The sequence below is a fragment of the Leucoraja erinacea genome, chromosome 19 (assembly GCF_028641065.1).
Source record: "Leucoraja erinacea ecotype New England chromosome 19, Leri_hhj_1, whole genome shotgun sequence".
Lineage (NCBI taxonomy): Eukaryota > Metazoa > Chordata > Chondrichthyes > Rajiformes > Rajidae > Leucoraja > Leucoraja erinaceus.
Genome location: NC_073395.1, coordinates 16,104,391 through 16,348,183, shown reverse-complemented (window position 1 = coordinate 16,348,183; position 243,793 = coordinate 16,104,391). Strand labels below are relative to the sequence as shown.

The following is a 243,793-nucleotide window of genomic DNA, read 5'->3' as shown; positions in this document are numbered from 1 at the left end:
ATCATTTCCAAGGACCTTAAATGGGGGGCTACCATCGAGTCCATAGTGAAAAAGGCACAACAGAGGATGTACTTCCTGCGGCAGCTGAGGAAGCACAATCTGCCACAGGCAATGATGGTCCAATTCTACATGGCCATCATAGAGTCTATCCTCACCTTCTCCATCTTGGTCTGGTTTGGCTCAGCCACCAAGCACGACATCCGGAGGCTGCAGCGAATCGTCCAATCAGCTTAGAAGGTTATTGGCTGCAACCTTCCCTCCATAGATGAACTGTACACTGCAAGGAGCAGGAAGTGAGCTGGTAAGATAATCTCTGACCCCTCTCACCCTGGCCACAAACTCTTTGAATCACTTCCCTCTGGAAGGCAACTCCGGACTGTCAAAGCTGCCACAGCCAGACATAAAAACAGCTTTTTTTCCACGAGTAGTAGCTCTACTCAATAACCAAAAATATGTAGCCTTCTGTGCTCTGATATTTTACTTAATTCATATGTTTAATGGATAATGTTTTATTATTAATGTTTACTATTTTATGTGTCATTCCTAACTGTCAATGCATGTCGTTGTCACTTGCAGGTGGAGCACCAAGGCAAATTCCTTGTATGTGAATACTTGCCCAATAAATTTATTCATTCATTCATTCATTCTTCTCGGGCAGTCCCGCAGTAGTGAGGATGACTTTTTTACACTCTGATTCCATGGGGTCTGGGGTGGATGGTGATTCCTCTCTGGGATCAGTAGACTCTGCCACAAGTGGATCAGGTGGTGATGGGTTGTATGGGATGCCCTGCATTCCTTTCATAGACGGCACAGACTTCACTTGGTCCTGCTACTGAGGGGCTCAATGGATTTCACAATGCTCCTTCACCAGTTTGAGTGTCACTTGCTGGTGAGGTTGTTACATTTTCCACAGGAGAATGTCTTTGAATCATCTTCCAGGAAATCCCTGGAGCAACGAAGCTTGTAGTAGAATGGCAAACAATGCGCTGGACGAACTCAGCGGGTTGAGACTGGAAGGAAAGGAATTGTTGATGTTTCAGGTGGAACCCCCCACATCAGGGATGTGAATAAAGTACTGAGGGAGTTTAGGCAGAGCATCATTGTTGGTACTGGGGCTGGGAGAGGATGCTCCCAGAAAAAGACCTTTCAGTCCATCACGAACTGACCTCTGCTAGGTCTAGGTAATTATGTGTGCACCCCAAGCCAATCTCAGGTGCAGGGATAAGCTTTGCACGTTGGAAGAAACGTTGAAACATTTCCACCACTGCAGTATGAAACTTAAATAATCAGTGCATTGATGCAACTCAGTCTAAAATCAAATCTGAGTGGCTCACAGCATGATTGTTGCTCTCATAATTACAAGAGTCATTGAATTACAGCCTTTCTGGAAATGATTCACTCTTATTCCAGATTCTGTCCAAACTGAGACCCACCAAGTCGTTCAGAAATAAAATTGGACTGGCACGCGTCAAAGTGAACTGAGCATTGTGATTGCAACTGAGGATCATAGAGAGAAACACCATTAAAAACGGCCTTTGGAATAAGTTGTACATACAATCAAGTTGCATAACTGAGTTAGTCACCAACCACCTGATCCTACAATTTCTATCTGCTTCCATGGTCATCATGAGATATTTGTTACATTTTACTGGACTCTCGCTTTGGTTGCAGTAGAGCAGGGTGATACAGGTCATTATTTAGCTTCTAGTTAAAGGAGACCCATAATAATTTTGGAAAGGACCATCGATTGAAAACAAACCCAAGGAAGGCCTGCAATCACACTGAGCCTCTCATTGAACATTTCAAAGTACTTCACAATCATTCAAGGGCCATATTGTCAAAATGTAGACATCAGCTTTGATTTAAAAAAATTATGAAACAGAATTTTCCTTACCATCACCATTGATTTTAATTGTCATAAAAACACAAATTCAATCATGAGCTGGATTAAAATTTTGATTTAAAATAACATTCTTGCATACATTGGTATTCTAAGTAAAAAGCAATATAAAGCTGGAGTTTGGTCAGAATAAAGTCATTTTCATTCCATTACACGCTAACCATCTCTGATGAATTAAAATCTGATCCTGTTGAAGGGCACATAGAAACATAGAAAATAGGTGCAGGAGTAGGCCATTCCGCCCTTCGAGCCATTCAATATGATCATGGCTGATCATCCAACAAGTATCCTGTACCTGCTTTCTCTCCATACCTCCTAATCCCTTTAGCCACAAGGGCCACATCTAACTCCCTCCTTAAATATAGCCAATGAACTGGCCTCAACTACATTCTGTGGCAGAGAATTCCAGAGATTTACCACTCTCTGTGTAAAAAAGAGAGCACAAAGATGTGCACAAAGATGACCTGTCAGTCCTTTTCCCTCACTCTAGGGGCTTTGCTTTCTTTCCACAATTGTTCTTCCATTACTTTACAATTACTCACAGCCCAACAACCCAATATGGCCTAATATGGCTATTTAATGCAGAAGTTATTTGTATCAATTTTGGCCATGTCATGAGAAAATACAGCATGGAAAGAGGCCCTTTGGCCCAAGTCCATGCTGACCACCAACCACCAACTTGGCACGGTGAGAAGGTCCCGGCATGCCGCGGCATCAAACAGCAAGGCTGGCTTGCCCGCTGTGGAACCGGGAATCGGCCTGGAAGTCCAGTGAGCCTAGCCTCTGCTCAGTCCTGAAGACTGGGAATCAGAGAGGAGGTGGAGGGTTACGGCGATGGCGGAGGACGCTGGACAAAAGGCTCGTAAGAGGAGCCCAGAGGGGTGGGGAGGGGGGGGTTACTTTCCGCACCCTCAAAGTCAGCTGTGGAAGGAACAAGGTCTGAAGAGAGCCATGTAAGAAGAGGAACAACGGTTCGCAGGATGACCGGATACGGCACTCCCAGATTCTACCAACTTGCACATCTATGGAGTGGGATAGGGTAGCTGGAGAAACCCACGTGGTAGCAGAGAGAACATGCAGACACCATACAGATAACAGCTGGGATTAGGATTGAACATGGGTCTCCTGCACTGTGAGCAGATGTGCCACCCTTAAATCAGCCATTCTTCATCTCGCCAACAGTCTGTCTGTCCTTCCTACTGTTTTTGTCATTTTAAGTACGTGTTAAAGAGTATGTTTTAATTCCTTGGTTTTATGTGGGGGGCTGGGGGGCTCTTACCTCGACGGAGATGCGATTTTTTTCTGTATCGTATCTCCGTCCCCACTGCGGCCTAACATCGTGGAGTGGCGCAGCCGTTCCTGGAAACCAACCCGGCGCTCTCTTTGCCATAGATCTCTTTGCCGGGGATCGACTGTGGAGAGTAACTGCGGGTCTGTGGACTTTAACATCATGGAGACCGCGGTGCCTGGTTAGAGACCGATTCGGGAGCTCCAAGCCTCGGAGAGTTTCAACCATCCCGATGTGGGAGTTTCGATCACCCCGATGCGAGAGCTTCGGATCATCGACTGTGGGAGCTTTGATGTCCCTAAAAGTGAATGGTTCGACAACCCCAATCGCGGGAGAATAAAGAGGGAGAAGAATGGATTTTATTGCCTTCCATCACAGTGAGGAATGTGGGGAGGCGCTGTGGTGGATGTTTATGTTAAATTTTATTTCATGTGTCTGTGTGTCTTGTTACTTTTCACTTAGTATGGCTGTATGATAACTCAAATTTCACTGCACTTTGTGGTACATGTGACAATAAACTGACCTTGAAACCTTAAAACCTACTTGGTCTGCAGGTGCAATGTGTAATGTGGAAAAATGCTGCCATCACATGTGAACGCCCTGCTCAATGATCAGCAAAGGAATCCGAACAGCAGCTAGACTAATCAAGATTTGGTTCTGCTGGAACATTTAGCCACCCATCTAACTACCACCTATTTCCCAGATCTGCTTCCCAACCAGTAAACTAAATAATTTCCCTCTATTTCCTCCCTTAATTTTACCTTCAATTCGCACTTGTATTTCACTGGACTTTCATACTTCCTATTTCCTTTGTTCAATTTTAAAGTGTTATTATTGCACCAATGATTTAAACTACAAACTATTGGTTGCTTGTAAAAGATAGTGAAGGAAGCTTTTTGATGGGTGCTGAGTATGAATAGTCATCCCATCAACTCAGCGTGGTCCTGTTTTCTTGCAGGGCTTCTGAGGCACTGCGACAGTAAAATCCACGCTGACCACCATCTGTTGCTTCACTCACATTCTCCCTCATCTGTGGTCTCCTGCTTAAGCTTCTCATTTGAGCTCGTGAAGTCCAGGCAATTTATGGCATCTCCTGTGAGAAAGAGAAGTTCCCATGGTAACACATTTTATTTTAAATATTTGTTTTTAACTTATTCTTTGAACAGAATTTCTCAAAACATGCATTTATTCCATCACAGTGTTCTGCCGCTCACAGCGGATATATACCGGTTAAGCTTTGCTTCTGATGTCCACAGATCTTTAAAGGCTGCAGGACAGGTCAATACAGTGGTTAAAAAGGGCACAGGATATAAGACCAGGAAGGTTATATTAGAACTATGTAAAACACAGATAAGGCCACAGTTTGAATACCGCACGCAGTTCTGGTCACCACATTACTGGAAGATATGATTTCACAGGTGAGGATGCAGAGATTTAGGATGTTGCCAGGACTGGAAAACTGGCTCTCGGAGATGAAGGGAAGTTTAAACTAAGACACATAAGGTTATGAAGATCAAAAGCAATAGGATGAGTGGTCAAAAACCAGAGAGCAGAATAGTTGGTGTGTGGGTTAGTCAGAGATAAAGGTGATGAGGGTCTGCAAATGACAGTCTCACAAGGTGGGATAGACAGAAACCATCATCATATGAAAGAAGTAAAATGCAGTTACCCGCAGGGCTGCAGACAGAATAGTCTCGCCCTGTTTTGCAGGGTTGCTGTGATCCAGTAAAACACGCTGACATTGTAAAAGATACCAGCATGGTGCACAGCCACACCAACGAGGCAAAGATTGAGACCGTGCTCAACACAGGCAACTAAAACAACGGCAAAGAAGCAGGTTGTGGGGAGCGACAGAGGAGTAGTTACGGAGGAATCACTAAAGTTGCAGTCACCGGTAATAGAGTGCTTGGAATTTCAGAAACTTTGGAGAAATGTGTACAGGATCATGAGGGGAATACGTAGGGTGAATGCACAAAGTATTTTAGCCAGAGCTGGGGAATCAAGAATCAGACGGGATAGGTTTAAGGTGAGAGGGAAACATTTAATAGAGACAATATGGTTTTATGGAACAAGTTGCCAGGGGAGGCAGTTGAGGCAGGTACTAGAACAATGTTTAAAATAAATTTGGGCAAGTACATGGATAGGAAAGGATTAACGGGATATTAGCAGGTTGGACTAAAGTAGATGGGGCATCTTGGTCAGCATGGGCAAGTCAGGTTGAAGGGATGGTTTTCATGCTTATGACTTTATATGGAAGACAGAAGCCAGGCACTTTGTTGCACCCTGTTGTCTTAGAATTGGTGAGTTTGTGGAGCCTTTTCAGAGTTGATAAATAAAGCAGGAACACCTCCTCCTCTCAAGGTAACAGTGCAAGACGGGCAAAGTTTGCAATAAGGCAAAAATATTACTATCGTATTAATAGTTACTTCATTTGAGTGTAGTTAAAAAATAAATGAAATCACTGCATTTGCCGTGGTGGGATTTAAGTTCAGTTAACACTACTGCCAGAAACACGGCAAAGTGGGAGGAAAAATCGGTGGTTTAAATTGCATTTAGTCTAATGCTGAAGATTTATCAGGTAAGAGGGACAATCTTGGCTGTGGATGTTTAGGATATTATGGCCGTAACAGAAACATGGCTGAGAGAAGGGCAGGGCTGGCAGCTCAGTGTTCTAGGGTACAGATACCACAGGCATGGTAGATGTACAGGTAAGTGAGGAGAAAAGTAGTCTTGATGAGGGAGGACATAACAGCAGTGCTTCGAGAAGAGAGTTTTGGGGCCTTATCAAATATGGGCTACATGAGTAGATCTTGGAAACATGAAGGGAACGATCTTTTTAATGGGATTATTTTATAGGCCCGCAGTAGTTAACGGGAATTAGTGGAACAGATGTGTAGGGAGATTGCAGATAACTGAAAGAATAATAAGATTGCATGTGTGGGAATAAAATAGCTTCCATTCTATTGAATGGATAACCCACGTGGCAAAGGTCTTGAATAGGTTGGAATTTGTTTAAAAAATGTCTCTCTTTGGTTTTTAAGGTGGAGATGCTCATGGAAGTTGAGGAATTGCGGGCAATGAAATGTGATATCTTGGACGATATACAATTTACCAAAGAGGTGGTATTAGCACATGAAGGTGGATACATCTCCAGGGCTTAACTGACTACATCTTCGAAAGTTGTGAGAAGCTAGGAAAGATATTGCAGAAGCCCTTGCTTTAGGTGAAGTTCTCGAAAACTGGAGGTTAGCAAATGCTGTACTGTTATTTAAGAAGAGTAGCAAGGACAAGCCAGGGAACTGCCTGACAAAGGTTATGGGTAAGTTACTGGAGGGGATTCTGAAGGACAGGATCTACTAGCATCTGGATAGATAAGGTCTGATTAGCGATAGTCAGCATAACTTTGTGCATAGGAGATTGTTGCTCACTAATCTGTTAGCGTTTTTGAAGAAGTAACAAGAGGATTAATGAAGGCAGGTTGGTGGATGTTGTCAATGTAGACTTTAGCAAGGCCTTTGACAAAGTCCCGCGTTGTAGAATAGTCTGAAAGATTGTATCGTATTGGATCCAGGGAGAGATAGCCAATTGAATACAAAATTGGCTCGATGGTAGGAAGCAAAGGGTGATTGTGGGTTGTTCTTCAGACTGGAGACCTGTGACTGGTGGTACGCCATAGGGTTCTGTACTGGCCCCATTATTGTTCATTGTTTATATAAATAATTTGGATGAGAATGGAGACAAAGTTGGATCCAGAATCAGAAGCCCAGGCAGAAACTGGACCGTATCTGAAAGTAAATGTTCTTACCTTTTATGCCTGTGTTTTGTTTCCACTGTTGTAGAGATAGGAAGGAATAAAGAAAAAGGTCAGCCACAAATACAATACAGGGTACAGTCAATGCATCAGACAGCTATAATTCAAATGTAATCACTCATAGTCAAGGAAGTGGTAAGAGTGTAAATGTTCAATAAAAAGAGGATTGGGCAGAGTTGATGTGTAGCTACAAGAAGGAAATCATACTCACAGAGACATGTAGCATGGCAGCAGACCTTTCGGCCCATCACATTAACCCATCAGCACCCATCTGATTGTTAAAGATTGACGCCATCTTTCAGCTATTGTCCAGTCTTCTATGACGAAGCTCATCTGGACAAGTCTTAAATGCTGTCAACAACTATGCTTTCACCATTCTCTCCCGCAGTGCATTGCAGAAACTCACCACTCTCTGGTGAAAAGAACCCCCTCAGATCCCTTCTGAATCTCTTATCCCTTACCCTAAACCTGTGTCCTCTATTATTACCTCTCTCTGATATGGAGAAGAGTTTCCTCCATCTACTCAAATTGTACCCTGAAAACTTTTAGATACCTCAGTAATATCCCCTCTTCTCCTCCCGGATAAACAGACCTAGCCTCATGACTGAAACGATCTATCCCAGGTAACGTGATCATGTGACCATGTATCCCATTCAATGTGATCATGGCTGGTCATCCACAATCAGTACCCCGTTTCTGCCTTCTCCCCATATCCCCTGACTCCGTGATCTTCAAACGCCCTATCTAGCTTTCTCTTGAAAGATTCCAGAGAACCGGCCACCACCATCCTCTGAGGCAGAGAATTCCACTGACTCACAACTCTCTGTGTGAAAAAGTGTTTCCTCATCTCCGTTCTAAATGGCTTACCCCTTATTCTTTTAGGAGATTGGAGCCAGCAGAGGATAAGGGGAACCAGTGGATGTGCTCATTTTGTCTTTCAGACCTGAAGTGTCTGTTCCCCACAGATGCTGCTTGATCTGTTCAGTTCCTCCAGCACTTTGATTTTTGTTCCAGACGCCAATCATTTGTGTCTCTGAATTAAAATTTCATTTTTCTGGATCTGGGCCAGCACTTATTGCCCATCTACAGCTACCCTTGAAAAAGTGGCAGTGAGTCCCTTCTTGAACCATTGCACCCCACTGGTGAAGCTGCTCCCACAGTGCTGTTGGGGAGGGAGTTCCAGGATCGGCAAGGTATTTTCCAAGTCAGAATGGTGTGTGACTTGTAGTAGTGTTGCCTTGCACCTACTTCCTGGTGCTTCCTGGTAATAAAGTCATGCATTTGTGAGGTATTGTCAGGGTAGTCCGGCAGGGTAAATGCATTTTGTAGATGGGGCATACTGCAGACACAATGCACCAGCGCTGAAGTGAACGATGTTGGTGGGATGATAGACAAGCTGGCTGATTTGTGCTGAATGATGGTGTGCTTCTCGAGAGTTCTGGAGCAGGCGTTAAGGCCAGAGAAGAAGGTCCTTCACCATGTGGTGAATCTTTGGAATTCTCTCCTAGGAGCTGTGGAGGTTCAGTCGCTGTACATTTACGGCAGAAATTAATGGAGCGCTGTACATTTACGGCAGAAATTAATGGAGCTTTTATTTGTAAGGGAATCAAGAATCACAGAGTTAGTGCAGGAAATTGGCACTGAGGTAGAAGAACAGCTGAGGTCTCATCGAATGATGGAACAAGCAGGTTAGGCTGGAGGGTCTGAATAGCCTGCTCCTGTTGCTATTTTCAATATTTTCCTAAGAGGACAGGCACCAGACCTTTAATCCTCAGATGCTTTTTTATTCTTGTAATAGCTCACAGTTCAATCTCATACGTCTCTATTTGGGCTGTGAGTTAATATCATCAAGGACTCACACCATCTTGGCCACACTCTATTCCCATTGCGAGCATATGGAGGAAGGCACAGGAGCCTGACAACCATGAACTTCAGGTTCACAAACAGTTTTTACCCATCAATTATCAGGTTCTTAAACTTTACGGAGTTTTACAGATTTTGATACAGCTTCTGATCACGTACAGCTTGAGATCGTAGGAAATAGGATTACAGATTCATACCACACAGAAACAGGCCCTTCGTTCCACCAAGTCCACACTTTTTGCCCATCAACACTAATTCCATTTGTCCACTTTCGGGCCATATCCTTGGAAGTCTTGCCTATTTAAGTGTCTGTCTAAATGCCTTTTAACCAAAGTACCTTTAAAATGTTGATGTGGCTTTGCACATTTTGTGTCTGTGATGATAAAATGCAGCTCCATGAGAAGAAACCGAGTTTCAAGTAGATATTGGAAACAAGGTAGGATATGCAACATCATCAGTAAGGACAGAACAATGGCGCAGCGGTAGAGTTGCTGCCTTACAGTGCTTGCAGCGCCGGAGACCCAGGTTCGATCCCAACTACGGGTGCTGTCTGTACGGAATTTGTACATTCTCCCCGTGACCTGCGTGGGTTTTCTCTGAGATCTTCGGTTTCCTCCCACACTCCAAAGACGAACACATTTATAAATGTAAGTTGTCCCTAGTGTGTGCAGGATAGTGTTGATGTGTGGGGATCGCTGGTCGCTGCGGGCGCGGTGGGCCGAGGGGCTTATTTCCGCTCTGTATCTCGGAACTAAACTAATCCAGTGAAGGTTTTAAGGGTAAACAGCCTGCCCACATTCATTACAGCACCCCAGGGAGTGGGAGTAAGTTGCTGCATCATGGAAGATGGGAAAGGAAACAGAGAGTGGAAGCAGAAGCTGTGGCATTCACAGACCGTAGCTCATGATCCAGTGAAACTCCTGCTGCTTCCCCGTGATACTTTGCTCCACTGAGTCTATATGGCACTGTGCCGCTCGTACAGAGCCACACTGCATGAGCGACTGACTGATGTTACATCGAGGTTTCTTTCCAAAACAGAGCAATATCAATTATGTTGTGGAGCAGCGGTAGAGTTGCTGCCTTTCAGTACCAGAGACCTGGGTTCCATCCTGACTATGGGTGTTGTCTTTGCAGAGTGTACGTTCTCCCTGTGATCGTGTGGGATTTCTGCAGGTGCTTTGGTTTCCTCACACATTCCAAAGATATACAGGTTTGTAGATCACTTGGCTTCTGTAAATTGTTCCTAGGGTGTAAGATAGTACTAGTGTGCAGGTGATCATTGTACAGTGCGGACCTGTTGGGCCTAGCGGATATCCGTGCAATATCTCTAATTGAAATAATTGACAATGTTTAGCATTGTCTGTAGAGTGAAGAAATTCCACGTACTTGACCAGCCAGAATGTTATGATTTTCAAAATCTTCTGTGGGGTATTTTTGGTGAATTCAGGTAGATATCTCAAATGGCATCAGACAGTTCAGACATAGGATTTGGTATATATGCATACAACCAAGACCTGAGGTACACTCAGAAATCAGTTGCACTCCATTGACTGCAACCTGACACCTCTATGTGAGACTGTGGTGAGATTGTAGATGGACTGTACTTCAGTCTCGCTGCCATGGCAAGGGCTATAACATTACCCTCTCATGCATATTTGAAAGCATTCTGCATGAAGAAGGTGAAGATAATACATTGTTGACTTTGTGCAGGAGCATTGAGAATGATGTGATGCAATTTCTCTAAATATGCAGCTTGTAGGTCACTCAAGGTGTATATTGCTGCAAGCAAGTTGCTGGAAGTTCTGTCTGGATGCCTTGGAGCAGTTGGGCTGAAGGAACAAAAGCAACTCAAGTCATCACGAGTATCCACCTGCAGGTTCTCCCAGGACTTGGCCTTGGCCAACTGTTGATGATGGAAGGTAGACACATAATGCTGGAGTAACTCAGCGGGACAGCAGGCATTTCTGGAGAGAAGGAATGGGTGACCCCACTGGCTGTTGATGATGGACATGGATATTGCAGTTCCGTCCATGGGAAAAGTCATTATGATGGGTGTCCATTTTTTCCAGCGGCTCCTTTGGATTCTTCAACCTCACGAGCATGATTTCAAATGTGAGAAAGATCTTTGCCAAACGTAGTTTCTCAGTGTTGCTTGTGAGAGACAATGGGAGCAACTTCACCAGTGTTGGCATTGCCAAATTCCTCAGTGATTACAGAGTCGTATGTGTGCATATCGACCCGTTGCAAAGGAAGAGGCAGCTTAGGCTTGACATAGGCATTGGGTAATGACAGAATTGCCTTTTCACTGCCAGAATTCACCACACATGATCACAAGACAGATCAAAGTAAAAATGGATTTGTACTAAAAAATGCATGTATTTTCTGCTGAAATGTTTTTATTGACTGCCTGGGGTTATGAAATGGTGTTGGTATGTTACAGTGTAGGGTGGGGAGGGGTAGAAAGGATGAATGGTTTTGGGAGGGAGATGGTGAGAGTGAGGGTGGGGAAGGGAAAGGGGAGAGAGAAAATAGGATTGGGAAATGGCAGGATTGGAAAATGAAAGAGACAAAGGAAGAGAACAAGGGAGAAGTACTGGGGAATGTGAAGATGGAGGGTGGGCAGTTGCTTCATCATTGCCAAACCCTGTTAATATCTTGTGAAGCTTTAGTTCAGAACAATAAATAGTTGCTTACATAAATTAATGCAAATCACACCTGACTAACAGGAGCAAATGCCTTATCAACACTGTACCTTAATGAAAACTGGCTATACCCAAGATTGCGGCTGATCGCTGTCTTTTACCGCTCATCTCAATTTTGATGTCATCATTGCATGCTCCTAACTCCTGGTGTTCAGGCCAATTAACATTGTTGTCTCCCATTCTTTCTCCCATGATTTCTCCCATTCTCCTCTGCTTCTTTGTGATTTTGTTCTTCCCATCATATCTTTCACTCTCATGAGCTGGGCTCAAATCAATGAGTAAATAAAAGATTTTAAATGTTATTGAGAGTTCCCAAGTGTTCCTGTAACTACCGACACTTACCATTTTACATGTTATTCCCTCCATGGGTGTGGCGGAAAATTCACCTTCGGGTTTCACACAAACAATCCTTGTGATACCTTTGGTTTCTTTGATTAAATCCAAGCACTCAGGGCAGGGATATGAGCTGGTGTACAATGTTGCATCTTTCAGGTCCTGTTTATGCCTGCCGTACAAACACAGAAAATGTTTTTGCTTCCGATTGAGTGAATTAACCACAGGAGAGAAATACAGACACTGGGTTGAGCTCCAGCTCTAGTTTAGCTTTGGAAAGAACTGCAGATGCTGGTTTAAATTGAAGGTAGACACCAAATATGGGAGTATCTCAGCGGGATAAGCAGCTTCTCTGGAGAGAAGGAATGGGTGACGTTTCGGGTCGAGATCCTTCTTCAGACTTTTTAGTTTAGTTTAGTTTAGTTTAGAGATACTGCACGGAAACAGGCCCTTCTGCCCATCAAGCCCATGCCGACCAGCGATCCCCGCACACTGACGCTAACCTTCTGGAAAATGCATTTGCCAAGATAGTCTGGAAATAGCAGGCAGTGGTCTTTGTTATAATTCATCTCATTATACTGGCAGGACTCTGTGGTCAGGGACATTTTGGGACAAACTTAAGCTGCTGATGGGAAATCAGTGAAAGATGCACTCTGGCCTGCCCTAAACTTGCCGGTCTTCTTGTGCGAGGAGCTGTCCATGTTTGGATGCTACTGACTGGCAGCATAAAGTAGACATATTCCATAATGTAGGGTCCTCATACCAGTGGACAGTGGCACAGCTGGTAGAGTCACTGAATCATAGCTCTAGAGACACGGGTTTAATCCTGACCTTGGGTGCTGTCTGTATGGAGTCTGCACAGTCTCGCTTCAACTACTCTGGTTTCCTAAATCAATCAGCCTCTGTAACTTGCCCCCACCGTGTCAGTGCGTGCTAGAATCATAGGGGGATTTACATAGGGGGAGTAGTAAAGAAAATTCCTCTTACAAATTGTGAGTGTTCAGAGTTCGGAGGTGAGAGTCATCCTCCATACAACCAACCTTCACGCTCGATCATGAACAGGGAGCTATTGTGATGCTGCTGATTACTGTCCTCACCCAGAACTTCCTCTTCAGCAAAATAAATCACAGAGGGTACCCGACACAGGGGAGGGTCCTTCACAACTTTGTGTCTCAAGTTCCGAAATGAGATTACCCGTGCAGGGGAGGTAGAAAGCCCCACAGAAAATGGATCTCAGCTAGTCCAGGGTGTATCTTGGGATGCTGAGGGAAGGAGGGAAGGAATTGTGGAAGACATAATCTTCCCAACATCCTTAGATTTAGGTCTAATATGTGAACGATACTAGACTTCATTAATGGGGGCACTGAATACAGAAGTAAGGAGGTTATGCTCCAACTTTATAAAATCCTCTGTTCTGGACTTTATAAACTCCACCATCAATAGTGTCACCTCCCTCAAACAGGTGACCATATACCCGAATCAGAAGCCATGGATGAACAGTGAGGTCAGACTACTGCTGAAAGCACGGGACACCGCTTTCAGGTCAGGCGATGCTCGAGCCTACAGTTCATCCAGGGCTAACCTGAAGAGGGGCATCAGGAAGGCCAAGCACTGCCATAAGCTCAGGATTGAGGAGCACTTCAACAACAACTCCGACCCCCGACGCATGTGGCAAGGCATCCAGGCCATCACGGACTACAGACCCTCCAACATCACCCCCACATCCAGCGACGCCTCCTTCCTTGCGGAGCTTAATCACTTCTATGGCCGCTTCGACAGGGACAATCTAGAGACAGCCATCAAGGCTGTGCTACCTGCCGATCACCAACCCCTCACACTCACCCCCTACGACGTGTACGTGGCACTGAGTAGGACTAATGCACGTAAGGCTGCTGGCCCTGACGGCATCCCCGGGCGCGTGCTCAGAGCCTGTGCTGCGCAGCTGACAGACGTCTGGACTGACATCTTCAACCTGTCACTTGCCCAAGCAGTTGTCCCCACTTGCCTTAAATCCACCTCCATCGTGCCAGTGCCAAAACACTCCACTGCGGCAAGCCTCAACGACTTCCGCCCAGTTGCACTTATCCCCATCATCACCAAGTGCTTTGAGAGGCTGGTCCTGGCACACCTCAAAAGCTGCCTACCCCCCACAATGGATCCCTATCAGTTTGCCTACCGCAAGAACAGGAGTACGGAGGATGCCATCTCAACGGCACTTCACTCCGCCCTCTCCCACCTCGACAACAGAGACACTTATGTAAGAATGCTGTTCATCGATTACAGCTCAGCATTCAACACCATTATTCCATCAAAACTGATCACCAAACTCGGTAACCTGGGCATCGACCCCTCCCTCTGCAACTGGATACTGGACTTTCTAACCAACAGACCCCAGTCTGTGAGGTTAGACAAGCACACCTCTTCAACCCTCACCCTGAACACCGGCGTTCCTCAGGGCTGTGTGCTGAGCCCCCTCCTCTACTCCCTCTTCACCTATGACTGCACACCTGTACATGGTACTAACGCCATCATCAAGTATGCAGATGATACAACGGTGATTGGCCTCATCAGCAACAACGATGAGCTGGCCTACAGGGAGGAGTTCCAGCACTTAGCAGCATGGTACGCTGACAACAACCTGGCCCTTAACTCCAAGAAGACCAAGGAGCTCATTGTAGACTTCAGGAAGTCAAGAGGTGGCACGCACACCCCCATCCACATTAACGGGACGGAGGTGGAACGTGTTTCTAGCTTCAGGTTCCTGGGAGTCAACATCTCCGATGACCTCTCTTGGACCCACAATACCTCTACTCTGATCAAGAAGGCTCATCAGCGTCTCTTCTTCCTGAGGAGACTGAAGAAGGTCCATCTGTCTCCTCAGATCCTGGTGAACTTCTACCGCTGCACCATCAAGAGCATCCTTACCAACTGCATCACAGTATGGTATGGCAACTGCTCTGTCTCCAACCGGACGGCATTGCAGAGAGTGGTGAAAATTGCCAACGCATCACCGGTTCCACGCTCCCCTCCATTGAGTCTGTCCAAAGCCAGCGCTGTCTGCGGAGGGCGCTCAGCATCGCCAAGGACTGCTCTCACCTCAACCATGGACTGTTTACCCTCCTACCATCTGGGAGGCGCTACAGGTCTCTCCGTTGCCGAACCAGCAGGTCGAGGAACAGCTTCTTTCCGGCGGCTGTCACTCTACTCAACAACGTACCTCGGTGACTGCCAATCACCACCCCCCCCCCTCCCCCCCCCCCCTCCGGACACTTATTATTATCTTTCTTCAAATCGTTTGCTATGTCGCTCTTCAAGGGAGATGCTAAATGTATTTCGTTGTCTCTGCACTGTACACTGACAATGACAATTAAAATTGAATCTGAATCTGAATCTGAATCTGAATCTGAAATTGTTCACCATACCTCAGCCGGAGTACAGTGTGCAGTGCTGGGGTGAAGTAGAGGAGATTCACCTGGATGTGGGACAGATCAATTATAAGGATAGACTGGAAACACTAGGACCGGGGGTATATAATTGAGGTATCCAAAATTATGAGAGGTACAGATCAGATAGCCCGTGGGGAAACTTTGGGCGGCACAGTGATGCAGCGGTTGAGATGCTGCCTTACAGCGCCAGAGACACAGTTTCGATCCTGACTAGAGGCTGTCTATGGAGTTTGTACATTCTCCCCATGACCTGCGTGGGTCTTCTCCGGGATCGCTGATTTCCTCCCACACTACAAAGATGTGGAATTCTCTGCCACAGAAAGTAGTTGAGGCCAGTTCATTGGCTATATTTAAGAGGGAGTTAGATGTGGCCCTTGTGGCTAAAAGGCCTTGTGACTATGGAGAAGAGGCAGGTACAGGATACTAATTTGGATGATCAGTCATGATCATACTGAATGGCGGTGCAGGCTCGAAGGGCCGAATGGCCTACTCCTGCAACTATTTTCTATGTTTCTATGTACAGGTTTGTCGGCTAATTGGATTTGGTAAAATTGTAAATTGTCCCTGTAGGATGTAGGAGTAGTCTGCAGTGTGTGTAGTGTGTTTCACACCTCTGTAGTGTGTAGGATATTGATAGTGTACGGGGTGATCGCTGCACTGCACGGACTGAATGGATCGCTGGACCGTGCGGACTCAGTGGGCGAAGGGCTTGTTTCCACGCTGTGTCTCTAAAGTCTAAAGTAAACTAAATATCAGAGGACATAGATTTAAAGTAAGGCATTAACAGGGGATATGAGGGGGTCCTTCTTTACCCAGAGTGAAGTATTTGGAATGCACTGTCAAAGAGAATTATTGAAACGGGGTCACTGACCACATTTGTCCAGCTGAGCATTTGAATTGCCAAGGAATAGAATGCTATGGGCCAAGTAATGAGAAGTGGGATGGGTGCCCTGGGTGTGTTAGACCAAACGGCCTGGTTCAATGTCATATGATTCTATGTCTACAACATTATCTTTCTGTTCCACAGCCTAAGATTGCTCTGTTCATCTACACTGTCCTTCCATTTACAACATATTCTTTGCCATTCCCACATGTGTGACACCCACAGTGCTGATGTGAATCCAAACAATGAGAACACTGATTATCTTCTTGTGGCTGAGAACTTTCTTTCTTGCTGTCAACCACCCAGTCAATTTTGTCATTTCACGCAAACTGATGATGGGCCCACATTTAAATCCCACACTTAATTAAAGGTCACGAAAACCAAGGAATCTATATAATATACCGTTGATCGCCCTTGAGTGGGGGCGCTGTCGAATATGGCTGCCCAGCCTGCAGCTGTTCGTCCTTTCACCCTTTTTTATTATTTTTAGTTTACTAAAAGTGTAATCTTGGAGGTCTTCTAGTTTTTTTATGTGGGGGGGAAAGAGGAAACTGCTTTTCTCAGTCCCTACCTGGTTGGAGATGCGGGTTTCTCCGGGCCGCATCTTCACCCTCTCCTCGCGGCCTACCAAATGGGACTGGAGCGGCATTTTCTGCCGGGACCGGCCAGAGCTTCTGCTTCGGCGGCAGCGCAGCGCTGGGGCATCATCGCGGAGTGGGCTATGCCTTGCCTGGGTCGCCGTGTGGTGGGCTCTGGGGTGCTGTGGCCACCGACTCCAACATCGCAGAGCTGTCGTTGCGGGGCGTCCAGCCGCGGGCGGCACTGAGTTTAAACACTGCGGAGCCTGGGATCTTTCGCTGAGATCGCCTGTGTTGGAGCTCCGACCAGCGCGGCCTGTGGACTTCAGGAGCCACGGTCTCCGGTAGGAAGCGGCCTTTCCGGACACTCCAGGCCGCTGAGAGTGTTCTCCCGACGCCGGGGCCCCATCATCCAGCGAGAGGGCCTGAAACATCGGGCTGCCGTTGCGGGGGCCTCAGATGGGCTCCGACCATGGATGAACATAGAGGAAGAGGACTGGACTTTGTTGCCTACTTCACAGTGGGAACCATTGTGGGGGGATGATTTTATGTTTAATGTCAAATTCTTTAATGTTGTGTTTTATTTTTATTGGTGTGCTGCAATGGCAACTCAAATTTCAGTACACCAATTGGTGTACGTTACAATAAATGTCCTTTGTCCTTTATGTTTGCTGTGCTTCCCATAATCTCACAAGGGCTTCCATCCCTCTTCTTCCTACCCACTCACTGAAGTCTTGTTTACCAGGCTCCCATTAACTTTATTGGAAAATGTATTATTTTGCCATGTAACGTTAAAGAGAAAAAATGTATTAATTGTGGTGAGCATGAAAGTTAGTAATTTTTTTAGATATCTTCAAATCCGAGACTATGTGAAAACACACACGAAAGACTGTCATTCTATTGGCCCAGATATATTAGACAAATGCATGAATAGAAAGACGGATACAAGTAAGTTAATATCCTATATTTACAATACCCTTTTAACTGCACATATCCCACCTTCGGAAATAATTAGGCGAGCATGGGAGGAGCAAGGTATATCTCCAACTTTTCTTATTCCCCTTTCTCTCTGCTGCACTGGTAACTTAGGGGACTTTTTCTTGTTCTTTTCTATATCCTTTCACTTTTTCCTTTCTTTTTTTCTTGCTTTCCCTTTGTTTCCTTTTTTCCATTTTTTCTAATTAGGTTATAAGGTTAAAAATGAAGCTGCACAATAATTGTATAATTCTAGATGCCGAACATTTTATCTTTGTACAATTGCGTCTATAAAATAAACATTAAAAAAAAAATGTGGTGGAGCATTAATTGTATACCATCCGATAGTCTAGAGGAGAGACCAGCAAGATCCGAGTCTTGGGCTTGCCAGATTGAATGTAATTTTCTGTATTTTCATCTTTACCTAAAACACCAAGACAGAGACCGCTACCAGCCGAGTACATGGGAAGGGGTTTAGTGTAGATGGGCATCCAGTAACTAGCATGGCCGCAGTTGGCTGAAGGGTACATTTCCGTGCTGTGTCTTACCTGAAATAAAGAGTGTTAGCCTCTGCACAGATGAGCAGGTTGGGGCTGTTAGTCTCACTTTGGTCGCGACTTGAAAGGTAGCAACCATGGTAACAACCTCGTGCAAAACCGTTGTAGCCCGTTGCCACCTGCAGGACAATCATGGTTAGAATGATTCTGGAACAAGACGAGGCCCTCCCACTTCTGACGGACCCATTCCCCTGCATTCCTCAAATGCCTTCCCTGTGATGTCCACGCTGTCTATATCTGTGGCTTCACAAGCATGACCTAATCCATTTATTTGGAGCAGGAACGCTCTTAGAATGTCAGTGAATAGTGTCATTTCCCAAATGAGCGTAAGAAGTTGAGACAAATTCACATGAAGTACTCACAAAGCATTCGTCCTGGCAGATTATCGCTCCAACTCCGCGATCTGGACTATCTGAAACACAGAAGTGTCGAAGAGCATCACCTCAGGCTGTGCAGCCAAATGTCTCTGATGCTATCAGAGCTCTGGATGTCTCATATCACAATATTGACCTCTATTGGGTCAATAGAGACCATCGTTTTTGGGACAACTTTTTGCTGGGCCACAGGCTACAGGAAGAAGATCATCCCACCTAGACTGCAATCAGCATAAACAACATGCATCAGCGTTTCTGCAGGGAGGGCCAACCTTTTGATGGGTGAGCAATGAGATCACAGAGCTGGGCAGCTCAGAAACAGGCCGTTTGGCCCATCATGTCCATCCTGACCACTATCTAAACTGGTACCCGGACGTGGCACCGACAGACAAGAAGTCCAAGCAAGAAGTCGAAGCCAAAGAACCGAATGGAAACGAGGCCGAAATGCCAATAAACCGAAAGAGTCCGAAGACGAAACGCCTACTAACCAAAAGGATGGGACGTCTAAATGCAAACCAACCGAAAGGGTGGGACGCCTAAAAGCCAACGAACCGAAAAGCTGCATCGCCTAAAAGCAAACTTACCGAATGGCCTCTCTGTCAAAATGCCACATACCCGAAAAGCGGCGTCGCCTACAAGCCAAAGGACCGACTGCCGCAAAACAGAAAAGTACAATAACGGACATGACGTTGCCGGGGGGCGGGACTTGTCAGCGATTGGTGCAGACCCCCGCGTCCATCACATCACTGTGATGGCATGAACATTGTCCCAAACCTCCGCTCCACCCGACCCACAGCCCGCGGAGGGTGGCCGTGGGAGAGTGGGGGCTGTACACCTTCGGCCGCTTTCAACTTGGTGCATAGGTGACTGGGCAATCTGAACCCAAGCACCAAGTTGAAAGCGGCCGAAGGTGTACAGCCCCAACTCTCCCGCGGGCTGGAGGTTTGGGACAATGTTCATGCCTTCACAGTGATGTGATAGATGCGGGGGTCTGCACCAATCGCTGACAAGTCCTGCCCCCCGGCAACACCATGTCCGTTATTGAACTTTTCTGTTGAGCAGCAGTCGGTCCTTCGGCTTGTAGGCAACGCCGCCTTTCGGGTAGGTGGCGTTTCGACAGAGTGGCCATTCAATAAGTTTGCTTTTAGGCGATGCAGCTTTTTAGTTTGTTGGCTTTTAGGTGCCCCGCCCTTTCGGTTAGTTTGCATTTAGGCGCACCATCCTTTCGGTTAGTAGGCGTTTCGTCTTCGAACTCTTTCGGTTTATTGGCTTTTCAGCCTCGTTTCCATTCGGTTCTTTGGCTTCGACTTCTTTGCTTCGGCTTCTTGTCTGTAGGCGCCATGTCCGCACACGATCTAAACCAATTCCGATTCACCAGCACTTGATCCCTAAACTTCTACACATTGGCGGTTAAAGTACTCAAGGTTCTTAAATGTTGTGAGAATCTCTGCTTTTACCACTCACGGGCAATGTGCTCAGATTCCAAACACCCTCTGACTGAAAAAACATCCGCAGTTCCACTCTCTTTCCTTTTTGCCGGGCTGCCAAAATGACCAGGAGGCTCATTGGATGTGGAATTTCCCTGAAAGCTTGTCGGACATGGAATGGAGTCATTGGAGACATTGGACATGGAGAGCAAAGGTTGGTAGGAGGGTGAACCTGGGTAATGCCTCCAGCACCTTTAGGTAGGCTGCAGGAGGTTGCCCCCCCAGGTACTAGGTGACTGGCGATGAGGAGGGAGAGATGATGGTTTGTGGTTCCATATCCTCCTATGCCTTGCCTATTGAAGTATTTGTCTAAATGCCTCTTACACATATTAATTGTATCTGATTCCATCACCTCCTTCGGCAGCATGTTAGATATCAACTTTGCGAATAACCTTCTTTCACTTATTCCCATTTTGTTTTTGATACTTCTATCAGGTCACCTGTCAGGTTGACCCTTTGTTTCTTTATTGTGATTCCAGTATTTTTTGTTCTTTGAAATTTCCAGCACGCCAAGTGTCTCCTTTTGCAGCGTGCTGTGAGTTTCTCAGGGGTGGCCAGCACTTTCAACACAAGGACTTGGATATCAGTAGACTCACACAATTCCATTAACCAAAATGGCGGGCAAGCAAACTGTTCCTTACCAGTTCTTGCAGCTAGAAGGAAGCACAGCTGCAAGGCATGAATATCCTTATTATCATTCTCCAAAGCATCATTGGGCTGTGTCCCATTCACATTGTCATTGTGACCTTCAGCTGATCTTTGGTGTTCAAAGCTGCCATCAGAACTGTTCAGTAGTTCACAATAGCATGTGTGTGCATTTTCTATCTCGCACATGAATTTGGCCTTGAAATCTTTTTCTTTCATATGCGATGAACCCAGAGCTTCCAGGATATCCAATATATTTGTTAAGTCAAAAAATGAGTTGCATTTTGTTTTGATATGTGTCGGCATCACAGCTGTTTTTGGTGATATTTTCTTCCGAACTTTTTCTAAATTCAGTAATGGAATGTACATATCAATAATGACTTCAGCCTCAACAAACAGTTGAGTAACACGAGTGATGTTAGCCATGTCATCTTTCTTTTCCAGTTCCAGGTTAGGCCAATAACAAACTTGCTGAACACCACCTAATAGAAAATAGATTGCTTCATGATTAAAAGTCAATTTAAGGGACACAATATGTGTTGAGAAAGCAATGAGTCTAAAAACCAATTATTGCTAATGGCCTGATGACCTGTATTCCAATGTTTTGAAAGGATGACTTTAGAGACAGTCAATGCACCGGTTGTCATATACAAAATTCAGAGAGACACAAGAGATAGCAGATCCTGGAACCTGGAGCAAAAAAATAATTCCTGGAAGAACTTAATGGATCAGGCAGCAGCTGTGGATGGAAATGGACTGTTGACTTTTTGGGACTTTGCCTCTGAACTGAAATGATAGAGAGGAGATAAGCATCAGAACGTGGTGGGCATGAAGAGTGGGTCAAGAGCTGGCAAGCTATACGTGGATACAGGACTGATTGAATTGATTGAAAGATACAGCAAGAAAACAAGTTCTATGGACCACTGAGCCCATGCCGACCCGTTCACGTTAATTCTATGTTATTCCATTTTGGAAACCACTCCCTACATACTGGGCCAAAGTCCAATTTAACATATTTATTATAAACCTACTGACCTCCACAGCTATCTAAAGTACACTTCCTCCCACCCTGCTTCCTGCAGAGGCTCTATCCCCTACTACCAATTCCACCTACGCCGCATCTGCGCTGAAGATGATGTGTTCCATACGAGGATATCTGAGGTCCTCATTTTTTAGGGAACAGGGGCTCCCCACTGCCATCATAGATGAGGCCCTCAGTATGGTTTCCTCGATATCTCGCAGCTCCGTTCTTGCTTCCCCCCAGTCGCAACTGGGGCAGAGTCTCCCAAGTCCTCACCTTTCACCCATCACCCGTCGCATGCAGCACATCATCCTCCGACATTTTCGCCTCCTCCAATGGGAGGTGTTGCACTTTGGGGGGTCGAATGTAAGGGGAGAGTATACAATTAATGGCAAGACCCATAACAGATGAATAGAGAAAAGGGTATTGGGGTCCAAGTCCATAGCAACCTGAAAATGACAACAGAGTGGTAAAGAAAGTGTATGGAATGATTGCCCTCATCGGTCAGGGCGTTGAGTATAAGGGCCAGGAAGTCATGTTGCAGATTTATAAGAATTTGGTTAGACTACATTTGGTCTATTATGTGCAGTTCTCGTTGCCTCATTATTAAAAGGATTGGGAGACTTTGGAAAGGTTGCAGAAAAGGTTTACCAGAATACAGCTTGGATTAGAGGGCATGAATAGGAATGTTACAAAATGTTGAGATTTAAAAATCAAGCCTGTAATCTATCCCATTAGATAAAGCATAAAAATAACTTTAATTTGATACCTAATTAACTTTCATCTTCAGTATTAAAAAAAGTTATGGTCATTTTCATACTCGGAAATTCACATCTTGCTCCCTATTGCTTTTCCATTGACTTAACACAAAAGCTGTGATCATGGACAGTCAAAAGCCCATAACTTTCTAAAATACTAAGAGAAATGAATGACATTTTCAGTTATTATAGATTGAAGCATTGTGAAACAAATATGATACATCTTACTTGGATGACATGAAATTAAAGCATATAATTAGTTAGTTACCTAATTGTAGCTAATTACAAAATTGATCGTTGTGACGGAAATAGTAATAAACACCGAGACTGCCTTGAAAATTCAAAAATATGATATTCCCAAGATCAGAACTTTAATATTATTGTATTATATGCTGTAAGTCCGTAACAGACAGGTAAAGAAATAACAATTTTTAGCAAAAGATCGTCTTTATGGAGAAGATCAGTTGCTAGCTGGTACATTGGCATATCATAATCAGTGGCATCATCATACTCCTCAGATTGTAACCAATAAGCAACTCTGTACACCTTGTTTTTCCCCAACTTTTCAATTTTGGCATTGTAAACTACAAGATTTTGTTCTTCAAACCATGCATGACATGCCTTTCTGCTCGCTACTTTCCCATTAAGAATGTCCTGTAGATCATTACATTTGGAGTAGTCCAAATTCGGATAATCTCTGCGAATGCTGTCGAAATCAGTCTCTTTTGCTGGGCATTTGGATTGACAATTTTGCATTTCTTCTTCGGAACATCTGTTTAAAATGTAAAGGGAAAAAAACACCGAACAGCATTAACAGAAACAAGTTATTATTTGCAGTTTTAGAAATAGAGGTAGAAATGATAAAGTTAAATGCTAAAACAAATAGTAAACAACCAACAGGAAATTCATATTCATCAGATTCATCAAATCAATTAAATTCATCTAATCAATTAAATTCATCTAAATTCAATTACTAGATCTAAACATCTATCAATTTCTTAAGAAAAGTATCCAAATAACAAATAACAAACTGATCCCATTCACACAAGAATTCACAATATAACATGATTATTAAATCTCACTTTGTCATGAATTTATATGCCAAATGGAAGGAATTTAATGTTTAGTTCCCATAAATTGATCCAGAAGCATCCACTCTCGAGATAATCAAAATCATTATTTTTTGCACAATACATCTGACTAAAATTGTACTGTGGATATTTAGTATGAAAATGTTGATCATGGATAGACAATAACACAAAATATAGATGATTTAGATGTTCTTATGACATAATTGTACAAAAAAATAATGAATTTGATTATCTTGAGAGTGGATGTTTCTGGATTGTGATCGATTGGATAGTGGCCGCTGCCATGATTTAAGCCCAGATATCGGCAGGCAAGACATGGCTGATTCGTATGGGGGCCTAAATAACATTTTTCGCTTCATAAGATTAAAATGAAGCCACAGCAAAAAGCAAGATGATGTGTTAAATAAACAACATACCTTTTGTTTTGTCCTGCAATTGCGATCCGTGATGTTGAAGGCGTTGAAGGCGTTAGATGTCGCTTTTAACTTCAATCCAGCGATGCAATCGTCCAGCAAATTAAAAAAAAACGGGAACGGAAGCGCAAACGATTTTTCTTCATCAGCTAGCAGTCCAAGGAAACCCCTCTCTGACAACCAATACAAACCTGCATTTTAATCCACCCCCCCGAGCCTCCGGAATCACACGCACAGGCAGATCTGGAGCGCCACTGATGGTAAACATAGAAACATAGAAACATAGAAATTAGCAGGAGTAGGCCATTCGGCCCTTCGAGCCTGCACCGCCATTCAATATGATCATGGCTGATCATCCAACTCAGTATCCCGTACCTGCCTTCTCTCCATACCCCTGATCCCCTTAGCCACAAGGGCCAATCTAACTCCCTCTTAAATATAGCCAATGAGCTGTCCTCAACTACCCTCTGTGGCAGAGAGTTCCAGAGATTCACCACTCTCTGCGTGAAAAAAGTTCTTCTCATCTCGGTTTTAAAGGATTTCCCCTTTATCCTTAGCTGTGACCCCTTGTCCTGGACTTCCCTAACATCGGGAACAATCTTCCTGCATCTAGCCTGTCCAACCCCTTAAGAATTTTGTAAGTTTCTATAAGATCCCCTCTCAATCTTCTAAATTCTAGAGAGTATAAAACAAGTCTATCCAGTCTTTCTTCATAAGACAGTCCTGACATCCCAGGAATCAGTCTGGTGAACCGTCTCTTCACTCCCTCTATGGCAATAATGTCCTTCCTCAGATTTGGAGACCAAAACTGTACGCAATACTCCAGGTGTGGTCTCACCAAGACCCTGTACAACTGCAGTAGAACCTCTCTGCTCCTATACTCAAATCCTTTTGCAATGAAAGCTAACATACCATTCGCTTTCTTTACTGCCTGCTGCACCTGCATGCCTACCTTCAATGACTGGTGTACCATGACACCCAGGTCTCGCTGCATCTCCCCCTTTCCCAATCGGCCACCATTTAGATAATAGGTAGGTTTTGTAACAACGCTAGTATGAGCTATAAAGAGAGATTGTGCAAACGGATTGTTTTCTCTGGTGTGTCGGAGGTTGAGGAGAGACCTGACAGAAGTATATAAAATTATGAGAGGCATAGATAAGGTAGACACTCAGAACTTTTTTCAAATGAAGTAAATGTCAAAGATTAGAAGGCATAGCTTTAAGGTGAGAAGGGGAAAGTCTAAAGGTGATGGGAATGGTTTCACATGGGTTCCTCCTCAATGCAGAAATCAAGGTATGATGACTTCCACCATTACAATACCCCTCACGTACCTTGAATGAGTAGTGTCGCACAGTGGGTACAGGGATATCTGGATAGGTAGACTGTGCATCCCTGCACTTGCCTGGGAAAGGATATAAGCGCTTGTTGCACGGCATGAAGCCCACCTCTGGAGCAGTCAATAGCAAGGATCAGATTTCTCTCCGTGTTCAGGATAGCGATGCCTGCTTTACAAAACTGAGGTTAAAAGAAATGAGAGGGTGGATTGGTTCATGTTCAACTCTAAGCTTTAGTTTAGTTTGAGCATTATACGTCCTATTTTCTTAAGGCATAGAAGGAGGTTGTTTCTATCTCATTCCCAACTTCACGCCTTTTCTGGTAACTGGGTTAGTGTTTGGACCTTTACTTTATAGCTAACCAGCAAGGGTGTGCGTAGTGTGACGGCATTGTCCGAGAACTGGGCGGAGACCATTGTGTTGGTGGGTCTCAGTATGGTAGGGGGAGGGATTGCACTCCTAGAAAACAGTCCGTTTGGTGATATTCTATAACACAAAGCCGTGTCATAATTGTGCATGCATCGAAAAACACAGGCTAAAAGCAAACAAATCTTACGTTTATTTATTTATTTACTTTTTACATATATTCCATGAAGGTGAATTTTATTCCAAATCTGAAACTTTTGGATAACTTTTTGGGAATTCTGTAAGGATGAATTTCTGAAACCTGAACAGCTGTAATGCATGGGGTCGTCTGTGTAATCAGCCTTGTGGCTTGCCCAGACTGGAAATGTTTGAGGAACAACGTGGAGAGAGTCTCAATCTGTGTCTGAACTTATGCTGCCCAACATACAGCTGAGGACTCTCACTTCAGAGCCCTATAGCCATGATTCACCTATCATGGTCTAGTTTAGTTTATTTTAAGTTATTGTCACATTTACCGAGGTACAGTGCAAAACTTTTGTTGCGTGCTAACCAGTCAGCAGAAAATCAATACATATTTACAATCGAGCCATCTGCAGTGTACAGATACTGTACAAAGGAATAACGTTTAGTGTAAGATAAAGTCCAGTAAAGTCTGATTAAAGATAATCCGAGTGTCTCCAATGAGGTAGAGTGTAGCTCAGGACCGTTCTCTAGTTGTTGATAAAATGGTTCAATTACCTGATAACAGCTGGGAAGATTCTGGAGGTGTGTGTTTTCACACTTCTAAACCTCTTGCCTGATGGGAGAGGGAAGAAGGGGGAGTGACCGGGGTTGAGACGCTTCCATAATTATGTTGGTAGTCTTGCCGAGGCAGTACAATATGTAAATTAAGTCAATGGAAGTGAGTTTGGTTTGTGTGATGGTCTGGGCTGTGTTCCCATTCTCTGCAATTTTTTGCGGTCTTGGATGCAGCTTTTCCCAAACTATGCTGTGATGCAACTTGATAAAATACTTTCCATGGCATATCTGCAGGAGTTGGTGAGAATTGTTGGTGACATGCCGAACTTCCTAAGCCTTAAATGGAAGTAGAGGTGTTGTTATGTTTTCTTGGCCACTGCTTCGATATGGGTGGTCTAAGAAAAGTTGCTTATGACATTTTTTCCTAGGAATATGAAGCTTTCAACCATCTCTACAGACATCAGTCTACAGACATCAGTCACTGGTCTTGGGGTCTACAGACACCAGTCACTGGTCTTGAGGTCTATGGATATCAGTCACCAGTCTCAGAGTCTACATACACCATCACTGGTCTTGGGGCCCATCACAGCTAAGAATCCAGAATTCATTTTCGAACAGGGCCCAAACATTTGTGCATGTTTCAATCTTTCCACATCCATCCTTGGTTCAACATACTGCACTGGAGGGTCAATGAATGGGGTTGAGGACAAATACATTGCCAAGGATGTCAATGTGTTAATGAATGCTAAAGAAGTGGTATACGCACCACAATGGGGGAGGTTGTGTGGAGGGGAATTGGGAGGGGGGAATTGGGGTAGTGTTAGGGGGGGAGGGAGGAGGTCGTCGAGAGAGAGTGAGGGAGTGTGAGGGAGGAAGGGGGGGGGGGGTATGAGAGGAGAGAATGAGGGGAGTGGGGAGGCAAAGGTTAAGTGAGGGTGAATGTGAGGGCAGTGACTAAGTGGTTGATAATACATAGTTCTGGCATGGACACAATCAGCCTGTGCTCCAACAAATATTCTGATTTTTAGTTACAGCATTTTCCAGAACGAGCGTGGTGCCAAGAGTGCCAAGAGACAAGGTAGTTCACAATGATGAAGAAAGGGCAGGATAAAGGATTATTCATCAGATTCCCAGTTTATCCCAGTCATTTTCAGAATCCACATGCAAGTTAATCAGTAGGGAGAGTGTGGGAAAGCACCCATCAGTTGTTGGGAAATTGTCAGATCATCGTTAAGGATGTGGTAACTCTGCACCTAAAGCACCTGGACGCTTGAATGGGTGGAGGCAATATGGCTTATGGAAGGTAAATAATTTTGAACAAATCTAACAGATTTTCTAAGGTTAATGAAAGAGAACCATTAGATATGGTGTCGTCCCCAGACTGACAACTCCTACATTCTTACATTCTGATCACTTACTTTAAGCTTGCCCTTTTTTTTCGGTTCCATGCACAAGGGAGATGCTTCCATATGCATAGCCAGAAACATCATTAGGTCAGCTTTACTCGGCAGGCGGTGCAGTCCAACTATGTTCAATAAAGGAGACACAGTGTAAGATCACAGTCAGCTCTCTGACCGCCTATTTGACAATAATTGACAATAATATTGAGATTACCAATTGATTTAATAAAATGAGGAGGGCCCCAGACCGAGTGAATAGGATGGGTACCATAACTACTCTCTCTGCCCGTACACCACTCTGCCAACTTCACAACGAACCATGGGATTAGTGAAGAAGTATGAAGGCTCTGATTCCACAATTGTAACCCTTTATCTGGGGGCAACTCTCTCAAATGAAGCATATCCCATCTATTAGTGAGGACTTTGCTGCCCATATTTTAACTTGCTTCTAGTTTGTGCACCAATTATTGATTAGCTTGCTGACCTACGACATTCCATATTTTATAATTTGCACCCTTCTTTTTGGTTTCCCCACAAGCACATCCATCAATCCTCATCCCCGCCTCCACTGCCTTTCACAATCTCCTCCATGACGGGGCTATGTTGGAACTCTGCATGTACTCGTGCTGCCCTCTGGTGGTCTCCTGATTTTAATCATCCTATAATCACACCATGCTCTGGAATTGCGTCCTAAAACCCCTGTCTCATAGTGCGAGTCCACCCACGAGTGATCCCGAGTTAAAAACAAATCAAACTTGTGGTAATCACGTAGAATTAACGTAGCAGGAACATCGGAACTCGTAGACGTAACTTGGCGACTCGTAATGCTAATGGCAGGTACTTGGGAAACTTGTTAACTCGTGAAAAATTTTCAACATGTTGAAAGATTTCCACAAGTCAAATATACTTTTGAAGGAAAAATGTTAAACTTTTAAACTCGTTGTAATATCGTAGCAGCCCATGAGTTTACCGTAGTGACACGTGAGTAACTCGTGGGTTTGGCCTGAGTGCCAGAAGTGAAATGTTGAAGATTAATCAGAGCTTAATGGAAAATTTTACAGTGATCTAACAATTCACTGTTAAGGAGCAAAAAGCACTCACCGGGGATCTGAGAAACAGTGGCAAAAAGAACGAACCATACAGTGTGGGGAAAGCCGCATTGCGAGAGTTCATTAGTTCCCTTCAGAACTTTAATTTTCACATTAAAACAGTGCCATGAATCCTTGTTAGGTTAATGCACTTTTTATGGAGAAGCAGATATATGGGACAGGTGCCCCGTCTCAGGATTTTTCTCCGACAAATTAACATCAGTTATTGAAGGCTGATGCATTTATATAGGGGATTTTCTCAGGCATCACTTTCCACCCAGTCTATCCGCGTTAGAGAGCAATTGGTCAAAACAATGTTGTAAATGGGACGTTTTATTTTATTATTTTATAAATGGGAATTTTATAAATGTTATAAATTATAAATGGGAAGGAACTGCAGATGCAGGTTTAATCCGAAGAATGGTCTCGACCCAAAACAGCACCTATTCCTTCTCTCCAGAGATGCCGTCCTGTCCCGCTGAGTTACTCTAGCTTGATAAATGAATCGTTAGAAGCTCCTTAGTGGTGTGTTGCTATTCAGAGTTTTAAGTGTATTTGTACTAACCCGTGCAATATGCTTGCCTCAGTGGGGAAGTTCACAAAATAAGGTCACAAGTCCAAGAAGGAACTGCAGATGCTGGAAAATCGAAGGTAGACAAAAGTGCTGGAGAAACTCAGCCCGTGCGGCAGCATCTATGGAGCGAAGGAAATAGGCAACGTTTCGGGCCGAAACGTTGCCTATTTCCTTCGCTCCATAGATGCTGCCGCACCCGCAAATAAGTTCACAAACTGCATTGGTAATTAAGACCAGAGTTATTTTTGTGTGTTATGTAAAATAAATTAATTTCAGGTTCTTTACATCACGTATTCTCCTAAAAAGTTACCCACAACTTTATGTTGTAAATGGGTTGGTTTCAGTCCAGCAAAAACACATAACATAAGTCCTTAATGACATTTCTTAGAAAACAGCGAGAGAGTGTGAGATGTAGATGGGATATGACTCCAATTTTGAACAAACCCCTGTGTTCGTGTATTCATATTTTTCCGATAAATTATAGTATCTACACCGGATGATAGTCTACCGTACAATATAGGAAAACATTCTCATATTTACAATTAAGGGCCAATTGTATTTGGGTTTTTAATAAAAACTCAGTTTACCTGAGTTTAAATTTAAAGGTGGGCCAGGCGCTGGGAAACTCTGGGACCCCACTGCTGAAGAGAACATCTGAGCTTTGCCTTTCATTCAGAGGTTCGTGGGCGGGCTGGGGTGACTGTAGGGCTCTGAACATTTTGTTTCCCAGGGCTGGGGTGAGTGTGAAAGGGGTGTTTTCTGGGCATATCTGCCCTATCAGCAATGTTTTGAGCCGCTGCTTTTTATACAGTTTAAGTTGCGACGGTGGGACAGCTGCTCTGACGGACATACTGGGTGAGTAGAGAGACACACACTGCTATCCCTCTGGTCTACGGACCATGCTGTAGGGGAAAAAATAACGTTCATGTTCATTTTACCTAATCTTTTTGTTAGAAGTTTACCAACGTTTTGATGAGAGATAAATTAGAGTAATAAAACAATCTTACTAGACACAAAAAGCTAAGCCGGCAGCATCTCAGGAGAGAAGGGTTGAAACGTTTTTTTCAGTCTGAAGAAGGGACTCGACCAGAAACGTCACCCATTCCTTCTCTCCAGAAATGCTGCATGTCCAGCATTTTTGTGTCTATCTTCGGTGTAAACCAGCATCTGCAGTTCCTCCCCACACGAACAGCCTATGCCGTTCAATGATTGATGCCAGACCTTGAACAAATGCCGTTCAAATGGACTTTTAGGAAGGAAAGAATTGCAGATGCTAGTTTAAACCAAAGATAGACACAAAATGATGGACTAACTCAGCTGGTCATGCAGCATCTCTGGAGAAAAGAAATAGGTGATGTTTTGGGTCGAGATCGTTCTTCAGGCTGGGTCTTAGCCGGAAGAAGGGTCCTGAAACATCGCCTATTCCTTTCCACAAGAGATGTTGCCTGGCCCGTGGAATTTCTCGAAGGTAGGCAAAAGCGCTGGAGAAACTCAGCGGGTGCAGCAGCATCTATGGAGCGAAGGAAATAGGCAACGTTTCGGGCCGAAACCCTTCTTCAGACTGAGGAAGGCCAGTCGTTGAGTTAATTTGGCAGCTGGACAGAGAAAAAAAAGGTGTGTAAAAATAGGTGAGTGAATACATTCCTGTTTGAATAAGTGTAGGAAGGAACTGCGGATGGTGGTTTACACCGAAGACGGGCACAAAAAGCTGGAGTAGCTCAGCGGGTCATGCAGCATCGTTGAAAAAAAGAGTCTCGACCCGAAGCGTCACCTATTCCTTTTCTCCGGAGATGCCGTCTGACCCGCTGAGTTACTCCAGCTTTTTGTGTCCATCTCTTGTTTGAATAAGATTATTTGAAAATGAAATGATCCACACCCACTCTTAAAAATAAATCGTTTTTATGTGAAAAATAAAGCAATTGCAAAACTTTGCCAATAGGGTGATTTCACGAAAGGTCACTGGAGCGTAGATCCGCACCCACGTGCCAAAAATTTAAAGTGGAGTACATGCGATACTTCCGGTACATGTTAGTGAATGGGAAAACACGCACTTTCACACCCGTTAAAAACATCGAAAACGGCCCGTTTTTGAGCTGCAATTTACTGTGCCAGTCAGGGTGACCGTGAGGCACAGCTACCTAAATTTACAGTCCAAAAAAAAGATAGAAACTAAGGTAAATTTAAGAGGGAGCTGAAGGTGCAAAACCAGCGGAAGTGATCAGCGGACATTTGTCGTGGAGATTTAAAGATCCAAAATATCGGGGATTATCGCGTTTGCTCGCTGCATTTCATCAAAAGTAAGGCATTATTGACTTTTTTATCTTTATTCATTTGTTATATGAAAAGTTTTAAAAGTGAAAAATCCGTCAGTAAAATTGCAAAATCGCCCATGGTTCTCAGGTGGGTTTTAACATGCAAAATGAAAACGCTTCTGAAGCTACATTTACCATTTAAATAATCGTAAACTATCAATGCGTTTTGAAATAAATTTTACTCAGATGCAAGCTAAGGAATGGGATAATTGTCAGCTGTTAGTTGGACAAAATCAGGACATTTTATTATTTGCCAAAATATATTTCTCAATGTTTCTTGTTTAAAGCCTGCACATTCACCCAAACTACTTATTTATTTATTTATTTATCATCTAATAACAGACAAGCCTGCAGCATGGAATGATGTCAACAATCCTGATTTTGGCAAATAATAAAATGTCATGGCTACCAGACCACGAGCACGGGCTCAGGTAAATCATGTTATTTTATTATTCCACGTTATTTTATTTGCCTCCGTGCCTCTCTGCATCCGTGCCTCTCTGCCTCCGTGCCTCTCCCCGCTCTGCCACTATTTGCCGCTCTCCCCTCTCCGCCACTCTCCCCTCTCCGCCACTCTCCCCTCTCCGCCACTCTCCCCTCTCCGCTACTCTCCACTCTCTCCCCTCTCCGCCGCTCTCCCCGCTCTCGAAAACTCAATTATGTATTTCGGGAGGTATTTTGGAGAAAGGAGATGCATAAAATGTGCACATTTAAAAAATCAGCATTCAGGTATACAAACCTTCAAAAGCATATGATATACTGCATTTTCAAATGGGAAATAATGCTTAAGAAGCTAATAGAAAACTTGTATAAATCATTGGTTGTGCCATAATTAGAATATCGTGTTCACTTTTTCTGGAACGTTATGTCCTTCAGCTAACAAAAATAATGAATAATTAGTCTGAGTTAGTCAATTAGTTAATGGTGTAGTAACGCTTGGCTAGCAGTCACCGTTGAATGGTATTCGATATACTAGTTAAGAGGGAGGAGGATGAGTCAGAAAACAAGGCTCTACATTTAAGTAAACCTTGGAAAAGTGAGGCAGAAGAGTAGACTATGCAGAGCATTTGAAGTTAGAGAAGTCAATGTTCATACCGCTGGGGTGTAAGCTACCCAAGCAAAATATGAGGTGCTGTTCCTCCAATTTGCACTGGGCCTCACTCTGACAATGGAGGAGGCCCAGGACAGAAAGGGGGAATGGCGTGAATTCACAGCTTTATCCTGCGCTACTTAATCCAAGGGTGAGCAAACGAGCGGACAGACGGACGAAAGCAACGATCATAGAGTAGAATAACTGACATTTAGGGACGAGACCCTTCTTCAGACTCAGTCAGGGGAAAGAGGAACAAGAGATATAGATGGTACTAAGGACAAATGAATGGAAGATATGCCTATATTTCCCATTTCTCTTTCCCTTGACTGTCAGTCTGAAGAAGGGTCTCGGCCCGAAATGTCATCTATTCCACTCTATGATCATTGCTTTCATCCATCTGAGAGAGAGAGAGATGCAAGAAAGTAGCTATGACACATAAAACACAATAAACTATATTTTAAATACACAATAAACAAGTTATGCATTCTTGTACTCTTACATGGGTATGACCACACATTAAAAAAAATCCCCCCCCCCTCCCCTTCCTTCCCAACCTCAGCCTCACAGACCTTAGAGTACCTCTAGTTCCTAAAACCCATTTCCATCACTGTTCCAGGTACTCGTGTTTCCTCCCACATCCTAAAGATGTACAGGATGGAAGAATAATTAGTCATTTTAAGTGTGCAGGTGAGTGGTAAAATCTGGGGGGGAAGGGGGGGGGGGGGGGGGGGGGGGGGGGGAGTGGGGGGGGGGGGGGGGTTGATGAGAGAAGAATAAAAATTGGGATTCATGTAGGATTCATGTAGATGTATGATTGATGGTCAGGGAAGAATTGGTGGGTCAATAGGCTTATTTTCATGCTGAACCATTCAATGACTATGACTGTAAACATTGTCTCATCATGACATCAGTAATCAATTCAGATTTTTAGTAATCCATGCCCTTGAAATTTAGATTTACTTAATTCCAGATTTTATTTGTCTTCTCCCATTCCGCCTCTTCCAAGAACACCCTCTCTTATGTTTGAGTCAATCTCTCTGACCCTTCACTTAATCACAGACCGCCCCCTTTGCATTCTCCCTTTCACATTTATTTCTAACTTTCCCCAATTCTTACGACCCTTAAACATGAACACTGTTTCCCTCTCCACAGATGCTGCCTGACCTGCTGAGTATGTATCTCAAACGAGAAAGAGAGAGACAGAGACACAGAGAGAGACAGACACAGAGAGACAGACAGACAGAGAGAGAGAGACAGACAGACAGAGAGACAGGGTGAGACAGAGAGAGAGAGAGAGAGAGAGAGATGGACAGTTAATGACTCCAGATGATCTGATGAAAGCAAAACTATTTAAAAAAAATTGAAGGATGATAAAGACTGTTAAAACAATATGTACATTTTCATTTATAACAGTGAATAAGCATGCACAGCATACAATTTTTATAAAGATAATTTCAGTGTACATGCTTATTCATGGTTATAATTGAAAATTTACTCACCAGGAGATTCACCAGGAGATTCGGTCTTTGGCTGCAATAATAAGAATTGAAGTATTAATTGCACAAAGGAAAAATCCAGACAATGTTATATATCAAAGTTGTAAGCAATTCATTAATTGATTATCTGAAACATGAATTCTGCAGAGACAGCAAAGGAAAAGTGGGTCCAAAGTGCTGATGGCTGCAAAGATGGATACCAAGCAAAATCCCAGTGAAAAATTACAATTTGCCCGCATTTTCAGTGTTCCTGGCACAGACTTTCAGTGAAAGACTTTACTGCTTCTCAGTAGCCGTGGTGTTTAGTCGTTCTGGTGATATCGGGAACAAGGCTGCTATCAGAACAAGCTTCAGCAGCAGTAGTGTGTGATGCACCACGGATGAAGACCAGAGGACATGGAGAATATTGCAAGGATTTTGTGTGATTTTAACCACCTTGCAGGTCCTGGGTTTAATATCAGAAAAGCAGGAGCTCAGAGAGTGCAGAATTCCCCTTGCAATGCTCTGAGTTGCGAGCTGGATCACATACTCATGTGAGGGGAGTTGGGCTTGAACTGTTTGACTTGTGTGAAGATTAAAGTTATTGGTGCATGGCTGCTGTGTTTGGTATAAAAATAAATTCAGGATAGACTCCAAACCACAAACTAAAGCAACAATCTAATGTCAATTGTCCTTTGCAGAACAGAGTAAGTACTTTGTGTGTAGAAGCCTTTTGTAACTCTTCATTCTTGAAAACTCTAGTAATTTACAGAACATAATCTCCAATCTACAGGAAATCTTGAAAACTTTGTTCAAGTCACCTCTTTGTTTATTAAATTTTGAGGAATAAGTCTAGTTTTGAAATCTCCTATTGTAATTTCCACCTGAGTTCTGGGACTGTTAGGGTTCCACAGGTGCCTCACCGTTCCAGAGACCAGTGCTCAATCCTGATCGCTGGAGCTGTCTGTGGCATTTACCTGTTTACCCTGTATCTGAGCGGGTTTCCTCTGGGTGCTGCAGTTTTCTTCCACAAGACACGTGGGTTGGTAGTTGAATGACCACTATAAATTGCCCCCCCCCCCAGTGTATGGATAAGGGGTAGAATTCAGAGGGAGAAGGAGAATTTGGGGATACATTTGAGATTATGTGACCCTGAAGTATGACCTGGAAGTACTATTTCAGCCTCTTGCCCCACTCTCTTCCGTCTTCGTTTCGTTCAGTTTAGTTTAGTTTAGTTTAGAGATACAATATGCAAACAGGCCCTGCACCCCACCCAGTCTGCACCAACCAGCGATTCCAAATGCACTACAGGCTAGGGACAATTTATAGAAGCCAATTAACATACAAACCTGCACGTCTTAGGAATGTGGAAGGAAACTGGAGCACCCAGAAAAATCCCACACGGTCACAGGGAGAACGTACAAACTCCATACGGACATGCACCTGTAGTTAGCATAGAACCCAGGTCTCTGCCATTGTATAGCAGCAACTATACCGCATCGCTGCATCGCTGTGCCACCCTCCTATTTCAGTTACAGCTATTATTGATGCTATCTTTCTCTCCATAGTCCAACCCCACTCTACACTAATTTGCAAATCTTTGTGTCTATCTGGGCATCCATTCTACAGACTGAGTCCCAGCCTGGCTTGCTGGAGCCTATCCCTGTAGCACACTTTTTTCCCCATCACAGCACTGTAAACAGTGCCCCAGGACCTAGAACCACTACCATCACCTTGACTCATTTACTCCGCTCCCCATTCCACTTGTGCTTACTTCAATTTACAACTCAATATATCAAAAGCTTTTATCTTGTTCTTTCATTTAGCTTCTGGTGCTTGAACTCGAAACAGAACACCATTCCAGTGTTTCCTCTGTTGTTATTGGCCAAAGTTCTTTCAATCCAGTACACGTAATTCCTCACCCTGGAATTATGTTGGCAATCTACCTGTTTGCAAGTTTTACTAATCAACTTCTGCATTTGTCAACTATTTAATAGTCAGTAAGACATAGCGACTGACATTACAGGCATTTTACATGGACATCCAGTTGTAAGGATATATGATTCTGAAACATGGTGCAATTGAACAAAGTAACCCGTTTTATGAAGCAGGTCAAATGTGTATTTCTGTAAGTTGCTAGCAGGCTCAACAGTACAAATAACAGCCAAGAGATGGAGATGCATAACCAAATATTTGACTGACCTATGGAATGTTTTATAAGACATGACGAGGCCACAGGCATGTTCACAATGCCATTACCCACTTTTGGAAAATATAGTAAGTGATAGCTTGGGTCAATGGAGGGAATGTGGCCTCCAAAAACAAGCCTCTTGAATTATGTGACACTGATTGATTGTTTAGATCAAGGGGGAATTGTGTTGTGATTGGATACAGTTGCATGGCAAGAGACTCATCCTTAGTTGGTCAAATTGTAACCGTTAAATACTTGAGGACAGGTCAAGACTGGTCAAGATGTCTCTGAGATGTAAACTTAGAACTGGAAGAGTGGGTCACGTGTAATTATGCTGAGGTATAATAATCATTATAATCACTGCATACTTTGTTGAACTTCTACAGGTGTCTGGTGTAGAACAGACTGATCGGTTGCATCATAGCCTGGTTTGGTAACCCAAATGCCCAACAACAAAGGAAGCTGCAGAATGTGGTGGACAGTGGCTGGTTCATCGTGGGCACTGAGTCCCCACCATTGAAGGGATCTACTTTATTCGCTGGCTCGAGAAGACAGCTAATACCATAAAGACCCACACCACCCTGGCAATGCTCTCATCTCATTGCTGCCATCAGAAAGAAGGTACAGGAGCCTGAGAACCTTTACGTCCAGGTTTAAGAACAGCTTCTTCCCACCAATCATTGGGTTCTTGAACTGCACTGCGCAACCTCAGCCATAATTCTACATCAGCTTCAAACTCCTAGGGATTTTGTGCCAGTTAACACTATGTACTTAAGCTTGCCCTAATGTGGTCTAGTTACTTAGTATTACTGATAATTTATTGCATTATTGTTTATTGTGTATTTATTTGTGTTGTTGTTGGTTTAATGGGCCTGTAAAGCTGCAGCAAGTAAAAACTTTATTGTCTGCTTACGGTGCATATAACAATTAACCACACTTGACTTTCCTTTTGACTCTTGATCAATTGTGACTTTTAAGTTACCCCTGGACCTCTATAACTGTGTGGCTTCTTTGCATAGGAACTTCCATATTTCCATATTAACTCATGGCAGAGAAGGAGGCTATTTGGTCTGTCGACCTTATGCCAGTTCTTCGATCATTCCTACCACTCCTTCACTTTGTTCCCTGTAATCAATACTCACTCGCTTTCCCAACAAATCTGCCCAGATTCCACAACTCATGTATACACAAGCAACAATTCACAGCGGCCAATTAACCCATGAACATGCATGTTTTTGGGATGTGGGAGGAAACTGGTGCATCCAGGGTGAAGCCCACACCGACACAGAGAGAACGTGCAAACTCCACAAAGTGAAGGTTGAATCCGAACCAGGGTGGCTGCAGCTGGGAGGCTACAGTTCTAACTGCATCACTGCTGTACTCTCCAACATGAGTATGCAGTGGTGCATGGTGCAACTGTCATCACCGGTGCTGAGGAACAGGGCACGGAGGCCTGAGACTCTACACCCTATTGAGCATCTCAGCTTACCTTAGACTCAGAATCCAGAGGTTTGCTGTTTCCTGTGTCACAAGAAAGATAATCAGAGAGTCATGAAGCAGTACAGCATGTACCCTTCCACCCTTCTTGTTCATGCCAACCAAGATGGCATTCTGGAATGATCCCATTAACCTGCATTTGGCCCATGTCTCTCTAAACACTTCCTGCCCATACATCTGTCTAAATGTCTTTTGAAAATCATAATTAAATCCGCTTCTATAAGTTCGCCTCGCAGCTCATTCCAGATACTGACTATCTTTTGAGTGAAAATGTTGCTCCTGATGTCTTTGTTAAGTCTCTCCCTCTCATTTTAAGCGTATGCCCTCAAGTTCTAGAATCTTCTACCTTGAAAAAAATGACTGTGCATGTTCACTTTATCGATGCCTTGCAAATATCTATACGATCATTCATCAGCCTCCAACACTCCGTCCAACCTTATGCTATAACTCGAGCCCATAAGTCCAGGTAACATCTCCTTTGCATTCTTTCCAATTTAATGACATCTTTCTGTTTGCTGGTTGACCAGAAATGAACAATGTGTGGTAGCTTACCAATGACTTGTACATGATGATGTCCTAACTTTTTCAAACATCTTCAGCTAAATCCTGTCCACCAGACTTGCCATTTCCAAGTTAATGAAATGGTTTATTAGCAACTCTGTTCCAAGAAAGGGAACATAAAGCAATGCTGCCGGCAATACCGTGAATTTTAACTAAATATTGACAGCAAGATTAATATGTGAACTTTGAGTCATTGCAATTTGTGAGAGTGTGTAAACAAAAGAAGGAAGAATGAAGAAATAATATGGAGTGGGCCCAGGAAATACAAGGGGAAATAGAGTCTACTGTTTTTATAGACTGAGTTAAGGAATGTGACAGAGGTAGAGAAGAGCAAAAAAGGGCAAATAAAAGACGGAGAGGGCGGCAGAGGGGACGATGAGGGGGTGATTGCAAGGGAACGGTTACATTTCAGGAGAATTGGGATGTGATCTTTATTGGACTGATAGCGGACAACAAGAGGGTGAGTGTGAGGAGATGGAGAGAGAGTGAGGACAGAGAGATAAAGTGAGGACAGACAGAGAGAGAGAATGAGGACAGAGAGACTAAGGGCAAAGAGATTGTGGGCAGAGAGGTGAGGACAAAGAGAGAGTGAGGATAGAGAGAGGGAGAGAGATGGAAGGAGAGCAAGAGGAGGATGGGAGAGAGTGAGGACAGGGGAGAGAGTGAGGACAGAGGGAGAGAGCATGGTGAGGGAGTGTGTGAGGACACAAGGAGCAGAGAAATTGAGGACAGAGGGAGAGAGTGAGAAAGACAGAGAGAGTGAAAGAGAATGAGAGAGTGGTGGTGGGGGAGAGAGAGGTAAGGGGAGAGAGGGGGAGACGAGGGAGTGGTGAGGAGAGAGGGGAGAGAGAGGGGGAGAGAGAGGGGAGAGAGGTGGGGGAGAGGGGAGAGGGGGGAGGGGGGAGAGAGGGGGGGGAGATGGGGGTGGTAGAGGGGGGGAGAGAGAGGAGGGAGCAAGGACAGAGGGTGAAAAAGAGGGAGAGTTAGATGTGAGGAGGAGAGAGTTAGAACAGTGACAGAGTGAGGAGGAAGGAGAGAGTGAGGACAGAGTGAAACAGTGTTAAAGAATATTGTGATTTTATGCCCAGCATTTTACTGCAGCAGTTATAGGCCCAGTCCCAGGAGCAGAAAGCCTAAGTGAGACAATCAAGGCATGACTGCGGGATTAAACATGGAGTCAATAAAGAGGAGAGAGTGCAAGGACACAAGAGCTTGTTGTACCATGAACACGAGAACTTGAGAACATAAGAGCAAGAGCAGGCCAGTTGGCCCCTCAAGCTTGCCCAACGCAGTATTCAAGATGAGCTGACCTCATCTCCTCTTCTGCACCATCGCCCCACTTGACTCAATCCCCCAGTATTTCAAAAATGTACCTGCCCCAACGTCTAACTTTTCCAATCTCTTGGGGTGGAGAGTTCCAGAGATTAACCAGCCTCTGCAAGAAAACGTCTACTCTCTTCACAGCACAATTCTGCAGCCAAGTCCCTGATTTGATACTTCCCCCATTTGTGGAAATGTTCCAGCCAGGCACCCACCACTGCATGTTCCAGGCGCTCACTACTCTGTATTAAAAAAAATGACCCCCCCACCCACACTTCCTTTAAACCTTCCCCCTCTTTCCTTATGGCCATGTCCTCTAGTCATTGATATTTTCACCCTGGGAGGAAGATTCTGATTATCCACCTTATCTATGTCTCTCAAAATTCTATATAGTTCTGCCAGGACACTTCGAGTCAGGCCCCTTCTTCTGACTCAATTTGAAGAAAGATCCTCCTCAGATGCCGGTCGACCCATTGAGTTTCTCCACTAGCATTAACTCTATACTTCTAATTCCAATGTTTGCAATTATGAGTCTTACCTTGGACGTCTTCGGGCCACTTCCACTGGGGAGAGAGGACGGAAATAGTTTCAATACTTCCCAGTCTAACCGATCAGAATTACCTCAATATGAGCAATAAATAGTTCCTCACTCACAGTTTGCAATACAAACTCCTTATGGAGACGTGACAATTTATTCATATTTGGTGATCTAGATGCCTTCTGTCCCCCTTACTGTTTATTGTCACAATTGACTACGTCGTGCAGAAGACAATGAACAAACCTGACTTTGGAATACCGTGGAGAACAGGTAGACGCCTCACTGACCTAGATTTTGTCGATGACATTGCACTACTAGCAGAGTCTGGAGGAGAATGCATCAAAGGTTGGATGCCATCAGCTGCCAGAAGTCTAAGCCCATGCAGACTGGAGACCAGCAGCCAAAAGACCAACTGATAATCAATGGGGAAGCTGTGGAAAACACCACAAGATTTACCTATCTTGACAGTAGATGGAGATGTAGAGTTCGACATTAACTCCCGAATTGGTAAAGCTGCATCAGTTTTCAGACGAATGCAACCAATATGGTCTAGTGGTGGGAAAAGTCAAGATGCTAAAAGTCAAACTCTTCCAATCCATAGTTCTCTATGCCAGTGAGACATGGACAATTAATGTGAAGATGAAAAATAAATTGGATGCATTCCAATAACGCTGCTTGAGGAAGATCCTTAAGACTAGCTACAGAGACAACATCACAAATGAGGAGATCTATCATGAAATTGCAACAAAGCCTCTCAGCCAAGACATAGAGGGACGCAGGATGAAATTTGCAGGTCATGTACTCAGAATGTCACCGGAACGTGCAGATATGATAGCAATGACATGGCACCCTGACGGAAGAAGGAAAAGAGGCCACCCAAAACTCACACGGAGGTGAACATTCCAGAAGGATTTGGAAGCCCGGGACACAAGCCTAACAAGGGTGGAAGATGTCGCACGTAACCAAACAGAATGGCGAAAGCTTACTGCCCAATGCACTCAACAGTGTGGGAGGAACTAAGCCTAAGTAAGTAAGATGCCACTGGCAAGCACTGCATTTAGGACCATCCTTACTTGCCTTTGAACAGTGTGGCTTACCCAGAACTTCAGAGAGAAATTCGGAGTAAACCACTTTGCTGTAGTCTATAGTCACAATCAGGTCATGTCAGGAAGGACAACAGATGTCTTCCATTAGAGGATGCTAATACATCAAAGTAGACACTAAATGCTGGATAACTTAGCAGGCCAGGCAGCATCTCTGGAGAAAATATATTGGTGATGTTTTGACCCTTTTTATTCTTGTCTGAGAGAAAGTCCTTGGTATTTTCTCCAGGGATTCTGCCTGACCCGTTGAGATACTCCAGCATTTTCTGTCTATAATTGGTATAAACCAGTTTCTGCAGTTCCTTTTTATTACATTATGTTAACCTGTTCAGTGCCACCCCCGAGTATACTCGGGCCATGGCCAATAGTGAAAAAAAAACCTGGCAGTGAACAGGTTAATGAACCAGTTAGGTTTTGTGGTCACGTTATTAATGGCTGGATTTATTTTTAAAAATCCAACCTATCAACCAGTCTTAATATTCCACTGTATGTGTGATGGGAGGTAAAGTCAAACTCGAGTTTGCTCGATTGTGAGTCTAGGCCTCTGTAATATTTGTCTGATAATGTAACCACTGTGCTACTGTGAACCATATTGAGAACATAGATTAGACAACACTCATACAGACACATAACTCCAAGTGGCAGATCCTAACTGAAACTTAGATATTTTAATTTCAATTTTTGACTCAGTTTGGGATATTTTCAGTTTTTATTTAAGTTTTAAGGATTTTAATTCACAAGATGCATCAAGTTTTAGTCTCCATAAACCAAAGCCAAATGGATATCACTCATAGAGTCATCAAGTCATACTGCACAAACAGTCCAACTTGTCCATGCCCACCAAGGTGCCCCATCTAAGTTAGTTCCACTTGCTCCCATTTGCCCCATATCCCTCTGAACCTTTCCCATTCATACATCTGCTTCTGACAATCACAGTATGGTTCCCATCCCTCCCATGTCAAAATCCCCTGTGACCACCCACAGGGACAATTTCCAGAAGACATTTAACCTAATCAACTGTATGATTTTGCAAGTGAATATAGTCACAGATTGAACATGCAAACTCCACAAGGACAGCATCCGAGGTTAAGATTGAATCGTAATATCTGGAGCTGTGATGCGACTGTCTGAACTACTTGATCAAATTCCTTTTAAATATCAATGTATAGATTAATTGTTCTCCCTTCATTACCATTTTTTAAATATTGAGACATGAAACTGCAGATGCTGGAATCTTGTGCAAAAAGCAAACTGCTGGAGGAACTCGGCGGGTCAGGCAGTATCTGCGAAAGGAAATGGACAGACCACATTTTGGTCAGGCTCCGTCCATAGGCTGATGGACGGCGTTTCAGGTCAGAAGAAAGGTCCCAACTTGAAATGACGTCTGTCCATTTCTCACCACAGATGGTGCCTGACCCGTTGAGTTCTTTGTCGGTTGAGTAGTTTGTCTATTGTTTTAAAAAAAGATTGCTGTTCACTCAGAGCAGTTGGTACATGGAGTGTGGTGCCTGATGAAGTAGCTGAGAGAGGTACAATAACAATATTTAAAATATATTTGGAAAGATACATGGATAGAAATGGTTTAGCGAGATATGGTGGGCCAGATGCTGGCAAACGGTTCTCGCTTGGATGGGGGATCTTTGTCGGCATAGTTGAATAGGGCCAAAGGTCCTGTTTCTGTACTGTGTGATTCTAAGGCTCTCACCTGAAACATTTCCCCACTACCTTAATTTATGTTTACACATATTTCGAAGGATAGTGAAGCCTGTACTTCAGCCCGACAAGGCCTTTTCAGCTCTGTTGCACCCCAATAAACTGCTCTTCCTGGACCAGCGACTCCCTGAGCATTTCAGCAGCTACTATAGGTGCAGCACTCCAAAAGCAGAATAAATGTTAGCGATAATTCTGCACAGTATTTAATGTAATGACAAAAAGGGGAGAAATAAATGCTAACTCTCCAGGGAGGCCCTCTGAAACATTTTTGATTGTTTTTTCCTGAAATATTTAAGTCCTAATAATGTTGCTGCTCCAACATTAGAAATGGTGCTCTACACTGAACGTGAATAGTGAGCCTTCTTTGGCCAAAATTAAACAAATGATGAAGGAACAAAAGATGCAATGTATTTACCACAATGTGTTTCCATTCTTTATCCCTCTCTGATTCCAGCAAATCTTTGACAGAAACCATAGTCTTTATGCCAGAAGCGATGATCTTCATTTCACATTCTTTGCAGGGTATTTTGGAAGAAACCAGCACAGCAGAATCGATGTCCCTGTCTGACCTGTAACAGCAGAGATCAGCAAGTGGTTAGGCCCAATTGTGCTGAAGCAGAATTGTGACTAATTTGGTAAAGAAAAGATGGGAACTTCCTCTTAATTTTCCGTTTACACTTTCCTGGTGTAGTAATCTCTCTCCTGTAATGTGACTGGAACTGGAATGGGCTGGAACAGATGGTACTGTGTTTCGACATACATTTTATACTGCCTGGGTTACAGAAGCCCGTCTTTTGGACACTACTACATACAAGCGAGCTCCCATCTTATTATTTAATTCTAAAGTCTGGGGTGGGAGATTGTAACCTTCATGTGGTCCACCCTGTTTCGATTAATGCAATCAACCCGACGTGCACAAACAAGATCAAATAGAACAAGTTGACTTACAACTTGTCATGCACATCATACGCAAGAAGAAGATTCTAAAGTCTGATATGCATATTATGTTCATTGTTACAAAGCGCAGAATTAGTTTCCTATCTCTCTCTCCATTCTTAATAATTGTTCTCACATCAGCCATGTGTATTTGGTGTCCTTCATTACAACACTGTGGAAATACTGTTACCATATTGAGTGATTTCTGTGTATTTTTCAACAGGGAGGAGTCATCTTTGGTTTAGGTGTTTTATGTTTTGGTTTATTATTGATTTAGATGTACTGAGGTACAGCAAAAACCTCTATATGCATTGTATCCAATCAGATCAGCTAATACTATACATAAATACAAATGTCAAACTCAAGTATAATAGGTAGAGTACAGAAGAAGATATAGAGTTCAGATTATTGTTGTCACCATTGTAGCACAACAGTTCCACTATTAACGTTCAATGTCTACATTGGGGTAGAGGTGAATCAGACAGTATCTTAACTTATGGAAGGATTATTCGGAAGTCTGATAACAAAAACTGAACTAACAAAAATGATGTGTACACAATTACCCCCACAATTACTATCTTTTTTTTCTCACTTCAGAATCCTACTGTTGTTGGATGAATAACTGGTAATGAGCGAGGAATTCAATAATCTGATTGAATGGTGCAACAACAATGATCTGGTTCTTAATATTAACACGATCAAGGAGCTGATTGTTGACTTCAGGAAGGGAAAGTTGAGGATCCATGCACCATCTTTATTGAGACAGCGGTGGAGAGAGTCAATAGTCTTAAGTTTTTGAGTGTGCAGATCTCTGAGTACCAATGATCAAAGATGAGACCATGATTTTTTTTAAATTGATGACAATACTAAAATTAGACTAATTACTCAGTTTCTCCGAATGGCTGTGGAGTTCTCGAACTCTCAGCTTAAAGGCTGGTGGAGGCAGAAGGAATAGTGAGGAAGCCTGCAAATGATACATGTGTTGGCCATGTGGTGAACAGTGAGGAAGGGACCTTTAGACTCCAGGAAGATATTGATGTTCTGGTCAAGAGGATAGAAAATTCAGAAGCAGAACTCATGAATCAAGAGTGTTTAATTGTCATATGCATCGGCATCACAGAACAATGAAATTCTTACCTGCTACAGTTTTATAAGCACATTAAACAATAACAAAACAAATAAAGATGCAATAGTTTAATGTTTATGTGTAGTGTTCAGGGAAAGTTTAAGAAGCGCGCTTAGTGGTTGGACACTATTAGGAGTATGTAGATAGTATAGGAAATGTCGAGAGTGTAGGGATTGTGGACAATAAAGGGAGTGCAGTATAGGGAGTGTGGGGCAGTATAGGGAGTGTGGGGCGTTATAGGGAGTGTGTAGAGGGAGTGCAGGGCAGTATAGGGAGTGTGTATAGGGAGTGTGGGGCAGTATAGGGAGTGCAGGGCAGTATACGTAGTGAGACAGAATAAGGAGTGTGCACAGTATATAGATTGGGAACCTTCATTTGGACTAATAGAGTAGAGGGCAGCTAGCCAGTATAAAAGTAGTGGAGAGGGGTGGGGCAAGGTGGCAAACTAAAGGTGGATTCCACTGTGTAGTGTGTACTGGCTGTTTAGTATATAGACCAATGTGTGATAATACACAGAGTGTGGGGCAGTTACAGACATATGGGATGTGTAGATGAATACAACATTTTTTAATGTGTGGAACAGCGTTTGGGCTTATGTGGTACAGTAGAGGATGAGTGCATGTGGAGTACTGGATTCCCATGAGAGACAGTACATGATATGTGGATGTTACTTGTACCAGGGCAGGCTCTTTTTTTAACATCTGCAGCCCCTCGTTCCCCTGACAAACAAACTCTCCTGCATACCCTTTCTAAGAGCAGGGGTCCGGTACCCAGTAGCTACATGCTTCTTCTTCCTCACTGCCAGGATTATAGAGTCATATGGCTACGTTTCCTCAGTATCAAGGCCTGTCTTCAGTTATGTCTTTCCAGACTGACTCAGGGAGCTATGGACCAAAGGTTGGCTCTAACAAAGCATTTGACACACTAACTGTACACAGGCATCATACCCAAAACCCCCATAGCATGCCAAACCTGAAGAGAAGTGTGTTCACTTCTGCATGAACCATGGATTTGGCTTTGGCTGGTATTGACTTTTTTTTTCGCCCACGGCGAGGGAAGTTTCCATATGTTGCCTTCTTGATGTACCCATTATAGCCAGCTCCAACCTACAGAACAAGAATAGGTGCTTTGTCAATAATACGGTTAGAACTCAGATAACAGATAACTCAGAATAAGTCAGGATACAGAATAAACTGGAACAAAAGTGAAATTATGTTGATAAAACCGAAAGACTCAACACATCTCTTGAAATTCCTCTTTAAAATAGCCACAGAAAAATCAAATATTTGGGAATTGAAATTACTAGAAACTATCACGCTATGTTTAATGCCAATAATAGTCCCTTACTTAAGAAACTAAATAATCTAATCAAATTCTGGAAAACGCTCCTGATGTCTTTAATAGGCCGAATAAATGCTATAAAAATTATCTTTTTACCACAAATCCTATATTTATTCCAATCAATACCTATATATCTTCCAAAAAAGTTTTTCAAAAAATTGGACTCAGACATTACAAATTTTGTATGGGATTATAAATCCCACAGAATACAAAGAACACACCTTAGTAAACCAAAAGAGATGGGTGGTCTAGCACTCCTTAACTTTATGTACTATAATTGGGCAGTAAATATTAAAAATATGATTCACCTGCTGGACAACTCTGCCCAGCAGGTGGACTGGATTTTAATGGAGAGAGAGGACTGCTCTCCGTGTAATACAGGAGCGACTCGAATCTCACCAATGAATCTGAATAACAAAAATTACAATAAAAATCCAATTATACATAGCACAATTAGAAATTGGAAACAAATAAAACAGAATCTAAAATTAAGAAATCTATCTCTTTTAATGCCAATAGTCAACAATCCGTCATTTAAACCTTCAATTATAGATAAATCATTTACACAATGGGAAAGAATGGGAATCAAAATGCTCGGAGACTTGTATGAATTTGGAAAATTAATATCATTTCAACAACTACAACTGAAATATAAGTTGAGAAATAATCAATATTTTAAATATCTTCAAATCCATGACTATCTGAAAAAATACACAAAAGACTATCATAACATGCCTCCAGACTTACTGGATGATGCAATGAAGACAAAGGCTGAATCAGCAAACCTAATATCATACTTATACAACACTATTTTAAATATAGAAATACCTACAACTGATGGTATTAGAAGAGACTGGGAACAAGAACTAACTATAAAAATTTCAAAAGAGAGCTGGGATAAACATTTACTATATGTGCATAAATGCTCGATCAACGTACGACATACTCTAATTCAATTCAAAACATTACATAGACTATACTATTCAAAAACCAAAATAAATAAACTTTTCCCTAACGTCTCACCCATTTGTGATAAATGTCAGTTTCAAGAAGCTACCATAGCGCACTCTTTTGTTTTTTGTAGAAAAATCCCAAAATTCTGGAACAAAATATTTGAAAAATTATTTAAAATAAAACTTGTACCAAAAGCAGAATGGATTATTTTTGGAATAACGGAAGGTAGCCCCGATCTAAACGTGTTCCAAAAGAACCTACTTAATTACTGGCTAATAATGGGAAAAAAGCTTATACTCAAATTCTGGAAAAATGCTCCTATACCAACAATAAAATTGTAGATTTCAAATATGTCCGAAACATTACACCTGGAAGAGATGAGAACTCCTAGCAGGCAAAGCAGACCACTTCCAAAAGAAGTGGTCTGCATTTATGGAACTACTACAAGCATAAGGTGCAATAGTAATTTAAAAAATAAATGGTGCCAGGATCTGGTAACGGTGAGTAAAAAAAAATACGGTTGGTATATCCCTTTTTGCGGAGTTTTGTGTTATAATAGAGCGATTGTTTCTCTTTTTGTTTTTTCTTTCTTTTCTAGGGTCTATTTCCTTTCTTTACTTCCTTCTCTAACTCCTTTTCTAAGGGGCTTTCTTTTCCCAACACTTTCCTGCACCTTCACGACTCTTTTTCACTTTCCTTACTTCTTTATTTCTATCTTTCTTAAAGCTCAAAAAATGAAGTGGTACAACAAATGTAATAAGATATATGTGATGTGTATTACTGTACTTTATTGTACTTCTAATAAAAATATATATATTTTTTAAATTAAAAAAAAATTAAAAAACTCAGATAACACACCATTCGACCAAATCCTGCTGGTTCTTCCCACACACCATTGTCCTGGTTCTGTTCAACACGTGGGACCCTGTTTCCTGTGCTTTCTTCAAATTGACCTGGATCTTGTTCCGGGTGCTCCCTTTAAGCTCACCAGTCTCACCGGGAAATGTATCTGTATGCAAGGTAGCCCCCACTACTAGCCCATACCTAGCTCACACTCCTGACCCACAGCTCTGGCCATATTCAACTTGCACTTAGAACCTGCAGCTTATATTCCAAACCAGTGAAGGAGCCAGATCCTGGACCATCAAAATCACCAACACCATTGGGTCTCAGATTTACTGTATATGGATGCTATACGTAACTTTGGTTTGGCTATGTCAGAGGTAGCCTATGGCAGTGCCATATATTCTACTGAAGAAGATCAAACATTATGTCAGGAAGAGGTTTTGGGAGATGAATGATCCTCAAAGACTTTTCCAATCCCTCTTTAATTGGTAATTGCTTCTTGATTAAACAAAGGACTTTCATGAGACAAAATAACTGTCAGAAATTGGAAAATATTTCTACCATGTCAAGTCAAGTCAAGTTTATTTGTCACATACACATACGAGATGTGCAGTGAAATGAAATGAAATGTCTTACTCTGTTAGATATTGTTAGGCATGAAGCAATCTTCAGGAATTATGTGGAGAAATGCTGTTAGTGCAGATGAGTAGCATCAGGCACAAACAACAAACATTTCCTACAACCAATTATATCTTCTGTTCCCCATCACATGTCGCTTTCCACAGGGACCAGTCTCCTGTCTCCACAGTCCTCCCTCACCTCTATCCAGGAATCTAAACACCTTTTCAGGCGAGAGGTTCCCTTGCATCTCCTCCAACTTCATCTGTTGCATTTAATGCACAAGATGTGGCTTGCTCTCGATTTGTGAGACGAAGCGCGAACTAGGCGACCACTCTGTCAAGCATCTGCACTGTGCACCAGCTACCTGGATTTTCCACAGGCCATTATAATCCCCCTGCCGATTCCCACACCATCCGGCCTTTCCACAGCCCCCCCACTGTCATACTGAGCCCAAATGCAAACTAGAGGATTAGCACCTCGTATTCTGCACAGTTGGTCTAAAACCCCATTGCATGAATATTGAACTCTCCAATTTCAGGGTGACCCACCCATTTCTTTCTCCTCTGATCCACACAGGATCTTTCTCACACACACGTCTTTTTCAACCACTCCTCATCCTAACCCCTAATCTCCCACTTGCCTTTTCCTTCCCCACTACATCTTCAAATCATTTACACACTCCTCCCATTGTGTCCTTTCCCCCCCAAGATCCAAGGTTACAAATGCCACAAATGTTACATTCAAGCATTGTGAAGGTACCAATGATGAATCAATTAATTCACAAGAATATTTCAGTTGCTGTTAGAGAGTACAGGAAGCGCAAGAAGATGGTACAGCAAAGCCTGATTGCCTTGGATACAATGTGTGGAAGTCTTGTGTGCAGTAAGTGGAATCTGGGATGTTACTACACACCAGCTGAGGGAGTTACCAACAGTAACATCAGTCACCTGGGTGCTCAAACAATCATAGTCAGAATGCCAATTTGTATTACTGCAAGTGTAAGGTCAAACTTATACAGGTACCAAAAAAGCCTCAAACACGTGACTACTCAAACTCAAACAGGTCTCACTTCCCACCAACATCCTCAGGACTTTTTACAGGGGCACGGTGGAGTCTGTACTTACGTACTGCATGAACACACGGTACTCCAACTGTAACTGCTCAGACAGGAAGTCTCTGCAGAGAGTAGTGAGGGGAGCAGAGAGGGTCATTGGCGTCTCGCTACCCCCGGACAAGAACTGTTCCAGAGCCGCTGCCTGAAAAAAGCACTGAGCACAGCAAAAGACAGACTGCACCCCCTCCACACTCATCTAGATCTCCTGCCATCAGGAAAGAGATACCGCAGCATCAAAGCACGGACAACCAGACTGCTAAACAGCTTCCTTCCACAGGCTGTGAGGCTGCTAAACAGTCACTCCACCTGTCTATCCAAGACATCAGACATTGTTGGCAACCTGGTAATTGTATGTTAACAGCTTGATTCTCCACCACTCGGAGCTGGGCATCTGTTTACAAGGCAGAAAGAGTTATTGTTTAAATTGGCATCACGCCAAAGTGCTTGTTCTAGAGCTGTATTGTTCCATGTTCTGCAAATGTTATGCCATCTAGAAGGTCAAGGACAGCAGGTACAATGAAACACATCACTTCCAAAATACCGTCCACAATTTGGACGTGATAATTTATCACCTGGTCATTGCGCCAAAATCTGGGAATTCCCAATCCTATAGCACATGGGAGCACCTTCACAAAAAGGACACCAGTCGTCCAAGGAGAGACTTGCTTATCACCCTCTCAAGAGTAATTTGAATGGGCAAGAAATGCGAACTTTGTCCACATAATCCAGACCCCAATGCGGAATAAAAATACTATGCAGCTTTACTCACAATATACTGCTTCTTGTTGTAGATTATTGCTCCAACACCACGATCTGGATCATCTAAGTAAGAAGTGTTAAATTGTTAGAAATGTTACAATGCTGTAAAGTACAGACTAAATTTAAAATTCACGATGGATATGAAAAATAAAATTAAAATGATTTCTGGGTCTAAATCGCTGGTCAGTAACTTTGTCTCTATTTTCTATTGATTGCCTTGCTACTTCCAGTGATCTTGAGGATTGTGATGAGCCATGAGAAAGCTACAATGAGAGCGATGCTGACCTTTTATAGGTGCACAACTTTTATCCGAAGTTCCAAATAACGAAAACCTCCGAATAGCGACATTTTTTCAGTCCTTGAAGAAAGGTCCTTGAAAACGTTCACCGAGGGCGGCCCGCAGAGGTGACAGCGGAACCTCCGGTCGGTCCTCGAAGAAAGGGGAACTAAATCTCCATTCATAAAAGAGAAGGTGAGGGTATATTGCGCGGGAGGGTTAATAATTGACAATCTGCTGCTGCCTACTGATACACAGTGTATCGTGAGTCTTGCATGAGAACTTTTTAACTCAGCGGGCAGGCAGCAGCAAATTGTCGCTCCCTTAAGTTTCACCCCACCTACACCCCTCTGCTTCCAGGCCATGTGTGTGACCCCTTCCCTCCCCTCTCCAGCTCCCCGCCCATTGCACCGGCGCGGGGGTTTTGCACTGTCTTCACGTCGGAGCTAGTGCCAATCACCGGAGACGTCAGGACCAACGGGACACCGGCCCCCAGGCCCACTGCAAGCACGGAGATCCCAGAGACCCACAGCCAGCAGCAGCCCAGCCCCGTTCCAATTCCAGAGGAACACGCTCCCCGTAGGGACAGAAGCTGATGGTGTGCAAAGTACGTCTTGGTCTTGAGGTTGCGGATGAGGGGGCGCAGCTCGGGCTGTGACGTCTCCGGCCACCCCCCTGTACAGGAGCTGAGACTGGGAACTGTGGGGTTGTTTGCCGTTGCAGAGGGAGGGGGCAAGGGCGGTACAGTTCCCAGTCTCAGCTCCAGTCCAGAGGGGTGACCGGAGACGTCAGGGCCAACGGGACACCGACTGCAAGCACGGAGATCCCAGAGACTCACAGCCAGCAGCAACTCTAGCCCAGCCCCGCTCCAACTCCAGAGGAACCCGGGTTGCGGATGAGGGGGCGCAGCTCGGGCTGTGGGTGAACTGCCACTTGTCGCTGTAGCGGCGCATCGGGGAGCGGGTTCTTGTTGGTCCTGACATCTCCGGCCATCCCCCTGGACAGGAGCTGAGAGACGTCAGGACCACCAGAAGCCGCTCCCCGATGGGCCGCTACAGCGACAAGTGGCGGTTCGCCCACAGCCCGAGCTGCGCCCCCTCATCGGGACACCGACCCCCAGGCCCACTGCAAGCACGGAGATCCCAGAGACTCACAGCCAGCAACAACTCTAGCCCAGCCCCGCTCCAACTCCAGAGGAACCCGGGTTGCGGATGAGGGAGCGCAGCTCGGGCTGTGGGCGAACTGCCACTTGTCGCCGTAGCGGCCCATCGGGCAGCGGATTCCTCTGGAGTTGGAGGGACAGGGAGACACAGCGGCTTTTGAGAATGGTGGGCAATCACTTCCAAAGTTCTGCCCACACAGTCAGTACACCACTCCTACACTTGTCTCCCGCACTAAGATTATCTCGCAGAGAATGATCCCAGCCTAACCCTCCCTATTCTCTCCTATTCTGCAAGAAAAAACGACATTGAAGACTCAAACTCGCGATCGAGTAACTGCCGGGATCGAGGCGCAAACTCGCGACCTTGCGGATATGAGCCGAGCACTCTACCACTGAGCCAGCCGTTAAAATCTACGCTAAAAATCTTCCATTCCGAAAGCCGAAAAATTCTGAATTACGAAAAGTGTCTGGTCCCAAGGCTTTCGGATAAAAGGTTGTGCACCTGTACTTCCATTTTAAACACACCACAGCTGTAATGACAAAAAACATAGCACTGGATAAATTCAGCAGGCAAGGCATCATTTGTGGAGGTGAATAGACAGACAATATTTTAGGTTGAGGCCCTTCAGGACTGAGTACAGAAGTCTGAAGAGTGATATGATAAATGCCAATCAATTTATGAGGCATTGATGGATAAATAGTCAGAAAGTGTTTGCCCTTGGTGAGTATATCACAAACAAGAAGGCAAAGTATTAAGATGAGAAGGAGTTTTAAAGGGGATCTGAGGGGAAAACATAGAAACATAGAAACATAGAAATTTGGTGCAGGAGTAGGCCATTCGGCCCTTCGAGCCTGCACCGCCATTTAATATGATCATGGCTGATCATCCAACTCAGTATCCCGTACCTGCCTTTTCTCCATACCCTCTGATCCCCTTGGCCACAAGGGCCACATCTAACTCCCTCTTAAATATAGCCAATGAACTGGCCTCAACTACCCTCTGTGGCAGAGAGTTCCAGAGATTCACCACTCTCTGTGTGAAAAAAGTTCTCCTCATCTCCGTTTTAAAGGATTTCCCCCTTATCCTTAAGCTGTGACCCCTTGTCCTGGACTTCCCCAACATCGGAAACAATCTTCCTGCATCTAGCCTGTCCAACCCCTTAAGAATTTTGTAAGTTTCTATAAGATCCCCTCTCAATCTCCTAATCTCTAGAGAGTATAAACCAAGTCTATCCAGTCTTTCTTCATAAGACAGTCCTGACATCCCAGGAATCAGTCTGGTGAACCTTCTCTGCACTCCCTCTATGGCAATAATGTCCTTCCTCAGATTTGGAGACCAAAACTGCACGCAATACTCCAGGTGTGGTCTCACCAAGACCCTATACAACTGCAGTAGAACCTCCCTGCTCCTATACTCAAATCCTCTTGCTATGAAAGCCAACATGCCATTCGCTTTCTTTACTGCCTGCTGCACCTGCATGCCTACCTTCAATGACTGGTGTACCATGACACCCAGGTCTCGCTGCATCTCCCCCTTCCCCAATCGGCCACCGTTTAGATAATAATCTGCTTTCCCGTTTTTGCCACCAAAATGGATAACCTCACATTTATCCACATTAAACTGCATCTGCCAAACATTTGCCCACTCACCCAGCCTATCCAAGTCACCTTGCAGTCTCCTAGCATCCTCCTCACACCTAACACTGCCCCCCAGCTTAGTGTCATCCGCAAACTTGGAGATATTGCCTTCAATTCCCTCATCCAGATCATTAATATATATTGTAAATAGCTGGGGTCCCAGTACTGAGCCTTGCGGTACCCCACTAGTCACTGCCTGCCATTGTGAAAAGGACCCGTTTACTCCTACTCTTTGCTTCCTGTTTGCCAGCCAGTTCTCTATCCACATCAATACTGAACCCCCAATGCCATGTGCTTTAAGTTTGTATACTAATCTCTTATGTGGGACCTTGTCGAAAGCCTTCTGGAAGTCCAGATACACCACATCCACTGGTTCTCCCCCTATCCACGCTACTAGTTACATCCTCGAAAAATTCTATAAGATTCGTCAGACACGATTTACCTTTCGTAAATCCATGCTGACTTTGTCCAATGATTTCACCACTTTCTAAATGTGCTGCTATCCCATCTTTAATAACTGACTCTAGCAGTTTCCCCACTACCGATGTTAGGCTAACTGGTCTGTAATTCCCCGTTTTCTCTCTCCCTCCCTTCTTAAAAAGTGGGGTTACGTTTGCTACCCTCCAATCCTCTGGAACTACTCCAGAATCTAAGGAGTTTTGAAAGATTATTACTAATGCATCCACTATTTCTGGAGCTACTTCCTTAAGTACTCTGGGATGCAGCCTATCTGGCCCTGGGGATTTATCGGCCTTTAATCCATTCAATTTACCCAACACCACTTCCCGACTAACCTGGATTTCACTCAATTCCTCCACCTCCTTTGACCCGCGGGCCCCTGCTATTTCCGGCAGATCATTTATGTCTTCCTTAGTGAAGACGGAACCAAAGTAGTTATTCAATTGGTCCGCCATATCCTGGTTCCCCATGATCAACTCACCTGTTTCTGACTGCAAGGGACCTACATTTGTTTTAACTAATCTCTTTCTTTTCACATATCTATAAAAACTTTTGCAGTCAGATTTTATGTTCACTGCCAGTTTTCTTTCATAATCCATTTTTCCTTTTCTAATTAAGCCCTTCGTCCTCCTCTGCTGGTCTCTGAATTTCTCCCAGTCCTCCGGTATGCTGCTTTTCTGGCTAGTTTGTACGCATCATCCTTTGCTTTGATACTATCCCTGATTTCCCTTGTTATCCATGGATGCACTACCTTCCCTGATTTATTCTTTTGCCAAACTGGGATGAACAATTTTTGTAGTTCATCCATGCAGTCTTTAAATGCCTTCCATTGCATATCCACCGTCAACCCTTTTAGAATTACTTGCCAGTCAATCTTGGCCAATTCACGTCTCATACCCTCAAAGTTACCTTTCTTTAAGTTCAAAACCATTGTTTCTGAATTAACAATGTCACTCTCCATCCTAATGAAGAACTCAACCATATTATGGTCACTCTTGCCCAAGGGGCCACGCACAACAAGACTACTAACTAACCCTTCCTCATTACTCAATACCCAGTCTAAAATAGCCAGCTCTCTCGTTGGTTCCTCTACATGTTGGTTTAGATAACTATCCCGTATACATTCCAAGAAATCCTCTTCCTCAGCACCCCTGCCAGTTTGATTCACCCAATCTATATGTAGATTGAAGTCGCCCATTATAACTGCTTTGCCTTTGTCGCAAGCATTTCTAATTTCCTGTTTGATGCCATCCCCAACTTCACTACTACTGTTAGGTGGCCTGTACACAACACCCACCAGCATTTTCTGCCCCTTATTGTTTCGCAGCTCTACCCATACCGATTCCACATCCTCCAAACTAATGTCCTTCCTTTCCAGTTTTTACAGACAGTGATTGATATCCAGAACTCATTGACAGAGGAGGTAGTGGTATCAGATACAATCCACAAGTTTCATGAACATGGTGGGCTGAAGGGCCTGTGTCTGTGGTGTTTGACTCTACGACTTTGAAATAAATTTGTTAGGCCAGATACCAAGAGATATGGACCAAAATCAGTTAATTATTGCAATCCAAATCAGTCGGAATATAACCCAGTGACTGAATGGATTAGAGGGTTTGAATGGAGTATTCTGGTGAAATCAGCACTGAGATGTTCGATGCTGACACTATTCCATACATGATTACTACTCAGTTACAAACCTGAACGAGCAGCCAGCAGGAAGCAAAGTTGCAGACCATGAGTAGCAATGCCCAGGGAGATCTCCTCATGCACAGGCATGGTGCCATGGCTACAATTTAAGAGTGCATAGTAGCTGCACACTGTGCTCTTGATCATGGCTTTCATGCCTTCTATGTCTGACTGAGGAGTAAAGCCACAATCCATCCAGTTGGTATTCAGCTCCTCCTCTAAGCTGGGTTCGGAAGTGGATTTCAGACATTGTTCACACTTCTGCCTGCGGGTTCGCAGGCACAGATTGTATACAGTAGTCTCGTTGATGATCGGGATGAATGGCACCAGTATCGTGTTGCTCTTTCTGAAAATCTGGTTGGTTTCGTAGAAATCTTTCTTTTTCTTGTCACTGCTGAGGCTAAATTCTGGGTCCTTGGGCCAGAAACGTACAGATCTTACCCCTCCTATAATGGCAAGAAAGTGTCAGGCATTATGGTTGAATTATTTGCTCATTTAAAGCATAAATTAAATAATAATTTTCAAATAAATAAACAGGCAAATGAATATGTATATGGAATCAAAACAAATCAATTTACTAACTATAATCCAGATCCTATGATTTTCCATTAGTTTTAGAAATTAACAGCTGTTACAAGCAAACCAAATGGAGAAAAGATGAGTGGGATGCAAGAGAGAATAATGCCACAGGGAGAAGGGAAAAGGTTTGAGATTGCCTTAATGAGAGCTAGCAATAGTCTCCTTTTGTGCTACAACAAGTCAATAAAAAACTTGATAAAGAAACAAGTCAAAAGGGTATGGAGAGGTTAGACATTCTGAACTTGGAATAGATAGGGTAGAGAGAATCTGGCAGTGATATGGTAGACAGAATCGCATTGACTTGACAGTCAGGACCTTTATCTGAGGATGAAAATATCAAAGATAAGAGAACATAGCTATAATGTCAGAGGAAAGGGGGAAATATTAAAGGTGACGTGCAGGACAGGTTTATTCCACAAAAGTGATGGATGCCTTGAATTTGTTGCCAGCGGTGGTGCTGGAAGCCAATATGATAGGGATGTCAAATGGGCTTTTAGATAGACACATGGACATGCAAGAAATTGAGGGAAATGGGTCACCTGCAAGGAGAGGAGATTAATTTAATTTAGCATCATGTTTGGCATTGAAATTGTGGGCTGAAGGGCTTATTCCTGTGCTGTAGTGATCTATGTTCTACTGTATGTAAATACGATGGTGGGGTACCTGAGAGAGTGGGGACATAAATACCAGGCAGTAAGGTAAAGGCTGAGTACGAGAATACACAGTGATAATTTGAAATACGTTTAAAGAAAAGCTTGGCAGGGATGGGTGTCTGTACAAATGCTTGGTATGGATTGTTGTGTGAGTTGTGGGAATGAGAGATCTATGACAATTGTTCACAGACAATCGCTTAATCAATAATTAGGAAGTGAGATTTAATTGTCGATGACTAAGTCACTCTATCATCTGCATCAATCTCATGATCTTGAGCCACAAGGAATTGCAGTTGCTAGAATCTTGCATTGAACACAAAATTCTGGAGTAACATCAGCAGGTTGGGCAACATCTCTGAAAGGACATGGGCAGGCAGGTGTTGGGGACCCTTCTTCATTGTCCAGGTCTCCCATGTGTGCTACTCATGACCTTAAGAATTGCCTCACAATCCTCATTCCCAATTATATGAAAGAACAAATGCACTTGGTTCAGAATCAAGGATATCTTCATTTCGACAGCCAACACCAGGAGCTTTGGGGAGGGGGAAAGTGGAAAAGAACTGTTCTGAAGTCAATGATTTTGTAAAGTATAAGTCTTGCCTTGAACTAGACATTTTGCGCATTCAGTGCAGGGTTTCCTGGAGAGGTACACATTGCACCCGTTTGCCATTGTTGTCAGGTGCATGATGACGAGCTGCACGGCATGTAGCTGTTTCCGAGAGCAGTCCATTGCCACGATTCGCTGGAGGGAATTGGACTCGCACATGACAATCCCAGTTTTATTCATCTGTGAGAAAAGATGTGAATTAAACCAGGATAATGAGATAGGTCACTTGAAAATGTATTATAAATATAGCCGTGGCCAACGGCAGACATGTACTACAAGGATTTAAATTAATCATGTTCTCAGCGGTGTCCACTGCACCCGTCTCCATCAGATAAAAACAGAAGCGAATCATCGATCCAAAGTTTATCCTTACACAAAACTGATGTAAACTTTTGGAAAATATCCAGCAATAATAAATGCACCAATTTCATATTGAAAATGTCACTCCCTCCTGATTCCATTTGCTTTAAAATAAGAGCATTTGTTGAATGCCCTCCAGTGACCTTTATAACAGTCAATCCTGTCAATTCAAAGATCAGAAGAACATAGAAACCATTTGCCTACCCTTCCTCATCATACTCGGAAGTGAAGTTGAGATAAGCTTCCCAATATTCCCAAAGATTAGCTCCACTCTCACGATAGTTTTGTTGGTCAGGTGTAGAAAATTGTGTTGGGGTAATGTTGCAGCTTTGTTTGACACAGGCCAGACTGCATCACAGATTATGGGCCCATTCTGTTTAATCTCACCCAAGGAGATAATGCCTCCAATCCACTCCCCATCCCCACTGCCAACCCCTGTCCTAGAAATCAATCTGTTGAATTTTTAGAGTATGCTGAATCTGGGTAGCGTAATTAAACATTTTCCTTTCAACAACTCCTGCACTAATACATAACTTTCCATTGAAGTTGCAATGCTCGTCAAGTGGTCAAGTCGAGTCTATGGTCACAGGCCCAAGTACGGTGAGTACATGTACAATGAAAATCTTGCCTACAAAGTTTCATCTCCTCCCATAGGTCAATCTTCAGTTGGTGGATGCAATTAAAACTTTTAAAAGACCTTTGGACAGACATATGGATAGGAAGGGTTTAGAAGTAAATGGCCCAAATCCAGGCAATTGAGACTAGCCCAGTATGCCAACTTGGTTGTTGGTGGACAAGATGAGTCAAATAACCTGCTTCTGTGCTACATAGTTCTGTGACTCTTTGTTTCTAAAACAGACTGTGAGGAGAGAGCAGTTGGATTCAAACCTGTTTCTGCAATATCTCATTACAACACTAAAACTACCTCTTCTCCGCAGTACTCATCCCTACTGGAAGTGACAGAGAAATGAAGTTAAGCTGAGCAGGCCATGATCTGGCAACCGCTTGCTTTTCTTACTCATGCCATTGTGGGCAGTCATTCAGCCCATCAGAGTTGCTGAGTGGTTGCTATGGGGCGCCGTCCTGTGGTATGGCTGCCCAGCCTGCAGCTGTTCATTTTTCACTTTATTTTTATTTTTAATGAGTTTTAGTGTTTTGTTTATGGAGTTCTAGACTTTTTTATGTGGGGGGGTGGGGGTGGGGAGGGGGAAACTACTTTTCAGGGTCCCTACCTGGTCGGAGAGGCAGCTTTTCTCCGGGCTGCATTTTCGACACGTCCTCGCGGCCTACCAGCGGGCCTGGAGTGGCGTTTCGTGAGGGGAACGCCCAGTACCTCGGCTTCGGCGGCGGTACAGCGCTGGATCGCTATTGCGGAGCGGAGCGGGCGATGCCTTGCCTGGGTCGCCGCGCTGGAACTCCGGTATGCTGAGACCGCCGATATAAACATCGCGGAGCTGCGAGTCTTTGGAGCGGCCAGCTGCGGGCGGCCAGCTGCGGGCGGCCAGCTGCGGGCGGCCAGCTGCGGGCGGCCAGCTGCGGGCGGCGGCGCTGAACTTAAACATCGGGAGCCTGGGATCTCTCAATGAGATCGCCAGTGGTGGAGCTCCAACGGCCTTGTTGGCTTCGGAAGCCGCGGTATCCGGTAAGGGAAGTGGCCTTCCAGGGTTCCCATGCCGCGGAGAGGACTCTCCCGACGTCGGAGTACAATCATCCGGCGAGAACGGCCTGGAACATCGGGCCTCCTGAAAAGCAACTGTGGAGGCCTCAATAGGCCCGACTATAGGTGGACATGGGATGGGGACTGGACACTGTGCCTTCCCTCATAATGGGAACCATTGTGGGGGGATGTTTTTATGTTTAAATGTCTTTATTATTGTTATGTCTGTATTCTTTCTTTATGTGCTGCATTGGCAAGAAACATTTCACTACACCTAGGTGTATGTGACCAATAAAATAACCTTTGAACCTTTGAGATCCATACTGACTCTCAACAGAGTTATCCCATCAGTGCTATTTCCCCTCTGCTTGCGAAAGCTTTTCACTGTCCGTCAGTACACGTGACAATAACCTAAACTGAACTGCTTATTTCTCTGTAACTGGCCACTCATTCTCTGTGACATGCCCAGAAGCCAATTCTCCTGGCAGTTACCTACATTAGGGGGCATTTTATGCCAGCCAATTAACCTACCAAATTATCAGGATGCAGGTGGAAACTGGAAAATCTGGCAGAAGCCCAGATGGGTCACAGGGAGAATGGGCAAACTCCATACACATTCTTTCACAAACATCCCGACACCTTCCTGCTATTCACGAGAAAACATTTACTTGAAAGCTGTAGTCTTCCTAAGTGTCCAGTTAGATTAGAAAGAAAATGTGTATTGAATGATAATAATCTCAATTCTGACATCAGGCGCCGTACCAAGGACGAAGACTCTTTAATGATTTTAAAATCTCATTCAGTTTTACCCACTTCTGATCCTCCATAACAATTTTTATTCCCATCAAGTACTTTTTGAAAGAACTGGCTAACATTACTCCAACGACAAACTGGTCCTGCAATAAGATACTTACAAATGCTCTACACAGCTCGGCTTCATCTCATTGAACGTTTCACATCTTGGCCAACCTAACTCTTCAAACTTAATTATCTATAAGCAACACATGAATGTGCCATCCTATGCTGCCAGGGTAAGCTAGCAATTTTGGACAATCTTGCTTTAATTTATGTGAGAAAAGGGTTAATAGGGATCGTTGATTTATACTAGAACTTTGAAAAATATAACTTAGAAGGAAATTAGCTTATCAGCAGAAGCCAGACTGCTGGTAGAATAAAGTAACAATATACAGAACAGAGAGAAATTCTAGATAAAGAAAGTAGCAAACAGCTAGAAACCGCAGAAGCCTTGGGAGTCTGACGTCAGGAGATGGTCCGAGACATTCCTGGACATTCTCGTGGGAATGTGGGCTTTATGTTATGATTGGACGAAACTCGATGGGGAGACATGAGGTAGTGACCATAGTGAAGAAAGGTATAAAGATAGAAAGCATCTCCATCTTCTTTGTGCCTCTAGGGGACATCAGAGGAGAGGCACCTATTCTGCAGAATATGAAATTAATAAAAACACTTCTTTGTCTGAATTTGTCTCAAGAGCATTTGTGATTTTTGAATCTCACAACTTGGGGGCTCGTTCCGAGATCCAATACTCTAGACAGCTGACGGGAGTAGACGGACGAAGGGAAGGTGCACCCTGCTGAGTTCAGCGGTCTCAGACTCCTTGCTTGCCATCAGCTGTTTAAGCAGTAGTATCCAGACCAAACAGAGACTCGGCAAAGAAGTGGAAGTAGTTGAAAATCGCGAAAAATCAATCGAGCAATTTCTGTGCACAGAACCCAGGTAGGAACAATGACTAATAAAGTACTTCCTGGGCGATTGTGGAAAGACCTTGTGGTTGACGCTCTGAAGGATTCAGGGGGCTGCAAGGCAAACCCAGAAGGGAGGGGAAAAGGCTGTGGGCCAAATCCCCGCATTCTGCCCAATAGTCCGTTGGGGCAAATGCTGGACCCTGGAGGGCAGGAAATACCCAGGGGTTGGAGAAGCCAACAATGATAAGGTATAGTCCGTTGGGACAAATGCAGAGCCGGAGGGGGCCAAAATACCCAAAGGAAAGAGAAGACAGGGGCCGGGGTGGACGAAGATCACCCGGCCAACAGGACGGGGAGTCAAAGGGCAGAAGGGGAAGATAAGTTCGGTTGAAATTAGACCCCTGAGGGAGGTACCTAGGAGAGGACCCTGAGGGGGAAGGGGGTTTGTTAAATAGCCTCCTTGAAGATCCTTTAGGTCTGACAAGAACAGTTAGATCAATTCCTTTTCACAGAAGTGAAAAACAAGTAGTAAAGATTATGTTGCAGGCAGTAGAAGAGAGAGAGAGACAGGATGATGAGGGAGTTACTCCCGAAAGTAGCAGATAAGAAGACGGCAAAGGCCGGGGACAAGAGTGCAGGACAGGGAGAAAATATAAAATGAATAATCTATTTGAAGTAAGAATGGAACGAATGTGATTTGTATGTAAAAACCGGTTTGGAACGAATGGTTGTAAGATGAAAGGTTGGAATGAGCAAGTTGTAAAATTGAACACAGTGGCGGGAGCGAGAATTTCCACTGTAGTTCAAATTGGATTGCGAACAAGCTGTAAAATTAACTCTTTGTATCCTCGTAACCTGAAAAAGGGAAGTTGTAAAAATCAGCTTTTGATTTTCTTTTAATCGTTTCTTGATGTTCTTTTAGAATTCTTGTCAGTAACGTTAATTTGGAAAATTGTTACTAGTGCTAGGAATTGGACATTTAAAATAATGGTGAATATGGATTGAAATAATTGGAAATAAGTTAATTGATGAAACATGACCAGCTTTTATGGTTTGTTGTTTTATGGTAGACATTCAAGTTGAGAAACAGAGAGAGAGAGAGAGACAGACACAGAGAGAGAGAGAGCCAGACACAGAGAGATACAGAGAGAGAGAGAGAGACAGAGAGAGACAGAGAGAGAGAGAGAGAGCCAGACACAGAGAGACAGAGAGAGAGAGAGAGAGAGACACAGAGATACAGCCAGAGAGAGAGAGCCAGACACAGAGAGATACAGCCAGAGAGAGAGAGAGCCAGACACAGAGATACAGCCAGAGAGAGAGAGAGACACAGAGAGATACAGAGAGAGAGAGAGAGAGAGAGCCAGACACAGAGATACAGAGAGAGAGAGAGAGAGAGACAGACACAGAGATACAGAGAGAGAGAGAGAGAGCCAGACACAGAGATACAGCCAGAGAGAGAGAGAGCCAGACACAGAGATACAGCCAGAGAGAGAGAGAGAGAGCCAGACACAGAGATACAGCCAGAGAGAGAGAGAGAGCCAGACACAGAGATACAGCCAGAGAGAGAGAGAGCCAGACACAGAGATACAGCCAGAGAGAGAGAGAGAGCCAGACACAGAGATATAGCCAGAGAGAGAGAGAGCCAGACACAGAGATACAGCCAGAGAGAGAGAGAGAGCCAGACACAGAGATACAGCCAGAGAGAGAGAGAGAGAGCCAGACAGAGAGAGACAGAGAGAGAGAGAGAGAGAGAGAGAGAGAGAGAGAGAGAGAGAGAGAGAGAGAGAGAAACAGAAGTAGGAGACGACAGGATGACAGATTATCCCTTGGGGCACCCATAAACTGAGAGGGCTAAAAAAAATTAAAATAAAAAAATTAAAATAAATAATAAATAAAAATGCCTCACCCTATATCCCTGATGGGGAAGGAAATGGATTAGGGCTTTGGAGGAGGAGAACGTGGGACGATTATTGGCCATGAAAGATTTGAAGGCACCATTGGTAAAAGTGGTGGGAACCACTAAGTGTCAGATAAAGATGCATGATGTAAATTGTTACATCCGGGCCGACAAAAGACTACAAACATGGCCGCCGCTCACAAACTTACCGGCTACAGCGCCATCTTCTTGTTGGATGCCGTCATGACCGAGGGTATGCAGGCCCCTCAGCAAATGTTACCCACTTAAGGTGAACCCCAAGGAACAAAGGGGAATGAAAAGGTGGAGAGTTGAAAATGGACAAGAAATAAAAGGCAACCAGTGAACATTATATTATGAACTATTGTGGTGGAAGTCATTCTTCTTAAAGTCAAGCAGAATTGAAGGAGGTGGTGGGATTGTCATTTATTTCCAACCCCCGATTCAGCAAACAGTTGGTCTCTGCGGTCAATGTCAATGAACAAAGCCCCTGGTTGAAAAGACTGAAATAAGTGATGAACTGACACAAGTGAGTCCTATGAGGGAACCAAGCGGGGCCAGAGAGTTACATGCCAATAATACATGTCTTGGGGAACTTTTCCTCAAAGTCCTATCAGGAGTGAAATTAATCTGGAGATTATAAGCCCTAACAGGACTGGGGTCCCCAAGAGAGAGAAAGGGATTTAAGGAAGGATGTCAAGAAAGGCTATGATGAGGTAGGTTTTTTTAATTAGATGGGAAAGGCAGAGTTGAAAGTTGAGGGGGAACTTCTTTACTCAGAGAGTGGTAGCTGTGTGGAATGAGCTTCCAGTGAAGGTGGTGGAGGCAGGTTCGATATATGGTTATATGGTATACCCTTAGAAAGTATTTGCTGATGTGGACAATTTGTTGGTTTATTCCACAAGTGAAGAGAGAGAAATACTTCAGAATATAAGACAGCAGATGATGACCTTGGGAAAGGCAGGATATGGTTCAGACTAGATTGGAAATGTTGAAATTGTATGGTGAAATGGAAAAAGTACATGTCAAAGAAGTTAAATTAAAATGCAGACAAAGCAGCTGAAACAGCATCTGGAAGAGATGTCCAGGGTAAGTCTGAATCGATTTAGGTATGAGCACTGTAGTGTCGTTTATGCTGAATAAGGTAATTAAGAGGTTTGGTAAACCCACAGAAATCAGCTTTGACAACGGATTGTTTTCATTTGATGAAAAGAATAAATGGAACATTGAAGGATAAAATAAATAAGATTTGTGTAATGCTCTGCCATTGGCACTGAAGAAATGTTGCATGCAAACTAACCAGCAGGTGACACAATGGAGAAGTTCCTGCAAGGGACCGAGTTTGGAACAGTTACAGATAGAATTTAAAAAGTATATGAAACAGTTAATAATGATATACAAGTCTATTTATGAACAGGTAAAGTAAAAGCTGTTGGAGATGGACCAGGAAGAAGGACCCTTTAAACCTGAAGACAAGGTGTATGTATGAGTTTTCTAAATCACCGACCGATGTTCGTTTAGAAGGTTGAGATACCTAGTACGATTTCAATAATTACATGAGGGCTGTCCCACAGGTACGAATAGATAATAGCCCTGAGGTAATTGAACAGGAGGACAAAGAAGAGTAGAGTTTTAACAAGAACTTGTTTGACATCAGTGGTGGGAAATAATGGAAAGGATACTAAAGACAATATTATAGGAATTTGGACAAATAGGGTAGGATTAGGAAGAATTAGCATGGATTTGTGATTGTGATATTTGACTAATCCTGATTTTTCTTAAAAGAGGTTATTAAGAAAATTGATGAGGTTAAAGTGGTGAACTTCAGTAAGGCCTTTGACAAGGTTCAATAAAGGAAATAAGGTTAGTTAAGAAGCGGTTAGTAAGGAATAGCAAGATGGATTAAAAAGTGGCTGTATGGGAAATGTCAGAGAGTAATGGTGGATGGATGTTTATCAGGTTGGAGGTCAATGACTAGAGGGGTACCTCAGGGATGTGTGTTGGGTCCACTGTTGTTTGTCATGTGAATCAATAATATGAATGTTGGTGTGGTTAGATTAAGAAGTATGTAGATGATACTAAGATAGGTGGTGTTGTGAATAATTAAGTAGATTTTAAAAATGTACAGAGAGATTTAGGTCATTTGGAAGAGTGGGTTGAAACATGACAGATGGGTTTAATGTTGATAAGTGTGAGGTGATACAACTTGGCAGGACAAATTCAAATTAGACTTACATGGTAAATGATTGTGAATTGAGGAATGAAGTTGAACAGAGGGATCTAGGAACAACTGTGTATAATTCCCTGAAGGTGGAATCTCGTGTAGAAAGGATGGTAAAGAAAGATTTTGGTGTGTTGGCCTTTATAAATCAGAGCATTGTGTATAGAAGTTGGGTTGTAATGTTAAATTGTATAAGCTATTGGTGAGGTCAATTGTGGAGTATGGTGTATAATTTTGGTAGGCATAATTATAGGAAAAAGGTTAACAAAATAGAGAGTACAGAGGAGATCAATTAGAATGTTGACTGGGTTTCAGCAACTAAGATACAGAGAAAGATTGAACAAGTTAGGTTTTTATTATTTGGGAAAGATAGAAGGAATACCCACCATGGTAATGATGTTTTCTTAAGGAACTGTTTACTGGCAGTATCTCATTCTATTACAGAATTAAAAACCAAGGGGCTGCTGGCACAGAGTCCCCATCTCGACTTGCCAATCCATTCTGTGAAAGCAGAGAACTGGGATCTTGTAAAATCATGGAAAGAAGAAAAGCTGCAACCAAAGTGGACTGGACCCTACCTTGTGTTATTAATCACCGAGACAGCAGTACGAACAAAAGAAAAAGGGTGGACACACGCAAACCGATTTAAGGGTCCTGTGGAGGCCCCACCGGACAATATCAGCCCGTAGACTGTGCGTGAAGGGAAGGAACCATTGACTTTGTGCCTATTCGGATGTTGTATCATTCCCTGCGCTGGCCTTCAGAACACAGTATGACTAGCGAGAGGAGGATAGGGAGGCGAAGAATCTGCTGCTAGCACTAGAAAAGGAAGATATTGTATAAATCAAAAGATGCGTAGCAAAAAGAAAAATGGTGGATTGTGAGAAAAGGGTTAATAGGGATCGTTGATTTATACTAGAACTCTGAAAAATATAACTTAGAAGGAAATGAGCTTATCAGCAGAAGCCAGACTGCTGGTAGAATAAAGTAACAATATACAGAACAGAGAGAAATTCTAGATAAAGAAAGTAGCAAACAGCTAGAAACTTCAGCAGAAGCCTTGGGAGTCTTTGACGTCAGGAGATGGTCCGAGACATTCCTGGACATTCTCGTGGGAATGTGGGCTTTATGTTATGATTGGACGAAACTCGATGGGGAGACATGAGGTAGTGACCATAGTGAAGAAAGGTATAAAGATAGAAAGCATCTCCATCTTCTTTGTGCCTCTAGGGGACATCAGAGGAGAGGCACCTATTCTGCAGAATATGAAATTAATAAAAACACTTCTTTGTCTGAATTTGTCTCAAGAGCATTTGTGATTTTTGAATCTCACAATTTCTCAGCAGTATGGCTTGGTGACTCTGAAGCACTTGTGTTTGTTTCATTTGTGCCAAATACCCAAATACTGTAGGCTAAAAAAAAAATTTAATCTAAATTATAACAGATCTGGTGAAACTTTGCTGTTAAATGACCCACTCGTTCACGAAAATCATGTTCTGGTCAGTGATCTCTTTGGGCAAAATACCAAACCAGTTACTGCCATTTTCCATCCAACTTAACACCAGAGTTTTAGGTTCAACACAGAAATGAAACACAGTTAAAATCTTTGGTCAATACTTTCTACTCTTTAAATAAATTTACTGTTATGTTTCCTACCTTGATCACCTGATCACCACGTGGTTCAGAAAATGGAGACTCACAGAGTGGGGACTCCTCCATGTGTAGAGCGAGTAACATAAAGAGAGTCTCCTTGTCATCCAGCCGTTGGATGGGTCTGGCATATTCTGCAATAAGAGTCATAACAACCTGTTCAAACTCTTCCTATAAAAGAGTTAAACTGAACTTTCATAGTCAGCAAGTATGGTGGGAGTATTTAATCTCCGATAATGGCTCAAGCTTTAACTTTACTGTATTATTACAATATAATATTCTTCTTTCTCTCCCCTGTCTCCAATCCTCCAATATACATCCCCTTCTACAGAATTATAAGAGTCTTACAGCATTTAGCCTCTTTGGCCCAACTCATGATGCTGACCACGATGTTTTTAGTTTAGTTTAGATACAGCACAGCACAGAACAGCCCCTTCGGCCCACCGGGTCCGCGTCGACCAGCGATCCCCGCACGTTAACCCACTAGGAAATATTTTTACATGTACCAAACCAATGAACTTACAAACCTGTACGTCTTTGGAGTGTGGGAGGAAACCAAAGATCTCGGAGAAAACCCACGCAGGTCATGGGGAGAACATACGGGTCGGCATCCCACCAGTCTAGGGCTGCCGGACAACAGGCAGAGTCGAGCTGGAGATAGCGTCCCCCTTTGCTGCAAGTCTAGGCGGCCACTCCCTTCTGGCTCCTGCAATCTATATCTCTCATTTCCCTGATCCCTAACCAGTCTGAAGAAGGATCTCGACCCGAAACATCACCCATTCCTTCTCCCCAGAGATGCTGCCTGTCTCGTTGAGTTACTCCAGCTTTTTGTGTCTAACCAGGATTACATCATCTCTACTTAATCCTTCTAGGAGTCATTCACTGGAACTGATGCTTCACAATTGGCCACCCGGTTCTTGATCACTGCATTCTCCTTGAGTCTCAGCTATATCAGTGGATTCTCTGATCTTTAAATCTCAATTTCTCCAGTCCTACATTGAAGTTTGACCGGATCCCTCTCTGCATAAAAACATATGCACAATAGGCCTGCTACTGGAGCAACTGTTCCACAGCATCAGAGATCTGATTTCAATCCTTACCTCATGTGCTGCCTGTGTAGTTTGCAACTTTTCCTTGTGACCACATGAGTTCCCTCTCACATCCCAAAGATGTGCAGATTGGTAAGTTAATTGAGCACTGTAAATTGTTACAGGTGTGTAGGTTAGTGCTAGATCCAGGGAAACTTAATGAGAATGGGAGAATAAAAAGTGGGAATAGTGTAAATGGGTGTTGATGGTTGGCACAGACTCAGTGGGCTGAAGGGTCTGTTTCTATGATGTATCTCTCAATCTCTATAACTATTAATCAGCCTTTACGTTTGTGAACTTTATCTCTGTAATCCTGTTTTGTCATTGCTAACACTTCACACGATCATAACCAAACCCTGATCTTGACTTACTACCAAATACCCTATGCGTGTCTTATCAATGCCTTTCGTTCACTGTTTTCCTCTTGTACCAATACTCGGCCTTTTAGCTTTGTTATTTCATAATTTTCTGATAAACCAAACTTTCCTTTGGTTTTCTCATCAGCATGTGTTTGATCTGGGTGGAAAAGTATTTCCAGGCTGTGTTCTACTGAGATGCTATACAAAAAAAGTGAGAACGAGGAAGTTCAAGATCCAAGATCTAACTTTGAGAAGAATGGGGGTGAGAGTCTGTTGCAGAACCAGAGAGGAGATATTGATTCTGTCTCAGTTATTGGAACAATGTATAAGCGTTGACTGTTGGGAGTGTGCACATTGTTTATGTGGTTATAGCCAATGACAGTTGTCTGGTACAGGCAGGATGGACAATTGTATTTTCCTTTATTTATAGTTATAGGATCATTTAGCATGGAGAAAGGTCTTTCAACCCACTGACTGCGTATCAGCTTCAAATACTCATTCTCAAATACGCATACTGCCTCAATCCAACACCCACCCCATTTTATTTTCCTCATATTCCAATCAATTCCCCCCCCCCCCCCCCAATTTCCACTACGCAGCTACACACTAGACAAACAATGCACCATGTATAATAAAGTATGTGGGCACAAACCCACACAGTGGCAGGGGAATGTGCAGACTACACCAAGCAGCACCTGATGTGAGGATTAAACCTGGATCTCTGGTGCTGTGAGGCAGTAACTCGACTGGTTGCCTCACTGTGTTGCCCTCCCTTCCCCTAAGCCAGCAGAAGAGCAGCTGATGATCCATGGAACTGGTGAAAGGCGATATTTTTATTCCAGGAAAATAAATAATTTTCATTTTACATGCTGTGGAGAAATTAGTTAAATCTCCAATAAAATAGGAAAATGCAACTATTATTACCATCGTTCTTTCTTCCATCTGCCTGTTTGGTCGAACCTAGGAGAAAAAGGAAGTGGATGAAACAATCCTCAACCTCATTTGTTTTAATCAACTGCATATAAAGTATAGCAATCTGGTCACCAAACTTAACCACGCTGATGTTTGGCAGGTGGAATTTAAGAAATCATTCTGACAATATTTCATGCAAAAGAAAGCCCCCCAAAATCTCATGCAGAAAATTGTCCTCACCCATCCTGCCCACCTGCCCAGCATATCACCATCACCCATCTGTTGCCAAGATATTCTTTAATTCCTTCCTTAAACACGTCCAAAATGTCTTGCTTTACTATCTTCAACAGGATTTAGTTTCACGTATTTCATAACCATTTAACAGCAAAGGCCTACTTTGTTTCCATAAGCATCTTCCTTAGATTCAATACTTTTTAACATTTCTGCTGGTTTCCATGGAAGGAACATTTTTCCTGTTGCTTTTGTGCCCTAAAGGTATTTATCCATTATTTATTTGAATACTTGCATTGCCTATCAATTGTTATATCTTTTAATGTTGTTTACCCACCTCTCTTAGCCTAGTTGCCTGCTCTGTTTAAACTGATTCCAACATTTAGAAAGAAAAATCTGGTTAAATAAAATTTAATGTAACATTCAATTACATAATGTTCATTCCTTCTTAGGAGCCCCTTTACAATCAGATCAATGCATTCTACTGACATATAACTAGATTTAAAATAGCCTGTTCATTGATTTATCTGATTAACAAATCCATCTTGTATACTTTCCAGAATTAATTCAGTACATTGTTAATACTAATTTGAATGTTTCTGCTCATATGTAAATTAAAACCTTTTGATATTATTCTGTTACCCCTGTTAAATGCACTTTCAACTTCCTTTTATATTCCATGCCTCACATTATGAGTGCCTAGTATCACAGTGCGATATTTTTTTCCTTGTTCGATCCAAGCAGTTAGTTGTGAATTTCTGCCTTTAATAAATATTTTTAATTCTGCCTTTGCTTCAAATATAAGCTACACAAAGGTACTGGGAGACACTGAGGAACCCTACTATGATCTTCAGTATTAATAAGCCAACGTAAGCAACAATAACCATTTAACAAGCCATTTTATGGTTTGATTTTGCCAATGCTGCTGCAGGTAAAACGTGATAAAGTAGGAGCTATCCCATGGCATTAACAATAAATGACAAGATATTATTAAGAAAAAATATCTCATTATAGATGTTTATCAGGTTTGCTGCAGCACACGAGTCGGTGTAATTTTAATTCAGTATGTTACCACACACTGCCATAACAGGAAGATGGAAACTGTGATACACGCACAAAGGAAATGTTGTATGATTTAGAGATTTTAAGAAGTATGCAGACACCATCTCTCCTGTTTGCCTTTGGATTTGCTTTGTGCTTGTGGTGTACCAGATCAATATCCCCAGGGGTGACTAAAGAGTTAAGGCATCTCATATAGCTGTGAGGAATAGAGTAAACCTTTGGTCATATATTTCTCTTTTTTTTTTCAATTGAGTTCTGTTGAGTGTATAGTTTTAACTTTCGAGAGTTTTCATTTTATTTTTATAATATTTTTACAAATTTAGATATTTTAAAAGCTCAGATGATTCAATAAATGTGGTGGCAATCACAAACATTCAATCACTGACAGCTTTGACAGTAACTTAGCTGGGATGCTTGACGTTGTGGTTCTCAGGTCCTTGCCCATTCTTGCATGCAGTGAATACTTGCTCACGTACTGGCAGCGCCGATGAGTTATAGATCCCTTTAGAGGACTCCTCTGCGCAGGGGAATCAGTGTATGGGCATTCATGTTGCCACCACCGGGCATTGGTAGTGTACCCCCCCCCCCCCCCCCCCCCCCTTAAGGTCCACCCGTCCCACTTCCAGGAACTCCCTGCACATCCGAGATCGAATGGGCAGAGCTGTGGGCACTAGCCCATCCTTCCTGCAATATTGAAGTCTGGTGATGCAGGTCAGGTACTGTTTTTGGTAGAAGATCGCAGGGCAGTAAAGCTGCTGGGGGGGTGCTGGGATAACAAGCATAAAAGGAAGCTTTACTGCTCAGTAATATTTCACACATTATATGAGCATTTTTCATTTCTTGCAAAACTATGTGCCAGCTTTATTCTATGTTCCTCCCCTCATGGCTGATATGCAGATGTTGTGGTGTCACTACCACCTTTGTTCATTGACAGAGGGAACCCAAGGTGAATCTCACAAGAAACCGGCACCCACCAGAATACTGCAGAGGCGTTCATGTGGACTTTATCTTCCTGGAGTACCCCTGATGCAGGCAGAAGGGAGGTAATATTGAGAAAGAACAGTTTCCAGGGAGCAAGCTGTGTAATTTAGGAGTGTACAACAGCTGCTGACAGACCTCCACAGGTGATAAAGGTTCCCAGGGAGCATAATGGGAAAGTTGGTGATTTACATCTGTGCTGACAAATCTATATCTGGTACCATAGGCTTGACAATTCTAAACTATTTTTGGGTCCAATCATCCATTCGATGTTCCATTAATTTTCCTAGAAAGGTGTCCAGTCACTAAATTATAGCTTGCCTGGAACTCAAGAGGCTGTACATGACAAATATTCCTGGTAGGATCAGAACAGTAACTGAATAATTATATTAACTCATTTGTCGCATGATCTGTGAGTGCTGACCACCCAGATTGGTATTTTCAGAACCGCCTTATTATTAATCTAAAACAAATGCCCTAACCTGCACTCCCGACAAGATCCATTAGAATGCTTTTAGCCCTGAATCCTATACCCACATTGAATCTAGCTATGCCCAGTGATTGTAGCAGCGATCCTCTGCTGCATATCCATCCCCACAGTATGTCCATGGAGTTAGTAGCTCCCCAGCCTAAAGCCACTGGCATCCGTTGTTTGGTTATGGCTAAATGGCAGACGGCGATAGGAATCTGTAATCTGTGCCAAATTTATCGACCCCACCACTGAAGTTCTGATAACTTCAGTGGGTAACTCCATTTTGCGGTCATAATGCCCTCTATTAATGGATCCATAGTGTCTGAGTCCTTTGGACTTTGCAAATTTTGATAATGCAAGGGCACACTTCATGTTGGGCAGCCGGGAATGCTGCTACTATAGAGCCAATAACTCTGGCTACGTGCCGTATCCTTGGTTGCGGTGTAGCAATTAAATTATTACAAGCTTCGATGAGTGAAACTTTTTTGTTTCTAGGCAGAGTGACAGTCATATGGATAGTGTCAATAGTGAATCCTAAGTAATCCATGTTAGTAGTAGGCTCCAATATTGATTTATCTGGGTGTAGGATGAATCCCAAAGTTTCAAGGAGTTGTTTAGTGGCTAAAACTCCTGCGACAGCTAGTTCCCTTGTTCTCCCTAATATGAGAACATCGTCCAGATAGGCCACGACTAAATGTTTTTGTTCTCTCAATTTTTTCATGGCCACTTTGAGAATTTTTGTAAATAATCTGGGAGCTGTTGTTAAACCATTGGGCAAGGCTCTGTACTGCCACAGTTGGCCCATCCAGATAAATTTCAGATATTTGTAATAATCCTTATGAATGGGTACTAAATAGTAAGCATCCTTGATATCTATGCTTGCCATGTAGTATCCCTTGGAGATCAGTTGTCTGGCAGTGACAAATGTCTCCATTTTGAAATGTTGATACTCAACAGACTGATTGAGTGACGTCAAATCAATAATAATGCGACACCCACCATCTTTCTTGGATTTAAGAAAAATATTTGATACAAATTCGTGCGGCTCGTGTGTGGTCATTTCTATGATGCCTTTAGCCACGAGCCTATCTAGTTCAGCTTGTCCTTCTACCTTCTCAAAAGCTGAGGGAAGGAATACCCTTTGGGGCATGTTCTGAACTGGAGGTTGTAAGCCTGGTTTGAATTCAATTTTGTATCCACTGATACTGTTGAGTATAAACTTATTGTTAGTTAAGGAGCACCAAACATGCTTGAAGAACCTCAAACGTCCTCCTGTTAATACAGCACCCGTTGTCTGTGTATGTTGGCAGGAACCAGACCCACCTACCTCCATGTTTATTTGTGGGGTCGTTTTCGGTCGGTTTGGCCCAAGGTTGTCCGTGTTGGTGCTGCGGTGGGGCGGCGCATCTTCCCACGGCTCCGCCCTGGGCCCCGCTCTAAAAAAGAGCTCTGGGGGTATTGGGAGGCGGTCACCAGGCTTTCACCAGCTCGGTACCTGCTGGTGGATGCCGAGGCGTGCTGCCAACTGTTCCATATCTGCCCGTTGACCGTTTTGACCCGCAGCGCCTCGCAATTCTCTGGCGCTGTGTACGTGTCAAGGGCCTGCTGGACGACCTTGTCCTGCAGCGGGTTGTTGGACAGCCTGTGGGTGGCAATACCATCCCAGTCGTTGGGGGCGCTGCGTACCGGCCCACTACACCCAGTAGCTCTTCTTCTAGCACGCCCGGCATACTGATGTTATCCTCCGCCTGCCCTTGGGATAGGCCAGCCCAGTCCTGGCCTCCCTTACTGCCCTCGAACATAGAGGGTACAGAAGGGTGTGGTGAGGAGGAGGCCAAAGCCCGTCCTCCTGGGAGATGCCTAGCCTGCATCTCCTCATCGATCATTTGCTCTAGGAGCTGCCTCATGCAGCTGATGCGAGCGTCTCCCCGTTTCGGTGGTGGAGAGCGTTCCCGTTCCTCCGATGAATCGGAGGACATCGGCCGGTCGGTTTTGTGAGTAGCCTTCCTCCCTGTGCGGGGCGTCGATATCTGCAGCACAGGGGGCGGCTCGGTGTCGGGTGAGCGGGAGCGTTGAAATGGCTCCTCCGCTACGAGTGGCTGCCGCCCAGCTATGGACCCCTCCTCGGGTGGAGTTGGGCAGGCAGTCCTTCTGGCTGGTCGCTTTCGAGAGGCCATAATTCTCCCTTGAGCGACTCTGTAACACAAAAAAGGCACTTACCTGAGGTCTTGTCTTTATGCTGCAGCTGGAGAGCCTGGCTCCAGCTGCTGCCGCTGTTGCACTGTTGACGTAAAGCCGCGCCTGCGCGCTGGGTGGGTTCTTCACGTAGTCACTCACGTGACTCCGAAGTAAAATGTAACATTCAATTACATAATGTTCATTCCTTCTTAGGAGCCCCTTTACAATCAGATCAATGCATTCTACTGACATATAACTAGATTTAAAATAGCCTGTTCATTGATTTATCTGATTAACAAATCCATCTTGTATACTTTCCAGAATTAATTCAGTACATTGTTAATACTAATTTGAATTTTTCTGCTCACATGTAAATTAAAACCTTTTGTTATTATTCTGTTACCCCTGTTAAATGCACTTTCAACTTCCTTTTATATTCCATGCCTCACATCATGAGTGCCTAGTATCACAGTGCGATACTTTTTTCCTTGTTCGATCCAAGCAGTTAGTTGTGAATTTCTGCCTTTAATAAATATTTTTAATTCTGCCTTTGCTTCAAATATAAGCTACACAAAGGTACTGGGAGACACTGAGGAACCCTACTATGATCTTCAGTATTAATAAGCCAACGTAAGCAACAATCACCATTTAACAAGCCATTTTATGGTTTGATTTTGCCAATGCTGCTGGAGGTAAAACGTGATAAAGTAGGAGCTATCCCATGGCATTAACAATAAATGACAAGATATTATTAAGAAAAAATATCTCATTATAGATGTTTATCAGGTTTGCTGCAGCACACGAGTCGGTGTAATTTTAATTCAGTATGTTACCACACACTGCCATAACAGGAAGATGGAAACTGTGATACACGCACAAAGGAAATGTTGTATGACTTAGAGATTTTAAGAAGTATGCAGACACCATCTCTCCTGTTTGCCTTTGGATTTGCTTTGTGCTTGTGGTGTACCAGATCAATATCCCCAGGGGTGACTAAAGAGTTAAGGCATCTCATATAGCTGTGAGGAATAGAGTAAACCTTTGGTCATATATTTCTCTTTTTTTTTTTCAATTGAGTTCTGTTGAGTGTATAGTTTTAACTTTTGAGAGTTTTCATTTTATTTTTATAATATTTTTACAAATTTAGATATTTTAAAAGCTCAGATGATTCAATAAATGTGGTGGCAATCACAAACATTCAATCACTGACAGCTTTGACAGTAACTTAGCTGGGATGCTTGACGTTGTGGTTCTCAGGTCCTTGCCCATTCTTGCATGCAGTGAATACTTGCTCACGTACTGGCAGCGCCGATGAGGGTAGAGGACTCCTCTGCGCAGGGGAATCAGTGTAACAGCATTCATGTTCCCACCACCGGCACATTGGTAGTGACCCCCACCCCCCATCCACCCCTCCCACTTCCAGGCCAGACTGCCATCTCGGTGGAATGGGCAGAGCTGTGGGCACTAGCCCATCCTGCTCTGCAATATTGAAGTCTGGTGGCATCACAGGGAGGCATTTGGTAGAAGATGTAGGGCAGGTAAAGCTGCTGGGGGGTGCTGGGAGGACAAGCATAAAAGGAAGCTTTACTGCTAGTAATATTTCACACATTATATGAGCATATTTTCATTTCTTGCAAAAATATGTTGATGCAGCTTTATTCTATGTTCCTCCCCTCATGGCTGATACAGCAGGAAGTTGTGGAACCACACAAACCTTTGTTCATTGACAGAGGCCTTCCCAAGATGAATCTCACAAAGAAACCCCCACCCACACCTACTGCAGCGTTCATGTGGACTTTATCTTCCTGAACCGTACCCTGATGCAGACACTGAGGTAATATTGAGAAGAAGTTACAGTTTCCAGGGAGCAAGCTGTGTAATTTAGGAGTGTACAACAGCAGCTGACAGACCCTCCACAGGTGATAAAGGTCGAGGGAGCATAATGGGAAATATGTGTCTGACATCTGTGCTGACATCAAGCCAATGAAAGGGCACAGACAAGGCAAACTATGCTTGGGCATCACAGAGAATGCTCCATTAATTATGCCTAGAAAGATGTGCAGTCATTCATTATGCTTTGGCAGAACTCAAGAGGCATGTACATGACAAGATTCCTGGTAGGATCAGAACAGTAACTGAATAAAACATTAACTCATGTGTCTTCTCTGTGAGTGCTGACCGACCAGATTGTATTTTCAGAAATTTGCCTTATTATTAATCTAAAGCAAATGCCCTTCCCTTTGCTCCCGACAAGAACCATTAGAATCAACAGTGCCCTGAATCCTATACCCACATTGAATCTAGCTATGGACTGAAACAGCATAATCAATGCTGCATATCTGTCCCTACAGTATGTGCCAGGTTTTCGTGTCTGTCAGTACTGGCCACATGCAGCTGCTGTTTAAAAGGCTAAATGGCAGCAGTTCTGATCAGAATCTTAGAATCTTGTTTTTTTCCCATAACTAATGTATAACTACATTCTAAATGATTACCCAATTAACCCCTGCCATTCTGCATAAATGGATCCATTAGTGTCTTTTCCCGCATTGGACTGGAAACATATTGATGCAAAATATTCCCCTGAGCACACTTCAATAACTTTAACCCCCTCTTGCCCAACTACTACCCCAATCCAATTGGATAGTTGACAACATCCTTTAGTGGCACTTAATAATTCTTATCTATATAACTAAAAATTTCACCTTGGCCACTTCCTGTCTGTGCTGTATATTGATTTTAGAAAGAACGCTACCATATATCGCTGATTTTTGGCCATCTTACTGACAGTCCTCCTCCGCTGAGGCAGCCCCGAGGATTTTTCCGATCGATGGAAAATAAAAAATCTTGAGATCAGCTGATTGGTCCTCTCGCCTGTCAATCACCATGATGAAAGTAACGCGCCTTCCGGGGGGGGGGGGCAGGACTATAAAACCCCGGATGCCTGGATATCACTCTGGAAGATCGCGTGGGCGAGTCCACAACTGTGATTCTAAGCTGTGAATCAACTGAACTGTGAATCTGCAATGTACTTGCAATAAATGATTTGTTAGCCCTGAATGACAATGCAATGAGTTGAACTGTGAGGAGGATGCTATGAGAATGCAGGGTGACTTGGACAGGTTGGGGGAGTGAGCAGATGCATGGCAGATGAAGTTTAATGCGGATAAATGTGAGGTTATCCACTTTGGTAGCAAAAACAGGAAGGCAGATTACTATCTAAATGGCGTCAAGTTGGGAAAGGGAAAAGTACAACGGGATCTGGGGATCCTTGTACATCAGTCTATGAAAGTAAGCATGCAGGTACAGCAGGCAGTGAAGAAAGTGAATGGCATGTTGGCCTTTATAACAAGAGGAATCGAATATAGGAGCAAAGAGGTCCTTCTGCAGTTGTACAGAGCCCTAGTGAGACCACACCTGGAGTATCGTGTGCAGTTTTGGTCCCCTCATTTGAGGAAGGACATTCTTTCTATTGAGGGAGTACAGCGTAGGTTTACAAGGTTAATTCCCGGGATGGCGGGACTGTCATATGCTGAGAGAATGGAGCAGCTGGGCTTGTACACTCTGGAGTTTAGAAGGATGAGGGGGATCCTCATTGAAACATATAATATTGTTAAGGGCTTGGACACACTAGAGGCAGGAAACATGTTCCCGATGTTGGGGGAGTCCAGAACCAGGGGCCACAATTTAAGAATAAGGAGTAAGCCATTTAGAACAGAGATGAGGAAACACTTTTTCTCACAGAGAGTGGTGAGTCTGTGGAATTCTCTGCCTCAGAGGGCGGCGGAGGCAGGTTCTCTGCATGCTTTCAAGAGAGAGCTAGAAACTAGCTTTCAAGAGAGAGCTAGAAACTAGTCTTAAAACTAGCGGAGTCAGGGGATATGGGGAGAAGGCAGGAACGGGGGTACTGATTGGGGATGATCAGCCATGATCACATTGAATGGCGGTGCTGGCTCGAAGGGCCAAATGGCCTGCTCCTGCACATATTGTCTATTGAGTTGTTTGGCAATTTGGTGGCCTGCACTCTGCTTGAAATGTTATGAAATTAAATGTGGTGGCATGCATTCAGCTTGAAATGCTATGAAACTGAGTGTGGTGGCCTGCACTCTGCTTGAAATGATATGAAACTAAACGTGGTGGCCTGCACCCTGCTTGAAATGCTATGAATCTGAATGTGGTGTCTGCTTGAAATGCTATGACATTGAATGCGGTGGCCTGCACTCTGCTTCAAATGCTATGAAATTGATGGGGTAGCCTGCACTCTGCTTGAAATGCTATGAAATCAAATGTGGTGGCCTGCACACTGCTTGAAATGTTATGAAATTGAATGTGGTGGCCTGCACTCTGCTTGAAATGCTATGAAATTGAATGTGGTGGCCTACACTCTGCTTGAAATGCTATAAAATTGAAAGTGGTGGTTTACACTCTGATTGAAATGCTATGAAATTGAATTTGGTGGCCTGCATCCTGCTTGAAATGCTGTGAAATTGAATTTTGTGGCCTGCACTCTGCTTGAAATGCCACCAGCCCTGAATGACTGCCAGCCCACCGGCCTGAGTGACTGAGCTGCCAGCCCAATAATCCATTCAGACCACAATGTCCATACTAGTCCCTTTGGCCCACAACACCCATATGTGTGCTCCAGAAATCCCCCATTGGCCACCAATATTGGAATTGGTGGAGGTGGAATATTGAATTGGGGGACCAGCCCTCCCGTGTGAACAGGTCCACGGACGATGCGGTCTCCCAGGTCTTGCACACCGCTCTCTCCCATCTGGACAGCCAGAAGGGGGGCTACGTGAGAATGCTGTTCATAGACTACAGTTCAGCCTTCAACACGATAGTCCCCACCAGACTGGCCGGGAAGCTACTGGAATTGGGGCTCAACACCTCCCTGTGTGCCTGGGTCCTGGACTTTGCACCGCCAGGCCCCAGGTAGTCAAGATGGGAGGGAACACATCGAAGTCCCACACCCTGAGCACAGGATCGCCCCAGGGTTGCGTCCTCAGCCCCCTATTGTACTCCCTGTACACACATGACTGTGTGGCTAGGTTCAGCTCCAATTCAATAATTAAGTTTGCTGATGACACTGTGGTGGTGGGCCTGATCTCAGACAATGATGAGAAGGCCTACCGGGAGGAGGTGGCTGATCTAGCACTCTGGTGCCAGCAGAACAGCCTCCTCTTGAACATCAAAAAAACGAAGGAGCTGATCATGGACTTTAGGAGGGCACATCATCCGAGGACGTACACTCCATTGAATATAAATGGGGATCCTGTGGATAGGGTGAACTGTTTTAAATATCTGGGAGTCCACATCTCTGAGGATATGACATGGTCATCACACGCCTCAGCACTGGTGAGTAAGGCAAGGCAGCGTCTTTACCACCTCAGGCAATTGAGGAAATTCAGAGTGTCTCCGAGGATTCTACAGTGCTTCTACGCAGCGGCGGTGGAAAGCATCTTGTCCGGGAACATTACCATCTGGTTCGGGAATTGCTCTGCCAAGGACAAGAAGGCCATGCAGAGAGTAGTGCGTTCGGCCTAACGCACTATGGGAACTTCACTCACCCCCCTGCAGGAACTATACAACAGGAGGTGCAACTCCAGAGCAAACAAAATCATGAGAGACCTCTTCCACCCCTGCAACGGTCTGTTCCAGCCGCTACGGTCAGGCAAACGCCTCCGTTGCCATGCAGTGAGAACGGAGAGGTTGAGAAGGAGTTTCTTCCCAGAGGCAATTCGGACTGTAAACGCCTTTCTCACCAGGGACTAACTCTACAGAACGTTTTTCCTTCTATTATTTATTATGTAAAAGAATATGTGTGTTATGATTGTGTTTATAATTTGTTTGGTTGTTTTGTTGTTTGTCTTTTGCACAAAAGTCCGCGAGCATTGCTACTTTCATTTCACTGCACATCGCGTATGTGTATGTGACAAATAAACTTGACTTGACTTGACTTGACTTGAACTTGACTTGAACATGGGACCCAACGAGTCCCACTTAGTCTAGTATATCTTTATAAATTTCCCCACAAATTTTCTACACTTCATTCTTTTTACTTGTTGGCCAATAGAATGCACCCAGAAGTGCAATGGTATTTTTATTTCTTAAGTCAAATTATGTGGTTTCTGTCCTTTATCATCCAAGAACATTCTCTCCTTTCAGCAATCCAATATCTTCCTCAGCGATATTCTACAATCTCTCTGACTTCTTACTTTCCCTTTCCCAAACATCCAGGATATATCTAATCCTAAATCTTAATTTGTTTTGGGTCAGATCTTTGCACTACAGTATCAGAACTCCGGGTGGCTATTTATGCCTGCAGTCAATCAATTTAAGAAGGGGGTGGGGGTGACTCCTGTACCACCTGCTCACCCTACAGTCTCATGCTCACACATTTCCTATCTGCCTGAATGTACAGGTGAAGTAGTGGCAGATGCAAAGCAGGGCCAACAACCATGATAAAGGAAGTGTTACTGGGTGTTCAGACAGCCACTGAAACTGCTCACAACCTGACTCCTGGCACCTGGGAAGATCAAAACAATTCTGCATCTGACTCCCAGTAAATCTATGAGGTAGGATGCCCATTAAACTGCACGAATGAAGATCATGTTACTGGTCTTCTCTCTGGGTGACTCATTCAGTTGTATTGTTGGTGATTAATTATATATATTTCAGCAAGCACAACATGAGGCAAGTTCCAGACTGTATAATTCTCTTCATATGGTCTTAGTTTTAAAGAGCTCTTACCAGCTGCATCCTCCTCCCTTGTATCCATTTTAAGTTAGATCCAGCTGGGTCTTGGTGTTGTGGATCCACTGAGTAAATCCAACGCTGGACAAGGCTAGTTTTGCTGTTTACAACGTAAACCCATGAAATGAGGCAGTGTGAAGAAGAAGAAGAAGAAGAGAACAACCATATTAAAACTATGTTTTGGCACTGTTTCATCTGTCCCACTATATTAAGGAAGAGCTGAGGTTCATAGAAACATAGAAAATAGGTGCAGGAGGAGGCCATTTGGCCCTTTGAGCCAGCACCACCATTCATTGTGATCATGGCTGATCATCCACAATCAGAAACCTGTGCTTGCCTTCTCCCCATATCCCTTGATTTCACTAGCCCCAAGAGCTCTATCTAACTCTCTTTTAAATTCATCCAGCAAATTGGCCCCTACTGCCTTCTGTGGCAGAGAATTCCACAAATTCACAACTCTCTGGGTGAAAAAGTTTTTTCTCATCTCAGTTCTAAATGGTCTCCCCATTATTCTTAGACTGTGGCCCCTGGTCCTGGACTCCCCCAACATTGGGAATATTTTTCCTGCATCTAGCTTGTCCAGTCCTTTTATAATTCTATATATCTCTATAAGATCTCCTCTCATGCTTCTAAATTCCAGTGAATGCAAGCCCAGTCTTTCCAATCTCCTCATATGTCAGTCCCGCCATCCCAGGGATTAACCTCGTTAACCTACGTTCATTTATTCGAATAGTTTTAATGAAATATACACCTACCAGAGTCTCTAGCTGTTCGTTTAAAAGGCTCACAGTTAAAGATCTGCAGCACATGCAACCAGGAAGTGTCCTTCCTGTCAGTATATTAAATTCCGTCTAACTTTCGATGGTTTCGTTTTCCTAGATTTTAAGTTTTGTTTTTACTCAATTAAGTGCGTGAGTCATTGAAAAAAACAAATATTACTATGGTTGAATGAAGATATAAGCTGCCAACATCAAATATTTTTGAATAATTATGATTGGACGTGATTGGACGGTTTTATTTGTAAGAAAGAACTGCAGATGCAGGTTTAAATCGAAGGTAGACACAAAATGCTGGAGTAACTCAGCGGGTGAGACAGCATCTCTGGAGAGAAGGAATGAGCGACGTTTCGGGTCGAGACCCTTCTTCAGACTGATGTCAGGGGAGCGGGCGGGACAAAGATAGAATATATGTGGAGACAGGAAGACGAGTGGGAGAACTGGGAAGGGGAAGGGGATGCAGAGAGAAAGCAAGGGCTATCTGAAGTAAGAGAAGTCAATGTTCATACCGCTGGGGTATAAACTACCCAAGTGAAATATAAGGTGCTCCAATTTGTCAATGGCCTATGCTCCATAGAGGCGCAAAGGGCTTAAGAAGAAAAAGAAAAAGAAAAAGTTCCTCCAATTTGCGCTGGGCCTCACTCTGGCAATGGAGGAGGCCCAGGACAGAAAGGCAGATTGGAAATGGGAGAGGCAGTTGAAGTGCTGGACCACCGGGAGATCAGTTAGGTTAAGACGGACTGAGAAGACTCTATCTACTCCCAATTTCTACCGCCAATTCCTCCGTCTATGCTGCATCTGCGCCCAGGATGACATGTTCCATACCAGGGCATCGGAGATGTCCTCATTCTTTAAGGAACATTCTTTAAGTCCCCCTTGTCCTCACCTTCCTCCCTATCAACCGTCACATACAGGATATGACTGTGGTGGCCTGCACTCTGTTTGAAATGCTATGTAATTGAATATGGTGGCCTGCACTCTGCTTGAAATGCTATGAAATTGAATGTGGTGGTCTACAATTGGTTGAGGTAGAATATTGAATTGGGGGACCAGCCCTCCCGTGTGAACATGGGACCCAACGGTCCCACTTAGTATAGTATCTATATTGCTAAAACTCTGATCTTGACCGCTTTTGGCCCACTGTGCTGCGATTTCCGACAGAACGCCGCAACCTATGGCCGTCATTTTTGGGTACGTTGCTCAGAACCCCCCTCCGCCTTATGGGTGCGGAGGACTTTTCCAATCGATGACAAATCAGAGAGACATTCATGTTTTTTTTTTATCCCCATTCTCTCTGCTGCCCCTGCTAGAGGGAGGGGGAGGGACTATAAAACCAGGAAGTGGTGTGCCTCACTCAGTCTCTGCAAGGTGGATGTAGCCAAAGGTCACGTCTCTAAGAGCTCTGAATAACACTGAACAAATGTCTACACAACTGTGAGTCCCCTTAATGTGGTTTGAAAATGAAAATATGGTTTGTTTGAAGTAAAAAGGCAATGCCTGCAAATGGTTGTTTGGGTGCTTTGGCTTGAAGTTGAAAGGCACTACTTACAGCAAATGGTGGCTTGGGTGCTTTGGCTTGAAGTTGAAAGGCACTACTTACTGCAAATGGTGGCATGGGTGCTTTGGCTTGAAGTTGAAAGGCACCACTTACTGCAAATGGTGGCTTGGGTGCTTTGGCTTGAAGTTGAAAGGCACTATTACTGCAAATGTTGGCTTGAGTGCTTCGGCTTTAAGTTGAAAGGCACTGCTTACTGCAAATGGTGGCTTGGGTGCTTTGGCTTGAAGTTGAAAGGCACTACTTACTGCAAATGGTGGCTTGGGAGCTTTGGCTTGAAGTTGAAAGGCACTACTTACTGCAAATGGTGGCTTGGGTGCTTTGGTTTGAAATTGAAAAGCACTACTTACTGCAAATGGTGGCTTGGGTGCTTTGGCTTGAAGTTGAAAGGCACTCCTTACTGCAAATGGTAGCATGAAGTTGAAAGGCACTACTTACTGCAAATGGTGGCTTGGGTGCTTTGGCTTGAAGTTGATAGGCACTACTTACTGCAAATGGTGGCTTGGGTGCTTTGGCTTGAAGTTAAAAGGCACTACTTACTGCAAATGGTGGCCTGGGTCCTTTGGCTTGAAGTTAAAAGGCATTACTTACTGCAAATGTTGACGTGGGTGCATTGGCTTGAAAGTGAAAGTCACTACTTACTGCAAATGGTGGCATGAAATTGAAAGGCATTACTTACTGCAAATGGTGGCGTGGGTGCTTTGGCTTGAAGTTGAAAGGCACTACTTACTGCAAATGGTGGCTTGGGTGCTTTGGCTTGAAGTTAAAAGGCATTACTTACTGCAAATGGTGGCGTGGGTGCTTTGGCTTGATGTTGAAAGGCACTACTTACTGCAAATGGTGGCTTGGGAGCTCCGCTCTTACTCCCCCTCCCCAAATTCGTAATGAGGACAGAGTCCCCCTTGTCCTCACCTTCCTCCCCATCAACTGTCACATACAACATATAATCCCCCAACATTTTCGCCACCTCCAACAGGATCCCACTACTGGCCACATCTTCCCATCTCCACCCCTTTCTGCTTTCCACATCGACCGTTCCCTTCGAAACTCCCTGGTCAACTCATCCCTTCCCATCCAAACCACCCCCTCCCCTGATACGTTCCCCTGCAGCCGCAGGAGATGGAACACCTGCCCTTTTACCTCCCTCCTCGACTACATCCAAGGACCCAAACAATCTTTCCAGGTGAGGCAGAGGTTCATTTGCACCTCCTCCAACCACATCTACTGTGTCCGCTGTACCAGGTATCAACTCCTCTACATCGACGAGACTAAATGCAGGCTCAGCTATCGCTTCGTTGAACACCTCCGCTCAGTCCGTCTTAACCTGATCTCCCACTGGCCCAGCACTGCAACTTCCCTCCCCAATCCCAATCTGACCTTTCTGTCCTGGGCCTCCTCCATTGTCAGAGTGAAGCACAGTGCAAATTGGAGGAACAGTACCTCATATTTCGATTGAGTAGTTTACACCCCAGCGGTATGAACAATGACTTTTGCAACTTCAGATAGCCCTTGCTTTCTCTCTCCATCCCCTCCCCTTCCCGGATCTCCCACTAATCTTCCTGTCTCCGCCTACATCTATTTTGTCCCGCCCCCTCCCCTGACATCAGTCTGAAGAAGGGTCTCCACTCAAAATGTCGGCCATTCCTCTCCAGAGATGCTGCCTCACCCGCTGTGTTACTCCAGCATTTTCTGTCTACTAGGTGTTATTTTCTGTACAAGTAAATAGATGCAGTATATCACAATACCATTCATTTGTACTGCAACACTGCATTCTTTGCAACCTCAGTGCTGTTTGTAAATTCTAACATCTAACCTTCAATGAGTATGCTGTTCCTCCTCCCAAAATCTTGAGTCAAGAGTGAAGTGTTTTATTGTCATATGTCCTGACAGTACACAATTGATGGATGTAGTAAACAAACAAAAAAAAATTCAATAAATAAAAACCCAATACAGTACAAATAGGCTGACACCATTCAATCAGGACTCCCTCCTATACTCTGACACAGCATTATAGTAATTCGTCCCACAATGGTGGTATCATCAGAGAAGTTAAAGATGTAGTTGGAACTTGTGCCCGGCTACATTGTCATGGGTGTAGAATGAGTGGAGCAGTAAGCTGAGCACACAGCCTTGAGGTGCTCTGTGCCGATGTTTATGGAGGAGGAGGTGTTATTGCCAATTCATACCAATTGAGTTTTTTGATGAGGAAGTCGAGGATCCAGTTGCAAAGCGATGCATAGAGACCCAGTTCTCTGAGGTTGGTGATATGTTTGGATGGGACGATGGTGTCAAACTCTAATTTGTAGTCTATGAACAACAGCCAAACGTATGTGTTTTTATTGTCTGAGTGGTCGTGCAGAGTGAAGAGCTAGTGAGATTGTGGTGTTTGGCAAATTGTAGTGGGTCCAGGTTCTTGCTGAGATAGGAGTTGAAATGTGCCAGAACTCTGAAAGTATTTTTATCACCATGGATGTTAGTGCCACCGGACCGTAGTCATTGAGACATGGCATCTTGCTCTACTTGGGCTCCAGTATTATGTATTATTAAACCAGGTAGGAACCTCAAATCTCAGTAATGAGAGGTTGAAGATGTCCACAAAAACTCCAGCCAGTTGGTCTGCACAGGTTTTGAGAATGTGACCAGGTACACCACTGGATTTGGTTACTTTCTGAGTGTTCACCCTCCTGACATTGGCCTCAGTAATTGAGATTGCAATACGATTTGGGGTTATGGGGGCCTGAGAAGATACATCAGTGTTCTCCCTATGGGAGTGTGGGTAAAACGCATTAATCTCGTCTGGGAGTGATGCCTCAGTATCGTTTGAGCTGCCACGTAGTTAATAATGGCGTGTAGGCCCTGCCACAGCTGTAGAATGTCCGTCTCATTATCCAATTTAGAGCAGAAATCCATTTTAGCTTTTTTGATGGCCTTATCAAGGTCATAATTAGACTTCTTAAATCAGACTTGAATGCCTGAGATCCGGTCCTCAGAAGTTTGCGGATTGTATCGCTGCTGGCAAATTCATTTCACTGCACTTTCGGGTGCATGTGATGAATAAAATTGACTTTGACTTTGATCTCCTAGTTCATCCAAGATTTCGGGTCGGGGAACACTTGATTGTAAGGTAGGTAACAACTATGGTGTATTCATTCTGGTCCGTTACCGAGTCTTTGGACATTGCCCAGTCTACCAACACCAAGTTATCCCGGAGTTGTTCTTCACCTCTCCAGTCCAGCTCTGTGCAGTCCTCACTGCTGGATCACCCTTAGCATGTTACAGACTTTGGTCTATCATATGCAGTTAAATGCAGGCAAATGAAAGTAGCTTATATTGGCATCAACGTAGACATGGACTTGTTTCTGTCCAACACAACCTTTGCTCTAGCACACACCGCTCACATGCACATGCACTGTGCATGATCTCAAGCTGTTGCTGAACATGACAAATGTGATTTTATTGATTGAAAGGTTACTATTGTTCTGTGCCATCGTTGGGACTGAGTTAATGTTGTTATAGATTCTGGGATTGTTTCTCTGGTAATATCCTTCAGAGGTTTTAAATCTACGGATCGAGCAGCATTGTATATTTGCCTTGTTCTAGCAAAGAACAGGACATCTGTTCCCATGAAAGATTGATCAGATTAACATGACCAACAAAATGGTAAACATCAATTAAACTTTTGGTCAAACATTTATTTAAATTTCATTAAAATATTACATTTGAGGCTTAATGGTCAAAATGAGCTTCAATAATGTATATTACCAAAAGTCTCATCTTGACCATTTCCTGTTGCACTGTATATTGATTTTAGAAAAAATGCTGCCACTTACAGCTGTGATTTTTGGCCATCTTACTCAGAGTCCCCCTCCGCTGGTCAGGCCAAGAGGATTTTTCCTATTGATGAAAAATAAAAGACTTATTAATGTTTAAAAAATGATGAGATTCTCTCACCTGAAGGCCATACACCTTCCAGGGGGACTATAAAACACAGAAGTGTGGAGATGCCTCATTTCTCTGCAAGATGGGGGAGAGGTTGCAATTCTCAGTCTGAGTTATAAATAACACTGAAAACATGTCTACCAAATTGTGAGTGGTTTTACTGACCTGTCAGTGCCTTAATGTGGTTTGAAAAATGTAGTTTGAAAATGCAAAAGTGTTTTTTGGTTTGAAAATGCAAAAGTGTTTTTTTGGTTTGAGAATGCAAAAGTTGTCTTGCCTAATTGAAAAGTTAGTTTGAGAATGCTAAAGTTACCTTGCCTAATTGAAAAGTTGGTTTGAGAATGCTAAAGTTGCCTTGCCTAATTGAAAAGTTGGTTTGAAAATGCTAAAGTTGCCTTGCCTAATTGAAAAGTTGGTTTAACCTACAAGGTTAATTCACGGGATGGCGCGACTGTCATATACTGAGATAATGAAGCAGCTGGGCTTGCACACTCTGGAGTTTAGAAGGATGAAAGGGAATCTTATTAAAACATATAAGTGTTAAGGTTTGGACAAGCTGGATGTAGGAAACATGTTCCCGATGTTGGGGGAGTCCAGAGCTAGGGGCCACAGTTTAAGAATAAGGGGTAAGCCATTTAGAACGGAGACAAGGAAATTCGTTTTCTCAGACATTTGTGAGTGTGTGGAATTATCTGCCCCTCTCTCTCTCTCTCCCTCTCTCTGTCCCCTCTCTCTGTCCCCCCTCTCTGTCCCCCTCTCTCTCTCTCTCTCTTTCTCTCCGCCTCTCTCTGCCTCCCCCTCTCTCTCTCCCTCGTTTCTCTTCCCCTCTCTCCCTCCTCCCTCTCACCCTCTCCCCCCCTCTCTCTCTCCCCCCCCTCTATTCCGCTCTCTCCTCTCATCCCCCTCCTCTCCCCCCCTCCTCTCTCCCCTCCCTCTCCCCCCTCCCTCCTCCTCTCCCCCCCCCTCTCATCCTCCCATCTCTCCCCCCCCTCTCACTCACCCCCTCTCTCCCCCCTCTCTCTTTCCCATAACTCTCCCCCCCTCCCTCCACCTCTCCCTCCCCCCCTTTCTTCTCTCCCTCTCCACTCTCCTCTGCGGCTCCCTCTCACTCTCCCTCCCCTCTCCCCTCTCTCTCCCCCCCTCCTCTCCCCCCTCTCTCTCCCCCCTCTCTCTCCCCTCTCTCTCCTCCTCCCTCCCCGCCTCTCTCTCGCCCCCCTGTCTAGCCCCAACATTCCCTCCCACCTCGCTGCCCTTTGCTCTCTCTACCCTCTCTCCTCCTCTCTCCTCTGTCTCTTTGCCCCCCCTCTCTCTCTCTCTCTTTTATTCTCTCCCCCCCCCTTCTCCCTCCTTCCCTTCTCCCTCTCCCTGCCTCACCCTCCCTCTCCAACCGTCCCCCCTCTCTCCCCCCTCCCTCTCCCTCTTCTCTCCTACCCTCTCTCCTCCCTCTCACCCCCCTGTCCCACCTAACTCTCTCCCTCTCTCCTCTCTCTGTCCCCTCCCCCTCTCTCTCCTCTACCTCTCTCTCCTCTACCTCTCTCTCCTCTACCTCTCTATCCACCCTCTCTCTCCCCCACTCTCCCCCCCTCTCTCTCCACATCTCTCTCCCCCCCCTCGCTCTCCCTCCTCTCCCCCCATTCTCTCCCCCACTCTCCTCTCCCCCCCCCTCTCTCTCTGTCTCTCCCCCCCTCTCTCTCCCCCCCCCCCTCCCTTTGAGAGTCTTCGGCACAGAGACTCCTACGGCAGCGGCACAACGCTTCCGACACCTCCGGCGGCTCGGGACTCTTGACTCTGGCGAGTCGACTCTGCAGCGAGCGAATTGCCAGCCCCGCAAACACTCGCCAGCCCCACTCCCTGCATCAGTTCCCACCGCTGCTTCAGCCCTGGCTCTCCATCACCCGACAGAGTGTGAGAAATTTGTGATCAGCGTGAGAGCGTGAGAAGTTGTCCAAATGAGTGATTCTCACGCTCAAAGCATGAGAGTTGGCAGCCCTGATAATTATATTTGAGCAGTAGGATGTCATACCTGAAAGAGGTACGGTGCAGCTGAATGGAGTGGCAGAAGTATCTTGACAAGATCATTGCAGCAACATAAGCATTCTTCAGCTGCTGCTGGAAATGCAGATGGTTGCCATAGTACCAGATGCAAATGTGTTGGAAGACAACTAAAACTGGTTAAAAAATAAAGGCACATTGTAATTGAAGAGGGCACTCTGGGGTCTCACAGGTCCAATGACAATCCTGACCTCTGATGCTGTCTGTGTGGAGCATGCGCTTACTCTCTGTGACTGTGTGGGTCTCCCCAGGGTGCTCCAGTTTCTTCCCACAGCCTAAACATTTTGTGAAGGATAGGTTAATTGGCCACTGTAAATTATGCTGATTGGAGGTGAGCGGTAGAATTGGTGGGGACGTGGGGACAATAGGATCCAAGGTCATCTAGTAGGGAATGGGATTTTTCTGTGATGTTTAATCCAGAATTAGTAGAGAGTCTACCTGTCTATGTGAAAAAAGTAAGAAGAATGTTGTCTTTATACTGTCAGTTTTCAATTATTTAACAAAATAGTCTGGTTGTAGATTTGAATTACCCCTAATGAGACACCAACAATTATTTTTTAATAATAGCTCATAAACTATAGGTGTAAAATAAGGCCATTTGGCCCATCAAGTCTACCCCATTATTCAATCATGACTGATCTATCTTGCCCTCTCAAACCCATTCTCCTGCCCTCTCCCTGTAACTCCTGACACCTGTACTAATCAACAATCTATTCATCTCCACTTTAAAAATATCAATTGACCTGGCCTCTACAGCCTTCTGTGGCAATGAATTCCACAGATTCACCACCCTCTGACCAAACAAATTCCTCCTCATCTCCTTTCTAAAGGTATGCACTTTTATTCTTAGGCCATGGCCTCTAGTCCTGGAGATTCCCATTGGTGGAAACATCCTCTCCACATCCACTATATCCAGGCCTTTCTCTATTCAGTAAGTTTCAACAAGGTCCCCCTCATCCTTTTAAACACCCAGTGCTGTCAAACGCTCATCATATGTTAACCCAATCATTCCTGTGATCATTCTCGTAAACCTCATCTGAACCATTTCTAACACCAGCAAATCCTTCCTCAGATTTGGAGCCCAAATCTGCTCATATTACTCCAAGTGCAATCTGGCCAGTGCCTGAGAAAGCCTCAACATACCATCCCCTTTTTTATATTCTAGTCCTCTCGAAATAAATTGTATTTACCTTCCTTACTACCGATTCAACTTGCAAATTATCCTTTGGGGAATCCTGCACTGTACTCCCAAATCCCTTTGCACCTTTGATTTCTGAATTCTCTCCCCATGTAGAAAGGCCTACACCTTTATTCCTGCCACCAAAATGCATGACTCCACACTTTGCTATCAGTTTTCTCTACATTACCTGACTGCTATCTTTGTAACATCTGCAAACTTCGCCACCAAGCCTCTAATACCCTCATACAAATCACTGATATACGTGAAGAGTAGCGACCCCAGCACCGACCCCTGGAGAACACTAGTCAGTGGCAGCCAACCAGAAAAATCTCTCTTTGCTGCCACCCTGCGTTCTGCCATCCAGCAAACCTGCTATCCATGCTAGTGTCTTCCCTCTGATATCATGGGTTCTCATCTTCTTCTGACTCTTTCTGCTAATTACTTCCTTGAAGAATTCCAACAGTTCTCCTTTTCACAAAACCATGTTGACTTCTGCCTATTTTATCATAAGCATCTAAATACTCAGAAATGTTGTCTTATATAGGGTGATTTCACCAAAGGTCAAATGAGCGTAGATCCCCCCTCACGTGACCGAAAATTCTGACTGGAGGACATCTCTCAGTTTGGTACATGTAAGTGAATGGGGAAACTGCCTATTTTACAAGAGGGAACTGAAGGTATCATAAGCATCTAAATTTCATCAAAACTAAGGCAATTAACTTAGTTTTGATGTTTAGTCAAATGCGATAATTCCCGATTTTTGGATCTAAATGGACTCAGCTAAAATCTTTCTACCTTCAGTTCCCTCTTGTACCACTTTTGTTTTGCCTGAAAATTTAGGTCGCTGTGCTTCAGGGTCACCCCGGCACAGAAAATTTCAGCTCAAAAATCGGCCGTTTTCCATGTTTTTAACGGGTGGGAAAGTGCGTGTTTCCCCATTCACTTACATGTACCAAACTGAGAGATGTCCTCCAGTCAGAATTTTCGGTCACGTGAGGGGGGATCTACGCTCATTTGACCTTTGGTGAAATCACCCTATAATGGACTCTAAAATCTTACCGACCACTTAAGTCAGGCTAACCGGCCTATAGTTCCCACTCTTCTGTTTGGTTCTCATCTTGAACAGCGGAGTAATATTTGCAATTTTCCAATTGTCTGGAACCCCTCCTGACTCTAGTGATTCTTGAAAGATCACTACTAATGCCTCCACAATCTCTAAAGCCATCTCTTTCAGAACCCTGGGATGCAGGTGACTTAGAAACATAGAAAGTAGAAAGTAGGTGCGAGAGCAGACCACCAGGTCCATCGAGCCCGCACCGCCATTCGCTCATGGCTGAACACTAAACAGACACACTTACCCACAAACAGTAGACACAAGACACAGAACACAAGACACTACCCTCCCCTTTATACCGCTATCACCCCTCTCCACCCCAAGAACCTCGTGATCTCCTGGGGGAGGCAAAAAACCGGATAAAAACCCAGGTCCAATTCGGGAAAAAAATCCGGGAAATTCCTCTCCGACCCCAATCTAGGCGATCGACACTTGTCCAGGAGATCACTCAGGTCTTACTATACTTAAAGACCTTGTATTGTCTACCTTCAGACATGATGTGACAATAGATTGAATGTGCAGCATTTAGTCATGTTCTGGTGATGCAGTGAATGGGGATCTCTAGTGATGGGAGTCTCTGGAGATGGGGAGAGTGTGGATTCTCTTGTGGGCTGAGTAGGAGTCTCTGTTTTGGTGATGATGCGTGGGGATCTTTGGACTGTTGACGGGGTAAAGAGGAGGGATCTTTGTTGTGGGTGTAGAGAAATGTTCCAGATTGTTTCATGCGCCTGTTGAAAAGGCAGCATCGAATTGCTGATCACTGTAGATTTGCCTCTGGAGATGCTGCCAGTCCCACCGAGTCTTTCGTTCTAGGTCTTTCCAGGTCACGTGACACCGGTGATCACGTTGGGTCAGCTGACGGGGGAAATGAGTCTCGCGGAGAACGATTGGTGGATCCCCGTCACGTGCCGCGGGGGGAGGCGGGCTGAGTGAGTGACCGCGGCCAGAACGCGGGTCTCGTATACCCTGTCTTTGCGCCGGCAGTGTAGGGGGTGTCAGGCCCAGGCCTGTCCCGCCGTCATCATCAGTCATGGCCTCGGCGGTGGAGCGCACTGACGAGCTGGTCCGCGAGTACCTCCTGTACCGGGAGTTCACCAGCACGCTGAAGGCGCTGGACGCGGAGATGAAGGCGGACAAGGAGAAGGGATGCCGAGTGAGTGGACGGCACTGACAGCTCTGTCTCCCCACCCCCGCCACCCCCCCTCTGAACTGGCAGCTCCCTGTTCACCGGCGAACCCACGCAAGTTGAATGGGAGAATAGTTGGCTGTTCAGCTGGCTTCTCCCTTGTCAAGGCCGTTCGCCGGCTCTCTGACACCTTCTCTCCCCGGACCACTGACAAACTCTGGACCAAAGATACAAGAGGAGCCGCTCCTCTAGCATCTTTGCTCTGGACCATCCCTTCACGGAGAGGTGCTGATCTTTGGAGTTCTTCCTTCTACAGCCCGCAACACTGTCCCAGCCTCCTTGCCCATCATCACGATGGACACAAAAAGCTGGGGTAACTCAGTGAGACAGGCAACATCTCTGGAGCGAAGGAATGGGTGACATTTCGGGTCGAGACCCTTCTTCAGACTAGTCAGGGGAAAGGGAAACAATAGATATGGACAATAATGTAATGGAAAGATATTTGCACATCTTTCATTCATTGTTCTTTTTTGCATATCTTTCATTAATTGTTCTATATCTCTCTACTTCATCGTCTATATCTCTCGTTTCCCTCTCTACAGACTAATCTGAAAAAGGTTCTTGACCGGAACCCTCACCCATTCCTTCTCTCCAGAGATGCTACCTGTCCCACAGAGTTATTTCAGTTTTTTGCGTCTACAGTTTATCCCAGTAGGCTCACTCTTATCTTGTGGAACTTATTTCTTTATACTTTGATTTTTTTTTTTCTAGCCTTTGTTTGGCCACTTCCTACACGTATACTCATTGCTTTTGATGTCTTACAACTAGCAGCTTCGTGGACCAAACCATCTAATTTTCACCATGGATGTCCAATCTTCCTGCACATGCATTTAGGTTTGAGGGCCCTTCCTTGAACAGAGGTCTAACCAGGCACTATTCATTGCTATGTCAAACTAAAATTCAACTCCTTTTGATCACAGTCACTCGGCCTTCACTCTGAATAAAATAAATTGCTTTTGGAACCTGTTTCCAAGCTGTAACTATTTTGTTTTCGTTTCCATTATGGGCATAAACAATTCCCTTACCTCATTCTATCTCCCTGCACATAGAAAAAATCATCAGTATTGCTGCAAGTTTTGATTATTTTTCCCTTCATGTGGTCTGCCTTTCCCTTCCTTGACTTATTGATGTATTACACAAATTAGGCTAGCATCAGGTGCAGGCTACTTCACTCCCTATTAACCGTGATTAACACCTCAAAACTGCTTCTTGCAAGTACTCCATTCTGTTCTCTCATATTTTTAATCTGATATGTTACCACTACCTCGATGTGTCTTTCCTGAACTATGAGCTATGCTCTACCGCAGAGAAAAGGACTCTAATTGTGGCCATATATCATCTCTGAGCTCACTTTTCTCCCCCCTCTCGCAGAACCAGGAATGGATTTGCCTTGTCTTCACTTACTCTCATCAACCTGCACATTCTGTGAATCTTCCTCTGCAAATTACTCCCATCTCTAATGTGATATAATCACTAGTTGTCTCCTTCTGTCCCTCGGTATCAGTTTATTATTATCACATGTACTGAGGTATAAAGAACAACTTTTTTTTCGTATGCTATCCAGATAAATCATACCATACATGAGTACAATCAAATCATTCCAAAGTACAACAGGTAGTTGGAAAAGGGAAATGAAGTGTACAGTATTATGTTACATCTACAGTGCAAGAAATAAACTGGAGGATGAGATAGATGTTTGTCAGCTGTGGTAGGGCTTACATGCCATTACTTCCTACAAGGCAAAACCAGTGACGGCTCAAGCGACAGTGAGGCATCATCCCGGACAAGCTTATGTTTTTGACACTCGTTTCAAAAGGGAGGACACAGATATGCCTTCTTGGGTCCCTGTAGCCCTGGTGATATTGTAATCTCAGTTATTAAGGACAATGTCAGAATATCCCTCATGAGGGTGAATCCTTAGCAAAACATCTGGACCCGATGGTCTACTTGGCTGTGTCCTTAAAACCTGTTTGAACCAATTGCTTTGTCCCAGGTGTGTTGTATGGTCTGGGTACACAGGATCAGTCCCAGGCATGATGTTGTGTAGTCTTCGCAAAGTAGCTCAGTTCCTCGTAGTTGCTGAACCTGAGCATTAATGTCATGATGATTCGGGTCACATATCTTGCATTTTTTATCTTTTTGTTGAAGGACAATATAATGCTATATCTTTAACTGCCTTTTTTAAGCCATTTTATTGCTAAGGAAATCGCAAACTGTTTTCCTGTCAGCAAAGTAACTTAGAAGCATTGTCACTCTTGCAATATCGGAAATGTAGCTGCCAGTCTTCCGACAACAATATGATATCAACCAAATCTCTTTTGGTCTAATTAAGTGATAAATGTTGACCAGTGCAATTGTATTGTTGTCAGTTTGTTTACAGATAGTGTCATCGTATCCTTCATGTATCTCTGAGAGGTGTTCACTCAGTAACACGCACTACTGCACAAGAAAATCAGCCTGGATTACTAAAATCTTCAAACTGAAGATCTTGGGTATTGTTACCCAGGATACAGCTGACATAAACTAGTGTTGCAAGGAAAGGATAATGCATCTTTGGGTGCCAATACAAACTTTTCTTTTGGACAGTAGCTATGAAGAAGGTTCAGACAATCTTTAAAGGGTGAGTTTTCAACACAGGCGGTTGTGGTTATCTAGAATTAGCTGCCAGTGAGACAAAAGAACTGGTCGTTGACTTCAGGAGGAAGAGGAGAGAGGAACCTGCTCCGTTATACATCAAAGGAGACATGGTGGAGAGAGTCACTGGCTTTAAGTTCCTGGGAATAAACATCTCCCAGGACCTCAAATGGCAAATGAACACCGTCCTCTCGTGAAGAAGTCACATCAGCGGCTGTATATATCGCGGAGGGCCCGATGCCGCTGCTGCTTTCTACCGATGCTCCGTGGTATCCTCTCCTAAATCCTATCAAGCTGTACTGTGGCTGAGAGGAGGGCGCTGCAGGGAATTATAAAAACTGCACAAAGCATTACAAACGCTCAACTGCCCTCCTTGGATGATATATATAGGGCCCGATGCTTGCGCCGGGCCACAAATATCAAGCAGGACACATCCCACCCTGCCAACCACCTTTTCACTCTGCTACCCTCTGGGAGGCGATTCAGGTCTCTAAAATAGTTTCTACCCATGTGCGATAAAAGAGCTTAATTCCAACAGAGAACACTGGGGAAGCAAAATGTAATTCCAAGAAATGCTGCCAAATTCTTTTTAATTCTTTTTAAATACTTATTTATTATTTTACTAATAAGTGTACATATGTGTCAAATGGTTTTTAAGAGGGAACTGCAGATGCTGGAGAATCGAGGTTACACAGAATATGTGTCAAATGGTTGTCGTGTTTGTATTTTTTTTAACTGGAGGAGATGTAATGGAATTTTGTTGCACAGTATTGTGCAATGACAATAAACGTATTAATTCATTCATTCAGTGAGGTGGTTGAAGCAGATCAATTATAATTTTTTTTAAAGACATTTGGAAAGGTACTACTACGTGCCTGTATAGTCCTGCAAAGTGAAGGCGATAATTTCGCTGAACAATTTCACTTAGACCGCCTTGGCCTACATGATATTCCGTTTGCCAAACACTTTAACTCCCCTTCCCATTCCCATACTGGTTCATTGTCAGAGTGAGGCCAAACTCAAATTGGAGGAACAGCACCTCATATTTTTCTTGGGCAACTTACAACCCAGTGGCATGAATATTGATTTCTCCAACTTCAAGTAACCCCTATCTCTCTGTCCCTCCCACACCCTAATCCTCGTACTAGTTTCAATGTCGTCCTGTTGGAGTTTCAATGTCTGTATAACTTGTTATCACCTATCTCACAACCAACAATGGACCATTGTGGGCTCTACTTTACCTTGATCATCATTGTTTTTTGCTTTTGTTCTATGTGCTGTTTATATCTCTAATTTCCCTTTCCCCTGACTATCAGTCTGAAGAAGGGAACTCGACCTGAAGCATCACCTATTCCTTTTCTTGAGAGATGCTGTGTGACCCGCTGAGTTACTCCAGCTTTTTGTGTCTATCTCAAGGTGAAGGACAGTTTAGTTTATTGTCATGTATACTGAGGTACAGTGAAAAGCTTTGAATGACTGATGTTATTCAAAGTGTTAAGAAGTCAATACATCAGTGCAAATAAAATAAAACTTAAACAGGTGACATGACCTTTATACCTCTTTTCAGGTAGATAAAATTGTTGAGCATTTGCAGCATTTGGTTCAGGCATTCGATCTCAATGGATTGCGGGAATATTGGAGCTACCTTGATCGTCGCCTATTTCGAAGGCTGGAGGATACGTATCGACACACTGTTAACAAGCTGAAAACCAGCCTGTACCGTTACTATCTGGTACATACTGTTCAGGTAACTGATCTTTTGTCTTTACCAGAGTTCTGATCCATGCTGTCAAGGTATGCAATTCCAACCATTAAAGTATAATCCGGTGTCCAGCTATTTGGCCCTTGCTTTATATCTCCTGGGAATGTTTGATAACACAGGTGAAAATGAAATTCACTCACTGTATTCTTGATTTGCAAGTGCCTTTTCCTGAGAAGAAAGAAAGTGAAGTTGAGTTACAGTTTAATCATTCGGGAAAGAGAAAGGAAGGAGGAAAAGGAAGGTTGGCGGTGAGCCACTGCTTTCACTGTTCTGCCTACAGAGTTGAGGAATGTGCACTTCCTCTTCTGAAAAATATACAGACAACCCCATTGCCCTCTACTGAATCTCATCTTACTGGTCACTTTCTGCGCTGGACTTATTTCCTTGGATACTTCACCCCTCTCATCAAGTTATGATCAGGAACATTATCATATCGTCTCCTCAGTACAGAGGGTTTGAGTATTGCCCTGGCAGAGATCAGTTAATTCACACGGCTGATTAATGCACCTGGTTTGTGCCACGTTATTTTATTGTCACTGGTATATGCAGAGTAGTGGTTTTGGATTTATGATCCATGAGCTTTGGGTGTTTGATAGCTGGCCAGTAACATGCTGCCAGGGGGTTGCCTCCTGCCCCCACTCAAAAGATGGCTTTGATGATCATCACACATGAAGTCCCACTTTGCCTAATTGTCCTGAAGCTAGCCAAGTGGTTTCCCCATGTGCTGTCAGTAAGGGTCATCCCACACTCACCCCGGAGCTTGCTCCAGTAATTACAATTGCAGAGCAGTCTCAGAACTAGGACTTACCAGTCCTGGTGCTAGTTAGAATAGGGTTGGAGAGGGAGAGGAGAGGGGGCGGGTGGGGGGGGGGGGGGGGGTATTGGTGGGGGGGGGGGGGGGGGGGGGGGGGGAAGATGGGGGTGGTGGGGTGGGAGAAGTTTTGCTTCACCATAACCTGGAATTGATTCTCTTAACCACCCTTTGGTCTTGTGCATGGGAGCACAGGTCTCAATTTTGCTAGACAATCAATACTGGTTACTTTGCCCAAACCTTAAACAAGAACACTTTCCTGTCTTTGTATTGTATAGGGTATTTCTGAGTTCTGCATTTCTATTTTAAAGTCGACTCTCTATTTCAATGATGTGTTTCGATGGTGGGAGTATACATTTGAGAGCAGGGGACTGAAGCAAAGTAATTGTTTTCCTCTTTTTTTTATTGCAGTCCAATAGGATTGAAAAAACTCAGGAATTCTTCCAGAAACTTGCCTTGGAATTGCAGAACCAGCCAGAATGGAAGGAATGGTTTGTTCTTCCCTACATTCCAAATCCAGACCAGAACCAGGTGTTTGCCACCTATTTCTCTAAGCAGTGGGCAGAGACATTCCTGGTATCACTGCACAACTTTCTGAGTGTGCTTTTTCAGTGCATGCATATCCTTTTTACATTGTAACTGGGAAACCATTTTTTTGCTCTTGTCGATCACACAGGCAGGGTGCCACAATAGCTAGCAGCAGACTGAAGTCCAAGTAACTTAAAAATGCAGGTGACCCCTGTATTAGGGCTGATCAGGTAATGGAAATACGACATAACAGAATTCACGAATCATTCCCCAAAAATTTGAGATTCTCAATAAAATTAGCTCTCTGAATTTATGTGAAAAATCTAGAGACATTTTAGTTTTCAGCTTGTGTTTCTTGACGCATGTGCAGTTGACTTGGAAAATCACAATATTGCCATTTCTTGAACAGCCCCTTTTAGAATGGGGGTTAGCTGTAACAGTTTCTTAGCTGCTGTCTATAGTATATAGTTAAGATATCAGCACTAACTTTTTCCATTCCATTCAACTTAATAATATCTGATAAATAGTTGTAGTCCCAATACATGTTCCAGCAAATATATATATAGTCGCCCAAGCCTTAACGATATATATTTATAATTAGAATGTAATGGAAAATTACAAAAAATAATGGAAGAACATAATTAATTATTGAAATTTGCATCCAGAGAACGGGAGCACAACAGGATAGAAATAAAATAAACGCTGCAAATACCAAACATGTTGAGCAGCATCTGTGGAGAGAGGCGATTAACATTTCATCCAAACTGGAATGGTCAAAAATAAAAGGTTTACAGAGGAGTGCATGGAAACAAAATAGTAACATCGAACAGTAATTGGACAAGTAAAGGCAAAAGTGTGCATCGAGGAGGTAAAAGTGCAGATAGCAATCAACAGCTGAAACTTAGCGTTGCCTCTGCAAGGCTGTGATGTGCCTTGTGATTGATATGCTGTTCCCCAAGTTTATTCTAAGCTTGTATACAATTGGGAAATTGAGGTCAGAGCAGCAGCGCATGACCGTAGTGCAGTGGTATTCCATGGAGACACTGCCAGAGACCGAGGTAATTCTTGAAAATGTAAACATGCCTACCAAAACTGAGTGTAATTTCACCTTAAATCTTAAACTGAGAATTGACATGCTTGGTTAGTTTTCACTTTAACGCCATCACCTGTTCCTGTGTTGCTGAGCTTTGATGAAGAGGTCCAGAGACGCTGCCAGTTGCAGGAAGAAAATGAAGCTTTGTGGCAGAAGGTAATGTTTTATTCTGCAGAGGTCTGGAGCTGGTGAGGTGAGGATGGAAAAGCCTTTTTTCTGGGGGTGGAGAGGCTAAGGACAGCTGTAGCTGTAATCAGCATGGCTATATTCTGGGGTCAGAGCTGCAGACACCTAGAGCTGCTGATAGGTAGTCCCATCAATGCTAAGTGTATTGTGTGCAGAAAGCAGTTGCCAATCCTAGGGCTGGTGACAGGTGGGTTGGGATGGGGATGTGAGAGCCTGGAGATTGAGAATGGGAACTGGGCCGCTGAGGACTGGAAAAGCAAGTCCAATTGCAGAAATCACACATGTCCTTCTGCATTGTTTTCGGCTTTTGTAGTTGATACATAACTCAATGCCATTTAGCACAGGACTTCAAGGGCAATTAGAGATGGGCGGTAAATGCCAGTGAAGCTCACCCCGCTGAGAAATTTCTACGTTTTTAAAAATTCATTAGTTTACTGTATGTTTCATGTTGTGCCCTAGTTGTTTGCTATGCAAGCAGAACCAAGGACGAAGAAAGAGGAAGAGATGATTCACCATAAGTTACCCTACTATGTACAGAACATGGACCGGTTGGGAGATTCTGAACTGTGAGTCTTATACCTGTGAGTCTTATACAGTAATCATTATAAAGGATTACATTTGTTGTAGTCCAAGGGGGGGGGGGGAGGGTGCAGCTTGCTGTGTGTATTGTTAGTTGGACAAGCTTGATATCATTTTATCAAGCAAAATAATTAAATGGAATAAAATGTCTTGATTCCTTCAATGAGGGTGTAAACTCCGGTGATATTGGCCATACGTTTTGCTTCATCCCGTGTGTACTTACACATAATGCGTGGCACTGGGGCATAGCTGGTAGTGATGCTGCTCACTACTCGAGAGTCACGGTATGGAATCCTTGCCTCTGGTGCCATTTGTGTGGAGTGTGCTTGTTCTTCTTGTGACCGCATGAGATTTCTGTGGGTGTTCTGTTTTCTTTCCCCAACCCAAAGAGGTGCAGGCTAATAAGTTAATTAGCTGCTGTAAATTGTCCCAACAAAAAAATTGTTGTCAGGAGATTGGCAGCTGTATTTGCTTCATTACAAAAGTGGCAATGCATCAAAGGTACTTTGTTTTCAGGAAAGTAGTATGGATGGAATGGGAATTTGGGAAAAAGGGGCTGCAGGGAAAATTAGATGAGTGGGATTGCTTTTGATCTGGCATACACTTGGTGTCCGAATGGCTCATTCTATGTCGTAAGGAAATATGGAAATTTACGTTGGAAGCTTTGACAGGCTTTTTGAATGCAGTAGATGCAAGACTGGCTGCCCCAGTTTTCCAGGTAGCTTTTTAATGATGATATCAGCGAGTGGAGCACCCAGACACCTTTCCTCTTTAATGCAACATCACAGATATATGTCGGAAAGCAAACCTGGGCTCATTTGAACCAAGGACCTGTGACTGTGTTTTTATTCCCACTCATTTACATCTTTACCTAGAAATTGCCTTGGTCCTGCAGTGTCAATATTTTCTGCTGATAATCTACGACAGTTTGGTAATGTCTTTTTCTTCATTTAGAATACATTTCGTGACACTTTGAGATTTGACAGAGTATGGTCTCTAGGTGTCATGTTCGTGTCTTGCTGCGTGCTAACTCAGGTTAACTATGGTCTATAGGTTCTGATTTTGCTGTTTATTTGTAGAGATTTGATGTCAAGTCAAAGGACCTCCTCTCCAATGCCCTCTCAGACTAAAGCTGGCTCATTTTTGTCAATGTTACTCCCACAAAGCAAGAAACTCCCTGTGAAAGGTTCAATGCACTCCACACCTCTTCAACAGTCTCAGACTCCTGCTTCCTCTGGAAAAAAAGATAGTATTAATAACCAGGTATTTATCCTTTATAATGAATTAATTTGTTATTGTCCCAATTATTTGTATTGTTTTCCAATTATTGGCATTGCTTTATGAAACTGGTTATCTGCCTAAGCTGGCGCGATCTCCTGGTTGCCAACTTTACCTCCCCTTCTCATTCCCATATTGACCTTTCTGTCCTGGGCCTCCTTCACTGTCAGAATGAGGCCAAATGCAAATTGGAGGAACAGCATCTCATATTTAGCTTGGGAAACTTGCAACCAAGAGGTATGAATATTGATTTCTCTGGCTTCATGTAACTCTTGCATCCCCTCTACCTCTGTCTCTCCCCACCCTAGTCGTCGTACTAGTACCACAGCCAACAATGGACCATTGTAGTCTCCACCTTTCCTTGATCATCGTTGCTGGCTTTGATCTGTCCTTTTGCATATCTTTTAATAATTTGTCCTATGCACCGTTTCATATTTCTTGGTTCCCTCTCCCCTGACTCTATCTGAAGAAGGGCCTCGTCCCGAAACGTTCTTTTCTTTTCTCCAGAGATGCTGTCTTACCCACTGGGTTATTCAAGCTTTTTGTGTCTACAATTTTTTTTTTTTGTTCAGGCTGCCAAGGGTAAAGATGGCACGGCTGTCAGAGATGGGAAAATATCATCAAGCACAACAGCAGACCTCAGCACTGGCCAGCAGCGTCAAAAAAAGGTGCAGGATCTTGAGAGAGACGCGGGTATGGTGCAGCAACGACAGAGAAAGGTACTGGACTACGGGAAAGAACGAAAGGAACTCTTGTCCAAACAGACTGCCCAGGTAATGACCAGATTGATCAGAAAATACTGTTGTGGATGACTGACTGTGATCTATAATTGTCGTTGTAAGTTATCTCATTAAATAGAACTTTGGAGACGGCATTGTACATTGTATCCAGCTACAAAAGTGGTCCAAGTAAAATTTTTGCAGTTGCAATTCTGGCACAGCTGTAGTTTGTGTTGCATCATTGTCAGATTACCATTCTCTTACTGGCTTTGTATACATCCTGAATAGAAAGATAGGTCCACTCAATCTTCAGCCTCTGCTGGGCATCCTATCATCCAAAGAGTTAGCTTTCTTCTGATTTATATGTCATTTTCATTATAATTTAAGGTGATTAATCTATCAACCTGTTATTCTTTTAAATAATGCAATTGTGTGTTTCCTTCTGACATTCTATAGTAAATGACTACTGTTGAGGTCCACGTCTGTGGAAGCTGGAGTCCTTTGTTATCTTTTGTAAAACAAGAAATTGAATGCTATTCATTGCAGAATGTATTAAAGTAAAGTCTGATCCCACCCTTTGCCTGAGCAGTCCCATTGCTTTACTCTGTTGCTCCAGCTGGAATGGGCTTCATCACTTAAAGTAGAAATGAGGTTGAGGATCTGCTGCGCTTGCCTGTTATTATGGTTCCTAATAGACGAGAAATAGTATTGGATAAGCTAATGGTCTGAAGGATGATAAATCCCCTGGGCCTGATGGTCTGCATCCCGGGGTCCTCAGGGAGGTGCCTCTAGAAATAGTGGATGAATTGGTGATCATTTTCCAATGTTCAATAGATTCAGGATCAGTTCCTGTGGACTGGAGGATAGCTAATGTTATCCCACTTTTCAAGAAAGGAGCGAGAGAGAAAATGGGGAATTGCAGACCAGTTAGCCTGACTTCGGTGGTGGGAAAGATGCTGGAGTCAATTATTAAAGATGTAATTATGGGGCATTTGGATAGCAGTAAAAGGATTAGTCCAAGTCAGCATGGATTTATGAAAGGAAAATCATGCTTGACTAATCTTCTGGAATCTTTTGAGGATGTGACAAGTAAAATGGATGAAGGGGAACCAGTGGATGTAGTGTATCTAGACTTTCAGAAAGCCTTTGATAAGGTCCTGCACGGGAGACTGGTGACTAAAATTAGAACACATAGTATTGGTGGTAGGGTGTTGACGTAGATAGAAAATTAGTTGGCAGACAGGAAGCAAAGAGTAGGAGTGAACAGGTCCTTTTCAGAATGGCAGGCAGTGGCGAGTGGAGTGCCACAAGGCTCAGTGTTGGGGCCGCAACTGTTTACCATATATATTAATGATTTGGAAGAGGGAATTAGGAGCAACACTAGCAAGTTTGTGGATGACACAAAGCTGGGTGGCAGTGTGATCTGTGAAGAGAATGTTAGGAGGTTGCAGGGTGACCTGGACAGGTTGAGTGAGTGGGCAGATGCGTGGCAGATGCAGTATAATACAGATAAATGTGAGGTTATCCACTTTGGTGGCAAAAGCAAAGGGGCAGATTATTATCTCAATGGGGTTAGGTTAGGTAAGGGGGAGGTACAGCGTGACCTGGGTGTCCTTGTACACCAGTCACTGAAAGTTGGCGTGCAAGTACAGCAGGCAGTGAAGAAAGCTAATGGGATGTTGGCCTTCATAACAAGAAGATTTCAGTATAGGAGTAAAGAGGTTCTTCTGCAGTTTTATAGGGCTCTGGCAAGACCACAATTGGAGTATTGTGTACAATTTTGGTCTCCTAATTTGAGGAAGGACATCCATGTGATTGAGGCAGTGCAGTGTAGGTTCACGAGATTGATCCCAGGGAGGCGGGACTGTCATATGAGGAAAGATTGAAAAGACTAGGCTTGGATTCACTGAAGTTTATAAGGATGAGGGGGTATCTTATAGAAACATATAAAATTATAAAAGGACTGGACAAGCTAGATGCACGAAAAATGTTCCCAATGTTGGGCGAGTCCAGAACCAGGGGCCACAGTCTTAGAATAAAGGGGAGGCCATTTAAGTCTGAGTTGAGAAAAAACTTTGTGGAATTCAGTGCCACAGACGGCAGTGGAGGCCAAATCTCTGGATGGATTTAAGAGAGAGTTAGATAGAGCTCTAGGGGCTAGTGGAATCGAGGGATATGGGGAGAAGGCAGGCACGGGTTATTGATTGGGGACGATCAGCCATGATCACAATGAATGGCGGTGCTGGCTCAAAGGGCCGAATGGCCTCCTTCCTGCTCCTATTTTCTATGTTACTATGAAAGGTTACATCAGGTGTTTTTGGATAGATTGAGGTTATCTGAATAAAATACCAAATATAATTTGTTGCATAATATACTTGTACTACATGTAGGGTGTGGAGAAAAAAACTGAGGGCAGTAGTGCTGAGATTGACATTCCCAGCAGCCCTGAAATGCCAATAGATCAACTGGATTCCCCATCAAAACTGGAGAAGTGCAGGCTGGATGGAGGGAGCGAGCAGCCTTTCATTGTATTGAGCCAGGAGGAATACGCAGAGCATCATTCTTCAATCATGCACTGCAGGTGAGCAGCTTAGGGTATATTGTGTAAAGTTATCACTGCATCATGCTTTTTAATAGCTTAGCAGTTAATTCCCTCACAAATTATATGTTATATGTGTGGTAAATGTGAAAACGATTTGCAGTAAGATGTTAGCATTAAGTTATTTGAAGTGACTTCATCAACTGTGTTCTAGAGTTGCAAATATTCTTCCACCCTCCTTCACCCCGCCCTGTGCTCTCCTCTCCCCCTCGAGCTCACAGCCCCTCCCAGGCCAGTGCTTTTGTTTGTCTGCACTGTGACCACCCTTTACTAGTTATCTGCAGGCTGTTTTTGATCGTCCTAGGCATTGTCAAGCCTTGTTTGTTTGCAAGTAAAACTTGCTGATCACAACTTTAAAGGCATCCACTACAGCAACTAATTTTGATTTTTAAATTCAAAAGCAACAGGATGCAATTGGAAATCTAAAAAAAAAGGCTGAGAACATTTTCAGATCAATCAGCATCTGTAGAAACTGTAAACGTTTCAGTTTGAAGAACATTCAGAATTGGTTTCAACAGTTACTTATCTAAACTTTGTCACAAAGATTGTATACTTTTCAGATACTGATTTAACATTCTTCTACTTCAAAATTAAATGTTTGTAATTGTGTACCAGGAATCAATGATGTTGGTGCTCTTGGAGGTAAAGAAGGCTTTAAATGTTTGTGGAAGTTAGGTTTATTTGGTGGCATATATTATTGGTCTGCTTCTGTCTGTAGATATCTTGCTAGTTTTGAAAATACTTATTTTGTATTTTTTTTTAGGGTGGATTGCTCTGGGAGGAGAGTGGCCAGTCTGGATGTGGATGGTGTGGTTAAAGTGTGGACATTCAATCCTACCATGCAGACGAAAGCCACCATAATGTCCAAGTCGCAGCTAATTTCCCTGGAGTGGGCCACAAAACCAGACCGATTGGTGAGGACTAATCTGTGTAATCTGGGGTTTCTCACAAGTACATTTTATTTCAGAAAATTCACTGGGATAAATTGGGAAGAGCCTTTTGTGATATACTGCTGAGTTGTAGCAAACAGTACTGTAGTGTGGTGGAGCAATAAGCCAAGATGGTAAGGCAAAGTCAGAGAGAGTTACAGCATAGAACCAGGTACTTTAGTCCACTGAGTCCATGCTGACATCAACCACCCTACATTAATCCCAATTTTTAAACTCTTTCCCCCCCCCCCTCCCCCGCAACACTTTTTCTACCACATCCTCACACTGGGAGCAATTACAATGTTTAATTAATCTATCAACTCATCTGTGGGTTTAGGTGGAAATCATGCAAGGAGGACCTTGCTTTTGACCCTTGATGACGTCCTTTCAAGGTTAGGCTGTCCCTGTGTCTACAATAACCATGTTCCACACTTCATCCTTCTCCCATGTTGACATGGTGGACTGTAAATTTGTTGACTTCTGTAGGGTGCAATTTGGACATCTGGTCAGGATCAGATTTACTCCTAGTTCTGAACTTGTGCCTTGGTTGTAAAACTGCACAGGTGCCTTTTTGACCATAACCTCCCATTGATGGTTCGTCACTATTTAAATGGGAGTATTGCATATAAAGTATATTTTGAAGAATATTTAAAACATTAAAGGAAGCTCACAGAAAGCCTAATTGAAAGGCCTTGTCTGTTTCAGTAGATCAGCCATGATTGAATGGCAGAATTGACGTGATGGGCCGAAAGGCCAATTCTGCTCCCAGAACTTATGAACGTTTCAAAGGCTCTGAGGTTTAACCTAACCTGGTGATTTATTTTATTATCCTTTTAAATTAACTAATCTGATAAGAACAGAAAATGTCAGAAATAGTCATCTAGTAAGTTTGGATGTGCAGTTAAAGGACAAGTGATCAGAACTTTGGGTGATGATATCTTTGGGATGTTGAGGTGCTAGACATATCTGCCGAGTTGCTTCCTCCATCAGGCATAATTGATAATAGTCTAAATATATGCCTCAATATTTGTAGTAGATGAACGATTTTGGTATTTGAGCTGTTGTTTGTGCTTTGACAAGTCATTTGGCTTCTCTTATGAGGTCTGCTTTCTGATATGTTTGACGACTTGCTTCTTACATTGGGGATTGTACTAAAACAAAGTGAGTTCATTATTCCTGGAAAAAACCTGGCTTAAACCAATGTCCAGGTAACCAATGAGTAGAAATGGAAGCGAGAAAATTAGGTACAATTGGAAAGATAATGAGTCTTTAATGAGATAATGAGGCTTTATGCTCCTGGGTCATTGGGATGGGTTCTGGAGGAGCAAGTACCTGTAAATGCTATAATTTGCTCTTAATACAGTTGGGCCTGGCCTACCTTTTGTAAGTTTGACTGTGTCCGTTTACATCTCCCTTGCCCACAGTCTGTTCCTGATTATAATAACACACAACATAAAATAGGTTTTCCCTCATTCATTCCCCAGGGATGTCCTTGCACCCCTCTTTCGCCACTCTCGTGATTTTGCATCTCCTCTAGATCAAGGAAGGTGGAAAAAGACGCAGTCAGAGAAGTTTGAATACTTGCATCAAACCTTCTTGCAATCTCCATCTGCACTTCTCTCTGTTATCTCAGCTACATCGCATCCAGGTGATGTGATTTTATTTTAAGCATAGCCCTTCTTTCGTAGACTATCAACATCAGTTTTTAATCCATCCATTAGCTCCATCCTTTGCTTCCACTAGCATTTTGGCACCATCTTTGTCCCTGGTATAGATTGCTCTTGGTCAAATAAGATCAAAAAGAACAAATTATCCTACAACTTTAGGCTGTGCATGCCATACGCAAGAAGAAGATTGGTCTTGGACTTGTCCTCCTTCTCTATGCACAGAAGCTTAATGGGTCCCAATCCTCTTACTATTTACATGCCGATAAAGACCTTTGGATTCTCTTTCATGTCAATCTTTACACTCTTCATTTTTTCTGTACCTAAGTAATTGCTTATTTACATCTCCTCTCTCAGATTACAATACTTAGTCTGCTTCTCACTTGAAGCTTTAGTTTAGTTTAGAGATATAGCAAGGAAGACCCTTCGGCCCACTAAGTCTGCACCAACCCGCACACTAACACAATCCTACACAAACACTAGGGTCAATTTACAATTTTATCAAAGCCAATTAACCTACAAGCCTACTTCTTTGGAGTGTTGGAGGAAACCGGAGCACCTGGAAAAAGCCCAAACAGTCAGAAGGAGAACGTCAAACTCCGTACAGACTGCACTTGTAGTCCAGATCGAACCCAGGTCTCTGGCACTATAAAGCAACAACTCTACCACTTTGCCACCCACATTTATTCACCCACTTTTTAAAATGTTACCATTACCTGCCTTGTTTGCCTTCAGGGTGCTCTGTTTTTGGTTATCCTGTCTGTATCTGACATTAGTAGAGAGAAAATGCTAGAATTAATAGAATTAATTAAGCAAGTGGCATCAGAGCCCTAGGAAAATATTGATAGGCCTAGGCCGAGTTAGCATGAACTTATGAAAGGGGGATCAAGTTTGACATATTGATGGAATTGTTTGAGATTTAACTAGATGGATGAGGGCAAACCAATTGATGTGCTAATTGTGGACATTCAGCAGAAGTCAGTAATGGATGAAGTCGGGATTCTGTTCATCCGCATGTACAATTTCCTTGGGTCATCAACCCACTCATTCATCTTGTTGACATTAAGAGCTCGGTGGTTGTTCTGACATTGTGGCATGAGGTTAGAAAACATAGAAAATAAGTGCAGGAGGAGGCCATTTGGCCCTTTGAGCCTTTTTTTTTTCCTGTACTCATCTCATTATTGTTGATCTGGCTGACAACAGTGGTATCATCGGTGGTCTTCATGATTGGGTTGGTGCTGTAATTGATCAGTCATTTGTGTACAGGGAGTAAAGCAGAGATCTCGGCATGCAATACCGAGGAGCACCAGCATTAAGGGTCAAGGTGAACCCTTCTGGGTTCTTTCATGTGGAATATTTTAAGTCACTACATTTTGCCAGCTGCTTTTGTGATCAGTAGCTAGAGTTGACAGAGCTATATTGTGCTCTGTGGCGATGAACATTTTGCACACATACAGCCCTCCATAATGTTTGGGACAAAGACCCATCATTTATTTATGTGCCCCTGTACTCCACAATTTGAGATTTGTAATAGAAGAAAATCACATGTGGTTTTGGTTTCACCATGTAGAAATTACAGCTCTATTTATGTATGGTCCCCCCCCATATCAGGGCACCATAATGTTTGGGACACAGCAATGTCATGTAAATGAAAGCAGTCGTGTTTAGTATTTTGTTGCATATCATTTGCATGCAATGACTGCTTGAAGTCTTCGATTCATCAGTCAGGACATCACCAGTTGCTGGGTGTCTTCTCTGGTGATGCTCTACTAGGCCTGTATTGCAGCCATGCTTGTTCTTGGGGCTAGTCCCCTTCAGTTTTCCCTTCAGCATATAAAAAGCATGCTCAAATCCGGTGATTGTCATTCTTGAGTGGCCAAGTCAATTTTTTAGCTTTGAAAAACTCCTTTGTTGCTTTAGCAGTATGTTTGGGATCATTGTCTTGCTGTAGAATGAACCACTGGCCAATGAATTTTGACGCATTTGTTTGAACTTGAGCAGATAGAATGTGTCTATACACTTCAGAATTCATTATGCTACTACCATCAGCAGTTGTATCATCAATGGAGATAAGTAACCTTCAGCAGCCATACATGCCCAGGCTATAACACCCCCACCACCGTGTTTCACAGATGAGGTGGTAAGCTTTGGATCTTGGGCAATTGCCTCTCTACTCCATACTTTGCTCTTGCCATCACTCAGATATAAGTTAATCTTCGTCTCATCTGTCCACGTCCTTTTTCCAGAACTGTAGTTGCTCTTTTAAATACTTCTTGGCAAACTAACCTGGCCATCCTATTTTTGCGGCTAACCAGTGGTTAGCATCTTGCAGTGTAGCCTCTGTATTTCTGTTCATGAGGTCTTCTGCGGACAGTGGTCATTGACAAATCCACACCTGACTCCCGAATAGTGTTTCTGATCTGTTGGTCAGGTGTTTGGGGATTTTTCTTTATTATAGAGAGAATTCTTCGGTCATCAGCTGTGGAGGTCTTCCTTGGCCTGCCAGTCCCTTTGCGATTAGTAAGCTTATTTGACTTTCATTGGCACAACTTTGGTCCTCATGCTGATGAACAGCAATGAAAGTTTCCAAAGGTGTTGGAAAGACTGGAGGAAAGACTAGGTGCTGAGAGCTTATACCTGCATTAAGCAGTCAATTAAACACACCTGAGCAATTACAAATGCTTGTGAAGCCATGCTTCTCAAACATTATTGTGCCCTGAAATGGGGGGACTATGTATAAACACAGCTGTAATTTCTACATGGTGAAACCAAAATATATACAAATTGCCATTAATAAAATCTGACAATGTGCACTTTAACCACATGTTATTTTTTTCTATCACAAATCTCAAATTGTGGAGTACAGAGGCAAATAAATAAATTATGAGTCTTTGTCCCAAACATTATGGAGGGCACTGCACATGTGCAGATGTTCCCAGGCCCCTTCTGTCTCCTCATTCTGCAAAAATGAAGGACCATGAGGTCCTTTAGTCAAAATTTTGTAAATTAATGTTTAATGATTTATCGTTGAAATATTTTATACCAGTTGTACCTCAAGGTGAGGCTTGTCTCTGAAGATAAGTCACCAGTTCATTGCAATCCAAAATCTCTTTCAGAAGAATTGGTTTAGTTATCTGACTTTAGATCATCTTTACTGTTGGATTGTGACCGACTGAATCTACATTACACCAGTAGGCCACTCTGCCACTTGAACATGCTTTGTCATTCAATAAGATCACGAGCCATCTGATTATAACTTCAACTCCGCATTCCCACCCAGCTTTGCCTTGCTTATCAAATATCTGGGTAGCTCAGCCTTATAATAAATTTTTTTTTAAAAAGCTCTGCTTTCACCACACTTTAGGGACGATATACATTCTAATGACTTGCGACCCTCTGAAAGACTTAAAAAAAGCTCATCTCTGCCTTAAACATTTGGTCCCATCCTCTCCACTTCCACAAGAGCAGTGCCAGTTTTTTTATATTGGACTTGCAGGGGCTTTGATGATCATTTGTTGCATTTAATCTATGCATAGTATAATTTCAAGAATGAAGTGTACAATGGTCACTGTAAAGGAACAAATTATCTTCCTCAAGACGTAACACAGTATGTATTGTAAATAGCAGCATTTTTTTCCTGCAGCTGTTGCTTGGCAGCGGAGTTGGGACAGTCCGTCTTTACGATACTGATGCTAAGAAGAGTCTGTATGAGCTAACAATTGATGAATCCTACCCCCGGTAAGTTTGAGAGGCAGTGTGCATGAGACGTCCTTGTGTACAGAAAAGAAACAGAAAAAATGCTCAATTTGTTTGTATTTCTTCTCCTCTGCAAAAAAACATATTTTACCTGTTCATATAAATCAGATCTCACCACAACAACTAACCCCTCCACACCACTTGTTGTATCTCAAGTTCATTTGTTATAAACTTGTTTAATTATGTGTTTCTTCCCCTTGACCAAAACCCTCAATTACTATTAATGCTCATTTTCTGTCAACCATGTCCCAGATCACTTCTGATGTTTAATAAAACCCTTTTTTAAATTATCCTTTTTGAGAATCACTTTCATTTTGTATCATCTACTTCCTGGCCCTTCTGCCAATGGGAAGTTTCTCACTCCTGCACTATTTACACAGAAAATATCTCCAGGAATTCATGGTATCATTTACATCTGCCTGAACATACACTTGGGCTCTGGTATCAATGTATTTTCCAAAGAGCTCTACCTTCAACAATGTACAACTCTCTCAGCACTGTACTGGAGCATCACCCGAGCATACCATTTGCTTAGCATTGCAGTGCTGGACCTGGATTTCTGCTTCTTGTAGCTTGAATCAATGGCCTTCTGAGCCCAAACGTGCTACTACTGAGGCAAGAATAACACAAGGTTCAATAGTCTGACAACAAGATTAGGAACAAGATAGTAAACAAACTTTGTTGTTCTGTATCCAACAAGTGTTGAGGACACATGGAAGAGCAGAGGGAGTTGATGGTTCAGTTGTTAATCTATACTTACTGCAAAGCAGAATTTATAGTAGGTGGTATTCCAACCTGTGTAAAGTTGGTATGGGGTGTTCTACCTTTAACTTTTAATATTATTAATATTGTTTAATATTGTTTTTGTCAACAGTATCTTGTCTCTAGCTTGCAGTCCAGATGGCACCTCATTTGTTTGTTCCTCTGCTGCTCCAAGCATCAAACTAGCAACTGTACCTGATATTGGAGAGAAGGGCGTGAACCTAGTTCCAGGCAATCTTCTGCTGTGGGACACAAAGACCATGAAGCAACAGGTAATCTGCCAGCAGAGATGGCGGAACTAAGTGCGATGATAAACGCAAAGTGCTGGAGTATCCCAGCTGGTCTCTGGAGATAAACGATGGGTGACGTTTCGGGTCACGACCCTACTTCAGACTGAAAGTTGGGGGAGGGAACTTGAGGCAGGAAAAGGCCAGAACAAAGCAGGACTGGTAACAGACGACCAAGGAAAAGATGAGTGCATAATGGCCCATTGTTGGCTGGGGAAGAGGTGATAACAGAGGGATACAAGGATGCGAACAGTGGAACTAGTAGGACGACCAGTGGGGGGGGAGAGAGGGACGGCAGGGGTTATTTAAAATTAGAGAAATCGGCGTTCATACAGCTGGGTTGTAAGCTGCCCAAGGGAAATGTGAGGTGCTGTTCCTCTAATTTGTGTGTGGCCTCATTCTGGCAGTGGAGGATGCCCAGGATAGAAAAGTCAGTATGGGAGTGGGAACTTACCAGGGGTAGGATTCATCAATGTTTGGAAGCCGGGAGATCGTGTCGGCCAAGGCGGATTGAGTGTAAGCATTCAACTAAACAATCGCTGTAAATTTATGCCCAATACATTCAAGTCCAAATCATTAATATATACTAACGGAGGTAATGGTATCGGTACATGCATCAGGTTAACTTGAGGGTATCATTTCTTCCAATCTGTAAAATATCCTTTCGGTCTCCATAACATCTATGGCTTTAATTGCCTTTTGGAGGTCCAAATATACAATATCAGCTTTATTTCTGTCGTCAACCCACTCATCATTTTATATCATTACATCTTGCAGTGATCTGCCTTTTTATAGCTATTCTAAACCTTGTGATATTATGATTGATATTTCCTAAGCATTCTCCCTCTGATGCTAGCTCCGCCTGGCCTAGTTTATTCCCCAGAATTAAAGTCACCTTCCTTGGACAGAAATGTACAGATCAGGAGCAGACTTCAGAAACTCTCCTCTTCGTTGCCTCTTATGTCATTACTATCAACATGGATAACTTAATGCATGTATCTGCAATTCTTACACATCTGCAATTTCCCTGGAAATCTGCTCTTAACCATCCGTTCCACCAGTCAGCAACCTAGGGTGTGAAAGCATTGTTTCTTAATTGGAAACAGATTTTGTCCTTGATCATTCCAGGATATCTCTTCTCTCCAGCACTACTGTGAATCAATATTGGCAATGCTGCCATTTCCCCACCTTCCCATTTTTCCTGTAAACCTTGTATTCTGGAATACTTAGAACCTAATCCTGTTACTTTGTTTATAGCCAGGTTGAACTTGGCCTACGTTTGGAAAATAGATGCATTTGTACAAATATATGACTGATATTGAATGGGTGCTAGTTCTGAATAATGCTTGTTCAGATTAGCCTTCTCACCCAGAATATTTTGGTTTATTTCCACACTTTTCCATCTTTCCCTTTGCAACCAAAACCTCCATGAAACTCTTATCCTAATTGGGAGGTTATGTTGTCAGTTACTCCACTTGATCAGGGGAATAACTTTTGGGTCCAGCTTAAGTACGAGCTGTATTGGGAATTAAATTATGATCAGTAGTATTGCTGTCTTATAATGAAAGTTGCCAGTTTGTATCTTCAAACAACTGAGGACTTAATGTTTCAAACAGATTATCTTGTTTCCTGCAGCACCAGTTTTCCTTAGATCCTGAGCCAATTGCTATTAACTGTACAGCTTTCAGTCATAACGGAAATCTGCTGGTGTCTGGAGCTGCTGATGGCATCATCCGACTCTTTGGTAAGGTTGACCTTGCTGCAGGATGAGACTTTGAATGCTTCTTTCATAAAACATAGAACAGTACAGCATCGGGACATGCGCTTCAGCCCACAATGTCATACCAAATATAATGCCAAGTTACTGTCTGCATACCCCTCCATTCTCTGCATTTCCATGTGCTTATCCAAAAGCGTTTTAAATGCCATAGTTATATCTGTTTCTCCTATCATCCCTTGGGGTATGTTCCAGGCACTCACTGCTTTTTGAGTAAAAAGAAACTTGCCCTGCACATTTCCTTTAAACCTCCCCTCTGACCTTAAAGCTATACTCTAATCTTTGATAATCCAACCCAGTCAATAATTGTTCTGACTCTAACCCTAAATAATTCTGACTCTAAATAATTAATATACCTCTCAGTTCCCCCCTCAACATCTGATGTTTCCAAGTTTTCCAATCGAAACAATCTCAGTTTGCCCAACCTCTCTTCTAGTTAATATCGTAAGATCCAGACAGTATTCAGATAAACCTCTTCTGCACCCTCTCCAAAGTCGCAACATCCTTGCTGCAATGGGACGACCAGAACTCCACCCAATACTCCAAATGTGGCCAAATCAAAGTTTTATAAAGCTGCAACACGAACTCCCGACTCTTGCACTCAGTATCCTAATTGATGAGGGCAAGCATTCCATACACTTCCTTTACTGCGCTATCTACCTATGTTGCCACTTTCAATGGACTTGGATTCCAAGATCGCTTTGTACATCAATACTGTCAAGGGTTTTGCCATTAACTGCATACTTGCCACTTACCAACACTTTGCTCTTACCATCTGCCATTTCTACTGCACATATCTATGATTATCAAATTCTGCTGTATCATTTGACAGCCTTCCTTGCTGTCTGCAACTTCACCAATTTTGCTGTTGTCTGCAAACTGACTCACCAACCATTCTACATTTCCAAGTCTTTTTATCACAAACAACAGAGGTTGTTTGAATGCTTCGTTATGTTTTGCTTCGCATATGTTTTGTTTCTGTTACTTGATTCTACTGTTGGTTAGATTTGATAATACTACGGAAGACAAAATATCTGCATACCTAGCCCTCTGCCCTTCAACTATATGATGGGCTGCCAGGGTTCAATTTTGTGAACATTGTTTGACCTCTTGTGAACTGGTTACCGATCTGTGTTTCAGTCAGCACTAAATGATGATGATCAGTACAGAGCCTGCTTGCACCAGATGCATTTCTCCTAAAACCAGTTGCAGCAACACAACCTGGAATTCATTCAGTGCAGACCAGAATCAAACTGGGCTTTGTAATTCAAAAGCTTCTCATTCCTGAAGTTTAGGGGAGGGAGTCAGGCTTTTGAAAAACAGACTTATGTTTTAAATTTTGTGTTGCCTCCAGCTGATCTAAACAGAAAATTGGGTAAAGCAGTATTTATGGAGAGAGAATTGGATTCATCGTTTCCAGTAAATGGCTGTTCGTGAGAATTGTGAATGTGTCTGTTTGTATGTTTCAGACATGCAGCGGTACGACTGTGCTATGAGCTGGCAAGCACATTCTGGTGAGGTTTATTCCGTGGAATTCAGCTATGATGAAAACTCTGTTTACAGCATTGGTGAAGATGGGAAGGTAATGGAACTATTGTTAAACACAGAACTTGGGCCATTTGAACAAATGGTTCTGTTGGAGAGATGGTAGTGCAAGTAACTTACTTTCAGAGGTAGTTAAAAGTATGGTCTCGAAATATGTTTTCTCAAAAAGTGCTGTGACACAGAAAACCTGTTAAACTGCTGTTCCCCTTTGCTCTTGCCTTAGATAGTGCTTGATGAAAAATGTGATTGGTCTGAAGGATTTGAACATTCCTCAGTATCAACCGAGACTGTAGATGCTGGATTCTTGAGCGACAAACCTCCGTGGGTCGGGCTGCATCTTTGGAAGAAAATGGACAAATTATGTTTCACGTCTTCAAACTCAACACAGATACACGAGTTTGAAGATTGATCCCGACCCGTAATGTTGTTTGTCCATTTCCCTCCACAAATGCTGCCTGGCGTGCAGAGTTCCTCAAGCAATTTGCTTTTTGCACATGGAGATACAGTGCCCTCCATAATGTTTCAGAGAACGAACCCATCATTTATTTATTCCTCTGTACTACACAATTTGAGATTTGTAATAGAAAAAAAATCACATTAGGCTGTGGGCCGAGCATCAAAAATGTGTCTAGAAATAGGATTTCGTGACCCAAGTCACCAAACTACATGAAACTTTCACATATTGTGTAAAAATATTTATATAAATATAAATATTTGTTTCAGGCTAGCATGAAAATATATCTGTATGGATCTTAATTAATTTAATTGCACCCATTTATAATGTGAATAAATTCATTCATTCGTTCACTCACTCACTCACTCAATCACTTATTCATCCATTCATTCATTCATGAAATTGAGGGCCTAAACTATAACACAGTCAATTAAACATTGTCACTAATGCCAGCTTGTTGTAGAGTAATAAGTCGGGTGATTTGTATAAATATTTTTACACAATATGTTGTTCATGAGTCATAACAGAATTGGGCGATTTGGCCCATCAAATCTACTCTCTCATTCAATCACGGCAGATCTATCTTTTTCAACCCAATTTTCCTGCCTTCTCCCCGAAATCTTTAATACCCTTAAGAACCTGACAATCTGCTTTAAAAATATCCAAAGACTGCCTCCACAGCTGTCTGCGGAAGTATTCCACAGATTCACCACCCTCTGGATACAAAAATTCTACCTCATCTCCTTTCTTTTATTCTGAGGCTGTGCCTTGTTGTCCTAGACACTTCCACTAGTGGAAACATCCTCTCTACATCCACTCTATGCAGGCCATTTGTTATTCGGAATGTTTCAATGAGATCTTCCTCACCCTTCTAAATTCCAGTGAGTAGAGACCCAGAGTTGTTAAACGCTCATAATATGTTAACCCAATCATTCCTGGAATCATTGTCAAAAACCTCCTCGGGATCCCTTCCAATGTCAACCCATCCCTGCTCAGATATGGGGCTCAAAACTGCTCACAGTACTCCAAATGCAGTCTGACCTTGTGCCTTATTACATCCCTCCTGTTATATTCTAGTCTTTGCAAAATGAATGCTAACATTATTTTGCCTTCCTTACTACCAATTGGATCTGCAAATTAATCAAATCCTACATCAGCACTCCCAAATCCCTTTGCACCTACAATTTCTGAACCTGCTTGCTAAGTTGTATTTCATCATCCACTTCTTTGCCCACTCTCCCAACCTGTTCAAGTCCTTCTGCAGTCTTTCTGATTCCTCTACACTACCTTCCACTCTACTTATCTTCGTTACAAGGGCAGACTTAGCCACCAGCCATCAATTCCATTATCCAAATTATTAATATACAATATGAAAAGAAGCGTAACTAACACCGACCCCTGTGGAACACCACTAGTCACTGGCAGCCAACCAGAGAAAGTCCCCTTTATTCCCCTTCTTTGCCTTCTGCCATTCAACCAATGGCAATAATCTTCTATCCATGCTATTATCTTCCCTCTGATACCATGGGCTTTCATCTTATCTGGCAGCCTCATGTGCAGCACTTTATCAAAGGCATTCTGAAAATCCAAGTAAACAACATCCACTGACTATTTACTGCTATTTACCTGCTCAAAGAATTCCAACTGATTTGTCAGGCAAGATCTCCCGCTCACAAAACCATGCAAACTTCAGCCTATTTTAACATGTGCTTCTAAGTACTCAGAAACCTTATCCTTAATAATGTTTTTTTAAAATCTTACCAACCACTGGAGTCAGGCTATATTTTCTCCTCCTTTACCTCGCTCCCTTTTTGAACAGTGGAATAATATTTGAAATTTTCCAGTCCTCGGGGACTACTTCTGACTTGTGATTTTAGAAAGATCACTACTAATGCCTCCTCAATCTCTAAAGCTACCTCTTTCAGAACCCTGGGGTGCAGTTTGTCTGGTCCGGGTGACTTATCCACCTTCAGACCTTTCAGCTTCCCAAGCACCTTCTCCTTAGTAATGGCAACTCCACTAACTTCTGCCCCGACTCTCTTGAATTTCTGGCATGTTGCTGATGTCTTTCGCAGTAAGGACTGACGCAAAAAAGTGTTCAATTTTCCGCCATTTCTTTCTTCCCCATTACTACTTCTCCAATTTCATTTTCCAGCAGTACAATGTCCACTCTTGCCTTTCTTTTACTCTTTATATACCTGAAGAAAATGTTGGTATCCTCTTTTATATTATTGGTCATCTTTTCTTCCTTTATTGCTTTGCCTACAGTAGGTTTTTAAACCTACCCAATCCTCTATCTTTTCGCTAAACCGTGCAATATTATATGCCTTCTCTTTTAGTTTAATGCTGAGTATTTAGCCTTGTGGAGTTCCACTGGTAATAGCCTTGTAGTTGCAAAAATACTTGCACTTTGCTTCTTGCCACGGAACCAATTGTTTACTCTCCATTATCATTTGATCCTTTGAACTTTACTGTTTTGACTATTCTGTGATATGAGACCTTGCCTAACCCCTTGCTAAAAATCAACATGTACTACATTAAACACATTTCTCTCATTGCTCTCTTCTTTGTAATCTCTTCTAAAAATTCAGTCACGGTGATGCAACATCACTCTCCCTTTACAAATTCATAATAACTGTATGATTAATTTGTCCCTTTTTAAGTGAAGGTTTATGGCAGTGGTTCCCAACCTTTTTTTGGCCATGCCCCACCTAATCACCTCTAAAATCCTGATGCCCCCCCCCCCCCCCCCCATGTGGTGATATATAATTCTTATTTAAAAAGTGAACTCCGTTTCAGCTGAAGAAGCTTAAAACGCCAATACCTTGGTTTAAACAAGCTTCAAAAGAACTGTGGTGATTATGTAATAACTACACAATAAAGACCTTTTTTACCCAAAAAAAATTAGTTACTCAAAATAACATCTGAAACATAAACTACATATGTTTACCTGATAGAAAATCCAAAAAAATAAAAATCGAAAATTTGGATCCAGACTTCGCGCTCAATTGCCCCCCTTGAAAATCAAATTGCCCCCCTGTGGGGCGTACGCCCCACATTGGGAACCAATAGTTTAGGGTGTCCTCATATAATTAGTTTTATTGATATGTCTACCATTGAAGTTAACCTGGTCTTCAGTTATGCAGTTAATCTTTACCTTTTAAACAATCCAACCAACTGCTGGCAATGATATAAAGACAGAAATGAGGTGGTCAGCCTCTCCAAGAATACAGTCACAAAGTGCTTGAGTAACTCAGTGTGTCAGGCGGCATCTCTGGAGAACATGGATAGGCAACATTTCAGGTTGGGACTCTTCTAACTTGACTGCTTACCCACACAAGGTGATAAATGTGATCCTTGTCATGGTAAACGTGATTCACCCCCAGATGCCAAAGGAGTGGACTCTCAGGGAACGTGCTGTTTTTACCAATGATCTGAGCATTACATGGCTGTTATGTGTACCCGTGAATAATAACTCGGACGATTAGTGTGTATAATATGTCTTTAGATTTTACGTGCCTGTTTTTATATGTTGTCTTTTTCCTCTCCTAATTGCGCTTTTAATTTCTGTTCTGCACAGTCTGTACTCTTCTCGGCTGCCTGCTATATTTAAGCTATTAGCGTCTAACATAAGCTCCTATTTGCCTTATCTTATCTTGCTGTACACAGTTATCAAGGAGCTGTAGATTGACATTTTCACAGTGGCTCTATGGGAATATATTAAATGCTTCAATTGCTTTGAGGCTGATTTATTAAAATTATTCTTGAAACTAATAAAGTAGACTGTATCCCAATTTAGAACAATTATTTTTTAATCTTGTCCTTTTCCATAACATTCCTAAATTTAACTAAATTATGATCACTACTATAAAAGTACTGTTCCACTGATAATCAGTTTCATTGCCAAAAGCTCAATCGAGTCTTGTGACCCCACTTGTTGGGCGTGCTACACATGCACTTAAAATATTTTTCCTGAAAGGAATTTTGAATGTGTGCCTTTATATTAAATATATATATTTGGATAAAATAAATTACCTGTCACTGCCCTCATTTTTCCTCCTCCATTGGTCTTTCATACACCCAAATGTGTTATTGCCCCCGTTTTGATTCTTTACTTTGGTCTATGCAAATGATGCCCATCCATTATATCATCTCTTCAACATTTGTGATTGTTTCTTTAAACAATAATACAACCCTGGTGCCTTGCTGAACAGCTTCTGAGTTTGCTGCGATACACTATGGCTATAAGATATTTAAGTAGAACATACTTAAGTTTATTAACCATGCACAGCTCATCAGTGCTTTCCAATGTGCTTTTTTAATGATAGATGCATTGAGGGCATTTCAACCAGCCTGGTGGCTTCTAAAATAGTAATAGTGTGCCATTCTATGTTAATGTTCTTCCATCAGAACAGAACAATTTTTAGGCTTGTCTGTCTTAGTGAGTCTGTGTGCCAACATGTTTGTGTGACTCCTCATCTCCACTAAAACAAGTAAAGGATGTTTGCAATTATTTAATGGTTCTGTCTGATTTATTTTATGTTGATTCTCTGGCCAACACAGTTCATTCAGTGGAATATTCATAAGAGCGGAGTGAAGGTTTCTGAGTGTGCGGTGCAGTCGGATGCAATCGGTCCATTTGTGCTGTCTGGATACAGTGGGTACAAGCAAGTACAGGTGCCACATGGAAGACTGTTTGCCTTTGACTCTGAGGGACACTGTGTGCTCACTTGCTCATCCACGGGTGGAATCATTCACAAGGTAAGACGTGCACCGTACTTATTAATAATGAGAGACCTTTGGTTTCTCTCACCTTCTATTTCCTTCCTCGTGATAAAAATTGTTTATCCTAAAAAAAAGTACTACTGGCACTTCACCTTTTGTACATCAGGTGATGAGAGTCACGGACTATTCACCAGTGGAGCGTTACCGTCTGAGCATTGCCCAGTCTTCTTCTTCTTTCGTGTGGCGTGCACAGCCTAAAGTTGTTGGACAACTTGTTCTATTTGATCTTCCATTTGTGCACATCGAGTTGATTGCATTAGTCGAAACAGGGCGGACCACGTGAAGGTTGCAATCTTCCACCCCATTGCCCAGTACATTTTACTTACATGCACAATTTCAGCAAAGAATTCTCGGGCACACAAACTCAAATTCTGGCATCCCTCTGCCATGGTTGTTACTAGTGAGTGTTGTCTATTCTGGACTTTAATTCAAATTTATTTCATTATCATCCCTAATTAAATGTTTAAATTAACATGTTTGGTGAACACTTCAGAGCTGTGCGTTTATTTCTGAGCAGCTGGCCTCGGAAAGATTTGGGAGGTGCAGATTGGGCCGAATTGCTGTAAATCTGAAAGGGTTAAAGTATGGGAATTATGAATGTGGAAACTATATTCTCATCAGTGGCAGATCAATTTGGGCAGCTAAAGTGCCAGGATAATTTGATAGAGCATGTAAAAAGGAAATATTTCTTCCAGTAAGTGAGGACGGCACAAGCAGGTTGTGCCTTAAAATTGGAGCTTGGCTCTTCAGGGCGAGGTGGTTCCTCAGATAAAGAGTGGAAGTTAGAACTCTTCAAAAAGAAGTGGCACTCTCAGAAATCAGTTCAACTTATTAGACAGTTCAACTCGGCGTATGAAAAAGTACAGACCAGAAAGGTACAAAAGTTCTGTACCTTTCCATACCTCTAGTTTCCCTCTTCCCTGACACCCAGTCTAAAGAAGTATCTCGACCTGAAACGTATTCTATTCCTTTTCTCCAGAGATGCAACCTGTCCCGCTGAGTTACTCCAGCTTTTTGTGTCTCCAAATAGCTTGAGAGGCAGGGAGTCGGATTTTAATTTACAATTATATCACTGTCCAAAACAACAAATATTTAGGACCAAAGCCAAAATAGTTGTTGTTCCTGCACATCCTGTAGGAATTCAACCCAATCTACTTCACCTTTCTCTTTGTACACAAGGTTCACTGAAAGCAGCAGGGCAGTTTGACTAAGTGGGTTTGTGAAAGCATGCTGGACCTGGGGATATTTTTTTTAAAAAGGCATAGAGTAAAGGGGCAGAAGAAGTGAAGAGCAGGTGCCATTCTGGTTTGTACTTATTGATTCCGATGAACTTTCTACCTTCCAGCTGACCAACACAGAACGAGCCATGGAGCCCTGCCTATCGCTGGGAGGTCATCGAGCTCCTGTAGTCACTGTTGACTGGTGTACTGCAATGGATTGTGGAACATGCCTGACAGCATCAATGGACGGAAGAATAAAGTTGACTACGCTACTGGCACACAAACCGTAAAACTATGGCCCATCAGAACTGAAACGCTGGCATGGGTCACCATGAGTGTTTGATTCAAAACCTGTGGATGTTACAATTCTGACCTTCCATCTGTATTTATATTTGAAGGTTCCACTAACCAAATAGTTCCAAGTGTGTTGTTGAACTCTCTCTAATTATATTGATTGTGCTGTGTTTTAACAACTGATTTTTATGAAAAGTCGTTCCTGCTATTGCTTCATGTCTCACGATCAATATATTGTCCTTAAACTCACTTTAAAAATAATAGTAGAAACCGGTATCCTAACAATAAAGAGCATTTTGCCTTGTTTGAGCAATGTAAAATGCCAAATGCCTAAACAGTATTCTACATTTGAGACTTTGCTCACATTTGGAACTTAAAACAAAACTTCTGCCTGAAAATTCTGCAGCAGCTCTGAAGTGGGTGTGGGGGTTGTGATCAATAAGCCATCCTGTATCCCAAATTATGGCCATTGAACGACCATTGTAACATCCAGTTTTTTGATGCATTGCAAATTGGAAGAAACTTCTGACGGAGTTTACCTTGAAATCATATGCAAATTTAGTAAAAAAAAACTGCATTAAAAAAAATAATAATTTGCATCTTTTGGCACCAGCTAACACTTATTATTGTTTTAATTCAGTTAATTCTGATGTGAAAGGACTAAATGATTGTGGCCTCAAATTATTTCTGAATCCGTCAAGCACTCTGGGAGATGTGATCAAGCACGACAAACGTGTAACATTTCCTTTTTTATTTGCATGGATTGGACTTGAAAGTATGTTTCGGTTTGCATAGACAGATTAAGTCCACATTCCTCCATTCAGGACCAGCTTTAATTGTGCATTCATGCACCTCCTTCGCTGGACACTGGACTCTGGTCTAGTATTCATCATCGAAGGGATATTCTGGGTGGTCTCTCCACCTACAAGAGAGCAAAGGGTAGAAGCATAAGGCAAGGCAACAAAATGCTGACCAACTGGTTTCTCTCTACAGACGCTGGTGATTATTTCCACATTTTCTGTTTTAGTTGGTGGCACAAGAGACAACAAACACTGGAATCTGGATCGAGAAATAAGCTGCTGTATCAATTCAGCTAGTTGGGCAAAATTGGAAGCAAAAGGGTGGTCGACGTTTTGGGTCGAGACTGCTTCAGGACCAAGAGGGCAGAGCGATGATGATGGCCGGTACAAAGAGTGAGAGCTGCTGGTGATGGATGGATTCAGATGAGGAGAGGAATGGTGGGCAGATGGAACCATGTGGGGGAGAGAGGGAAAATATATCCCTACCTTATCTGGTTCCACAATGGGTAGATAGAATCAAGTGGGGTAAAGGGGTAGGAAAGCTGTATCATGGGAGAATGAGCTCAGATGGACAGGTGTCCGGATGATGGGCAGTTGGAACCAGGTGGGAGAGAGTGATCTGGGGGATGGGGGTGGGTGGGGGGGGGGGGGGGGAGCTGAGGTATTGGGATAGATGTGATCAAAGAGAGAGGGATAGACTATGGATGGATTGGTGGCAGTGACCAAAAGAACATAGGGGCAATGGGTTATCTGAAACGGGAAATTCAATGTTCATTCTATTGGGCTACAGGCTACCCGTGTGGAATATGAGACACTATTCTTCTGTTTGCTTTTGACTTTACTGTGGCAGTGGGGAAGGCCAATGCCAGACAAATTGGTGTGAGAATGGGAAGGAGAATTGAAATGACATGCAACCTCATGCTTGAGATAGTTATTGTAAACAAAGCACAGAATCTCTGCAGTCAATTGGCCTACACTTAGCCTCGCCATTTGAGGAGGTCATATCGCCATCACCAAATGCAATAGACCAATTTGATGGTGATGTGGGTGAATCTGCTACATGTAAAAGGGTTGTTTAGATTTCTGGATGGAAGTGAGGGATGAGGTGCAGGGACAAGTGTTGCACGTCCTACGGTTGCAGGGGGAAATGTAAGTAGATAGAGAAGGTTAGGTAGGAAGGAATGAGTAGATAAGGGAGCCGCAGAAGATAATTCCCTGCAGATAACAGAAAGCAGGGGAGGGGAAGATGTGACATGTGGAGGGATCCTGTTTCTGGTGGAAATGGCAAAGGATGGTGTGATGGAATTGGACAAGTCAGGTCAAAGGTGAGGACCAGGGGAACTCTTTCTTTACTCCGTCTGAGGAGGGGAGAGGGTGAAGGGTGAGAGCAGATGTGGAGAAAATTTGAGTGATGGCGTCATGAACTACAGTAGAGGGGCGACCACAGTTCCTGAAAAAGGAAGACATTTCAGATGTCCTGGAATGAAAGGGCCTCATCTAAATTACATGTACACTGGAGATGGACTGAGAGAAATGGGATGGTCCTTGCAGGAGACACGGTGGAAGGAGGTGTAGTGGAGATAGCTATGGGAATTAGAGAGTTAATCGTACTGTACATATTAGATGGTTCGTCCCTTCAGATTGAGACAAATAGGTGAAGAAATGGGAAATAAATGGTCTGTAAATTTGAGGGCAGGATGAAAGTTGATAAGAAAGGTGATAGAATTGAGATCCACACGAGTACAGATATTGATGTTGCAGAGAAAAAATTGGGGAAAGTAGGATTGAAACAAGGATTGTGCCACTTAGCCATTGTAAAGACCAGGCAAAGCTGTGGCCCATGCAAGTTCCAATGGCTGCATCTTTAATTTTCAGAGGAATTGAAAGATAAATTGTTGAGGGTCAGAGCAGGTTTTGCCAGAATATTTTTGGAGGGAAATTGTTCCCTAAAGAAGCAGAGGACCCCAAAACATTCCCAGTGGGGGATGGAGGTGTCTAAAGACTGGACATCCATGGTGAGGATAAGGCGTTTAGGGCCAGGGAATTCGAAATTAGAGGAGTCAACATTCATATCTCAAATTTCATCTCTCTCTCTCTCTCTCCCTCTCCCTCTCTCTTTTCTGAAGAATGGTCTCCACACAAAATACTATCTGTCTATTCCCTCCATAGATGGTGCCTGACCCATTGAGTTGTGTTTTGCTCAATATTCCAGCATCACAGTCTCTTGTGTCAGCAGAAAACATTGTTAGGAATGAGTCGTGAACTGGGATCAAATGAGACCAGAGAGGTCTGTATGCACAAGGGTCATATCAGTGAATTAATTAATAGTTATTCAGTCATATTCAGTTACTCAGTACTGCACAGAAACAAGCCCTGCAGCCCATCATGTCCATTGTACATTAATTCTGTTTACTGCATTAGGCCTTTGATGCCTTGGCAATCAGGTACTTGTCTCAATGTTTCTTAAATGTTGTGAGAGTCTCTGTCTTCACCACCACTCGGGCAGTGCATTGTAGACTCCAACCACTCTAAGTGAATACTTCCCAGCTTCCCTTAAACCTCTGGCCACTCACCTTAAACCTTTAACCTCTTTTGCTACTCATCCCCCTCCATGAGCAAAAGATTTTAAATGCCAATGTCGTCTTGTAATTTTACCTGCCTCTATTAAGTTAGCCCCCAAGTCCGTTGGGGTCCAGTAGAAACAAACAAAGCCTATCCAGTCTCAAACTGCTGGATGTTTCAAGTTGAAAATCTTAACAGTGAGCTCTGGTTCAATAGACAGGAGGCTTACATTAAAAGTTCCACATATCGTTCATTTTTGTTGAGTGCATAAATTCTTTTCATTTCTTCATCCGTCAAGCAAAAGTCAAAAATCTAAAATATGAGAAGAGAATTTAAAGTAGTAAGATGAAAATTAAATGAATTTACTTTTTTTTATTTAAGGAAGGTTAAATTATTTCTCGCCTGAATAGTATTCACACCGACTTTTCTGTGGATCTTGCTTCTCATCCATTTAAAGCCTAGTCTCACTTAATGAATGGAACTATAGTGTGCAGAGGAGAGCATGTCCGCTGGTTCAGTCATGGCATACAGTGGTAACTTGAAGACTCAGAATTTTTAGGAGATTGAAGAAAGTGGTTGATGTTGACTGGCCCTTCACAGATACCGACCTCCCCACCTTAAAAGGAATCTACATTCTCTTTTTGTTACCTTCAGGAAGAAGGAAAAGAAACCTCCATATTTAGGAATAACTCCTTCCCATCAATTATCAGGCTCTTCAACACGCCCTCAGCACCGAACCATTACAGATTTTGCACTACAATAGTTGCTCTACACACTTTGTTTTTTGGACTATCATGGTAGAGTTTACTTTGAATAACGAGTAATTTATCATATATTTATTGTTGCTGTTGCATCTAGTCAAGATTGTTTTATTGTCATATGTCCCAGATAGAACAATGAAATTTGTGCTTGCTGCAGCACAACTATGTAAATGTCCCTATGAAGCTGCAGCAAATAAGAATTTCATTGTTCCTGTTTGTATCCAGTGGATTTGACAAATAAACGATCCCGAATCTCAAATGATAGTGTGAACATGGAGATAGTTCTGCCAGAAGCATTTGTATCTATCCAGAGACCAAAACTAGGGGCCAGAAATAAATTTAACTCGGCATTTTGGACAAAGTTCTTATACACCAAGAATATGAAGCTTATTGCAACATGGTATAGTTAGGGAGAATAAAGACTTTAAGAAGGCACGGGGTGGGGGAGGGAGAGAGGAATAGAAGATTGGGTGGACAAGGAAACTTGTTGAAACTAATTTGTATCTCAATATTAAAACTTCACCTCAAAATTCTCTTTGATGCGCCCAGGATTAAAACTTTTTGGAATGACAACAATATTGCGTTGAATCTGGTAACGCAGGGCCACCTGAGCACTTGTTTTCTTGTACTTTGCTGCCATGGCGTTTATGATTGGATCATCCAACAAGGAGGGAATCTTAATGTTCACCCTGCCGACACAGAAAAGCATCATGTTATTAAGTCCTTCCCAAAAGATACCCATTTTCCTGGGCACTTGACGGAGTCTACAATCTCAGTTCACTGCCATTCAGTTTCAGTGAGCAATGACTGGACACCTACTGAACAGCTGACCAAGCCAACTGGTCCCCATTCTGAGAACACCCACTTTTGCAATTGCCAAGAGGGATCATTGAACAGTGAGTGGGCAGTAGGGGAACAAAGGTAGATACAGCCAAAATAGCAGGGACTTGGTGCTGGGAAGAATGATAGGGCTCGATGAGTCATCGCGTTATCTCATGGCCCAACTTGTCCATGCCAACCAAGTTGTCATTGGGGATGCTAACATCAGGAAGAAGGTACAGTCTGGAGAACTGTTATCCCCAGGTTCAAGAACATATTTTTTCCTATCAACCTTCAGGCTCTTGAACCATACTGCCCAGCCCTGATCACTGCCCCATCTCAGCAAATACTACTATGGACTTTTCATAAATTCTTCAGCTTGAATTATTTTAGTCTGGGTACCTAGTGTAACTGATAATTTATTGAATTATTTTTTATTGTATATTTATTTGTTGTGTTCTTGTGCTTGTTAAGCTGTAGTAAGTAAAAATGTCATTGTTCTCGTCCCATTGTGTGACAATTAAGAACTCTTGACTCGACGTCTCACATGCCTGTTTGGCCCATATTTGTCTAAACCTTCACTATACAAGTAGAAGATTAAATATCTATTGCTATTGGTTTATTATTGTCATGTGTATGAAGATAAATGAAAAACTTTGTTTTGCTTACTATCCAGGCAAATACTATACACGAGTAGAATGTAAACATGCATTAGTGTAATAGGTTGTGCAAAAGGAGAAAGGAAACCGAGCACAGACTACAGTGTTACAGCCACAGAGAAAGTGTAAATGTAAATTGGGAGCTGGTAATGTCTTCTAACATCATAATTGTGCCCCTCCAAGTTTCCTGTCAGCTCGTTCTATCCATCCACCAACCTCAGTGTGAAAATTTGACCCGAGGTTCCTTTTAAATCTTTCCCCTCACACCTTAAATCTATTCCTTTCTGTTTTAAATTCCCCTACAATGGAAAAAGGACTGTGATCACCCATTGTTGTCTACTCCTCTTGCTTTCAATGGACGAAAGACAATAGATGCAGGAGTAGGCCATTCGGCCCTTCGAGCCAGCACTGCCATTCAATGTGATCATGGCTGATCATCCCCAATCAGTATCCCATTCCTGCCTTCTCCCCGTATCCCCTGACTCCGCTATCTTTAAGAGCCCTATCTAGCTCTCTCTTGAAAGTATCCTCAACTCCTGTGGATGTTCGTGAGAGACCTTTGATTGTGGTCTACTCAGCACAGGTCAGGAACTGGACCTGGGTATTTCTGACTGTAAGAAAAATAAACTGCAGATGCTGGTTTGTACCAAAGACAGACAAAGTAACTTAGTGGGACAGGCAGCATCTCTGGAGAAAATGGATTGGTGATGTTTCGATTTGTGACCCTTCAGACTGATAGTAGACAGACTGACAGACTGGTCCTTCCTCCTTCCTCCACCCACCCTATGATCAGTTTGAAGAAGAGTTTTGATCTGAAAAGTCACCTAGCCACTGAAATCAGTAAAGTGGCTGGGTTGGAGAGAGGCTTGTGGTTGAACACCACTGGCTGCTGTTCAACCGTATGGGGTAGGACCAATAACCTGACTATCACAGCACAGAATCACAGCAAACTATTGTAGGATACAGAACTGTGTAAAGATATCCAAACTTAACCAAGATTGCAGCTAATGGCAGACAGCACACTCTGTGTCCTGCTTCATACACAATCTGGGGTAAGTACAATGGAACTGCCTCGATAACCTGTCGGTAGCTCCAACAGAAGTTGAGAAGAGAGTCAATGCTTCTGCTTACCAGGAAGGGTCACGGCAGGTTCCCAGGGGGCTGTATCCCACAATGACTATGCCATGGAGGTCACAAAATTCCTTTAACTTGATCTGAGTAAAGTATGGGTGGCATTCGACCTGAGCAGAAAGAGACAAAAAGGAAAAAGGTGTAACGTTGGCTGGTTTACTTAATCTGAAGCAGCTGGAATTAATAAAAGGCCTCATAATCTGATTTACTACATAACACTCTTCTTCCAGAATCACCAGTTTGAGTTAATTCTGGATTTATCAGGGTTTGCATTAGGCTTAATTGTAGTGTTATCAGATTTGATTGGATAGCATGCAAAACAAAGGTTTCTACTGAACCTCAGTACACATGACAACAGTACAGGTCTACAATGAGGTGGTTTGAAGATTGTGACTACACCCTGGTTTATGGGAGGAGCGTTCAGTAGTTTGATAACATCATCACTGTGAACATGAAAACGCCTGCACCTTTAGCACTTACCACTCAGCAGGGAAGAAGCTGTTCCTGAATGGTAGTTTAGAAGAAGAACACTCATAGAAACAGACAATAGGTGAAGGAGTAGGCCATTCGGCCCTTCGAGCCAGCACCGCCATTCAATAAGATCATGGCTGATCATCCAAAATCAGTACCCCATTCCAGCTTTTTCCCCATATCCCTTGATTTCCTTATCCCTAACAGATAAATCTAACTCTCTTGAAAAAAAAACAGTGAACTGGGCTCTACTGCCTTCTGTGTAAGAGAATTCCACAGATTTACAACTCTTTGGGTGAGTTTTTCCTCATCCCAGTCCTAAATGGCCTACCCCTTATTCATAAACTGTGACCCCTGATACTGGACTCCCTCAACATGGGGAAATTTTTTCATGCATCTACCCTGTTCAATCCCTTAAGAATGTTATATGTTTCCATGTAAGACTCCATCTCATCCTTCTAAATTCCAGTGAATACAAGCCCGACCGACCCATTCTTTCATCATATGTCAGTCCTGCCATCCCAGGAATTAACCTGGTGAACCTACACTGCACTCTCTCAATAGCAATAATGTTCTTCCTCAAATTAGGAGACCAGAATTGCACACAATACTCCAGGTGACACTGAGAGCTGATGACTCCATCAGTGAATACCCAGGAAACAAACCGCTCACCTGACTACCCATCAGCATTGGCCTTATCTGTGGAACAGTCAACAGATCCCACACTGGCAGCATTAGCCATTTCTCAACCCACAAGACCAGAGTGGAAACAAGTCCTCCTTGATCCTGAGAGACTTCTGAGATTATAGACAACATTATTTATAATTAGGTTGATGGGACAGGTGACACTAGGCAATAGGTGCAGGAGTAGGCCATTCGGCCCTTCGAGCCAGCACTGCCATTCAATGTGATCATGGCTGATCATCCCCAATCAGCACCCTGTTCCTGCCTTCTCCCCATATCCCCTGACTCCGCTATCTTTAAGAGTCCTATCCAGCTCTCTCTTGAAAGTATCCAGAGAACTGGCCTCCACCGCCCTCTGAGGCAGAGAATTCCACACTCACAACTCTCTGTGTGAAAAAATGTTTCCTCGTCTCCATTCTAATTGGCTTACCCCTTATTCTTAAACCGTGGCCCCTGGTTCTGGACTCCCCCAACATCGGGAACATGTTTCTTGCCTCTAGCATGTCTAAACCCATAATAAACTTATATGTTTCAATAAGATCTCCTCTCATTCTTCTAAACTCCAGAGTATACAAGCCCAGCCACTCCATTCTCTCAGCAAATGACAGTCCCGCCATCCCTGGAATTAACCATGTAAGCATATGCTGGAATCCCTCAATAGCAAGAATGTCCTTCCTCAAATTAGGGGACCAAAACTGCACACAATACTCCAGGTGGTCTTACTAGGGCCCTAAACAACTGCAGAAGGGCCTCTTTGCTCCTATACTCAACTCCTCTTGTTATGAAGGCCAACATGCCATTCGCTTTCTTCACTGCCTGCTGTAGCTGCATGCTTACTTTCATTGACTGATGAACAAGGATCCCCAGACATTTTTGTACTTCCTATTTTCCCAACATGACACAATTTAGATAATAATCTGCCTTCCTGTTTTTGCTACCAAAGTGGATAACCTCACATGTATCCACATTAAACTGCATCTGCCATGCATCTGCCCACTCACCCAACCTGTCCAAGTCATCCTGCATTCTCATAGCATCCTCCTCACAGTTCACGCTGCCACCCAGCTTTGTGCATCTGCAAATTTTCTAATGTTACTTTGAATCCCCTCAATCTAAATAATTGATGTATATTATAAATAGATGGATTGCAAGGCTAGGTGTGAATGACAAGGATAGTCTTGATTTAAAAACACAAAGTGGTGAGTAACTCAGCATATCAGGCAGCATCTCCGTAGAACATTCACGGGTGATAATTGGGACAGAACCCTTCTTCAGACTGATTGTAATGAGGGGGAGGAAGAAAGCTGGAAGAGAGGTGAAGGTGGAATACATCCAGGCAAGTGATAGGTGGATACAATTGATAATCAGATGGGTGGACAAAGGCCAGGGTTGAATAGGAGGCAAAATGGTGCAAGATAAAGAGAGAAGATGCGTGAATTATGTAGGCAGATGGAAGGATGTAGGTGGAAGGGGATGGGGGGGAAGGAATTGAGAGTCAAAATAATGGGAGAAACGGGTGTGCATCCAGGTGTAAAAAGGAAGAGAGGATGGAGGAAAAGTAGTAAGGGGGTTGTTAGTTGGAGAATTCAATGTTCATATCATTAGGTTGTAAGCTACGCATGAAGTGCTGTTCCTCCAGTTTGCATGTGGCCTCAGTCTGGCAATGGAGGAGACCCAGGACAGAAAGGTTAATATGGGAAGGGTGTTAAAGATCCAGTAATCCTTAGTGGACCGATCGCAAATGATCAGCAGAACATCATCTAATCTATGCTGGTTCATGCCAATGCAAAGGAGGCCACAGCAGGATCACCAAATTAGATTAGATGAAGTGCACTTGAAGTTCTGTCTCACCTGCTGGGGGCTCTGAATGGAGCTGAGGGAGGAGGTGTTGGGACAGCTGTTACATCTTCTGCAGTTGCAGGAAAAAATATCTGGGGAGGCAGTGGTTTGGGTGGGAAGGGATGAGTGAACCTGAAGTAGTGAAGGGAGTGGACTCCACAGAAAGCGGAAAGAGGTAGGAATGGGAAGATGTGACTGGTGGTGGGATCATGTTGGAAGCGATGGAAATGTTGGCGAATGATGTGTTAGATACGGAAACTTTAGGGGTGAAAGTAAGGACCAAAGAAACTCTACCGTTCTGTCTGTGGGGAGGGGGAGTGAGAGCAGAACTATGGGACATAGGAAACACAGATGAGGGATCTATCTGCAACAGCAAAGGGAAGCCACATTTATAAAAGAAAGAGGTCTGGAGTGGAAAGCCTCATCTCAGGAGGTGATGCAGCTGAGACGTGGAAATTAAGAGCAGAGGATTCCTTGATTATTGGTCTGAGATTTAATATGGATCAAGAGATACAAAGATGGATAAGCTGATCTTCAAGATGCTGGCAGTGATGGCGGATGGGGGGAAAGATCGAAGTTAGTGAGCAGGCTGGGGGTAACCTCCCATGCCCTTGAGGCGCTCTGGATCGATGTGGGAGAGACCTCAAAGCATGGAGGCTAAGCAATGGTTGTCGGAAGCGAGGGATGGCCTGTTCACAAGCTGATGTGGAGGTAAGCGTTGGAGTGGTCCAGTCAATGGAGTGGGTGCTGGAGGCCCTGAAGCAGCCTGGGATTTGATTTGAGCAAGCACTGCTCCATAGCCGAGTACATGGAACTGACGCATACTGAAGTGGCGGAGCAGCGGCGGAGGACATCGTCACGTCGCCTGGTCACGATGGCAACTGGAACACGGACCCAATGCCACCACTAGGGCAACGGGCCTTTATGGTCAAGTTAAGATTTTAATATTTTTTTCTAATTTTGAACTTGAAGGGAACAAGATGATGCCTAAAATGTTGCAACTCTTGTGTACTAACTCAGTGTGGTCTCCTATCTTATGCTCTTGTACTTTGTTTGATTGTACTGTAGTTTTGTCATTGAAGTGCATGCAAAAATAGAATTTCACTGTACTTAAGTACTAATGACACTAATGGGACTTTATGACACTAAAGCAACATTGAAGAATCATTGAAGAAGAAGGAAATTCAGAGGAGCAAAAGCATAAGGTATTGAAGTGGAGATTGGTATCACCAAGGTAGTGAAGTTGTTGAATGAGAGAAGTGCAGGGCAGGAAATGACCAGGAAAAATGTCCAGGAAAAAATTCTGTAATGCTTGAATAAGTGATAAAACTCGAGGGCATTGTATGAGACCTGAGAAAAGTGGAACAATGTGCTGCTCATTGAAAGGAAAAATGCCAGTGCAAAAAGTGACAGAATAACCTGTGACTGGATGACCAGATGATGACCATCATCTCAGCAGAGGTTTGGTCAATATAGACTGTGAAAGGTTCAATGGTACGACTGTTATATTATAACGGTTTCATCATATTGGGGGGACAAGGTGTGATTGCAAGACCATGCTGTGCCAGTTCTGCTATAAGTTACCTGATTAACTGCTGGTTTATATTTCAACCCTGGTTTGTTCAGGATTTGCTCCAGCTGCCTGCGATTGAAGTTTGACACACCTATTGACTTGACCAGGCCGGCATCTTTGCACGCTTCCAGAGCCTAGTGAATAAACAATTAACATTCCAGCATCTGCAGTCTCTTGTGTCTCCAAATAAAAATCCTTACACAAAAGCAAAAGCACTGTGGATGTTCCATATCTGAAATCGGAACTTAAATGTTGAGACTTCTGAAAATTCCTGACATCTTCTGCTATTATGGTCAATAAGAATCTTGTTCACGTCCATTTTAGCATTAATATCACTGGCAAGATTAAATCCTATCTCTGTGTAAAGCTATTTCAGGGGGCCTCCAATTGATGGTGCCCTTTAAGTAATTTATTACATTAGGTGCTAGACATTCAAGTTTCCTGTCCTTTGCATCTCGTGATAATTAACCATACCACATGGGACTCTGTCCACCCCTCTTTTTTCAGCACTATGAAGGGACCACACCTTGCACAAACCTCTGGTTTACTCTTCCTAATCCACCAGCACCCTCTCCTCATGCTCATGACACCTTGCCATGAACCACGGGGACTGCAACACCTCCTAATTAACTTCCCTTCCCTCCATCCAAGGACCCAAACTCTCTTTCCAGGCAAAATCAGTGATTCGCCTGCACTTCTTCCAATTTTATGCCCCGTCCACACTCGAGACATCAGAAGCAGATTGGATGAGTGCTTTGTTGAACACTTCCATTCGGTTCACACTGGCACTTCCGATTGCCTGTCCTGAGTATTCTCCAGCGCTCTCTGACCTTACCTCCCAGGTGGCACACAGATCAGTCGGGTGGTACAAATACTTCCCATTTTCATCTTTTGGATAAATCACATCACCTGGCTGAAAGAGATAAATGTGAAGATTTACAAGCTATTGAACTTTGGTCTGAACTTTGTTTATTTGCTCAAGAATCCAGCATCCGCAGTCTCTTGTGGCTCCAATAATTTAAATAAGTTCATTCAAACCCACAGAGATGTGACAGGAGCGTCTTTAGAAGTCTTTAAAAGTCTCTGTAGTTAAGATTTTTTTAATATAATTTAATGTAATTGATATATTTTACAGTCTGAAATTGTTTGGAATTTGGGGAAATCATACTTTCTGCTCGCCAATGTTGACTACGGACAGATTAAAAAAACAGAAGTATTTGACTGGAACCTGAATTTCACAACACACAGCTGACTATTTGAGGAAGGACATTCTTGATATTGAGGGAGTGCAGCGTTTTGAGGAAATGCAGAGTTTCACAAGGTTAATTCCTGGGATGGCGGGACTGTCATATGATGACAGAATGGAGTGACTGGGCTTGTATTCATTGGAATTTAGAAGGATGAGAGGCGATCTTACAGAAACACATAAAATTGGGATTGGACACACTAGATGCAGAAAACATGTTCCCGGTGTTAGGGGAGGCCACAGTGTCTTACGTGTGGGCGGCGCGACTCATGTTGCAGCGGCCTCTGCAGTCCGTCTGTCTTTTTGTTTGTTTTTTTGTCCCGTTTTAATGTAGTTTTTTCTTTCTGTCTGTCTGTCTGTCTGTCTGTCTGTCTGTCTGTCTGTCTGTCTGTCTGTCTGTCTGTCTGTCTGTCTGTCTGTCTGTCTTTTACAATCTTTCCCCTGCACGGAGAGCCCGACCTTTTCCCTGTCGGTTGTCTGTTGGGGCTGCAACGTGGAGCCGCCTCCGGCAGGAGCGGCCTGGGGCTCCAGTCGCGGAGCTGCGGAGCTACTCACCGCGCCACCAAGCTGGCCGAGTTCGGAGCGGGTGGAGCTGTGGTGGCGCGCTGCTGTGGCCCGACCCCCGGGGATTCGGAGGCTCCGGCCGCGGGTCCGGTGGACGGTGATATCGGGAGCCCGCGGGTCCCTGCTGGGAGACCGCTTTTCGGGGCTTCCGCAACGGCGACTTCACCCGCCCGAGTCGCGGGGTCGAGGAGTACCTGCAGCGGGGCCTGACATCGCCCGGCGCAGCTTCAACGGCTGCGGGACTTTGCTTGCGCCCGCCGGGGGCTCCAACAACAAGACCCGGAGCGTGGCCTTGCATCGCCCGGCGCGGCGTTAATGGCCGCGGGACAATTGCCATCGCCCGCCGGGGGCTTTGACTCTGACATCGGGAGGGGAATGGGGAGTGCAGGGGAGAGATAAGTTTTTTTGCCAGCGAGGAGGAGATGCGCTGTGATGGATGTCTGTGTAAATTGTGTTGTGTCTTGGGTCTTTTTTTCTTGTGTGTATGACTGAAGAAACAACATTTCATTTGAGCCTCTATGAGGTTCAAGTGACAAATAAATTGTATTGTATTGTATTGTATTGTAGTTTAAGAATAAGGGGTAGGCCATTTAGAATAGGATGAGGAAAATCCTTTACACCCAGAGAGTTGTGAATTTGTGGATCCTGGCCAGGATCATTTCCCGTGCAGTGATCAGCGGAAATCAGGAACCTTCATGCCTGACAATGAAGAAAGGCCTTGTAGCCTCTTGTATGATGAAAGGAAAAGTTCCAAGTCATAAACTGAGTAATGTCAATGTACTTTGCTAACCCTCCCGCTAAGCTACTTGAATCTTTTTAAGAGAAGGTCACGCTCATTGGAAGTGGTGATTGATGCAGGGGGACAGACGATACCTAAAGCAAAAAAAAAGTACAAATGCTGTAACTCTGGAATAAGAACAACTAATATTGGAAACACTCCGCAGATCAATCAGCATTGGTGGAAAGAGAGAGAGAATTGTGTTTCATTGGAATAGGAATGTGGGAACGGGTGCTCACGGTGGTGGTGTCTTTTGGTCAAGACGGTAAAACAAGAACCCTTGAACTTTCCTGGGAGAATGCAAAGATCCCATGGTGCCACTTTCGTGAAGCCAATTGGAGTTCCCCACAGAGGCCAATGGCCAGGGAGAGGTTTGAGGGCTGTGCCCAGCCTGGTGGAAGGAATCCCCAGGTGAGGGCATGAATTGGGAAGGTCTTAACTTGCTCGCTCTTCAGACATCAAATCACCTCTTTAGGAAAGATGGTAGGCAGGAAAACAAGAGGTATGTAATCAGTTAGTAGTACACTCACATGGTATTCATGTGGAATGAGGGCCAGAGCTGCTTGCCCCACATAAATACGACAGGGTTATTCCTTAAGGTTATTCCTCAGTTCAAAACGTAGTTGTGAGTGCTGAGCACTAAGCACTCATTGACATGAATCTTGTAGGATTAGTAACAAAATGAGATATGGAATATTGAATATTCCGTTCATTATTTTAAAAAGCCTGAACCCCTAGACAGCACGTGCAGACCTGCAGACCAGGAATGACCAGGTGCAAGCACCAGAGGGCAGCACTGCAAAGTCAGATGGAGATTTCAGGTGAGGTTTGGTTCAGCTATGATGTGCATGACATGCATTTTTCACTTGAAGGATGGAGAGTTGCGTGAAGTTGATTAAAAGAAAACAGCAGCGACAGGAGAAGAGGCAGAAGAGGAGATGAAGAGGGAGTCTCTTATATATTGTACTTTACCTTAAAGGCCATCGGCAGTTCAATGATGTACAGATCCATGTAATCAAGCTTCATGCATTTTAGAGATTTCTCCAGGGTGGGGCGCACCAACTCCGGGGGGTGGCATGTGTTCCAAAGCTGAAGGTTAGACAGATTTAATGAAAATAGCAAGCTGCCACAATATCACAAAGCTTAGTCTTTACTAATCAGTGCTATGTGTGTACACTGCAGTTCTGTTCAGGGTTTAATCTCAAAATGCAGACTTCATGATGGCCTGAGATGCAAGGGAAGACATGCTAGGTGTTATTGCACAATGTCTAAAGTGCTGGAGAGACTCAGTGGATCATAGAAACATAGAAAATAGTGGCAGGAGTAGGCCATTCGGCCCTTCGAGCCTGCACCGCCATTCAATATGATCATGGCTGATCATCCAACTCAGTATCCCGTACCTGCCTTCTCTCCATACCCCCTGATACCTTTAGCCACAAGGGCCACATCTAAACTCCCTCTTAAATATAGCCAATGAACTGGCCTCAACTACCTTCTGTGGCAGAGAGTTCCAGAGACTCACCACTCTGTGTGAAAAATCCGAAGGCATCTGTGGAGGGAATGGGACATTTTGGGTCAGAACCCCTCTTTAGACTGATGGAGTAGGGAAGAAAACTGGGACAGAGAGGTGGTGATAGGGCAAAGCCTTTCAAGGTGGATAGAGGTGAGGTGTGTGTGTGGGAGGGGGGGGGGGGTGATTGGGAATGGGATGGAGTGGGCGGCAAAAGCTATAGGTGAAAAAGAGACAAGTGGGTGTCAGATAAGGAAAGAAGAGCGAGTGAAATGTAAATCCGGCGGAAGGGATATGGGTGGAAAAGGACAATGAGAGGAAAAAGAGAGGGGATAATAGTGCAATGGAGATGAGCATGAGGGAGAGGGGAAAGGAGCAGGGTGACTAGGGTGTGGGAGATCGTCTGAGAAATGTGCGCACATGAGACGGTGGGAAAGGCAAGGGGAAGAGAGGTGGGTAAGAATTACTTGAAATTGGAGAATTCAAAGACATAGTATTGGGTTGAGCGCTGCCCTGGCAGAGTATGTGGTGCTGCTTCTCCAGTTTGTGTGTGGACTCACTCTTTTTAGTGAAGGAGGCCAAGGACAGAAAAGTCAGTATTGGAAAAGGAAAGGGAGTTGAAATGGTCACCAAATGGGAGCTCCAAGATGGCCAAATTAGGAGCTCTGAATGTAATGGGCAAAGTTGAAACTGGTGCACGTGAACCTCTGTCTCATCAGGAGGGGCTGCTGCGGTCTCCAGGGTGGAAGTGAGAGAGGAGGTGGAGAGATAAGTGACACATCTCCTGCGGATGCAAGGGACAGTGCTTGCAAGTGGAGGCAGGTTGTGTGGGAAGGAATGACCAAATCAAGCAGTTGTGGAGAGGGTGGTCTCTATAGAAAGCAGAAAGGGGTAGTGATGTGATGATGATCAGCACAGACATTGTGGGCCAAAGAGCCTGCTCGTGTACCAGGCAAAACTGGCACCGAGTCACAGGTGACCAACTACGGTCAAAGAGGTGGGATTTAATGTGGAGGCAAGGGTCAGAGGAAAGACCAAAATTACCTGCGCTGGGACAACCGAAGGCCAGGGTGCAAATTAGTGTCTTTCTCTAAACCTATGGCATATTTGTGGGTTGGCAATATTATTTTTCACAGATGTGTGTCAGTTACAGTTATATGTGCAAGCGACAGTGCATATATATATTCAGCGGGTGAAGCAGCATCTGTGGAGAGATGGAATTGGCAACGTTTCGGTTCGAGACCCTTCTTCTGAAGAAAGGTCTCAACCCAAAACGTGACCAATTCCTCTCTCCATAGATGCTGCCTCACCCGCTGAGTTTCTCCAGCATTTTGTGTCCACCTTCAATTTTACCAGCATCTGCAGTTCTTTCTTAAACAGTTGTGCATATATATGCATGCATATGTGTACACGTATATTGTTTGAGGCTGTGCTTTTATGCATATGTGCCCATGTCAGCATGCACATTTTGCAAGAGCATGTGGGTTTATCTGTAAATACGTGTGCATGTCTGTGGCATGAATGTCTTTGCACATGTTTCCATGTGTATGCAGCCACCGCTTGGGGTCAGGGTGACAGCACAGTTGAACACGTGATTGTATTCATCATATCGTTGCATATGGATTTGGAGAGGGAGCAAGCTTTGTATACATGCATAAAACAAGCTAATTGGGAGTCAGCTGTTCTGGAATAGGGAGAGATTCCTGAAATGCAGGTACCTTGCCACAGTAATAGATGTCGTCACGACTCACAATCCCATCAGCGATCTTTTCCTGAAAGGCTCTTCCCAGCTCGTCTTCATTATGATAGACCCACGCACCATCAAAGTGCCGGTAACCCACATCGATGGCTATTTTAACTGCATTGTAACAGCCATTTTTGGAAGTCTGTTAAATAGGCAATATATTAGCAAAGAGAACAGAATTAAGAAACTGATTCAGACTTACAGAGCTCAGTGATTAGACATTGCATTCTTTCTTCTCAGAGTGCAGTGAGCAATAACACGTTCAAGCACAGCACTTTGCAGCATTTGTGACCATAACAGCAATTTATTAATGATTTAACTATCTATGTTCCAAGATCTCTTTGCTCCTTAACAGCCGGGCCTTCAGTTGTCCCAGCCCAGGTAATTTTGGACTTCCCTCTGACTTCCCTCTCTCCACATTAAACATTTAGTTTAGTTTTATAGATCGATCGATCCTTTATTGTCATTCAGACCTTTCGGTCTGAACGAAATTATGTTGCCTGCAGTCATACACAGAATCAATAAAAACAAAACATACAATAAACACAAATTAAACATCCACCACAGTGAGTTCACCAAGCACATCCTCGCTGTGATGGAGGCAAAGTCTTAGTCTCCGTCTCTTCCCTCCTTGTTTTCCCTCTGCGCTGAGGCGATCGATCCAGGCCAAAGATGCCGCTCTCCAGTCCAGCGGACCTCCGTGGTGATGTCGCCGCCGCCGAAAGCCGGAACGCTGTCTCCGCTCCGAGACGGCCTGCCACAGCATCAGCTCCGGGCAGCCGCCCCAGCTCCAGGTCCCGCAGTATCCGCTCCAGGCCGCTGCCCCAGCTCCGGGCCGCTGCCCCAGCTCCGGGCCGCTGCCCCAGCTCCGGGCCGCTGCCCCAGCTCCGGGTCCCGCAGTCTCCGCTCCGGGCCGCTGCCCCAGCTCCGGGTCCCGCAGTCGCCGCTCCAGGTTCCGCAGTCTCAGCTCCGAGCCCCGCTGCATCAGCTCCAGGCCGCCGCCGAAAGCCAGAAAGCCGCACCAGCAAGTCGGGCCACCGCTGCCTTAGCCCCGAAGACAGCCAGCCTCTCGTTGGTAAGTCCTGGCTGGCTCTGCCTCCGGAGCCTCGGGGTCAGTCGCAAGTTGGAGGCCGCCAGCTCTGCCATTAGGCCTCAGCGCAGACGGAGGCAGAGAAGGGGGATACGACATGAAAAAGTCGCATTCCCCCGAAGGAAGCGACAGAGAACATGTTTCACCCCCTCTAACACAACCCAACAAACTAAAACTTAACCAAAACAAGACAAAAAAACCAACAGAAAAAAGTAAAGACAGACGGACTGCAGGCGAGCCGCAGCTGTTAACAGCGCCGCCACTTCCGGACTTATCTTTCAAGACATGTAATTCCCACTCACTCTCCACACAAATCATCTAAACCCTCTGTTTATAAATCTTCCTGTATTTTGGTCCAGTTCTCCGCCTAGATAATCACAGCCTCCCACCTTAGAATCATATGAAAATGTTGAGGAAACCTCCGTTTCCCGGGTACACAACAGTTCCACGTATGATGGGTCCTCAGGAAGCACAACCTGGACTCTAACCTGCTGCTGACCTTCTACCGCTCGTCCATCGAGAGCCTGCTGACATACTGCATTACAGCATGGTACGGCAGCTGCACCATGGCAGACAGGGAGAGGCTTCAGACGGTAACTAGAACAGCACAGAAGATCATTGGCTGCCCTCTCCCCTCCCTGATGGATATTTACACCTCCCGCTGCCTTAGCAGGGCAAAGAATATCATCAAGGACAGCTCCCATCCTGCGTTTGGACTGTTCGACCTGCTGCCCTCTGGAAGGTGCTATTCCCTCACTCTTTCATGCAACTTTTGGTGGCGGATGTAATCTCATAAAGGTACACAAGGTGTTGAATTAAATCAGTGTGTTAGACATCGTTTCTGGAACACATGCTGATGGTTCTGTGTGGGACCCTTTTGCTGACAATTGTAGTGGAGTGGGGAGGGGGGGGGGAGAAAGCTGGCAGCGAGATGCCAACATGTTGGGCAAATGATAAGTGGATACTAGTGGGGGTTTGTTTAGCAGATGGGTGAACAAAGGCAAGCAAAGAAAAGGAAACAAAAGGCTGTGTGATAAGGAGAAAAGAGCCATGAATTGTGAGTCGTCAAGTCAAGTCACATTTATTTATATAGCACATTTAAAAAGCAACTCTCGTTGGCCAAAGTGCTTTACATTTGTTATAATAGTATAAACAAACAAACTACATACATATATACATATAGCCCTCGCTCAGTGGACGTCAGGAAAGGTTTGGGAGAATAGATACGTTTTTAGTCTTGACTTAAAGGAGTCGATGGAGCGGGCAGTTCTGATGGGAAGGGGGATGCTGTTCCACAGTCTAGGAGCTGCAACCGCAAAGGCATGGTCGCCCTAAGCTTATGCCTAGACCGCGGGATATTCAGCAGCCCCAAGTCGGCCAATCTGAGGGACCTGGAGGTGGAGTGGTGGGTGAGAAGATTTTTAATGTAGGAAGGGGCAAGCCCATTGGGGGCTTTGTAGACATAGAGGAAGGGATAACGGAAGGAAAGAAGGAAGGCAGACTCAAAGGAAGGACATGCAGGGAGAGGTGAAGGATTATAGTGTAGCGTCACCTGCTGGTGCCTTGGGGTAGTTGAAGCCTCAGATTGACTACCTCAGTCACGTGGGCGCGGTGAGGGGTTTCTCGCGTGCTTTTGGCAAGCCCATTCATTCTGATCACCACCCTTGTGGTAGCGTCATCGTTATTTAGCCGTCTATAGCAAAGATTATAGAGGAGCATAGACTCTCGTTGTTTTTGTTTAACTTTCACAATAAAGTTAGTTGAAAATCAACCTACCGTCTTGATTCTGCTAAAATAGTCAACTTTCCCCTGACTCTGAAGAAGGGTTTCGACCCAAAACATCACCCATTCCTTCTCTCCAGAGAAGCTGCCAGCCCCCTGAATTACACCAGCATCTTGTGTCTATCTTCGATTATAGTGCTGATGGACTGAGGTGTATTTATTTCAATGCAAGAAATATGCAAGTATTAGCATGCAAGCAAATGGTTGTGAGTGGGACATGACTGGCTCGTGAATGATGCATGGTTTTAATGTTTCAGAAAGGATAGCGAGTGAGGCTAAAGAGGTGGAGGAGTTGCATTACTAATCATGGAGTCTGTCATGACGACACTCAGAGAGGACATACTGGAGGGTTCGTCCGCTGAAGCAGTTTGTAGTGCTTAGAAATAAGAAATGTGCAAGCACTCTAATCCGTTTATACTATTGGCCCCCAATAGCAAATGGGAGATAGAGGAACAGATATGTAGACAGATTTCCGAAAGATACCAAAGCAACAGGGTCGTTTTAGTGGGCGACTAACTTCCCCAATATTGACTGGAACTTGCTTGGTGCCAAAGGCTTAGATGGGGCAAAATTTGCGAAGTCTAACCAAAAGGGTTCCTTGAAGCTGCATGTGGATAGTCCAACCCAAGAAGGGAAGAAGGGACACTGTGTTGGGGAATGAGCCTGGCCAGGTTACTGGTGTTTCAGTGGAAGAGCGTTTTGCAAATAGTGATCATAACTCCATAAGTTTTAAGTTTGTTTTGAACAGGGAGAAGACTGGACCTTGCGGGGAAAGTACGAAACTAGAGTAAGGTAAACTACAACTTTACTAGTCAGGAGCTCAGGAGGGTACACAGGGAGCAATTGTTATCGGGTATGTCAACATCTGACGTGGGAATGTTTAAAGAACAGTTCATTTAAGTTCAGAAATGGCATGTTACACTGAGAAGGCGGACGCCACTATCTTATCTGCTTCCAGCACCACCGCAGCTAGCATATTCCAGGCGCACACCACTCTCCGTGTAAAAAACTTTCCCCGTACATCCCCTTTAAACATTCTCCACTCTCAGCTACCCTATCTAGGCCCCTCATCATTTAATAAACTTCTACCAGGTCTCCTCGCAATCTCAAATGCTCCAAAGAAAACAATCCACGTTTTTCCACAAACCCTAACACATTTTCCTCCTCTTTCAGATGATTAACGGCACAGACATTGTGGGCCAAAGGGCCTGTTCTTGTGCTATACCGTTCTATGCTCGAAGCTGGTTTTATAATTGGCATCAGTAATAGCAGACAGCCCTTGATACAAACTCTTGGCCATTGGCTCAACCTTTACAATTTACAATGAGATTGTTGAAAATGGTGGAGCAGATTTAAGGGGCTAAATGGCCTACTCTTGCTCCACTGTCCAATATATCTTGGTGTATCGTCTCTCTCCATTATTAGAGGTGTGGCACTGAACGGCAGCTTGCAGTCACAAGGGGGATGTATGGCCCTGCTTAGGTAAAAGTGGTTAAATGTGATAGAGTAAAGGTGTACTTACTGTTCTGGGTGTGGTGAATTTTCCCATTACTGGGAGAGGAATGCCTTTTCCATCATTTAATGGGAGAGAAGGCTGGCCATTATTGGAGTGGCCACCCACAAGTCCATAGTCAGTGGTGAAGCACAGATCATTGAAAATAACAGGAGTCTTATATGGAGAAGCAGGCACAAAGTACTGGATTAACTCAACTGGTGTGAAATGTGGGTAGAAGCAATAGGTAGCAAGGTGAAAAGTAAAAGTGGCAGGCCGGCAAATCCAGGGCAAAAATCAAAAAGGGCCACTTTTCAGCATAATAGTATAAGGGGTAAGAGTGTTCTAAAAACAAGCCTGAAGGCTTTGTGTCTCAATGCAAGGAGCATTCGTAATAAGGTGGATGAGTTGAATGTGCAGATAGCTATTAATGACTATGATATAGTTGGGATCACGGAGACATGGCTCCAAGGTGACCAAGGCTGGGAGCTGAACATCCAGGGATATTCAATATTCAGGAGGGATAGACAGAAAGGGAAAGGAGGTGGGGTAGCGTTGCTGGTTAGAGAGCACATTAACGCAATAGAAAGGAAGGACATTAGCTTGGAGGTTGTGGAATCGATATGGGAAGAGCTGCAAAACACTAAGAGGCAGAAAACGCTAGCGGGAGTTGTGTACAGGCCACCTAACAGTAGTAGTGGAGTTGGGGATGACATCAAACAGGAAATTAGAAATGCGTGCAACAAAGGTAAAACAGTTATAATGGGTGACTTCAATCAACATATAGATTGGGTGAATCAAATTGGCAAGGGTGCTGAGGAAGAGGATTTCTTGGAATGTATGCGGGATCGTTTTCTAAACCAACATGTAGAGGAACCAACGAGAGAGCAGGCTATTCTAGACTGGGTATTGAGTAATGAGGAAGGGTTAGTTAGCAGTCTTGTTGTGCGTGGCCCCTTGGGCAAGAGTGACCATAATATGATTGAGTTCTTCATTAGGATGGAGAGTGACATTGTTAATTCAGAAACAAGGGTCCTGAACTTAAAGAAAGGTAACTTTGAGGGTATGAGACGTGAATTGGCCAAGATTGACTGGCGATTGATTCTTAATGGGTTGACGGTGGATATGCAATGGAAGGCATTTAAAGACTGCATGGAAGAACTACAACAATTGTTCATACCAGTTTGGCAAAAAAATAAAGCAGGGAAGGTAGTGCATCCGTGGATAACAAGGGAAATCAGGGATAGTATCAAAACAAAAGATGAAGCGTACAAATTAGCCAGAAAAAGCAACCTACCAGAGGACTGGGAGAAATTCAGAGACCAGCAGAGGAGGACAAAGGGCTTAATTAGGAAAGGGAAAATAGATTATGAAAGAAAACTGTCAGGGAACATAAAAACTGACTGCAAAAGCTTTTATAGATATGTGAAGAGAAAAAGATTAGTTAAAACAAATGTAGGTCCCTTGCAGTCAGAAACGGGTGAATTGATCATGTGGAACAAGGACATGGCAGACCAATTGAATAACTACTTTGGTTCTGTCTTCACTAAGGAAGACATAAATAATCTGCCGGAAATAGCAGGGGACCGGGAGTCAAATGAGACGGGGGGAACTGAGTGAAATTCAGGTTAGCCGGGAAGTGGTGTTAGGTAAATTGAATGGATTAAAGGTCGATAAATTCCCAGGGCCAGATAGGCTGCATCCTAGAGTACTTAAGGAAGTAGCCCCAGAAATAGTGGATGCATTAGTGATAATTTTTCAAAACTCTTTAGATTCTGGAGTAGTTCCTGAGGATTGGAGGGTAGCTAATGTAACTCCACTTTTTAAAAAGGGAGGGAAAGAGAAAATGGGGAATTACAGACCAGTTAGTCTAACGTCGGTAGTGGGGAAACTGCTAGAATCAGTTATTAAAGATGGGATAGCAGCACATTTGGAAAGTGGTGAAATCATTGGACAAAGTCAGCATGGATTTATGAAGGGTAAATCATGTCGGACAAATCTTATAGAATTTTTCGAGGATGTAACTAGTAGAGTGGATAAGGGAGAACCAGTGGATGTGTTATATCTGGACTTTCAGAAGGCATTCGACAAGGTCCCACATAAGAGATTAGTATACAAACTTAAAGCACACGGTATTGGGGGTTTAGTATTGATGTGGATAGGGAACTGGTTGGCAGACAGGAAGCAAAGAGTAGGAGTGAACGGGTCCTTTTCACAATGGCAGGCAGTGACTAGTGGGGTACCGCAAGGCTCAGTTCTGGGACCCCAGCTATTTATGATATATATTAATGATTTGGACGAGGGAATTGAATGCAACAAGTTTGCGTATGACACGAAGCTGGGGGGCAGTATTAGCTGTGAGGAGGATGCTAGAAGGCTGCAAGGTGACTTGGATAGGCTGGGTGAGTGGGCAAATGCATGGCAGATGCAGTATAATGTGGATAAATGTGAGGTTATCCACTTTGGTAGCAAAAATAGGAAAGTAGATTATTATCTGAATGATGGCGGATTAGGGAAAGAGGAGATGCAACGAGACCTGGGTGTCATGGTACACCAGTCATTAAAAGTAGGCATGCAGGTTGCAGCAGGCAATGAAGAAGGCGAATGGTATGTTAGCATTCATAGCAAAAGGATTTGAGTATAGGAGCAGGGAGGTTCTACTGCAGTTGTACAGGGTCTTAGTGAGACCACACCTGGAGTATTGCGTACAGTTTTGGTCTCCTAATCTGAAGAAAGACATTCTTGCCATAGAGGGAGTACAGAGAAGGTTCACCAGACTGATTTGGCCCTTCGAGCCTGCATTGCCATTCAATGTGAGCATGGCTGATCATCCAACTCAGTATCCTATACCTGCCTTCTCTCCATACCTCCTGATCCCTTTAGCCACAAGGACCACATCTAACTCCCTCTTAAATATAGCCAATGAACTGGCCTCAACTACCTTCTGTGGCAGAGAATTCCAGAGATTCACCACTCTGTGTGTGAAAAGTCTGAGGTCTCAGCTTTCAGTGTTATTCCTAGTGGGAACCTCAAAGATACTAGACCATATCTATTTACAGTCCCAATGAGTGATTTAGTGCCAAAGGTGCAGGCTTGCTGGTGGTACAAAACTAGATGGGACGGGGAGGTAGGAAAGGATATACTTGCAGAGAGAGTGCACAGCAAAGTTTCATCAAAGTGAGTCCGGGTAATGACAAGACTACTGAATGAGGAAAGATGAAGTCCACCAGCTTGTGTATTCACTAGAGTGCAGAAGAATGTGGGGAGAACTAATTGAAGCTCGCTAAATTCTGACTGGGTTAGACAGACTGGGAAGGATGTTTCCTATGACTGAGCGCGTCGAGCGGGTGGTCAGTCCAGGTTAGAGGGACAAGAGGTTTAGGATTCACATGAAGTGTTTCTCTCGGGAAGGGATGAACCCATGGAATTGGTTACCACAGAGAGCCACAGCGATCGTCACTAAATATATTAACAGCAGTCGAGAGATCTCTAGATGCAGAAGCCATGAAGGAATAATGGGGGTGACTGAAAATTCTGAGACTGATATCATCCATATAGAGCAAATTTAATGGGCCGAAAGGACTAATTCCTATGACCGCTATTTCTGCAACATGCCATGGTTTATCCTCTTTTTTCATTAGAAGAGGCGCAGTACTGAAGCCCCAAGCCACAAGGTAGGGATATGGCACTGCTGAGCTAAAGGTGGTTAAAAGTGGGAGAAAAGTTGAATAGTAAAGGTATACTTACTGTATTGGGCATGGAGAATGTTCCCAGTCCCATAAGAGGAATGTTGTTTCCATCATTTAAAGGGATTCGATGGTTTTCTGCTGTTGGGTTCCGCTCAAATGACATTTCTGAAACTGAAGTTTGTTCAAGATTCACAATAATTGTCAATACAAAACTGGGAGTTACCAAATGACGAGAACTATTCAAACATGCAACTGTTAACCCCCTGCCTGCCTTCCAGTCACAGCTTTTTATCATAACTTTGATGGCGTATGCAAAACAAACTCTACAATAATGACCAATTATCAGGAGGCTGAATTTTTATAATTGAGGACTGAAGAAGGACATGCTAGGAACACAAGGCCGCACCCTGCTTGGCAGAGAGTGTAGCATAAGATAGGTTATGTTTGAGGCTGAAGGGCTTGTGTGCATAAATAATTTCAGATGGGAAGTATACTTTAGCCATGAGTTCTGGACTCCAATTGAGACCTCTGCAGTACAACCCCACAATACTGCTTTCACTTTATGCATCTTCTGGCAAAAAAAACAATTCAGTCCTTGCCATATATGTCCATGTGGAGAGGGAGGTGTCACAAAATGGACATTATACCAAAGTTACGGAGAGACAGAGAATGAGTGAGCCAAATGTTCTCCAAATTGGACAGTGTTTCCCACATATGGCTGTCCATAAAGAGCATCAAGAAAGAATGCAATTGATGTGTATAAGTTTCCAGAGAAACCTCATGCATGCATTCCAGTTGAGGGAGAGCATAAAACAACCCTATACTGTATATATATCAAAGCAGGGAGAACTTAACACAGTTCCAAATGTCCAGTTCATGGCCATATGTGTTCATGCTGAGAATGTGCATGCTGTGTCCATGTGTGCCAATGGAAATCAAATACACCACCAACTATTTATCTAAATGGAGGGAGAATTTATCACAGTGAAGAGTAATCCCCATTTTGATGCCTGCTAATGTAATAAGAAAACAACTCATATCTGTGTTTTGCAAACGAGAGAGAAGATAATCCATCATCAAGTGTTCCAGTGGAGAAGAACAACAATGAGCATCCAATGGACAAAGCATGCACTTCATGTCCATGTGTTGGTGAGAGTCTGTCCTCCATGTACATGTATCTCAATGGAGATACAATGGGGACATGGACCATAGTCTCAGAGTATGGTCCATGTCTATGTGTTTCAGTGGAGAAATGACTCCATGTCCTGGTTTCTCTGTGGAGAAAGTAGAGCCCACGTCCAAATGGCTCAGTGGACATTTGGACAACTGCTCCCCGTGTCCATTGTTCCAAGGTGATGGTGCAAAACACGACTTAAGTTATTGGATCAAGTATTTATTCATTTTCCTCAGCAGATTGCAAAGTAGAACGTGAGAGTTATATGCTCCTGTCTTGTTGTTGAGATGCTAAGTTGGCCGCAATAATTTGAGTGTGAAAACGTTCAGTTGGCATGCCTTGTTACCATGTTGCTGGCTCCTTCAGAGAAGCTTTCCCAAGGAGTTCCTTTCGGTTGCATTGACAATATGTACTTCCTTGGCTCAATGAGCGGTTAATCTGTTGATGTTGAGCAAAGATATCCACCTGGCAACATTGTTCATTCTCCTAGCATTCTTGTTCCTGCTGCTCTTCAGACTCAACCTCATGCCTCTTAGATTCTGGGTATCGTTCTGCTATTCCATATAACCATATAACAATTACAGCACAGAAACAGACCATCTCGGCCCTTCAAGTCCATGCCAAACACTTATTCTCCCCTAGTCCCATCTACCTGCACTCAGACCATAACCCTCCATTCCTTTCCCGTCCATATACCTATCCAATTTATTTTTAAATGATAAAATCGAACCTGCCTCCACTGCTGCCTTCTGCTTGACAGACTATGAAGCATGCACCACAGGACAAAAATTGCATCAGGACCTTGGTCAGTTGGGCAGGTGGGCTGAGGAACAGGTGGGTTGATGGAAATTAATACAGAGGAATGTGAGGTGTTGCATTTTGGAAAGTCTAACATGGGCAGGACCTACACAGTGAATGGGAGGGGTCAAGGGAGTGTTGTACAGCAGAGGGATCTAGAAGTACAGGTACAGAGTTTGTTGAAAGTGATGTCAAAGATAGATAGGGTGGTCAAAAAGGCAAATTAGCCTTCCTCAGTCAGAGGAGTATTGAGTATAGACTTTGGGAGGTCATGTTGCAGTTATACAAGACATTGGTGAGGCCTCATTTAGAGTTTTGTATTCAGTTCGGGGCATCATGTTACAGAAATAATGTTGACAAACTGAAAAGGGTGCAGAGAAGATTTACGAGAATGTTGGCAGGACTTGAATGCCCTGAGCTAGAGGGAGAGCTTGAGCAGCCTAGGATTCTATTTCTTGGTAGATGCAGAGAATCTGTTGCTCAGAATAGAAGAATCGATACCGGAGGACATAGGTCTAAGGTGAGGAGGGAAAGATGTAATAGGAACTTGAATGATAACACAAAGGGTGGTGTGTGCATGGAATGAAATGCCAGAGGAGGTAGTTGATGCAGGTATTATCGCAACATCTAAGGAACAATGTACATGGATAGGATTAGAGGGATATGGGCCAAACACTGGCAGGTTGTACGAGTGTAGATGGGACATGTTGGTTGGTGTGGGCAAGTTGGGCCAAAGGGCCTGTTTCCGCATTGTACAACTCTATGATTCTATGACAGTGAAGTCTAGGTATTTGCTTGACATGTACTTCCAGATGTTCTCAGACTGGTGCAGACAAGAAAGTCTCATCTCAAGGAGACCAATGGCTTTTTCCACCACTATCCTGCCATCTGTCTGACTCCAGTTGCATCGACGTAGCTTCTGGCTTTGCAGAGAGCACTTGTAGAGCAGCAAGAGATATAAAGGGTGACTGTTACTTCTCTGGGTGTCATCATGCTGACCACTGTTCATGTCTGGAAACTTTGTCTCCTTCATGACAAAGGTATCGTGTGTGCTTCATAGAAACATGGCTTTCACCACGAGGAAATCATTCACCAACAAGAAGCTTCACATTTTATTGCTCCATTGAGACGCCTGGACATGGAACATGGAAATTGTTGAAAATGTCTATGTTTTCCATGGGAGTTGGTGCAATGGCTCCTTGCACGAATAGGCAGACAGAATTGCTGGCAAATACTCACGCTGAGAATGTCCCTGGTCTTCATTGAAATCTGTATGATTTCAGTGCCTGAGATAACAACTCTGATACAGTGATGAGCAGCAGCTTTGAAATGTGGTAGATTTGCTGCAACTGCTTGAAATGGCCCAACATAAGAAACGCAACAATGCAGCTTGAGGCATTCTTAATTATTCCAGTCATAAACTAAAACTCAAAGCTCCAAACTGCAATCCTATGTGTAAAAGGACATGATGTGAACCATAATGTCATTGGGTGAGAGTGTCTTATGCCAGGAAAAGATCAGGAACACTGAAATTCCAGTTTCACCATTAATGCAAAATTCCATGGTAATAATCATTAGTTAAATTGTGCGTGATTAGCACCAAATGATGTGCAGAACAGGGTCCAATTTCTAGGCTACTCTGCCGAAAGTTAATGACACTGTTTTGATGATTACATCAAGTTGCATTCAACAAGACATAGAGCTACTTCATCCAGTGCTTCTTCAGCCAGCCAGGGTCGTGTGGGCACACACTAGGTGTTCAAATCACATCAAGTCTTACCTGACATGGTACTTATGAACGAGGGTGGAACTATCTGTTCATGCAGTGTAGAATTGAATGTTCACGTTGTCAAGGCTGACTTCTGTTTCTGCCATTAGAATCTCACAGAACTTCTTTTGTGTTCTTGTTCTAGGTCTGTATAAAACCTGAGAGTCTTTAAGGTACAACAGAAGTCTTTATTCCATTAATTCACTGCTGGCAGCAAGACAACTAAAAATGGCTGATCTTTGAATATAGACAGGAACAGGCCCTTCAGCCAAGAATGTCTGTGCCAAACATGATTCCAAGCCACACCTTTATTTGCCTGCACATAATCCATATTCCTCAATTCTCTGTACATCCATGTGCCTATCCAAAAACGAGATAGGTTGGCTTCTGCTAAGTTTGACATTAATGCTTTACACTTTTCTGTGGAGACTTTAGGAGTTAATTCTAAATCTCTCAATTACTGCAGGAGCAGGTAACGAAAAGAATCATATTAAAGCTACATTAAATACACTTAAATTAATTAGTCATACACATTAGTTTATTAATTATAAAAACATTGGAAATAGGAAAAAAGTATATTTGACTGGGTGGAACATGTTGCAGGCAGCCATGGTCTGTCCTGTTGCTAGCTCCTGTGCTGCCCCTGTGGATTCCTCAAGCAGCCCTTTGGAGCAGTGCCATACCCCCACTGGAAAATCTGATTCTGGGCCCCACGCCACATTAAAGCATAACTCCTGAGAAAATAGTCATATTGATGAAAGTGAGCCCATTACCTTGCCGGAGATGCGATTGTTTTCCGGATCGTATCTCCGGTCGCTCTGCAGCCTAACATCATGGTGCTGGCGGCCTTGCTCGATAGTGACTTTGAGCCCCACCGTGGGGGTCGTGGACTTAACCATCGGAGCCTGCGATCCCTTGCCTGGGATCAACGCTTCAAACACGGCCTGCCGATTTCAACATTGAGGAGCTCACACTCGGGTAGAGACTGATGTCGGGAAGCTCCAAGCCACATGAGGTTCGACTAGCCCCGACCCAGGGTCCGATGGCCCGGCACGGGGAACTGAGATCTCTTCGATGCGGGAGCTTGATCGCCCCGATGCAGAGGGCTCGACCAACGGCTGCTGGGGCCAAGATCGCCCCGATAACAGCGGGTTCGAATGCCCCAACCGCGGGAGAACAAAGAAGGGAAGAAGATTTAAATTTTTTTGCCGTACATCACCGTGAGGAATGTGTGGGGGAGTTGCTATGGTGGATGTTCATGTTAAAAATTATTTGGGTGTCTTGTTGCTCTTCATTGGTATGACTGTATGGCAAATCAAATTCCTCGTATGCTGCAAAACATACTTGACCAATAAAGCACTATAACGATTATGCTTAGAGAAGGGTTGCAGATAAGACATGTTCTGAGGGACCAAGGTGTCCTTTTGCACAAATTGCAGGAAGTTAGCAGGCATCTGCAGCAATAGTCAGGATGGTGAGTGCAAGAGTGTCGCAGTTTAGAAACAGTGAAGTATGGTTACAATTGTACAGGGTACTAATGAGACCATGGCTGGAGTACCACACAGTTTTGGTGTATTTGTTTAAATAATTTACTGACTTTGGAAGCAATCCAAAAGAGAATCACTTGACTAATTCCTGGGATGAGAGGGTTGTCCCACTATGAGTGGCTAATGAAATTGGATCTACATTAATGAGGGATGATTTTATGGATCTACATTAATGAGGGATGATTTTATGGAAACGTATAAGATCCTTAGGGGCCATGGCAGGATAGACGCGGAGATGTTTCCACGAGTGGGGGGGATCTTGAATGAGGAAACTTATAATATGATTAGGGGCCAGTCATTTAAAACTGAGGTGCAAAGATATTTCTTCTCCAGTGGTTGTGGTATCGCTAGTATTCTCTATTCCTGGTGGATTGCGGAGATAAGAACATTGGGGGTATTTAGAGTGGTAGTAGTTATATTTTTGAAAGATCAAGAAATTGAGGGCTTGGGAGACCTGGCACAGATGAAGCCTGGGGTAAATCAGCCACAATCAGATTGAATGACTGGACTGTTTACGATATCTAAAGACCTACTTCTGATCCTCTTTACTTATGTAAACTGTTTTTTTTTAATATTTACGTCATTTTGTTTGTATTGATTTTTAATTAATGGATGTATTTTGGCATTATAAAAATATTGATTTTTTATGTCCCTAACATGACCGAATGTTTGCAGATGCCAAAGAAGGTACAGTCAAATGGCCCGAGAACTCTGACAGCTTTGACAGTCTGTGACCAGGGCTTGACAAAGCTATGGAGGGAGCTGGCTGTTGTCATGGAGACAGTCCCCATGCTACACTGGGCCAGGGTGAAGTGCCGAAGGTCAGACTTTCAGCAGAACTTTGTACAGACAGCATGATCACAACAAAAGAGCATAGCAGTGCAAGATCTGTCCTAATAGTATCAGCTGCCCTGTGGATTTGTTGTTGACGCCTTGCCATTTTTTTGTGACAACTGTTTGACTGTAATTCCAGGCATAGAAATTGTAAGTGCATTTCTAACGGAGGGAGGAGCTTGGCCAGATCATCGAATGACCTCATTGCTACAGTATTAGTGGCACGGCTAGTGACCTCGGTTTGATCCTGACCTTGAGTGTTGTCTGTGTGGAGTTTGCACATTGTCCCTGTGAACGTGTGTTTTCCCCGGCTGTTCCAATTTCAAGGTTTCAAGGTCAGTTTATTGTCACGTGTACCAATTAAGGTACAATTTGTGTTACCATACACTCATACCAAGTGATAATCAACAAGACACATAGCCACATAAAATAAAAGTTAACATAAACATCCACCACAGTGGCTCCCCACATTCCTCACTGTGATGAGAGGTAATAAAGTCCAATCTTTATTATCCCGCACTCGGGCCTGTCAAACCATCCGCAATCGGGGCATCAAGGCTCCGGCAGCCTGCGATCCGAAGTCCTCATGTCGGGGTGATCGAAACTCCCTCTTCGGGACGGTTGAAACTCTCCGCGGCTTGGAGCTCCTGAATTGGTCTCCAACCAGGGACCGCGAGCTCCACGATGTTAAAGTCCACAGGCCTGCGGTTGGAGCTCTCACCAGTTGATCCCCGGCAAAGGGATCGCAAGCTCCATGATGGTGAGTCCGCGCCACGCCCACGGTTGAACCACCGGGTTGGTCTCCAGGAAAGGCCGCACCACTCCACGATGTTCGGCCGCAGTGGGGACGGAGATGCGATACCAAAAAAAAAAAAATCCTCCGTCGAGGTAAGAGATTGAAAAGTTTCCCCCAGCACCCCACATAAAACAAACCAAGGAACACATAAACATACTCTTTAACACGTACTAAAATAACAAAAACAGAAGAAAGGACAGACAGAATGTTGGCGAGGCAGCCACTTCCTCTTGGGAATTTCCTCTCACATCCAAAAGACGTGCAGGTAACCGGCCTCTGTAAATTGCCCCAAGTATGTAGGGATGACCGGCTTACACTCTGGGGGCCGAAGGGCCTGTTGCCATGTTGTATCTTTGAATCAATCAAGTACATTGTGCATGCCAATCCGGCCACTGGAGAAAAATGTTGTGTGCAAACAGCACCACATGTCAAGCAAACAGGCTCACATAGAAAAACAGCTAGGTACTTGGTCTCACTTTGTAAATCATGAGGCCACCTGCAGGAACACCTAGTGATAAGAAATAGTTTTTCTTCTCATAGATATCCGAGATCAGCTTGGGGTCAGCTGTAATAAATAGCCGTTAATTTTGGTGTGAACACAGCTACTTTTAAAAATATAGTTAACTGTTGTTTGTAGATTAGGGGAGAATCTCAGATTTACTGATTATGTAAATACATGTTGCATGCAAACTTGGGGAAGGGGAGATTCTTCACCTTGGATCAGGATTGGAAACAGTGCCTGGACCTTAATTCTTCAGACCAACCATCGCAAGCAGGAATGTCCAATGGGGCAGGAATGCCATGAGACTCCTTGCTACCGCTTACATCTTGGAAGAATGTATAGAAAGGCATGAGATTTGTTGCTTTATCAATTCTTTGCCCTGTATTTTACTATAATAAAGTTGTTAGTAAAACAGAAATGTTCTTTATCTGTTCAGATTCAAATCCTTGAAACTTCCTCCTATTTTATTACAATGTGGAGGATGTTTCCTCGTGGGAGAATGTCAGAATCCTACCATAGAAATAGGCCCTTCAGCCCACACTTCCTTGCTGACCTTCCCCCCCCCCCCCATATCTACATCAATCCCATTTGCCTGTATTAGGTCCGGATCCTACCCGCCTTGCTATTTAGCTGCCTCTCGTAATGCCTTTTAAACAGTGATTGTTTATAATTTCACCACCTCCCCCATTCATTCCGGATATCAACCACTCTCTGTGTAAAATAGCTTAAACCTTAGATACCCTTTAAAACTCCTTCCTCTCACCTTAAAATCTATGCCCCCTGTGTTTTGATACCATATAATGGGAAAAAGATTTTGACGATATGGCCTGCTTATGCTTCCAATAACTGTATTTAATTATATCAAGTCACTCCTCAGTTTTCTTTACTCCAGGTATAATAAGCTCACTCTATCCAATCTTTTCTCATAACTAAGTCCTCTAGTCCCAGCAACATCCTGGTGAATCTCCTCCGCATTTTCTATCTCAAATTTGGTTGGGATGGGATCATTGTTTAATAACAAGGGATTGTCTGTTTAACTGCAAAAAAAAAATCAAGGTGCTGGAGGAAGTCAGCAAGTCAAAAACATGTCAGTGCCAAAGAGAGTCAGCAGGTCTAGATAACATGGGGACATGCTGGAGAAAGTCAGCAGATAACACAGATGAGGGCAAATTTATTAGCAGGCTGCAAATGTCTAGAACTCCCTTATTCACAATGTGGCGGCAGCAATGTCTTTGAGCATTTTTATTGCAGATGTAGAACGGCCAGGGGTGAAAGGTCCCTGGCAGAGCGGAGTTTACAATCAATAGTCACGATGATGGAGCAGAATGGTGGAGCAAGTCTGACGGGTGGAATGACCTCCTGCTGCTGTTCCTGCTCCAGATTTATATGTTGGTGTGACACTTGTATGGCAGGGGACAGGGTGGCGAGAAATAGTCTGTTCAGTAAAACAAATTACACTGTGCGTGAAATGCCAAATGCTGCTCAGATTTTATTTTTTTTGTCTAAGAAAACCATCTTCTCCATGGGACCTTGGATTCCTTGCTGGCCTGTGATGTTGTTCATACAGTTGCATCATTACTGAGACACTCATCACATGCAGATCTTATTAATATTCATCATGGAATGGATACATGGGATGGTCTATTAACCTTAAATGCAATAGAAAAGTAAAAATTTAAATTAAAAATAAGATGAAGGTTGAGATTTCTTCCCCCACCCCACACCACCACCGATCACACTTGATAGTCACACTTGTTTATAGCAACAATCATTCTGTGAACAATGTAGGTTTATGAATGAGGGATCTAGTGTGTTCTTGTGCACGAGACACAAATAGTTGGCAGGTTGTTACAGTAAGTAGTTAAGATGGTGTCTTGGCTTTTATTGCAGGAGGGTTACAAGTTAGCAATAGGTAAGTATTCTAACAGCTGTACAGTTTCATTTTAAATAGGTGACCAAAATGGTAAGAGCAGTGTGGTAGACTTTGCAGGTGGAATTGGGGGGAGGGGGGTGGTCAGGCAGAAGGGCAGGAAATCTACAACATTTTTATTCTTAAAAAAGGAACTGGTAAATACGGTGTGGCGACCTTTATTTCAGTGTGTGACTCTCATATTTTAACTTTACTGCAATTCCAACAGGGCCAGATCCCCGAGCTGGCATTTTGGTAAAATTACAAATAAAAAGCAGAAGGAAACAGCAAATGATAGTGGAAATTAAATTAAATGTAGTTGAGGAAGTTAACATTCAGAAACATAACCCTGGTACCCCCCCTCCCCAGTCACCGCTTCATACAGTTACAGTGGCGCAGCGGTAGAGTAGCTGCCTTACAGTGAATGCAGCGCCAGAGACCCGGGTTTGATCCCGATTATGGGTGCTGTCTGTACGGAGTTTGTACATTCTCCCCGTGATCTGCATGGGTTGTCTCCGAGATCTTCGGTTTCCTCCCACATTCCAAAGAGGTGCAGGTTTGTAAGTTAATTGGCTTGGTATTTGTAAAAATTGTCTCTAGTGGGTGTAGGATAGTGTTAATGTGCGGGGATCGTAGGTCGGCACGGACCCGGTGGGCCGAAGGGCCTGTTTCCGCGCTGTATCTTTAAACTCTAAACCTACTCACAGCCTGACTCAAGTCTGCAAAGACTGGGCCCTCGTCCAATACCCACCCCCTCCTTGATGTCCAACATCAGTCTGGCCACTTCTCCATTACCAACAATATAAATTGAGGAGGTGGAGAGGATATTCAGAAGACAGAAAAGCCGGAAATCTCCAGGGCCGAACAATGTTTCCCCTACTACTCGCAAGCTCTAGTATCTTATTTCATTCACATGCTTAAACTATAATGTTTTATTCTTAATAGTTTACTGTATGTCATGTTGTTACTTGCGAGCGGAGAACCAAGGCAAATTCCTTGTATGTGTACATAGAAACATAGAAAATAGGTGCAGGACTAGGCCATTTGGCCTTTCGAGTCTGCACTGCCATTCAATATGATCATGGCTCATCAGGGCCACATCTAACTCCCTTTTAAATATAGCCAATGAACTGGCAGAGAATTCCAGATTCACCACTCTCTGTGTAAAAAAACATATTTTCATCTCAGTCCTAAAAGACTTCCCTCTTATCCTTAAACTGTGACCCCTTGTTCTGGACTTCCCCAACATTGGGAATAATCTTCCTGCATCTAGCCTGTCCAACCCCTTAAGACAGGGGATACCCCTTGACCCCTAGGCCAATAAACTTATTCAATGTTGACTGAGGATTTGGTATCATGTCCCCCGGCAAGAAAAGCTACAAGTTGTTGCTTGATGCAATTATTAAACATTCATTACTTAGTACTGATTGAGTAGGATTTTAGTTTTGTTCACAAGAGGTGGGACATAATACTAAATGTTCATTCGGCACTCATAGGCTGCATGGAAAAGCCATTCTTTCTCCAGCGCCAAAAGCAATCCCATCGCCCTGACCTACTGCATGTTCAACTCAGTCCAATCAGAAAGGGAAGAATCTAGTAGAGCAAAGCATCTTAAGTGCATGTTTAGCAGAGCGTGGGTGGGACAAGAGCTATGGACAATAAAGTCTTAAAATCACAAGTTGTGTTGTCCTGAAATGCTTGTAAATCTGTCACCCAGAGTCCAAAACTAAGCAAAGGCTCCCATAGTTTATTTAGCATGCAGGAGTTCCCAAATAGGAGTAAACACATTTAGGACATCACTATTTCTGTTTTGTCCCAGCAGAGTTCAGAAGCTAAGGGAGCACCAGGGACAACCTGCTATACTATCAGAGCAATAGCCTTCAACCCACAAATCTTGACATTTTCATCAAGCTGAATTAATAATTAGTAAAAGCTCCAGGTCATACAAACAACAACCACTGGATAGTATCCAATAAGGCTTACCCTCAGCTCAATGCTCTCCCATTTAAGCCTTTAATATGTCAAATATTGGAACAAAGAACAAGGTGTGCTCAGGTTGAGAATATTAGCATCTGAGTATTTTCAAATGAATACTGAAGTAACGTCGCATAGTTTGAGGAATGGGTACACTTGGATACAGGACAGAGTGCCTCGTCATAGTTTTTCAAGAGCAACAAGGCTTAGGGCAAAATTGGTCAGTGTGTCTTTTGTGTTCGGAATAGAGTTAACCTCAAAATTTTACTTACCAGGCAAAAGTCCCAATCTTGTAAGACAGCCAACAATTTGAATATATTCGAACAATTTGAACAGCCAACACTATGGATCACCAACAATTTGAATATAGAATTTAGCATCCAGAGCATTGGAAGAAACTACTGAGACTTCAGCAGTGGCACATGCCAGCATTAGAATGGTTCAAACGTGCCAATGTTGAGAAATGGAGCAAATTACAAATATTCAGAGATTGCGTAATGGGGAAATCTATATGTGCAAAAAAATACGCAGCGATGTATTTTCAATATTATGATTACCACTGGTGATGAAATAAATCACACACTGTGTTTAGATTTCTTTTAACTGACAGAATAAACATTGTCAATTATATATTTACTTACTCTTCAAGAATTATGTATCGGCCATCCTTGTTTAATCCATTGATACTTCCCATCTCTTCATCAGTCAGCTGGAAGTCAAAAATCTATAACAATATAGGAACATCCTGTCACAGCCAGATTTGTGAAATGCTACATTTCCTTTACTAAACACACCAAATGTCGGATACATCATAAATTTACACACAAGGAGTTTGATGATAGAATTATCTTCACTCATAATACATCACCTCTCTCAGAATTCTTTTGGCAACTTGTGCAGTAGAGATGGTCATTTTGCTCATCATTCATTACACATTTTTGCTGAAGGGGCTACATAGTCAAGAATGTTTATTTGTCATATGCATTGGATATGAACTGGTACATGAAGAGTCCTGCCCCAAAATAGAAACATAGAAAATAGGTGCAGGAGTAGGCCATTCGGCCCTTCGAGCCTGCACCGCCATTCGATATGATCATGGCTGATCATCCAACTCAGTATCCTGTACCTGCCTTCTCTCCATACCCCCTGATCCCTTTAGCCACAAGGGCCACATCTAACTCCCTCTTAAATATAGCCAATGAACTGGCCTCAACTACCTTCTGTGGCAGAGAATTCCAGAGATTCACCACTCTCTGTGTGAAAAATGCTTTTCTCATCTCGGTCCTAAAAGATTTCCCCCTTATCCTTAAACTGTGACCCCTTGTTCTGGACTTCCCCAATATCGGGAACAATCTTCTTGCATCTAGCCTGTCCAACCCTTTAAGAATTTTGTAAGTTTCTATAAGATTTCCCCCTCAATCTTCTAAATTCTAGCGAGTACAAGCCAAGTCTATCCAGTCTTTCTTCACATGAAAGTCCTGACATCCCAGGAATCAGTCTGGTGAACCTTCTCTGTACTCCCATCTGACTCCCAAAATGGCATCTACCCATTCCTTCCAAAGATGCCGAGTTCCTCCAGCATGTTGTGTCTTGCTCAATTAAATTCTTATCCTTTGCAGTGTTAGTCATATTAGATGCAACAACAATAAATACAGTAAATCAACGAGTAAAACATAAACGAGACTGTTATAGACTAAAAGCCAAAGTACATAAAGTCAAGTACATAGTACAAAAAGAAAGTACATTGAGTGACCATCAAAAAATGATCGTGCTGGGGTATAGCAAGATTTTACCAGCAGCTGAACTCTGAAATATATCAATACAAGTTCTGACGGAAGACCATTGATCTGAAATGCTATCAAAAATTATTGCAAGTGCTAGAAATCTGAAATAAAAATAACATGTTGGAGACAGGCAAAGTGTATTGATGAAAAGAGAAACTAAGTTAACCTAGCAAGAGAAAGGCCCTTCATCAGATGTGAATTGTTAACTTGGTTTCTTTCACCAAAGGTACTGCCTGATCTATCGAGTGTTTCTAGCAATCCATTTTAGTTTTGAATCTCGAGCAGTTGCAGTATTTTGCATTTGGATTGCAAGTCTTCCTTGGTGAATGGTCAGGCCTGCTAAAGGCTAATGGCCGACAACTATGAAAAGAAGATTACCTCTTTGTTCTCCTTCATGCGACCAGGATTGAAGCTCTTTGGAATAACAACCACGCCACGTTGCACTTGGTAACGTAGGATTACTTGAGCTGCTGTTTTACTATGTTTCTCACCAATCTTTAACAGCACTGGGTCATTTCGAAGGACAGGATTTTTTTTACTTAACCTGTATTAGGAATTGAGATTAGAAAGATCACTGAGTTTGTCAACATTTCACCCATTCTCCCTCCAGCACGCTGTAAATGACAGTGTGGAAATGATTAATGTTACATAGAAGACATATCTATTCTCCATGGCCTTTGTAGACCAGTGAGGTGTTGATTAAATTTATTTGCATGGTTTTGCTGCGTTGTTCGTACTCGTGTTTTATGTTTTTTAATTTATTGTTTGGATTTTTGTATGTAATTTATGTGTTAGTTATATGTTCTGTTGTTCTGCCTGTTTTATGATGTCTTGCTTGTTTTCTTTTTTCTGTACAGCACTTTGGTCAGCTTTGGTTGTTTTTAAGGTGCTTAACAAATAAAGTTATTATTATTATTATTATTATTACTACTACATACTAGAATGTGGAAATAAATTTGATTAATAAAAGGCCCTGAAGAAAATGGAACTGACCAAGAGTGCTACGGGTTGGCATGCTGCAGGTAAGCATTAAAGGGAAATTAAGCCAAGGACTACAGATTCCTCCTTTAATTCAACAAAACAGGGATTGCTGCATAAATGGCACTGGTCAAGAGGCATTTGTGAACACAGAAAATACCTTTGTTTCAAGACACAGGGAGAATGCAAGGATTGGACAGGACCAAAGAGAAATCTTCCAGATTTCCAAATGGTTGTACAGCAGATTATCTGAGTTTCACTATTATTAGGAAAGCAAGCAGAATGTTGGACTCTACAACAGACTAGCGGATAGAGTACAAAGTAAGTAAATCCTGCCACAACCACTTATGGCACTGGTAACATCAAGCCAAAGTGATTTCACTTTATGTAATGCTTGCATTGCAAATACACTGGACTTCAGTGTATTTTCCACATAGGATCTCAACCTTCTCATTAATCCTCCAATGCTCCTTCTCCCTTTTGTGCTGTCATGGGCCAAAGATCCAGAGGGATCGATAGTGGTCGCATTTCTTCAAATAAACTTTGAGCACATCCGTGAATATTGTTGCTCAGTCCATCCAGAAATAATTTCCCATGACAAACACGAGAAATAGACAGTCTGTTTAGGAGTGTGGTGTTGGGCATGAGAGTGGACAATTCTGCCACTTGTTCCATTACCCTTCACCTGGATTCATAGGATTCGGTGGAGTTAGAGATTATGGTATACCTTCAATCATCAAAGTGTCTCTGCAGGTAAACCCAGTCAGATATATGTGAGAGAGCAGGATTCATTGCTGTCTGGTAGATAAGAGTTTGTGCCAGGTCTGAAGTCTTAATCTTCAAAGAGCCCTTTCCACAGTTGATCAAAGATGGTACTGGGCAAAATACAAGGAACTGCAGATGCTGGTTTTCAAAACAAAAAAAAGACAAAGTACTGAAGTAACTCAATGCGTTAGGCAGCATCCCTGGAGAACATGATGAGATGACATTTTGGGTCTGGACCCTTCTTCAGACTAATCAGTCTGAAATGTAACCTATTCATGTTCTCCAAGTATGCTGCTGACTGGTTGAGTTACTCTGGCACTTTATGTCTATTTTGGGTACTGGACAGCCTTCCCCATGCCATTAATTCTCTGAACACCCAGAAAAATTCCATTCCCATTCACCTTACTCATGGTGAACCAGATGCAACTAAACTCTGCTGCCTATACCATATACAACAACATCAATATACATTATGTTTAAGAAGGAACTGCAGATGCTGGAGAATCGAAGGTACACAAAAAAGCTGGAGAAACTCAGCGGGTGCAGCAGCATCTATGGAGCGAAGGAAATAGGCAGTCTGAAGAAGGGTTTCGGCCCGAAACGTTGCCTATTTCCTTCGCTCCATAGATGCTGCTGCACCCGCTGAGTTTCTCCAGCTTTTTTGTATATCTATATACATTAAATGGGTGAACCTGAGCATTTTACAATCAAACTTTAATGTTTACAGAAGGCATTCAACAGTATAGTTAATACTTAGAGGACTATCAAAATACAGTGTGCTCTGAATTCAGCGGAATTCAGTGGTTCTGAAATACTTACCACTCAGAATTGTGTGGTGTTCCCAAGGGACTGTAGCCCACTAGAACAATATTGTTGCACTGACAGTATTTCAGTAGTTTATTCTGGGTTAAATAAGGATGGCACTCCACCTGCAAAAAAACAAATATTCTAGGCTATCCACACATTCTGTGGAAATGTCTCGCACAAAAAATAAATTGGTACCTTTGCAAAGCACAGCAGCAGTAAGCTAAAAGCAGCAGCTTTCATTGTCTGAAGAAGGGTCTCGACCCAAAACATTACATACAGGGCATAACTTTAAAGTGTAATGGATAACGTTTAAAGAAAATGTGCAATGCAAGATTTTTTTTATTTTTTTTTAAATTTTTTTTTAAAACAGAGGGGGTGCCCACAACGCTCTGCTGGGGGTTGTGGTAGAGGGAGAGACGTTAGTGGCATTTAAAAGGCTTCTGAAGAAACACATAGATATGCAGGCATATGGATAATATGCAGACGTTTGAAAGTTGGTCTTGGCATCATGTTCGGCACAGTTGTTGTGGGCCAACAGTACTTTACTGTTCTATGTTCTACATGTCCATGAGCAAAGGAACCAAAGGTCAATTTCTCCAGGCCCAAGAGCAGTTCCTTGTATCTATACAACCTTGTAAATAAGTCTGCATAAATCCACCACCATAGCCAGGTCAACCTGCCCCTCGACTACATCATAGGGGCACTAGAGATAAAACTCTAGGAACATTGCACTTCAGTAAATATCAGGGTCCCAACCTCTGATAACATCAGTTGCCTAGAAAACTAGCTCTTTCGAAAAGGTGAATAAATTTACATCCTAGGACAGTATTGTTGGTGCAGACTTGGAGATCTCAGTAGTACTAATATACAAGACGTCCTGCTGCTGACTGACCCATGCTGCGCTTGCATTAGAATAGGCCTTATTGGGAGCCTCCAAGGTTGATCAGTTTGTACCACGCTCTCCCTGCCTTCTCCGTGTCACAGGGGCACTTGCACAAGGCAGCAGAGGGCTGAAAATTTGAAATTCTGTAGGCATTTCCAGCAACTTGAGTAACTCAAAAGATCTCTTCCACAGTTGAAGCAAATTCCCTCATCACCAGGGAAAACTGTTTAATTTAGGGTTTAGAGATACAGCATGGAAACAGGCCCTTTGGCCCACTGAGTTCATGCTGACCATTCATCACTCCTTGGAGGAGAAAGTGAAATACTGGGTCTGGTTCATCAATTGTATATTGGATTGTTTGTCGATTCTTACCTGATTACACACCGGCTTGTATTTCAGATTGGGCATCTTTAGAATCATCTCCAGCTGTCTGCGGTTGAAGTTAGACACTCCGATAGAACGCACTAGGCCAGCATCCTTGCAGCATTCCATGGCCTATATTCAATAAAAAAGCAACTTAATTTCACATCATTTACATTCCTCTCCCTTTCCAATTCCCAGTAATTTCTCCAATATCTTTCTCAGCTTTATTAAGAGTGATAGTGCATGCTGGCATGTTCTTCATCTGAACTGGGCAACAGATTGTATCCACACAGAAGACCAATCCAGATGCCTTTCTCAACAACAGCCCAGCAAAAGGATTAGGCCAGCCACTCCTATTATTTTTCCGTAAACCAGGGAAATGGAAACTAAATATTTACCACTGGTTGAAAAATCAAATCTGCATGATCAGTGGACTTTATCTGAGGCACTTGGGGAAAGTGATGTGGTTCATAACTTCCTATCTCACAAAGTTGGCATGCCTTTATGAGATTTCTCGAACAAATGCACACTACTTTAAAGTAGACAAAAATGCTGGAGAAACTCAGCGGGTGAGGCAGCATCTATGGAGCGAAGAAAGTAGGCAACTTTTCGGGCCGAAACCCTTCTTCCAGTTCAATGTCTGGGTCATGCAGAAAGTTGGATTTAAAGAACAGAAGTCCATTTCCATTCCCTTTTAATAACTGGGTTCCATAGCGATCAAAGTGCTTGGTAGTTTAGTATTTTGTTTGCGCAAGTTGATCAAAGGAGCATAGCCCTAAACAGGAGGCAATCCACGTTTCATGGAATAGCTCACATTTACCTGAAAAGGCAAACGCATCTAGATTTAACCTTTAGACCGCCTAACATATCCAGTAGTACAACACAACACAAACGCATCATCCAGCTGCTACAGAATGCATCCAACTCCCAATGGTCGGCATGGTGGGGAGTTATTGCTTCTTGCTACTAGGTTGCTTATCTAGTAGTTTAACCATAAGAGTCCCATGCAAGCTCCTCTACAGAGCATTTCAACTTTAGTTTAGTTCTATTTCTCCCTCGGGATGCAAGCAGAAGCCTTCACGTGGCGCATCCCGGGCAATGCTGACGACAGAAACTGTACCACAGTGACTGACTGAAGTAGCCAATTCTGCAACCACTGACCGTCAATCGTCACTGACCGATCGGAATGACGTGATATGGAAGATGGCCGGACACGAGGAAGAAGATTTCTCCCTCTCCATTTTGCTCTTTCAAGGAGTGAAAGTATAGGTGTTGGAAGCAATTTCCAGAAAGATACCTATGGACATCGCCTATGGGCATGGGTAGAGTTGCTACTTCACTGCGCCAGAGACCTGGGTTCGATCCTGACTACGGGTGCTGTCTGTATGGAGTTTAAACATTCTCCCCATGACCTGCCACACTCTAAAGATGTACAAGTTTGTAGGTTAATTAGTTTGGTAAAATTGTAAACATCCCTAATGTGTGGAGGATAGTGTTAGCGTATGGGGTGATCGCTGATCTGTGCAGACGGTGGGCCAAAGGGCCTGTTTCCGCACTGTATCTCTGAACTAACAAATAAAAATCAATAATTATTGGAATTCCAGTTTCAATTTCACTCATATTATTTCACATTGAAAATAACCATATCAAGTACCCACCAACCAAGTTTCACGGAGATCCACGTCATCTTTAAGAACCTTTCCATCTGCGTCCTTGGGGATCAGCTCATCACTGGGCTGCAATAAAGAGATTCTGTGAGAAATTTTCCAATTATCCTAGGCTCCCTTTGTCCCTCGTGGATGATGCAACACACTGCCATTTAGGCCCAAGGACCAGCAAATCCTCATTTTCATTATCTGGCAAATGATGTGACACATGGTACCACTGGCGTGACTGCTACTGAGAAGGTAGGAATTGCTCAGATAAGACAAGATGTGCAATTGACCAGTTCTGGGGTGTGGAGGCGAACCACATAGTGACACATACAGAACTGAAGGACTACAATTGCACGAAAATCAAGTCACTATTAATACAACCAAAAGGACTTCAATTTGCATAGTTATGGAAATGAGATAGTACATGAGCAGCCTGGGAATTGTCATCAGTTAAGGCCTATTACATGCAGTGTTTCCACTTTGAAGGAAATTACCCGAAATTCGGGAAATTCTGGTAGTCTTCGGGTAATTTTAGGGAAATAAAATAATTTCAGGAAATTTCCCAGCCCAGTAAGCCTTTCCCAACTGCGCACACGCGGGGAGACGCGAAGGGGTCCAATCAGGCCCGAGGGATGATTTGCGGAATAAAAGAATGCACCTGTATATTTACAACCATCCGCGCCTGCGCAGTTGGGGGAGGCCCGTCAGCCGCATCACTATAAAAAATGTACACTATAAACTATGTATAAACACAGCTGAAATTTCTACATGGTGAAACCAAAATGTATTAAAATGGCCTTTATTAAAATCTGACACTTTACCCACATGTTATTTTTTTCCAATTACAAATCTCAAATTGTGGAGTACAGAGGAGAATAAATAAATGATGGGTCTCTATCCCAAACATTATGGAGGGCATTGTACAACATCCACTAGTTTCTCCTTAAATATTCTGCTATTCAAATTCTTTAAAAAGTTATTATTATATTTTTCAAACACTATTTTCTTTTCATTAAACTATGCCAAACTCTGCTGAATAATATGAAAAAAAATTAGGTTCCCTGGAATCTTAAGATAGATTCCACCATTTTGCTGACTCTCACTCCTCAACTAAAATAATCATATTACATTTTCTCCCTCTCAATCTACCGGCACAGTTCTGAGGTTCAGGGAGTTTTGAAAAAGGCCCATTGCAAGCTAAACACTTCATGTGTCTATTTAGATCCTGGGATGCAGGCTGTTTGGTCCAGAGAATTTACTCAATTATTTTTTTTACACTTCCTATTCTGATGTACTCATTTGTTTTCTCTGCATTTCTTCAGTGTTTATTGTGCCTTCTGCTGTGATAACAAATATGTGAATGAAAATGTGAGGAAAGAGTTAACAGGCATGGTTGATTTAGACTAGGGATAGAAAAATAACTTAGAAAGAAATAAGGCAGAAACCAGACTGCTAGTAGATTAGAAAGTAACAATATAAGAACAGAGAGAAATTCTAGATAAAAAGTAGCAGTAGAAAGACTTCAGCAGGAGATAGTAAAGAAATTAGAACGAAGGGGAAAGGGACACGAAGTCACGCTCAACTACGCATGCTTGATGAGATTACATGAATATGTACACACACCCACTATGACAAGATGCCTAATTTAAATGCACATGCGATGCATGATAGGGGAGGTGTCTTTGACGTTAGGTGGGCGTTCCCAGACGTTCTCGTGGGAAACAGGGCTTTATGTTATGATTGGAAGAAGCTCAATGGGGAGGGATGAGAATGTGATAATAATGAAATGAAATGTATAAAGATAAAAAGCATCTCCATCTTCGGGGTGCCTCTAGGGGACATCAGAGGAGAGGCACCTATTCTGCAGAATATGAAATTAATAAAAACACTTCTTTGTCTGAATTTGTCTCAAGAGCATTTGTGATTTTTGAATCTCACAACTTGGGGGCTCGTTCCGAGATCCAATACTCTAGACAGCTGACGGGAGTAGACGGACGAAGGGAAGGTGCACCCTGCTGAGTTCAGCGGTCTCAGACTCCTTGCTTGCCGTCAGCTGTTTAAGCAGTAGTATCCGGACCAAACAGAGACTCGGCAAAGAAGTGGAAGTAGTTGGAAATCGCGAAAAATCAATCGAGCAATTCCAGTGCATGGCACCCAGGTAGGAAAATGACTATTAAGTACTTCCTGGGCAATTGAGAATGATGAACATGGTATAATGAACACGTATTAAGAATATACAAGACCTTGTACGGGCAAGGCAGGTATGATGAACATGGTATTAAGAATATGATTATGATAAATAAGGTAATTAAACACGGTGTTAAGAAAAAGGGAGGGGAAAAGGCTGTGGGCCAAATCCCCGCATTCTGCCCAATAGTCCTTTGGGGCAAATGCTGGACCCTGGAGGGCAGGAAATACCCAGGGGTTGGAGAAGCCAACAATGATAAGGTATAGTCCGTTGGGACAAATGCAGAGCCGGAGGGGGCCAAAATACCCAAAGGAAAGAGAAGACAGGGGCCGGGGTGGACGAAGATCACCCGGCCAACAGGACGGGGAGTCAAAGGGAAGAAGGGGAAGATAAGTTCGGTTGAAATTAGACCCCCGAGGGAGGTACCTAGGAGAGGACCCTGAGGGGGAGGGGGTTTGTTAAATAGCCTCCTTGAAGATCCTTTAGGTCTGACATGAACAGTTAGATCAATTCCTTTTCACAGGAGTGAAAAACAAGTAGTAAAGATTATGTTGCAGGCAGTAGAAAAACAGCAAATAAGGAAGAGAGAGACAGGATGATGAGGGAGTTACTCCCGAAAGTAGCAGATAAGAAGACGGCAAAGGCCAGGGACAAGAGTGCAGGACAGGGAGAAAATATAAAATGAATAATCTATTTGAAGTAAGAACGGAACGAATGTGATTTGTATGTAAAAACCGGTTTGGAACGAATGGTTGTAAGATGAAAGGTTGGAATGAGCAAGTTGTAAAATTGAACACAGTGGCGGGAGCGAGATTTCCACTGTAGTTCAAATTGGATTGCGAGCAAGCTGTGAAATTAAATCTTTGTATCCTCGTAACCTGAAAAAGGGAAGTTGTAAAAATCAGCTTTTGTTTTTCTTTTAATCGTTTCTTGATGTTCTTTTAGATTTCTTGTCAGTAAAGTTAATTTGGAAAATTGTTACTAGTGCTAGGAATTGGACATTTAAAATAATGGTGAATATGGATTGAAATAATTGGAAATAAGTTAATTGATGAAACATGACCAGCTTTTATGGTTTGTTGTTTTATGGTAGACATTCAAGTTGAGAAACAGAGAGAGAGAGAGATACAGACACCGAAACACAGAGATACAGCCAGAGAGAGAGAGAGCCAGACACAGAGATACAGACAGAGAGAGAGAGCCAGACACAGAGATACAGACAGAGAGAGAGAGCCAGACAGCTTTACTCAGAGAGTGGTAGCTGTGTGGAATGAGCTTCCAGTGAAGGTGGTGGAGGCAGGTTCGATATATGGTTATATGGTATACCCTTAGAAAGTATTTGCTGATGTGGACAATTTGTTGGTTTGTTCCACAAGTGAAGAGAGAGAAATACTTCAGAATATAAGACAGCAGATGATGACCTTGGGAAAGGCAGGATATAGTTCAGACTAGATTGGAAATTTTGAAATTGTATGGTGAAATGGAAAAAGTACATGTCAAAGAAGTTAAATTAAAATGCAGCCCAAGCAGCTGAAACAGCATCTGGAAGAGATGTCCAGGGTAAGTCTGAATCGATTTAGGTATGAGCACTGTAGTGTCGTTTAAGCTGAATAAGGTAATTAAGAGGTTTGGTAAACCTACAGAAATCAGCTTTGACAACGGATTGTTTTCATTTGATGAAAAGAATAAATGGAACATTGAAGGTTAAAATAAATAAGATTTGTGTAATGCTCTGCCATTGGCACTGAAGAAATGTTGCATGCAAACTAACCAGCAGGTGACACAATGGAGAAGTTCCTGCAAGGGACCGAGTTTGGAACAGTTACAGATAGAATTTAAAAAGTACATGAAACAGTTAATAATGATATACAAGTCTATTTATGAACAGGTAAAGTAAAAGCTGTCGGAGATGGACCAGGAGGAAGGACCCTTTAAACCTGAAGACAAGGTGTATGTATTTATTCGGCCAAATTTTAGAGCAGGTATTGGAGGATTTCCCAGGTCACGGGGAAACGCAACTATTACAGTATGTGGATGACCTCCTTTTGTCAGGAGCAAGAGAAATGGAAATGAGGGATGCCACAATAAGCCTGTTAAACTTCTTGGGAAGGAAGGGGTTAAGAGTATCCCGTAACAAGCTTCAATTTGTGAAACAAGAGGCAAAATATCTGGGACATTTGATAAGTGGAGGAAAGAGACGAATAAACCCCGAAAGGATAGCTGGGATCACGAGAGTACCACTACCAAAGAATAAGAAAGAGATCCGAAAATTCCTGGGATTGATAGGATACTGTCGACTGTGGATAGATGATTACTCCAGACAAGTAAAATTCCTGTATGATAAATTGGGAGAAGAAAAAGACAAAGTTCAGTGGACTCCAGAACAGGAGGTGAAATTTGGGAAATTAAAGAACAGTTTGATTACTGCTCCCGTGTTGGCTCTGCCCTCAGTAGAACAACCTTTCCACCTGTTTGTAAATTCAGACAAGGGGGTGGCACTAGGGGTACTCACCCAGAAAAGAGGGGGAAATCGACAGCCAGTGGCCTTCCTCTCAAAAATATTAGATCCAGTCTGCAGGGGATGGCCGGGATGCATACAAGCGGTAGCAGCTACCGCAATATTGGTGGAAGAGAGTAGGAAATTAACCTTTGGAGGCACTCTGGTTGTTTCTACACCACACACAGTAAGACCATACTCACTCAGAAATCCAACAGATGGTTAACAGACTCCAGACTTTTAAAGTATGAGGCCATCCTGATGGAAAAAGACGATTTGATGATAATTACGGATAAGAACCTTAACCCGTCCCAATTCCTGTATCCAGCAGAGAAACAGGGTGACAAGGAAGAGGGCCCAGTACACTGCTGTAGTGAAATAATAGATTTACAGACAAAAAGTAGAGAAGACTTAGAAGAGCAACCTCTGGCTGAGGGCAGGTGGTGGTTCATAGATGGATCCTCCAGGTGCATAGATGGAAAAAGACATAGTGGGTACGGTATAGTGAACGGGGAAACTATGGAGGAAATTGAAAGTGGCAGGCTGCCTGATAGTTGGTCAGCTCAATCTTGTGAATTATATGCATTAATGAGAGCTTTGGAATTATTGGAGGGGAAGGAAGGAACAGTATATACCGATTCAAAATACACTTTTGGAGTAGTACACACCTTTGGGAAGATGGTAATATACGAGGATAGGGGAGAGGTGTTCAAGATAGATGACAGTCAGAATAGGGATCCCGGGGCAACACCAGCACCACCAGTAGTCAGCAATGTCACCAGGGAAAATGAGTCTAAGAAGCTGAAGATAATGATAGTAGCAGGAGAAACAGGATTAAGGCAGTTATATGAGAAGGGAATACCAACAGGGGGAAAAGGAGCCAACATCTGGCTTGCCTGGCTGATGTACACAGCCAGAAGTATGCAACAAACCAATTGTTATGCCTGCGCTGGAGCTAGGCCTCAGCTGGTCCCAGTACCATTTCCCCTGAATTGGGATAGAACACCTAGGGCTATGACATGTATACTACAACTATTCACGAATCCCCTCTTACCAAAAAAAATGAGATATGCCAGAGTTATCATTACCTATTTCCGGCCAGCAACAACAATACGAAGGGCCGAAGGGAAGATCCTCAACCTCCTCCATTTACCATTCCTTTTGGGGAGGAGGGGTTTGAGTGCTATACAAGAAATAACCCAGAGGGACAGGACATGGGGGAGGTGCTCAACTGCAATCAAGACGTATAACATAACGGCTGAGGAACAGGGGCCAATGTTCAATAGCTCCTGGCTGAGAAAGCAGATAGTCAGTAGAGCCGATGTCTGGTGGTGGTGCGGGGAGAATACCCTGTGGCCCCGGTTACCAGGGTCATGGACGGGAACCTGTACCCTCATACAACTGATGATGCCCTTCACCATAGCAGTAGAACATGCTGTAGAACTCAATAAAGGAAGCCAACGACAAAAGAGAAAGTTGAGAGGATCATTCGACACACACATCTATATAGATGCGATAGGGGTGCCAAGAGGGGTACCCGATGAATTTAAAGCCAGAAATCAGATAGCTGCGGGCTTTGAGTCCATATTCTTCTGGTGGTCCACAATTAATAAAAATGTGGACTGGATCAACTACTTATACTACAATCAACAACGCTTTATAAATTACACTCGAGATGCAGTTGAAGGATTAGCGGAACAACTGACAGCTACCAGCCAAATGGCCTGGCAAAATTGCATGGCCTTGGACATGCTACTGGCTGAGAAGGGAGGGGTGTGTGTAATGTTTGGCGAACAATGTTGCACATTCATCCCCAACAACACTGCTCCGGATGGGTCAGTGTCAAGAGCCCTAGCAGGGCTCACCTCTCTGTCTAACGAATTGGCTGAGAACTCTGGAGTTGACACCTCCTGGACCGGGTTTCTAGACTCCTGGTTTGGGAAATGGAAGCACATCTTTACATCTGCCCTAACATCAGTGATAGTCATGGTGGGGTTACTGTGTTTGTTCGGATGTTGTATCATTCCCTGCGTACGGGGATTGGCTCAGCGATTGATAGAAACAGCCCTGACGAAGAACAGTGCAGCCACCATAATGGCCCTCAGACCACAGTATGACCTACGAGAGGAGGATAGGGAGGTGAAGAACCTTCTGCTAGCATTAGAAAAGGAGGAGATAGTGTAAATCAAGGGTGCGTAGCAAAAAGAAAAGGGTGGATTGTGAGGAAAGAGTTAACAGGCATGGTTGATTTAGACTAGGGATAGAAAAATAACAGAAAGAAATAAGGCAGAAACCAGACTGCTAGTAGATTAGAAAGTAACAATATAAGAACAGAGAGAAATTCTAGATAAAAAGTAGCAGTAGAAAGACTTCAGCAGGAGATAGTAAAGAAATTAGAACGAAGGGGAAAGGGACACGAAGTCACGCTCAACTACGCATGCTTGATGAGATTACATGAATATGTACACACACCCACTATGACAAGATGTCTAATTTAAATGCACATGCGATGCATGATAGGGGAGGTGTCTTTGACGTTAGGTGGGCGTTCCCAGACGTTCTCGTGGGAAACAGGGCTTTATGTTATGATTGGAAGAAGCTCAATGGGGAGGGATGAGAATGTGATAATAATGAAATGAAATGTATAAAGATAAAAAGCATCTCCATCTTCGTGTGCCTCTAGGGGACATCAGAGGAGAGGCACCTATTCTGCAGAATATGAAATTAATAAAAACACTTCTTTGTCTGAATTTGTCTCAAGAGCATTTGTGATTTTTGAATCTCACAGAAAATATCGAAATCAATAAGAAACTGGAGCTATTGTAAATCACAGGGAGGGAGTGGCGCAGCTGTAGAGTTGCTGCCTTATAGCGCCAGAGAGTCGGGATCGATCATGACTATGGATGCAATCTATATGGAGTTTGTACGTTCGCCCAGTGACCTGCTTGGGTTTTCACTGGGGTCTCTGATTTCCTCCCACACTCCAAAGACATAGAGTTTTGTAGGTTAGTTGGCTTGGTATAATTGTAAACTGTCCCTAGTGTGTTGGATAGTGCTAATGTGCAGGGATCGCTGGAGGTCACCTTACAGGTTCATCTCGTACTATAGCTTACCTTCAAAGCCATTGGCCAGTGCACAAGGTATAAATCAACATAGTCCAGCTGTAGGCTCTTCAGAGTCTTCGCCAGGGCTTTCTGGACCAAGGGGGGAGAAAGATAAGTCATCCAGACCTAGAGGTAAAACACAAGTCATTTCCTCATTCAGAGCTAGACTTCCATTTTAAATGAGAATGTCACAAGTACCACCTCTAGAGAAAATTCAGTTCCAATCGGAAGTCAAGTCCATTTGACCTGACACACTTGGTCCAAGTCTCATGATCTTAGCATGTTCACAGATTGAGGTTCTGGTGATTGTTTTTTGTTAATTCAAATTATAAAATACTTGCAGCTCACAGTGCCTTGGAATCTGGAGAACTACTCAGAGCGATTTGGAAGATTGCCTAAAGCCCCTGACCAAACTGGGAAACCTGAACGGAAACCTCTGGAGACTTTGCGCCACACCCAAGGTTTCCGTGCGGTTCCCGGAGGTTGCAGATAGTTGCCAGAGGTTGCAGGTAGTGGAAGCAGGTAGGGAGATTGACAAAAACCTCCGGGAACCGCACGGAAACCTTGGGCGGGGCGCATAATCTCCAGAGGTTTCCATTCAGGTTTCCTAAGTGGGACAGGGGCATAACTTCCCATTCAGATAAAACATTATTTTGATACACCAATAAACAAGACAGCCATAGATCTTGCTGGATACACGAGTCCAACATGAGAAGATATGCTTTCACATGTTCTATACTCAATTTTTGTCGGTGAATATTGGAAACCAACATTATTTAGAGGCTGGTACAAAAAAATGCTGGAGAAACTCAGCGGGTGCAGCAGCATCTATGGAGTGAGGGAAATAGGCAACGTTTCGGGCCGAAACCCTTCTTCAGACTGATGGGGGGTGGCGGGGAGAAGAAAGGAAAAAGGAGGAGGAGCCCGAGGGCTGAGGGATGGGAGGAGACAGCCGAGGGCTGAGGAAGGGGAGGAGACAGCAAGGGCTAACAAAATTGGGAGAATTCAATGTTTATGCCCGCAGGATGCAGACTCCAAGCGGAATATGAGGTGCTGTTCCTCCAAATTCCAGTGTTGCTCGCTCTGGCCATGGAGGAGACCCAGGACAGAGAGGTCGGATGGGGTATGGAAGGGGGAGTTGAAGTGCTGAGCCACCGGGAGGTCAGGTTGGTTATTGCACACTGAGCGGAGGTGTTCGGCGAAGCGATCGCCCAGCCCCCGCTTGGTCTAGAGGCAAGTCTCTTTGGAGACAAAAAAGAAGCAAGACTGTGGATGCAGATTTTTTTGTTCCAGATTTTCTCTGCCATTGCTCACAATGATTACACTTCGCATAGTTACAAAAAGCATGCAATTATAAACAATTTAATTGAACAATCTGCACAGAAATGAAATGCATTTTCAACAGAAAGGTTAAAATGCAGGGATCGTTCAAGAAACAGGCCTTGCTTGCTAATGGGCTGCTAGTCTGTCTGTCTCTGTCTGTCTGTCTGATCTTGGATGTGCATTTATTTGTGTGTGTGATGTTCGCGCGTGTTTCACATCTCCTCGAAAACACGATGCGCTAACGGAGAAATTTTTACATATTCGATAGAGATTTACGCTGAAAAGTCAAAAATCTCCGTATCTGAAAATTTCGAGCTTTATTTCTTGAGTTATTTATGAAAATGTTCAAAAATGTCAAATAACTTAGAAAATAAACAAGATGATGACGTCACAAAGGGTCTGCTCACGCAGCATGTGCGCACTGTTTTCCACGCACAACCTGCTGCTCACTGGTTCGCACGTGCTGCGAGTTACGTTACCCTCCCGACTCGCAGCCATTTGGTCGCAGCCGGCTGCAGGCGGGTGGCGACCAAAGCCGTGGGCCTCGCAGCTTGCTCGCTGTGGGCCCCGCAGCCCGTTCGGCTTCCCTCCTCCTCTCCCCCCCCAATCACCCTTTCTACCCCATCCTCTCTATCCCCTCCTCTCTCCTTTACTCCATCCCCCCCCCCCCCCTCTGTCCCCCGTTCCCCCCTCTCCATTCCACCTCCCTCCCCCTCCACTCTCTCCCCCCTCCCACCCTCTACCCTCTACCCCCCCCCTCCCCCATCTGTCCCTCCCCTCCCCCCCCTCCATCCACCCCCTCCTCTCTCCCCTCCACATTCTCTCTCCCCCTCACCTCCCCCCTCCTCTCTCTCCCCCCCTAACCCGCCTCCACCCTCCCGTTTTTCCCCCCCCCCCCCCTTCCCCTTCCCTTCTCTCCCCCCTGTGTGTGGGGGGTGGTTAGTTTGTGTGTGATGCCGCAGGCCTCCCCCCCCCCCCTCAAGGGACGGGGCCCAACGGGTCCCACTTACTCTGATCTTGGATGTGTATGTGTGTATGTATTTGTGTGTGTGATGTCCGTGTGCGTTTCACAACTCCTCGAAAACACGATGCGCTAATGGTAAAAAATGTACGTATTACAATGGAGATTTATGCCGTGGTCAAAAATCATCTTATTTAAAAATTTCATGCATTATTTCTCGGGTCCTTGGGGGTTATGGGTGAGTGGTGGAATATTGCATTGGGGAATGGGTTGCGTTGGGGAACCAGGCCTCACATGTGACAGGGACCCAACGGTTCCACTTGGTCATAAAATGAGGCCCAGTATTTTACAGCTTCGTACTGATTTCATGCTGATGCTAGCATGTTCCCAGATGACTACTTGTACACTAAAGATGCCCACTAAAATATGTGGTATTGTAGACAGTGCATATAGTTATCAAGAATTACAGTGAAATATTGATCAGCAAGGCAAATGAGGCTAGGAAGGACAAATGAGGTTTAATCTAGATAAGTGTAAGGTATTGCATGTTGGGAAGTCATAGAAACATAGAAAATAGGTGCAGGGGGAGGCCATTCGGCCCTTCGAGCCAGCACCGCCATTCATTGTGATCATGGCTGACCGGCCCCAATCAATAACCCGTGCCTGCCTTCTCCCCATATTCATTGATTCCACTAGCCCCTAGAGCTCTATCTAACTCTCTCTTAAATCCATCCAGTGACTTGGCCTCCACTGCCCTCTGTGGCAGGGAATTCCACAAATTCACAACTCTCTGGGTGAAAAAGGTTTTTCTCACCTCAGTCTTAAATGGTTTCCCCTTTGTTCTAAGACTCTGCCCCTGCTTCTTGTCTCATCCAACATTGAGAACATTCTTCCTGCATCTAGCTTGTCCAGCCCTTTTATAAGTTTCTATAAGATACCCCCTCATCCTTCTAAACTCCAGTGAATACAAGCCTAGTCTTTTCAATCTTTTCTCATATGACAGTCCCGCCATCCCAGGGATCAATCTCGCGAACCTACGCTGCACTGCCTCAATCACAAGGATGTCCTTCCTCAAATTACGAAACCAAAACTGGACACAATACTCCAGATGTGGTCTCACCATAAAACTGCTGAAGAACCCCTTTACTCCTATACTGAAATCCTCGTTATGAAGGCCACATTCTATTAGTTTTCTTCACTACCTGCTGTACCTGCACGCCAACTTTCAGTGACTGGTGTACAAGGACACCCAGGTTGCGCTGCACCTCCCCCATGCCTAACCTAACCCCATTGAGATAATAATCTGCCCCCTTGTTTTTGCCGCCAAAGTCAAACCGGGACACAACCTTTATAGTGAATGGTATGACCCTGGGGAATGAATACAAGTACATAGTTCCCTGAAAGTGGAATCACAGGTAGATAAAATGGTAAGTATTTTGGCACGTCTTCTTTCATCAATCATAAACTTTATTTTTATTTTATTTATTTTTTAAATTTCAAAATAGACTTTGTTCAATTGATAAATATATACAATTCCTGAACCATTCAAACAAACAAAATTAATCCGACATTTTCGGAGACTATACAAATTTTTCCAGTACAATTTTTTACATTTGTCAAATTTCACCAAACAGTCCCCCTGTTCATCAATCATTAACTGATGCATAAATCCGATCTAGTCCTCACATTACCACTGTAAGATTGGCCTTACCATTGGCTTGTATAACTACACCATGACCTACCCACTTCTGTACTCAATGAACTGACTGATGAAGGCTAATGTGCCAAAAGCCTTCTCGACAACCCTATCCACCCGTGATGCCACTTAAGGAACTAGGTACCTGCACTTGTGCCGGTCCTGCCCGGGTTAGACTTCCCAAAATGCAACACTTCATACTTCTCTGAATAAACTCAAATCAACCAATCTTCAGCCCTCCCGGCCAAGATCCTGTTGCAATTTTTGACAACCATCACACTATCTATAATACCACCCACTTTAGTGTCATCTGCAAACTTACTACTCATGCCTTGTTCATTCTCATCCAATACCTCCAGTACTTTGTTTTTTGCTCAAGGCTCCAGCATTTGCAATCTCTTGCATCTCTCTGATAAAACTGGTCTTGGAGGTCGACAGCAATTATTCTATACTTGCAGAAAGAAATGGATATATTAGTAATCAGAGTATAATTATGCTTATAAAGAAATGTACATACCTTGCTGGTGTAAAATATATCTTCCCGTTTTACTGTTCCATCAGCTATCTTTGCACAAATAGCTTCACCAACTTCATCTTCATTGCCGTACATTAAAGCTCCATCAAAATGGCGGTACCCAACTTCAATTGCAGTCTTCACAGCCTCTGTAGTCTCACCTTTGACAGGCTGTCAAAATAAGCCACAGAACAGCATTTTACTCAGAAAGTGTCAGCATATCTGGCCTCATCTCCTCTTTTACCATAATGTCCCCCCCTTTGAGCCCCACCACAATTTTGCTCCTCACCACCACATAATGTCCCCCACTGCACCCAGTCTGAATAAGGTTAGAATCCCAAACAGCATCTGTCTATTCCCTCCACAGATACTGCCTGATGTGCTGAGCTCTTCCAGCAGTCTGTATTTCCCCCTTAGTGCCAGAGTTCTTTTAAATACTGTTATAGACAGGTGGTTGTTCATGGACTACAGCTCGCCGTTTACCACTATCATCCCCAACAAGCTGGTTGCCAAGCTCAAGGAACTGGGCATCTACGCATCCCTCTGCGAATGAATCCTCGACTTTGTCATCAACAGACCACAATCTGTACGAATTGGCGTCAATACTTCCTCCTCAATAACTATCAGCAAGAGAGCACCTCATGACTGCCTGCTCAGCTCCCTGCTCGACTCACTCTATACTCACGACTGTGCATCAGGATAAAGTGCGACCTCCATCTTCAAGTTTGCCGCCGACACCACCGTGTCCAGAACAAGGGGTTACAGTTTAAGGATAAGGGGGAAATCTTTTAGGACCGAGATGAGAAAAGCATTTTTCACACAGAGAGTGGTGAATCTCTGGAATTCACTGCCACAGAAGGTAGTTGAGGCCAGTTCATTGGCTATATTTAAGAGGGAGTTAGATGTGGCCCTTGTGGCTAAAGGGATCAGGGGGTATGGAGAGACGGCAGGTACAGGATACCGAGTTGGATGATCAGCCATGATCATATTGAATGGCAGTGCAGGCTCGAATGGCCTACTCCTGCACCTATTTTCTATGTTTCTATGTTGTTGGACAAATTATAAATGACGATGAATCAGAGTATAGGAGATCAATCGACTGACTAAATGGTGCTAGAACAACAACCCTCCTCTCGACATCAGCCAGACCAAGGAAGAGATTGTGTACTTTAGAAGAGGAAGACCAAAGACTGACAATCCTGTCTTCATCGACAGGACAGTGGTGGAGAGAGTTAAAAGCATCAAATTCCTAGGCGGTGATATCTCTGATGATCTGTCCTGCACCAAGCACAATGAATAAAGAAACCCCATCAATTCCTTAGAAGATGGAGGAGAATCAATATGTCAAAATATACTCTCGAACTTCTACAGGTGTACAGCAGAGAGCATATTGACTGGTTACACCATGATCTGGTGAGGCAACTCGACGCTCAGGAATAAAGAAAATTGCAAAAAGTGATGAATACTGCCCAGTCCATCACAGATACTGACCTCATTACTTTCAAAGGCATTGATAAGAGTCACTGCCTCAAAAAGGCAGCCAGCATCACCAGAGACCCACACCATTCTGGCCATGCTCTCATTTCTGCTGCCACCAGGAAGAAGGTAGCGTTCAGTTTCAAGAACAGCTTCTTCCCTACAACAATCAGGCTATTAAATACTAAAACCAAATAGGCACTGAACAATATAGACAATTATTTTTCACTTTGCACTGCTGTTGTCTATTTATTTGTCTGTTCTGATTTTTTTGTTGTTGTTTATTACAAGTTTTACAGAGCAATAGGTTTACATATCTGTTGTGCCGCTGCAAATAAGAATATCATTGTTCTGTTTTGGGATATATGACAATAAAGCACTTGCCTCAACTACCTTGTTTCGCAGCTTATTCCATATACCAATACCTACCACCTTCTGAGTGAAAAAAACACCCCTCAGTTTCCTATTAAATCTTACCCATTTAGGGTGAAAGATTTAATAGGAACCTGAGGGGCAACTTTCTTTACAAAAAGGCTGGTGAGTATATGGAACAAGCTGCCAGTCGAGGTAGTTGAGGTAGGTAATATCACAACATTTAAGAAGCATTTAGACAGGTACATGGACATGGTAGATTTGGAGGGATACGGACTGAAAACGAACAGGTGGGACTACTGTAGGGCATATTGGTCGTCGTGGGCAAGTTGGGTCGAAGGGCCTGTTTTCATGCTGTGTGACACGAGGTTAGGCTTTGGACTAGTTCTATCATATGTCACTGAAACTTATGACGACCAGTTTTTACAATGTTTTCTTATCCAAAGGCAGACATATGGGTAAGGACACTCATTTGAAGGCTGTTAATGCTCATACTTTTTTTTTTTTTTTTTTTTAAGGCAGAAATAGACCTTTAATAAACAAGGGGATGGGGTTGTGGTTGAAAGGTCATGAGTTATTGTCATAATCACAAGTCATGGAGTTCTATAGTACAGATACAGGGCCTTCAGCCCGTCGTTCATGCTGATAAAGGTGGAAATTAGCTTGGCCAGATGGGGCAATGGAGTGTCCTTGGCAAGTAGGATTACGGGAGGTCCAAAGGTCTTTATACATATATTAAAAACAACAGAATATTTAGCCAGAAGCTGCCAACCTGGAAATTATTTCATTCCGTCCGGCACTTCATTAGCACTTTCTAACTCTAGACAGAAAGGGATTGGAATACCCTACCAGTCAGCATCAGAGATCTCCAAAACATTAACACATATAAAGATGCAAAGGCATCTTCATCTCAACTAGCACAGCCACCACCATCACAGGGCTGCTGCACATTGGGTGAGAGTCGAGAATGAGAAATTGCGATGGAGCGTAGCGACCAAGGGTGGGGGGGAGTGGGAGGTGGGGTGTTCCCCCTCCCACGGTAGGGAGCTTTTGCATTTTTTCAACTTGAAATTGTGCAATCTGGTGCATACTGTCTTTTAACTTACACTATCATTTTGATTGAGTCAGTTCTGGTGCAGGAATAGGCCATTTGGACCTTCGAGCCAGCACCGCCATTCAATGTGATCATGGCTGATCATGCCCAATCAGTACCCCATTCCTGTCTTCTCCCCATATCCCCTGACTCCGCTATTTTTAAGAGCCGTATCTAGCTCTCTCTTGAAAGCATCCAGAGAACCCACCTCTACTGCCCTCCGTTGCTGCAGAGAATACAATCCCAGTTATCAAATCTTTCTTCAAAGTGAAAAAAATATTCCAGCCCTGGCAACATCTTCATAAATCGTACTTGGATCCTCTCCAGAGCAATTGCGCCCTTTCTACAGTGTGCCATAGTCTTACAGCATAGAAACAGGCCCTTCATCCCAACTTGTCCATGCAGATCAAATGCCCCATCTAAACTAGTCCAATTTATCCGCATTCGGCCCATATCCCTTTAAACCTTGTGTTTAAGAAGGAACTGCAGATGCTGGAAAATCGAAGGTACACAAAAATGCTGGAGAAACTCAGCGGGTGCAGCAGCATCTATGGAGCGAAGGAAATGGCAACATTTCAGGCCGAACCCATTCTTCAGACTGATGGGGAAGGGTTTCGGCCCGAAACGTTGCCTATTTCCTTCGCTCCATAGATGCTGCTGTACCCGCTGAATTTCTCCAGCATTTTTGTGTACCTTCCCTTTAAACCTTGTGTGTGTGTAAGGGTGTGTGTTAGGTTGTGCGTGAGAGTGTGTGTCAATGAAGCGGCCACAACACCCGGAGTGAGCGGAGACTTGGCGATGTCCAGTGAGCATTTCCCTCTCTCCACCCCTCCCTGGGAATGCGGGCCAGCCCAGGTGCTCTGTGTCTAGCTGGGGACCGGGGAAGGCGAGGGTCAGTGACTCGGGGGAGGTGAGGGACAGTGGCCCGGGGGTCGGGCATCGGAGTGGAGCCTTAGCCCGAGATTCATCCCCGCGGCTCCGGAGGCGGCACGGACGGCCCCTCTCACCTGGCTCCGGGGTTAAAGCTCCATGCGGTGTTGACAGAGCGGCCGCCGGGCACAGAGCCGCTGGAGGTGGGGGTGAGAGGCATGAGCGGTGTCTCTGTGGGGGAGGTGGGGGAGGAGGGGAGCTCTATCTAACTCTCTCTTGAAAACATCCAGAGAATTCCACAGATTCACAACTCTCTGGATGAAAAAGTTTTTCCTCATCTCCATTCGAAATGGCCTACCCCTTATTCTTAAATACTGTCACCCCTAGTTCTGAACTCCTCCATCATTGGGAACATGTTTCCTGCCTCAAGTGTGTCCAATCCTTTAATAATCTTACATGTTTCAATATGATTCCCTCTCATCCTTTCCAAATTCCAGTGTATACAAGCCGAGTCGCTCCATTTTATCAACACATGACAGTCCCGGGAATTAACCTCATGACAAAGACAAAAGAGCAACCTTTCACAATTTTCACAATGTATTTTACAGTTAATAGAGTAGTTAATTGTATCGTCTTTGCTATGGTGTGGGAATTGAGGCATGTCAATCTACATACAACAATCTCCCAAACAGCAGCATGAACAAATAATCGATTATTTGTGACATCAATCAAGGGAAATATATTATCAGTGACATGACCCCACAATCAAAATTGGTTCAAATGTTGAACAGGAGAAAAAAAAAATAAGTAGAATGCCAAAAATGCTTAGCAGGTCAGGCAGAGACCGATTTGGTCAATAACCTTTCTTCACAACTGAAAACATTGTAAATGAAAGATGTTTTAAGTTAGTGCTGGTGGAGCGATGGAAAGAACAAAGGGACTATCAGTTCCTTTATGGGGTGGAAGAAAGCAAACTTCACGTGGTCCGCCCTGTTTCAACTAATGCAATAAACTCGACGTGCACAAACGGAAGATCAAATAGAACAAGTTATCCAACAACTTTAGGCTGTGCACGCCATACGAAAGAAATAGAAGCTCCTTTATGGCAGTGGGGAAATAGAATGAAGTAAGTTGGTTCAAACTAACACCATCTGCAGAGAGATAAAGCCATTTGATTTTTCAATTACTTTACAAAGATGCAGAAGCCAGTTCAGTAAAGAGCAACCAAGAAACAGCACTGGAGCAAGGGGTGTTTATACTTTCCCTCATACTTCAGGAAACCTCATCTTGACAATCTCCCGTCATCGTCCCTTTGTTGACCTTTTAAACTCTTAGAACTCATCTCTCCTCCTTTTCCCTCATCCGTCCCTTGATTCTCCCCTCCCTCGTCTATTCCTTCTTCTCCTCAATGTTCTCCTTCTCCCTTGATTCTCCCCTCAATGTCCCATTCCTCCCTGTATATCATCCTCCTCTCCCTTCGCAGGTTAGGCCCAACCTTACCTTGTCCAGGGCGCATGTTCCCAAGCCCAGGATCGGGATGCAGTTGCCATCGTTGAGCGGCACACTGTGCTGATCTCGAATCGAGCTCATGGTGCCGCCGGCTGCAGGAAACCGTGGCTCGGGGCCTGCCTTAAATAACGGGCGAGCGGTTTGCGGGAGCCGGGCTGACGTCGGTGGGTGGGTGGGGGACGGGGACGTGACGAGAGACCACTCCTCAACACGGCTGTAGCTCTGTTGTCCAATCCGCACCAAAGATAGGCAAGCCCAAAGATCTATATCGCTATAAGATCTTTGGGCAAGCCTCTGATTTTTATTTGGTGCTTTTCGCAACAGCAGCAAGTCTTTGCTTGAAGCTTATCACGTATTTTCTGCATTGATTGTTTGCAACAATAAAAGGCTGCCAGCTGGCAATGCGAAAATTCCCGTGGCCTTGTTTTTTTCATTATTCCTAGGACCCCCTCACTTCAGGCGGCTCTGTGTCCGTCAGCTGCTCTGTCCACACCCCGTGGAGTTTTAACCAAAGATACTTCTATGATTTTTGGTCTCTGCTCACTCCGGGTGTTGTCGCTGCTTCACTGACACACACTCTCACACCCAACCTACACACACTGCCACACCCAACCTACACACACTGGCACACCCGACCTAACACACACTCACACACAACCTAACACACATCCTAACACACACTGGCACACCCAAGGTTTAAAGGGATATGGGCCAAATGCGGATAAATGGGACTCGTTTAGATGGGGGCATCTTGATCTGCATAGACAAGTTGGGATCCGTGATGTAAGAATATGACACACAGTAGAGAGGGTGTAATTGCTCTGGAGAGCATCCAGCTATGTTTTATGAAGATGTTGCCAGGGCTGGAATATATATATTTTTTTTTTTGCAGAGCATCCAGCTATGTTTTATGAAGATGTTGCCAGGGCTGGAATCTTTTTTTCACTTTGAAGAAAGATTTGATAACTAGGATTGTATTCTCTGTAGCAACTGAGGTGAAGAAAATACTTAGTTGAGGTGAATAATATTATGAAAATAGGACCTGTTTTGCTTAACAAAGAATGTTGGAAGGAACTGCGGATGGTGGTTTAAACTGAAGATATACACTAAAAACTAGAAAAACTCAGACTGAAGGGGTTGAAAACCAGCCATAAAACACAATGACTGGAGATGTGTGTTATCCAACTAAAGGCAGAAATCAGAATTGTGTGTTCATCATTAGTAACGTGATACCATAATAAATATATTACATAAAACATAATTTAATGAGATGGCACAGTGGCACAACTGTAGAATTGCTGCCTACTACCACGGGTTTTCTCTGGACATTATGGTTTCTCCCACATCCGGAAGAAGTGCAGGTTTGTAGGTTAATTGGCTTCTGTAACTTGTCCCTGACGTGGAGGATGGAACTGGTGTATGATAGATTGCTGGTCGGTGTGGACTTGGTGGACTGAAGATCCTGTTTCCATATATATGTTTTACATATATATCTTAATTTCATTGAACCATAAACGATTGACTATGTGGCATTATTTTCATCTTGTTTCTACAGTCAAAGGGTAATGTTGATTGATTTATTTGTGCAGAACAGTGATGGAAGTCCGACTCTTGCCTTGTTTCTCTTGTTTTTTTTAATATATATGCATAACAGCATAAATTATAATCTGATTTCCATACATGAATTTAGTCATTCATGTGATGCACCTGTTGATCAGAGCCTGGCTAACCTTTTCTTTGTCTGTGATCCAGGCAAAGTATACCACGAGTGAGTATATGAGGGAGTGAAAATGAGAAGATAAACAAAGAGCAGAATATAGTCTTACATCTACAGAGATTGTGCAGATTATTTTTTTTAAATTGCAAGGGCTGCAATGCAATAAATTCATCAGGAATTCATCCGCAGCATATGAGAGGTCTGTTCAAGAGTAATTAACAGTGGGGAAGAAGTTGTTACTGAATCTGGTGGTCCGTGCTTTCATGCTTCTGTATCTTCTGGCCATCGGGAGAAGGGGTAATGACCGGGAGTAAGTAGTGGCAGCATTTTTTTCTAAAATCAATATACAGAACAACAGGAAGTGGCCAAGGTCAGACTTTTATTAATATAGATATAGCCAAATAACACAGATTTACAGAGCAAATAGAGCATTAAGAAGGGATTGGACAGTATGGAGACAAATAATATCGAGAAGAGGAATGCAAAGAAGAGGAAAGCAATTTGTCACAGAGTGAAACAAAACAGAAAATGGGCCTTTGGCACAACTTGTTCATGTTGACCAAGGTGCCTTCCTGAGCTAGTATCATTTGCCTCTAAACCTTTCCTAAGAATGAACCTATTCATTTGTCTTTTAAACATTGTAATTGTGCGATAACATAGACAGCAGCATTAGAACGTTGCAGTGATTTTGCAAAGTGAGGAATACTGCAGGAATCAAGGATTGACAGTTGAATGCTTCCATTTTTTTCCCCAGCAAGTTCCCTTCTTCATTTCAGCAGGATCTTCTACATTTTCTGGAAGCCTACATGTATTATTAACAATCTAACAACCTTCAAAAATGGGACAGGAAATAAAACATTAACACTCTGCAAATAAAGAAACTTCAATGACCTTGATGTTTAACCATCAGAGAGTGTGGCGATTGAGTCAGCACAATAATATCAGGGAAAGATTGTTTCAACCTGCACAAAGGTCTGGACAAAAAACTCTTAAATGGTTGAATGAGATGAAAATGAAATATTTATCCTTCACAATGGGTACACTGCAAATATTAATAGTCGTGCAAGGGCTGTGGTGGATGTTTATGTTAACTTATATGTAGTTGTGTGTCTTGGTGTTTTTTGGTATGACTGTATGGCAAATCAAAATCCTTGTTTGTTTTTACACACTAGGCTAATAAATTAATTACAATATAATACAGCAAGACAATACCCAACTATCACCCCTTGACATTCAATGACAACTCCATTACTGAATTCCTGGAGGGCTACAAACAAAGACACAAAGTGCTGGTGTAACTCAACGGGTCAGGCAGCATCTCTGGAGAACATGGATAGGCAACGTTTCAGGTTGGGATCCTTTTTTCAGTCTGATTGTAGAGGGGAGAAAAAGCTGGAAAAGAGGTGGGGGCAGGACAAAACCTGGCAAGTGATAGTAGGATACTGGTGAGGGGGAGAAGGGGGTTATTGGCATATGGGTGGATGTAGGTTAAAAATTAGAAGGATACAAAAAGGTGACAAAAAGGTAGTGATAGAGACAAAAAAGAGACAAGGAGACAATCGGGAAATACATTCTTGCTATTGAGGGAAATGCAGCATAGGTTCAGGAGGTTAATTCCTGGGATGGTGGGACTGTCATATGATGAAAGAATGGAGAGACTGGGCTTGTATTCATTGGAATTTAGAAGGATGAGAGGATATCTTATAGAAACATATACAATTATTAAGGGATTGGACACGCCAGATGCAGGAAACATGTTCCTACTGTTGGGGGAGTCCAGAACCAGGGGCCACAGTTTAAGAATAAGGGGTAGGCCATTTAGAACTGAGATGAGGAAAAACTTTTTCACACAGAATTGTGAATTTGTGGAATTCTCAGCCTCAGAAGGCAGTGGAGGCCGATTCACTGGATGCTTTCAAAAGAGAGTTAGATAGAGCTCTTAGGACTTGGAGAATCAAGGGGTATGGGGGGAGGGGGAGGCAGGAACGGGGTTCTGATGGTGGATGATCAGCCATGATCACATTTAATGGCGGTGCTGGCTTGAAGGACTGAATGGCCTAGTCCTGCGCCTATTGTCTATGTATCTATGTAATTGGGCGTTGATAAGGTGAGGAGGTTTGAAAGAGAAGTGAAATGCAAAAGCAGGAGGAGGAATATAGATGGATGGGGACGGGAGCAGGGGAAGGGATGGAGAGGGTGGGATAATGGGAGATTACGTGCACTGGCATCAGGAAAGGGGTGTGGGAAAGAAGAAAAACAATGGTGCAGGTTGTTAGCTAAAATTGGTTACCTAAAAGGTTAATGTTCATACCATTATGTTTTAAGCAATGCAAGTGAAATATGAGGTGCTTTTGCTCTACTTCTTGTGTAGCCTCGCAATGGCAATGCAGGACAGATAAGTCAGTATGGGAATGGAAAGGGGAGTTAGTGACTAGGAAATCCAGCAGACCAAGGCGGAGCAAGTGTAGGTGCTCGCTAAAATGGTCAGCTTGTCTACACTTGGTCACACTGAAGTAAATGAGGCCACATCAAGAGCACCAAATGCAGTAGATAAGATCAGAGGAGGTGAATGTTGCGGCAGCTGTTATATTTCCTGCAGTTGCTGGAGAAAGTATCTGGGAAGGAGGTGTTTTTGGTTGAGAAGGGATGAGCGGACAAAGGAGTTGCAGAGGGAGTGGTCAGAACGTGCTCCCCTTTCCTGACCCAGCGTAATCTCCCATTATTCCATCCCCCTTTCCCCGCTCCCATCCCCTTCCATTTACATCCCTCCTCCTGGTTTTGCATTTCACTTATCTTTCCAACCTCCTCGCCTGATCAACACCCAACTGGTTCCTTGTCTCTTTTACTGAACTAAATGCAGAAAAGGAATGTCACAGGACCTTGGTACATGTAACAATAAAGTACCATTGAACCATTAAGCAGGTGTTGTCAAGATAACTGTGGACGTCAATGGGTTTATGGTAGGCGTTAGTCAATAGCTTATCCTCTGTGATGGAGAGAGATCGAGAAAGGAGAGAGAGGTGTTATAGATAATCTAAGTAAATTTGAGGGCAGAGTGGAAGTTAGTGAGGAAGTTGATGAAATCCATGAGTTCTGCAAGGGTGCAGGAGGCAGCCCCGATGTAGTGGACAAAGAGTTGGGGGATGCTGCCGGTGAACAAGGATTGCTCAACGTAACCAATGAAAAGGCAGGCATAGCGGGAGGTTGTGCAATTGCGCTTGACTACACCTTTAAATTGACAACGCACTGAAGGAACTCAGCAGGTCTGGCAGCATCTGAGGAGTGAATCGACAAATGACACTTCGGGTCAGGGCAAGCCTGGCAAGCAATAGATGGTATGGCACCGGGGAATTGATGTCGGGCTGACAATGACCGCACTGACACTTGCAGTGGGGTGAACTCGATGATATGGTGTATTTATAATGAATGACATGGGTGATGAGAAGGTCCGGGTCGGCATTGGTGCGCCCTCTCTTGTCGGCAGTGTGGATATGATGGGGACTGGAGATCTTGAGCATATCCCGGCAGCTTAGTCTTGACCTCGATGAGGAGGACCTGGTGGTCTCGGGCTTGCCCCTGCAGCTTAGCCGTGGCCTGGAAGGAAGTACCGGCTATCTTGGGCTTATCCCGGTGACTCAATCCTGGTCTCGAAAAGGAGGCCCGATGGTGTCAGGTTTGTTCAGGCAGCTCAGTCTTTTCCTCAGAGGAGGTGCAGGCAGCCACAGGCTTGTCCTGGTGACTCAGCCTTTGCACTCCATGTGTGGGCACAGTCCCTTTATGTCTGTGGGCAGGTGAGGAGGAACCACTGGTCTCATGCTTGCCCCAGCTGCTCAGCTCAACAGCTCGGGTTTTCTCCCAGTAGCTCAGTCTTCCTCCAGACCTGCAAAAAGGGAACACAGCTGGTAGGGAGGTATCTCCCTTTTTCTACCTTCCTCGCTCTCTGCTTTCTTTCTTTCTCTCCTGCTACCCCCATCACTCCTACTCCCCCCCCTCACTCCTGCTTCCCCCATCACACCTGATTCCCGTCATCTTCTATCTGGAATTGCCTTGGCTGTTAAGAAGGAGACTAAGGTTCAGATGAATTGATCTAATAAACACTAGTTGGGCACAGCTGCTACTTCTTTGCAAGTGCCCTCAGCTTAATCAGGAGCTCTGTCCAGGGCGCTGGTTTATCTCTGGCAGCCAGGCGCTGTTTTCTAATGCTGAGGATTGACTTCTCCGATCCGGTCCGTTGGTGAATGGGATCAGAGAGACACACCAGGGAGGAGGGGCGCTGTCACAATGATAATGGTGATGGGGGTGACAAGCAGATGAATGGAGCAAATTAGTAAATGGCAAAGGTTAGAGATAAAAAAAAAACAATAGGACGTCAAGGTAAGAGAGATAAGAAAAGTAAAGTTGGAGAGAGACATGGGTGGAACGGGACCGGGGATGGGAACGGGGATGAAAGGGGAAAAAGGGATGGAAGATTATCATACAGGGAAGGGGAATGCCATCGGCTTTACTTTCCTCTTCTCTTATCTGACCCCTATTTTTCTCCTTTTCACGGCTAGCCTTTGTCACTTGCTCCACCGATCTGCCAATCACACCACATTTGACCCATATCCCTCTAAACCTTTCGAATCTCCCACCTTAATGCTCTGCTCTCTGGTGCTTGATTCCCCAACCCTGGAACTCCTTCTGCAACTCCTTGGTTTGCGCATCCCTTCTCATCCAAACCTCTTCCTCCCCAGAGACTTTCCCCAGCAACTGCAGGAAATGTATCACCTGTTCCAACATTCACCTACTCTAATCTCATCTACTGCATTTGGTGCTCCTGATGTGGCCTCCTTTACATCAATGAGACCAAGTACATTCACATTATCCATGCCCCTCATGATTTCATACAACTTTATAAGATCATCTTTCAATCACTTAAGCTTCAGGGTATAAAGCCTGAGTGGATGGTCTTCCAGTTGATATTTGTCTCGGCGTTTGTCCCTGTGAACAGCCTACAGACTGGTGTCGCACAGCTGCTCGAATGAATGTCAGCAATACCCACTGCATCCTTTTCTTTCTTAGCAAACACACAGTCCGCAGGGACCTTTATATTACCCTTTTATTCCACTTTCAGACACTTCACCCTCCATTGCTTATGATCTTATGACCTTATGAGACCCTGCCTGTGTTGGCCAACATTCTGCTAGTGACGACTCTTTGTAGCATTGAAATTTGCATTGCCCAAGCTGCATTTTTGAAAAATGCTTGCAAACTATGTCTTCCTTTGGTATTTGTTATAGGCAAAATATGCTGATCCGTTTTCAGAGTAGAAATAAGAAGAAACATAAACAGTAGTATCCCAGTGCCCTCTGCACATCAACACTTCCAAGGTCCAGCCAGTACTAGATTCCACAAAATGCATTACCTCACTGCTCTATTCTTACACAGCCATCCTCGCCATCTACAGCTCCACCAATCTTTAAATTATCAACAAACTTATTGGACCACAGCCAATCCCATCCAACTCTTTTATATATCTGATAAATAACGATGGTCTCAGCACCAATCCTTGTGGAACACGACACAATATCTCTCTCATTTCATAACTTAAATCTACAAAGGAACATGTCCACCCTCCTACCCACCAACCCCCCCTGGCTCAGGAGAGGGTCCAGAGGAGGTTTACACAAATGTGTAATGAGTAGGTTAACCTATGATGAGCATTTGTCGGCACTGGGCCTGTACTCGCTGGAATTTAGAAAAATGAGGGGAAACATACAGAATAGTGAATTAGCATCAGGACAGGGAATCAACCCTGGTTCAATGTGGAGTGCAGTACCATGCATTCCCAATGTTGGGAGCAGTATCATGCATTGCTAAAAATGATGAGGTGCCAGCTAAATGAAGTTGCAAGAGAGGACTCTGTGAGCGCTAAACAACAGTCAATATGTATAGATAAAGCTAAACAGTCTCACAACTGATAGATCAGATTAAAGCTCCACTATCAAACCAATCTAGTTATGAATGGTGATGGAGAGTTAAACAGCTAATGGGAGGAAGAGGCTCCAAAAACAATCCCCATCCTCAATGGTATCAAGGCTCACCATGTGAATGCCTAGAAACAAACTTGAAACATTCACAAGCATGTTCAGCTACATAATCCATCTCAGCTCCTCCTGAAATCCCCATCATCACAGAAGTCAGTCTCTAGCTGAGAACACAGGACACAGCTAAGGCTTCAGGACCATACAATATCCCAGCTGTAGTAATGCAGACCAGAACTACTTGTACTTCTAGACAAGCTATTCCAGTAGTTATTATAGTGGCGTCTACCAGGTAATGTGGCCCAATATATCCAGTTAATTACTGCCAAAATCAGTCTCATCTCGATCAACATTAGAGTGACAGAAGCTGACATTCAACTACGAGAAGGAACTTGATCGACAATTGGTTTTCCTTGAAGTGGAGGAGGCCGAGGCAGAACCTGATTACCGTTACAAACTTATGAAGGGCCGAGAAAAGGTAGATAGTAGTAAACCTCTCCTTATAACACACAGTTAAAAGCTAAAGGACATGTGGCTCATGAGGGGGAAGAGCTTTGGAAGGGATCTGAGGATTATTTTTTCACCACCCGGTTGGTTTGAATCTGGATCACCAAGCATGAGTGAGTGGTGGAAGTGGCCACTCTCACAACATATAAGAAGCACCAACACAAGCATTTGAATCGCCAAGGCAGAGAAGGCTGTGGTAAAATTGCTGGTAAATGGGTGCAAATTAATAATTGAATGTTATTGGGCAAGGTGGGCTGAAAGGCCAGGAACTGTGCTACCTGACTCCATAAACATCTTCTGGATGATTATGTTGCTTTCAGACGTACTCCAAGATTCCTCTGTTTCACAACTGAAAGTCTGTGTAACAGAGAGAACATGAAATCAGAATGTAACTTTAGGTTGGCCTTCATGCATATGCGAGGAGATTGAGGAACAAATTAACTTTTTTGGAACTATTCAGTACACATATCCAAACATCTTTTCTAAATTAGGAGGTCCTTGATTTCAAAATGTTTCTTCACCAATCTTGACTAATTCATTGATTTAATGGTGTGTTTTATTGTCACTAAGATATCTGAGTTAAACTGTTCGGTACCTCAGATTTCATAATGACATTCCCCATTGACACCTCCCCTTCAAATCTCTAACCTCCTTCACCACCTACACTTTTGTTGCTTCAGTTCTAACTCTTGAATAATATTTGGTCCATCCAATCCACCATTAGATTAGAGTCAGATAGACACAAAAAGCTGGAGTAACTCACCTCTTCTCTCTGGAGAGAAGGAAACGGTGATTTTTAGGGTTACTCCAACGTTTTGAGTCGATCTTCGGTTTAAGCTAGCATCTACCGTTCCTTCCTACACAGTGAATTAGAATCAACTGTTTTCTGACTACAAATCTGCAAAGCACATGTGATATTTCTCTGTGTTAAAGGCCCTGGCGTTCTAAAAAGATCTGACTGAGAAAACAGATTGTGCGTTCTAAAAAGATCTGACTGAGAAAACAGATTGTGCATTAGTATGTGGACGTGGAAAGGCTAAATTAGGCTTTTGGGTCAAGATGCAGAATGCAGATGAAAGGAAGACATCCTTCTGTTCTGGTTTCATCACATCAGCGATTCCCACAAGTTCTACAGAATGTCCTAAAACATGAATACTCTTTAGCCCAGAACTTGATGATCTCAATAAGCCTCAATGGACAATAGACAATAGACAATAGACAGTAGGTGCAGGAGTAGGCCATTCGGTCCTCTGAGCCAGCACTGCCATTCAATGTGATCATGGCTGATCATCCCCAATCAGTACCCCGTTCCTGCCTTCTCCCCATATTCCCTGACTCTGCTTTTTTTCAGAGCCCTATCTAGCTCTCTCTTGAAAGTATCCAGAGAACCGGCCTCCACCGCCCTCAGAGGTCTCATATTGCTTTCAATGTAAATGTACTAAAATAGATCCTGCTCCTTGTTTGATGATGCATATTGGTCCAGTACAGAATGTCTTGCTATCCAAATACTGAAAACACACATGCCGATAATGCAAATCGTAGCCAAAATGATCAGGCTCTCAACTTATGTTCTGAGGCAGTCCTGCCACATATCAGACAAGGAAGGCAGTAAGATCAGAGAATCAGCCACTTAAAGACTCGTGGCGCTAACGGCAGGTACCCGTGAAACTTGTCAACTCTTGAGAAAAATCAAACGTGTTTAAAGTTTTCCACGAGTCAAATTTACTCTTGTGGTTAAGAATTGAAACATTTTAACTTGTTGTAAGAACGTAGTGGCCCATGCGTTTACCTTAGTGTATCGTGAGCCTACCGTGGGAACTCTTTAGGTACACAAAAAAGCTGGAGAAACTCAGCGGGTGCAGCAGCATCAACGGAGCAAAGGAAATAGGCAACGTTTCGGGCCGAAACCCTTTTTCAGACTCTTTAACTCAGCGGGCAGGCAGCAGTTGATTGTTACTCCCTTCAGTTTCCCAGGGGGTCGGGACGGGACTGAAGTTGGGAGGGAAAGGTGGGGGGGGGGGGGGGGGGGGGGGGGGGAAGGAAGAGAGAGGGTGGATAGTCGAGTGAGAGGAGGGGGAGACAGATGGGGGTGTCTTCATTCACTTGCAGCGGGTGCCTGTCACTGAAACAGGCAGGTGAGATTTCACATCCAACCTGTGTGTGTGTGTCTCTCTCCCTCCCTCTCACACAGGCGGACAGACTCTGTCACTGTGAGTGTACTTCTCTTTCTCCCCCTCTCCCACACACAGTAAGACCGAGGTACTGTGCTCAGTCCATCTGTGTCTCCCACATACACAGTAAAACTCTGCTTTGTGTGTAAATACGTCTCCCCCCACATCTCTCTTTCTCCCCCCACACACAATAAGATCGATGTATTCTGCTTAGTCTCTCTTCCCTCCCACACACACAGATTGACCTAGGTCCTGTGTGCTCTTTCTCTTCCCCCAGTCACCCCGAAGTACATCACGCTGACTCTGTGCCTCTCTCTCTGTCTCTATCCCCCTCTCTCCTTCCTACACAGTCAGAGGTCCACACTGTCTCTGTGTCTCTCTCTCTCCCCCTACACCCACACAGACAGAGGTACACACTGCCCGTTGTGTGTGTCTGCCTCTGTCTCTCTCTCCCACACACACAGTTAAAGGTACTCCACGCTGCCTCTGTGTGTGTGTGTGTGTGTGTCTGTGTGTCTGCGTGTGTGTGTGTGTGTCTATGTCTGTGTCTGTGTGTGTGTGTCTCCCTGTCTCTGTGTGTGTGTGTGTGTGTTTCTCTCTGTCCCAACCCCCACTCCCACACACAGACACAGTCAGTCAGAGGAACTCCACAGTGTGTGTGTGTGTGTGTGTGTGTGTGTGTGCGCGCCTCTGTCTCTCCCTATCACAGTCAGAGTGAGGTACTCCCCCCGCAGTCTCTCTGCGGCCACTCCACAGACAGGGTGCATCTGCCACCCTCAGGCTGCCCAGGCAGTCATACACGACTCCGGTGGCGGGCTCCAGGCACAGCTGCTCAACCTGAAGCGTGATCTTATAGACGTGTACAAAATTATGAGAGGAATAGATAGGGTGAATGCACAGTCTTTTACCCAAGGTAGGGGAATCGAGATCTAGTGTGCATAAGGTTAAGATGAGTGGGGACCTTGAGGGTAACTGTGACACTGCAGGAGAACACAGTCTGATAAGTCAGAGTGGGAGTGGGGTGGAGAATTAAAGTAGCATTGAACAGGAAGTTCAGAGCCACCCTTGCAGACTGAACACAGGTGCTCTGCAAAGTGGTCACCCAACCTGCATGGTGAACACTGAATGCAGCACACTAGATTTGGAAGAAGTGCAAGTGAATTGCTGCTTCACCATAAAACTGTTCGGGTTCTTGATTAGTGTGAAATGAAGAGGTGATAGGACAAGTATTGAATCGCCTACAAAATGTATTCCTTCTTCCTGTGCCATGGCTTCCCCTCTACCATTGCTCACAAAACCATGACCACTACTCTCCCCACGGATGCGGCCTGACCTCTCAGTGTTTTTTGTCATTTTTAAGCTTTTATTCACTCTGCAGGAGTCCCACCTATATCTTAGTTACCTACCTTCCTTTATATACATCTATGGAAACTCTTGTTGATTGTTCTGTATTTAATTGCCAGACAACATTTTTGATGTCAGTACACCATTCTGTTCCCTACCGTTCTGTTCCTAACCCTCATATTTGCTGGGCTTCCAGAGTCACTCTTTATTTTGCCACATACTGCCCATCCCATTCATATGTCCCACATTATATCACAACAAATTACATAAGGACAGACTAACCAACTGACAGTCAACATCAGGAGACCAGCCAGTGAAATGCCTGTAGAATAATGAACAATTGGGAAAAAACTCTTTAACAGTTTCCTGTCTGTGGAAATTCAGAATCAAATAATATTTATATCCAATGACCAAACCATTCATTCTCTACTTTCTTCTCCTAGGTGCCCTGTGTTATGCAGAATTGTGAACAACCATCAAGAAGTCTGGAGGTCACTACATTTACCTACTAGAGACACTAGGCCCCTTCATCGCTTTTCTCCGTTTATGGGCTGAATTTACCATCATCAGTTAAATGAAGCCAAGTATGGTCCGAGTGAACCCTAAACTTAGTAGAGTCATAGAGCGTTGAAACAGGCCCTTTGGCCCAACTGGTCCATACCAACCAAGTGTCCCTCTTAACTAGTCCCATTCACCCATATTTGACCTTCAACTGCTTCATAAAACAGTACCTGAAACAAAATCATCCCAAATTAACACATGCAGAATACAGACAATGAGTGGAGAGTTTCCAAACAATCTATCATTATAATGAATCATTTCTGTCAAGTTGTCAGTGAAAATCCTTAATTTCCTGAGTTTCTGTCTCTTCTTGAACCATTTGCTTCCAAAAATGAACACACCTCCTCCTGTCCTATCCTCCCACCCACCCTGTCTATCACTTCCTGCCCCACCTGTGGAATAGTCTTTGAGTTCCACGGTGGCCTCATCAGCCAGAAATGGAGTGGAAGCAAGTTATCTTTCACCCAGAGATGCTGCATGAGAGGACAGGTTTCCAAAACCTAGCATAATCTTTGCAACTCATTTCAATCTTGTGAGCATTTACCCTTTGACTGTTCCCAGTAGATGTATTGCTGGTAATTCCCACCAGGCTATTCTGGACTGTCCACTAAGACTCTCGTGGGATCCTTGATTGCATGGTTTTATTGTCTACTGAGACATTACTAGTGCCCCATGACGGTGCATTATTTATCATTTCGCAGCCAACGGTTGTGGGTTTAAAATCCCACTATTGCAGTGCCGAGGAAATGTGGACTCACTGATGAGGCAGAAACCAACTCCACCCTGCCAGGATGTCCATGAAGACTTTACAACATTTTCAATGAAGACTAGGAAGGTTTTATTTATCCATCGAACAACAGATAATCAGGCATTTCACCACAAAAGTAATTGCATTTGCAATGTGTGTAATCGCCTGGGAAGCACCTCAGTCCATCCTGAAGTTGGATTCTTGTGAAGGGTTCCATTTGCCTTAATGATCTGGGGAAGATTGCTCAGATGCACAGTATTCAGGCAGCTTATTCAGTGAAAACAATTACTAACCTGTAACACTGTTTCTCTGCTGTTGAACAGGCCGGGAGGGACTGCGATCATGGTTCTGGCCTTTGGACGCTATATGGCAGAATATTTCTTTACACCTTGTGAAGCTCACTTCTGGGTAATAAAGCTCATAGCTGCTGCAGGAATCGGTGAGTGTTAACAGCTCCAGGTCACGGTCATACTGAACTTCCCTTTCAATGTCTGCAAATAAACCTATTTGGTGAATGTTTTAACTTAATCAACAAGGGCCACTTGTTTTTGAATCCATATGGAGAGGAAGGGCAATAGTGACAGTGATCACCATTCTCATGGCTAAATTAAAACCTATTATTACATGGAAGTTACTGCACAGGGAAAGACCGCTTTACATACTTTTCTGTTAATTAGAGATCTGGCTTTACTGAAAATTTACATCTCTGCAAATGTCTGGGAACTGGTGTCGAAAACTGGTATTGAAGAGGGCAGCACAGTGGCACGGTGGTAGAGTTGCTACCGTACAGCGCCAGAGACCTGGGTTCAATACTGACCATAGGCGTTGTCTGTACGAATATATATTAATGATTTGGAAGAGGGAATTAGGAGCAACACTAGCACGTTTGCGGATGACACAAAGCTGGGTGGCAGTGTGAACAGTGAAGAGGATGTTAGGAGGTTACAGGGTGACCGGGACAGGTTGAGTGAGTGGGCAGATGCGTTGCAGATGCAGTATAATATAGATAAATGCGAGGTTAGCTACTTTGGTGGCAAAAACAAGGGGGCTGATTATTATCTCAATGAGGTTAGGTTGGGTAAGGAGGAGCTGGGTGTCGTTGTACACCAGTCACTGAAAGCTGGCGTGCAGGTACAGCATGCAGTCAAGAAATCTCAAGATTCAAGATCAAGATAGATAGATTCAAGATTCAATTTATTTGTCATTTGGACCCCTTGAGGTCCAAACGAAATGACGTTTCTGCAGCCATACATTACAAACAAATAGACCCAAGACACAACATAATTTACATAAACATCCATCACATCGCTGTGATGGAAGGCCAAAAAAACGTATCTCTCCACTGCACTCCCCCCCCCCCCCATGTCAGAGTCAAAGTCAAAGCCCCCGACTGGCAATGGCGATTGTCCCGCGGCCATTACAGCCACGCCAGGTGATGCAAGGTCTTGATGTTAAAACCCCCGGCGTGCGCTCGCAGAGTCCCGCGGCCATTCTAAGCCGCGCGGGGCGGTGATGTCAGGCCCCGCTCCAGGAGCTCTTCAACCCCGCAACTTGGGCGGGAGAAGTCGCCGTTGCGGAAGCCCTGAAATGCGGTCTCCCTCCAGGGACCCGCGGGCTCCCGGTGCCACCGTTCGCCAGACCCGCAGTTGCAGCCTCCGAATCTCCGGAGGTCAGGCCGCAGCAGCGCTCCACCACCGCTCCACCCGCTCTGGACTCGGCCAGCTCCGCGACGGTGAGGTGAGTAGTCGGCACCAGAGCCCCCGGTCTTCCTGTTGGAGGCCGCTCCACGTCGCAGCCCCAACGACAACGGAGACCCGACAAAGAAAAGGTCGGGTCTCCCGTGCAGGGAGAGATTTAAAAGTTACCCCCTCCCTCCCACCCCACCCCCCCCCCCCCCCCCCACACACACCCCAACAAAAAATAACAAAAACTACATAAAAACATAGACAAAAAATAATAAAAACGCTGACGGGCTGCAGAGGCCGCTGCTGACGAGAGTCGCGCCGCCTACCGAAAATCTAATGGAATGTTGTTTTTTTGCAGTGTACAAGTACCAATGTGTGGTTGGGGTGAGAGCAGTCCTTGACGATGCTGCGCGCCCTTCGCAGACATCGCCTGCTCTGGACACACTCAATGGAGGGGAGTGAGGAACCGGTGATGCGTTGGGCAGTTTTCACCACCCTCTGCAGTGCTTTCCGGTCAGAGACAGAGCAGTTGCCATACCATACTGTGATACAGTTAGAAAGGATAATAATAATAATAATAATAATAATAAGTTTATTTATATAGCACATTTATAGTCAATTTTCATTGACCCCAAAGTGCTTTACATAATTTAAAAATCAGTTCCATACAAAGCATAAAGATGGGTTAACAAAATAATAAAATGCATAAACAGGATACAACATGTAACATAAACATTCACCACAGCATTCATCACTGTGGTGGAAGGCACAAAACATTTTGGCCGTCCTCCTCCATTTCCCCCCCCCGTGGACAAGACCAGAGTCCAGAGTCCAGTCCAGGATCGGTCTTTCCTCACCGGAGACCGCGGCTTCAAGATTGTGTAGCCGCAGGCCGGCGGTTGAGATTTAAAGTCCCCGCCGCAGCCAGAAGCACCGTAGACTGCAGGGCCGGCGGTCGAAGCTCCCCTCCAGGGGTAATGGTAAGTCCATGCCGGGCCCGTGCTAGAAGTTATCCACGGGCCGGCAATGGCGGCTTCTTCTTCCCCCGGGTCCCCCACGAGGGATCCCAGGCTGTAGACGCCGCAGCAGCTGGAACTCTGCAAACCGCGGCTTCAGGCTGCGACTTCAGGCTGCCGGCTGCCCGGGGCCAGTGAAACGGAGCACTCCCCTCCGGCGAGCCCCAGCGAGGGCTCACCCGCTCCACGCCGAGTCCACGCTGCGCCTGCCGCTGAAGCCACGGGCACGTCTCTGGGAAAGACCTCGCCGATCCTTGATGGTAGGCCACGGGGAGGCGACCTGGAAAAAGTCGCCTCTCCATGGAGGAGGTGACCGAAGCGGTTTCCCCCTTACACCACCCCCCACACAAAACACAAAAAACCCCACTAAATAGACACTTTAAAACATACTAAAAATAAAAAATAAAATTGAAAGGCTGACGCGCTGCTGCCATGGCTGCCGCCAGAACAGCGCCCCCTTCGCCCTCGGTTGTGCAGCGGTAGAAGTTCATCAGAATCTGAGGAGGCAGATGGACCTTCTTTAGTCTCCTCAGGAAGAAGAGGCACTGGTGAGCCTTCTTAATCAGTGTTGAGGTATTGTGGGTCCAAGAGAGGTTATCAGAGGTGTTGACCCCCAGAAACCTGAAGCTAGAAACACGTTCCACCTCCGTCCCGTTAATATGGGTGGGTGTGTGGGTGCCACCCCTAGACCTTCTGTAGTCCACAATGAGCTCCTTGGTCTTCTTGGTGTTAAGGGCCAGGTTGGCCTTCATAACAAGAGGATTTCAGTATAGATGCAGATAGGTTCTTCCTGTATAGGGCTCTGGTAAGACCACATCTGGAGTATTGCGTACAGTTTTGGTCTCCTAATTTGAGGAAGGACATCCTTGTGATTGAGGTAATGCAGCGTAGGTTCACGAGATTGATCCCTGGGATGGCGGGACTGTCATATGAGGAAAGATTGAAAAGACTAGGCTTGTATTCACTGGAGTTTAGAAGGATGAGGGGGATCTTATATAAACTTATAAAATTATAAAAGGACTGGACAAGCTAGATGCAGGAAAATTGTTCCCAATGTTGGGCGAGTCCAGAACCAGGGGTCACACTTAGAATAAAGGGGAGGCCGTTTAAGAGGTGAGAAAAAACTTTTTCACCCAGAGAGTTGTGAATTTGTGGAATTCCCTGCCACAGAGGGCAGTGGAGGCCAAATCACTGGATAGATGTAAGAGAGAGTTAGATAGAGTTCTAGGGGCTAGTGGAATCAAGGGATATGGGGAGAAGGTAGGCACGGGTTATTGATTGGGGATGATCAGCCATGATCACAATGAATGGCGGTGCTGACTCGAAGGGCCGAATGGCCTCCTCCTGCACCTATTTTCTATGTTTCTACTCCAAAAATATAGGTTTGTAGGTTAATTGACTTCTGTAAATTGTAAATTGTCTCTAGTGCATAGGAGTGTTCTAGTGTACGGGGTGATTGCTGGTTGGCACGGACTTCATAGGCCGAAGGGCCTGTTTCTATGCTGTATCTCTAATGTAAAGTAAACCAAGGTACAATTCTGGTGACTTACCACCAAGGCTCCTTGACAACACAATAATAATTCAATCACTTATTGTACAAAACAATTTGCAAAATAGTCTTCTATATACGTGACTTCTTCCACAAAGAATGACAAAGGCAGCAACAACTTGGAAACACTACCATCTGCTGGTTCCACTGCCATTCCTGCACCATCCTGACTTGGAAATGTACCTTCATCCTTACTGCTTCTAGTCCTGGGCTTCCTTCCAAACCAAGGTAAGGAGCCACATGCCAGTCGAATTAGAGTCGAATTTAGTCAACTACAGATTCACAGATAATGTGCTTGATTCCTCCACCACATTTATTTGTTCATTTCTTTGGGATGTCAGTCCTGCTTGCAAATCCATTTTTTGCCCACTCTAACAGCCACATGAACCACTGCTGTCCCTCTGGTGAAGGTGCTCCCACTGTGCTGTTGTGGAAGGAAGCCCAGGACTAGAGGCAGTAAGGATGAAGGTACACTTCCAAGCAGTGCTGCCAGAGGAAGTGGTAGAAGTGGCACAATTATGACATTTTAGAGACGCTTCAACAAGTGCATGGATAGGAAAAGGTTGGAGGGATATAGGCCAGACACAGGAAAGTTGGACTAGCTTTGTTAGGTAATTTAGTCAGCATGCTTCCTTGCTGCATAGCTCTTTGACTCTCTGACTGTAAGAGTACTGTATCCAGTTTTATTTTCCCTGAATAGCAGATCATGGAACATCTCTGGAGAAGTTCAGCAGGAAAGTAACAGAAATGAACTGAAACATTAAAAAAAAACTACAGTTATTACTGTGTAGGAAGGAACGGCAGACGCTGGTTTACTCCCGAGATAGACACAAATTACTGGAGTAACTTAGCGGGCCAGGCTGCATCTCTGGAAAGAATGGATGACATTTCTGTCTGAAGAAGGGTCTTGACCCAAAATGTCACCCATTGCTTCTCTCCAGAGATGCTACCTGTCCCGTTGAATTACTCCAGCATTTTGTGTCTACCTACAGTTATTACTGTTGAGATAAATGGACACAAACAGCTTGGGCCAGATAGTCTACGTATGTGATTAAGGGTAAACATCGGCCCACTTTGGCCGGGATTAATTTCCCGAACCTCTTCAAAATAAAACCAGGGAATCTATTGTCCTGACATGGAAGACCACAACACAACATTGGAAAATGAATCCGATTATCATAACAGGAGTTTGTCTCCGCAGCTCTGGTCGTCACAATAAACTGGTACAGCGTTCAGTGGTTCGGAAGGATTCAGATTGTGCTCACAGTCTTGAGGCTGGTCACAATGGGCTGGATCATTGTAACTAGGTTAACAGCTAACAGTTGTGGTTGTAGTCAGATCAGCCATGATTTGATTGAATGGTGGAGCAAGTGGAAGGAGCTGTGTGGCCTGCTCCTTCTCTTAATGCAAAAGTGCATTAGAAATTGGGCAGTGTTACACTGGACAGCCCAACAACACAAGGTGTATCATGGGCAAAGCAGATGAACTTAGAGCCTGGATCAGTGCTTGGGACTATGATGTTGTGACCATTTTGATGACTTGGTTGTAAGGGGGACAGGACTGACACCTCAATGTTCAATGTGCCAAATGTGTTAGAAAGGGATGTAAAATAAGTGAGGAGTTGCTCTGCTAATCAGGGAGAATGTCAATGCATAACTCAAAGAGGAATGTTTGTCCACTGAGGGGATGTGGGTGGGTCTCAAATGGGATTGTACAATAGACCCCTCCAATAGCCAACAGGATAGAGAGTAACGGATATGTAGACAATTTACAGAAAGATGCAAAAGCAATAGGGATGTCATGGTGGGTGACTATAACTAACTCAGTAATGACTAGGACTTGTTCAGTGCAAAAGTCTTGGAATAGGCTAACAATAACAGCGCCACACTGTGGTGACATTTTGCAAGCAGCACAACAGGATCAAATACAACACTTCTGAACTTCAATGGATTAAAGCAACAGCACAATTCAGTGCTATAACTGACAAGCTGCGAGTCCATTTAAATGGCTAATGTTTTTGCGATCTTCCAACAGCAAGGGAGTTAAAGACTGTAAGGGGATTCCCGACAGGAGGGGATTAGGGAGAATCACACTTACACAGAATATTGTGCTAGGAAACTCTGGGAGGCTTCCATTGTGCCCAGCAACGTGGTCAACAGGGTGACCTGCAAGGAAGGTTGAAGCGCTGGGGACTGCAACTAACCGCTTCCACCTCAAACCACCATCCTATGGCCAATTTACAGTCCCTAGAAAGTAAAGGTGGGATTCAAGGGCAAGACTGCTTTATCAAAGGGACATGAGAGAAGGCTGCATGTTCTGTTTCAGAGACATCTCTTGCTCCCAACTCCCAGTTTCAGCCCTCTAGCCCAAAGGTTTGTCCATTCATTGCATGGACTGAATGGAGGCATTGGGGAAACCTCATGGTAAACTGTTCTGCTGCCAAGACATAGTGATCCTGTCCAACTCCTCTCCACACCTGGCAATGCCTTTCCTTTTGCCTCATGAGGGAATTCACCTCCATCGTCATTATGTAATTACTGTAGTTACATCCCACCACAAGCAGACGTTCACCTTGCACTGGAGGAGCTGCACGCCATGGTCAACAAACACCAGCGGTGAGGACTGCACAGGGTCGGTCAGGGGAGGCAGAGAAATGACTCCGAGATTGCTTGGAACCAGTAGACAGGGTGATGTTCAAGGTCTCGGCAATAGACCTGGATGATTATGGGACGGTTGTGATTGACTTTATAAGGAAATATGTGAAGGAGTGTGTTCTCACTAATCCTATTTGAGTATTCCACAACCAGAAGACTTGGATGAACCAGGAAGTCACAATGTTCTAAGGGCCAGATTTCGGCATTCAAGTCTGGAGACACAGTTTGGGAGGAAACAGGGAGCATCGGGGAAAACCCACACGGTCACAGGGAAAATACAAATTCCGCACAGACAGCACCCGTAGTCAGGATCGAACCTGGGTCTCTGGTACAGTAAGGCAGTAACTCTACCTCTGCGCCACTTTGCTGCCCTGATCATATACTCAAGCAATGGCTGCTCATTTCAATATACTTAATGTATCAGTGACACAGTGACACAGTGGTAGAGTTGCTGCGTTACATGCGCCAGAGACCCAGGTTTCATTCTGATGAGTGCCGTCTGTACGGAGTTTGTACGTTCTTCCTGTGAGTGCATGGGTTCTCTCCAGGTCTTCCGGTTTCCTCCCACATTCCAAAGGTTTTCTGATTAATTGGCTTCTGTAAATTGTCCCTAGTGGGTACGATTGCACTAGTGCACGGGTGATGGCTGGTCGTCATGGATTCAGTGGGCCAAAGTTTCCACACCATATCTCCTAACCAAATCTAAAACACTCAGGCAACTAAACAGCTTATTCTTCTCTTACTAAACTTCCTAATCTGACTGCTTAACAGCTTACTTTCAAAACATGCTTTGTTAAATTAGCACATATCAGCTTCAGGGCTTCGACTACAGGTTATGATTCTTGTAAACAAGATAGTCTGTAATGCATGTGGACTGTTCCATTATCAAAGGTGCTATCATTTAATTAGTTTGCAGAATCTAGGTCTTCCCGCTGGTCTCCAAGGTTCCAGTGAGCGCTGGTTATTTTGATGCTGTTAAAGGAGAGTACCTTTTCTTCTGGTGACCTAGCCAATATATCTCCAGTAACCAATGGATGCAAGAAAGATGAACTGACTATTCAGCTCAATAGATTAAATTATTGCAACTGTATTTAGTATTCAGTTTCAATAACCAGTTTGGGAGATTTTCTAGACTATTGGATATTGCTCTCATTACTAGCCCAACAAGCTTTTCATTAATCGTTTTGTCTAGATGTTATACAATAGTATAATAATAAACAAGGTACTAGAGGTTTAAAAATACTTTGGGAAACTGGGCCCTGTTGGGGCCCCTATGTGTTTAAAGAAAATACTGGGAGCGGGCTTTGGTGATCTTAAAGGGAACATGAAAAACATGCCCTGGTGAGTTTAAAGGGGGAGTGAGAAAGGGATCAGGGTGAGTTTATAGGGAGCATGGGAATGGAGTTTAAAGAAAGAATGGGATAGAAGCAGTTGAGCCAGATGCTCAATCATCAGGATTTGTGAATAAGTGGACAGCGATTGTTGGGGTATATGTAAAACAATTTGCAGGCAATTTGTTAATATGTATGTGCTTTACAGTTTTTTTCACATCCTCTTCACCAGTCTATGTTCTTCCATATTCTTCTCCATCATTACACCTAATATTATAATTATATTTCATCTTGTTATCCACCACATTAATTACTTGTCAGGAATAAGGATTTATCAGAATGTTGGGAAAGAATGGGATTTTATGTAATTATTTTAGAACTAGTTAAGCTCTTGATCACATGCTATTATAGGAGGGTGTGGAGATCATCGGACTTCCTTAGTTTGCCTTAACCTTGCCATCCAGAGAACATTCAGATAAGAAGGGTCATTACACGTCTCCTGTGGCCATTTTCACCAAGGGCCATCTTTGCAAGTGGCTCTGGCTTCAACCCTTACTGGCATGAATCTGTCTGCCAGCAGGAAGCAGCAGAGGTTCAGACAACGAAAACAAACTGAATGAGCATCATCAGACCAAAAAACATTTGGGTTCAATGAATTGGAGAGGGAATATTTCTAGTTCAATGAATGAGGAATTACATTCCTGTGCAATAAAACTGTCTGTTTCTTTCACCAGATATTTTAACACTGAAGCTGCAGATTATGATGGAATCCATTCAGCCTTACCATTGGGTTCTCCCTAACAACCATGTTATAGGAAGGATATAATAGCACTGGGTGGTGACAGGCGATCTTCACCAGGCTATTGCCTGCAATGGAAGCTTTCAGTTAAGAGGAGCGATTGGAGGAAACTGGGGGGACCTGATCAAGTTGTATCAGATTAGGAGAGGCACTGATAGCCTGGAGGAAACCTTTGTCCAAAGACAAGATACTGTATCTGAAGCGAGAGAGAGTGGGCTTAAGGGCCTGTCCTTAAGGGCCTGAATCACCAAGGTATTGAGAAGGGTACAGATTTGGTGGATTCATATGTGCAGGAAAATTGGATGAGTATTGTTATATATTTGATGGACATAATGAACAATGTGCACTAATGGATCTGTTACTGTGTTCTATGACTCTCATTGCAGTCCAATTTATTCCTGCCAAATGCATTGTTTAGAGACCACTTTCTCTGCAACTTTTTGATTCACTCACCCCTCCCGACCAACTTGCCCTCTCCCCAGGCATATTCTATCTCCCATATTGCAAGTTACCACTTTGCTGGCTTTGGCCAATGGTGAAGTAAAGAGCTTTATGCCCACACTAAAGTCACCTGCTGCTGGAAGCAAATTATGGAAGTAAAGTTGCAGATCTTAATGGAACTACATTCAATTCTACTTTATCTGATACCTATGGGCCTGTCCCACGTAGGCAATTTTTTTGGCGACGGCCAATGACTGTCATAGTCGTAGCAGGTCGCTGAAAATCCGGCGACTGGACCCCCCTACGACAATGTCTATGACAATGTCTACAACAACCTTGTCGCCGTCAAGCTACAGCAAGCTACCGACAACCGGCGACACAGGACGTCCACCTACAACAACCTATGTCCCCCCGCGACAAGCTACAACAAGGTAAGAAAGCCAATTCAGTCACCGGTACCTGTCGCTGGTTGACGCAGGTAGTCGCCAATAGAATTCACCAGAGTCAACACCGGCGACAACCTACGTACGTCATCCTGGCGACAACCTACGTCATCCTGGCGACAGCACGTCAGGCTACGATTGTTGGCGTCAAGCCCACTGGCGCCGAAAAGTTTTGAACAGAAAAATGGTACGACTCTTTGGGCGACTAAGGAGACCATGTGGCGCCTAAGTGGGACAGGGGCATTACACATCTGAGATTCCTGTGCATCTCTCCACTATGTTGAAGAATACTACTTGCAAAGGTACTGTTTCCCTTCTCCACTCTCAACCCGATGCAGTCTTGCCCCAAAATGTTTACTACCCTTCTGCTAGCACAGATCCTGCCTGAGTTCCTTCACCTATTTGCTCCATATCCCAACATCTCTTGTGGCTCAGTAGAGGTTCCTCAGCAACAGCTTCTTCCCCTCTGTTATCAGGCTTCTGAACAGTCCTTCCATAAGTCTGATCCACTCCACCACATTTGATTATATCAATGGAACTGATGGGCTGCAGTGTTGAGAATAATATTCTGCACTCTGTATCTGTCCCATTTTTCTATCGTACTTGATTTGATTGTATTTATGCGTGGTATATCCAATCTGTTTCGGATAGCATACAAAACAGAGCATTTCACTGTATCTTGATACATGCAACAATAATAAACTTAAGCCTAAACCAGAATTTTGTTGTTTTTTAAAAAATGACACTAGGTGCTGGAGTCACTCCATGGATCAAGCAATGTCTGTGGAGAACATTGACAGGTAATGTTTGGGATCAGGAACTTTCTTCACACTGATTGTGGTGGAAGGGAGGAGGAGCAGGCCAAACCCTGGCATTGATATGCAGATGCAGAGGGTTGGACAAAGGCCAGAGATGAAAAGGCGAAAGGTGTGAGATAAAAATAGAAGAAGTTCAAACTGTGAAGCCAGAGGAACGAATCTCAGTGTAACGGGAGGGAAGAAATGGGTGCGGGTCCAGGTGAAACAAAGGGAAGGGGTGGGTGGGGGTAAGGAGATGTGGGTGGAAGGAAATATGGAGTGCTGCTCTTCAGTTTGTGTGTGGCCTTCCAGTTTGTGTGTGGAGGAGGCCCAGGACAGAAAGGTCAGTATGAGAATTGGAAGTGGAGTGTAAATAGTTAGCAACTGGGAGGTCCAGTAGGCCTTGGTGGACGGAGCACGTGTTCTGTGAAACGGTCATCAAGTCTACGCTTGGATTTGCCGATGTAAACGAGGTTTACTAAAGAAAAAGGAAATCTCACATATCCTCCCATATTGAATTGAAAGCCTCATCTTGGGAGCAGATGCAGCAAAGACAGAGAAATTAAGAATAGGGGATAGCATCTTTGCAAGAGCCAGTGGGAGGAGCAGTAGTACAGCAAACTGTGCGTGTCGGTGGGTTTGTAGTATACGTCAGTTGATAGCCTATTCCCTGTGATTGAGACAGGGAGATCAAGAAAACGGAGAGAGGTGTCAGAGATCGTCCAAATTAAGTTGAGGACAGGGTGGTAGTTGGTCGTAAAGTTAATGAAATCAACAAGTTTTGTACGGGTGTAGGAGGCAGCCCCAATGCAGTAATTGATTTAGTGGAGAGAGTTTGGGGTTGGTGCCTGTGTACGTTTGGAACAAGGAGTGTTTGACTAACAGCAAAAAGGCATGGATAGCCTGGGTTGCGTATGTGCCCATGGCTACACCTTTAACTTGAAGAAAATGAGGGGAGTCAAAAGAGAAGTTATTTAGGGTGAGGACAATTTCCACCAGGCAGAGGAGAGTGTTATTCGAGGAAAACTGATCGGGTCTCTGTTCAAGTAAGAACCAAAGGGCCTTGAGACCTTCTTGGTGATGTATGTTATTCAAGAGTTGAAGGGCATGTGAGGCGTCTCCACAATCAGTCTGATAAAGGGTCCCGACCCGAAACTTCATCTCCAGCGATGTTATATGACACATTGAATTACTATCGCAGTTTGTGTCTTTTCTTGGAAACTATCATCTGCAGTTCCTTGATTTGCAACTTGTTGTTCTAACCTTGAAATTGGAAATATGTAAAAGACTTGATAAATGTGAAAATTGTAATGTTCTTATAAAAGAATTCAACCTTGGTGCCTCAATAATGTATGACATTACATGGTGAAGTGTCAAGCTTAAAGTGTTCTTCCAGAAATCAGATCTTGATAAAAGTTTTGAAAAGTATCTAACAATGCACCAGCCAAAGTTGACGATCTTGAACGCGCTTTATATGCTAGTGTTCCTTAAAGACATCACAAGGCACCACTATTCCAGAGCCAATGCTGGTGCTGGTGAAAAAATCAAAGGTATTGTGTGGAAAATGAAAATCACAGAGCGAGGGGAGTTAATAAGTGGGAGCTCCAGCAGGCCCTCAATGTCAGCAAGACAAAGGAGATTATGATTGACTTCAGGAAGCAAAGCAGTACTCACACCCATTGATGGGTAACTTCGAGTTCCTAGGAATAAATATCGCCCGTAATATGTCCTGGACCCATCACATCAAAGCTATGGCCAAGAAAGGACACCAACACCTCTATTTCCATAGTAGGTTTAGGATGTTCATCATGTCACCAACAACCCTTTCCAATCTCTACAGATAGGCCGTAGAAAGCATTAGTTCAAGATGTATCACAGCCTGGTTTGGGAACCGCTCCATCCACCACCACAAGAAATTGTAGAGAGTTTTGGATATAAACCAGACCATCACACAAATCAGCCTCCCATCCACTGATTCCATCTACATTTCACGCTGCCTCGGCAAGTTTGCCAGTATAGTTGAGGACCAGTCACTCTCTCTTCTCCCTCCCCCGTTAGGCAGGAGTTGCAGAAGTTTGTTAATGTATACAATACCTCCAGGTTCAGGGAGTTTCTTCCAGCTGTTATTGGTGGCCGATTGGGAAAGGGGGAGATGCAGCGAGACCTGGGTGTCATGGTACACCAGTCTTTGAAGGTAGGCATGCAGGTGCAGCAGGCAGTAAAGAAAGCGAATGGTATGTTGGCTTTCATAGCAAGAGGATTTGAGTATAGGAGCAGGGAGGTTCTACTGCAGTTGTACAGGGTCTTGGTGAGACCACACCTGGAGTATTGCGTGCAGTTTTGGTCTCCAAATCTGAGGAAGGACATTAGTGCCATAGAGGGAGTGCAGAGAAGGGAAGTGCAGAGTGCAGAGAATCACCAGACTGATTCCTGGGATGTCAGGACTGTCTTATGAAGAAAGACTGGATAGACTTGGTTTATACCCTCTAGAATTTAGGAGATTGAGAGGGGATCTTATAGAAACTTACAAAATTCTTAAGGGGTTGGACAGGCTAGATACAGGAAGATTGTTCCCGATGTTGGGGAAGTCCAGGACAAGGGGTCACAGCTTAAGGATAAGGGGGAAATCCTTTGAAACCGAGATGAGGAGAACTTTTTTTCACACAGAGAGTGGTGAATCTCTGGAACTCTCTGCCACAGAGGGTAGTTGAGGCCAGTTCATTGGCTATATTTAAGAGGGAGTTAGATGTGGCCCTTGTGGCCAAGGGGATCAGAGGGTATGGAGAGAAGGCAGGTACGGGATACTGAGTTGGATGATCAGCCATGATCATATTGAATGGCGGTGCAGGCTCGAAGGGCCGAATGGCCTACTCCTGCACCTAATTTCTATGTTTCTATGTTATCAGGAAACTGAACGAACCTCTTATCAACCAGAGTGCAGTCCTGACCTCCCATCTACTTTATTGAAGACCTTTGAACAATCTTTAATCCAATTTTATTGGTCTTCAACACTATATCCTGCACTAAATGTTGTACCTTTATCTTTTATCTGTGCACTCTGCACAGATTCATTATATTGATGTATAGTCTTTTCCTGGACCAGATTACACGCTAACAGAAGCTTTTTCACTGTACCTCGGTACACATGACAATAATAAATGTGGGATGACAGATGGCGCAATGGGCTAAGTGTTCGGCTGGCGACCGGAAGGTAGCCGGTTCAAATCCCGCTTGGAGCGCATACTGTCGTTGTGTCCTTGGGGCAAGACTCTTCACCCACCTTTGCCTGTGTGTAAATGTAATGTAATTATGTGAAGCACTTTGGGGTGAATGCAAGTTGACTAAAAATGTGCTATATAAATAAAATTAATATATTATAAATGAAACTAAACATTTTCTGTACACAATTTGATACCAATGTTATTCGATGTGATCAGCTGCCCCGGCAGATGCTCATCTCCCTCACTGAAAGTTCGAAAGATAATAAAAGAATACAGATACCCAAACCTGTATGGGCCCATTTACCTATTGATGAAAACATTTACTCTTGCATCCAAGCCGACGCCCTGAAATTACGTGACATTTTATCGCTGATCTACAACATGACTCCAGGTCATTCAAATGGCACTGTCATCAAAAGCCCCATCCCAAATCTATTTTGTTTTTCACAGTCATTGTCAGGCAGGTGAAGTTCCGCAGGGCCTTTGCCGTGATTGGAAATTGCTTCCCTAAAACAGTCACGAAGGAGAATTTTACATTTTGAAGCAAAGGTAATAATAGCAAACTGCTTTACAAGGACAGTTTATTTGCTGGAGTGGTATGCCCCCCACCCAGACCCAGAATCTGTGAAGGGTTTAAATGTTCCAAATAAATAACCCTTCATCAGAACCTTTGCTGCCTGGTCCGATAAGTGCCTCCTACATATTCAGCTTATATGTGTGATGCTGTTGATGGCCCCATCCTTTAGTGCAGATAAACAAGCCAAGCAATGGATTGGAGAGGATCTTCCTCCTTTAATGTTTCACGGCAGTGCCCCTATGATTACATTTCATGGGAAATTTATTTTTTCAGTCAGGGACTTAACAAGTGGTTAAGAAAAATTGCAGTTTTCTTTTGAGGTTCTCTATACACCTTTTATTTGAATGAACACACAATCATTGACAAGGGACTGTGGTGGACACATGGTGGTGCCCACATCTGTAATCATAGAAACATAGAAAAATAGTTGCCGGAGTAGGCCATTCGGCCCTTTGAGCCAGCACCGCCATTCAATATGATCATGGCCGATCATCTTAAATCAGTACTCCATTCCTGTTTTTTCCCCATATCCCTTGATTCCTTTAGCCCTAAGAGCTAAATCTAACTCTTGAAAACATCCAGTGAATTTGGCCTTCACTGTCTTCCGTGGCAGAGAATTCCATAGATTCACAACTCTCTGGCTGAAATTTATTTTCCTCATCTCAGTCCTAAATGGCCTACCCCTTATTCTTAAACTGTGACCCCCAGGTTCTGGGCTCCCCCAACTTATGGAACATTTTTCCTGCATCAAGCCTGTCCAATCTCTTAAGAATTTTATATGGTTGTATAAGATATCCTCTCATCCTTCTAAATTCCAGTGAATACAAGCCCAGTTGACCCATTCTTTCATCATATGTCAGACCCACCATTCCGGGAATTAACCTGGTGAACTCCCTCAATAGCAATAATGTCCTTCCTCAAATTAGGAGACCAAAATTACACAGAATGCTGCAGGTATGGTCTCTCCAGGGCACAGTACAACTGCAGTAGAACCTCCTTGCTTCTAAAGTCAAATCCTCTCGCAACGAAGGTCAACATGCCATTAACTTTCTTCACTGCCTGCTGTTTCTGGTTACTATCAGTGACTGGTGTACAAGCACACCCAGGTCTCATTGCATCTCCTCTTTTCCTAATTGATACCATTCATATAATAATCTGCCTTCCTGTTATTGTCACCAAAGTGGATAACCTCCCATTTATCCACATGATACTGCGTCTGCCATGCATCTGCCCACTCATGCAACCTATCCAAGTCACCCTGCAGCCTCATAGCATCCTCATCGCAACCCACACTGCCACCCAGCTTCGTGTCATCCGCAAACTTGGAGATGTCACATTTAATTCCCTTGTGTAAATCGTTAATATATATTGTAAATAACTGGGGTTCCAGCACCGAGCCTTGCGGCACACCACTAGTCACCGCCTGCCATTCTGAAAAGGACCCGTTAATTCCTACTATTTGCTTCCTGTCTGCCAACCAGTTCTCTATCCATGTCAGTACCCTACCCCCAATACCATGTGCTCTAATTTTGCACACTAATCTCTTGCGTTGGACCTTGTCAAAGCTTTTTTGAAAGTCCAGATACATCACATCCACTGGCTCTCCCTTATCCATTCTACTTGTTACATCCTCAAAAAATTCCAGAAGATTAGACAAACATGATTTCCCCTTCATAAATTCATGCTGTCTTTGACCGATCCTGTCACTGCTTTCCAAATTCGGTGCTATAACATCTTTAACAATCGACTCCAGCATCTTCCCCACTACCGTTGTAAGGCTAACTGGTCTATAATTCTCCGTTTTATCTCTCCCTCCTTTCTTAAAAAGTGGGGTTACATTGGCTACCCTCCAGACCACAGGAACTGATCCAGAGTCGTGAGAACATTGCAAAATGATCACCAATGCATCCACGATATCTAGGGCCACCTCCTTGAGTACTCTGCGATGCAGACCATCATGCCCTGGGGGTTTATCTGCCTTCAGTCCCAACAGTTTACCTAACACCATTTTCTGACTAATGTGGATTCCCTTCAGTTTCTCCCTCCCACTAGATCCTCCCCTAGTATTTCTGAGATATTGTTTGTGTCTTCCTTAGTGAAGACAGAACCAAAGTATTTGTTTAAATGTTCTGCCATTTCCTTGTTTCCCATTATAAATTCACCTGTCTCTGATTGTGAGGAGCCGACATTTGTTTTCACTAATCATGACTGGTGCGCACTGTCCCTGTGGATGGCACAGCCAATCGTCCTGAGACAGGTTCCCCACAAGACAAGCAGGTCTGCCTCATCCTAATTTAAAGGGAAACTCTATGAGCAGGGCTCTATGTGGGCATGGAGACCAAACTACACTGAGAACTCCAAATGAAGTCTCACAAATTCCTTTACAATCTGAGCAAGACTTCCTTACTCTCAATAGTCCACTCAATAGAGGCCAACCAGTTGTTTGGCTCTCTAATTACCGACCATAGCTGCACATTTATTTGTGAATCTCAGGAATGTTGGCACAGCCAAAATTCTTCAATATGCCAAATTTTACTTGCTCCTCCCATGTTAAATTATTTTCCTCTCTTCCTGCCATCAAGGAGCACAGCCGTACATTTCCCACTTCCTACTCCATCTGCCTTTTCCTTCCCGCTCGCTTAATGGATCCACACTTCTTTGCAGATTTTTTGTATCCTCCTCACAGCACATTTTCTAATATACTAACATATGCAAACAGACAACTTACAGCCTGCTTTTTCATTCATATAATTTTGAATGGCTGTGAGCACTGTGCTGTGCCATCCTGCTGGTAACAGCTTTCCAGACTAAAAATGGCTCTATGTGGGCATGGAGACCAAACTACACTGAGAACTCCAAATGAAGTCTCACAAATTCCTTTACAATCTGAGCAAGACTTCCTTACTCTCAATAGTCCACTCAATAGAGTCTTCCTGTGCAAAACACACAGTGATGAAGTACTTCAGTGGGTCAGGCAGTATCTCTGGAGGGAATGGGCAGGTGACATTTTGGCATGGGACCCTTCCTCAGACTGATTGTGATCCATTGCTACTCTCTATTCTGTCTTTTAACTATTCTCTCTCTCTCTGTGCTAATATGTTATTCCAAACCACGCAAGTCCTTATTTTGTGGAGCAACTGTTTGAATGATACTTCTTCCGGTTTCTTCCATCAATTCGCCATGACTAACTGTCCTCAGAACTTGTATCTGGCACGCTGCCAGAAAAAGCTGGCAGACTAACCAATCCACATTCTTTCTGTCCCACCCTTTTGAAATGATAGTTTTATCTTCTAATCTTCCATTCATCCATTTCAGTTTAGCCCCATTTAAGAAACAACTTGGCATATTTATTGCACTTGCTCAGATGTTGAAATCTCCGTGGCACATTATAATCTCCATGCTGTCTAAAGTGCAACTCCCATCCCCGTCAAACTGATCCCAAAGCTGACTTATCTCAGCAGCTGACTACAACCTCCCCTCCCCTCTTGTCCTGATGCAACTGTTCAGGTCCCAGTCCCCAGGACTAACACTCTGATTCTCCTCCACCCATCTGAACTCCTTTCCCCCAGGGCCTAATAAATTGCCATCCCTCATCTACACAACCCATGACATGGAACTACCTGGTCTTTCATGAAGAGAGGAAAACCTATGAACACACTAACCATGTAAAACCTTTCCAGAGAATATAAAGCCAGGTACAGCACCTGTTACCTGAAGCAGCAGAATTGCCATATTTGGTATTCCTATATTTCTTTACAACTCAGAAGGAATCCATTGAGGATATATTGGCACAAACAGCAATTCCATCCCTCCCAACAATTTTCCCTGTACCCATTTATCCTCATCTTGCCATCAATTCCACCATTTAACTTGATTAAGGGCATTTTTAGGATGGCAAATTAATTGCCATCTCACATATCTTTGGCATGTGAGAGAAAAACAGAGAAAATGCCCACAATTACAAGGAGAATCCACATAGTCCACACATTCAAGATTGAACCCAGATCACTGGAGCTGTGAGACAGCATTGAATGAACAGGAGAATCCACAGAAACTGCCGAGGTGAATACAAGTTTCAATTTATCCAGTGTGGGTTAGCACACAGATACAGTAGGTCATCCCAATATTAAACCTGAGAGAAACATCACTGTAATAGTTATCAATATTCCCTCCCAAGCCTATCTTTCTCTTTCAATAGATAATAGACAATAGGTGCAGGGGTAGGCCATTCTATATCGTGGAGATTTGTTTCAATATATATGCAAAATGATTAATTAATTATATAAATGTATAAATCCAATATAGTCCCAGCTACTCTCTCAAGTACTTTCTCATTATGTGTGTGTCGACATCCAACCTTTCTGGCAGAGATCTTCCCTCTTACTATTCTAGGAAGAGAGCAAAATATATTTCCTCTACTCCTTTTCCACCCTTTCACCCATCACATTATTAAACTTATTGATGTCTTGCAGAAAGAAATGGGTTCTTCCTTTCTTAGCCATTCATAATTTTAATCACCTCAGTTAAATCTTCTTTAAGTTCCAATGAAAACAAACTTAGTCAGCCAACCCTTCCGCCTAGAATTCTCCATCCCAACATTCCCGGAAATTTGCTTGGATCCCTCTGGTTTATGTAGAATTTTTCTCCAGAATGACAAACAAAATTTTACGCAGTACTCTATCCTTTGCTGAATTATACATGACTAAGATGACTGCCCTGCTCTTACATTGTGTGCCTTGGACTAGAATAGCAAATATTCTGCAAAATATCTACCGTTAGTCTACCTGGGGTTTGTGGGGATCCGATGCACGAACCCTCTGTTCCTCAACATTTCTCAGTATTCAGTCATTTATTGTGTATACTCTTGCCTTCCTTGTGTTGTCCGGATTTCATTCCTTTAGCCATTCTCCTCACCAGTCTGCTAGATACCTTTCTGCCCTCTTCAGCTATTCTCCTCAACTACGTGGCCAGTTTTAATACAATCTGCTCCCACTCTGAGCCCAATTCATTGATAGACCATAAAAAGCAAGGAAGGTAGAAGTCATGTCCACACATCCTTCTGACTATAAAGCCGCCAGTGACTGGGTGTATCTGCTTCTCAGCCACGTGCATGTTGTCGGCAGTGTGTTGGAGTGCAGCTTGAGCTCCCACTTGAGCTCAGAACTCAGCATGGGCCTTGACTCCACATTTCGCCTTCAGACTATGCCACTGCTACAACACTGAGGTCTGGGCTCCCGAAACCCAGTGACAGAGCATCTGTTTGAGCTCAGGGAAGGACACAGCCCTCCCAATAGGCTGAGTTGCTTGGTGCTTCAAGTCCCTACGCGTAAAAATCACAAGTTGAATTGGTTGCAGCCATGAAAGCACACAATGCCTCTACCTGCTCGGTATACAGAAGAAATTAGGCATGTTTGCAATTACCTTTACCAATTTCTACAGGAACACTGTAAAACGCATCCTATCAGATGTTTCACAGCTTGAAATAGCAACTACTTTGCTGCAGACTGCAAGCAATTGCTGAGTTGTGGATGCAGCCCAGTCCATCACATGAACCAGCCTCCCCCATCAACTTCATCAACACTCGGTAAAGCTGCCAATATAATCAAGGACCAATTACATCCCGATCATGTTCTCTTCTCCCATCTCCCATCAGCTAAAAGGTTAAAACAAAAGCTTGAAAACATGTACTACCAGATTCAGGACACACCTTCTACCCTGCTTTATCAGATTACTGAATGGATTTCTCACAAGCTAATGATGTAGGCCCCGCTCTCCCCATTTATCTCACTACGGACTTTGCACTTTATTCTATCAGCACTTTCTCTGTACCTGTAACACTGTATTCTGTACTTTGTTTGTTTTACTTGTGCATAATTTGATTGTACCCTGTACTGATGAATGGTATGATTTGTCTGGATAGCACACAAAACAAAGTTTCTCTCTGTAATTCTATACATGTAATAGTAATGTCAATATCAATAACAATCTGTCCACAGGGACGTTTAGGTCTGTTTCTAACTGATAGACTGTAAGGGTTTCACTCGCAAGATACCCTTTGATATGTCTTCCTGTTAGTTGCTCCCAACACCGATAGAGGCCCAGAATATTTGGCATCCAATCACATCCAGGCTGGACTGACTCTTTCTGAAATTCTGCGAGGTGTTGCCAAGGCCTAGTTGACCAACAGAATGCGTCTAATCTCACATAAGTGTATGTCAGCTTCTTTTTCACTACCTAGATCAACCTGATGTCACATTTTTTCTAAAGATAGACACTAATTCCTGGAGTAACTCAGGCGGTCAGGAAGGATGGGTGACATTACAGGCTGGGACCTTTCTTCAGACAGATTGTAGGAGAGGGGGTGGAGGGAAACAGGAAGCAAGAAAAGACCAGGACAAATCACGGCCAGCAACAGATGACCTCAGGCAGCGTGGTTCCCTGATAGGCAAATTGTTGGCTAGGGAGTGTAATCCCAAGAGGGATACATCGTTGCAAACTGTGGAACTGGTTAACTGACTTTTAGTGGAGCAAGGGGGTCAAGTGGGGGGAAATGTAAGAAGGGGGGAGGCGAGTGTATGTAGAAATTGCCTAAAATTTGAGAATTTAACATTCATACTGTTGGTTTGTCAGCGATCCAAGCAAAATATGAGGTGCTGTTCCTTCGATTTGGGTGTGGCCTTACTCTGGCAATGGAGGGGCCCGGACAGAAAGGTCAGTTTGGGAATGGGAAGGGGAGTTAAAATGGTTAGCAACCGAGAGATCCAGTAGGCCTTGCAGTAGGTCTGTAGTATGTCTGCAGCAAAACAGTTGCCGAGTCTACACTTGGTCTCGCCGATGTACAGGAGCCCACACGGAGAATTCAGGATGCAGTAGATGAGGTTAGAGAAGGTGCATGTGGCTCACCTGGAAGGACTAGAATGATGTTGCCCTTTATTACAAGAGGATTGGAGAGATGGTTTTGCAATATTTATATAGGGACATGCATCTGGCGTATGTGCCCACTTTTGGTCACCTTATTTAAAAAAGGATACAATGAAGATTCATCCGATAAATTCCTGGGTGGTATATTTGTCAAATGAAGGTTAAGTGAGACCATGCCTGAATTCTCTTGACTTTGGAAGAATAAGTGGTGATCTCAGTGAAAAGAACAAAATTATTACAGGACTCTAGCGCAAAAATAGAGTGAAAATGCTTCCCCTGGCTGTCATGTCTAGAAATGGGGATCACACTGTCAGAATAAGTGCATGCCATTTACAACTGAAATGAAAAATTCTACTGTGAAGATGGTAAATCTTTAGAATTATCTAATTTAGAGAAATGTTATGGATGTCATTATGTTCATTCAAAACACAGATTTCTGAATGTTAGGAATATCAAAGGATGTTGATATTATTAAAAAAAAAGGAACTGCGACTGCGGTAAAGGATTAATCTTGAATGAATAACAGGGCGGGTTTGAAGGTCTTGTGATTCTACTCTTGCTCCCAAATCTTCTGTTCACATGCTTGTCATGGGAAAATGTAAGGTTCCGCAACTTTTGTGGGGAGTGGTGAAATTACAGTTTACCTCTGTGAATCAAGAGTTATTACACATAGCTATGTTTGAAGAAGTAAACTATTACAAACTTGCTCTTTGGGCCACGCCTCCCCCTCTCCCTTCTACATTTTAGAGATAGACTTTAGAGATACAGTGTGGAAACAAACCCTTCTTTTCACCAAGTCCGTGCCAACCACGATCACCACCGTACACTAGCACTATCCTACAAACTAGGAACAATTTACAATGTTTACCAAAGATAATTAACCTACAAACTTGTACGTCTTTGGAGAGTGGGGAGAAATCGGAGCACCCGGAGAAAACCCACATGGTCACAGGGAAAACATACAAACTCCATACAGACAGTGCCCGTAGCCAAGATTGAACCCAGGTCTCTGGTGCTGTAAGGCAGCATCTCTACCACTGACCCGCTGTGTTGCCATTATCTCCTACCTCAACTAACAGGTTCTGCAGTTTCTCGGTTCTGATGAAGGGTACTGAACCTAAAATGTTAACTATTTATTTCTTCTGGTATGCTGTTAGAACTGTTGAGTGTTTTCTCTAACATTTTCTAATCATTTCAGATTTCCAGCCGTTTTTGATTTTCAGTATAAATATGTCCCATTTGTGGATGGAGATAGAATTGCAAAATGGTCGGAACTGGTATTACAAATGTAAATGAAGGAATTATTACAAGCATCATTCTCTGTGGATGGGAATAATATTGGTGGGAGAGTCATTAGTTAGGAGGAATAATTAGTAGAATTATGGACTTCAGATAGGAATATTCAGAAGGCCTTTGCTAAGGTGCCATATACGTGAGGCGGCTATACAAGATGAGAGTCCATGGTACTAGAGGGATCATACTAACATGGATAAAAAAAGGTTGGCTGAATGGCAGAAGACAAACAGTGGGAATAGGAGATTCTACAGAGTGACTCCATCAAATACTGACCAAGGGCATGGTCTTCTCTTGATTCTTCTCATTACATATAGTCTTCTCAGAGATGACACATACATTTATATGCTGCCTTCCGTTGCTTGGAGATTTAAAAGTGCTTAGCGGCTGATGAAGTACTTAAGAAAGTCAAAAAACATCAGATGCTGGAAATCATAAATAAAAACAGATAATGCTGGAAACACTCAGCAGATCAAGTAGCTTATGTACAGCGGGAAACTGAGTTATTGTCTCATGAAGTTAAAGTTTCATTGACCTGAAATGTTAATTCTGATTATCTCTCCGCCTCCATTTCCTGACTTGTACATTTCCAAGTCATTTTGACGCGGTTATAATCGTGGTGATGATGTAGTGTAGATAATATGTCACCTCAATGGAGAGCAACATTAGATTCACTCGGCTGCTTCCTAGATTAGTGTCTGCAATGCGGAAGAGATTGAATTGACTGAAGTTCAGAACATGGACACAAAAAGCTTAGAAGGATATGGGTCAAATGCAGGCAAACGGAACTAGCTCAGGTAAGCAAATTGTGCAAAGGGTTTGTTCCCACAGTGTACAGCTCAAGGTTTTATGGCTCTGTGACTGGTTGCCAGCTTCCACATTTAGCAATATGATACAAATCATGTAAAGTATTTTTAGTGACGATGATGATTGAAGGTTAGATATAGTTCAGAATGTTGCAGTGACTTAGTATTATGCCAAGGACTTTTTGCACGTCTGCCTGGATGAACAGCCTATTATCTCATCCAAAACATCTCGTCAGACATTGCAGCGTTGCCTTATAATCTGCTGAGACCGTCAGCAGAAGTTTTTGTCCTCAAGTATCAACTTGATATTTGATACAAAACCTGAATTCATATCTTTCTGACTGAGAACTGGAGTCCTACCAATTGCACCCATGTCTTTTTTTAAGCTTGAGCTAAATATAGCAGTTGGTGGATTGCCCACAGCCTCTGCCAGGAATGCAAAGCAACTATATAGTGACTGCATCGTGTTGACCCAGGTCATTGGCGAGAAACCTAAGGAGAATCTGTCACAAAAACAAGTGATAGTTTTTGGAAGTGGAATATGTCACATACGCATAGATAGGACACAGTTGAATGTTAGTATCACAAGCAAGGCATCTGTACAAAGAAAGCTCAATATTTTATGTTTATAAGAAGGAAGAATTGGTTTCTTCATACTCCACTCTCCTCCCACATCCCAAACACATGCAGGTTGACTGACTCAATGGCTGCTGTAATTTGCTACTAGTTTGTAGGTGAGTGGTGGAATCTCGTCGGGGGGGGGGGGCACGACAGCTGATGGGAATATGAGGGAATAGCTGACAATGAAAATTAGTGTGGGAAGGGGATTGCTGTGAGCTGGCATAGACTTGATGGGCCAAAGTCAAAGGAAACATGAACAAATGTGATGCCATTGGATTGGTGGAATTGCTAACTTTGGTTTCTTATTTAAAATGGGAAGTAGGGATAGAATAGATTGGGTAATTATAGATTATTCAGTTTAACTCTAGTGACAGGAAGACAATTAGAATGAATTTTAATGGATGCCATTAACCATCATTTAGAAAGAGTGATCAGTGTGGATCTGTAAAAGGAATATTGTGTCTCTCCAACATAACAGCATTGTTGGGGATGGAGCAAAGAGGGTCAATGAGGTTTTTTTTTATGCCGTATTTTGCTGGGCTTTTGACAAGGCACCACATGGACAGCGCAGTGGTGCAACAGACTGTGCTGCTACCTCACAGTCCAGTGACTCAGGTTCACAGAAGATTTAGCAATCATACGGCGGCGGAGAACTGTGGGTCAGAACCAGAGCCTCACGGGTCGATTGAGCCTCGCGGGTCGACGGAGCCTCAGGGGTCAGGTCCCAATCAAGTGCAAAAACTGCCATGATGATACATTCCTCTAGCATTTTGGTCTTTGGTTTCAGTCTTCAAAGATTAAGGAGAGAGCCACAAAGTCAGTCACAGACAGACATCTCCTGATTCTGTGTCATTTGACTAATAACATAATCAAATAACAAGATTATCATCACTGGGGGAAGTTTGCAATATAGCTTCACTCTTTTCTAAATATTAAATATATCAATAGTCATAAGAGTGTCAATTGGCCATTGACTCTGCTAAAAGTAGCTCTTAGCTAAAAGTATTTGGGGTTTCTACAATGCTGCACTGATACAGTATATGGTTAATTATCAGAGGTCGGCTTACGGTCCCTCTGAGGGTTGTTAATGTGTAACTATGTCGGGTAAATAGATAAATACATTAGTAGTCACATAAATCACTCTCTCCTTCTGCACATTAAGGTTATTATCTGTTTATCCTTCTCTGGGTATTCCTCACACATGAATGATTGCAGTTGGCCTTGATAACCTTCTGTTCCTTTTATGCCTCATATTTATTATAGAAAGGCTTGTTCTCCTTTTACACTCCCCTTCACCCCCCCCCCAATATACTTTGGAGCTCTTCAATTAACATTCCATTCCAGCAACAAACTACATTGCATTTCTGGGTCTTGTTTGTGTCTGAACTGTATGTTAGTCTACTTTAATTTTTTCTCACCAATTTGCACAATTCTACTTGTATTTGCTTCCAGAATGAACATAAATGAAACCGATCAATGTGAAAGAAAGGGTGAACAATGCAACAAACGCAAACAATGGCGTTTGTAAATGGACAGAGACCTTTCTTCTTGCACCATATCCTTGTAGTTTGCATTGTATTTGATGAACGGATGAAGAAAATGAGATGAGAATATGTATTATCAGGCATTCTAAGAAAGGAAGGAGTGAAAGGCCTCTGTGAAAATACTACTATTTTCCTTTGATAAGAGAGCTACATGTTCATATTTGATGCTGACACTCAGTAAGATGAAATCATACTGAGCAGAAAGCTCAAAAGGAGCATTGCAGATTACTGTAAATCTGTCATTGAAATTCAATGTGAGAAGGTGTGAGTTAATCTACTGATCTGTGCAAAAACAGATAGTGAGAAACTGGGAACTTTTCAAACTCACAGGTCCAAACACCAAAATCACTTAATCATAAAATTCAATGTGGGGGTCTCTGGGCCTAAGGGGCATAATGTCAGAATAACAAATTTGCTGTTTCAGATGAAGAGCATTTCTCTACTAAGAGGGTCAAGAGTCAAGTCAAGAGTGTTTAATTGCCATGCATTGGGAAGAACACAGTCACATTCTTACTTGTTGCAGCTTTACAGGAACAATAACAAGACTAATGAATATACATTAAATTAACAATACACGAGGTAATCAGACCATAATAGTGCAAGTTAAAGAATGTAGTGCAAACTTACACCAAATCAGTTCATTGCTGAGATAGGGTTGTGGCTAGGGTTGTGCATGGTGGTTCATTGGAAGAAGCTGCTCTTGAACCTGGAGGTAATAGTTCTCATGCTCTTGTATCTTCTTCCCAATGGTAGCAGCAAAAAGAGGGTGTCAGCAGGGAAGGGTGGGTCCTTGGTGATATTAGTTGCCTTCTTCAGGCAGAGCTTCCTGTAGATCGTTTCCATAGAGGAGAGGTCAATACCAGACGTCAATGGACCAGGAAATGTCCACCACTTTCTGCAAGCCTTCTTCATTCTTAGGGATTCAAATTACCAAACAAGGTCATGATGCAACCTGTCAGTATGCTCTCCACCGTACACTAATATGAGTTTAATAGAGTAAGATCACATCTGCTATCGAACTGTTGTGGCAGTAGGCAGACTGAAGTGGGTCCTGATCCTTCCTATGGCAGGACTTGATAACTGTCACAAACAACCTCTCAAAGCACATAATCACAATGGATATTAGACAATAACAATAGATAATAGGTGCAGGAGTAGGCCATTCGGCCCTTTGAGCCAGCACGCCATTCAATGTGATCATGACTGATCATCCACAATCAGTACCCGGTTCCTGCCTTCTCCCCATATCCCCTGACTGCCATCTTTAAGAGCCATATCTAGCTCTCTCTTGAATGTATCCAGAGAACTGGCCTCCACCACCCTCTGAGAATTCAACAGACTCGAAACTCTCTGTGTGAAAAAGTGTTTCCTCATCTCCGTTCTAAATGGCTTACCCCTTATTCTTAAACTGTGAGCCCTGGTTCTGGACTCCTCAACATTGGGAACATGTTTCCTGCTTTTAGCGTGTCCAAACCCTTAATAATCTTATATGTTTCAATATGATCCCCTCTCATCAATGGAGAAGATGAGGTATGCCATCTGTTCACAGTATGTAGCTCCATCAGTGCTAGCCGAGATGTACACTGCAGTCATGATGAGGGAGGTGAATTCCATTGGGAGGAAAAAGAGATGGCACTTCATTGCTAGATAGTCCAGGTGCAAGGAGCAGGAGTTGGACAAGCCCACCACATCTATGTGCCATGAAGAATTTACCATAAGGCAGACGTTGCTTTCTGTCCCTTCTCCCAATGACACTGTTTGGTCAATGCGATGGATCAAGAAACTTTCAGACTGGAATGCTGCGGCTGATAAAGCAATCGTGCCTTTAAGTCCTCAACCTTATCTTCGTAGGCCAAGTGGACTTGACTGAAACATAAGATTCTGAAAGGTAGTGACAGTGTGGATATGGAGTGGATGTTTCCTCTTGTAAAATTAAACAAAACTGTGGGGTCATTGTGTAAAAACAAGTGGCCACCCATTTAATACAGAAGTGAGACATTTTTTTCTTTGGAAGTTGTGATTCTTTAGAGTTCTCTGTGCAGTGGAAATATACAGTTTTTGTATATTTTGTCGGGTGGAGACCAAAAGGGCCTTGATAAGCATAGGGATAAATGGTTACTGCGGTAGATAGGAATACAAATTTGAAAATACAATCTGATCAGCCGTGAATTTTTCCAATGTCAAGGTAGGATCCAGGGGCCTGCATCTGTTCCTCATTTGTATGTATGTTCATATCTTTCATGTTAATGTTGTTAACAATTATTTCAGATAACGATTTCCCTCTCTGTATTCTCCTCTCTTTCTCTCTCTTTCCTTCTAATCCATTTGTGGTTCTATTTGTGTTTGCTTTCCCAAACCTCCCCCCTACCCCCATCAGCCTTTTTCAACCCCCTTCCACCTCATGATTCCACACATCTACTACCCACATAGTTCATCTATCAGATCGCCTCCCCTATTTGCTCATCTCTCCCCTATTGGTTCCCATTATCATCTTCCTTATCTATCATATTCCAGCACTAATATCCTTTGTGTTCCCACTCATCACCCTCTAGCCTCCCTCTCCATTTTCACATTCCCCTCCCCCCCACCCCCGGTTCCATCTGCTCCTCTACCCTGTTTGTTCCTTCTCTTCTTCCACCTATCACCACCTCCCCTTGTCTCCCAACTCCACATCTTCACCCACCTAGCTCCTTCTGCCCTTCACCTGTCCTCAGTTCATCTATCACCTACCAGCTCCTACCTCACTCTTCCCCTCTTTATAATGGCAACCTTCCCCCTCCATTATCAGACCTGATGCAGGGTCTCAGCCTGAAACACCGATAGTTCCTTTCACCTGGATAGATGCTGCTCAACCCACTGATCTCCTCCAGCAATTTATTTGTTCCAGAATATCTTTCATTTTATTTGCTTCACTAAATAATTGTTTAATGCAGATACATTCCACCAGTTTCCTCCACTTTCTCGTCTCTGAAACTTAAAACATGGTTGTTTTCTAACAGTTCCCAGAGCTGATGAATGGATATCAACCTGAAACATAAATGTTGTTTACCTCCCTCGGGCTAATGCCTGAACTACTGAATATTTCCAGCATTTTCTGCCTTTGTTTAAACAAATCCAGGCTGGAAGCCATTCTTGGTTTTACTGCTTGTCTGAGAGAGCCAGTCCAAGAACTACACAATGTGGCAGTTAATGAACTGAGGAGGGATTACCAAAAGATTTCTGTGCTTTTTGTGTGTCTGGAAAAAAAAGTTTAAGAATGTTGTCTTTACTCTGAATGTGTAGTTGGCAAGTCTGCACCCACAGTTGAAGGTCCGTTTATAAGACACCTTATTTACAGATTAATTCATGGAATTGGCTGAGTGTTGGATGCAAGTTGGTGGGAGAGAAATGGGACTGCCCTGCACGTTTTAGTGTCTTGCCTACGAAACGTGTATGTTGAAGTTAAGTTGGTTAATTGACTGCTAAATAAACCACTTAGCACTTGATGCATTCTCTGAATAAGTTTTGCTTTAAAGACCCAAAGTATAATTCTCACTTATTATTCCACTTCGAAACAAAAAACGCCAACATTCATTTCTGAAACATTGTTTGGAGGTCTTCACCTCTCACAGATAAATATAGCAGCCACTGAATAATGCTCTACATTCAGAAACACATAAATAAAATGTATAATAACTTACAAAGCCTTACTCATTGGTTAAATTACTTTTGCAGTGCTAAATAACTAATAGATTCCAATGGTGTTGCCTAAAATAAAGTGCTATCACTCAAGATATTTTATTGGAATATATATTTCCTGACAGCAACTAACAAGTTAATAATTCTTGCCAGCTAAAAAGACTGCATGATTCTACAGGGCTCCAGTACACTACCACATTTTGCAGTCCAATTGCTTAAGCGTTAAGATAATTTTGTGGAGCTACACACCTACTGCATGCCTGCCACCTTTAGGTACTGAATGTACAACTTTGCTGTTGCTCCTATTGTTTACTTTACCTCTAACTAAGGTTTAATTGCTGGCCCAGCCCTTTCCTTGGTTTCTCTGGACAGGATAATGACATCAGTTTGGATTTTTCCACTCTGCAATTTGCATCCTGTAATATTCCATTTCACTTCTGAATGAATTCCATCAAACCTTTGTTAATTGTATCTCACCACCAAATATTTCTCACCCTCTCCATCTCTCCATTTCACAATTATTACCAAGTTTTGCCTATTCAAATTTTCCAGCTCACCCCCACTGTGATTTTCCAGTGTTCATCTGTCTACATGGTTTAGTTGCCATTTCAGTGCACATTGTTTCTGTTTCACCCTTTCTGTTCCATTTTTTCTGACATTCAGTTCATCCTCTATCTCCTCTGCTATGATCATAGAACAGAGAAGAAGAGTACAGCACAGGAACTGGCCCTTTGGCACACGGAGTCTGTGCTGATGGTAACACAATTTAAACCACACATCTACCTGCACATGATGTGCATTCCCTCCATCCCTTGGTTCTTCATGTGTCTGACTAATTGCTCCTTTAATATTGCCATCGTATCTTCCATTGCTTCCACTGGCACCTATCACTCTCTATGTAAAAGAAAACTTGCCCACAAGTCCCCTTTAAACGTTCTTCTCATCTTAAAACTATGCCCTCTAGTATTTGACATTTTCACCTCTATCCACTAGATAGACCAAGAACTGCAGGTGTTGGAATCTTCAGTAATCCACAAAGGCTGAAGCAACTCAACGGGCCAGGTGACATCTGTGGAGAGATGGACAGATGAAATTTCAGATTGGGACCCTTCACAGTCTTAATGTTAGCAAGACCAAAGTGCTGATTGTTGACCAGGGAGAGAAAGCTGTGGATCCATGAACCTATCTTCGACGATGTTGGAGAAAATCAAAAGCTTCATGTTCTCGGGCATGCGCATCGCTGAAGATCTGGCTGAGCCCACATTAATGCAATACTAAGAAGAGCTCACCAATGCCTCTACTTTTTCAGAAGTTAGAGGAAATGCATCGCAGCTTGGTTAAGCAACAACTCTGCCCAAGACCACAAGAAATTGCAGCGTTATAGATGTAGCCCATTCCATCACACAGACCAGTCTCACCACCATCAATGCCATCTACACTTCATGCTGCCTTGGGAAAGAAACCAATATAATCAAGGACCTTTTTCACCAGGTCACTGCCTCTTCTCACCTCTCAGACCGAAGGTAGAAAGCTTGAAAGTATGTACCCGCAAGTTTAGGAACATCATTTTTTCCACAGTTATGAGTCTACTGGATAGTCCTCCTGTAAGCTAAGGTGTAGCCCTAATATTCCAAGGTTCCACAATGCGGACCTTGGACTTTTTCTCTATAATTGATATCTGAGAGACAACATTGTCATCAAAGAGTGGTGGGTATATCAAGCAAACTGCCAGAGGAAGTGGTGCAAGTAGGTAGAATTATAATGTAAAGAGATATTTGGACAGGTACATGGATAAAATAGAAAAGGTTTGGATGGCTATTGGCCAAATGCAAGCAAAGGAGACAAGCTAAGATAGGCAGCTTGGTTGGAATGATGAATTAGGATGAAGGGCCTGTTTCCATATTGGATAGTGAACAAAATTGTATTATTTGTAGGATTAGTTTAAGGGGGTACTTGTCCGGCTGAAAATCCAGTTTCTGTGCTGTACGACTGTACAACTGGGTCTATAATCATAGGGTTGACGAGGTCTTCGTTGATAAGTATTTTATTGTCCTCGTCCAAAGGTTCTTCATGCTTACCAATGGTTCTCCTGCTGCCATTAGTTCATTACCAAGTATTTTAGCAACAGAATAAACAATAAAGTGCTGAAGGAACTCAAACTGGTCAGGCAGCACCTGGAGAGGGATATGGAGAGACAATGTTTTAGGTCGGGCCCCTACTTCAGACTAATGGAGGAGAGAGAGAAAGCTCGAAAAGATAGGGGTGGAGCAATACCTGGCAAGTGTTACGTGGATACAGGTGAGGCGGGAGGGTGATTGGCCATGAGTGGAGATACTGACAAAGCTTAGAGGTGAAAAAGAGACAAAATGCTATTTGATAAGGAGAGGAGAGGTAAAATGTAAAGCAGAGGGTGTGGGGGGAGAGGGGGGGAGGAAGGGATATTAGTAGAAGGAGACAAGGTGGAGGGGAAAGAGGTGGGATAACAGGGAAATATGGGACAAGGAGATGGGAAGGGTGTGAGATGAGTTTAAGGAGGCTGGGTGAAAAGAGAAGGAGAGTAGGAGGCATTACTTGAAATAGGAAACGTGGCATTAATTGGAGGAGGTCCAGACTCAGCATGTTAAAGTTGGTTAGTCTGAACAACGATCTTAATTTTTGCTTGACATGCTTAAATCACTCTATGATTCTGTTTCACGATCATTGAGTTCACTGAGTGCACAAATATGTTTAGTAATTCTACGAAATCCCGAGAAGGGATTTGCAAATGTCAGGGTGAAAGAGCTAGTTGGTGGCTGATAGTGGAATGGAATGTTTACTGATAGACGAGAGCCAGAGAATCTGTGGAACAGAAGGTGGGGTGTAACAAACATTTGAAATAGATTGGGAAGTCAGGTGTAATAATTCAAATATATATGGAAAATAATAAACATTGTTATACTTTAACAAAGCATTTATACATTAAGTATTATGTATTCCCATCGTATACTGTATGCTTACATTCTAACCTCACATGTTTCTCATGAAAGTAATCATATAACAGACCAGCATTTTAGAATGCAGAGTGCTGGAATCTTGGGCAAAAAGCAAAATGTTATGGGACCTCAACGTAAACAACGTGGACATAAATGTAAATAGGTTGGTTAGTATGTTTGCAGATGGCATCAACATTAGTGGAGTTGTAGACAGTAAGGAAGGTTGTCAAAGTATACAATGGGATATAGAGCAGCAACAGAAATGGGCAGAGAAAATGCAAATGTAATATAATCAGAGCAAGTGTATAATGATGCAGTCTCATAAACAACCCTCCACCACTACCCTCTGCTTCTTACCATGAAGCCACTCCTGCATCCAGTTAACTAGTGCTTGCTGGATCGAAAGGCCTTGTTGAAGTCCATATAGACCAAGTCTATGGCCCTGCCCTTGTCAACCTTCATGGTTACTTCTTCAAAAAACTCAATGTAACAATTGTCCAACAATGAATCATATATCTCAGCCAGGACTCTTGCAATTTCTTCTCAAGCTTCCCACAGTATCCTTGCATATATCTGATCAGGCATGGGAGATGTATCTACCTTAATCTACATACTTCAGAGATGTTGGCATTTCATTCATCCAGACAAGCAGAGAGTATTGCAATACGTTCCCGGCGTACCTTATAAATGATATAAAGGCCTTGGAGTCTTCCACTGCAGGACATTCAGCCTTTCACTTGCCCTTGTAGACACAATATTTATCAGGCTGCTTCCATCGTATATTTGTTCATTGGTGACCTCTGAAGACGGAAGACTCTGGATCATAACGCCACTGAATGTCAAGGAGTGGATTAGATTCTCTCTTGTAAGGGATGATTATCTACTGGAACTTTTGCAACATTACCATTCCTCGTCACCTATGTCCATGACTGAATGTTGCCAGACAGGGCTGAGCTGCTTCATTTGCAAAGGAAATTCAACGGTGCCTCCATCAGTGAACAGCCTTAATTCTGAAAAATTGAAAGAAGGAAATGAATTAAGGAATTGAAGATAGTTGGGTTGGATTTGACTGCCATTAACTAAATTCAACTACTGAACTGTTAAATAAATGGGTTTAAACTACTTTACTATGAGTACAAAACTATTCTGAATGTTTGGCAATGTTTATTTCATTGTAAGACTTAATCCGGTTTTGTTAGAAGCCATCATATGACAAAGTACACTACCTTCTTCGGAAAGTCTAACTTGGTGTTTGAAATGAGAACTTGCCAAGTTTGATCTAACCACGTACTTAAATGGACACTGTTGTGGGAATCTTCAGTAATGTCAAGGGGCCAAGATGATTAACCTCTCAAACCACACCCTTAGTGCAAGGTGTTTCATAGTTTCATAACTTTTGATAGAATGTAGACATGAACATACAAGTTTATAATTTCCAGAAAGGAGTGGCAGGTATATGTAAAGAGCAGCCAGAGAAAATGCTAGAGGTGGGTACAATTACAATATTTAAATATATATTTTGATGGGTTTATGGCTAGAAACGATTTAGAGGGATATGGGGCAAATGCAGACAAATGGGATGAGCTCAGGAAGCCACCTTGGTTTGTATGGATGAGTTGAGATTGCAATCAGATTGGTTCATGGTCTTGCCACAGAGTTGTGTGATGCATTCTGATAGAATGCTGTCTCTGGTGCATCTGTAGAATCATTGAGGACATACCAAACGTCTTAGTCTTCTGAGAAAGTAGAGGCATTGGAGTGCTTTCTTGGCTGTGATTTTAATATGCTTGGACAAATTGTTGGTAATATTTACATCTAGAACTTGAAATTCAACCATTTCCATTGATGCTGACTGAGAGTGTATACTGCCTTGTTTACTGAAGTTAATGCCAAGCTCTTTCCTGCAGCACTCCACACCCCCCCCCCCCCCCCCCCCCATCCCGATACACACAATACCCCCCTTAATCCCTCTTTCCTGTGCCTGCTCCCACGCTGTAGTGCTAACATTTCTCCCACCACCCCCCCAGTCACCCTGCTCCCTTTGCTTCCTTCCATCATTCATCTCCCATTCCCAAGTCCCCCATTTCACTTTTCCCTTTCCCTCCACCCATATCCCTCCCTCAGGCTTTACATCTTTACATTCCCTCTCTTTCTCTCTTCATCTGACATCCTTTTGGCTCCTTTTCATGTGTAGATATTGTCACTTACTCCACCTAATCCTACTCCCCCCCCCCCCCCCCCACTTATCACTTGCTATGCTTTATCATGTCCCCACCTCTCTTTTCCAGATATCTCCCCCTACACCAATCTGTATGAGGATGGGTCCTGACCTGAAATGTTGTCTGTCCTTTCCCTACACAGATGCTGCTTGATCCGCTAAGTTCCTCATGCACTTTGTTTTATGTTCAGCAACTAGCTCCTTGTTCTTGCTGAAATTGAGGGAGAAGTCATTGACTTATCGCCATGTTATGAAGCTTTCTATCTCCTTTCTTCTTGCAATCCCATTATTGTTTGAGATCCGGCCTACTACAATGTAGTCATCTGCACATTTGAATGAAGTTAGAGCAGAATTTATCTGCACAGTCATGGTTGATAGCTCGTAACCCGTAAGGGGATGATGAGTGCATCAATGCGGGGCACTGGTTGAGAATTGTCATGGAGGATGTTTTTCTGCTTGTCCTCACTGACAGTCATCTTATGGGTCAGGAAGTTGAGGATTCAGGTGCAGAGATGGGTACTGTGTCCTAGGTCCATGTGTTTGGATATGCGTTTGTTTAATTATCAATAATACTCCAATATAGTACAGCCTGCAGGCTAAGCCCCGACTTCTGTTTCCTGTTCTTGTTATGCCAGTGTTAAACAAGCTGAGCACATTTCTAATTCTAAAGATATTGCAAAAAATAGAACAACATTTGTGCTTGGTATTTTCATCCTAATGTGAGCCTCATAGACTCAATCATGCCAAAACAGGCCAATCAGTCAATCATGTTTTTTTGTTTTTTTTAATATTTTATTTTATTAGAAGTAAGTACAGTCATATGGCACCAAAGTGCCTAATATATATTTTCATAATACATTTTATGTACAACTTCTTTTTTTTTTTGTTACATTGAAAAAAGAATAGAAGAAAAAGAAGTTAGATAGTAAAGGATAGAAAGATGTGAAATATATAGTGTGTGAAGAAAGAAAACGAGTAAATGAAGAAAGTTGAGAGAGAAAATAGAGAAAAGAAAATAAAATAAAAAGGAAAAGATCATTATTTATAATCTTGACCAACCCTCGTCCAGTCCTGAAACAGTTATTTTTTACAATTGTGTTGCCCCATATGATTCCAAAACAACGACGAATGGAGAGCAACTCGTTATGAATTGGTCTGATTTATCCATTAGGAGGAATCGCATTTCCGCAAGATGAGAGGTGTCCAACATACTTGCAATCCATATTTTAAGCGTTGGTATTGATGTACCCTTCCAAAATTTAAGTATTAATTTTTTTGCTATTATTAAACCATAGTTAAGGAATAGATTTTGAGATGTGTTCAATTTATTCCCATCTTCCATTACACCAAATACAATAATTTCAGTATTAAGTTCCATTCTTGTCTTGAATAATTTTGTAAATATTTCAAAAATATAATTCCAAAATCTATAAAGTTTTATGCAGGAAACTAAGGAGTGTGTTATAGTTGCCTTTTGGGCTAGACATTTATCACAAGTGGCGGATATATTTGGATAAAATTTGTTCAATCTTGTTTTTGAATAATATAATCTATGTACAATTTTAAATTGAATTAGATTATGTCTTACATTAATTGAACATTTGTGAATATATATCAGGTATTTTTCCCATTTAACCTTCGTAATTTTTATCATTAGTTCCCGTTCCCACTCTTCTCTAAGTACCTCTGTCGATGGTAGGTCTATATTTAGAATACTATTATATAAATATGATATTAATTTTTGTGAGTCAGCTTCAATATTCATTGCTTCTTCCAATAAGTCAGGTGTTACTTTTTGATATCCTTGTATATATTTTTTCACGAAGTCGCAAATCTGAAGATATTTAAAATATTGGTTGTTTTTCAATTTAAATTTTAATTGTAGTTGTTGGAATGATAGTAGGTTTCCCATTTCGTACATATCCCCGATCCTTCTAATTCCGAGACTTTCCCATTGGTTATATGTCTTATCAATAAGAGATGGTTTAAATAAAGGGTTATTCGCTATTGGCATTAACAGTGATAGATTTCTTAATTTTAAAGATAATTTTATTTGTTTCCAAATTCTTATTGTACCATATATAATTGGGTTCATCTTATATATTGTGTTATTCAGTTTTTTGGGGGGAAAGAGGATCGTTCCTATATTACAAGGATGGCAATCCTCCTTCTCCATTTTTATCCATTCTGTCTGTTGGGTAGAACTATCCACCCAATAAATCATATTCTTAATATGCACTGCCCAGTAATAATACATAAAATTCGGAAGTGAAAGTCCCCCGACCTCTTTTGGTTTACATAAGTGTTTTTTTGTGATTCTATGGGATCTATAGTCCCAAATATAATTTGTAATGTTAGAGTCTAATTTAAAAAATATATATTTTGGTATATATACCGGTATAGACTGAAATAGGTATAGTAATTGTGGTAGGAAGATCATTTTTATTGCATTTATTCTACCTAATAATGATAAGGGAAGTGTTTTCCAAAATGTAATCAGCGTATTAAGTGTATTTAATAAAGGTATGAAATTAGCGTTGAATAATGCTTTATATTTTCTAGTAATCTGAATGCCCAAATATTTAAATTTTTCTGTTGCGATTTTAAAGGGGAACTTCAATAAGTGTGTAGGTTCTTGAGGTTTTAATGTCATGATTTCACTTTTGTTCCAGTTTATTCTATATCCAGAAAAAGACCCAAATTCCTCTATTAAGTTTAATAAATTTGGTATGCTCGTTTGTGACTTTGTAATATATAAAAGCATATCGTCTGCATATAATGAGATTTTATTCTTTGAGTCCCTGGTATTATAGCCCTGAATATTCGGATGAATCATGTTTTTGAAAGAGCTATCAAATTCATTCTACTTGGCTGTTCCCCTAGTTTTGTTTTCTTTATCCTACTATGATTTTGTAGCACAATCATTGTAAGCAACTGGTGGATGTTTTTGTCAACTTTGTGTGAATTACTAAGCCTCAGACTTTACTGCCTTGAACTGCTTCCATGATGTACTAAGTCCTTTCATCTCTGCCAGCTGTAGTTTAATTTGTATTGTATTGTATTGTATATCTTTATTGTCATTTCCTGAGTATTCGCATACCCAGAGGAAACAAAAAAACGTTGCTCAACCAGTAACGTTTTTTTGCTTCCTCTTTCACTGGTAAAGTATTGAATCTTTGATCAACATGAGGGTTACTAAGTAAAGGTAAACTGTTAATTTATTAGCTGTGAATTCTGCTCAACGCTCACCGAATGTCAGGTTCATAAGGAATAGGAGTAGAATTAAGCTATTCGGCCCATCAACTCCGCCATTCAATCATAGCTAATTTAACTCTGTCTCCTAACCCCAGTATCCTGCCATCTCCCCATAACCTCTGACTCCAGTACAAATCAGGAATCTATCTATCTCTGCCTTAAAAGTATCCACTGACTTGGCCTCCACAGCCTTCTGTGGCAAAGAATTCCACAGATTCACCACCCTCGGACTAAAGAAATTAGTCCGCCAAGGTTACAACCTTGCCAGGAATCCCTAAAGAAAAAAGCAATGTTTGCCCATTTACATTATTTCAATAGTGTTTCTTTAACATCTAAACTACAGATTGCTGGAAAAATACTAGCCTTTGGTGTGGCTCATTGCCGAACCTCTCCCAAAATGGATTTTTAAAATATTTCAATACGCTCAGAATTTTTTCTCTCAGAGATTAGCTAATCTCTGGAATTCATAGGGGTGGTGGAGACCAGTGCATTCGTTGCATTTAACTTGGAGTTCTTAAATCTTATATTTAAGATGGATATTTGACAGAACAAAGAATTTTGTTTTGTGGGAAACTGGCATTGATGAAGAGTTAACGCCAGAATGAATCTGTCATGATCATATTGAATTGCAGGGCAGGCTTGAGAGGCCAAGTGGCCTACTCCTGCTTCAAACTCTACCCATTTCCGACAGAGAAGAGGGATGGAGCAGCCCGGTTGCGTTGGACCAAACTGGTCAACCGAAAGGACGAGAAAGGCAAGAATTGGCAGCCTGACACCACAGGCAACAGCCATGTGTGCTCTAAGCACTTTGTGGAAGGCGAGCCAACAACGCTCAATCCAGACTCTTGGTTATTTGTTATCGAACTCCCCAATGTCCCCACGTACGCTCCCTCGCAGAGATGGAAAACCTTCAAATAAAAGGCGAACGTTGCTAAACAGGCAAGACTTCAGTGAAGTAGCTGGCTGGTTATCCTCATCATAACTGGCAAGATGATTTGACAGCTCGACGATGGATGTGGGAAGCCAGCAGTTTAGTCCTTTCGATTCTCCAAGCCATCTTTCGTTTCCCTCATGGGATCGGGAAGAATTCTTTCTCCACATTTCAAGAGTTCATTGTACTGATCAGCATGGCAACGTTTTTCTTCACATGCAGTCGGCAGCATTGGGCTTCCTGTACGCTGCAGCATGAGCAAGAGTAGCGAGTTCGGCTTTTCGTCCCGTCTTTTTCAACCCCCTGTCCGCTAAAAAATGCTTCAAAGCTTCGACTTTCCATCGCAGAAAATCATCCAGTGTCATATCGTCGTAATTTGGGTAGCCATAACCAATACAAGATTCAAAGAAGATGAAAACTTGGACCAAAAATGTACTCAGTTTATACAGCGCTTATACAGTTTATACAGTTTGCTTTTTCTTTATTCCGAATGACCTTTGACAAATCTCATTATTCCTTGCATTTATTGAAATACTGAACTAGCTTATTACAGCACACTTTTTTTAAACTTTTCTAGCAGGACTTCTTCCCAGCGTATAACTTCACTAATCCCATGATGTTCTGCATGTAAGGCGTGTTCACATTCTAAAATCAGCAATGTCTTTGCAATAATCTTTCAACCATGAAGGAGGTTATTCAAAACGTGATGCAGGGCTGGACAGAAAACCTGGAATGAAATAAAATTGAAGCACAAGTCCAGTGGAGAAATTGTAAAGAAAGCCTGGAAACATTTTCAATAAAAAGAATGAACCTATTTATATACTGTAATACTTCACCTGGTCATATCAAAGTCATCCCAATTAAATATACATTTGAGTCGTACAGTAGTTGTTATCTTGGCAAACACAGCCGCTAATTTGTGAAGAGCTTCCCACAATGGTAAATGAGATGAGTGTCCAGTTAATTTGTTGTGACAATCTTGGTTGGGGGAGGAATGCCGACCAGAACACCGAGTAGGCTCTTCTCGCAGTGAAAAGGGGTCCATACACCACCCACCTTGTATAGGATACGGGGTGCTATTTTTAATCAAAGGTGATAAATGCAAGATTGTAAATTCAAAAGAGATTATATGCAGCACTTTGCTGCCATGAAAATTATTTTGTTATGTTGTGATAGATCTAGTAATTTGAGGAGTTTTGACAGGGAACTTGCACATCCTTTCACATGTCATTTTCCGATGTACAATTTTATGGCAGTCATCTCACCTGAGAGCCCAGTGGTCTTGCTTAACCGCCAAGATTACAACCTTGCCAGGAATCCCTAAAGAAAAAAGCATTGTTTGCCCATTTACATTATTTCAATAGTGTTTCTTTAACATCTAAACTACAGATTGCTGGAAAAATACTAGCCTTTGGTGTGGCTCATTGCCAAACCTCTCCCAAAATGTATTTTTAAAATATTTCAATACGCTCAGAATTTTTTCTCTCAGAGATTAGTTAATCTCTGGAATTCATAGGGGTGGTGGAGACCAGTGCATTAGTTGCATTTAACTTGGAGTTCTTAAATCTTATATTTAAGATGGATATTTGACAGAACAAAGAATTTTGTTTTTTGGGAAACTGGCATTGATGAAGAGTTAACGCCAGAATGAATCCGTCATGATCATATTGAATTGCAGGGCAGGCTTGAGAGGCCAAGTGGCCTACTCCTGCTCCTGTTTTCTTGTGATCTTGTGTTCCCCCTTTTTCGCCCCAGTGGTATTGAGCAGATCAGTTTATAATTATTTGCAATTGCACAAATCGGAAATTGGGCTGGGTAGCCACAAATAATCTGCTGGAGCAACCCAAGTATGAATCATTCCCCTGAAGATGTTGCTTGACCCATTGAGTTTCTCCGCAGATATCTGTTGCTCCAGATTATGAATGGGTTTTGTTTTTTAACTTACATCAACACTACTATCAATAATATCTTGTTTTTGTCTCTTTTTTCGACATTTCAATTTTTCATTCTGCAATCATCTAACACCTACTTCCCATCTGTCAGCATTTTTCCATTCAACTAAAGGAAATGAAAAACTTGCTCTTTAACCTCAGTCCCCATGATCCAAGCTCCAAACACTCCTGGTTATCAGAGATTCACATTTAATCTAGTGTATTTGCCTTTAATTTATGTTTTATTAAAACATAACAGAGCAATGTGGACAAAATGTATTATTTTGCCCATGTATCAACAATATACTCAGCTATAAAAATGTTGGGAACATACAAATTTGCTTGGCCAGTCACATTTGTTTATGAATACGCGTTAAAAAATGCATATCAATTATGACACTGGGGGGCTATTGGGGCAAAAGAAACCTTGAATAATAAAAAAAAATGTGCAGGTATCATTATCTACCAATTTTGTTTCATTTTTATACAAATCCAGAGCCTAATGTTAACTTAATAACTAAGTTTCATTTTTGTCAAACAATGGAAATAAGCAAAAGAACACACTGAACTTTCCAAAACTAAGAAACATTCAAGCCCTAAGTGTACAGCGGGAAGATTAAATTTGTTGCGTGACCTCTGGGGAAAGCCTTTATTCAGCCAACAAAGGGGATTCTGACACTAAAACAGAAATACTGGAAGGGCTCAGCAAGTCAAGCAGCATATGTGGAAAGAGAAAACAGTCATTGTTTGTGGTTAAAGACCGCTCATCAGAAATGAACTAGTGAACTTTCCTTTCACAGGTGGTTGTCTTTCCACAAGTGCAGCTTGACTGGCTCGGTGTTCCAGCATTTTTGTGCTTTTGTTTCAATTTGACATCTACGATTGTATTTGTATTCCAAGAGTGATAATGAACTTCCATTTACAATCATTGTTATTCTCAGTTCCATTCCTCTCCTGACATTTGTTACCATTCCTCTCTATCACTTTGTGAAATTTTCCCATTATTGGTTCTCTTTTCCTGATGCCTCCTTAATCATCACTTCTCTCCTTTCGTGTCTCTCCATCCTCCTTTCCCCAATCCCTTCCTCCTTTTCTATCTTATTCCTCTTGCCCTTTGAAAGTCAGTGGGTCAGGCAGCATCTGCTGAGGGAATTTGATGTCCCCAGGGCAGTGATGCTCTCAGATGGCTGTCATAGACTATCAGTGAACTACTCATTGCCTTTGGAAAGTTGTAATGTGATTCAGTGATTGAATTATGTCTTGCAGCTCAGGAATGCCCCTGCCGTCGCATACAGCATATAATCCTCCAACATTTTCGCCACCTCCAACGGGATCCCACTACTGGACACATCTTCCCATCCCCACCCCTTTTCAACTTTCCGCAGAGAACGTTCCCTCAACAACTCTTTGGTCAACTCGTCCCTTCCCACCCAAACTACCCCCTCCCCAGGTCGTTTCCCCTGCAACCGCAGGAGATGCAATACCTGTCCCTTTACCTCCCACCTCGACTCCATCCAAGGACCCCGACAGTCTTTCCAGGTGAGGCAGAGGTTCACTTGCACCTCCTCCACCTCATCTATTGTATCCGATGTTCCAGGTGTCAACTTCTGTACATCATTTTGTATTCATCTTCCCTACCCTCCCCGATTTACTGATATGTTGCGGCCACTCCTTTGCTTCGTGCGCCTTGCGCTGGGGGCGAGGGGAGGGACAGACAACAGTGGGCGGGCAACTAATGGGAGGAGGAGCTGGCACCAGTGGGCTGAGTTGTGGGATTCCATATAAACCCGGGCAGCGCTGTTTACCAGAACTTTCCGCCGGCTTCGCCAATACCATGGCTGTCACCCTCAACAACGGATGTCGCATGCCCAACATCGGGCTGGGCACCTGGAAAGTGAGTAACCCTGCCGCCGTCCGACGATCAAGGCAGATATTAACCCTCCGTGTGGCTTCTGTGTTGATAATCTGCAGATGCTGGTTTACTAGATGGACACAAAATGATGGAGTAGCTCAAGAGTCTGAAGAAGGGTCTCGACCCGAACAGTTACCCCATTCATTCCATCTCTCCAGAGATGCCGCCTGTCCCGCCGAGTTACTCCAGCAGTTTGTGTCGACCTTCTGGGTTGATGGTGAATGGCCTGAGGAGGGAGGGGGTGCATCTCTCTCTCTCTCTCTCTCTCTCCTTCCTCCTTCCCTCCCTGCTCGCATTGAACGGACGAACCGACCCAAGGCATTCGCCGGCCCGCGGGATCACTTGGTGTGCGCGGCCAACGGCCGGCGGGTTGGGTCTGTGACTGTTATAGATGGTGACCGATCGAGGAGTTAAGGTGGAGGGGAAAGAGAAAGTACGCGCGTGGAGAGTGACAGGCGGGAGGATGGTGTGCGCGCCACAGTTGGGGGCAAATCTTCTTTGGTTAGGGGGGGGGGGGGGGGGGAGTGGGTCGCGCGCGCCACGGTTTGAGGGGGGGGGGGGTAGTTGGGTCGCGCGCGCCACAGTTGGGGGTGGTAGTTGGGTCGCGCGCGCCACAGTTGGGGGCAAATCTTTGGTTGGGGGGGGGGGGGGGGGGGGAGTTGGGTCGCGCGCGCCACAGTTGGGGGGGGGGGTAGTTGGGTCGCGCGCGGTTGGGGGCAAATCTTTGGTTGGGGGGGGGGAGTTGGGTCGCGCGCGCCACGGTTTGAGGGGGGGGGGTAGTTGGGTCGCGCGCGCCACGGTTGGGGGAGGGGGGGGTAGTTGGGCGCGCGCGCCACGGTTTGGGGGGGGGGGGAGTTGGGTCGCGCGCGCCACGGTTGGGGGAGGGGGGGGGGGCGCGCTCCGGGCATAGGGAAGTACACGGGTTCGGTCAGGGGCGCGCGTGAACTCTGATGAGCAAAGATCTTATAGCAGAGCGCTCCTCTATAATCTTTGCTGATGAGTGTGTGGGGTGAGTAGATTTAATAAACTTGTGTTGTATCTTGACGTGTGTTCGAGTCAGCTCCTTACAGCCGGTGAATCCTGGGAGAAATGCGGGGTTGGGGGCGAGTGGGACAATTTCCCACCTTGGGAAAGAAAGAACGTGCTCGTTAAAACGAGTTGTGGAGAAAACGTTTCTCCAGCTTTTTTGTGTACCCTCGTTAAAACAAGAGCGTGCAACCAATTCCTCAAATAAAGAACTTGTGTATGTGATATCTTTGTTCAAAGCTTCAAATCGTCAAGATTTTCCTCTGTTGAAGGAACACTCAGCATCGTTTATTTCCATGGCAATTGCCCCACGAGCTTCGCCCGGCAGAAAGTAACGGGGTGGGGGGATAGAAGAGAACTTGAGATGGGAGGTGGAAGGGTTGCGGCGATTGAATCACGTAGTTGGCGTCGAGTTGTGGAGGTATGGACGATTTGTTTTAAGCTTCGAGGAAAGTTGCAGAAGTGGTAAAGTGGTGTCGCACTTTACCAAAGAAAGAGCATGGCACGAGACAACAATTTTTAAAATATCGAGACACTATTAGTCAAACGTGCCCGAAATATATCGTGAGTTTTTGTTGTATTTCGCCCCTGAATGTATCTGTGGGAGGAGAGGAAATAAACCTGGGTATGGAAAAGCATTTAATTTTTAAACAGTGCAACCCATGTTTGTGTTGTGAATTGAACTTTTTTTGTTATTTTCCTTTCCACTTCTTGCAGTAGCAACCTTAATGAATGATGTCTCCAGCCCATGCGCCCTTGTCACTTGATTGCTCCCAATGTTTGTTTAGGCTGCCATCCAACTGACCAGTTCCCTGTATGACAGCCTCCTTACCTATTCAGACAACACTTTGGGTGTACAATTCCTGCTTCATAGCTGCAGGAGGGAACCCCATACCAAATCGGCTGTTTGGCACCCAGTTTCTATGCCTATTAAGCCAGGGTACACTAACATTTCTAGCCAGCGTATTTGTATCCCAGTGCTAACGCATGAACAATTTCTGATGGCCAGGAGCATTTAAATGTTTGCATTTAACTGTATCTAGTTCTGTACAGTTTTTTAAAATAAAAGATTTGGTATCAATTAGTTTGACAGGAAATTGTGAACTACTGATTTCATTGAGCCAGCCATTGTCTTTTAGATGAAGAATTACGAAGAATGTTAGTTGCCAAAGCTTGGACTGGACTGAAGCTGTCATAGATATCGATACTCTTTACGTTAGCTACGGGATGGAAGATTGCAACCTTCACGTGGACCACCCTGTTTCGACGAATGCAACCAGGCATGCAGAATCAAATAAGTTCAAATTGAACAAGTTGTCCTACAACTTTTGGCTGTGCACGCCATATGCAAGAAGATGTTAGTTGCAATATTACTAAAGGTTAAGTACTTTTGAATGGCGTTCTGGATATCATGGGATTGGGTGAAAAGTGAACAAATAATCAGAATTTGTTGCACTACAGCAAAGCAGTGTGTACTTTACAATCTGAAATGGTTTTCAACACCTTCTATTTCTATGAAGAGAGAATGTAGATCAAAGAAAGTAATTGACCAGACACATAACTTTCTCTTGTGGAAGCAGTCTGGGAATTTTCAGCATTTATTTCCATTTCAATTATGTTGAAATCAGTTGGAAGTAATTGCAACTGATCAAGTTGTTTACCATTGGCATATAACATGGAAGTAAGTGGCAAAGAGCTGGATGCCATCCCAAACTACAGCAAATCTGTCTCATGATTCTTCAGCTGCCATGTTTCACAGCTTGTTGAGCTTGAGAAGTTGAACACGTGGAACCTGTCTTGGCTTTCATTCATTGTTCTTTATCTCTCTACGTCATCGTCTATATCTCATGTTCCCCTTTCCCCTGACTAGTCTGAAGAAGGGTCTGACCCGAAACGTCACCCATTATTTGTCTCCAGAGATGACGCCTGTCCCACTGAGTTACTCTAGCTTTTTGTGTCTATCTTTGGGTTAAACCAGTTCCTACACATTTAGTTGGCTTTACTTAATGTTGCGTATCACTTTTTTACAGCTTAATGGCAATCTTTCTGTTTGAGATAGTGGGAGCAATGGTTTCAGAGCTACTGAAGGACGGGAGGCAATGTATAGCAGGAAAGCATTCAAGCCCTGAGGATGAAGTAAATCTACTGAACTACTGGCGGTGGATTGGAAGACATGCTTATTGCAAATGATATCGTTCTGTTGATGTCACTAATCCCATATCAGTAGTAGGGATAACACAAAGGATCAAATCAACAAAATAAGGATTGAGCTGTGAATAAGCGATATATGAAAGGAAATAATTATTGATTGACTGATCTGTTTGATTTGGGGTGTATTTACTAAACTAGCTGAAGGGAGCTAGCAATTTTTGAGTTAATAGTTTTAAAGCAATTTATTAGAAGGATGAGGTAGTTAAATGTTTTAAAAACTTTGTAGGGGTGTGGAATTCTGCATGAAAGGATGATTGAGGAGAGACTCTCAATAACTTCACGTTCGACTCCTCCCATTTCCTCCAAATACAAGGCGTAGCTATGGGTACACGCATGGGCCCCAGCTATGCCTGCCTATTTG

General features: G+C 43.4%; 6 protein-coding genes across 7 annotated transcripts in view; 2 read left to right on the top strand and 4 right to left on the bottom strand.

The window, feature by feature from the left end:
• Positions 1–738: 738 nt before the first annotated feature.
• On the bottom strand, positions 739–58,009 carry LOC129706556 (cytidine and dCMP deaminase domain-containing protein 1-like). Its single transcript, XM_055650918.1, has 16 exons — positions 58,006–58,009; positions 56,362–56,796; positions 51,136–51,188; positions 46,463–46,596; positions 43,844–43,997; positions 40,613–40,637; positions 38,186–38,217; positions 34,530–34,560; positions 27,982–28,088; positions 25,457–25,640; positions 20,839–21,324; positions 18,699–18,748; positions 18,328–18,455; positions 11,907–12,069; positions 6,994–7,018; positions 739–4,281 (listed from the first exon to the last, which is right to left on the bottom strand). The coding sequence occupies exons 1-16, from the start codon at positions 58,007–58,009 to the stop codon at positions 4,199–4,201; spliced, it is 2,094 nt and encodes a 697-aa protein (XP_055506893.1). The 3' UTR covers positions 739–4,198.
• Positions 57,104–83,491, bottom strand: LOC129706260 (cytidine and dCMP deaminase domain-containing protein 1-like). The gene is made up of 5 exons (XM_055650398.1): positions 82,487–83,491; positions 81,729–81,831; positions 70,070–70,105; positions 67,705–67,832; positions 57,104–58,369 (listed from the first exon to the last, which is right to left on the bottom strand). Exons 2-5 carry the CDS (start codon positions 81,754–81,756, stop codon positions 58,154–58,156), a joined length of 408 nt encoding a protein of 135 aa, XP_055506373.1. The 5' UTR covers positions 81,757–81,831; positions 82,487–83,491; the 3' UTR covers positions 57,104–58,153.
• A 9,768-nt stretch (positions 83,492–93,259) lies between these two features.
• wdr91 (WD repeat domain 91) lies at positions 93,260–123,535 on the top strand. Its single transcript, XM_055650396.1, has 15 exons — positions 93,260–93,500; positions 97,735–97,914; positions 99,152–99,359; positions 100,435–100,517; positions 101,007–101,113; positions 102,206–102,389; positions 102,977–103,177; positions 105,514–105,704; positions 106,486–106,636; positions 111,959–112,053; positions 112,946–113,105; positions 114,756–114,864; positions 116,367–116,479; positions 121,460–121,657; positions 123,027–123,535. The coding sequence occupies exons 1-15, from the start codon at positions 93,378–93,380 to the stop codon at positions 123,189–123,191; spliced, it is 2,268 nt and encodes a 755-aa protein (XP_055506371.1). The 5' UTR covers positions 93,260–93,377; the 3' UTR covers positions 123,192–123,535.
• A 396-nt stretch (positions 123,536–123,931) lies between these two features.
• On the bottom strand, positions 123,932–148,782 carry LOC129706259 (aldo-keto reductase family 1 member D1-like). Its single transcript, XM_055650397.1, has 9 exons — positions 148,448–148,782; positions 140,311–140,478; positions 138,055–138,171; positions 135,330–135,407; positions 134,506–134,628; positions 129,928–130,037; positions 127,842–128,007; positions 126,787–126,869; positions 123,932–124,117 (listed from the first exon to the last, which is right to left on the bottom strand). Exons 1-9 carry the CDS (start codon positions 148,682–148,684, stop codon positions 124,075–124,077), a joined length of 1,125 nt encoding a protein of 374 aa, XP_055506372.1. The 5' UTR covers positions 148,685–148,782; the 3' UTR covers positions 123,932–124,074.
• An 8,504-nt stretch (positions 148,783–157,286) lies between these two features.
• LOC129706257 (aldo-keto reductase family 1 member C15-like) lies at positions 157,287–184,705 on the bottom strand. Its single transcript, XM_055650395.1, has 9 exons — positions 184,521–184,705; positions 179,213–179,380; positions 174,725–174,841; positions 166,930–167,007; positions 165,281–165,403; positions 164,038–164,147; positions 161,854–162,019; positions 160,333–160,415; positions 157,287–157,457 (listed from the first exon to the last, which is right to left on the bottom strand). Exons 1-9 carry the CDS (start codon positions 184,608–184,610, stop codon positions 157,415–157,417), a joined length of 978 nt encoding a protein of 325 aa, XP_055506370.1. The 5' UTR covers positions 184,611–184,705; the 3' UTR covers positions 157,287–157,414.
• Positions 184,706–240,003: 55,298 nt separating this feature from the next.
• LOC129706256 (aldo-keto reductase family 1 member B1-like) overlaps positions 240,004–243,793 on the top strand; it is a 21,458-nt gene continuing 17,668 nt past the window's right edge. The window contains exon 1 of one of the 2 annotated variants that reach the window (XM_055650393.1): positions 240,004–240,177. In XM_055650393.1, the coding sequence (XP_055506368.1) occupies positions 240,019–240,177 (159 nt within the window). In that variant the 5' untranslated portion in view covers positions 240,004–240,018. Of the gene's footprint in view, positions 240,178–241,185; positions 241,205–243,793 lie in introns of those variants that run through there. The other variant, XM_055650394.1, reaches the window with a different exon arrangement.

Bases quoted from the DNA above. Each gene is read 5' to 3' on its own strand.
- LOC129706556 (XM_055650918.1), bottom strand. The intron at 38,218-40,612 runs GTAAGACTCATA...CTTGTGACACAG, and splicing joins GTGGCCCGAAGACGTCCAAG to GAAACAGCAAACCTCTGGAT. The intron at 21,325-25,456 runs GTACGTGAGGGG...ATTTTCTATTAG, and splicing joins TGCGACACTACTCATTCAAG to GTGGTGTTCAGCAAGTTTGT.
- LOC129706260 (XM_055650398.1), bottom strand. From the start codon at position 81,756: ATGGATACAAGGGAGGAGGATGCAGCTG. The intron at 70,106-81,728 runs GTAAGAGCTCTT...TTTTTCTCCTAG, and splicing joins AAGGGAGGAGGATGCAGCTG to GTTCGACCAAACAGGCAGAT. The intron at 67,833-70,069 runs GTAATAATAGTT...CTCTTATTGCAG, and splicing joins AGATGGAAGAAAGAACGATG to AATATGCCAGACCCATCCAA.
- wdr91 (XM_055650396.1), top strand. From the start codon at position 93,378: ATGGCCTCGGCGGTGGAGCGCACTGACGAGCTGGTCCGCGAGTACCTC. The intron at 99,360-100,434 runs ATATCCTTTTTA...TAACGCCATCAC, and splicing joins TGTGCTTTTTCAGTGCATGC to CTGTTCCTGTGTTGCTGAGC. The intron at 113,106-114,755 runs GTAATCTGCCAG...TGTTTCCTGCAG, and splicing joins CAAAGACCATGAAGCAACAG to CACCAGTTTTCCTTAGATCC.
- LOC129706259 (XM_055650397.1), bottom strand. From the start codon at position 148,684: ATGATAAAAAGCTGTGACTGGAAGGCAGGCAGGGGGTTAACAGTTGCA. The intron at 140,479-148,447 runs GTAAGTATACCT...CCTATTTAACAG, and splicing joins CATTCTCCATGCCCAATACA to ACTTCCAAAAATGGCTGTTA. The intron at 138,172-140,310 runs GTACCTGCATTT...TCTAACCTTCAG, and splicing joins ACATCTATTACTGTGGCAAG to CTTTGGAACACATGCCACCC.
- LOC129706257 (XM_055650395.1), bottom strand. From the start codon at position 184,610: ATGAGCTCGATTCGAGATCAGCACAGTGTGCCGCTCAACGATGGCAAC. The intron at 164,148-165,280 runs GTAAGAATCGAC...GTTTTTTTGCAG, and splicing joins ACAAGCCGGTGTGTAATCAG to GTGGAGTGCCATCCTTATTT. The intron at 162,020-164,037 runs GTAAGTATTTCA...TTCCTAATACAG, and splicing joins ACACCACACAATTCTGAGTG to GTTAAGTAAAAAAAATCCTG.